This window comes from Agelaius phoeniceus, chromosome 1, assembly GCF_051311805.1.
Source record: "Agelaius phoeniceus isolate bAgePho1 chromosome 1, bAgePho1.hap1, whole genome shotgun sequence".
Lineage (NCBI taxonomy): Eukaryota > Metazoa > Chordata > Aves > Passeriformes > Icteridae > Agelaius > Agelaius phoeniceus.
The window spans coordinates 17411104-17699461 of record NC_135265.1 but is presented as its reverse complement, the minus strand read 5'-3'; the positions used below and the strand labels follow the sequence as shown (position 1 = coordinate 17699461).

General features: G+C 40.7%; 3 protein-coding genes across 10 annotated transcripts in view; 2 read left to right on the top strand and 1 right to left on the bottom strand.

The window, feature by feature from the left end:
- The window catches only part of ENKUR (enkurin, TRPC channel interacting protein), an 11591-nt gene extending 4896 nt beyond the window's left edge, over positions 1 to 6695 (bottom strand). The window contains exons 1-3 of one of the 3 annotated variants that reach the window (XM_077173963.1): positions 6410 to 6695; positions 2899 to 3044; positions 1079 to 1299 (exon numbers count right to left, since the gene is read on the bottom strand). In XM_077173963.1, the coding sequence (XP_077030078.1) occupies positions 1079 to 1299; positions 2899 to 3044; positions 6410 to 6552 (510 nt within the window). In that variant the 5' untranslated portion in view covers positions 6553 to 6695. Of the gene's footprint in view, positions 1 to 1078; positions 1300 to 2898; positions 3045 to 4677; positions 4910 to 6409 lie in introns of those variants that run through there. The other 2 variants (XM_054632644.2, XM_054632652.2) reach the window with 2 other exon arrangements.
- A 25-nt stretch (positions 6696 to 6720) lies between these two features.
- On the top strand, positions 6721 to 15490 carry THNSL1 (threonine synthase like 1). Of its 6 annotated transcripts, none has more exons than XM_077173934.1 (3): positions 6721 to 6872; positions 8492 to 8589; positions 9076 to 15490. In XM_077173934.1, the coding sequence occupies exon 3, from the start codon at positions 9130 to 9132 to the stop codon at positions 11353 to 11355; it is 2226 nt and encodes a 741-aa protein (XP_077030049.1). In that variant the 5' UTR covers positions 6721 to 6872; positions 8492 to 8589; positions 9076 to 9129; the 3' UTR covers positions 11356 to 15490. The 6 variants fall into 6 exon arrangements, with proteins under 6 accessions (XP_077030049.1, XP_054488588.2, XP_054488606.2 ...); XM_054632613.2 differs by having other exon boundaries at positions 9073 to 15490; XM_054632622.2 differs by having other exon boundaries at positions 6743 to 6872; positions 8498 to 8589.
- A 66040-nt stretch (positions 15491 to 81530) lies between these two features.
- Positions 81531 to 269535, top strand: GPR158 (G protein-coupled receptor 158). Its single transcript, XM_054640621.2, has 11 exons — positions 81531 to 82698; positions 96921 to 97026; positions 160872 to 160974; positions 168232 to 168449; positions 185976 to 186044; positions 215984 to 216093; positions 245327 to 245565; positions 256720 to 256858; positions 260910 to 261015; positions 262958 to 263104; positions 263857 to 269535. The coding sequence occupies exons 1-11, from the start codon at positions 81827 to 81829 to the stop codon at positions 265306 to 265308; spliced, it is 3561 nt and encodes a 1186-aa protein (XP_054496596.1). The 5' UTR covers positions 81531 to 81826; the 3' UTR covers positions 265309 to 269535.
- The last annotated feature ends 18823 nt before the right edge of the window (positions 269536 to 288358 follow it).

Here is a 288358-nt window from a genome sequence, read left to right as displayed (position 1 = left end):
TTGTTTATATCCATTTTTAGCCATGGAAAAGTACTGCAAGAGCTTCAGGTTCTTTTTGGCATCTTCTCTGTCATGAGTTATGTCATCTCTTAATGCTCTGTCATGGGTTACATGTTTAGATAAGCCAGACTCTTGATAGATCTTATTTTCCTGGTAGGGGATGGACTGTTCCTGTGGACAGAGGAGGTTCTCCCTAAAAGCATGTCAGCTCTCCTAAGGTCTTTGCTTTCCAGAGCTGTCTCACATGAGTTACCCTCAATAAGCTGCTGTTTGCTCTCCTGAGCAGTCAGTGCCCACCTGGCTCCCTGAACAGGAGGGGGTCTGCAACTGCTACATGCTCTGTGCCACCCAGACTACAGCTGATTATCACACCCCTGAGCAATTCTTCCTGGTTTGTAAGTAGCAGAAGAGCATGATCATTGACTGGCTCATGCACCATCTGTCAAGAAAGATGTTGCTGGCATGCTTCAGGAAATTTTTTCAATTGCTTTCATGCCATTGGGTTTGTTATCCTTTCAGCAGCTTTCAAGGAGAGAGAAGTCTTCCATAAGAAGCTGCATTGTGACCTGAAGATTTCCTCAAGTTGCTTAAAGAGATTTTCATTCAGCTCCTCACCTTTTTGGGTGCTCCACAACAAACACACTTTTGACAGTTGCTGGCCTTTCCTCTGATTCTGACCCACAGGCTCAACCAGCCTGTTACCAATTTCATAGAAGAACTCCATATATTTGAACAGCTCCTTCATTCAAAGTGCAACCCTCCTTCTCTTCTTCCCTGTCTGTCTTTTCTAAGCAGCAAACATTCATTCATCATAGAATTACGTGTCTCCCATTATACACTCGCTGGGTTCCCAATGCAAGACATATGCCATTGCTTTAGAACAATCATTCTGCAAAATTTTTTGGCTGACAGCATATGCAAATGAAAACAGAGCAAAGGCAAAGCACAAATCTAGTGCCAGTGATTTCTTCTCCATGAATTCAAGAGGTCTAACACAAACAGCAACGGTATCTATGCAATGGTGAAATTAAAATAGGCATTATGAATAGTATTTCCAATATAATTTAATAAAACATACCTTTTTGTTAATGTATTTTGGAAAAAGTCCTGAAGGTTCAAGGAGATATTTATCTCCCTGTCTTGTATCAACACAAAAATGTCGAGGCTTTTTCGGCTCCCCTGTCATAACAGCAAGTGCATTTTTACTTATAAAATTCTTTTTAATGCGAGTAACTGGGTGGTATGTCCTGGGTGGCACTGATAATGGGAGCAGTTTTTTACCATCCTCTTCTTTTTTTTCTGTGAATAGAGCATGTAAACATTCTCAGCAAAAAATTTGAAGAGGTTTCCTATTTCATATTATTACACTTTTCAAAAGGGAAAAACTATGTACAGAATTACATAAAAATAGAACCCAGCAGTATCTACAATGAAAGAACTGCCTGTCAATGAACTGTGAGGTATGTTTGTTTGGCCTAACAGAAGTTTCATAACCTAGGAAATACTATGGTGTTTGAAATGCACTTTCCTTATTTGACAATCATTTTCTCTTAACTGTAGCAGTACAGGACTTTTTTCAAATGTAATTATAACTACTTTTAGTAGAGGTGCTCATTGTCAGAGCCCTTGGGGAATAATGGTCTTGTCCAGTCTCACCTGGGGCATCCACCCCACCCCCTTGGGCTCAGGAGCCCCATTTCACCTGTCAATACCTGGATGAGCTGTCCCAGCCATGTCTGCCCCAGTCCTGCTCCTGAAGAGCTGTATGGAATCAGTGGAGGACCCTAGTCCTGCTCCTGAAGAGCTGTATGGAGTCAGTGGAGGGACCCTAGTCCTGCTCCTGAAGAGTGTATGGAATCAGTGGAGGGACCCTAGTCCTGCTCCTGAAGAGCTGTATGGAATCAGTGGAGGGACCCTAGTCCTGCTCCTGAAGAGTGTATGGAGTCAGTGAAGGGACCCTAGTCCTGCTCCTGAGGAGCTGTATGGAATCAGTGGAGGACCCTGGTCCTGCTCCTGAAGAGCTGTATGGAGTCAGTGGAGGGACCCTAGTCCTGCTCCTGAATAGTGTATGGAGTCAGTGAAGGGACCCTGGTCCTGCTCCTGAGGAGCTGTATGGAATCAGTGGAGGACCCTGGTCCTGCTCCTGAAGAGCTGTATGGAGTCAGTGGAGGGACCCTAGTCCTGCTCCTGAGGAGCTGTATGGAATCAGTGGAGGACCCTAGTCCTGCTCCTGAAGAGCTGTATGGAGTCAGTGGAGGGGCCTGGCCTGTAACTCAATTTTGCCTGATGGTCAGTGGGACACACTGACAGGACAGACTTTCCTCACCACCCTGCTCTGCTGGCCTGCCTGACATGGTGGGACTGCACCCTCTTGGTGAGGTCTTTGCCCAGTCTGCATGGTGGTTGGCCTCAATGTCTGACTTATTTCTCCTTAGGGAAGAGCCCTGCTCTTGCTGCTTCCTAATCCTTGTAAACAACTTCTTATAATCCTTTCTCCAGAGAATATAGACCCTCTTCCATTTTAGTGTAATCTTTTCTCCAAGGCACCAACAGAAATTCAGTAGTATCCTGAGTAATCTCACTTATAGTAAGCAATTAAGAATAATTATTTCCCATCATATTTCCCACTAGACATAACTCTAATTCATTATCATTTCCAGAAATAATGATTTGATCCAAGTCATTTGAGTTCACGTTCCTCTTTGGCAGTAACTAAGTGTAATGTCACAAGTGACAAAGCTCATTCCTACAACAGCTGGGTCCTGATACTGACACCACAAACCAGTACTTCTGTTTTTACAACCCAATAGCTGCCCATAACATAGTACTGTAAGACACAAAGATGAACTCTCTACTCTAAAAAATACATTACTGCATATATTTTCTGTCTACACTTACTTGGTGCTAGCTTGGACTCCTTGGAACGTTTCTGCAGAAAATCATTTGGAGATGGCACTGCAACTTTTGCTGGCCCCATAGTTTTCCACTGAGATTTATTTTTGTCTCCTTCATGTTTCACAAGTTCTCTAAGTTTGGATATATACCTTAGAGGTTAAAAAATATCCATAAAGAAGGGTCAGAAAATGTTCTTCAAAGAATATACTTTTTTGCAGTAGCTCATGGCAAAAGCCTAATCTGTTTTGTTTTGTACTCTCTCCCAAATAAAGCCCATAATTCACACAGCCTCCATGCTAAGCCTAAATCTAGTAGTGCAGTGACAAAGGAGCTTTCTGGTTCTCAAGTTAGCTTGCTTCTTCCTTCTGCTCTTGTGTCTCTGAGGTCAGAATTATCACACTTGGGGAAATAAATACCAAATATATACGCTGAACACAGACATTCTGAATTCCAACAAAACCTAAATTTTGTAAATAAACTTGAGTATCGCTTGCATGAATTCCTTATGGTACATGATGTGATTCTTGGGGTGTCCTGTGCAGGGCCAGGAGTTGGACTCAGTGATCCTGATGGCTCCCTTCCAACTCAGCATTATCTATGATTCTATGATTTATGCTCGAGAAAAGATGTCAAATGCAGTCAAGAATTGTACAGGATGTCCTTGATCATCAGTTTTTCTTATTACTGTCCACTGTATCACTGTCTCAGTGTTCCTGCTGAACCATCTGTTACAGACACTTATGAGAGATGAGGGGGGTGACTGCTCTGAAATAGCACAGCACACTGCAGATTCCTTATGTTACACAGACAGGAGCTGTGATCCTGAACAATGGTAATCAGGGGTGGGTTTGGCACTGAAACAGCTGATGTGAAAATCAGTGGGGGCTCAGACATGAAAAGCTGTATGAACATGGTATACACACACTGCTGTTTTGGTCAAATGTTGCATATGGCATGGTAACTTCTGCTTTAATCAAAATCTTCAAAAGCAGCCAAATGCTGATCATTAGCTGATTGGCAACATCTTGCCTCTATCTGAAGGATTGAGCTGTCACAGATGTTTGCCTGAGGAAGCAGAACTCCCTGCTCCTGAAGGGAAGGCTCCCTCACTGTACTTTTATAATCTGCCCATCTTTAGGAAATATGTCATATTAATTTATGGTAGACTAAAGCTCATGAAAAACTGTGCTTCTTTTACAGAAAAAAAATGTGTTTCTGAAGAAAACAATGTCATGTTTTCAAGTAAGGCTAAAAAGGAACAAAAAAGATGACATATAGTGCAGTCCTTTCTATGGAAATACTGAAATAGGAGGAAAGAAACCATGTAATCCTGGGCCACTGAATGTGTATCACAGTAGCAACATTGATAAAAGCTCTTGTCCATGAGCTGCAAATGTCCAATAAATATATTTGTACCTGATCATAACATTAGAACATGTCAGAGGACTTCATTAAAATTGTGGACTTATTTTGTTTTTTGGAGATTTGGTCTCCAAAATCAGAGAGAGGATTTTCTGCATAAGATCATATATACTTCCTGAAATACTTCTAATTATAAGGAATGAGGTTTTTTTAAATTTTTTTCTGGTAAAGTCATGGTAAACAGCTATAGACACTGCACAAACCCACCAAATTGATAAATAGCAGTATTCCTCACCATTTTCTAGAAGTGGCATCATGAGCACATGGGAGAGAAAGGCACTGGCCTTATTCAAATTTTGACCTAGTGATGTGCACAGTCTTGGAATGAGAAAATACATGAGAAAACACTGAGTTTCTTACATACTGGTATGAGGTGAAGCCATCATTTGTAGACAGCTATAGACACCTTTGGATGAAGAGATAGGGGATCTTTTATGTTTTCAGTGACTTTCCAGTTCAAGGAAGTGGCTCAATATCACAGGGTTAGAGAGAGTTGCAAGGAAAAAACCATGTTTATGAGCAACATCAGAATCTAATTTGCTCATCATTTAGCGAGGGAAAAAGAGACAATACATCTGTAAGAAGACAGAAGATGACACCTATTCCTTAGGTGTCAACTTGGGATATCAAAGCTGGGGAAAATGAGGATGGTTGCAGTAATAGTCAGTTGAGGGTGAAATATATATGATTTCATTTGGGAAAAAAACCCCCATACAACAAAGTAGATTTTGTATGCATTAGTTAAAACTGGCCAAATCATGCTATTAACCAGGTTCAATAGTCCCGTTACCAGCTGAATATTTGTCAAATTGTGACCCTAAGCTGCAAGTGTGGTGACAACAGAAGTCAATGAGATCAGAAGGGGATTTAGTCAGATTATATCTAAGCCAAGGAATCTCTTGCCTAAACTGAACCTAATGGTCATGGAGTATCCAAATCTCTGAACAGTATTAAATCAGGAATGGATTTAGTGTGCATGCCTCAACATATTGTCCTTTCACCTTCCTCTGTCTTCAAAAGTATCTGTCCAAAACTATACCCATTCACAATGAAAACAAACAAAATTTAAAGACCTACTTTTACATGGGAAAGACTCAGAACTAGGAATCTCACAAGTCTGAATCCTTTAACCTGAAACAGGATAACTATCTTTGTTCTAATGAGTGTCACTGATACATCTACTTGTTTTAAAACTATTGAGTTACGACCTGCCCTTTCACTAAGGATGCTAAGTGTAACAGCCTTTTATATAAATAGGGACTTGAAAAAAACAACACGTCTGCATAGCTCTTGGCAAAAGGCCTTTTCTTATATTTTAAGGCAAGCGGTAAGAAAAGGAAGCAAAAGAAACAATGTCAGAGGATACAGCCGAAACATGGAAAGCATGGAAACTGGAAAGCCCACCTTTTCAGCTGCTCACTGAGCTGTTCTAAGCAAATAACAAAGATGTCATGTAATTCCTGTGCACAGAAGGGCTGCTTTGTAAATTATGAACTAACAAGATGCCACTGAAGACACCAAACTTAAATCATCACTTCTTGGAGCAGACCATAAACCCTCAGATCACAGAATTAATTAGGCTGAAAAAGACCTCTGAATTATCAAGTCCAACACCATCTTATCAACTAGACTAAACACCACACCCAGTATTTCCTTAAACACCTCCAGGGACAGGGATTCATTCCACCACCCTCCCGGGCAGCCCACTCCAGTACCTGATCACCCATTCTTGTGAAAAATCTCTTCCGAATGTCCAATCTAAACCTGCCCTGGTGCAGCTGAGGCCATGTCCTCTCGTCCGGTCACTAACTGCCTAGGAAAACAGTCCAACCCCCACCTGGCTGCACCCTCCTTTTAGGCAGTGGTAGAGAGCAATAAAATCACCCTGAGCCTCCCTTTCACCAGGCTAAACTCGCCCAGTTCCCTCAGCTGCTGCACATCGGATTCGTGCTCCAGACCCTTCCCCAGGGTTCTCTGCCCCTCTCTGAACACACTCCAGCACCTCAATGCCCTTCCTGATGTTAGTGACTCCTTAGGAGGGGGCGTAACTATGGAAAAACTAGTTTGTTTGGGGGTTTTTAAAACCTGTTACCCGTTAGATGCATTGCTTCGCCGGAACCAGTCACCCTTGCCCGCAAGCAGCTCTGTGACACCCACATACCCGTCAGATTTGGCGGGCGGCTTCGGCCGGGGCGGCGGGTCACAGGCGCCCTCCGGGGCGCTCTGCGTGGCCATGCTGCCGCCGCGGCAGCTCGGGCACAGGGGAGCGCTTGCCTGCCTGTGGGGCTTCGGACCGGGGAAGCGCCGCCTCGCTGAGGGGCTCGGGGCTCGGGGCCGGCAGCTGTTGTCGGTTGCCGGGGAAACCGCCGGGGAACGGCGCCATGAGGGGCGGGGCCACCCCCGCCACCTGCTCCAGCGCCAGGCGCGGAACGGCCGCGCAGGCGCAGCTGCTGCCGGCACCGCGCGGCGCGGCGCGGGGGTGAAGATGGGGCGCGCCGGGCCGTTGGAGTGCGCGTGCGCGGTACCTGTGGCAGCGGTAACCCCCGCCCCCGCCGGTACGTGCGCGCGCCGCGCTGAGGGCGCCGGGGGGCGGGGGTGGAACCCAGCCGGGACGAGGGGAATGGGGGTGGAACCCAGCCGGGACGAGGGGAATGGGGGTGGAACCCAGCCGGGACCAGGGGAAGGGGGGGTGGAACCCAGCCGGGACCAGGGGAATGGGGCAGGACAGGGCAGAACAGGGCGAACGGAGGTGGCAGCCCGCAGCCCGGGCAGTGCCGGCCGACCGGGTGGGTGTGTGCGGTGCGGTCCGGTCCGGTCCGTCCGGCTCTCTCCCTCCTCCCATCCGCGCTTTGACTCCTTCAGGGAGCCGCTGCAGGAGCTTGGTGCGGGGGCTGGTCTCGTGTCTAAGCAAGTAGGAAGGCCCAGTTTTCACTAGAGCACCTGTCACCCGCAGTGGTTGTTAAAATTGTGGGTCACGCCTAAAGATATATAGCTGCTGTCCGCGTCTCTGTCGAGCTGAATAGCCAAAGCAAAACGTTACTGGAGGTATGGGTGTAAGCTCTGCCGCAACAACCCCACCCTTTTGGCGTGGAGTTTGTATCTAAAGTGGGGTGGGTGGATCATTTGGCTGTTTCTACTGTTGAAGTTTTGCCAGTGGACAAAAAATAATTTTAAAAAACGGGTTGCTTTCAATGCTTGCGGCCTTCTACGTACATGTACTTTATGTGGGTGAGTGCAAAACTCAAGTTCATTTTAAACAATACCTATGGCCTAAGTTCATATGGCAGCCCAGATGTTACACCCATTATCTGAGTAATGCACACCAACTGACTGCAGCTCCTGTTAACCTGTAGTGGAGTAGGACATGGCAGGCAGGACTCTGTGCTTGGTGTGGTTTTCACTCCCTCAGTTCACACACACAATGCTTGAGGTGATTCTTATGTTCAAAAAATAAAGTCGCTAAAATATACTGGTTTTGGGTTTATTTACTCCTGAATATAACTTTTTTACATAATGCAAGTTTAATATGAAGATCTCTTTCTGTCACTAAAAAAAAAGGATACATATATATGCACTAGAGCGCTTACTATTGCAGTACACTTTTAGAGCAATACTGGATATTACAATTACCCTCTGCATTTTGTTTTTCCTTTTATTAAGGGTTTATAAAGTTTTTTTAAAACCCTTTTTTTATTAAAGCTTTATAAAACTATATTGCATCTACACAGGCTGACCCCTTTATAATTTACAAGGATTGAGGAAAAAAACTGGATAGCATTATATGCCCATCTCTACTCTGATCTATGCTTTGTAATTACAGCATATTCTCCAGGTCACAGCACTCAGTGCAAACACAGAGATATACTGTTTGTAAGCTCAACTTTCCATAGAAGTGAGCAAATGCTCTTCCCCCTGCCCCCACCTCACAGTTTTAGGGAGATTTTGAGTCTTTCCCCTTTTGCTCTAAACATCACAGATAACTCATGTGCTCCAATTAGTGCAGATATTGGTGTTTGTTTTTCTAAGTAAACAAAGCACAACATTGGGACTCTCTCACTTTGTTGGAAATCCATCCTTCTTAGTTACTTTTTTTGTTAGAGGGTCCTCATGATTTCTCTCTGTCTGTCTGTCCCTTTCTCCTCCTCTTTCCATCCCCAAATAATATTCAATACAGTTCCAGTATAGGAATTCTTCAAAAATCCCTTGCTTGGTTTCCATGCCTTCAGAAGAGATTTCAATGCAACTCATCCAGCCTTGCTGTTACACAAGACTGTGAGTTATCTGTGTATTTAAGTGGGTCTTGCATTTGCTTTTTTTAAAAAGAAAGGATTAAAAATAATTAAAGTTTTCTTGGGAGGTGGGACAAATGCATATTTTGGTATCATTTTGATTACAAGAAGCTAACCAAGTTAATTATTACTTATGAATGTGTAGTTAAAGCAAGTCTTCTAGAAGAAAAAACAAAATGCTTTTTAGTTCCTATAAGCAATATTATTTGCGAACAATATTGTAGTAATAGGATTGGATGTCTTTTTTACCTTGAGGACATGAACTTTTTGAAGTTGGGTTTGTCAGTGGAAACAAGCTGGAACTAAGCAGGAGGAGAGGGAAATGAGTCTTACTCTGAAAAGTACCTCCTTGGCACTGATGAGGTCATAGCTGGATTTATGTTTGATCTCTTGTTCTGAATTTTATATCCTTGAGGGCTTTTTCTCAAGGATAGTTACTGTTTGGTTTTTTGTTTTCTTTCTGAAGCAGTTAAGTGGATTGTCAAGTTGTCTTGGAAAAAAACCCTCAATAACTCATCAGAAGATGTTTCACGTTTTTCAGTATCAGCCTTTAAGACTAATAACCCAGAACAGTCTTTCTAGCATGTGTTTAAAACTCATGCTTTCAAGACCTGTTGCATTTGCACAGATATGGAAGTCATGGTTCTCAAGTCATTCTCTTCTTGGAAAGAAAAATATTATCCTGATGGGACCTCCAGGTGCTGGGAAAACAACGACTGGGAGAATAGTGGGCCAGAAACTGGACTGCCCTGTCATAGACATAGATGATGATGTCCTTGAAACAACCTGGAATATGAGCGTGTCAGAAAAACTGCAGGATGTTGGTTATGAGGAATTTCTAGAGGAGGAAGGAAAAGCCCTGTTGAAGTTCTCAGCATCTGGAAGTGTCATTTCCCTTAGTGGATCCAATCCAATGCATGCTGCTGGCATGCAGCACATAAAGAAAAGTGGAATAGTTGTGTATCTGGATGTGCCCACAACAGTCCTTATGAGCAGGCTGAAATCACAGCAGATGGATCGTATCGTGGGGCTGTCTCCTGGTATTTCTCTCAAAGATGTACTCCAGTTTAGGAAGCAGTTCTACAAAAGATGGTTTGACATCCGTGTTCTTTGTGGCAGGGATGTTGCAGCAGAGGTCGTAGCAGAAAAGGTACTTGATGCTGTGAAGAGATACCAAGACTCAGAACTGGAAACTTTCATTTCAACAAGGTCTAGTAGGTCTGGAAGGAGTACAGAAGAAGACTCTAATAAATTCTATTTCAGTGATGTTGTTATTCAGGGCTTAGCCCTTGATGGAGGACTCTTTGTTCCCGAGAGACGACTTCCAAAATTGACTGCTGAAGAATGGCAAGGTCTGATAGAAGCAACTTACGTTGAAAGAGCCCAGGTGATACTAGAAAGATGCATACATCCTGCTGATATTCCTGCTTCTAGGCTGGCAGAAATTATTGAAACTGCTTATGGAGAAAACTTTAGTTGTTCTAAAGTTGCCCCAGTTAGGCATCTGGCAGGCAATCAGTTCCTTCTTGAGTTATTTCATGGACCAACAGCATCATTTAAAGATTTTGCATTACAGTTGATGCCACATTTATTTGCCCACTGCATTCCCAGAAGCTGCAATTACTTGATTCTGGTAGCTACTTCTGGGGACACGGGGAGTGCTGTTCTGGATGGCTTTAGTCGTCTCCATGACACTGACAAACAGAGAATTGCTCTGATGAATTTTTTCCCTGAGGATGGAGTAAGCCCAATTCAAAAATCACAAATGATTGGCTGTCAGAAGGAAAATGCTTGGTCAGTGGGTGTCAAATCAGATTTTGATTTTTGCCAGACAGCTATAAAGCAAATCTTTACTAATTCTGATTTTACTGGCTTTCTTACAGTAGAATATGGAACAGCTTTAGCTGCAGCAAACTCCATAAACTGGGCACGACTGCTTCCTCAGATAGTTTATCATGCCTCTGCATACCTTGATCTCGTTCATCAGGGTATTATTTCTTTTGGAAGCCCTGTAGATATTTGCATTCCTACGGGAAACTTTGGCAACATGTTGGCTGCTTTCTATGCTAAAATGATGGGAATTCCTATTAGGAAATGTATTTGTGCTTCCAATGAAAACAATGTTTTGACTGAATTCATAAGAACAGGTGTTTATGATTTGAGGGGAAGAAAATTAATTTCCAGTTTTTCACCAGCAGTAGATATTTTGAAGTCCTCCAATCTTGAGCGATACTTACACCTGATTGCTAATGAAGATGGACAACTGGTGACACAATTATTTAATCAGCTGGAAAATCAGGGCCACTTCCAGCTGCAGAAAGATCTACTTGGAAAGCTTCAGCAGGACTTAGTGGCTGGCTGGTGCTCTGATGAGGACTGTCTGGCTGCCATTCACTCTGTGTACAGTACTACAGGATATATTTTGGATACACACACAGCTGTTGCTAAAGTAGTTGCAGATCGATTACAAGATAGAACTTGCCCAATTATTATTTCATCTACAGCTCATTATTCTAAGTTTGCACCTGCTATCTTGAGGGCCTTGAGGATTGCAGAAATAAATCAGAATCCATTAAGTCAGCTTCACTTGCTGAGTTCTTACAGCGCTCTGCCTCCAATCCACTGGGGCCTATTGGAGACCCTGAAAAAGACAGGAAATGGGGATCACCAGGTCTGTGCTGCTGATTTGAGTGTGCTGATGTCCCATATAGAAACCTTAATTCAAAATCATTTTATGAAAGTTTTTTGAGCAACTGATACAATGTCCACAATTGCAAAACCTTCTTAACAAGCTGCATGCTTTATGAAAGCCATCATTCATCTGGCCTGTGTCCAGTCCACAGCATATCTCACAGTTTTATATTCAGTTGTCAAGCTTTCAACAGTATTTGTAAGTAACATGTGTGAGATTTCTAGTGGCAGTGAAAGGTTGTGAATCTAGAGTGTAAAAAACTGGAATACCACTTTGCAAACCATACACAGCAGAGATGCCAGCGCTGCTGGCTCTCTTTGGCAGTGCTGAAGCATCCTCAATGGAAGGAGACAGATAATGAAGTCTGACCTTTCTGGAACTAATAGCTCTGGTTTTGTTGCAACAATGATGTGAACGTTTGGTCAGTGGATGTTTAATTAAACTTTAACTCATTTCACTTAGGGCACTGAAACATAATGATATAATGGTGTTCATATGTTACTAATGAGGGTTGATTTCACTACAAAGATTAAAATACCCTTGTATTGTTAATCCTTGAACCATTGAATTTTGTGATATATTACCTTCTTGTATAATGTTTTATATGTATTGTGTTGCCAATGTCAAAATATAAAAATCTGGTAATTTTGTTTTTAATGCTTTTTTTTTTTACAAATATTTTCCTGTGTCAAATAGAATACCTAATTAAATATTTTTAATATATTTGAGGTGTGGCTCTTTCTCCAATGTCTTGTAGTCTCTTTCCTAGACGTTTTTTATTTGAACTTTCAACTTTAAAATCCTTTTTTAGTACTTTAGAAGAATCTGATAGTGGTAACATCTGTCTTCTTAAATAAGAAACAGACTTCACTATTTATTTAGATATATTTTTTGTATTATGTTTTATCTTGGAGATCATATAGCTTTTCTTGTTCTAATTACTGATGTTTTCATATTTTTTTAAGTTAATTTCCTTGATGTTCTATTCTATTCGAGCTTTGCATGAATTAATGTAAGAAAGAGGCTTCCCAAATTACTTGGCATCTCATCAAGGAAGGTGAAGGATGAATTCCAGTCTGATAGCATCAGAAGTGTTCATTATGTAACCCAAAATACATCTGTGTGGTTTTGCTAATGACAGGCACTTTGCTCTTGTTTTTTTTTTTTTTTTTTCTGAAGAAAAATTAGACTGGATTGTCCTAGGAGATCATGTGGTTATGGAGAAATGTATTCTACTAATTGAAGATTATATTTCACAAGGACATAAACTACATTTCATACTATGAGAAATGGTAAAATGATGTATTGAAAGGTTTAAGTGGCATGCAGTTAGAGGTAAAGAGCTAAGAGTCTTCAGATGTAAGGACATATAGCTATGGGAAGTTGTGTTTCCCACTAAGATTCAAATAATCTGGTAATTGATAACATTTTTTTGCCTCTTCAATAGGCAACATTTCCTACATGTCAAGATTCACTTGAGGCTTTGAACTGTTGTCATATCTGACAGCTTCCTCTGTGTGCCTGCTTGTACTTTTTGCCACACTAGAAGTGAACAAGACACCATCTAGCAAACTATTTTAAAGAATTGTCATTTTTTCCAGCTGAAGGTAAAAGTCCCCAGCACGATTTTGTGCCTTTGCCACAGTGAGTATGTATAGAGTATTATTAAATGTAGCTGAGAACATGGGTGTGACACAGTAGCTTTCTAGATTCCCCCATTCTTAGATACTTTTTTAGGACCTTTCTGGTTCTTTGCTAAAACCTTTTTCACTATTTCTGCAGTAACTTTGAAAAATAACTTTTTGTTTTTATGGAATTGTGAACAAACCAGGTTGGAAGTGACCTGAAAAAGTCATCTTGGCCAACCTTTTGTGACAAAGGGAGCCCAGATGAAATTATCTAGCATCCTCTCTGGTTATGTCTTAAAAACTTCCAGCAATGGAGACTCTCCCACATCCCTGGGGATATTGTTCCAGTGTTCTCACTGTAAAAATTTCTTTCTTATACAAAAATGAACCCTCTCCTGGTACAACCTTCTCCTCTTCCCCTTGTCATTTCCATATGGCTCCTTGTGAAGAGAGAGCCTCCAATCTCTTCCTAACCACCACCGAAGTATTGGACAGCTGTGCTGAAGTGCCCACTGAAGCTCCTGTAGTATGAAAAGATCAGACTCATTCAATGTCCTCTTAGGGCAGGGGAATTTTCATCATTTTCCAAATACGACATGGAAAAGATCATGATTATGTAATTTAAAAAAAATCCAAGTCCTGTAAGAAAAAGTTACATCAGCATATTGCCAAGAAAGGAGCACTGCTTGTATCAGTGATAAGTGAGCATACACCTTGTATTTCTGGATGTTTCAATCTGATTCTTACAGTAATTCCAAGTGGAAAAAAAATTAATGCTTTCTCTGGATGTGCTCAGTACAAAACCAGAATTCTAAACCTTGAAAATAAAAACCCAAAACCAAACAAACCCAATTGCCTGGATTGAATTACTGGGACAGGGCTTGGTTTCAGCATAAGGACTCAGTGGAAATCCTGCAGTACTTGGTTCCATGGGGCTTAATGCCATTTAAATCACAGGGCTGTTTGTCACAAACTGTTACAATACTTAATAGAAACATCTTCAAAGAGCTTGTTTTTGTAGAAAGTACCTGAAAGGGAAGAGCTGAGATTTTAAACAAGATAAGACTAGAAGCCAACATCCTACCCTGAGATAACTCAGTGTTAGATAAACTATTCAGAGCTAAACTAGCAGGAGATTTATTTTGGCACAACTAAATTATTTTAAAGTTCGTGGCAGTAGCCCAAGCATGGTTTGAATTTCTGGTTGCTGCTTTCCTATCACATGAGCCATTATAGCAGTCGATATAAACTAAATAAGTAAAAAAATGAGCACTTGTACTTAGGAAAGGGCTTTCAATGGGGACTTACGGTGTCTAAGGGCAGTGTGTAATGAACACATACAATATTAATACATTTCTCAGAATGCCTAAAGGCTTTTACAATGTAGTATTTACTAATTTTAAAAAATAATTAATTTTTGGACTTTCATTAACTTCAGTAAACTATTTTCCTGCACTACATCTGCTTGTGGATCCTAGTAATGAACATTATAAAATGCTCCAGTAGTGTTGTGATCCTGGATGTACACAGTATTTGTGAGCTGGTGCTAATGCTCACAATTAGTTGTGGTGTACAATCTTCTGTCCTGCAGGGCCTGCAGCAATGGAAGGAAAAAAAAATTGCAGCATGCTCAGAATAGCTGGCTGTGGGTACAGAGGATAGTGAGGGAAGCAATCCTCCTTTCTTCCTAGCCCAGATTTTCTTAGTGTCAGCGATATACTGTGGCTCAGCAAATCTTGTGCTACTGATATGGTCCTTTTTTTCCCCCACTGTTAGTATTATGAAAGATTCAAAAGGCATTAAAGACTGGGCATAAGTGCCCTTTTTTTGGTCTTGTGTGTTCAGTGTGCAGACACTGTGCACCCTGAATGCTGTCATACATTATTTCCAATTAACTGGTTAAGGCAAAGTAGTGTGCCAATGGTACAGAAAAGCAAACCTATATTGTGCTGGTTAGTAAGATTCCTTAAGCCATTTAGGTTTGCTGTATACACAGCTTGCTCCTATTAGTCTAGCAGGATGTTGCAGTATCAGTCAATAAAATCAAGGTTGACAGAGAGTGTGAGTGTGCAGAGCTACACATTTCTACTTGCTTTGTTGACCCAGAGTAATAGCATTGCTTTAGTTAAGCTGGTATTCTTCTGTATAGATAAATCTTTGCTGAACACTTCCTACTATATGAAAAACCTCAGGGACAAATTTAACAAATGTAAGGAGAAATACAACATCTATATTTACAGTGCTCATTACTTGCCTTTAGTCACAGCCCTTCTTGTCAGGGAGAAGACATGAGGTAAAGGATGAATAGAACATCAGACGATAATTCTGTTTTCTTAGTATTTTATGATATAAAAAGAATTGCTATTTACACTTTTGAGGTGATGAAATATTTTATCTGATGGAATTCTAGAGGGAAGATTCTTGTTGTTCTAAAGGTCAGCTTTGCTTTCAAGGACATCAAGAACAGATATTGCTATTAAGTATATCATATTTGGCATACCTGAAATACACATTACTCATTTGTATCCACTGTATTTTTTCCTAAATAAACACTGCAGGATTTATATAGCACTATAGCTCTTTGTTTGCAAATATGTTTGAAAGTTCTTACCAGTCTGCTATAAAGAAAATCCACTAAAATAAGTGGTTTCAGAGTTTGATATTTTTAAGTCTTGAAAGATGTGTTTCCTTGAAAGTTGGAGTATAGCTGGTGATAATCTAGTAATTCACTTTGTTGAGATAAAGATTTGGCATCATTCTGGAAGGAAGGATGTATAAAAATGGAAACACAGATCAAAACCAGCAAATGTCAAAAGACTCTGTTTACATTGCACCACAGACTTGTCCAGTGCTGCATGAAAAGCCTGTATTCTGATGATTGGTATGGAAAAAGAAATCTCTGATAGTTTAATGTTTTTTATTCATGTTTAGTTCAGTGGAGAGATGAGCTAGTTGTCTGTTAGCTGATGTGGAGCAACTTTGGTACACTTCTAATATCATTTCAGGATCATGGGCTTAAAAATTATTCGAATGGTTGAAACCACAATGAGCAGTAATGTCAGTAAAGTAATGTGAATGGGGCATTGATTCTGAACATGTATTAGCAGCTTAAGGAGGATTTAAATGTCACTGTGTTTTTTCACAGCAGTTACAAATGTGCTCAGCTTGTTTCTTCAGATTTTTTCAGAATGTAGAAATCTAAAAGACAGCTGTCGTGGTCTTGTTCTCCAACTTAGCTAAAACTTTCCAAGATCTCTCAGTATGGACCAAGATCTAAGCTGCTTGCTCCGTTTACTTGAGAAGACTTTATTTCCTGATAAGTGTTTAAGATGCTGTCTGGTTTCCTTCTTGGAAGTATAGGAAAATTATTCAGTAGAATTAAGGTAACACCTGATTTACTTGCATGTGTCTGATATTATAAAATTTAACCAAGGGGAGCAGCCACTCTGTTTTCCTTGCACAACATAGGAACACATTTTTCATAAAAAGTGTATCTTAAGTTTCACAAAATCAGTTACATAGCACAGGAATTGTTACTCTAGCATTTTATTTAGATATTTTGTCACTGGTATTTGGAATAGACTTAGATTTTTAAATAGTTCTTTTTATTTTAAAGAGTTATTGTTATAGAAACATGGAGGGTATCACCCCCAGATTCAAAATTCATCATGACAATAATTGAGTCAAACCTGAAACAACTCAAAATGTAAATTGGAAAGAAAAGACCAAACAGATTTGTTATGTGAGTTCACACAGGATTTGGCTCTTAACCATGAGTTTATTAAGAACATAGGAGGAAATAAAGTAATGACTGTTCAAATCTCCAGATGCCACAAAACTTAAATACTAAGGAGCCACTTAATCAGAGCAAGATTAATTGCTTGGTTAGGAGCTGTAAGCAATTTGCATTTCACTCTGGCCTAAAGTAGACCTGTGTTTTTAGGAGAATAGAGGTTTGAGAACATACTTAGCAAGTTGAAAAATTTGTGATAGGAAATGCTGACTTTGAATGGTGTCTGGAGATGATGTGCATTTTCAACTGAGCATGAAATTTCAGCATGCTTTGTGGCCAAAAGGACCAGTGAGATCCTGAGGTTAGAAATGGGAATACTGCCAGGGAAGAAATACTGCTCTCTGTATTTGGCTTTGGTGTAACCTTTTGGAAGAATATTATGCTCAATTTCAGTAGTCACAATTTTCAGTAATGCTGGGAAGCTGGACAGAAAAGTCATGAGAGCAATAAAAGTATTAAAAAGAAGCACTGTCATGAGAGACTCAAAAACCAGAATCTGCTTAGTTTAGTGAAAGAAGAATCAGCCTAGATGAACCATCTTTGGAGAAAAATTGTTAATAAAGAGCTGTTCCACCTAGCAGAGGAAGAGTGATCCAGTAAGTCTAAGCAGAAGGACATGTTACAAAAAGAGATAAAAGTACCTAACAAAACAGTAAAGGCATCCCTAGTCTGGACATATTAGATGATTTCCTGAAAAAATGTGATTTGATGGAAAGATGACTAATTCAGACAAGTCAGACCATGTTACAAAAGAGGTCAAACCAAACAATCACGAGTCATGTTTGGCTGCCCCAGAAGTAACTTGCCTTTAACAAAAGCATGAACAGCATTTCACAGAGATTTCAGAGATAGAGATTATGAACTAATTTCAGTTCTGCTGTGGTGTGATCATAAACAGAGCAAAATAGGCTACTGGATATGTTTAGCCTTGTTCTTTCTGTCTCTAGAGAATTGCAAATGGGCTACTAATGCATACCCTGACTTGACTCATGGCTATTAGGATATGGCTCATTAGTTTTAAATTTCATTATACAATACGCCTTGTGATGGTTTGGGCTATATATACTTTCATTATGGAAATGAGGTGAACAGCACAGGAGGAAAGTGTCTGTGTAAATGTCAGCTTTATTGAATGTAGCTAATTATTATTTATTTTCTCAAGCTTTTAAAAGTTGGAGATCTTTTGAAATTTATTAGATGCTTTTGGGCTCCTTTTTTCTCGGCTTTTACAAGCAACCTGCAATCCAATGGCCATTTAAAATTCATTTTCAGCTCATAATAAGACTTATATGACAAATGAAAAAATCCAATGGTTCCTTTTTGTAGTTAAACTTGAACTTTTATATACCAATTAAAGCTTAGAGAAGGCAAAATGTACTAATAGGTTCTGCTCTAGCAACATATTTTAAGTGTATTTTTTCATTACATTTTAAACTAATTCACTAAATTATATCTAAATAGAGCAGGCATTTAGTGGACTTGTTTTCTAAGTGTCTGTGGCAATCTGATTCTGTTTAAAATGCTAATAAATGCATCCCATCTCCTAATGAAACCAGTTCTCCCTGCATAATTAATTAGCATTTTATACAGATGAGCCATATTCACAGTATTTTTCTACCAGAAATGTTAATAAAAGAATTTGATGCAGTTTTGAAACACCACAAGAGCAGTTTATTTCTGTAAAACCATTTTTTGCAACTAAAAATTTTAGCGAAATTTACCTGGAATCGTTGTTCCATACAGCTTTTATCCACAAGGTGGCATTCCTAACAGGAGTTTGATAGACATGGTCACTTCTTGCAGTTTTTGAAGAGCTCTGAGAGGCAGTCATAAGCATTTGTAATATTATATGAGCTTTTTATGATTTCATTTTTATAAAGTGTAATTAAGAGTAATTTAAGAAACTTTAATTACAATTAGGTTAATACTCATTGATGTGTGGAGTATCCAGAAATACGTGACGGTTTCAGGTTTACAAAGCAGCACATTCATTCATGGCATTATATGCTACTAGACACTTTTCAACTCTAAAGCTGGAATCAATTTTGCTTTAGTGAAAGAGTCTAAAATAATAATTTAAAAATTCTTTAAATCAAGAGCACAAATAATACCATGGTCTTGTATGCAGGCCCCAGTGTTTGGTGTTTTGAACATGATGCAGCCTATGGAGCTTGTAGTGAGTTCTGGGTTAAGGAAGGGCAGATAACAGTGTTCATGGGGAAAAGCTGTATAAATTATGTCTTGCTCTGCAGGGGAGGATTTTTTATATTTTAATGTTAAAATGACCAAGCAACTTATTTTCATATGCCTGTCATCCAGGTTGATAACAGAGCCAGTGGGCCTCTCTGCTTTTCTTCAGGCTTTATATCTTTTTCAGTTTCTTGTAGTCTTTGTATGCTAAATCCAAATACCTCTTGTTACCCTTTTTCTTTAAATACAAGCATGAAGGGAATATAATACAATCTGCTAAACCAATACAAGTGCACTGGATTTTATATAGCAGGGATGTGCATATTATACTTTTCTCCCCCATGGTTAAGGTCCTGATCTTTGCTTTTTTTGCTGATTCTGTAAGATCAGACTTTAGCTAAATAATCATTTATATTTACATTCTAGCTGGTGCCCTACTTGCATTTTGGTTTGCAAAAAAAGGCCTAACATAAGGTTTGTGCTGAAACTGTAATCCAATGTAAATTGTGGATTTTTTTCCAAGTCTATTTCGAGGCAACAGAAAGGAATATGAGTTGCTTGGTTTTTGAGTTATTGTTTTGTCGTAGCAAAACTTCTGTGGAGTCTTTTCTAATGTGTGTGCACATTTCCTGCTAATCCCTCTGCTCCCTGTGCTGACCCCCCCGATGCCTCAGACCTCTGGGTTTGGTTCCTTTCACTTAACACAGCTGAAAGGACAGAGCAGGGGCTGCACCAGGGCTGGCACTAATGACAGTCTTTGCTGAGGTAGTGGGCACTGTTCTGACATTGAGCAGATGTTCTTTTCCCTAACATTCTGTTGTACTTCTACCATCTCTCAAAGGTGGCTCTGCAAAACAGGGTATGAACTCCTGTTCACTGAAAGCAATTGTCAGTCAGAAAACACCACTTTCAGAATGATCAAGCTGGTAGAACCTACCTGCTGCTTGAATCTGGCAACAAGGACTCTAGAGGCAAACCTTCTCAGTTGGTAGTATCTCATGCTGAGTGCCAGTAAAATTTGAGGGTCTGAACATCTCCCACATGCTGCAAATTTTAAAGAAGTGTGGTGAAAATTACTATTTCCAGGATGTGGAAATGGCCAGACAAAGAAAGTTATATATAATAATTATGAAGTGTTAATGAGGAAGTAAATGATTTGTTGTTGTTGTTGTTGTCTTCCAACTTAAGCTATACACTGAATTTTCTTAACAGTAGTTAGGCATAGCACTAGGTGAGTAAATGAGGGCAACATTCCTCTGAGAAGAGCAATAAATCTGTCCCACAGAGGAGGTTTAAATATAGGAAAAGCAAATGTACAAAAAAAAAAAAAAAAAAAAAAAAAAAAAGGAAAGAAACATTCTCTTCTCTGATGGCTGCCATGTGGGAAGGGCTTTTGGTCCATAGATAGAACTGAACAGCTATGCAAGGGAACAGTTAGTCAAGGTAAGGGCAGGGTTCAGGTCCCCAAAAATGCTGTAATGTGTAGGGGGTGATGGACATCACCAGGAGAAATCAGTAGTCTGGAGCATTGCTGATGCTTCTGGGACATCTCATGATGTTGGATCAGACAGATATGTACTCCAACTCCCAGCAGTGGGGGTTGCTGAATTGTGCTTTTGCCTAAGGGTCTCTCAGTTATGTGACAGTAAGTTCACATAACCCAGCACTTGCAGGTAACACTGTCAGAAAAAAACAGCTGTACTGACTGCAGACAAATAATAGTCCTGATACTTCATGATGGATCTGCAAATTGCTTTGATAGTACAAAGCACATCAGGGGCTAATTTGATGCAGTTTATTGTTTGCAAGAGGTGGATTATAAATGTTGTTTGGAATTGCATCTTATGTAACTGCTGCTGGATAAGCATATGTATGAGTAAGTGTGAACTGGGAAAGGAAAATGTGGTACTGGGAACTGTAAGCACAAGTATTATCACTTCCCATATGTAACAAACTCATGCCTAGGGCAAGGAAACACAATTACTGACAGAAGCTGTGTTTGCTAATGCAGGTGATTTTATTGTTCTGAGTGATTTATCACTCTGGCTAACATTTTTTGATGAAAGACTTTTCTGGAATGATTGTACTACAAAGGAAATTTGGAATTGTTTACCTTCAATAGATGACCAGATCTGCCTATTAAAAATGTTAGATTTATAAAGTACTTTCATGTGGGTTTTAAATTGGTGGAAGACAAGGGGTCAAGGTTTGCTTCCCCAAGTTAGTCACATAATCTCTTTCAGTCTCTCCCTTTCACTTTGTCAGCCTCAGAAATCTGCAACTACACATGTCAGAAACTTATCAGATACTTAAATATTTAATGTACTTCCAAATGGTATTATTTTATTTTATCTGTTATCAAAAGCATATGCTGGATTCTCTGAATTTATATTGGGTGCTAATGATACACTTATGATTTCTGAAAATGGAAAAACTGTTCTCACAAGAGGAAAAAAGGTGTTACATTTTAAAACTGTTAAATCTTGCTTTTTAGTCCTGATTCCAGTGTACAGCACCTGAATTGCCATCACCTTGTTCTTTTTGCACCTAGGTCACTGATGGTAAAGTTCTTACTTTCTTATGCATTTATTACTGTGAAAAGAGATAGTTATAAGTCCAGGTCCCTTTCTTCTCCAAGGGATCTGAGTGCAAAACAGAGTTATCTACTGTGTTAGTTTGGCCTGACAATGGAATTACTTTTAGTAAAGACAAATCAAACCTAATACCCAGTCAACCCCTGTTCAAAATGCAGAGTGATGAAGCTCTTCTGTGAAGAGGCAGAAGGCATTGAGTGCAAAGTGAGCTTTTCAGCACTGTATAGAGCCAGTATAAAAGCTAGCTGAAAACTACTTCACAAACTACTAAGTTGTCCCAATATCAAACAAATTGTTACTCATTTCTGCAAGGCACAGCTGACAGCTGATGGAAGAAATATAAATCACTTTTTTTAAAAATCTGTCCAAAATAAAATTTGCCTTCTGTGAGAACTTAGCTTATTGTGCTATGCCCCAGGGTGAAGAGTGGATCTCCCACCCCCCATGGTGGTGGCTCTTTGGTCAGTTCAGGGGCAGCAGAAGCATCATCTTCATTTGTGAGGGATTTTTCCCTTGTATTAATTGCATGATCTGCTTCATAAATCAACTTACATTTAAATGGAACAGCTTAAAAGTAATTGTGCAGCTGAGCAACTGATGAGTTATTGTGCCTTATGGCTACTGTGACTGTGTGGGTAGGGACCAAAAAGACAAAAATTGGTCTCTTTAACCTCCAGTGTCCCTTAACTCTCCTCCAATGAGTTTCTTGTCACTTTAATTTAAGAAGTATTTTGATCAGCTTCTGAAAGCAATTCTATGATGCATTTGTCTCCAGTTCCCCAGAAACAGTGTCCCAGTCCTTTGTTCCTAAATTCCCTACTGTACATTGCCTTTCCTTTTTTCCTTTTTTGATAGCTGTATTAAATGTTGTTAGGGATGATGCTGTGTGTAGATCTGGTTTTAGAGGATAGACAGATGAAATAAGCAACATTTGGAGTGTCATTGAGACCACTTCACTAATTTTTCTTTGTTTGCAAAGCAGATGTCTCTGTTATGCACTCAAATTCTTCACTGTCACCCATTATCATAAAGTCATTTTAGCATAACTGGTTTTTAGTTCTCTAAGCCTTTTCATGGGATATTTAAAAATCAGTCTTTATAGGATAAATTTCTCTTTATATTACATCTCAAAATACCAGAATCTTAAAAATAATCTTGTAATAAGCATTTTGTAGTTAATGTAATTAAGTTCCTTTCAGGCTGGTACTTGGAATGCAAATCAAGAGTTTTATTTCCCTTTTGGAATCAGGTACCCTTTGAAATGTTCATGCTGAAGTTCTGTGAACTGTACTGTCATTCTGTGCTGTGACACTGTGTTGTCACTGTACTTATTTCAGCAGAATTTTAAAAAATGCCATGAGTTCTGACTGGAAGGAAAAGTGTATGTATGCAACAATTTTTTTCAAAAGGAAAACCAGAAGACATTATTTTGTTGTTATAACTTAAGAGGAGAAGAGGTGCATATATATGAGTGTGAGGATATTTGATAAATTTACATCTTCCTCAGAAAGCTTGAAAGTGGTGACTTTTGCAAGATTTCAAATTGATTAGGGGATGCTGGGTTTTTTCCTCCACCTTACTCCTATCCAAATTCACAAATGAATGATACAAAAATTTTTAAAATCAGACTTCACTATGTAGAAAGTCAATATGAAGGGAAAGAGTAGCAAAAATCAGATCCAGTGAATACTCAGGAGCTGGACACGAATCTGCTGAGTGTCTGTAAATTAAAACCCAAGAATGAAATTCTGACCCTTTAAATAATTCCTTTAACCATGGCCATGACTAAGGCTTCCTAGCCTTAATGTCTTACTATAAAAGTGGAGAAAGTGGAGCTGTGGTTTTCTTGAGAGATTTGTGTAAAAGCCTGCTGCAGTGAGGGAACAGTTTGCTTTTTGAAGGTGGGGTGGGGCTGAGAGGAGTGGTTCTACATTTTTCTGCCAAAAATTCTGAGCTAAAAGAGGAAGAAAGAATTAAAAATTTTATTTAAACTTTTTTGTTCAAAAATAGTGTTTAACATGGAATGAGGATTTATGGTTTAGCAGTCTATCTAAAGTTGTATGATTTTATATATATGCACATGTATATATAATGTACATGCCTACAGATTGTATATGTATTTCAGTTTGTTGTGTGCATGGAATATCATGCTTGCTTGATCAGTGTGAGACATCTTGACTGGTGCATCTCAGATCATGTGTTGAAAGAGATGTGCATCCCAGTGAAGAAAGAGATCCCTGTGGCTACCAGTCTGCTGCATCATCACTCCAGATGGGATCTGTTGTCCTTCCTACTCAAAGCCAGTTTGATGTCACAGAGGGACTTCCCTGAGCTGTGCTGTCAGGCTCAGGGCTTCTGCAGCCCAGGGCTCAGCTGCCCTTGACCCTGGGCTGGTTTTGTGCAGCTCTGTTGCCTGACCTTGGTTCACTGTCACTGAGGAAGCTGTCCCTGAGCTCTGAGTGACTCTCAGAGAGTCTGAGAGACTCTGAGAGTCTGTAAACTGAAACTGTGCAAGATAAGAAAAGTAAAACCAAGAAGAACTGAATGTGCTGAGCTGGAAAGTGTCTCAGGGATTGGGGACAAATACTGACATGGAATCTAAAAATCTAAGGGAGAAAGCAAAGGCTTAGAAAATAGAACCTCTGCAACTGTGAGGACCTGTACTGATTTACTGGGGTATTTTGACATGAATGAAAGACATTTCTTATTAAATATAAAGTGTGCAACCAATAAAAAGCAACAGAAACCACTTCATATGCTTTTCTTTTCCCTTCTCCCTTTTCCTTTTCCATATGGTTCCTGATCTCATCAGCTCCTTCCTGACCTGTCTGAAGAATGCTTCTCTGATCAGCCTCTAGTCAAAAGTGCCTCTTGATACCTTTCACTGTTCTCATTTCACTCTGTGAATCACACATCCCCCAAGGCACACTTGGCATGTGGTACTGTTCTCTCCCTGCTCTTGACCCCAGTGTCCACACTGGCATGGTGTGGTGGCCCTGGAGTGGCTGCAGTGACCAGCCAGCCCCCTGGCCACCCACAGGTGCCCAGCTTGGCATCAGGGCTGGAGAAGCAAGAGCAGCATTCTCAGCCCTGATGTGAGTGTCTGGGGCTGGGATAGGGACTGGGGACACAAAACGCTCTGCACTATTGCTTATACAAGCCAGGTGGAAATAACTCTGGTTTCCAACCACAGCAGTCACCAGTCACTGCTGGGCCCTGGCAGAGGCTCCCCACCTTGCTGTCACAGCCAAAGTCACCAGCTGTCTACAGAAGCACACTACATTTAAGCATGGCAGACTCTCTGCTGCCTTCATAACCCTCTGATTAAAGAAATCATCTCATTTTGGGAGTGTCATTTTGGGAGTAGCCTTTAGAGGCTTCATGTTTGGATGTACTATTTGTATGGATGGCATTGATATGCAGCCAAAGCCTTACTGAACTTCTATTGGTTTTCACTTGGTCTGCACATGGAAGAAATATATGTGTTGCTTCTGGCATGGGCTCTGCAGCTCCTCAGACCAAAGTGGAGATGCTGCATCTCCTTATCTCTCGTGTCCTTTAGACCAGGCCCCTTTCTACCAGCACCGTGCTTCTTGATGCCAGTCTCTTCATCTCACTTCTGCTGCCAGGTAATTAAGCAAGCAGAAGGGCACTGGACAAAACAGATGACCTGGGCAATTTAAGGTGGACTGAAAGTATACCTTGATTCCATATTTTTTAATTGAGGGGGTTTTGTTTGGTTTGGTTTGTTATTTGTTGATTGTTTTATTTGTTTGTTTTTAAATGAAAATGCAAACATAAAATGTTTGACAATTTAGCTGTCCCTGAAATGTCAGTTCTGAGGACCAGATTTGGAGTGGGATTTATGTCTGATTAACAAAATCAGAGTATCCATTTTGGCATACAGTGGAAGTTGCATCTACTTCACTAGTTGCAATCAGACCAATCAATACCAATACCAATCAAATTTTTATTATATCTGCATTGTATGGATTTCAGCTGTAGATTTAAATACATGAACAATGCCTGCTATTTGCTTTGCCAACTGACATTTAAAGAAAAACCTTGGAGGTTGGAAAATATTAGCATTCAAAGAAATTAGAGATATAATTTTGTACTTCAAGTGGTGAAGAAATTCCTTCTGTGTATTCTTAACTAAAGAGAGGAATAAACAAGTGATGGAGAATCAACCAAGAGGCAGAGGCAAAAGACAGGGAAGTGGTTGTAGTGGTAAGAAAGAAGTTCATAACTCATTAATGTAGGGGAATTATTTGAAGATAATAATGTTATGGTGTACAAGGGAAGTGCAATAGCTTTCTAGAGCTTTTTGCAAAATTTCAGATGCGAGTACAATGGCTGCGAATAAATGGAAGTTTTTTCATTAGGTTGATAATTAGGCCAAAAACGGGGGGAAAGCTGTGAAAAGGAGCTTCTTTTAATCTGGAAAAAAATTACAGTCATGTTGAAAGCTGTTTATTACAGAGAAAGGTATGACCTCAATCTGGCCTATAAACTTTGTACTTGGATGATTTTCCATACAACAAAACCCCATAAATGTTAAATCCAAAGTAGCAGTGAGACATGATACTATTGAGAGGTCTCCAAAGCTACGAAGTGTGAACTAGATACAGACAAAATATAAAAACATACCCAGTGAACTAAACTGCCCACATGGTTAAATCACTTGGGAACCTGGAGAAGTAGAATCTTGTACACCAGAAAGAGATAAAGGTGCTCAGGAATAAAAGGCTTCCTAGTCACACTGTGAGCTTCTGCTGTGTAGAAACTGCTGCTGCCCAAACTCCTCTAAGGAAACCAGTCTCTGGTGTAAGCTGAAGGCAGAAATGTTATTACATGGTGTACAATAGCATTTACCTTTGGGCACTTGCTAAAGAGGCAAAAGATACATTTTGGAGAGAGACTCACAGCAGTCTATCAACTGGAAAATAAATTATCTTCTCCTGCAGCCCACTCCATTATACCCCTCTGCCCTTAGCTGCCTCCTTTGAACTTGGATTCACTACATTTCCAGGCACATCTGAGCTTAGAGAACATATTATGTAGCACAAGGGAGAGCAGGTGGTCCTGTGCAGCCCTGTTTGTGTTCTGCCTAATCTGAAAGATTGGCTTTTGGAGGAGGGGCAGGGATCTGGGGGCAATATATGCAATTCATCATCACTCTTTTCACTGACTGTGAGAAACTGCTACACCTGCTGCTCTGCTTCAGATGGGCTTTGAAATACTGGCAGGCTGAAGGACATAGGAGTTTTTCTTTCATGATAACAAAAATAAGCACTTTGTTCTGGTATCTGTAAAGCTAAGGCAGTTTCCTACAAGCAGTGATAATTTGAGAGCAGTTTCTGGCTTGCAACTGATACATAAACAAGGGTATTTTTGGAAGTGCTGGTTTTATTGTGCTTTTATTATTAAAAAAAAAAGAAAAGAAAAAAAAAAAGAAAATCGCTGCTAATTTTCAGTTTGCTGAGTCTTTTAAAACATAATTTCCAAAAGAAACACTTTGAATTATCAGGCAGAATGGAAATAACTCTTTGCTGTGAGACAAAATCAGCAGTGCTTAGTATAGCATGACTACTAGAAACCATAGTGCTCTCAGAAGGAGTCTGAGTGCCTTTATGCCACAAAAAGTTCCAACACTGTTCATCTGTGAACCAGAACCCAGAACATTGATGCAAAGCAAATGCCCACTGATGTACATAACCTGTCCAAGGGGAATCAGAGTGTGTTAGAGGACTGGCATGATGCCTAAAAGCAAACTGCTGGTATGGCTGCCCTGATGGAAAAAAGACCCATTACACAGTAGCTCAGAGTCTGTGTTGGAAGATGAAAGCTGTGGGTGCATTTTCTGCGTTTGCCAGGCACTTTTAGAGAAAACTGTGAAAATTCACTCCTGATTCATTGAAGGTTTTCAAAAATCTGCAGATGCCAGGCCTGAGTCTGAGGTGCAGGAGAAGCCACGTGCCACCTGTGTGACTGTCATGGCAGCAAAACTAATGTGGCCTCCCTGGTGTGGAAATTGGGGAGCTCAGCTGCCCTGCTGAGGGTGTCACACCTGGGGCAAGCACAGGGCTCTGGGTCCTGCTTTCCAGTGCTGCCTGCCCCATCCCATCCTGCTCCATTCTGTCCTGGCCCACTGGGTGACAGTGTCCATCCAAACATCCACCCCACTGTGGTATTCACATGCCCTCTGAACAGAGAGAAGCTGTGAGACAGAGAAGGAGGAAAACACAATTCTTATCTCAGTTGCTGTGCCTGTGTTGTGCTAAAGTAGAATGCAATATGGAGATTGTTTACCCAAAGTGAGGATGTTTTGTTCCCTTGGCCTATCAGGGCCTAGAAGTGTGTGTGTGTTGGACTGTCACAGGACAGTCACCAGAGAATTAGAGTGAGCAGTGCTGAGCAAGAGTGAGTGCATGGCAGATTCAGTTTAGATACAATGTACACAGTATAGTATAATAAAGCAATTCATTAGCCTTCAGATAAGCTGGAGTCTTCATCATCATTCTCTCTCCCCTTCTTCGGGGACGCCTTGCTTTGATACCCCACCACCCACCAACCAACCAAGCCATGCATTCATTCACAGAGCTACCATACACCTTTCCTTCAACTCCTTCTTTAACCTCACCTGGCACTGGGTCATCCAACCACCCTCTTCCCTTGCTGCAATACCACAGCTGCCTGCTCCACTCCCTGCAGGGACTGGTTTTACCTGCACTGCTGAGAGCCTTAGGGCTACTTTGGGCATTTAGGGAAGGCAATAACAGATATGCTAACTGTGCATATAGATAAGATAATATTTTACTTGGGAAAAAAAAAATATATTTTACTTGGGAAAAGAAAATGCAGTTTCCAAACAGCATTTAAAAATGGATTGCAAGAAGAAGCTGAACATCTCTTGTAAATAATAAAAATTAAAAATTGTCCACTGTAAATACAACCTGTAACTTCATTGAAGTTCATTTATTTATGCAGGTTATAAATTATTTTAGCTTTGTTCATCACCTGGCTCTGTGACTGACTGTGTAACATTAGCATCTACATCTGTGTGGGAGAAATATTACTGTGCATCTTTGAAGATGTCAACCCTGGAATGTCAGAAAAAAGGGTTTAATTAAGTGTTGGATTGTACTTTATGGCAACTCTGCAACCTGATTCATTTCAAGTGAATCACAGAAGTGCCATGGAGTCCAGTGGGAGCAAGATTGGACTATTGCAAAATGCAGGCTTAAAATTAATTATATATTTATTAGCTTTAAAACAATTATCCATGACATTCCCTCTTAACCTTTTCATTATTGTTTTACACAGCCTAAAATAGCTACCCATTAAGTGGCTCTAAATGTGAGCATGAACAGGACATCATGCTTTCCAAAACAATTAAAATTCTCATTCACTCTTTCCATCTCCATCATGCTTGCTGAGTGTAATGAAGCTGAAAGACAACAAGGGACATGGTCACTGGAGATACTTGTCAAGTTTGTGATTGAAGCTACTGAAGTTCCCTGCTAATATGGCACATGAAAACTTAGCTGAAAAAGTGCTACAGTTCCAAAGTCAAAACATTCAGCTACTAGAAAATAACCAAGTCATACCTTCCAAGGCAGCCTTAGCTCAATTTCCCTATATATACCCTTTATAATATAGTATTTCATTACATCTTCACAGAAAAGTTACTCCTGAAATTTCCTCCTATTATCTTCTCTGAGCATATGTGTATCTATGTAGCCCTATGAGCTGGGTCTTCATTTCTTCCAGAGAGGATTGTCTTAGAACCTAGCAGACAGAGATTTGATCTAAAGTCTTGATTTCCTAAAGTTTCAAAGGCAAAGTTAACCTGGCATGACTACCTAGATTGAGGAGAGCTGTGGGCAGCCCACAGAGGAGAGAGGAGCCCCAGGGTCTCTGTCCCACCCAGGACTCCTAATATTTTACTAGAAGCACAGTTCACTGATCAACCAAAGAAAAAGCCCTTTGCCCAGCTGGAAAGCTCATCCGTGTTAGCTGAGCATTCAGGGTTTTATTTTGCCCTAGAGACAGGGAAAATGCAGTGTGGTTTAAATTCTCACAGAGGAAGGGTACACAGAAGATAGGCAAACATTCCAAGGAGGACTTTGGAATCAGGTCGGTCAGAGATTGGAAGGTGTCAGGAAACATCTTGCAAATCACTGGGAATGAGAGCAGAGGAGCAGCTCTGCAAGTCTCCCTTTTCCTTTGGCAGTAGCTAATTAGTCTCTTAGTCAGGAACAGATTTCCAGTGAAAAGCAAAGCCCTGCACTGGCTGTTACCAAGCAATTCATTGCCATTCAAGCAATTGCTGCTGCCTCTGAGACAGCAGCTACTTACTTCTTTGAGAAACACAGGAGATGACTTTCCATTAAGCTGTCAGTCTTGTTTACAGGAAAATTCATAAATAAATAATAGAAATAATCTATCAAGGCAAAATTTAATCTTGATTTTTAAGTGAAAAATCTGAGGGAGGCCACTGATGTAGAAAACAGTCAAGGTTTTTGACTCTACCTGAGGAAAAATAAAAGTCCAAATAATGTAAAACCTTTTTAGTAGAAGATTTACCTTATGCTTTCAAAAATTATGATAACCTCTCCAGTTGGTTAAAAAATATCACAGCTCCCAAGTTGGTGGGGGAACAAAGAGTTCGCATCTTTACTATCAAAGACTTAGTTGGTTTCAAGTGTTCCAATTCCTGATTATTTTGATAGGAAGCTTGAAAGGATGAATGTGTCTGTCCAGTGCCAGGTGACACTCTAGGTGGTTTTGCTGTGCAGCCTCAGAGTTGCTGAGGGAGTTGCTGCCTTATCTGAATGCACGTGAACAGCAGTCAGGTTGCACATCCAGAACCACACAGACCCATGCACACTTTAATGGGCATTTCTTTATCTGGATATCAGCACTGAGTCTCCACTGTGCTCAATTTCAGGGTTTTTTGCAGGACATTGATTTATAAAAAGCAGGTTAGAAACCACGAACAGGATCAAGTGGAAGCGAATGGCACAGCAGTGAGAGGGCCTGTCCTTGTAGAAGCGGTGGCAGTGACAGATGAAGCAAACTGGCCTTCCCTGGCTCCTCCGCTCCACTGGGGAGTTTCTCTCACAAGGGGCCGAGCCAACGATCCCGCGGCAGCACAATCGCTCCTCAAACCCGGTATGCTGCTCTCCTGGAGGGCTCCCGTGGCAGAGCGTGGCGCAGAGCTGCAGGAATAACCTGCACGTTTCTCTTTCAGCCCTCCAAGAATATTAGTAGGCTTTTTTTCCAGGAGTTTTGCCGACTTGTCTCACCATACTTCAGTAGCCTGAGGCAGGCTGACAGCCAGGACAGCGGCGCGGCAGCCCGGGCTGCGCTCGGGAATGTGAAAAACGCCAATCACTTGTTTTGAAAATTTTAAAACTTTAATAGTAATAAAATGCTTATAAAAATAGTAATACAATTAGGGTAATAATAATTTGGCAATTTGAATTAGGACAATATGAGACAATAGAAACAAAGAGTTACGGACGTCCGGGTACCTTTTTCTGGGCAGCAAAAGCCCGAAAAAGGACACCCGTTAACAGAGGATAAACCCTTAAAAACAACAGCCTGTTGCATATTCATACACTTCATACATGATGCGTAAATTCCATTCAAATACAGGATTCTGTCTGGTCATCGTCAGCTTCTTCCTCCGAATCCTGAATCCTAACAGCGCCTTCGAGGCGGGAAGAAGTTCGTTTCCTCTGATAAGAGGGCAATAAATTCTCTTTCTGTGAAAGATTTAGGTGTCCTGTGGCTGCTATCTCGCTGCGAGTCCTTTCTTTTAAAAAAGCATCCCACGTAGCATAGCTTCTATTTTAACAATTTTTTATAACCTAAAACTATATTTAACACAGTACTTAAGAGAATAAATACAGCATTACTTTCTAACACAACACATATAATATTCATTTTAATATTTGCGAAAAGCCAATCATAAAATACACATTTTTCACAGGAAGCAAAGGCGGCTCTGGAGCGGACAGGGCCGGGGCTGGGGCTCGGGGCCGGGCTCGGGGCACGCTCCCTCCGTTCCCTGCCCGATTCCGGACAGAAAGGTGTTCCAGACAGACAGAAAGGTGTTCCGGACAGACAGAAAGGTGTTCCAGACAGACAGAAAGGTGTTCCAGACAGACAGAAATGTGTTCCGGACAGACAGAAAGGTGTTCCGGACAGAAAGGTGTTCCAGACAGACAGAAAGGTGTTCCGGACAGAAAGGTGTTCCAGACAGACAGAAAGGTGTACCGGACAGACAGAAAGGTGTTCCGGACAGAAAGGCGTTCCAGACAGACAGAAAGGTCTACCGGACAGACAGAAAGGTGTACCGGACAGACAGAAAGGTGTTCCGGACAGAAAGGTGTTCCAGACAGACAGAAAGGTGTTCCGGACAGACAGAAAGGTGTTCCGGACAGACAGAAAGGTGTTCCAGACAGACAGAAAGGTGTACCGGACAGACAGAAAGGTGTTCCGGACAGAAAGGCAGCCCCAGCATCATCTGCCGGCTCCCCCCGCCTGCCGTGCCGTGGCTCCAGGGCAAGCGTCTGACTCATTTCCCCTGCGCTGATAACATCCTGCGGGCATTCTGCAGAGAACAGCTGAGCTTTGCGGTGCCTCCTGATGTCAACAGAGCGTTTTGTTCCTCTTGCCTTCACTGCGAATGCCGGTTCTTCCGTGATGTTTTGGAGGGCAGGACTGTCATCCAACGTCATGTTACTTGCTTTGCTACATCTGCCTCGTCTGAGAGAACTGGGGTGGTGGTCCTGCTGAAGACATCAGAAAATCGTCTGATTTTAAAGGGGCTCTACTTGCCAAATAAGTTATTGTTTACCTAAGAGTGCACAACCTGCTATAAATGTTCATTAACCTTTGGATTAATGCCTTAAAATCATCTAATGTTACTTTATTGTGGTTCTATTTTAGTCCACTACTTTCAATGATTTTTTTTTATTTTATTTTATTTTATTTTATTTTATTTTATTTTATTTTATTTTATTTTATTTTATTTTATTTTATTTTATTTTATTTTATTTTATTCTTCAGCTTGCTTGTTATACTCCAACGCTGCTCTTATGCATGCACACATGTTGCTATTTGTACATCAGGATCAAAGATAAAAAGAAAGGCACTCTATTGCCATCTCTTTTCATCCTCCCCTGAGGATGCTGTGATTTAGTCTCTGATCTGGAGGGCACTGTCATTGGGAACAATGCCAAGTCCTTTTTTCCTAGCATGTATGAGACTGAAATTGCTCATTAAAATTCTTCCCCACCTTAGTGCTCAGTGTTTGCTGTGGGCTGTGCTGCTGTTTGACTGTCTGTGTCAACACCGTCTGGCCACTCAGCTTCTGTGGCCTGGAACTGCCTTGTTATCCCTTTCTGACCCTGACTTGAAATACTTGCAGGATTGCATTCAGATACCTTCCAAGTTTCAGCATCTTCCTTTTATAGATTTAATGGCCTCACCAGTTTTATCTGCTTCTGGTTTTTTCAGCTCATTTATCCCGGTTACATTTTGTTAATTGAGACTAATGTTTTGTTGGAAAATATCTCTCTTGGTCCCCAAGCTGAGCTTTTGAAGTGAGTAGATTTGAGTAAAAACTTTCAAATGAGCTATTAATCTCACCACTGCAAAGATGCTCTCTCTTCACCCATCATTTCCACATTGGCCTGGAGGGGATTCCCTTTCCTGACTGGTAGTCAAACAGTTGCCAGTGTGTCTGTAAGCCTAGGCTATTGCTGACTGCTCTACTAGAGCCAGTCTTACTCCTGAAGGTGAGGCTGGTTTATACTACATTTTATCCCAAATGAAAGGAAAATAAATATTTTATCTTCAATATCTTAGTATAATTTTATAAATTAATCTGAATCCTTGTTTGGCTACTAAGTTTGAGTATCAGCAGATGCTGCCTGGGAGCCAGAGGTAGAAGGAGCAACACATGCTAGACCAACCTCCCTCTCATTTACCATGCCTAGGAACATGTGAAAATGTGAGAGCTACTTGGGAGATCCCAGCACTGCCAGAGGGCCACCTCCTGAGAAACACTGTTCAGCAACCTGGTAGTCTTTTTGGAGTTTGTCTGTCTTCTTGCTTATAAGATGACCTGCAGTTTTCTCATGTTTACAGGCTTAATGTTGCAAAGGGCATAAAAATGTGCCCATTTTTCTGTGTTAGAAGTAGTTCTTGGCATTCCTTCAAAATGGGGGGAACTTGAGTTTGTCTAAACTCCAGATTTGTGTGGCTGGGGATGCCTTTTCACTGCCCTTTCCAGCCTGTCACTGTGACATACAGCCACTCTCCAGCCCCTGTGACACACACTGTGCCAGGTCCCCATGGCCCAGGCACCATGAGGGTTGGTTGCTCAGCTGCTCTACAGCTGCAGCACTCCCTGTCCAGCTGGAGAAATGGCATATGTACCAGCTAAAGGTCTTTCTCAAATATTTAGTGGTCACATCTTTCACAGCTCCTGCTCATTTGTGTATCCTTAATGATGTGGGAGTGAATGATTAAAAATCTTCTACTAAAAGTAGAAAGACATTTGGAAAAAGTTGAATCTACACCCCACAGAAGGAAGAAAATTGTCATGATGTTTGGTCTTGCATTTGGACTGAGAAACTGGTCAAATTCTCAGAGATACAGATCAAGCTGAAAACCAAATCTAATTTCCTAAAGCTGGAAGAAAATTCAATAGACTATATCTTAAACCAAGAAGTCATTTTATTAGGGGAGAACCAGGAGACAGAGTCAGTCCAGGAGAAGAACAAGCTCCTCCATGTCAGTCTGTGACTGCACAGCACTGCTGGGCCAAGTGGGAGCAGAGACCTCAGAGAGGCACAAGCCTCTCCCTGGCTGGAAGTGATGGCAGCATCCTGAGCAGGGATGCCAGATGACTTTTTTTTTTTCTGCAAAGTGAGGTGGGAATGTCCCATCAGTGAATTCCCAGGCTGCATTTCAGTGGACTGCAGAGGTTAATACCATACCTGGACACAGGAAGCCAAACAATCACAAGACCCAATTGCACCTTCAACCACCACCTATCAGTACAAGACAGTTGTGTGAGAGAGACCAGTCTGGAAGTGAGTTTACTGCTCTTCATGATTATATCCTCACCAAAGACACATTAGCAGAAAAGCTGTGAGGCATTTCTAAAACTTTTATCATGACTTATTATCATGGCTGCTTTCTGCTGGATATTCCTAGCTTCACAGGCCTCTTAATATTTATAGCAGCTGTCACCAAAATGAGTGCAATATATCTTCAGTCTCTTAGACCAGGATAGATGGGATGCAGAGAGCAGGGAAGGGGAAGGTGTTTCTCCTGGAGACCCTCATCTTCTGTGGTGATTTAACCTGTACTGAAACTAATCAAACAAGTTGTGTCATTTAAAAGGAATACTCCCAGGTGGAAAGGTAAACACATGCTTCAGAGTGAGGCTGGATTAGGAAGTAAATAAACATCCCTGATACTCAGGGGCATTTAATGTGAAATGTTAATTGTGTTACAGAGGGCTTAGTTTTGGCAGCATAAAATGACCAGCATTTCTAGATTGCACAGGCAAGCTGATAACAGGTATTTTACTCTGTTAATTATCATGGATTACCATCCAGTGACATCAAATTACTGCTAATAATGCTAATCTTTGGCAGGGAGTTCAGAAGCACAGCACTGCACAGGCATGCACAACAGAAGGGCATCCCAGGACTTGTGCTTGGCAGTTAATGCAACACATGTTGACACAGGTGGAAAGTCTTCAGGACAAAACATTCTTCTTTCCCTTTGCAAAGTGCTTTCTCCAAAAGCACTGCTTTGCCTTTAAGTCAAAATTTGACTTCATGTTGCTAGGAGGATGTACTGAATGAACAGAGTGGGATAACCATGTTATTATTGGATGTCTTGGTATGATATTTATAAGTAATACTGTATGATATTAATACCAAGAAAGCTCAGGGTCAGTGCTCCCTCATCTTGCCTTCACAGCTATGGAAGAAAGCAATCCCATGAATGACACTTGACAGAAAATAAATCTCAATGTTTCCATAAGAAACTTGTGCTTGCTTGGATTTGCTTTTTAGTGCCCAAAATTAGACATCACAAAGATTATTTTAGAAATTGTTGATCATATTCCAGCTCTCAACATAAAGGCTCCTGGCAATTCTACCATGGTCAGTATGCACAGTTCTATATTTAGGTATCTGAATGTTAGGACCCTGGCCATAATCTCCAAGACAGCTTCATGAAAGAATGGCTGCAGCTCAGCTCAGTCCTGCTATTTTCATGACCTTTTATGCTCTGCAGGTATATTTGTAATGACTGAAGGAAAACAACCCTGTTTTATGGAAACTTTGGGAATTAAATAGCCTTCCTTGAATATGACTTTGGTTTTGTTTTTTAATTTAAATCTGAACAGAGCACTGAAGCTTTTGGCCTCCACAAGTTTAATAAAGTGTTTAAATACTGAAACATTTTCACTCTTGGCTCATTACACGGGGCTTTCAGCATTGTGTTTAAAAAGGAGCTATTTATGGGTTATCAAACAACTGTGCTGGGAGAAAGGAATTCAAAGAATGTCCTTGAGCCTTTGGGGAGCTTTGCAGAACAGGAACAGCAAAACCTTGTGCCAACCCTTAGTGCCTCTCCAGCCAGGGTGCCCTTTTGCACCTGCCTGCTTGCCACAGTGGGATCCTCCCCACAATGAATGGGGACAGGGTTCAGGAATGGAATCACTATATCCCTTTAGAGATAGCTCAGGTGCTGTTCCTGAAGGGTTTTAGTTGGGATGGATTCAATATATGACCAAAATAAAGAGTAGATGTCCCATGAGAGAAAATTCTGATCAAAACAGAGCCCTGACATTATTTCTTCATACTGGGACAATATGCAGTGATGTTTAAAGCAATGAAATACTTGTATGAATCTCTTTTAAACACAGCATATTTTGTAGATGACAATGACAACAAGAAATCATAATTCATCATTTCTCACCATTAACTTGAGTGACAGGCAGAAGGAAAGTGCCTCAGCTGCAGTGCAGGTTCATGTCCTATCCTGACTCTCTTCTGGCTCCTGCTCTCTTTCCCCATCAGGGCAATTTCATCAGGGAGACACAGATTTTGTCCCATCATCATAGACAGGAGAGCAAGAATGCTCTGCCATTTGACAGATGTCTGCACAGTCTCCTTGCAGAGCTCTGTTAGCAAATCTCAGGGACATGTCAAGCCCAGCAAGCCATTCTCCCTGCCTGCTGATACATGAAAGGAAAAACACTGAGAAAGAAGAGATGTATCTATTGAAAGAGCAGTACCAGCCCACAAACTGGCATTCAGACAGGTCATGCACAGAATGCATTTCAGTCAGAAACTCCTAACCCCCAGACACTGAGATTTTGCAATAAGCTCTCTAAGATTTTCACAAAGCAAATGCTTCACTATTTTGCCAAAGAAAAGGGGCTGGCATCTGGAAGGGAAGACACCATCTGGGCTGTGGAACAGCAGGGGATGAGACAGTGACCTGGCTGGTTGTTCTAGCTCTCCATTGTTCTCTGCCTTCAAGAAGTTTCCCTCTCTGCTCCCCCAGTTACTAGCATTTCTAAACTCACTTATCTATCTTCAAGTGAATGTAAATCCTACGCTGTCTGTATAACTAGAAAAATAACTATCCTCATCAAAACCAAGTAAATTTATATCTTATTGCAGCACAGCAACCTAAACTCTGACATAAACAGTTGGTATTTGTGTTATTTTGGTGTTTTGTGGCTCAGCAGGAAGCAGCTACTGTATAAAGCCCCCTCTATTGAACCCAGTATCTCCTGCTTTAAATATGCTCAGCAGTGCCTGAGGGATGCACTTCCCACCTCAAACTCCTCCGCCCTGGATAATCACTTGTGGACAGCCAGGAAAAGCAATAGCTGCTGGCAGAAATCAGCCCACCAAACCCTGCAGTCCTGCTGTAAATCTGAGGAGATATAAGAGGGATATGTCAAGAGCTCTGCTTATGTCCTAAGTCATCTACTGATGAATAACAACAGAAGACCTTTCTCCCATCTCCTGCCCAGCCAAAACCTGACACCAAGGAAGGGTTGTAAATCTAGTACATGAATTTTGAATTTGTTTTACCAGCAATGACACTCTCTCCTGAGTAGGATGTGACAAACTAGGAAAAGAATTTGAACTCCAACTGGCTTCCCATGAGCCAGGGAGACCATAGAATCATAGCATGGTTTGTATTGGAAGAGACCCAAAGAACATCAAGTTCCAAACCCCCTGCTGTGGTGAGGGACACCTTCCACAAAACCATTCAACTTGGCCTTGAACACTTCCAGGGATGGGAGGTCCCATTTTCTCCAGGCAACTTCATTAGTCCCTCTCACAGACAAGAATTAGTCCCTCTCACAGACAAGAATTTCTTTCTACTATCTAATTTAGGCCTAGTCCCTTTTAATATGAAGTCATTGCCCTTTGTCCTGTCACTACATGCTCTTGTAAAAATTCTCTCTCCATCCTTCTTGTAGGCTCCCTTCACGTACTGGAAGGGAGAGCCTTCTCTTCTCCAGGCTGAACAATTTCAATTCTCCCAGCCTTTCCTCATAGCAGAGGTGCTCCAGCCTGATGGTCAAGCAGTGGCCCTCATCTGGACTTGCTCCAACAGGTCAATGTCCTTCCTGTGCTGGGAATCCCAGAGGTGGATTCAGTGCTCCAGGTGGTGTCTCACAAGAGCAGAGGAGCAGAAAAAAGTGCCTCAACCTGATACTCATGCTGCTTTTGATACAGAGATATACTGGAGAAATGCTGCCAGACTGAGAAAATAGACAGGCTGTTCCTTTAAGGGCATAAAAAGATTAGTGTCTGAAAGAACAGATCTCCTGACACTATAGGGATGGCATTTGCTGTATGACATTACATGAATTTTAAGAGCATTTGGAGTGAGGTCTCTGCTTGGCTTTTACACTTCCACAGCACAGTGGGGTATTTAAAAGATATGTAGATCTGGCACTTAAGGACATGCTTTAGTATTGGGCTTGGCAGTGTTAGGTTTAACACTTGGACTTGATGATCTTAAAGGTCTTTTCCAACCTGAATGATTCCATGATTCTATACTTGCTCCGTAGTTCCTGTTGGACAGGAGGGGCACTGCCAGGGTCACTGCTGTGCACTCACAGCTGACAGCATTCACAGGCATTTTCCAGCTTTCCTACCTTAAAGGAACCTGAATTTATCACCTGGCAAACTCGGCAGTGAAGTGCAGTTTTTATCTGTCACAGAGCAGACAGCAGTGGAAATGAAGGTTCATTACTTTCTCTCCAGGACTGCAGTGCTCCCCGTTTCAGCACCGGCTGCCAACTGACAGACTGGTCGCTCTGTCTTCAGAGCTGACAAGGGCTGTTGCAGACACCACCTCAGCACTGATCTGATTATGTCCAGATGAGGGAGGATGTGGTTTTGAAACCTTGAACGCCCTTCACTCTCCGCCTGCTCTGCCGCGCGGCGGCTGCTGTGCAGCGTGGGCTCTCCAGTTGTCTCCTGGATGAAATTATCTCATTAGGTGATTTCAAAGAGCTGGATGGAGCAGAGCCACCTGCTTTCTCAGAAGGAGACTCTCATCAGCTTTCTTGGAATTGATAAAGCATATGTGAAAGGGATGTCTGCATCCCATGAAAATCTTACTTTAAAGACAGCTCCAAGATTTTTCTGTTTGGAGAGCAGTGAAACAGACCAGCCCTTTGCCTCTTCTCCCTCCAATCCTTTCTCTCCCTTTTACCCTGGCTCTTTTGTTTACATTATACTTCCAAACAGCTTAGGGATATTTGTCAGTCACCAATATTTTTATTCTAGTACATGAAGCCAATATGGATACACAGAAATAAATACCCATGGGGAAACCCCACTTCTGGAATAAGGGGATTTTTGATTTCTAATCCACAGTGGTAAAATGAAAAAAAAAAAACCCAAAACCAAACCTTCATCCTGGAGTAAGACCATGTCTGGGGGTACATGGTTGTAATCATATGCAGTGCCATGTCAGCACATGCTGGTGCAGCTCTTCTACCAAAAAGAGCTGCTGCATGGTTAGAAGTGCTGCTCCTGAGACTCCAGGAGGGTGAATTCTTGTGCCTGCCGGTGAAGTGGAATGGATATAGCACTTGAGGAGTGCAGACTGGGCATCCACATTCCTGCCTGCCCATGGGCTGCACAGAAGAACCATTTCTGGGAACAGATGGAGGTTTGGAACTAAATTGCCTCCAGTAAGAAAAATGATAGCTCGGATGGAGATTTTTCTAATGGGAGTATCTACTGCCTCCAAAGTGGGGTGATGTTAGCAGCTCATTTCATGCAGATCATAACGTAGCTACCTAATCTGCCTTTAAATGGTGGCCTGCCCAGTTTTGTGTTGCAGTACCATTTCCCAATTCCCCTTCTGTTCTGTAAAACGAGCAGTATGAGAGCTGTAACTGAAGCTACCAATTGTGGGGTGGCCCGTTATCTTTTTAATAAACACCACAGACTATTTGCTCAGCTTACAACTGACATTTTTTCACTGCAATCCTTTTAAACATCACCTGTATTCTGGAAAGCCAGGCTGTCTTTTTGCAGTGTGTGCACATCAGTAGCTGAAAGATAGAAAGCAGCATTCAGTTTTCCTGATGATGTAAAGGGCAGACAGAATCTGCTGCTCTCCTCTTGTGCTACTGCCTCTGTGGGGCTGGCAGATGAAGCTTTTTTTGGTAGGAAATGTGGCTGGGTAAATCAGGAGAGATCATGCACATGCAGAATGAAAGTGCCATTTCACGAGGTTTTTTATCTTAATGGAATTTTTTAAATTACAGTTGGTTTAATCTTCTATATTGCTTTTGCTTGAAAGCTGAGGGGTTACTAGTTAGATTATGGAAAACATGCACTCTCATGAGATGGTTTTCTAAGACATTCTCAGAACTATTAGAGAAAAATACCCTTTTCTCTCAGCATCATAAGTATAGTCTGCTGTCATCTCCTGTGATCTTCAGAATGGTTACTATTTAATTATTGATATTTACAACATGGCAGTATTTAAATGTGGCTGCTGTTCCGAAGGTAATCTTCATATGCCCACATTCAGCTAGAAAAATATTTTTATTATGATGAGTCACAGGAACTGATTTAAAATGCTGCATGTAAACATCTATACAACCCCTATCTGCAGCCTGAAATTCTTGGCGTAAGCAGCGGGTGCTGACTGAAGTCTGCAGGGTTTAATGTGACTGTTGTTTCCCTTTGCTGGCATGCAGGGAACTGTGTGCTTGCTCCTGTCTCTCCTTGGCTGGCAGTGGCTGTGCCTGGATCAGTGCAGCAGGGAGCCCCTTGGTAGCTCCCCCTGCAGCCAAACCCTCCTGCTGCCTTCACCAGATGCATGAGACACTCCTTATAGTTGCCAAATCCACTTTGCTTTTCTGCCTCTAGATTTTGGTGTTGCTTCCCTGAGGGATTTGCTTGCAGAAAAGCTCTCTGCGACAGGAAAGGCAGAGCTTTCCTCCTGAAAGGCATCCCCAGCCCTGGCCTTTGCTGCTGGGATTTCTCTGGGTGCTTGCACTTCCTCTGTCCTGTGCATTAGCAGCAGTGCTGGAGAACAGCAGCTGAAGGCACCAAGACCAGCCACGTTGCTGGATGAGGCACACCTTTGGGGAAATATCAGTGGCAGCAGCTCAGGCACTGCCTCTCTTTAGAACCAGGTGGCTCAAGCAGCAGGCACTGGGGTGAGGATGCTTTTGCCCTCCCTTCTGCTGAGAGCACTCTGGCTTGGCTGCTGACAGCTGACATTCCTCCAGTTGACATTCCTTCTCCCTGCCCATCCAGCTGGTGTAGCTTTCAGTAAAAATCAGACCAAGAGACCAATTAAACAATCTCACATTAGGGCTCAGCAGTCTGGTAGTCTCACAGGCAGGTTAGTCATGCCAGGATTTTACACTGGTGGATGGAAGGGGACTCATTCCCTAAAAGTGCCCTGGGTACCAGTGCACAGTGGTTCATGCTCTGGAAAAAGTGGGCTGTTGTTCAGAGCCTGGTAACCTCTGCTGATTCACTGCTCTGGGGACAGGCTGATGAGGATTAATTCATTCATCTGGGGCCATCAGCTTTCTCAGCTGGTTGCCACTCCCAGAGAAATGGTATTTTCCTTCATCAGACTTTACTAATTGTAAGCCTTTAAAAATGGCACTTCCAAAATAGAGGGACCTGCTGAGTGAGTTATTAGTCATCCTTATCTAGGAGGGAAGCAATGGCTGCTGCAAGAGCTTCTTTATCTCTGCAGCACCATGTTCTCCAGAGAGGGGGCTGTGGGATACCAGGTACAGGGAGCTGCCAGACACCTTCTTTCAAGGGGAACAAAGGGTAGAACAATTTGTTTCTGAAGGGCTATCTCTGCACTCTGCAAATCATGGCTTTGTTTTTAAAAGCTGCTTATTTTTAACAGGTTGTAACTAATAAAGCCACCTGTATTTTTCTGTTGATGTCCGACACAGGTTGGGTTTTGGGGGTTTTTATGCCAATAGAGGAAGCTCAGTGGATGGATGATCCAGGTCTGTGTCTCAGAGCTTGCAGCAGACTCCAAATGTCTGACTGGGAATATTCTCACTCTGCAGAAGTGTGATCCTCTGTTTGCAGGCACAATGGAGCCCAGAACACATTTTCAAGAATGCTGTGGTCGAATTCACTTCAGTACATCCTCTGATGCCCTTCCTCTTGGGTTTAGAATGGTTTCTCACATACTTTCCAAGCTTGACTGTGTTGTGACTCCTTTTCTGTGCTGATGAAGTCTCCAGAAAGCATATTGAGCATGTTATGTATTACCCATATGTGCAATCCACTGCTGGGAAATGGTTAGGGCTGTACCAAACTGGTCTTGTCCTAAATGAGAATGTGAGAGCATCACTGTGTCTTCTCTCTTTAATCCCCATATGTCTTGAGAAAGAAGAAAACAGCCTTGTTCAAAACCTCTCACCTATGCCCCCTCACCCTCTCCCTCCCACAGCAGCCCCAAGAAACCCCAGGAGAACGCTGCCCACTACAGCCATTCAGTGTAACTGGTAGATGCCTTCAGTGGAAATTTTGAGTTTGGTCTGTGATTCAGAGGTTCACTCACTGGCATTTCCTATCAATTAGCAAAATACTTGTTCTCTAGAAAAGCTGGGCAGTGATCTGCCTGTCTGAAGTAACTGAATTGCTGTCAAACTGTCTGTCTCTTCCCTCCTTTACATAATGCACTCTGATACAGAGCCTGTTTAATACAGCAGCATTGCCTAAGAAATGACATTTGGCTTTTGCCTTGACAGGGCTTTGACAGTATCTCACCACCTTTCCCATTATTTTCCCATTACAAGTTTTATTCCTAATGAGGCAGAGAACAGGGGCTGCTTTGCTTTTCTCACAGAGATTGTCACAAATGAATTTACCCCCAGTCTCTTGGAAGGGTCCATCAGCACCCAATTTACCGATTAGGCCCTGGGAGTCTAATCAGCAAATTCCTCTGGTGCAGCAGAGAGATGTGTCTCTGCCAAGCCTTGGCTTCTGCAGGATGAGGAGCTGCTCTGATGTTTTCATTAGCTGTGATATCCACGTTGGTATTAATGGGTCAGGTTTTGCTCCTTATCTGTGACCTTCAGTCCTGTTTGTTAGGACACTTTTGTGATAAAGGAGTGCTCCTCCAGGCTGATAACATGGTTTGTTTTTCACGAGACATGTACTTGCATACCAAATACACAGTATTACTTGAAAAAAATTAAAATAAAAATTATAAATGTAGTATCTCTCTTTTGTTTTAAACATCCCAGGCAAACTCTGTATCAAAAAGTAGTCACAATTTCTGTTTCAGAAATCTTCTGTTTTCTTTTTCCATCAGCAGAATTGACCTCATCTGGGCATACAAAGGTGATGATGTCATTGTCAGGGGCTGAGGTTACCATAAGGTTCCTCAGGCTGTCATCCTGTATGCTCATTTTCCACTTAAAGAAAAAAAATACATTAAACTGGTTTAAAAGTCTAGTTTCTAATCCAATCCCTTCAAGCCCCTCACTACAAAAAAAAACATTGAAGTGCTGGAGCGAGTCCAGAGAAGAGCAGAAAAGCTGTGAAGGGTCTGGAGCACGAGTCTGATCAGAAGCAGCTGAGGGAGCTGGAGTGCTCAGCCTGGAGAAAAAGAGGCTCAAGGAGGACCTTACTGTTCTCTACAAGTAACTGAAAGGAGGTTGAAGCAAGTTGGGAGCCAGTGTCTTCTTCCAGGTAACAAGAAGAAACAGGTTCAAGTTGTTCCAAGGAAGGTTCAGACTAGATATTAGAAAAAATTTCTTCCCCAAAAGGGCTGTCAAGCACTGGAACAGGCCACCCAGGAAGGCCATGCAGTTGCCATCCCTGGAAGCATTTAAATCCCACGTAGATGTGGCACTTAGAGACACAGGTGACTGGTGACTTCAGCAGTGCTGGATCACTGGTTGGACTCGATGAAGCTGAAGGTCTCTGCCAACCTAAACAATTCTATGATTCTATGAAAAGTCTCCTAACTCAGAATACACCACCCACTTATTGATCATGCTACAGATCTTATAAATTTCCATACATTGCAAAAGGTTGTGAATAACTGATGATATAATAAATTTTGCTTCAGCACATGCTTCTGGTTAAAGTCGTATATGGAAGTGCTCACAGTTTCCATTATGGTTTACAAAAAAAGGACAAAATGTCTAATGGAAAATTTAGATCACTTTGCTCAGAATTTAGCTAGGTTAAGAAGTTGCTGAAAAAAAAACCTTTTTCATTTATACACATATAAATTCAGAGAGATTTCCCTTTTAATGATAGACCAGATATGTGTCATCACAGTGACAGCTAGCTAACTCCCCTGGCTGATACAATACTGTTTGTCAAACAAATGGCAAGGAGAGCAGGTTGCAGGAGCCCCTCTGCCAAGGAAATGCCTCCTGCCAGCACTGTAGGTGGCTGATGGACAGCTCCTTCCAAAGAGGGGCAGTTATATAATAAGAACTCCACTCTGTGTCAGTGGTGATGCTAATGTATGCAAATACTGCTATAACGAGTCCAATTAGATTTCTCTGTATACAGAAATATGCCAGACTCCCTGTATCTCATATCATGATAAGGAGAGAGGACTTGAGCCTTGAAGACATCACCCCTGTCTCTGCTCCTGGAGCTGCTCTGCACTGGCCTGGGGTCCTGGTACACAGCAAAACTCCCAGCTCCTGCTGAGTCCTGGTGGCTGCTGCAGCTGCCTGGGAAAAGAGGCATTGCAGCTGAGGGGATGCAGAGGCTGGCATTGCCCTCTTCACCAGGCTGCAGTAGGTTCAGAGGTACAGCCAAGAAGGCCAACAGAGTAACAGAAACCTGTGGAGCCTGATCACCTGCTTTATATTTTCAGGACCTCATATTCACTTCTGTTACAGAATCATAGAAGAGCTCATGTTGGAAGCAGCCACAAAAGATCTTCTGGTCCAACCTCTTATGGGAAAAGGAACCCTATCTAGCACCCTGGGACTGGCCCAACTTGAATACCTCCAGTGATGGGGACTCTACCATATCCTTGGGAAGGTTGTTCCACTGTAAAAAATGTCTTTATTCTATCGTGGATTTGTTACTGCTTTCTCTTGGTTTCATGATAAATCTCTTTGAGTGTTTTCAGCATAGTGAACAGACTGCTGTGCCAGGAGGCTGGAGGGGAAGCTGCTGGCTCAGTAGTCATCACTGAGACACTTCCAGGCTTCATGAAAGAGAGGTTGTTATTTATTAAAGAAAATTTTCTTCAGGGCCTCCTGTATACTTACTATGTTCTAGTTCCTGCTGATCAATGTTGCTGTTGTCCTGATCAATCAACTGATCTTGTGAAGAGTTTTAATCAGCTTCAATGTTCCAGGAACCAGCCCCACTTCAAGGGAAGGAAACATGACTGTCAGCAGCTGACAGGACACACAGCTGCTCATTGGGCCTGGAGCTGGATGCTTGGGATGGTATAAAGGCAGATCCTGGGAGAAGGAAAGAAGATGTTGGGAAAGACAAGGAAAGAAAAAAGGACAGGTAAAACCTCAGGAGCTGTGACTGTGGACAAGGCACTGGCACCATAAGCATGGCAACATGCAGGTGGCCAGAATGGTGTCCAGTGGGAATATCTACTGCTTGGATTTTTAGGTCATGCAGTGAAAAGGGAGTAAACACTGCATAGACTTCATTTAGCTGTATTTATACCATTGGCCCTGATCCCTAGAGGACAGATTGACTTAAAATCACAAGATTCTCTATGTAATATATTTGTATTTCTTTTTGTTTGTTTTGCAAGCTGTGGATTCACCCAAATTCATATGCTGATATTTTTTCCTTGTGATGACAGGAACCACAGTGACAAGCACTGTGCATGTGTGAGTTTGTCCAGCTGTTCAAAATTCAGTGAACCTGTGGGCACTGCCTCAGAGAGCCAGAACATGCTGCTGCAGTCATCTGGGCAGGGCAGCTGGCTCAGAGGTGGCAGTCAGCGAGCTGTGGCCATGCTGTGCCACACAGCTGCAGACAGGCCAAAGCAACTGTGGGGCACTCAGCTGAATGCAGCCCGTGCCCCTTTAGATGGGCACTGCTTCAGTGGTTCATGTCACATTCCTGCTCCCTGTTCTCCCAACACAGACATCAGGCTCCATCTAAAAGACCTGTTAGTTTTCCTGCTCAAATGGAGCACAACATAAACGGGATCAGGTTACCCAGGTCTGAGCAGCACCGAGCTGCTGGAAATATTTGCTTTATCCCCATAGGTGCAGGGTTTCTGCAGCACTTCCCAGGGCATGCTGGAGCTGTTCCCCTGCACTCCCACATCCACTGGAGGGTCACACCCCATCCACTGGTCCTGTCCTAGCACTGATGCTGGCCTGATAGCTGCATTTGACAATGAGATTTACCTTTTTGTGCTGGCAGGGCAGCTCCAGCCTGGTGTCCACCTGGTCTGGCTGCGGCTTTGCAAGGCACAGACTGTCGGCCTCACACATCTCATGGCACATCTCATGGCACATCTCTCCCCAGAACTTTAACTACTGGCTGGTTAAGTTTGTCTTAGAGGGTTAATGGATTTGCATCCCTGGCTACTGGGTACCAGCTGAGGAGGTGGTTTCTTTTCACCATCTTGAGTAAAAAATTCCCCTCCCAGGGCTGACTCCCCTTCCAGCCACCAGTGACAACGAACGCTGGTCACCATGAGCACTGCTCCCCCACCATCACGGGCAGCTGTGCTGGAGCCTGCCCTAAAGCCACATCTTTCTAGGACCAAACTCCCTCTGCCTTCCTGCCTTCAGCCTGGTGCAGAGTTGCACTGCAGATTTCTTACCCTGATGAGAGCAGGAAACTGATCAGCCACAAGATGCAGCCAATGATCATCCCTTCCACAATCCTTCCTTCCCAATACATTTGTATGACTTTTCATATTCCTACAACGCATTTTTCTAATTACTTAATTATATTATCTGTATGCTAAATATGTTAATTTTAACATTAATGTTAATATGCTAAAATGTAAGTGGGATCCTATTGTTTGCAGCTGTTGATCTGTAAACATGAGCTGAAAGGAAGGAAGTATAGGAATGCCCTCCACAGAAACGTTGCACTCAGTTGTGGATGGAAAAGAGTAGGAAAAGGATGATCTGCTACTGCTAAAACAAAAGAATTCCTATAAGGCTTCAGTACTAAATTTCTGATAAGAGGCCCAGGAGTTGAGAATTACAGTTCTGAGCCCTACCTTCAAGATCATTCACTGATAAAGAGGCCAGTTCTCAGGCAGGGGAGAATTCTTACTTGAATTTACCTGAGCTCTAAGGAAGCTCTGAAGCCATTTGCTGATAGGAATCTTCACTTGAACATGAGCTCAGATTTGGGTTGATTCCTTCCTTTTATAGCTTACCTCTAATAAGAAATTATCTCTTTTCAAGATATCCCTCCTTGCTGTTTGCAGTCCAGCTTCTTTCTGTTAATCCAGCAGATAGGATGTCATGGCTTACCACTCACATCTGACACTCTTTGCCTCTAATGCTTTCCTGTTAATTTATTTCGCATTAACATTAATTAGAATGATCAAAGTCAGGCTGAGGCTTGTGGTATCATTTACTCAAATTCTTCTACCTCTCCTTCTTTAAATTGCATCTAGATTGCTTACTATGACTTAACATACCAAGGCCCACAATAATACTGAATATTGAAATATATTGAATAATTAATATTATTATGCTGCACATATTTTAAGGGCACATGTAACAATTTCCTGGTTTGTGTGTCCTGCTCAGTGCTCATGTACCACAGTTGGCTCACCTCAGCCTCTGTCAGTTCTTTGAGGGATCACAGACAGGCACAACACCTGATGACTGACCTGCCCCATACTCAAGCACACCACTGCTTCAGTGGCACACATGCAACAGTAAAGCTTCACAGATTTAGGGCTTTGAGGTTTCACTTTAGCCTGTCATGTAACCCTTGATCAAGGCCATCAGATGTTTCAAGTCATCACAGCGTTGAGTAGACACTAGCTGGTTTTACTCAGCTGGCCACGTTCTCTGCTGGAGAAGGTTTCCTTTTGAGTAGGAGGTACATAAAGCTTTAGCAAATCTTGGAATTTGCCTTTTGTCATTAATGTTGGCATCTGCTCCCCAGCAGAACTGGAAGGACAGTGGCAAGAAAGGCACAATATCCTCACAAACTGAAGTTTGTGATTTAATATGTAGTTGCCACTGCATACATACTGGGATTTAATATGTACTGCCACTGCATGAGGGTTTGTAATAGAAGTTTTTAATTGAGATTCATGAATTGCTGATAGACAGATTTCCAAAACTATTTAACTTAGCATCAATCTGCCAGCATAAATGACTGACAAGGTACACAGTTGGTATAAAAATCCTTCTTATATCCCTTTTATCAGGCTTGGCTACACAATTCTGTCCATTTTCCACAGAAAATCAATAGCAATAAATAGCTGTCACATTAGGGCCATCACAGTCTCACTAATACAGATTCTTTGCAGGGCCAAAACATTGGCTGGCCTATTTTTTCTTTCACAGAGACCATCTAGGGATCTGGAAACATCAGAAATGAGAGAACTGTTCAAATTACTTTTGGAAGATTTCTTCAAAAGAAGTCACAGCCTTCTTTATGAGGAGCTGGGCTAATCTTCCAGAGACCAGTCCAGCAGCTCAGCATCTGGTTTTGTGCAGAAATAATTTTCTATCTAGAGTCTGGTGTTTCAATTATCTTGAGATTTGCCAAGAAAATTGATGATAAAATTTAATAAATTAATTTTCCTTTTTTATCTATTAAATAGGCTCTGTAGCTAGGCCTTCTTATAAATTAAAAAACACCAAGACAAGCCTTTCTTCTCTATGCCCAGCTGGGCTGTGTGGAAAAGCCTCTGGGTAGGACTGTGCCTCTTGAACTTTTCAGTTATCCCTGTTCCTTGGTGGGGAATTACCTCCCTTTGGGCCCTGGTGCTGTGGAAGCACCATGCTCTGGCACTGACCTCCCTCAGTGCCTCCTGTCCCCGGTCCATGGTGTCTGTCTGTCCTTGGAGAAGGCTGCTGTGCAGGGGTGGTTGAGCCATGAGGTGCCTGCAGCCCTCCGGTACCACCTGCTCTCGCTGTCAGCAGCTGCCATCAAGGCAGGGTTTGACTTCACTTCAGTGGTGCCCCAGGAGGATCAGGGAAGGGCCTGTTCTGAGCAGGAGTGACCTGCCATCGCTCCACCGACCTGACCCAGATCTGGAAAGCGTTTGACTCAGAGGGCTGAGAGGTTTTGTGTGGAGACAAGGAGATAAGCCAAGCAGCTGAGAAGGAACAGTTTTCTAGAAGGAGCCGTTGTCAATTAAATTCCGATTTAAGAATAAAACCAAACAGTAATTACAATTGTTTTGAAAATGCTCTTTTTCAAAAGGATGCTGCAGCTTTTAACTTGGGTGATTTAAAGGCTCTCTGGAAGGCTGCACTGGGGCTACCAAAGGGTGTCAAAATGAGTGGTTCTCCTGGGAGGGTGAGTCACATCCTCACAAACATCAGCTTGCTTTTGAGTGCCATTAACACAGGGATCAGTCCCTACCTGGTCCTGAACACCACATTAGAGAGGTCAGTGTTGAAAGATCTACAATGAAAAAACCACATATTACTGTTAGTTTTTTTAAAATGCTCCTGCCCTTCTTAAAGAACTGGCAGCAGAAGAGGATGAAACAGTAAAGAACTGGCAGCAGGAAGAGGATGAAACAGGTCTTTGGCCAAGGTCATCCAGAAAAGCATCCTAACAGTGGACTGGGCAAAGAACCATGCCTTGCCACCTCAGTCTGCAAGTGCCCTCAACTTCCATCGGGCTGGAGAGATCTAACTACACCAACTGCTTGAATTTCACTGACACAATGATCCTCAGCATCCTAACTCCAAGTGCACAAATCTTTTCTCCTTTTCCTGTTCCTTTATGTGTAGACAGAACCACACTACAGGGTGGTTTTGATTGTGTTTATTTGACTCCATTTGATCCCTGTAAGTCTATTTTATATTCCTCAAGTAAAGCACTGTAAGGCAAGAACAGCTTTTTGTCATTTATCACCTTGCTCTTTTATAAACAGACTCTGTGTTAGAGCTAAGTAGAATAGGAACAGCTCAGAAGAAACATATATTTTCATGAGGGATGAGTCTGAGATTCTTCTATACAGGGTCATTGGAAAACCCAGAAATCCCTGCCTCAGTGCAGAGATGTGCTGTGTGCACATTTAATCTTGCAACATTTCCAACTTGTGCTGCCTGTCAGTGATGCTGATGCTTCCAACTTTCCCACAAGTGTGCAAATTGCTCAAGCTATTATACAACTGCTGCATTTCCACCCCATACTGGCTTGTATCTGTGGTGACAGGAATATTTCCTAGGACTACAAGCCTGTGATATATTTTTGCACCTATGGGTCAAGGGCAGAGGTTTCAAACTGACTCTGGCTACTGATAAAGAAGGGCTCCCAGAGACACTGCCTTCTCCTTTTCCCCAGCAGCTCATAAGCAGAAATTACACAAACCAGAGATTTCCTGGAAGAATGAATGCAGGAATATCTCACTTTGCTGTTTGCCTCTCCAGCTCCTGTCCATTTTTTAAAGGATATGGACTCTGCAGAAGAGTCTTAGTGTGTGAATTCTGCAAGGACAACAGAACTGGAGGGCTCTGAAACTCCTGGAACAGATTATGGAGAAGCAGCACATCTGTGTGGTTGTCCCTCATCTGCACTGCTCTTTCACTGCTGTGCAGATGCTACAGGACATTGGTGGTGGCCTTGCTTGTCTTGTTCCTGCCTTGTCCTTGGGAAGAAAAGAGATGAGATCTGTTTGTATGGAGCAGGAAGAAAGGATAGGAGGCTGTGAGGAGAAACTCACTGACTGCAGTGTACTGTGCAGGAGTGACCAGGGATGGAACACTTTCACACTTTACAGGCAGTAGTTGGTAAAGCTTCTGTGGATCCTTCAGGGCCAACAAATGAGTCAAGACTACAGGTGGTGAAAATAATTAGGAAGGCAAGACACCTCACTTTGATAATCTCATTTAATAACAATAAGGCTAATCTGAGGCTAATCCAGCAGTTTTATTTCTGAGCACTCTTGAGTCCGACTTTTAAAATCTCCTCTTTTAAAATTCACTGCCTTCTATTTGTGGAAAAGCCTTGTGAGGTGCTGCTAATGAAGACAAATGAAGGAAAAGGAACTTGACCCCAGAGTATGACATTTTGCTCATTAACTTGCACTTGTAGTTGGCTGATTGATATTATTTGGATGTAGATGGGGTAATTAATGACAGGAAGTAATGCAGCAGGATATGAGTTGTGCGGAATGCATCTCAGTAAATCTACCTTTTATTATGTCTTGCCTTATTTATGTGCACTGTATTTGTTGTGCCACTGCCTGATGTAGTTACCACCTTCATTTGGAATTTCCTTAACTTAATGGTTTTCTTCATTCTTTTATGCTATTTTGGGATTTTTTTTTGTTTATGTTTCTGTAAGTAAGAATTTCCTAGTCTGTTTTTAGTAGCATGAGGATGCATTTTCATGGTCATACGGACCATTTCAGCATGTTAAACACTTCTTACAATAGGAATTGCCATTGAGATGAACTATACTTCCTTCCTTCTTGACTGGACATGCTATTGAGATTGCCAGTAAATTAATGGTCACAAATCTCCCATGTACTCTCATTCACATTATTTCTCTACCCCAAAAGGAAATGAGCTAAATATTAATTTTTTTAACATTTTTGAGGAGGGTGGAGGGTGAAAGAACTTTTTTTAAATTACACACTCTCCTGGGAAGAAAATTGTCTTATGGCTTAAGCCAAAGGATTTAAAACCTTTAAAATACCACCGTGCTTTTGATTTAGCTTCTTGATGTATGAACAATATATATGACCAAAGGAAAAGATGAGCTTAGAACAGTGAATGATGTGAAATGACCTCTGGTAAAGTTCTGTAAGTATTTATGCATGTGAATAATTTCACATAAACTCACTGAGGTGATAAGAGAATCTACCCCAAAAAACTTATTGACCTTATTTTTTGTCAGAATGATCAGGCTGTTATGAGCATTTTAACCCAGGTTTCTCAAAGGATACTGGGTTTTGTATGTTCTCTGTCCACCTGTCTTTTACCACCCCAAACTGCTTTGAGTCCTTTGACATAAACCTGATACTTCCGCTTGAGGTCATACAATGAAACCTTTTACATAATGAATACCTCATAAAATTAAAAAATTGAACAAAAAATAACATTCTTTTATGCAAGATGCAAAGCAGAAGATGGAAGAGAGTGCCAGGACAGATTAAAAATCTGAAATTAAGAATTAGTGTGCTCATAACTGGAGGTTCTATGGTCATTCAGCACATATCAGCAGAGATTCTTAGGAGACAAAATGGGAGTTACATCTTGGGGCTACACAGCAATTGTTTGAGCCTACCTCTCTGGATTAAGGGGACTGAGACTGCTTATCTTCGAGCTGAAGAGGGAAAAATGACCTCACACATCCTGCAAGGAAGAACATTCAGATGAGCAATTATCAGACAATAGCTGACGCTCTGGAATTTCCTCTAGTAACAATAACTTGATTGCTTGTGTATTCTCACAGGCACTGAGTAGAGAGGCAGGGAGAATCAGATACTCCAACAACTTTGGTAGTCCCCATGATTTTATTTAGGACACATCGAGATAAAAAGTTGGAAGTGGTGTTCTAGAATTGCATTCCTGCTGAGTGTGGCTGTGTGGTTCAGGTCTGTGCTGCTGTTAGATTACAGAAGTATCTTCCTCCATGCCAGACATGCCATGCTCCATCCTGCTCACTTAAAACATGGACATCTGGATGTCCATGGATGATGAGCATCATCCCAGACATAAAACTGAGATCTTTCCCCCTGAAGACACCCAGCGTTGGCTGTAGGGTCTTTGCTATATACAGAATGATGTACACTTATTAGTGTCCTGTACCTAGATATGACATTTGCTTGTCATTTTGGATCATTATCCAGTGAAGGTAGTGCAAAGTTTGCATTTCACCCCAGAATTGTCTGCATTCCTCACTTTTTATAAATTAAACATATTAGGAAGAAAAATCTCTCTTTAAAATTATTTATTAGAACATGCTTGGAGTAGTTCAGGTATAAGCTTAGTAAGTGATCTTTAAGTGATCTTAGTATGATTCAAAGAATTCTTTAGTATGCTTCAAAGAATTAATTACACCTTTACAGTTCATAATAAAACACCCTAATAATGAATATTAATCCATGTGGGCTATTTTTATGAGATAGTAACAATCTGAAGTGAAAGTTCATCTTGCTGGAAATATGTAACATGGCCAAGAGAAAAAAAAAAGCTCTCACCCTCTCCAGTGAGAACTGCAGAAAGTAAAAAGCAGGCTTCTATCATTCAGAATTTACTGAAAACATGTTGAATGTTTATTTGAAATGAGAGGAATGGCCAGCCAGCTGGCAGCCTTCTGAAAGTCTGTGTGTCTCCTCTCAGCAGATGGTGCACACAGAACCCAAACACAAAGCCTCCTCCTTTTGTCTGAGGTGCTTAAAACGTGCTTCAAGGCAGAGCTGTGGGCTGCTGTGCGACCTCTGCGGCTGTCTGCAGGGGATCGTGAGGGTAGGAACCATTCAAAGATGAGTAAAATACCATTTAGTGTAAAGCATTTTATTGTTTTCCTGTTGAAATAGCTTAGAGTTGATCTTTTTGTCCCATTAAAAAAAAAAAAAAAAGAAAAGACTTAATAATCCCTCTGTGAAATACTAGCAGTCAATTGCACAGACTTTGTTGTCTCTTCCAGTCTCTCCTCCATTTCCTTAGAACTTCCATCTTTGCCCTTCCCCACAACTGCTCCGCTGTGATCTGCCCACATTCATTCTCTGTAACTCAAATTCATCCCAACTCCTTTGAATCAGAACTTTTCTTCTACTTTTCCTCCATTTCTTCTCTAATGATTATTTATGAAGGAAATTATGCACATTACAGCTTGTATGAAAATAATAAACGTTCTTGCATAATTACTATAGTAAACTGTCTGGGTAATAAGCCCTGAAAACTGCAGGGAAAATGCCAAAACATTTCATTGTATAAGCGCCACAACCTGGGAGCGTGAAGTGCCCATGCCTAATAATTGGTCTCATTAACTAATGCGGTGGTGGACGTAAAGACAGTAATTAACTCTGTGGCATTTCTGACTTTTCAGTCAAAAGTGGTGAAACCATCGTTGGTAATTGGCCACTTTGAGGGGTGGGATTAGCTGGCGGTCAGTTTTCCTAGCAAGAAAACACCTGCAGCGAACCTGACCCTGCCGCTGAGCAGCGCTCGCTGCCCCGCAAGGCGCCTGAGGCGACCCGGATAGACGGAACCCGCCCCGCCCGCAGGCCGCCTCAGCCCTCAGCTCGGCTCCGCCCCCCGGCCCGGCTCCCCCGCCACGGCCCGGCCCGGCCCTGCCCGCAGCCCCGCTCCGCCCTCGGCCCGGCTCCGCCCGCAGCTCGGCCCTGCCCGCAGCTCGGCCCTGCCCGCGGCCCCGCTCTGCTCGCTCAGCGCTCCCGGCCGGGCGGAGGAGGGCACGGAGCTCCCCCTAATGTTGTTTCCATATCCTACAGCCCGCGCTCTGCCCGCGGCCCCGCCTCTCGGGAGGGATGCTCGGGGTACTAAACCCGAACCAGGAGCCCTTCCTGGCCCTCCCCAAAGGTGTTTGCTGGCTCCACTCTTAAGACTGGGCCGTATTAATTTAATCACAGAGTCATCGAATGGTTTATGTTGGAAGGCACCTTCGGGGCAGGGACACCTTCAACTAAATCAGGTTGCTCAGAACCCCATCCAGCTTGACCTTGAATACTTCCAGGGATTTGCCTCTCTGGGCAATTAATTAATTCATTGACTATTCTTGCTGATAAACCTCCTAGAAAAGCTCTTCATAGCCAAGCAGGTTGCTAACACTAAAGCAGGAACAAAGTGAAAACTAAATTTCTAGATTAAGGATTAAAAGCAAACTCCATTGACATGTCAGAGGATTCCCTTTCACTTCTGTGGGTCACCAACACTTTCTGGGCCTAGCCATCAGCAAAACTACTGAAAGGAGGGGAATGGACAAGTTTTAGAAAGACTTATTTGACCTTGTGTGACTTAAAAGCAAAACTTACAGATGAAGGAATTTTGAGTGCAAGAAGTGGTGTTGCTCATTCTCTTGGATTTATCTATCACAAAAGTGGTATTTCAGATTTTCCAGTTCTCTCAGAGTAATGTCTAAACTAATTTTAAGAAGTGGAATAGACTCCCTGTGGAGATTTGCAAAAAATGTAAGTGGAAAACTTCACATTGTGACCTTAACCTACTCTGTGTGTCTGTGGGTGGACATTCACCTCCAACAGCCCTTACCTATCACTCAGAGTAAATTCTTGCCATATATTTTACTGTGTTGCCCTTCAGGCTATCCTCATTTTCTACAGTTATTGTAGGGAAATTTGTAATTTCCCTACAAAGTTATTGTAGGGAAATTACAGGTTTAACATTAGCAGCAACCTTTGTCACAACAAGGTAGACTGGACTCAGAAAAATCTACCACAGGCAGCCAGCACCTCATTAGAGGAAAAATCTGTCCAAATGTGGATTTTTTTTATGAGCAGTTTGAGCACTTTGCCCTGAGGATAAATGCAAAAGGTGTGAATAAATCAAGGGGTAAAGTAACTGCTATAAAATCTTTTCTTGAAAACATTACACCAGGGATCCCAGATATTACTTTTCCCTACGCTTTTATTTTTCATCCATCAGAGTTTTTCCAATGTGATCTAATTCTGCAAATCCTGAAAGGTCACCACTTGTAGGTGGATTTATATACTTCTGTTATTTCAAATAGAAATTCAGCACTGAACTTTGTGTGTTTGGCCCTTTATATGTCTTCAGGAAATTCTAGAAATGAAATACTGATGGATAACACAAATCCCTGCCACTAACCCCTAACACTTACCCCTGCCATTTTAGGAAAAAGAAAACTGCTAGTGAAAATGAAATTAGCTTCTCAGCAGTAAAGTCTTGCAGACTAGAGGAATAGACAGTGAAACCAAGGGTGCCCTCAGCCCAAAGTCACTGCTAAGAGAATTAAGAGTTAGGAAAAAACAACATACCTTTGCTGAAAGGGGGCTGAGGAGTGAAGAAAGCATGTGCTACATGATATCAGAATGATTCCAAATGCCCCAAAATGTTTTAACAAGAATTGAGACTTAGATCATATATACAAACCACAGATCTGAGCATTGAGACTTTCTCTCTAATAGAGAGGAATGTAAGTACAACATTTACTGGGGAATGGGCAGACTAACAGAGAGACAAAGGCTTCTTTTCAGTAAAGCAGTGTTAGTGGCAGGAATCTGGCAGGGCGAGAGATCCTGAGGGACCTGAGGAGAGAGCACAAGAGTGGCCAGAGCTCTAGAAAATATTACCTAAGAAGAAAAGGATTGAAGTCCCTGTGGTAGCTCAATGCAGAGAAAAGAAATCTGGAAGTGGATGTGTGCAAAATCTAAATGGTACCTGCAAAGAGGAAGGAATTAATAGTTCACCATATCCACTGTGTTAGCACAAGAAAAATAGACTGACATTGTAACAGGGATAAGCAAGGACAGGGAGCAAGGTTACTGGGGCAGGCATCTGGTTGCTAGGGAAGGCTGTGGAAACTCCACCACTAAGGAATTTTGAGAAATTATTTAATCCTAGAACAAGAAGTATGCTTTCAGTTGCATTTTAGTGGCAAAAGTGAGTGACTGAGAACAGTGGTGCAAAAGCTTTAGGGGAATAACCCTTTTCAAAACTGGCATAGAGGTACAGACATGGAAAAAGAGAGAAACTGAGGGCCAAAACCTCTGAGCTAGAGGAAACTGATTGGCACTAACCCCAAGGATGAATAAGAACTCTTAGGGCACAAACCTTTCTCCAGTGCTCTAACTCGTCAGGATCTGGAGAGCTGTGTGCTAAATTTAACAGTGTTTGCAATCTGGTATTCTCTAAAAGAAAATGTTGAGAGAAAATTTCCTATGGAACAGAACTAGCTAACAAGGCCCTTCTGCCTCTGGGATAAAAGGGAAGGGAGTCACAGTACAGAACAGATAAAAATGATCTGGGGAAAGCCATGAAAGACACCAGGAAAAAGAGCTGAAAACTAGACTGTGCAAGTGCAGACCAGATACAAATTGAGAAGCTGGGGCACAAGAGATGACAGGTGTTGCACTGAGATTAACAGTTCCTGCAAAGATTAAGAGTGGCCACTGCCTCTGAAAAAGAAGGGAAAAACTCCAAAGCTTGCAAAGCTGCAGAGGGAATAGCAGGGTGCTGGTGAGCTCTAAAAATGTGGGAAAGGAAAATGAAATGGCTTGGAAAGAAAGTCAATGGAGAAGATAGCCAGAGAAAGAGGAATGAGGGAGAAATAAAAGAACTGTGAGATTTAAAACCTTTACCATCACATATTATCACTTTACAATAAAATGTGCCATTACAAGGATTCTGCCACCATAATCAACAGGAAAAAAAGGAGAAGAAGGGAAAAAGCAAAGTAGGAAGGGTACTCTCCAGGGATTTACAAATTATTTGAAGGAAAGTGTTCAGATGACAAGAAATGGAAGATGGTAAGAGGTGGTTAACTGGCAAAACCAAACACAGGAAAGAGATCAATATGGCAACATCCAAGGGCTGGCTGCAAGTGGGGATGCAGAGCAGGGAGGGATAAAAAGACAGAGATATCCTGTTTAAAGATGTACAGCTAAGCTTGAAATGGCTGAATTTATGGAGTGAAAATAGGAAAGACAAGAGCAAATTCAGATGAGAGTTATAGGCTGTCTCAAACTATGAAACAGTCAGGGGACCACTTGGAGACTGACTGGCCCAGTGCAGATAGCACCTATAGAGCTAAATAGACCAGAATGGGATGGATGTGACCAGAAAGCCTGTTGGAAATGTTCCCAGGTTGGCATTAATGTCCTAAAACTGCCATGGAAGGAGTGCTGGGCAAGGCCAGCACCCTCCCAGGGTTTGCACTACCTGTGCAGGCTGGATGGTGCTGCTCAGGACTGTGCCCTTGCTCCTCCTGTCACAGATGACTCCCACAGGGGCCAAAATTTCAAGAGAGATGAAAGATTAGGAGTCTGTGGAGGGTGTTTTACCATTGCTACTGATAGGACCACACAAATTTCATTATCAAAACCAAGGTGGCTCAAACCAGAAAATACTAGGCAGCTGATAAGTATCATGAGTTAAAAGCCTGTTCAGGTAAATACAGCATCATCACATCCCTGCCAGAAACAAAGGTAATAATTTCAGCTGACAGGAAGATGCAGAATTGAGTCCAACTGGCATAAATGTAAAATGTATGCATAATGCATATTCTTGGAGTAGCAGAAATGAAAATGGGCTTGGTATCATTCCACTTTGATAAACATGGAGCTTATCTTCTGTTTGCAATAAGAATTTATCAAGTCTGATGGCCTAGAGCAAAGTGACAGGGGAACATCTGCAGTGTAGTGAAAAGCAGTGGAAAGCACAGCAGAAGCGGCTGCACACCTTTGTGGAGAAAAAATAAAAGTTCTGCAAGCTTCAGTCAGAGGGTGTGCCCTGGGGCTTAGCTGATTTAACCCTTGCCTCTCATCACTGCAGTCTTCATTAGGTGCTACACTCGGACATAATAGGAATGCTGGAAGGGCTTTTCCTCCTCTCCTGCCCCTTGCTCCTTCCCAGCTGTGTGAGATGCTGCACATTCCTCTTCCTGTCCTTGAAAACACTGGCTCTGAGCAACCGAGTCTCTCAGGGCTGAAAAATGTAGATGGGGATGGACTATAAAGGGAATATGGCTAGGACAATCCATAGGGTTTAAATCATGTGGATGTGCATGTGTGTACATACATAGTTGAATATATAAGAGTGAAAGAGAAGAGACAAAAACAGAGAACTTACTAGTATCAGAGGATCAAAGCTATTCACCAGGACAAGAGGGCAAGGGAAGGAATTTTTCCCCCAGTTTTGGACTTTTGTTGCAGCACTTGGTTGTTTAATGGAGGTACCTGATGTGTTTGGTATGTGACAGTTCACCAGCACAAAAGCATTGTCATTCTCAGCAAAGACAAAGGCAACAGCAGACACATCTGCAGCAGCACTCCCAGACACCAAAGCTGAGCTTGTATCACACTGAATGGTGCTGCCTCTTCCTCCTTTAACTATGCCTGGTTTCAGGCAGACCTTGGTGAATCCCAGGCAAGAATACACAATTCTGTGGTTGCATCAGGGTGGGGCCACTGGGATACACGCTCCTGGAGGATGGGTACCACTGGGAGGTGGAAAGGTCACCCTGACACTGAGCTGCAGAGGGAGGATCTGATGGGCTTTAAGCAGATGATGTGAATTTTACGCAACAGGTACATCACAATGTCAAGAGAAAATTTTGCATTTGGGCAGAGGGCGGGAAAGGAGAGTCCTTCTGCCTTGAACTGCAGAGATGGAGGGACCCAATCCAGCTGCCAGCTGCTGAGCTTCCCAGCATAAGTTACAGTACTGCACAGGCTCTGAAGGCACACTTCCCTTCTCTTCCCATCTTTAATGGAGCCCTAAAGCCAGCAGGTCTTCATTCTTTTGAAGCCTTGTCAAGACTGACCTAGAACAGAGGCTAGACAGAGGTAAAGAATAAAGTAGGTACTTATTAGAAGGCCTCAATGGATACACCTTGGGCAGTACAAGAGCCCAGCCGGGGCTACACCCCAAGATGAACCCAAAATGGTCACAAAATGGACAACTAGTCACGAGGTCTCTCACTTTTATAAGTTCTGGTCCATTTGCATATTGGAGTTAATTGTCCAGTTATAGCTTTAGCTTATGAAGTTGTTGTGGTTCTATTTCTAGAGTCCCATACTGTTGTTATCAGGTTTCTAAAGTCCCATACCTCCTTGGTGCATTCTTATGGCTGCAGATCTTCACAGCACAGACCTCTTCTTCTGCATGCTGTTCTCTCTCAGTTCAGGGCTCCTTCAAGGCTCTCCCTGACTGGGTAACCCACCCCCTTTTATCCCAGTTAATCTTCATTGGTCACAGCTGCAGCCCAATTAAGGGCATCACAGCTGCAGCCCATCAAGGACAACCCAGACCTCCCAGGGCAAAGCCTATACAGAGATATTCAAGTACAATACATTTCTTCTACTATATTTCCCCTTTTCTTTTACTTACAGAACCAGGTTTTACATACAATACTTCAAGTACAATACACACATATTTCCCCCATGACTCAAAGGCCATGTACAACCCACATGGCTCCTTGCTCAAAGGCCATACTCTTTCACAGCTCCTTGACCCAAAGGCTATGTTCTTTTGCAGCTCTTGGCTGTCTCATCTTCTACCAAATATCACTGCAGCTCTTGGCTGCCACAGTTCTTGGCTGTCTCATCTTCTACCAAATATCACATTGGGGTCACCAATGGTTGTGGTTCTATTTCTAGAGTCCCATACTGTTGCTGGTATTGGATTTCTAAAGTCCATACCTCCTCGGTGTGTTCTTATGGCTGCAGATCTTCACAGCACACTCTTTCTTCTGCATACTGTTCTTTCTCAGTTCAGAGCTCCTCCAAGGCTCTCCCTGCTTAGCTGACCTGCCCCCTTTTATTCCAGTTATCTTCATTAGTCACAGCTGCAGCCCAATTAAGGACATCGCAGCTGCAGCCCATCAAGGGCAACCGGGACTTCCCGGGGCAAAGCCTCTATACAGATATTCAAGTACAATGCATGCATTTTTCCATGACTCAAAGGCCACCTCTACTATATGAAGTCCCATCCTTTTTGTTTTTTCTCTCTTTAGTCCACATTGTTTATGCTCTTGGACCTGAAATTTGGGTGGTTGTCCTTGGTCCTCAGTTAGGAAAGGAATTGTTTTGTCTACCTACTCTGTGAAGAGGACTTAACATCCCTTATTATGAAGCTCAGAACTACACACTAAAGCAGCACAGAATATGAAAAATATAAGAGCTAAAACCTAAGGCATCACTTTGGTCTTCATTTGTGGTGGTTATTTCTATGCAGACTTTGTGGAGATTTCAGACAATGTTATAGAATATTTCTTTAGAGAGTTAGAAGGAAAGTTATTACAGCTGCTTTTACTTTTAGGAAAAGCATGAACTCACCAAATATTGCAGCTGATTTTTATAAAGAAATGTTTTTACACAAACTAATTTAGCATATTTAATTTTAAAAAGCATTAAACCCCCTTAAGTACAATATTTCTGTCTTAAATAAAATTCCAGGAAGTCAAATGGAATGTCTGGAAGAGGAAAAAATTATCCAGTCTCATATTTGATTTCCCTGACTGCTTCTTGTTGGCTCACTGAGCACATTCACTTTTTCATCAAAATGGTCACCAGAATTTTGTTCTGCTCTGTTTGTTGCAGAGGATCACAGACACTGCAGATCTTGGGAAAAAATCTATTTTCCCTCCTTCTCCCAATGTGTTTAACTGCCATCTTATAAAATGAACTAACCTTGCAATTTGGTACTAAAATAAACCTCTATGCAAGTCATTTTTACAGCAGGAACAAAATTTAAGCAATGAATGCTGATACACCTACACAAATACACATACATGCACACACACCCACACACAGCTATCCAAAGTGAAGTCTCAGTTCCAGCCTCTGTATAAATTTGATCGGGGTTGTGCTCATTTTGGATGTGGAAGTCTGCAGGTTTTGTGGAAAATGCCTTGGAACAGTGTGCAGGGCAGTGATAACACATTTGCAGAAGGGCAGTATAAATAGCAGATCTGAGGTAAGATGGATGATAAGTTCTGGCTTATCAGACAGAAGATGCCTCTCCAGCTTGTGGAAGAGAATGGATGATTTACATATCTCTTAACATAATTCTTTGATATCTTTTAGGAAAAGAAAGTAGAATGTTGTGAATTTTCCAAACCTACAGAGTCCAAGTCTCACTTTCCAAAATGATTTCTAATTAAAACATCATGATTCAGAAGAATCAGCAGCACAGACGCTGCTTACACTTGCTGAAATTATTAGCTACAAATGACTGATGCTGAAAGAAAAGCTGAAGGTTATGTGTCTTCTAATCACAGCAGGATAAAATCAAACCAGATGACATTCTTTTGCAAGTAAGTGATAAAAAGACGTTGACCTGAATTGTCCTCAGCAGAGCTATCTGTGAAGGGAGCCCACTTTCCACAAATCCTGTCCAGCACTATGGGATTGGATATACTTGATCTGTCTCTTATCTAGCTGCTGTTTCAAACTTTGGAATGTGCACCAAGGGTGGACAGAATGAAGGACTTATAATGTCAAAAAGCTACATTAATCCATATCTGCCCCTCTCTGACATTAAGTGTTTGCAAGGCACAGCATTGCTTCAGTACAAAACTTGATGGTGTCTCTCCTTTGTCAATGTAGGCTAAAATACTGACTCTGGCAAAATCTGTGAGTGGTTTACTATTGATTGCAGTGTAAATAGATTTTAGCCTTTGCATCTATTTGAAAATGAAGATGGAGTTTAGACAGACCAACTGTTTAAGTAAAAAAAAAACAAAAACAATATTGAATAGGGAAGTAGCACTAACAACAGTGTACTTGTCAAAATAGGTCCCTGGATTATCTTACTACCATCAGTATTTTTACTGCTCTGAAAGCTGTAATTTGTGTTTCAATTAAATACCTAGAGCTGGCTGGCTTCTCTTACAGCTATGGAATTCTATTTTATGTGAAGAACTGCATGTCCTTATGTAGGTTACTCAGAATCAGTAAATTTACTGTATCTCAGTAAAGGAAAAAGAAACTTATGCTTGGTAAAAATATTGTCTGTCTGTGAAAACTGGCAGACTCAGTCCTGTTACTTATGCTACAATCACAGTGGGCCAGAACTTACACTCTTGGAAAAGGAGACACTGATGTGGCTTCCTTGCCTTTAGGCATTTGGTGCAGCTGAGTCAGGAGAGACATCAGTTTAACAAGTGACCTAGCTCATCATTCTCCTTCTGGAGCACAGTGGGGATCAGGAAGCACACTGATCCTGGAGAGAGCTAGTATTTGAGCCTGGCAGAAGAGAGACATCTAGCCCTGCACTGGACTGATGCTGTCCCTTGCAAGCATTAAGTGAAAGAGAGGGGAAGGTATGGGTAACAAAGCTCTCAACACTCTAAGTCCCAAGTCCTCCCCTCTGTCTGCCTTTGGTGTGTGTTCCATAGATTGAAACAACAGCTGGATAATACTGCCAAGACAACTCAAGTACACCCATCCCACACTGTTGGACAGGATTTGTGAAAAATAGGCACTTAAGCAAGTATCAAGAGTCTATTAGATGAAAACTGAATATGAACAAGTCCTTGAAGCTACAACTTAATGTATAACTGACATACCTTTGTTTTGATTTTACTATTTGAATAGCCTTTAAAAAGTAATTGAGATAGTCAATGCAAAAACTAAACCACTAGGTATGTTATGACTTAGAGAGAGGAATTGCAGGATGAAGTTAGATGCAGAAAAAGTTATCCTTCTTTTCTATTGCTGCAAAGTAGTTTGGGTTCTTTTCATAGGAAATCATCACTCTTTCTAGAGAAGGTAAATTGAAATGTTCCTCTGAAATAGCTTTCCTTCTGACAATAATGGCTGAATCCTCCCTCTATCTCATCAGTATTAGCTTTCAATCTTTTCAATAGCCTCTGAGTTCTAGAATTGGTGGGGAACAAGCAGTTTCTGCTGAATGTCATCCTTGCTCAGTTGAAACATAGATTCACGTCTCCCCAGTTTTATAGACATGTAAAAAAATTCCCTTCTGCTCTTGAACTGACATTAATTTTGAAGATAATTCTAGAGGAAAGCTGGATTGGCTGAAGAGATTATTTCTTCTATAGAGATTTTTTTCTGAGTTCAAAGACCAAAAGCTCTTAGCCCCAGAAGACCTCTTTACCACCTCTATGAATGATGTAGCTCTGTGCATCGTTATTCACTACAGGTCCCAGTGACCAGTGATCCACATCGGGAAATATGAACACCACAGCTGCAAGTAAAGGGCATTGGTAGTGAGAGATCTGAAAGACACACAAATAAATGTCTGCCTTATTTCTTCATGCCATGCCTCCCTCTTCAATGCCAGAGGACTGTCCAGACCAACCTTACAGAGGTCCCACCCCAACACTGGCACAGCAAATGACTATCTCATCTCTCATCTGCTGTCCTGCTTTATAGGGTTTGTATGACTTTTGAAGGTTTGGCCCAAAGCTTATCTGGCCCTTGCCTTCTTGTCCATTAAAACTGCTTTCCTAAATCAAAAACATGGGTGTTCTGGTGCCTTGTACCTAGGACAAAAGGCTGTATCATTATTTTCTTTTTCTCACTGTACTATCTCCAACACCTTACCTTTCTTGGCCAGAGTGAAGTCTGTCTGACCTATACTAAAGCAGAGTGTTGCCTTCTTGTGAAGGCCGTGATGACCTGGTTTCTGGGGCCCAGCACTCCGATCTCCTTTGCGGGATCCCTTGTGGCCAATAACGGACGCTGACACCAATGTGGTGGACGGTTAAAGGCGTTTATTGAGAGATCTTAAGGGTATTTATGGACTAAGGGGTCTCTCTACGTCAGACAGGGGTTTGGCTATACTTTCTAGGGTTAGTATGGAGTGGAAAGTTACTGGCATGCATAGGTTAGGGGGGCTACACGTCTGGCTACATTCCAAGGGTGATCCTTATCTATGGGGAGGGGGGTAGAAGGATTCCTGTAACTTTCCGTTACAGCCCGAAATCTTCCGAGCGCCTGTCCCTGGCCTACCACACTTCCCCCCCCTCTTTCACAAATGAACGAGGTAGTCTTATACATAGGCACTAAAATGAGGTAGGAAGTTGAGATCTGATTAGGGAAAAGGGTCTTGGGAAACCTGAGTAAGTTTCTGCCAGGCAAGTCTCTCGTGACTGGCAGCGTTCCCTGTTGAATTCACAGGAATTGTGGCTGTCCCAGGAACAGGATGTTAGCCCGTTCTATGCGGGCCTGAACGAATGAGACTAGCTTGTTCAGCAGACATGGTCCGAAGGTAACAGCTAAAAGCAGTATTGCCAATGGACCTATTAGGGTAGAGATGAGGGTGGTTAACCATGGTGATTGGTTGAACCAGGATTCGAACCAGTTCTGTTGGGCTTCCCTGTCTTTCTGTCTCTGAGCCAGTCTGTTTCGGAGTTCTGCCATGGAGTCTCTAACGACTCCTGTATGGTCAGCGTAGAAACAGCATTCTTCTTTCAAGGCAGCACACAGGCCTCCTTGCTGCATGAACAGGAGATCCAGTCCTCGCCTGTTCTGCAGGACCACTTCTGAGAGTGAAGAGACTGACTTCTCTAGAAAGGAAATGGATTTCTCGATCCTCTGCAGGTCCTCATCGATGGTCATCTGCAGCTGGGACAGTCCTTGGTGTTGAGTTGCTAGGGCTGAGACACCTGTTGCCGTTCCAGCTGCTCCTAGGCCGAGCAGCATTGCGATAGTTATACCTGTTAATATTTCTCTCTTGTGGAGCCGGTTGTTATTTTCGGAAAGGTGGTACACCTCTTCGTCTGAGTGGTACAGGATCCTAGGGATGATCAGAACTTGAACACAAAAATCGTTAGAGTTATCGAATTTGGCAAGAGACACGCAGGGACTTACTCCAGATCTCTGGCAAACCCACATCCCAGATGCGGATGGGACTACCCACTTGTTATTCTTCCTGTCGGGCTCAATTACTTCGGTGCAGATGTCACCTTTCCGCTTAGCTAGGGTTGCATTGCCAAAGCATCTGCCCTGGCCTGTGACTTGACTCAGGGTAATTCCTTTGCGGGGTGTGTCCCATCTGCACTGGCGAGGGGCATCGGCTGTGGAATAGCTGAAAGGGGTATCTAAAGCGACTCCTTCGTAAAAGGGGGGTTTAACATCGTAACAAAGCCAGCAGGACTCAGTTAGGTTCGGGTTAGATTCATTTAGGGATAAAAAGGTAGCTTCTAACATGCGAAGGATTGGGTTCGAGCCTGAGCTGGCTGATTGGCCTATCTGGAAGGCTTCCTCGTCGCCAGTCAGGACGTCGGTGACCCTTGTGGGTAAGGGTTTGGGGTAGGTCATATTTTTCCCTTTCTGTGTGCTTTTGATCACTTTGTTGGGCCCGACTGCTCTGGGTGCTGACGGTGGGAATCTGGTGATTCGCACATTCACCCACTTTTCTGACCCTTGAAGGACTACTGTCCATGCTTTGCCCACGGCCCAGCTAGGGTGGTTCGGCTGCAGAACTGTCATGTTATAGTGAGTGCATTTCCGAAATTTGGGGACTTTATGTTGGTTTCGATAGAAGCTTCCCTGAAGGAAGACGGGTGTTTTGCAACCTGCGGGCGCCCAGGTGAACTGTAGGAATTTGTCGGGCTCTTGTGGGTCCCACCCAGGTCCTGACGGCCTGGCGTCTGTAACTATTGTTTCGCAGCCCCAGTGTCCACAGTATCCCCACCCTGGGCGATTGCAATAACTTTTTCCTGGGTTTGAGGCTGGGCACCAGTAAGATAGGTACATGTGTGTGGCGTGTGAAGAATAGGGGTCTACCTTTGGTTGTCCCGGAAACAGGTCGGTGATGTGAAGCATGAAGGACGGGGCGTTCGGCGTGGTGATGACTCTGAGCACCTTGTCACCAGCGACGTGTTGCATGACCCACCTGAAGGGCTGATGAGGGTAGTAGTCTGGGCTGGCTTGTCCTCCGGTGACAAACCCCAATAGCATGATCACGCAGAAACACCGTGTTTGCTTGGGTCCCGCCCGTGTGGGTCTCTCAGGTGCTGTCCGGTGGCTCGGTGGGCTGTCACTTTCCTCTGGGAGGGGAACGTACGCATCCCGGGGACGGCCGATAAGCATGTCCTGTAAATAGAAACTCACAGTTCTCATCAGTCTTGTCCCGCCCACTGTGAAGGTCAGGCTTGATTGACCTAAGTGGACACCACCTAATTTCGCCGTCCTTTTTGACAGCTGCGTACCCTCGTCCCGTGAGCATCAACCTCCAGCCCTGTTCCCATTCACCTAGCTCATTTCTAATTGCAACCTGTGGGCCTTCCTCTAGCGCTCTGGTGGCCCAGTGTTTCTGGACAGGGCTGTTTGTCTCATCCCCCCTGGGAAACTGATTCAGTGCTAGCAAAGCAGTTGCTAGCATGCGTGCCTGTTCTCCCGGGGGAATAGAATTGGCAAAACCCTCTGCTTTTGCCAACACCTCTAGCCTGGTTTTCAGGGTCTGATTCGCCCGCTCTACTATGGCCTGCCCAGTACTGTTATAGGGGATACCCTGTACTAGTGTGATGCCCCATTTCGAGGCGAATTCTTGCACTGGTTTGGAGGTGAAATTGGAACCGTTGTCAGTTTTTATCTGCTTGGGGATGCCAAGCCACGCCATGACTGTCAGCCAGTGCTGAATTGTGGCTTTAGAGTTAGTTTTGGGGTGCTGTGTGGCCACGATTATTCCGCTGAAAGTGTCCACCGTCACGGCAAGCCACGCTCGGGGCTTCAGCAGTTGACACAAGGTGAAGTCCGACTGCCAGATTTGTGAAGGCTTGAGACCTCTCGGGTTGATCCCACTGGTCCACAGGGGTGACTTCTGGCAGTGAGGACAGGTAGCCACCACATGCCTTGCGTCTGCTGTTGAAATCCCACACCTCTTCGCCAGGGCCTTGGCCCCGATGTGGAGTGATTCATGCAGCTGGCGAGCTTCCTGCAATGTCCATATGCCTTTTGCTGCGGCGTCCGCCTTGTCGTTGCCTGTCTGGAAGTAACCTTTGATTGGGTCGTGGCTGTTGGCGTGAATGATGGATACGGTGCCCTGTCGTGAAGAGAGTGCTTCTTCCAGCATTAAGGCTGCTGTAGATGTTGACACACCTGGTCCTGCCATGGCTAGGCAAAGCCTTGCCACGAATATAGAGTCTGTTACTATATTGAGGTGCTCATCTTTGAAAAGTCCGCACGCCAAGACTACTGCTGTTGCTTCCAGTTGCTGCACTGACAGTGTGGGGTCACATGCTTTGATGCAATGCCATTGCTCTCCTGCCTGCCACACTGCCGTTGCCGTAGAAGTCGTGGAGGAAGCGTCTGTGAAGACTGTCGGTCCTGGCTGCGGTCGGTCCTTGACCTTTGGCGGTATGTCTATGTCGACGATGGTCAGCAGCCGAGTCCAGGGCGGTTTTGCTGAGTAGGAGATTTCTCCTCCGAAGCCGGTGAGAGCAAGGGCTAGGTGCTCTGAAATTGCGGGTGACTCTGCAGACGGTTGCTTGCGAAAGGGAAGGTGTATTCTCGTTGGCTCAGTTCCTAGGTGTTTCAGGGCGAGTTTCCTGCCTTTCCTGATGAGGTTAGCGACGCATTCGACTCCTGGGGAGAATGCACGGGCAGGTCTCCCGAGGACCACCCATTGGATCGGCCGGGCCTTTTCCGAAGGCCCTTGTGCCAGTGCCCCCACCCCGCCCTTTGGCGTGAAGTGTATGTCCCAGGGGTGTTGTCCCTTCAGGAGGTCATATAAAGGATCCATGACCTCGGGGGGGATCAGGACGACGTTGCGGACCCACTGCAGCGATCCCACCAGGCATTGCACATCGTGAAGTGTCCTGATGTCCCGGTTGATCCTTACCTTGGGAGGAGTCACGTAGGAGCTTGTGATTCCCACTCCCAGGAAGGTCACGCAGGGTCCTCTCTTGACCTTTGCGCTGGCGATCTCGAAGCCGTTGGCCCGGAGGGTTTCTGTGATCGCAGACACCAGGTGGTCCACCTGGCTCGTCGATGGTGCAGCGACTAGGATGTCGTCCATGTATTGGATGATGGTTGCGGCAGGGTAGGAATGTCGGACTGGCATCAGCGCTCTGTCCACGGTGATCTGGCAGATAACCGGACTGTCCACTAGGCCCTGGGGAAGTACCCGCCATTGGAAACGGAGGTTAGGCCGATTACCGTTTGGAAACGCGACGGAAAAGGCAAAGCGTTCTCTGTCGTCTGGATGCAGGGGTATCGAGAAGAAACAGTCTTTGATGTCTAGTACTGCGCATGGCTGTCCTTCAGGGATGGCTGAATTCATGGGTAGCAGTGTCTGGACCGGACCCATGGGTCGAATCGTCTTGTTCACTTCTCTCAGGTCGTGGACGAGACGATAACCCTCTCCGGACCTTTTGGGGATTACAAACACAGGGGTGTTCCATGGACTGGTGGAGGGTTCTATGTGACCCTTTTGCAGTTCACGGTTGACCAGTTCCAGCAAAGCTGCCACTCGAGGCTCTGACAAAGGCCACTGCTCCCTCCAAACAGGATCTGATGATTTCCAAGTCAATTTGATCGGCAGCTGAGGGTGTACAGCAGTGGCCCCTATGATAAATTTGTAATCTTGACTCCTAGCATAGCAAGGACATCCCTTCCTATTAGTGGCGGAGAGTTTTGCAAAATGTAGGGGTAAATTGCTACTGTCTGTTCTGGTCCCTTGTTTGTGTGAAGTGTGATAGCCACCAGCTGGGTGCTTTTCCACGCCCGGGTTTGTCCCCCCACCCCGTTCACTGGGGGGACTTCCTTAAACTGCCAATGTCTGGGCCAATGTCGCTGAGGGAGAATCGTGCAGTCTGATCCCGTGTCTACCCAAAACTGAAGCCCTACGATGTGGGGGTCCTGGCTGCCATAGAGGCGGCATGTCCCCCCCACCCTCGGGGGCTCCTTCCCTATTCTCATGGCCAGGGCCACCCAGGGGTCCCGGTTCGGGGCGTCTCCTGCTGGCCCTGTTGCGCTTGCGTGGCTTGTGATGATGGGGGGTGCGAGGGTGCGGTTGCATAGCTCTGCCATTGTATCGCTGGCGGGGGTGCAATACTGACCGTCTCCTGTGGGAGCATAGGGTATGAGGATCCCCTGCCCCATTGTGGGTTGACATAGATGGGCCGTCTCGCATCCGTAGCGGGAGGGGGCTGGATATGGCCCGCACGCCCCCCCCCTCTCCCGTTTCCCCGGGGCCGGGATCTACAGTCCCTAGCCAGGTGACCTCTCTTCCCACAGCTCCAGCAGATCCCTCTGGGGCGCTGTTGGGGCGGGGGTGCTGCCTGGGGACGCTGTGCCGGCTGGGGGCAGTTAGCCGCGACATGACCTGACTGACCACATTTGAAGCAGGACATCACACTGGTTAGGGTGTGTACGGTTGCCTGAAGTGGGGCCAACTGCTCTTCCCTCACAACATGCTTAATCATGTCAGCCAGGCTGGCCCCGGCTGGTAGGGAACGCAATATATCTTTGGTTACGGTGTTACATTGTTGCCGAAGGCAGTCAGTTACCACCGGGCCCTTTGCGACAGCGGGCAAATTAGAAGAGTCCACGGCAGCCTGAAGGCGGTTAACAAATTGTGTAAAGCTTTCACTCTCCCCCTGTTTGATGGTCGACCATGGTGTCGGTCTGGCCACCACCCTGGATGCGGCGCGTATAGCTTCTCGGGCCGCCCGGGAAGTCGCCCTGACTTCCTCGATCCGGAGCTGGGCAGCTTGTTGCTGGGGTGTGGCCACTTCGTCGTGCTTCCCCAACAACCTAGATAAACTCGACCCGTGGAGTGGCTGCCCTTCCCCCGCCGTCTGAGCGAGCATGGTTGCACATTGGTCCGTCCATTCCTGCTTAAATATTATCAAACCCGCCCCATCAAAAAGCATGCGGCTTATTTGCACTATATCAAAAGGGAGTAAATCATCATTGCTAAAAAGACCATCCACGAGAGTGGAAACCACCCCTGAGTTAATTCCTTTTTCTGAAATGGCTTTTACTATTGTTTGAACATCTTTGGAATTAACGGGAGTATACGTTCTTTGCTGGTTCCCCTGGGGTCCCGTAATTCTCACCGGAAAGGCATGCACCGATGCTGCGGATGCCCATTCCGCGCATTCGATTTTGATTTTACCCCAGTCGGTGAGTTCGTATTGGGGCTGGTTCCCGGTTGTGTTAAGAGTTTTAATTGGTTTCGTCCGAAACCGCATTGATTCTGTTTTCTCTGCTTCCGAGTCGCTGCTGGACTCGGTGGGCTCCGCAGAGCGATCCGGGGAGCTGTGGCTCCCTTCAGAGTCGGAAGTCGACTGCCAATATACTTCCGGTCTCTGCTGCCGTTTTGTCCGGCTACGGCCCCGCTCCTCCCCTCGGGGGCGGTGCTGATGTTGCTGGCGGTGCCGCCCCCTGGGCTCGCCCTGCCTCCCGCAGGGAGGGATCTCTCCCATATATGGTGGCATCAGTAGGCGCGGCTCCCAAGCGAGTGCCTGCCCTTTGTTGCACCCCCACGCATGCGCGTCTGCTGGGATCCACGGCTCTCGGCCGGGCATGGGCTCAGCGCTGGTTTCCCGCGCATGCGTGTTCGCGGCTGGCCGCGGTTCTGGGTTCGTCCCGCCGCGAGCCGGCGGGCTCCACCCCTCTCCCCGGCCACCCGCGCCATATTCAAACGGGTAGGGCGGCGGTTCCCCTCCGCCGCTCGCCCGCGCGCCAGCCCTCTCGATATTTCGGGCTTCTGTCGCCAGCCCCTCCCAAAAGGACCGTGCGAGTCCCTCCGCTTCTTGCGCTAAGTCGGCTAGCGGCGGGGAAGGGTTGGGCGAGGGGTCCGCGGGCACCCCGGGGGGCTCCGGAGGTGGTCTGGGCCCCGGCGGGTCCCCCGAAGGGGTCAGGGGGTCCCCCGGGGGCTCCGAGGGCTCCGGGGGCTTTGGGCTGGAGGAGGGATGGGTCGCGCCCGGCCCCCCCGCTTCCCCGCTCTCAATCGGGTCACCGCCAGGGGGGTTTCGCGTTCCCGCCCCCTCCCCCTGCTGTGGCGCGATTAACAAACAGGAGCGCGCAACGTTCCACGTCTCCTGTTCTTCTAATGCTTTGCGTAGGGCGGCTTCTGCCTTCCCCCACGCTTTCAGGCTTTTGCTGCTGCCTGTGGCTTTTGTGTCCTCTGCTAGCGCGACAGTACATTTCTGCCACACCCCAGGGTGTAATATATCTATGGGTCGAGAAATGACCCCAACTTCTAGGAGTCTCGTCAATGCGAGATTAAAATTCCTGAGTTCACATTTGATTCCCCATTGCATATGTATCAGACTTACGACCTTCGCTATCGCTTCCATACGAATCGCGGGTCTCTGGGGCGTCCCCCTTCTTCGCTATGGCCGTTCCGGCGTTGAGTGCTGTCCCCTGGCCAGGAGTACTCCCGTCGCCCGGACTCGTCCCTCCGTCCTGATCCCGGGTTTCGGCACCACTATGTTGCCTTCTTGTGAAGGCCGTGATGACCTGGTTTCTGGGGCCCAGCACTCCGATCTCCTTTGCGGGATCCCTTGTGGCCAATAACGGACGCTGACACCAATGTGGTGGACGGTTAAAGGCGTTTATTGAGAGATCTTAAGGGTATTTATGGACTAAGGGGTCTCTCTACGTCAGACAGGGGTTTGGCTATACTTTCTAGGGTTAGTATGGAGTGGAAAGTTACTGGCATGCATAGGTTAGGGGGGCTACACGTCTGGCTACATTCCAAGGGTGATCCTTATCTATGGGGAGGGGGGTAGAAGGATTCCTGTAACTTTCCGTTACAGCCCGAAATCTTCCGAGCGCCTGTCCCTGGCCTACCACAGCAGAGCCTCTGTTTTTACAAGTTATGGAAAAAAAGAGTCAGGAAAATGAGATTTCTTTGCCTCCACTTTTCCCTTCCATCTCTGATATCATTGATATGACCCTCTCATTCATTGTTTAAAAAAAAATATACTCCATTGTCGGGTCCGGCTGTCTGTCTCTGCCCCGACACGGGTAGGGTGGTTCTTTGGTGGGCGCGATGCAAAGGACGAGTCTGGACTCTTCAGCTTTCGGTCTTCAGGTTGTTTATTATTTCTTATCTACAAAAATTTTCTGTCTGCCCAACAGAGGTCTGATCTGCAGGCAGTCACAGGCACTCTCTGACCACCCACGGGGCGGTCATGTCTTTTTATACTAAAACCTACGTATACAATATTTACCTTTATTTCCCAATGCTTTTCGCCCATGTTAGCAAGTGCACCTTCACTAGAAACCAATCCCCAAGTGCCAACATCATCACAGGAGATGGAGGACAAGAAGAAGAAAGAAGAAGGACAAGACACGCCCCGATCTCTCCATCTTGTCTCCATAACCCCCCTGTACCAAAAACCTTAAAGTCTATATCTCACCCTCTAAATGTGTCTCTTTTACACCTTTTACTCTAAAGTGATTCTCTTGTCCTCAGACTCTTGTTACTTCTGTGGATGGATCAAAATCAAGCCACCAAGCACTCTTGGCAACATTCCAGGGTTTTCGAGACCCCCAAGGGTTCTCCTGGCATCTCTGGACATCGGGAACGATGTGCTGAGATCCCACACTCCATCTCACCTCTTGCTTTTCTGTTGAATGTGGAATGGGGCAGATGGACAGGGGTAGAGACAGGATAGTCTGGTTTTCTTCCATAAATCTTGTTTCTTCCAAGAAGAAAGAGAAAAAGCAGGATTTTAACTGAGGGTTTATTTTGAATATTTTATCAGCATGAAATCAAGGGCTGCCTCAAACCTCAAGGTCCATGATCAGTAGCTTCTGCTATTTGCTTCTGATTTCAAGTGGACAGCTCTACATGAAACAGCAAAGCTGTTAAAAGACCCACTTAACAACACAGCATAAAGCAACCAAACAGAACTTATTTTGAGATTGTGATTTAGCTCCCAATTAATTCAAATTATTCCTCCCTTTGAAGTTTATTTCCATTAGCTGACATCTGCAAATTCTTAGAACAAAATGTAACAGGATGTAGGTTTTTGTAACATTTTAATGGGAATTCTGTATTCTTCCTTCTGTATATGAGATGAGTGGGCAAATACTTTTCTATATAAATTTATATAATTTCATTGGCTTCAGTAAAGATATGCTAATCTACATCAGATGACAATTTGTTGTTTTATGTAACGGAGAGAAAAGGCAAAATGATTCCTTAAAATATATTTGAAAAAAAAAAAGTAATTGGTATAATAATTAGGAGGGAGAATACTTCATCTAGACATAAAGTTAAATCTAAAGTAGTTACCATGCCATCATATTGTGGGTTACATCTTTGAAAGTTCAAAAAATATTTTTAATGCCCTAAATCCCTAAAGCAGCAAGGAAGAAAAAAACAGCCAGCAATTTTCTGCTGTACACACTGGATCAGGATTGTATGCATTCATGGTTTATTGATAACAAAATTAATTTTTCTTCAGATATTGTTGGAAGTACTATGAATGTTATTCTTGTTGTAAGAGAACAAAAAAGCCCACCTTGTCTGTGCTCTTCTCCCAGTGATTATTCTTCCCTGATAGTTCTTGTTAAAAAGAACTGTATTAATTTGAATGCTGGTTGTAATCAACTAGTTAATTACTGAAACCAAGGTGCTCAGAAGAAATTTAGCTACTTCATATAGCATGGCCTGGTAGACATGTTATTTTCTGATGCTTATAACGATTTTTAAGCTTTCTTTTTCAGGTGATTCTTCCTTTATCTCATCTTAGTGCATTTATCTCTCATTCATTTCTAGCCTGCTTCATTCTAACTCTGACAAGGTGCTGGACTGCTGTTGGGCTGTCTCCTCAAAGTTGTGGTTTTGAAGTTCTTGTTGAGAAGGGTCTCTACCTCTCACTAGCCATAGCAATGTTCTAGGCCCTGGCTATTAATCCAAAGATAAGCACTTCTACCACCTCTGCCTGTGCTTCAGCAGACATCCATTAATCTGTACTCAAATACATAAGTTACGTGGTTAGGGACAATATTTAAAAATATTTAAATATTTTTACCCCTTGAGTGAATGCTGCTCTTGCTGCAGCTAAGAAAGAGTAGCAGGGGACTGAGCACTCCTCCTCTCCACGTGTGTTACTGCTCACCCAGGGATGGCTGAGGGTCTGAGCTCAGCAGCTTCTTCTGCTGCAGGGGCTGGCAGTTCATATCAGCTTTTAGGCTATGTAAAACAGGGCCAGAAACACTAATGTCTCCTTTTGGATTTAGCACTGAATCTTCTTCTACCATTATTAGAGGTGTTGCCCACTTAATGTCCTTATTTAGCACTGGAAATTAAGGGGAAGTGGGATTTGCTTTTGAAGGTAGCTCAGGTACTATGCCAGTAATTTATTCCATTTGCTGCACACTGCCTTAATTGACACAGGAGTTTCTGGTTTACATTTGTTTTAATTTCAAATTAAGAATTAGTGGAAACTGGCTCAGGGTTTTGATTGCTTTGGGTATGTGTTCTGAGCTGCAGTGCTGCTCTCCCTGTGTGTCCTTGCCACAGAGGCACCACCAGCTCTCAGTTTATGTGCACAATGTTTCACAATATTTACATCATGTCTGTAAAGTACAAGCAGAGTGGACTGTAGTTTTATTTGTATTTTATATGGACTATAATTAGCCCTGCATTTCAGCATGCCCCATCTTTTCCCAACTGTGAACAAGTGAACAAAGCTTTGGAATAGTGTTTATTTAAACTGTAGAGTCTGCATATCAGATACACCTGCATATCAGATGCAAGTCCTCCACAAACAATTAGGCATCAAAGTCATCAATGTGTTTTCTGACATTTTCTCCTAATCTAGAATAACATTCTCTGTTGGAGATGTGATCTTTCAAGCATATCCTACCACTTGCTATTTCAAGTGTTTGGGGGGGAGATTCTAAAGTTGGAAAAAAACCATGCTGTGTATTTTCAGAAAAAGAGATGAGAGAAATTATAAAGAAACTAATGATACAGATATCACCAGAAGACTCACAAAAGAATTATTAAACTGCTTTTTAGTAATCACCTAAAAATAATACATTAAGATTAGCCATTTTGAGTTTGTCAAGAAAACTCCACATGAAACAAGCTGAATTTTCTTCTTTGACTCATAACTGACCTCAAGGATAGTGACAAAGCAGTAGATATGCTGTATATCTGCATCAACAGCATTCACTACATAGCTTGAAGTTCTCCTCAGTAAGCTAAGGAACTATTGTGTAGGTGATTCATGAGTGGGTAAGCAATTGCTCCTGAACTAATTCTCAAAAGTAAGTATCAGCTGTGTACTATCAAAACAGGAAGATGTTTTTAGTAGGTTCCCAAAAGATACATTCTATTAAATAGGTTAATGAACAGATTAGCTAAGGAAATAAAAGGTCAAATCATTAGCACATGAGTACAAGAAAAAAAGAGATAGTTATAAACATTTTGAAAAATGGAATAAGAACTAAATATAATTTGAAAAAAAACAGAGGTTGCCTAAAATCACTGGTAAAATTCAGCAAATACAAGAACAAAAAAACTACCCAGGGGTAGCAGAGCTTAAATCCTCAAATAAAAATAGATAATAGATAACTGGGAAGCAATATGTTTTGAAAGGTTATGAGGATTACTCAGCATTACAGACTTGAGTAGTGGTCAATACTGTGATGAAGGTGAAAAAGCAGGCAGACCTCAATGTGGGGTGTATTAAGAGAGAATTTTACACGTTCTGGAGATGATGCATAATGGGAGGCCTTGTCTGGGATGCCTAGAGAAGCAGGCTAACAGAATGGATAGTCAAGAAGAGAACAGCAGGGCCAACAACAGTTTTGGAAAGCAAAACACAGCTTGTTTTGTAACATAGCCTGTTAAGAAATTTGATTAATTTAGCCCAGATAAAGAAAAAAAAAAGAGGAAGTCAAAGTGGTCTTTTGCAGACAGATACTAGTTTGTGATGATTGTGCTCTGATAAGAAGGCAAAGAAACAAAGAAAGTAAAGAAGACTTTATGGGCTTCTCTCACCCCACACCTGGTGCTAAGGTAATGAAATGTGGGAGAAGGTAGTTAGGGTGGCTGTGGCATCTACCTGACTGGAAGTTCTCTTAGAGAGGCAAGCCAGCCCCTGGCAGAGACAGTTGTGCTGTACATAGTCCTGCTGCAGTGCTGGAGTGCTCTACTAGACAACCTCTGCCAGATTCCTTCTGTCCCAATGTTTCTAAGAAAATGTCCAGTGGGTTGGCATTTCCCACTACCAGTGAACACTAACTGACAGGTAAATTCTTGCTGCTTCTTTTGTCCACTTCTAAGTAAGAATTTCAGTACTCTGCATTTTGACTATTTTCTCCTGACATATTCAGCTGATGGTTTAAATTCATTTGTGAGAGAAAACAAGAGAACTAACAAAGCCTGGTTTCAGTGGATTTGTGTTCACTCTTTCTCTCACCCTCTTCTGTAATATCAGCATTTCTCCCAGCCCCCGTGGACTCTCTGCATTGTTTCCTGAAGTCTCATGGCTCTGTGCCCACTGTCAACAGCACTTGCAGCTCCCCCTTGTCTTTTTGAGTTCCACCCCATCAGCCCCCTTGGCTGTTCCCTCCCTGTTGGATAGGGAGGCTGTCCCACATGTTCCAGCTGTTTTGGGGGTGTATTTATGCTTATTGGCCAATATGAGTGGCCAAAGGAAAGACCAAAGAGACTATTTAAGTGTTGAATTCACTCTGAAGCTTTTCCCTCAGCACGAAAATGAACATGGGTTGCTTTCTTTGATCCAGCTGTAGAAAATGTACATTTGTAGAAGCTTGTAGATTTCTGTCAAACTTACCTGAAATTAATTAAAGAGATCAGAAGTCATTGGCAGACAGACAAAAAATATTGATATTGCTGCTAGAATGTTATTTGTTTAAGTACTCAAGCTAAAAGTAGGAGTACTTTTAAGAATACTTTGCTTTTCATGTGTTTTTAAATACCAGAAGCAGCAATTTGTCTCTGTTTTGTGAGAGAAATACAACACAATGCTAAAAGTTTTGGCACTTACTCTTGTGTATATTCTCTGTACCATCTCCTAAATAGTTTAGGACAAATACTAATAAAACAGTCTTTCCTTGCTCCCAACTGGTTTAACAATGCAGTAATTGTGATGCTTTTAGCATTTCAGACAGTTCAGATAAACCACAATCTTTTTGCATAGGCCATATCTGAAGAAAGTAGGTTACACTTACTCTGGTCTGTTAATAACAGCTAACATTTTGCACTGCTGTTCTTTCTACACTGTAATTAGATTCATGTAGAGCTGACTTCAGTCCTGATAGGCAATACAGTGAATTGAGATGCTTCATGTACGAGCACATTGAGTGAAGGAATTGCCATAGTTGTAACAACTCAGAAATATTCAGGACAGTGGTCAGATGCCTCCTGATTCCTTGCAGTGGCTGGCTTGATGCAGCACCTCTGACAGAATTGAGGCAGGAGCATAGGAAACATTATTCAGTCACAGTAACCTTGTGTCTCAGGGGACTCCCAGTCCATTTTCACATTGTCTTGGTCACAGCTGAACAGATTTCTGACACACTCAACTGATTACATATAAAAGTCCAGAAATATTAATGCATTTTAATATTAAAATAAAAAATACAATGATCACAGGTTTCTACACCTCTCCCAGTCCTTAGTAAATAAAATATTTGGTAGATTTCCCTAGTCTAGGAGGATACTACATTTCCATATTGCTAGTATCTGGGCCATGAATGGTAGGCTTTGGGTCCCACAGCACAGTGTTTACAAAGCTGTAAGAAAATGCACATTTGCAATGGCTTAAAATCTGTTTGTGTTTCATTTTGGACCTGGCTGTACATAGTAGCTGTTTGGGATCAGCTCTGAACTGACTGCAGAAGGAAGCCCTACAGGATAAAGGAGGCCTCTTTCAACCCTGTGTGGTACAGGTGTACAAGACTCAGCCATGATCCTGGCACCTTGAATGAGAAAGTCCTCAATAAACCCCTCATCCTCTCCCTCTGACTCAGAAGTGCCAGCAGAGAGACCAAACACCCTGAGCAGACTGATAGGAAAAAGAGCAGACTTCTAATGCTTGAGATTAAGGGAGACTTCCAACATCTGGAGGTGTGCACTAACCCATTTGGGTCTTTGCTCCTGGCAAACCTTTGGGTTAAGAACTGCAGCTTCTGGGATGTTAGTGAAGGACAAGGGGCAGGGGCAGTGGTGGGTGCCACTGTAGAAGGGTATGTGGGAGGACCATGAGGTGATCAGGAAATACAAGGAACTTACCATGAAAGTACATTAAAGGCATAGTTGATTATCCTGAGAACGTGTGAATGTGGCCAATGAGCAGGCCTAGTGCAATTCAGAGAGGTATTAATAGTCAGGCTAAAGTAGGAAAAGTGAATTTCCAACAGGGAACTAACCTTTCCTTTCCTTTCCAGCAGCCCTTGTCTGTCAATAAAGAGAATCAGCCCAGGCACAACATTAAAAAAATATGTTTATTTATTATGCCAGTGATATCTCTCCCTGTAACAGATCCCACATTAGTTTAGCTCAGCCCTGAGAGCTGCTGCTGTCAAAAGCCCTAGTTCTCTCTTATCTACAGCAAATGATGCATCTTTAGGTATTTGCTGAGAGCAGACTTGGAAATACAGACTCCCTGTGCTGTGCTAAACTGTAAATATCAGCTTCTGAGCTTCTCAGTATAAGCGGTTTCTAAATAACCTCACAAACTATTCACTTGAGGAAAAGCTCAGTACAAGTAAATTATTCTTATGTGTTGAATATCCTCTTCAATTGCATGCAGCAAGAGAAAAAAATAATTTATAACTTTCTCTCTTAACCAATTATATTATAATTATTAAAGGTGTCCATAGGTAAAGACAAAGTGCATAGCATCACTAGGATATATGGACTGCAAATGTAATTTACATTTAGCTATCTTAGAGTGACTATTCTGTCAAGTGTCATTTCAAATAATTCTAAAATAAGATTATGTTTTAAGGAGCAGATATAACTTGTCATGTCAGTGGTTTAAAATTAGATAATATATTCTGCATAACTGAAATCTTCTAGGATGTGCATGCATGTGTGTGGGGGGAAGAAAAGGAAAAAAAAATGGTCCCCTTTTACTACTCTTTTCATCTGCACTTTTGAATTCCAAAAGAGAATTTTATATTAAGTGGGAATGGAATGTAGTTAGGAGATTTTGCCATGGACCACCTCCTCCAAAACTCACCCTTTGCTGTCTCCTGTAACAATTCCCTCATCGATTAGTAAGATATTGAGCAGGTGCATAATTCTGCCAAAGAAAGTGTACAAAGTTAAACACATGCTAAAATGTTTTACTAAACTAGATTCTTATTATTAATCATGATGGCTTATCTGGAAAATCCTAACAATGTCTTCTAAGCATTTGTCTTATTCCAAGGGGGTTTCCACAGAGGAGGAAAGCTGAGCGATCAGCCTGTGCTGCTTCAGCTCCACACAGGTGCTCTGAAGGTCAATGTTAAAAGCCACTGGATTAAGGACTTAGTTTTGAAAACAGCGGTAGGAATTAGCACCTTGCAGTTAAAACACCAAGGGAAAAAAGATCATGGTTACAGAAATACAGCCAGCCAGCCACCGTAGCTGCAGGGAGAGGGAAGGTGGCTGAGCGCCCGTTCCGGGGGAAGCGCTCCGTGCCCGGGGCGAGTGGGGTAGCCCGGGCGAGGCGCCCGCGGGCGACGGGCCCGGAGATCCCCAAGGCGCAGTTGCCCACTCCCACACAAACGTCGTTCCCTTCGCCAAACGCCTCCCTCCTGGGCAGCCCGGCCGATCCCACGCGTCCCGGGGGCAGCCGAGGATCAGCCTGCGCCCCCTCCACCCACCCGAGAAACACTGGAAGCGGGAGCGCCTTCCCCACAACGGCACGCAGCTCTGACAGGCATCAGCCCACGCTGCGGATGCGGCTGGAACTGCCTTCCCCCGCAGCGCCGGGCTTCTCCAGCTCCCCGCAGCGGAGGGGGACACACGGAGCCGGGTGTTCAGGGCATCGCGTCCCCGCTCCCGCGCTCGCCCCGCGGCTCCCGCCGCTCGCCCCCGGCGCGGAGGCGCCGCCCCAGGCCCGGCCACCAGGTGTCGCTGCCACGCGCCGCGGGCGACCCCCGGGCCCGGCGGAGCCCCCGCGGATTCCCCGCCCGCCACTCCCGAGCCCCGGGAAAGCGGAGCGGCTCCCACCGGGGCGGGCGCCTGCCCCGCCTTCGTCCCAAGCTGAGCCGGCTGCAGGTGAAGCCAGGTGCCTCGACGCCTCTCCGCGGCAGCAGCGCCGCCTCCCCCGGCATCGCATGGCACCGTTCTCCTGCCCCGTGAGTGGCTGCCGGCTGACTGACAGGCGAGGCGGCCACATAGGGCGGCCGCTGCCTGGCGTACACCTATAAGGGCGGGTGATGAGGAGCGCCGCGCGGTGTGGGGCTGCCCGTGGCGGAGCCGCCCGGTGACCATCCGTCCTCCCACGGCCGGGCGTTCTCGCTCGCAGAGCCGAGCGGAGGCGGGTGCCTGTCCGCTGGCTCCCCGGCAGCAGCCCCGCCCGCCGATCCCCGCAGCAAGTGGCAGTCCCGCGCCACGGGCCCCCCTCTCCGGCAGCGGCGCTCGAAGGATGCGGAGCGGCGGAGCGCGGGCGGCGGCGGGGCGCCGCGGGGGGACCCGCCGCTGCGCCGGGCGCGGGCGCCGCCGCCCCTGCGCGCTGCGCCGGGCAGGAGCTCAGTGAGCGCGGTGGCCGCGGCGGGAGGAGGCGCAGGAGGGCTCGGCTCTGCTGTCGCCGGAGGGGCTGCGCGCCGCTCCGCGCCGGCGGTGGGGCTGTGCGGAGCCCCGCGCTGGGGAGGTTGCGGGCGGCACCGCCACAGGTGACTCGCGGGCCGGGGGTCGCGTTCCGCCCCGCTGCCGCTCGGCCGCCTCTGCGCGTTCGCACCCCTGCGCCGCGGCCGCCTGCGCGAAGCTCATCTTCAGCCGCCTCGCCGTGCCGGTGCGACCGGCAGCACCGGGGGACATGGCTTTGCTCCGGCTCCTTCTCCTCTTGCTCCTCGCCCAGCGCGGGCTGGGGGCTGCCGGCGACCAAGGGCAGGCAGTGCGCGGCCGGGAGCGGGCGCTCGGAGGGAAGCAGCCTATTTACAACCACATCAAGAGCCGGGAGCCTCTGCCGGCTCCGCGGAGCCGCTCTACCGAGAGCACCATCTTGGCGCAGCGGCTCGCCGAGGAGGTGCCCCAGGACGTGGCCTCGTTCCTCTACACGGGCGACTCCCGGGAGTTGCGGCGAGCCAACTGCTCCGGGCGGTACGAGCTGGCCAGCCTCGCCGGCAAGTCGCGCTTCACCTCGCACCCCTCCCTGCACGGCGCCCTGGGCACCCTCACCCACGCCACCAACTTACTCAACATGATCCTCCAGAGCAATAAGTCGCGGGAGCAGAACTTGCAGGAGGACCTGGAGTGGTACCGCGCCTTGATCAGGAGCCTGCTGGAGGAGGACCCCAACATCTCCAGGGCCGCTATCACTTTCAGCACGGAGCCTTTCTCCTCCACTCCCCAGGTTTTCCTCCAGGCCAGCAGGCACGAGAGCCAGGTCCTCCTGCAGGACTTGTCCTCCACGGCTCACCGCCTGGCCAACGCCTCTGTGGAAACAGAGTGGTTCCACAGCTTGAAGCGCAAGTGGCGGCCACATCTGCACAGGAAGGTCTTAAACACGGGCCCCAAAACTTTGGAAAACAGTTGGAAGAGGCGGGAGAGCTTCACTGCTGATAAGAACCACATCCGGTGGTCCTCACCATACCTGGAGTGTGAGAATGGGAATTACAAACCCGGCTGGCTAGTGACTCTCTCGGCGGCTTTTTATGGGCTGCGGCCAAACCTCCTGCCCGAGTTCAGGTAAGAGGAGTGTTCCCTTTACTTTCTGTCGAGAAGGGGAGGGGGAAGCAGGCTGGGGTTTTGATTTTTCCCCCCCCTCCCAGGGAAGGGCATTCTGCTCTCTGGGTGACCTGATCAACCCCAGCCGCACGGGCTGCTCAGTCACAGCGCAGAGCAGCCTCAGGCCTTCCTGTTGAGCTGTGCCTTCGGGAGCTGTTGCTCCTTAAAAGACTCGCAGTCGTCTCCGTCTGTAAGACAGCGTTTGCTTTGCCTGCTGCCATTGGAGCAGGCGTGCATGGTGGGTTACGTTCCTGGTGGGCTTGTGGGGAGAGGCGAGCAGCTGATGCCGGTTGAAGTTTATCTGTGTCTGCAAGAGGAAAATGCTCACTGAGTTGTTATTTCTTATTATACTGTGAAATTGTACCTAGCTGGACCCCAGCTATGCTTTTAACCTGCTGGGAAATAACATTCCCAGTAATTAATGACATTACTAGTGCTGGTAAACTGCTGTTTCTGGTCTCCAGAGCACATCCACTGTGGGGTGCTCGAGCCTGGTCAGTGGTATTAGACATGTAGGTAAATCAGTGCTGGTGACTGCTGTTCTGTCATAGTTCACGTGGCTATAAGATGAAGTGGCAGAAGGAGAGCTTTCCTTTTGCACCTCCAGCTTTATGTTTGATACCTGGCATAGGTAAAGGTTTGCTTATTTTTTATTGCTTCATATACTTTTTGTTGCTTTTATATACTTTGCCCCTGAACTGCAGCTAACAGAGAGGAAGATAGAAAAAGGCTCTTTCTTGTGTCTGTATTTTGACACCAAAGAGAGATTTGCTCAAAGAATGAGAGCAACCTGTGGAGTGTGAGATGCCAGTTTTTCCCCTGGCACTCTTGTGAGGGGTTCAGTAACTTTGTCCAGTGGGGAATGTGCACTGCCCAGGAGCAGCTGGCATTTCTTAGGATGAGAGAGGAGCACACGATTTCTTTTGTGCTATCAATAAGTAGCAGGTAAAGATTGATAAGAAGGTAGCTGACACCAGAGATTTTGCCACACCTAGGAGGCAAGGCAATAATATCTGCAAATGCTGTTTCTCTTGGCTTAGTCTGAAATCCAGTGTGATCAAAGAGATATGAGTGCAGTAATAAATTCCTGAAAAAACCCAAAATTTGTTGAATGGATAATGGCTGCTTATTTCTCTGTTGAATTACTTCTTGCCCTGAAATTTTCACACTTATAGGGATGATAGGGTTAAGGTAAAATGAGCTCAGCTGTTGGCTGTTTGTTGCTAAATTCCTCTTGAGAACAAAACCCAGGAATAGGTCTACTGTAGAGCTCTTCTGGACCCTAGGGAGTCCAGAGAAGTCAGGAAGCTCGTCAGAGATCATTGAAATGCAATGTTCAACGTTTGATGAACTTTGGGATGTGGATGAAAGTTAATGTAGGCTGATATTCTCTTGTTGGAGATAGAGTTTGGCAGAACCACTAGGCTGGAGGTATGGTGGCAGCTACAAATCACCTCTCTGAGAATATAAATTTTGGTATAAAGTTTAACTCAAAGAAGCTTCAATCTTGACCTAACTGAAGAGGAAGTAAACCCATGTTTTAAGAAAGAGTCAAAAGCTCCAGTCCCATCTCTGTGCCAAGATTCTGTGATGGCAGGAAGCATCTCGGTGCTGTAGGCTTCTGCTGTGTAGGCTTTTGGTGTGCAGAACACACCAGGTCTATTTTGGCATAACCCTGGCCGGCCATGGCAACCAGTAGATGTCCTCCTGGATGCAGTACAGAGCCCTGCCTTCCATCCCTGCCTCATCTTCCCAGCCTCTGCTTGCCACGTGGGGGTCACTGCCGTTGTTATAACTCTCACACTTCAAGGGGCATTCACTGAGCTCATCTAAGCTTGGAGAACCACTTCATATTTACAAGATCATGAGATGGAGTATGCTGTGCAAGTTCAAAGTGTTGTGCTGTTGTTACCCTGAACAGTTTGGACAAAACTAACAAAGATTTGTTGTATCAACAGAGATGAGTTTGTAAGCATTTCTAAAAAATAGGTTATGTTTTTTGCCAAACGGTTAAAGAAGCAGGTAGAAGAAGTAAAATTATAAATACATACATATTCTGGCAAGGCTGAAGGATAGTTCCTGTGTTTCTGATTTGAGGTATGCTAGATGAAAGATGGGCCTTAATATAAGGTTCTGACTTGGGATATTGAGAAAGTAACTTCTCAGCTACACAGCAAATGGTATATACAAAATACATTTCCAAGACTTGTAGTTTGTCTCAATATTTACACAGTGTTTTCATTACTTAATAGGTACACAGCCTCAATGTGAATTTTTAAGAGAAAAAATGGCTTAAAGCATGAGCACATAGTAGAAAAATGTAACATCTAGTGTGGTTACTGGAAAATTAGTTGTGTGAATTACTATAAGATGCCTTTTGAAGAAAGCTGTACTTCCTCTCACTGTCAGTCTTTGAGTGACACAATATTTTGACTTTAAATTCTTATTTAAGGCCCATATGAAAAAACGGTGTTCATTAACCTCCATGTCTTGGGGCAGCTATGTTGGTTCTCCCAAAAATTTATCTTTGAACCATCTGTTAGAAACATTTTAATGAATCAGTTACCATGCTCCTCCCGTTTAGTAGTCTGGTGTGATATCATTAATGGTAATTTAGTGTATGCCTCTTTAATATTATTCCAGCAGTTTTTGTACTTTCTTTGCTCACATTAGGTTTAAGGCATGGTACATTAGGGTGAGATACATTCCAGGAGCATGCTATATCCATGAAAGAGAGCTCTTTCACATTACAGAAGGAAAAGCCTATTGCTCCTTGTTGCTATCTCTTCTGTGGCAGTAACAGAAGGGTTTGTTCCTGTGGCATGGCAATGGGAAGAGGTTAATGTGGGTATCTCTTCTGTGGCAGTAACAGAAGGGTTTGTTCCTGTGGCATGGCAATGGGAAGAGGTCAATGTGGGCAATACTGGTACTGAATAATGAAGGCAGTACTGGTAACTACTACTGGCTGTGTTCAGTGCATGCTGCTGCTGCAGTGCTGTTGTCAGTGAGGCTCCCAAAGTGCAGCACAAAGCAGCAAAGCTTTCTTAACATTGTGAAGAGTTACAGTGCTTTTGGCCTGAGGATGGGAGTGTTACAGGCCAGGGGGCTCCTGCAAACAGCTCATCTGTCTTCAATTTCACCTTTCCCCTTCCCAAAAGATTGCTGCCCCACTGCCCCAACTGAAGGCCAAGGAGAGGATGTGGTTGTCTTGCCATGACCAACACTGTAGATAAAACTGAGATGAAGTGGAGAAACCAAAGGCAAATTGATTGTATTGATAAATGTACCAGAAGCTGTTCAGGGCCACATTAGCCTAGTACCATGCCAAACTAGCAGTGCTGGCTCTCTGCAGCTTCTTAGCAGTGCTTGCTCATATTGTGTTGTCTCCATTTGCTGGTCTTTCCACCCAAAATGCATGGAGAGAACATTACTGCTATCTGCTTATAAGGTGCAGGGTAGGCTTTCGTTCAGAAATCAGGATCCACAGAGACTCAAAGTAATCACTTGATGTTACCCATCCCTCCTGTCTAAACTGATGCCATTTGCAGCTGAAATTCCCAACCTAATGTGCCTAATCACTCAGCTACTGTAGTGCTGCAGGGGGTAGAGCACAGAAGCGTCTGTCCCAGGTCTTCTGTGCCCCTCCTCTGCTGCTATCACATGGTCAGAATGAACCATATTTTATGGCGTGTGATGACCCAGCTGTCCTCCTTGCAGCCCTACTGAGAAAGTGGAAAAGTGTAAGAAGTTGCATGTTGTAAATACAATTCCTTTTCTAAAAATATTTTCTTGGTGCCTGGAGAAAGAAATTAGAGGTCTTTGTTGCTTTAGCAGGCCAGGAGACAAGTGGGAAAGGTCATGTCTTCATCTAGAAGAAAGATGACAAATAGTCAGCTAATAGGAACACACAAGTTAAAAAAAGTCCTCCTGGGTCACTGAGTCAGTCTTCTGCTGTCACAAGCCCACTTAATGTCATCAGTTGACAAATCTCCATCCTTAAGTGGATGGGTTTCCCTCTTGACTCTTCAGTTCACTGGTATGCTGTACCTAAGGGTTGGATAACTTCTCCTGATTGCTGATCTAAATTTATTCACTCCCAGTTAGTTCTGTTCATTTGTTCTGGTCCAGAACTGTCTTCCATCTGACTTAGCACCCTTGGCTGGTGTTTACTGCCCTGACTTATTTATAGTCAGTGGCCCTTTCACCACCTTTATTTACTAGACTACACAAACTGGCTTTCTTTAGTCTCTGTCATAAGCTCTCTGTTGCCATGGTCCCTCTTCTCAGGTCCTGTTCCAATATTTCCTGAGCATGGTTAGTCAGATTCATGTGCACTGTTTCAGGCTTGTGCAATGACATCAATTATCCCCAAACTCTGATGAATGAGTTGCTGCTTTTGCAGTTCAAAATGTTCCCATGTGTGCTGTTCTCATTTTCTTTAACATTGTGTTGAAATACATCTACATTTTGGGAACTGGTCATTGGTCTTGGGTAATTTCTCATTGTGGAGGTCAGATTGTCTTCAGGATATGAAGCACTGACTTTTTTCCCCCTCCCACCATATTCCAGCAGGTTTTTGCCAAATCCAGCACAGCATTTACTATATTTTTTAAAGGTTTTTAGGGAGAATCCAATGGAATAATGTCTGTTTTGGCAGAAAGGTACTCAATCAGCAAGCTGAGTAAGTTGGAGGTGGCTGGTTTTTCTTTGTTTTTCTTTTTTTTCTTTTTTTGGTTTTGTGTTTTAATTTTATTTTATTTTGAATGGAGTCTTGTTCTGGATCATTTACAGGTAACTTCATTCTGAAGTCTGGCCAGATTGTGCTATATCTTAATATTTTCTGCCTCTCAGAGGTTTACTACTTCTCTCAGTTATTGGAAAGATATCCCTTGATGCAAAGATAATTTTTACTACACAGTTAAATTGAGCTGTTGCTCCCCTAAAGGCAGTGTAATGTAGTGATTTCTACTGTACCATTAACAGTTACTTGGACCACTCCAGCATTAGACTATGATGGCACTCTTAGTTAAAGAAACATTACTAAAGGCAGATTAAACCAGGGAGGTAGAAGTATTTATGAGAAACAAATAATTCCTTAGGGATTATTTGTATTATATGATTTATTATTCTGCTAAATATTTCACAGCTATTAAATTGCTTGGTAAAAAACCCCAAACAAATGTAGACATGAAAAAAAAAAAATTGGGTAATTTTTTTTTCTTTGAGACATGGTTTAATTTCTTCCTTTATCCCCTTTTTTAGTTTCCCCCAATCTCTCTTTAGTCTGAGTACCGAGCTAAGAGAAAATTGATTTTAATTGTTTGAGACTTTTAAATTTTTTGTGCTATTGTGATATGATGTTAGTTGTATAACGCAGAAAATATTTTTAAATTATGAGGTTGACATTTTTTATAACATGTCTTGGCCCTTGATTGAAGGTGTAGGTGGATTTAGAACAGGTTTCAAAAATGAAAAGGAATAATTTATTTTCTAGAATTTCTGAAAGTCTTGGATTTGTGTTCCTGAAAACAAGTTAAAACAAAGAAGTCTCTTATTATGCTGTCTGTTTGTGGAAACCCTCAGGATATTTTAAGTATTTTCTAGGCAATCAATTATGTCCCTGCCAGCATTTTTCATATGAGGTCATGGAGAGGGATAGAAAACCGGATGTTGATGAAACATAGGAAGGGAACAATAAATATGGATTTCTCTTTCAGAACAATGATTCAGCTTCCTTCAGTATTGGAGAAATAGAAGAGGGTCTTGGAAGAAAGAAGTTAAATATGGTGTGAGAGGATTGAAACACATACTACATTCATGTCCACAATTACATAGTGCATGCTAGGTTGCAATAAAAACAATTTTGGGGTTTTTGGGTCACACTTCTGTTTCCAACTCCTGTGTTTTCCACCCCCATCGCCCTTGGGCCAGACTTCCAGCACAGCATGTTATCAAAGCTCTTTTGAAGGGGATGGACATGTGGCAGTCCTTGCTATCTGGGATTCAGCTCCAGAACTGTCATCTATTCTATTTGTGAGTGTGGGCTGAGATAGAAATGTTCCTAAATGTGAGAAAAAATGTATTGCTGTGTTAGGTCAAATAAAAGGTTTCCATGGCCCTTGCTCCAAAAGCAGCTTCTGGCAGGTACTGAAAGAAAAATGTCAAGTTCTTCTATTCTGGTTATGTCCAATTTACCAGTGATAAGCAACAAAAAGAAATTGTTTTCTTCAGACTTCATCTGAATGACTGGATAGTAAGTATATGTTAAACTGTCCTGTTTTAACACATTTTTGTCTTTTGCAATGTAGTTTAGCATTGTATTCTATAATATATTTATATATTCCATTATAGCCATCTATTCTGGGTTCCATAGTTTTCTAGTTTTAAACTCACTTTGTGAATCTAAATTCATTGGGAGATCCCAGATTCTTGAATGAATACTTTCCAAAGTGTTTTATTGCATCTTTTCTGCCTCAGCCAGGTTTAGTTGTGGGTTATATGAAGCATTTTTATCACTTGCAGACTTTGTCACGGCCACTCATTTGTGAAGTCCAACTTGTTAACTTCCCTGCATGTAAAAGCTGATTTTTGTTTTGTTGTTTCTTCCAATACGAATGAAAATGATTCATTTTTGTCAAAAGCTGTCTCTGCTCTGAGCAATTTTTGTATCTTGTTTGTGTGTTGTGTTGGAGATTCTACTTCAGCCTTCCACTTTCTGAGGTATTTGAAATGTTTTTAGTAGAGCCTATCCTTTTAACATTTGGTTTCTAAAAATATCTTGATATCTTGGTTTTGTCTTACATTCTTGCAATTTGTATGTTCCTCCTTGACCAGGCTTATGCCTTTCAATTTTCTTTTTTTTTTTTTTTGAGGTTAGCTTCCACTTACTTTTGAGTTTTAAAATGACCTTGTTACCTTTAAATAAATTTTCAGGGTCACAGGATTTAGTATAGTTAGGCTGCAACCACCCATCCTGTGTAGAATTCTTCTATTTCAAAAGCTCTTTGTGTTCCTAATATGTTTTCTCTGTTATGCTCTGTTCCTTGGGACTCTTTCTTTCCACCTGCCTGTTTGACCCCATGGATGGTAATGGAAACATTAGAAGAAAAGCAACCTGAATTTGGCTCCAAGACCTAATTTCATAGATATAATCTAATGTAAGTGGTACTTTACCATCACTGACACCTGGCATTCCTATACCAGGTGATGCTTTGTGACAGAGTTAAGATGCTAGCAACAACTTGAGCATCCTCAAGTGGAAAAAAAAAACAAACAAGCCCAAACCATCCAGAGTATCTAAGAAACTCTGACTAAACTGCAAGGATATCTCCAGGGAGGCAGCACTGCATGCCATAAATATGAAGGCAGATTTAATTTGAAATAATTCTTCACACAATAGAATTCAGCTTTAAGTATTCTGCCCTTGTAGTACTGTTTCAATTTACTGTCTCTCAGAGAGACTTTCTTTGCAGGTGAATCCTAATTTATGTGCCCACACTGCTGTACCTTACTGTTCAGTTTATTTTAACTGGAAGCTGGTTCTCCTATGAAAATGTGTGTTGAAAAGCAGCAGTCATGCTATGGCTGAGGAACTAGGGAAGTGTCTGTCCTATTAGTAAGGAGTTGGTGGTAACTCTGTGACCAGGCCAAAATTGTGTCTCATGTCCCAGTAGCCTTTTATGAGTCTGGCTGGCTGTGCACGGTAACAACTTTAACAATGTCCAAGTGATGCAGAATCCTAAATCTGAACTTTCCAAGGCAATTTGAACCTGCAGAACCTGCTGTTTGTCAGTAAGATTTATGGCTGAAATTCATTTGTGAATTTAACACCAGGGTTATTTTTGGGTGCTGAGTTGATGGTACATGGGAGGAGCCTCAGGTGTCAGGTGGTATGCAGTATTTGAAGATCAATATTCTTGAAAGTGGCAACCTCCAAAATGAGAGTGGTCAGAAATGTCATCTGCCCTGAAAATACTGGCTATGCAAAATACAGTGTGTATTTGTCTAGAGGAGTGGGCATTTGCAGATTTCTGATGGCTATAGAGAACTTGTTTTTCTTAGCTCCTTGTTTTCTGGTAAAGAGGACTCATGAAGGACAGCATGGAGGGCTGAATGAATGTGACAGCAAGTGTTTAAGCAGCTGTTTAGATGTGGATGATGATGCCCACTTCAGTGTGTGATAACCATCCCTTATACCTTAAATACCTAAAAAGTGCTCACAATGCTTATGAGCACAAAAGTGAGTGTACAAACTTGGAGGGCAAACTGTGTGTTTAGCTGAGCTGTGATGACCTCTGTGCCAAAAAAGCTTTTGAAGATCTAGAGCACAAGGATACTGTTTATCACCATTTAAATGTTGGCAGGCTATTATTTTGTACAATTCTGTATTAAGCTGACTGGGAGAAAATGAACATGTTCCCCCTGATTTTTTTTATGATGTAACAGTAGAGGCAAAAAAAATATTCTGTAGATAGGTTTTACAACGTGTTGTTACAATGAAATATTATAACTACTGAAACTATCAAGATAGCTAGTAGTTTGGGAAAATAAGCTTAAATCAATTTCTGGCACAGATTTCAAGGCAAGCAGCATGCCAACAAACAGTAGTACTGGAAATACAGACAGGCATTAAAGCCTCTTAAATCAAACCTCTGACCTGACAGAAAATCCTTGATGACATCATTCTTCAGTGATTATCTTATATATAATTCAACTAATTCTTTCTTAACTGCATGTTTAACATGGACATGCAATCCTTAGGTATCTCTTTTGTGTTTGTAAGGACTGTAAAATTGTGTCAGGAAACAAATATCTATTGTTTCAAGGAGATTAACAGGATATACTTACCTGCCAGATGGTCCACAATTACCACTAATATTGTTATTAACTTATGGCTGTGGCTTGTGTTCAGCCAGGCAGCGTTGCCAGTGTGGATGAATGTGCTACTCTGACAGGCTGAGTCTACTCTTACACCCTTGATATTTGTCTTGATTGCTTACACCAAGATAGCAACACTGCAATTATTCCCAATTAGTTCGATAAATATAACACAGGGAGTTGGTCCATATACATTCTAGGAGGATGTGTTCTTTCATATGATCCATTTTCTGAATGCTGAATCAAAAATAACTGGAAATGTGGGTGGCTAAACAGGCTGTGCCAGCTACTGTATTAATCACAGATGAATTTCAGAAATCTATCGTGTACATATTAGTGTGCTCTGTGTATAGCACTGGGGTACAAGTCTGAGATGGTGTTTTAAAATGGATCTCAAATGAACTCATAGAACCCTTGTACCATCATGACACCTTTTATAAATGCCACATATATGCTTCAAGAAACTTTGCTTTTGAAAGCACTGTATCCTCAGGTAGTTTCAGACCCTGTACTACTTCAGAACTGTGATGTTACTATGAAACATGTATTGCAGAGGTCTAGTGAAAAAAGAGTAATAATTTGCACCATGGAGGGACCAACAGTTGAAATCCTTGTAACTGTAAGGAGAGATTGCTTTCCTGCTCCTGCACTGTCCTGTTTCTTCTTACTGTAGATTTTCACCCCAAAAACTCACAAAGCTCTGAGAAAAGGGAAAAAACCAGAAAAACTTAGCCATGTCAAAAGTTCAGGTTGTGCTACAGAAGAGCTGCAGATGGGAGAAGAGTGTAGGTAAAAAAAGTTTGCATTGAGTTCATGGAGATTGGGTTTTGTGAAAGACAAACCTTCTTGTAAGAAAAACTTTAGTACAAGAGAAGCAAAAGGAACATGTGTTTAGTTTGAAATGAAAGAATTTTGTAATATTTCTGAAAGAAGTATTATGAAAATATTTTTGAGCTTGGATGGCTTAACTGTGATCTTGACAAAACTGAAGCATAAATTGAAAGTGCAGGTGGAAGAGGGCCAGATAACCTGGGAGGAATATGGAGACTCTGTCTGAGCATGACTGTGATCATGAATGTCTTGCATCAGCAATAGTGTGGCCAGCAGGACCAGGGAAGTGATCATTCCTCTGTGCTCATCACTGAGGCTGTACCTCAAATCCTCTGTTCAGTTTTGGACCCCTCATTTTAGGAAAGTTGTTAAAAGGGCTGGAGCAAGTCCAGAGAGGGGCAGTGGAGCTCGTGAAGGGTCTGGAGCACAAGTCCTACGAGGAGGGAGCTGGGGGAGTTTAGTCCAGAGAAGAGGAGGCTCAGGGCAGACCTTACTGCTCTCTACAACTGCCTGAAGGGAGGCTGGGGGGAGGTAGGGGTTGGTCTCTTCTCCCACGTGACAGGACAAGAGGAAACGTCTTCAAGTTGTGTCAGAGGAGTTTTTCATTGGATATTAGGAAAACTCACTTCTCTGAAAGGATTGTCACGCATCAGAACAGGCTGCCAGGGTTGAATAACCATCCCTGGAGGTATTTAGAAGATGTGGCACTTAGGGACACCGTTTGGTGGTGACTTTGGCAGTGTTTGGTAAATGGCTGGGACTCAATGACCTTAAAGTCTTTGGAATGAAAGTTGCTGAATGGAAAAGTGCACTTTGTGACAAGATGTTGGAAAGCCCAAGAACGACAGGCTGATCAGTCTCACTTCATTCCCTGGGAAGGTGATGGAGCAAATAATTGTGAAAACCCCTTCTGGAACACATGAAGAGGAGGGATGTGATTGGGAGTAGTCAGCATGGATTTCTGAGGGGGGAAATTGTGTTTTACCAACTCAGTAGCCTTCTGTGTATAGATAGCTGGTGACCATCTGGAAGTCAGACACTTGATACACTCCTGGTGGGCACTGGTTTGACATGAATCACCAATGTGTGCTTGTGGGCAGAGAGAGCCAACGGCCTCCTGGCTGGTGAGAGGAAGTTTTGCCAATGGGTTGAGGGAAGTGATTCTTCCTTTTTCCCCAGCCTGGTGGGAGGGCCCCATTAGGAGTGCTGTGTCCACTTGTGGGCTCCTCAGCACAGGAGATGTGGATGTACTGAAGCAAGCCTAGTGCAAGGCCACACAGACAGTTAAAGGTTGGAGCATCTGATGTACAAGAAGGACCGAGTGAGCTGGTACTGTTCAGCCTGGAGAAGAAAAGGCTCCAGGGGCATTTTGTGTGTAAGTACCCGGTGAAAAACTGTAAAGGAAGAGGAGACAGACCTTTCTCAGCCTTATTCAATGAAAGGATGGAAAGCCCAAGAGGCACAAATTGAAATACAAGAAATATCATTTAAACATCAGAAGTCTTTTGTATGGTCACTGTGGGTTTGGTCAGTCACTAGATTGGATTTCCCAGAGATGGTGAAGTCTCCATTATTGAAGGTATAAAAACCCCCAATTTAAGAGCCTGCTTTGATAGTTGCTGTATGAATCTGATTTTCACATCTATTTTTAACAAAGTAATTGTATTAAAGAGCTTTCAAAGGATGTAAGTTCTTTAATCAATGGTGTGAAGTCCAGAAGTATATTCCTTTCTTTCCAGTACATGGCTCTGCGTTTTAGGGTGTTCTGCTTTCTGATGCTTGTCCCATTGGAACATGACATGAATTCTCCAAATTGCAGCACTTCTGGTACAAGGCCATACTCAGATGCCTTCTCAGTGTACTTAATGACCCTAATCTCTCTGGCTTGTGTGTGTTGTCTTTCTCACAAGTAACCTCTAGGTAAGTTTTCTTTGGAAAATATTTATATCCTTTTTTTACTGGCATTCTGCTTCTACAGGGCTTTCTTGTGAAAACACCTTTAAGAGTTTGCTGTGTGGTATCTTCTCTTTAGGCAGTGATTAGTTTGTCCTATATTTGAAATCTGTACTTGTCTTTGCAGAAATGTTTGAGGAGGGAAAGGTGAGTTTCCTCTCCTACTAGTTAAAAACAAAATGTACTCAAGGGAAAAACTTTCCATGTAAAGGAAATGAAACCTTCTTCTGTCAGGTGCTTCAGGTGAATGGGTTGCATTTCTTTTAAAGCTAAATCATCACTGCTTTTCCTACTGTATAAAATGATTTCTTTGGAGTAGTCAGGATGATGCTGATCCTTGATAGCTTTGCCAACGTGACTGGTGTGTAACATGAATTAGGAGAGCAAGGAGTAATGTTGGTCCGGCTCCTGCTGCCTGCTTAGTGCCTGTCTGCAGCCATGGGGAGTATTCATTTGCAGAGCAGGTCCTGTCCTCAGCCCACACACTAATATCTGTATTAGCTCACAAAGGTCCAGAAAATATTGGGAACATGCTTGGTGGGATCTACACATGACCAGATGAGTGATCTGTTGTCTCTACTGCTATGGGCATATGTCTCCAGTGCTATGGCACCTTCTTGCCAGGTTAAATTTGTAATCCACTGACATCAGCATTTTAAAGAGATAATCTGTGCAGTATGGCAGCTTTTCCTCTCAAGGTTATTGCTCACCTAGAACATGGAGAAAACAGTTCCTTGGGGTAGAAACATTATTTGAGCAGTCCCTGGTGAAACTGCTGTTCAAAACAAGTGTACAAAGGCAAAAACTAGAAATATATCAGAATATTCCAGAAGTGTGGTGTGTGCTATTTTAAATTTAACTTGCTAGAACCAGCACTTAAGTATTTCAAGCAATTTCTAAATGTGCCCAGAATTAGATTGTTTAGATTCTAGTCAGGAGACTGAGTGGGATTGAGTGCTCCTGTACTAACTTCCTACTGTCTGTTTTATGTAATTTTCTCATGCATTCTTCTGACCACTTACAGGGTATAGTTGTGTTTTTCCATTTACTGGATAGCATGCCTGAAGATCAATGTCCAAATTTAGCTGTTGTGGACTCTTGCTGTACTGGGGTCAGGTATGGGGGAACAGCATTTTCCTGGTTTTGATCAAGCTCACTCATATGTTCTAATTTTGCTTGTACATATCTTCTCAAATATATGGCTCTTTAGCTATCTTGTTACTATTATTGTGTTATGAGCATTAATTAAAAGAGGGAACACACTTTGGGGTGAATGAGGTGCTTCTGAGATAGAGGCTGGGCCATGTCCTTGTTGGATCACAGCCTGAAAGAAGGGAGATGATGGTGTTTGTAGTTGGGGGAGTCCAGACTCTAGAAATGAAAACATCTGTCCCAAGTGGCTGAAATGATTGACTTGAAAGGAATGGTGTTCTGAATGTAAGAAATTAGCACAGAGCATTCATCCACTATGAATGATTTTGTGTAATGATTTAGCAACTAGAAGTTGCATATTGACATTTTTGTCAAGTCTGGGCTACAGCAAAGCAGTCATAGATGACATGCTCTGACAAAATGATGCTATAAATGTCCTAGGTAATTCTGAAGAATATGTAAATATTTAAAGGCTTTGTTAAAAAAAAAGATATAGAACTACAGTCTTTTACCTTTTTTCTTCTGATAATTTTCAAGTTTTTTACACAACAGAGTGTCAGCTTTGAAATTGGCTTGTTAGCTTTTCTTTCAAAAGAATTTTTGAGGTAAACTGTTGATGATGAAACCTAGAGACTTCTTGGTATAGGACTTACACAATTTAGGTGGTCCTTCAGGACATGTATGTGTAGGAAACTTTTCCCTTCACACACATCAGTGATCTATTGGTGGCTTGTGCAGCTTTCTGATGCTGTATCAGGTTTTATTGCAGGGCCAGCTGGCAGAGATGTGGGGAGAGTGCTTGGGTGCCTGCTGGAGGAGGATGTTGAGCTGTAGAGAAGAGGCTTGAATGTCTCTGGAGGCTGGGTTGTCTCTGGGGAGGGTACAAAAAAGGCTTTTGCCAGTTGTTTTGGCAAATAGGGTTCCCTGGAGCAAAGGGGAGAATGTAGTTTTTGCTGGATATGGGGTGAGGTGCAGTGTCTGGTACCTTGCACGCAGAACTGCCTGAGAAGGTTGCTAGCTTCAGAAAAAGTAGTGCAGCTCTTTCACTGTATTTATTTTGGGTCTTTGCTGCACAGTAAAATGTGAAGGGCATTACATTGTTTGGACATACAACTTGTTCTTAACTGCCACCCTAGTCTTAATATGTTAGGTTTACTGAGCTCTTGTCCATAGTACATCTCAGTAAAGTCTAAAATAAGAATGTTTCTGTGACCATGCTGTGGGAGCACAAAACTCTTCTTGTTTAGACATTTTATCAAATTCTATATTTAGAAGAAAGAGGTAGTTCTGCTTTTCAGGCTGCAGCATCACAAAAAAAGCCTAACCTATTTCTGCAGTTGTGTTCAAGGCTGTTTCCTCTCTGTTTTCAGAGGTGTTGTCAAAGTGGACATCAATCTGCAGAAGGTGGACATTGACCAGTGCTCGAGCGAGGGATGGTTCTCAGGGACACACAGGTGTCATCTCAACAATTCTGAGGTATGTCTGTCCCTAAGGGACCTCACTTCAGTAACAAATCTTTTCACTGAGCACTGTTCTGTAGGATAAATGTTATGTATTTTATAGACATCGAATGTGGTTTGTGGGGCTGAAGGAATCTTTCTGTGCGAGGTGTTATGGGATTCATGAGTTTCAGCAGTTGCCTGCATTTCAGAATTATTGATGTTAAAACAGAAGCAAAGTTATTGTGAAGAGATAACAGTTACAGGGAAAAAGATTACCAATGAAATAATTTATGAGGTTCTGCTTTGCAAGTCAAACAATTATTTTGTGCTCAAAATCAAAATAGGATTTTAATGTCAGTGTCACTTTTGCTTGGATAACTTTGCAAAATCTAGTAGAAGTAGCTGAAATGCTAATGGTAATTATTCAGAAATCCATGGATAGAGTGCTACAGAATAACAAGCAGAATTGGATACTGTAATTCCTTCTTAGTAGAAATGCCAACATTTTGACAGAGCTGACTAAAATGTTTGTGCTCAGCTCCTTCCTGCTTCCGCTTTCTTCTGAAGGTCTGTGTCTGGTTCCATCTGTCAGCAAATCATGGATCCTTCGCCCTGGCCTGTCATATGTATTCAATGAAACTTTTAAACAAAATACATTTTGATTTTTCTTTTGATTCTCCTTTGTAAAGGTGATTTCAAAGGCGCCCATTTGTTTTCTGTGAGAGTAGGTACCTTGTAAACTTCTGTACTTTTGGAAAGGACAACTAAAATGTAGGGAAATTTCGCATTTGTCTACCAGAAGTCAGGAGATGCTTGCCTAATTTTCTGTAAAATGCCAATTTATCAAAGCCAAGTCTAAATTTAGAAAAACAGTTGGTTTTGATGAATTCAGCTGCTAACATTTTTGAGCAAGAAGAACTCAGAATTTTTGTAAACATCTTTTTTTCTTTTGGTATGTTTCTCATGAAATAAACTTGAAATTCAAAATCAAGTCTTTGATAAAGACTAATTTAAGACTAAGTATTTCTGCAAGTGAAAAAATTTATTTCTCTGCCAAGTACTTTTTGACTTCTGAATTTAAGGGAATACTTTTTAAGTCACTTCTGTTTCTTCCTAGAAGAAAATACCATTTCCCATGTGATCTGGTAAATGTTTTTTTTTTTAATAAATTCTAGTTATCCCAAATGTGATAATATACTTTGGCAAGTGCTCCTCCTTCTCCTAATGTCTTATGAGTAAAATATGTCAGCAGAGGGGTGGGATTGTAAACTGCATATCTGCAATCAAAAATAAAAGGGAAAGAATCCAGTCCTAGGTCTCTGGTGGCTTAGCCCCAGTTGGCAGCTAAGTCCCATGCAGTCATTCCTTCATTTCCCCTGCCCCCACTGCTGTGGGGTGGAGAATTGGGGAAAAAAGATAAAGCTGGTGGGTTGAGATAAAAACAGTTTAATAATGGAAACAAATCAATATGGTAATAATAATGATAACAAAATATGCTATTACTTATAACGATGGGGGGAAAAAAGGAAAATTAAACCTGAGAACCACCAGTGATGCACAATATCACCTGCTGACCCATGCCTGTCCTGTCCTCCAACAGCAAGTGACCCCTCCTGCCCAACTCTTCCCAGCTTCTATCCATGCCACCAGGCAGGATGTTCCATGGTGTGGGATATCCCTTTGGCCAGCTCAGGTCCAGGCTCTGCTTGCTTCTTGTGCAGAGCATGGGAAACTGCAAAGCCCTTGACTTAATGCAGACATTGGTTAGCCTGTACCAGCTACTGAGCAGGAACTGCCACAGTTGAACCCAAGAGAAGATCCCATGTGCTGCTTTCCATACTTGTTTCGTTGGAACCCACTGTGTCCAATAAGGGTAACTTACATAATTGTGCAGCCATATTTTCCATACAGTTTTGCTTATAAATGCCAATGAAATCATATTCCCTGTACTCTCTCTTATCTACTTAGGGGCAGTTAAACAAATACCTGATGATGGTTGAGTGCTCTGCCCCCATTTACAAAGTCTGTCTCCAGCAGAGTAGGAAGAGAATCCAGGAGATCTCTGGATTTCCAATTCTGCTCTAGTTAGACCCTCTTTGCTCACTTCAGTTTTGTTAGGTGACTTTACTGCAGCATAGCTTCTGTGCAGACTGTTTGATAAGCCTTTGCCATAGTGAATTTCTGATTTGGCTCTGAAAGTGTTTGCTTCATAGTCCGTACCATGTGGCCAGGCCACCAATACCATTAAACCAAAGGCATAAAGCTCAATATTTCAGAATATTTAAAATTTCGGAAATACAGCTCCCTTCTTTCCTAATGCCATAAAAATAGAGAGTGACTTTATGCAAGAATGGGAGGAAAATACCAAAGTTATGGATTAATCAAAATGCTTTTATAGTGGCTAAAATCTACTAGACACATGGCAGACAAATTCTCCTACTTTCTGTGCTGTTCTGAAGTGTTTATTTTCTAAATAAAAATCAGTTGAAATGAGGGAGATGGAGGTGCATGGAAACATATGGTAAGCCAGTGGTCTGTATGTGCTAGACAGAAAAAAAGGGAAGGCATGGATGGGATCCAACTTCTTCCAGAAAATAGAGACTGTTGTTGAAAATACTGTATTGCCTTCACATAGTCTGGCAGTATTAATCTCAGTATTAGGAGATGATGCTAACTGTGGCACTGGGATTTGTCTTTGGAAGGTCATCTAGAACAACCTGATTGTGATGGGATAGTTAAAGTGTTAGTCCTTGCTTGGAGAAAAAAAAACAGTGTCAGGTTGAGTGATTTAGGAATATTATGATTCAAATATGCAAAATACTGAGACATACTTATCTTCCTTAAACTTCCATCTGTCCTTAGATTTAGGTGTTCCTTAGGATTGGTGGATCTTAAATATCTTGCTTTATGTATGGTGCCCTCAAGTACAAAAAACCGAAAAAAACCAAGCACTAAGAACTTTGAATTCCCCATTTTTAATTCAACTACTTGAATTTCTAATATGTAGTGGATTTTTTCCTGATTTGCTCTCTTTTGTGGGCAGTACACATGCATCCCTGATTTTGTAGCAGCCTAGATGAACAAGAGTGCCCTTGTTAAACCACAGGGTAACTGGACATGGCTCAACCTAATTAAGCAGGAAGTAAGGTGATACTTAACACAGGAAATCCAAATTGCAGCCATGGCTAAAGTCTATTTCAGTTGTTATGCTTTTCTCCTTTTAATAACTTGATCAGCCAAAAAGAGGTTGATGGCCAGGTGGCTTTTGTGAGAGAGAGCTGCATTCTGCTTCCTGCCTTCTACCTTGACTCCCAAATAGGCAATGGCTTCCCCAAAACTATTGGGGAAGATATTTGGGTTCTCTGGGGCTGCAACAAATATGACAGGTAATATCTGCAGAGTTAGAAATAATTAAGTTGGGTAGATCCTAAAATGATGCAGTCTGAAATTAACAAACAGAAAAAAGTGTAGTTACCCAATAAAAAATGTAAAGTAATTTCATTGTACAGGCAGTGCTGTACAATGTACAGTCAAGGCTGGTAATGGGAGCAAGAAAACATGGACTTTTACCCTGTTTGAAACCCTTGAAGACTTATACTATATTGGATTTCTTCTCCATAAATGCTGACAGCAGCTGCTGGCACTTTTAGTAACAACTTTAGAGTCCTTGTGGAGCCTCCAGCAATAATGTCAAGGCTGAGGAGCATCTGAAGAAATCAGCTGGTGTGGCCCCTGAGCCCGGCCGGGTCCTTCCAGCCAGCAGCATCAGTCTGTGAGCAGTGGCAGCAGACTCCACACTGTTCCCCTGGCCTTAATGAGCTTGCCAACAGCTTGCAGAGTGAGGCAGGCTCAGCTGACATCCCTTTGGGTTTCAACAGAATTCCACAAATGACAGCGTGCAAAAATATCTGGAGGAAATGAGGGAAGCAGAGTAAACAAGAAAGCTGCAGTGCTGTCTGTGTACAGTGGCTGCATATCTGTGTTTGTAGAAGGATGCATAGGCCTACTGTGTGTTTATTTATTGTGCACAAACACAAAATCAGTTGAGAAGGGAAAACAAATGAGCAGTGCAGCCAAAAATCTTTTTTCCATTGTTTAGCAAAACATTTTGGTCCATCATATTTTATGATACTGTGTGCAAGGTTACAAGCAACTGAAGAACAGGGAGGTGGGGGCTGGTTAAAAATAGAATTGTAATGGGAGTGGGTTGGGAGCAGGGGGTGGGGAGAACCCAATGCTTTCCAGGTTTTTCAAGCAAGTGCTTTTCAATGCCCTTGTCAGACTGGGAAAAGGCTATTAATGTGCACAGTCTGTGGGAGGGGAACTGTGGCAAGAGATTAGCATCTGAAGTCATAACCCACTGGGTCATAGTTGGTGTCATTGATTTTGCTTTTTACTTGCATGTATTTTCTGTCCTATCCATTAGGGAAAGTGCAGTCAGAATTAGAAGAATTTGAGATCAAAGCTGTTTGGTGATTCAGTCTGAGTGAATAGGTTTATGGACTATACTTGGCTTCTAATTTGGAAATAATAATCATTCTTGAAGCTCTAGATTGCATTCAACGCAGGATAAGAACAGTACCCAACCAGAGCAGAGAGCATGTCAGGATATATTTTGTCTTAGAACAACATCATTAGTGGTAGAAAACAAATACTAAATGCTGTATCAAATCCTGGGCTGAAGGGGGGAACTTAGGAAGAAAGGGCAGTGGCTCACTTCAGTATGCAGGAAAAGAAAACATAGCCAGCACGTCTTGGAGTCAGAAGCAGACATGTTCTCTCCAAGAGCTCAGGGTATTTGAAGAGCATGCAGTAGACACAAAAAAACCATTTTGGATGCTATTTTAAAAATAACTTTTGCATCATCTGCATTCATGGGAAAAGTCCCCTTATGACAGTAAACCAGATCTAATCTGGCACTCCCCCAGACGCTGTTACATAAAATACGGTGGAGGTTTGTTGGAGTTCTCAGTGATAAACAAGGTGCTGTGAAAACCAGCTTTCAGTTTAAGGAAGAGCCAGGTTGCTTAGCTACAGCATCTTTGCTTTAAAGACAAAAAATTTAAATGAGTCTGTGTTTTTCAGGAGCTAATCTTGGTTATCAATGTTTTCTTCAAAGAAGAAAACCTTTGCAAACATTCCTTTCATCCTAGCTAGCAGTCTTAACTTGAGCATTTAAATTCATCTGGGTCAGTTCTATTTGCTTCTGTTTTTCCTTCCCCCAAAGTTAAAACATGAAAAGGGGTAAGTGGTTGGCTGAGTGATGTTGTCTGTCAAACTAAAATAGCTGGGAGATTTTTGGTTTATCTTGCATATGACAGGTGATGTAGCATTACATCAGTTTCCAGTTCTTTCAGATCTGTGACTGCAATTTTTGGATCTTTCTCTGCTGAACAGAGACGTTCAGATGATCCTGTCAGGCAATGCTGATTAGTTGTGCTGGTGCTTCTTCCCGTTGTGTTTGGGAAGGGAAGAAGTGAGGCCCAGAATTTTAGTTGGCTGGTGGAACATGAGCAAAATATACCTGGTGGGAGCAAAGGGGAAATTGCAGAGAGGGGGATGGATGCAGGGAAGAGAGAGATTGGAAAACTGTGGCTGGGACAAGAGAAGGAAGATCAGGGTGTATTGGGAGGCACAGAAAACCTTGCAGTGAGGACCGTGGGGACTGGAGCCAGGCTGCACCATCCTCATGGCAGGCTGGCTGTGAATTGCCTTTCCAGAGTGAAAGGGCAGAAGCTGTAGCAAACCCAGGCATAAACAGAGCACAGCTTCATTCAGAGTCCTCATTTGTTATCACTCTGTCCAGAGGCCTGTACAATGTCTGAAAAATGCCTCTAGTAGCATTAAGCACAATTAGATATATGCAGTTAGATAAATATGCAGCATTTTGGTTTCAAAGCATCTGGTCCAGTCTGAGAGATTTGACAGGCTTATCGTGTAAGGTGATAAAAAGATTATTACCCCCATTTTACAGCTGGCCCACAGGCAAAATTATTATCTCCAAACTGATAGACTGGAATTGAAGAGTGATCTCCAGGTGTGTGAATTACTTTCTCCAGAGTTTGATTTCTGCAGAGAGGTGTGTGCCAAGCATGTGAACTGAGATGTGCTCCAGCCAGGGCTCAGGCTGGATCATCTTCAGAATGGGTTTTGGGGTGCATCACAGCAGGTACCCACACCATGATCTAGATACTTCCAGCAAAACTTAAGCATCCTGATATATTTCTGAAACCTGTGTCTGATGAGCTTCATAGTTTTCTTGACTTGGGATCTTGACTTGTGATAGAATTTTGGTCAAAAATTAAATCACCCAAACTCCTCTTAGATAAACACTGTTGCTGTCATTGCAAAGGACACAGCTTATGAACTGTGCAGACTCTGTTCTTGAGTTAACTATCAGTTTACTCAGGTAATAAGAGATGTTATATAAATGCAGAGAGTTTTTTTTCATAGTTAGAATAGGAAAATTCTGCTCATATGTACATACTTCAGTTAATTTTTTCTTTGAAAAAAACTAGGTTATTTTTTCAAGACTTGAGAAGGTTAATCAATAGAAAAAAACTTGTCTGTCTTACTTTAAAAAAGCTTTTATCAACTGCAGTAACTGTTTTTCCTGCTTTTTTCATAGTTCATCATACCTACACAAGAGGCAAGTTTAATTTAGCCTAGAGAATAAAGGTCATTTGTTTTTTCTATAACAAATTAAAGTTATCTTGGAAACATTAAAGCTCTCATGAAGAAAAAACTGCAGACAATAGCTGCTGAATCTTTATATTCAAAACAATGTACTGAATCATAGTAATAACCTTAATGGGAAGAAACTAATTTAGCTTTATTTTTAAGCACAATTTTATAACACTGGACATTCAAATACAGTCACTTTTGTTGGTGACTTCTGTTGAGAGGTCAGTGCTTTTTTTGCAAATGAAAAATTACTGCTTTTTGGTTATCTATGCTTTTGTTTAAATCTCAGTAATTTGTATGACTTTTTATTCTGGTTTGCATTTGCCAGTACTGTAAACTGATGGCTATCAAGGACTGATGTCGGGAAATTTCTTAGTCTTTACTAACCTTAGAATCATCTTTTGTGTTTCTTTAATACTTTTTTGTCCATCCCTGTTTGAGATGATGAATGTACTAAGCATCAGTACTAATATGGGAATGCAGAATATTTGATTTTTGATCTTCAGATTTTTGAGTATTACTGCCTTTTTGTGTTTTGACTATTTTGTAAGCTGAGTTTCATCCTGATGCGTTCCTTTATTGTTCATTTATAAGGATTTTATTCTTTTTTCTATCACTGAAAAAGTAGTGAAAAGAAATACACTTCTTCCTAACATCCTATGTATATAAAATTCCTAAGATAAGCAAGATATTTATTGTCTTTGATTATTCCTTTACTTATAAAAGATGGTGAGGGAAAGTAGATATTGCTTACAGACCAATCAGACAATATTTGTTATATTGAGCTGTTTTCTTCTTGCTACAGGATCAGAATCCCTCTGAAGTTAAATTTGGTCCCCAGATTTACCACAACTATTCTCAAGTCAACCAGTTTTCATTTACTTGCATGAAATAGGTGGTAGGATTTGCTTACTGAACTCTACTCTTTTTGTCAGAATGTAATAGCTACTTTTTTTTTCACCACCAATTCCATCTAAACATTTTAATAGTTTTTCTTCTTTCAAATATGGTTGGCTAGAGAAAAGAAGTATTCATGAAGAGATATAACTGTGCATTCTAATTTAAGCAAAGTGAGTCCCATATAGCCACCATAACCAGTTATAGTCTTACTGGTACATTTTAAAATAAAACTAACTCAGTTGGCTTGGCCTGAGAAACAAATTGAACTTTCTCTACAGTTAATAAACTGAAATATTTGCAACCCTCAAATATTTTTGTATGTTTTTATATTAATGTGTATTTACAGCTAACCTGTGTGCATGTCTGCATATATGAACATTATATAAATGTATGGGTCTGAACATGCATTTGGAGCTGTGAATTGCTTAATCCTTTGCACAGAGGCATCCTGCCAGAGCAGCTTTGTGCTGAGATGTTAGAGAGGCTGAGAGGGGACACTGGTCCTTGTTTTGCACCTCACCCTGTGCACCAGCACAGGCTGCAGGGCTGAGCAGCTGGGAGCAGCTTTGTGCAAAAGGTTCAGGGCGTCCTGGTGGGCACCACGTTGACCATGAGGCAGCAGGGTGCTCTTGCAAGGCTTGCACAGCCTCTGGGGCTGTGTTAGGCAGAGCTTTGCCAGCTGGTCAAGGCCTCCTCTGCAGGGCTGTGCCTGTGACTGGGCTCCTCAGTTCAGGAGATGTGGATGCTCTGCAAGGGGTTCAGCCAAGAGCCACCACAGTCATCAGGTGTTTGGGGCACCTCTTGAATGAGGGGAGGCTGAGCAAGCTGGGACTGGACAGTGTAGAGAAGAGAAGTTTTGGGGATTTTCTCTACTTAAAGGAGAGACAGACTCCTCTCAGGCGTAGTCAGTGACAAGACAAGAGGTAGGGCTTCAGACTGAATCAGTAAAAAACCCCTTTTTTGATTACACTGTGAGAGTAGTCAGGCAGCAGAGAAGGTTGTCCATGGATGTGATGGAGTGACCACCACTGGTGGTGTTCAGATATGTGGGGCCCTGGGCAACCTGGTTTAGCTGAGCCTGCTCTGAGTAAAACTTGGGGCTGGATAATTTTCAGAGGTGCCTTCCAGGCTCAGCTGCTGTGATTCTGTGGTTAGCTGCTCTCTCATCCTTTGTAGATTCATTTTTCCTGTCTGATTTAGTCCAGAAAACATGGCATCCCTTCTGAGCTTTGCATTTCCAGTCTGCTTTATTTATACTTGTATCAAGACTCTCTTCCATTGCCAGCTACTTTTGCTAATCACTTTTTTCTATTAAACTTCTAATAAGTGTGTGAAGATGTGCATGTAAGTTTTTTGAGAAATCATTTGCTTTAGACACTTTTTCTATAACAAGCTCAACATTTCTTTTTTCTACTACAATAGAAGAAAGGGAATAAATATATCCAGATTCTTATTTTCTTAGATAATAGCTGTAAACATCTAACTTACTTTTAAAACTTCTCTGAAATTGATTTAGTAGAGGTAACATTAAATTTTGGATTGTGCTGGCTTGCTGCTTGCACAAGGTTTTAAATATTTTTATCCCTTCATATATTATCTAAGTATATAATGGTTAAATCTTTGAGTGGATGAAAGATCTAAAATATAGATTTGGTGGTGCATTTGATTGGACTACAAATGCTGCATTATAAATTGGGAGTTTTCCAAATAGACTACAAGTATAGAATACTGTCCTAGAATTAGAGGATTCTGAGGGGTGTTTAGTAAATTGTTCTAGGTTCTTTTGAAATTAAGACATTCTGATCCTTGTTTTGATACTGAAATACAGTGAAGCAACATGAGCAGTGCATTTTCCTGAATGAATGTTTTTAATAAGTGTAATTTTGAAATATGAAAACATGTATTTCAGGTAGCTTCTCTTGGAAATTGTATAATTTGAAGGACTGCTAAAACTTGATTAAAAATGTGCATTAGTCTTAATCCTTTCTCATGGGGAGAAAATGTAAAAAAGACACTTGGAGAGGGTTCTGCTGTATGATAATGGCAGGTGGCTTTGTGATACATATTGAGCATTTCTAGAAACTCATCTACCAGTCAAAGCCCCACCAATTACATGTTTTTTTTTTTTTCTCTTGAAAAGTTTAGAAACTTTTGATACCATTTGTCCAGTTCCATCCCTAATCATATCTATCTTATGCTGTTGGATAGTCATGGTGTTATTTTAGCTCAGCCAAACCATCTTATCTCTCTTCCAAGAAAGGAAGTCAAAGAAAGCAGCACTCCAGAACTTGTAGACTTCTACCAGCCATGATAAGACACCGTTACCTTCCAATATATACAAGACATGGCACAAATTGATTTTAAGCATATGAGAGCAAATATTTGCTCTGTAGAGCTTAAACTCCGTAATTCATGTTGTTCCCCCTTCAAAGTAAATACACTGGCTGAAGGAGGCATTTATTGGTTGCTTAATTATACAGAACTTTTATATGGATAACTGATATATGATGCTGGTTTAAAAGAAATGGCTAAATAAAATGCTGCTGTCATCCTGATATAAATATTTGGGAGTATTTTTGTGAAAAATGGTGAGACTGATTTTTTTCTTTTTCTTGGTAGTAGAATGAGTTTTAAAAATTAAATTTGGGTTTTCTCTTTAATAATGATTGCTTTCTAAGGTACCACTTTATTGCTACATAGACTGTGAATAAAAAGCAATTGTCATGAAGTATTATTCAGTGAGGTACTTAAGGAAGAAATACTTTTGCATGTTTAATGCACATTTCAGCTATGTTTCATTTCCATAGGTGATTGAGTGTTGCTTTTAATTATGCATAAGTGGATTATTCTAACTGCTTTCTAACATTGTTTTTAAAAAATGGTACATTATAGCAGTCATTTTTGTTACAAGTGTGACCTAAAAATATTTTCTTTGGTGATTACATGATGATATGGAGAGACATTTTGAATCTTTGTCATACTGCAGCAAATTTAAGTGTTTTCCCTATTTGTGTATCTTTGTTGTAACACTGCTAAATGGTGAAAATGTTGAAATATGTGTAATAGTTGAGATGTGTCAACTTTGAAGTCCTTCTCACTGGATTTTCCGTAGGCTTTACATTAACTGTGTTTGAATTTGTATGTGTATAACACAAGAAATGACTGCCATGGGTCACAGATGTGGGAAGGAAAAGGAAGCTGGGGTGGGTGGGGCACTGTGTACATCACTGAGGCCACAGGAGCTGCCCCCATAAACTGGGGCCACAACCTTCAAAGCCCTGTCCAGGAAAGAGTGATGAAGAAGAGGAGGGCTTGAAAAGCATGAATTCCATACAACAGCTGTGCAGTCACCTTTTTAGTAAGAATGAAAGGATAACATTATTATAAGAAGAGAACCCCTCACTTGTCCATTGTGAACATCAAGCATTTGACAGTGCTCTTGCTCCACTCCATTTGTTTTCTCCAAAGTTACAAACTCTGTAACAAAGAACAGTGTTTTGTGAGGGATTTTTTTTTCCCTATTATTTCTTGCCTTGGTTAAGTCCCAAATAATTTTGGGTTGCAGGTGTGAGAATGTTTGTAATTATCCATTCTGATCATCCATAGCTGTATGACTTTATAGCAGTAGCTTTACATTAGGAATTGGTCTTTCAGTCTGTAGCATGCAGACACTTCTCACTAATAAAATGTGAATCCTTGTTGATGCTGAAGAACAGAGGCAGTAATCTGTGATCTTGGCAGAGAGGAGTGGAGCTGCTGACCTGTTGTGCTGGCCCTCAGAGCTCCAGTTGTGCTTTGTTCTGTGACCAGCATTTTTGAGTGCATCCTCTGTAGAAAGACATTTTAGATCCTGGAGGGAAAATGAAATCAGGTGGGATATGTTCTTCCCTCTTGCAGCAAAGGCTAATCATTCAGGGGATCATTCTCTCTATCACCTTTCCAGGTACTATTGATCTTTATGTTCAGTTTAGCCATCAGTACTGGCAACATGCTCTTAGTAAATACAGTTCTGTGGACATGATCCAAATTGTTAAGATCAGTCTGGTTTCTGGCAGACTTTCATTCTGACTTGTGGACTACCCTTGTGCAGGTTAAAAGGAGTCTTTTTCTTCTTCCTCTTTTTAAAAGGATGTTACCAATAATTTTTTTTTTCCTTTTGCTACAGTGTCATAACTGGGACAATCAGACTCTTTTCTTTTTACCTTCTCCCCCTATCAAATCCCACACCACATGTTGCCTTTTTGGAAAAAAAAACAACTCCAAACAACTGTGTAAATTTTTCTTAAATCTGCAGTCTTTTTTTAATTTGCAGTCTCAGCTTAGCTTTGGGTTTAGGCTGAATTCCTTGTTTTGGGAAGTATACAGATGTAAATGCTGCTACTTGTGTGCAACTCTGCCTTGAATCTGGTTTTGCTTTTCTCCTCTCTAGATTAACAACCCACTGGAAGGCTTCAGAGTTGCAGCTTTTCTAAGATTATTTATTTTGCCCCGATGACTCTGAGTGCAAATATCTAGCCATGCTGGGGATATTTGCATTGTTAGCCAGGAAAATCAAGTACAAATATGGCCCAAGTTCTTCTCTCTCTCGTGTTTAAATGCAGACCAGATACCTTCCTGGAAAACCCTTGTTAGCCATTCCCATGCCACTGGAATCCAGACAGAGATATTTTATTTGAATCCATGTGGTCTGTTATTGTAGGTGGTCATATTATATCATCTAACACTTGCTTTTATCTTAAAATATACAGTGAAGTCTCAAAAATGATGACGAATTTTATCATAGGTATCTTTGGTCCTGTGCTCCTCCTGGGGAGCTCCGCTGGACTGGTCACATCTCTTCATGAAAATAGTCTGTAAGAAGAAAAGCAACTAGATTTTGGATGCCTGCCTGAGATTGACAGTTTGGCTTTTACAGACATGAACTGAGTGAATCTTCTTCAGGACAGATAAAAGAAACATCCCAGCTTTTCAAAAGCAGCTTGTGCAGTTTGCTCATTCACCTCAAGTCACTGTGGCCATCTGTAAGGAAAAAGTTCAGAGTCAGAACAGTGAGCATTAGACTAAATTTTCTTTTTTGCTATTTTTCTCTACTTGTAGGAGGTAGGTTCTGTCTTAAACTACTATTAGCATTGATCCTGTGAGAGTTGACTCAAGAAACTGTGCTGAGTGACAGAAAAAGGTTATGTATTGGAAGGTAGGTGAGCTGTCAAAACACCTAAAGATATTTAAATTGCTTCAAAAGTGACTGCCAAGTACAACCTCATTTTTAAATTACTATCCTTATACAAGAATTGAGTTAATGGCATACCTTTCAGGGACAGAGGCTGACAGGGTAGTTCAACTGCTGTTAGCTGTACTAATAAATATTTTCACTGAAGTAATGAGAAAGAGCAGTCACTTTCCAAGCTTCCTATCCCTTTGCCTCAGCTTGAGTACAGTATACTTGGTTACCTTGTCTAGTCTGATTTACAATTGTTTTTAGGAGCACTTTACTTTTGTGACAAGAAACATGTCTGGATTCCTTATGTCTGTAATGTAAAACCCATCACACTGTTTCCCAGTAAAAGTGGGCTTTTTAGGCAAGAGTTCTTAATATTTGTTTCCACAGCTTTGTAGAACTAGAGCAATTCTGGCATATTAAAAAATATATTCTCATTATCATTTCTCCTGAAGAAACAGTGCCAGGGGCCCTTCCTGTGAAGATTAGATTGCCTCAGCATTCAGGACCATCAGAACTGAAAGCTCATTAATGGCATTCTGACAGAGACAAACAATTCTTTGGGAGAAAGAGGAATAGATCAAAACACTATTTTGAAGGAGTGCTGAAAAAACTCCTCATTTTGAAATGTGCATTGAAAGGACTGATGCCCAGTTTGTCAATACACCCAAGCAAATTCTGACAGAGAAGCCATGTACTATTGCTTTGTACAACACAGCTCAGCAACTTCTAGGTGACAATGAAAGATCCTCTCTGAAGGAAAATAAACCCTAGAACTCAAAATTTACAGTAGTAAGTAAAAGGTGCTTTCATATGTAGAAATAATGAGGGAAAGATATTAGCTTAAAAAATATAATGGAAGATAAATGATTGGAGCCTTTTACTTCTATATTATTTGAGAGAGCATAAAGTGATGATATTAACTAAATCAGATGGGGAAAAAAGCTATTTTATTAAGTTTCAAATATGTAAACTGAGAAAAATGCAATTGTATTAATGTAATTGTTTTTATTAAGACAAATGAGCCATTTTTATTCAGTAGAGCACTCTGCAGAAAGTTATTACACGCAGGTTCGAACTAACTTACATTTTAGACTAAATTTAGACTTGTATATAAATCTCTGTCAGGCAGTATTTTTTATTGGTGAGTCCCTGGGTTTAATGTTAATTTTAGATTAGCTATAATAAAAGTAATGCTGAAATTGTCCTTTAATAAGACTTTTTTAACCCAATAAATATAGTTCTGCCATTACAGGAGACAAGGATTCCTCAGCAATTTTCAGATAAAGCAGAAAAAGAAGTTGTTCCCCTTGCAATGCTGATGAGCACCTGTAAAGTTAGTTTGTCCACACATGATCTCAGGGTTTTCAACTCTGCCATGTGCCTACACCCTAAAATCCTACATGAAAGTCACTATAACAGTGTGGCAGCCCAGCTCAGCTGCTGGACCAAACCCTCTGAGTTCTGGTGTACTGACTTCAAGCACTATTTGTAGGACCACAGAAATTTGGCAACTGATAACTTTTGTTTTGGGATGAAGTGAGGGGGAAAATATGCTATGGTTGAAGAGTTATATCTTAGTTTACCTCTTTGTCACTGATGTTTGGCTGTAATTTTTTATGACAGCAGAGTAGCTTCAGTTGAGAAGCAGAAAATTCCTTCCCTACTACAAAATGTCCTAGCAGAAAATTAATGCAGAGGAGCCACAGAGGAAGGGTGTATTTGGGTTTTGAGGTGCATGTCATCCTTCCAAGGGTAGTTTAAAATATTTAAAAAGGAAAAAAAGAAAAATAAAAAAGATGGGCAGTACTATGTGTACCTGCACAGGTAAAGGCAACAGAAGCTGGTCTGGTCAGGTGTTTGACTTTTCCTCATTGGAGAATGCAGCCCTTGACTTCAGTTTAGGACTGAACCTTTCACTGCAGAACTTTGCTGTTCAAATGACTGAACATTATCGAACAGCCTTTGAATTCATAAAATAGTGACAAAGGCATTTGAAAGCATTTAGAAGTTTCCAGAGCTTTCTAAAACACTTGGAGAGAAATTGCTTTATTAAAAGTTCACAAAAGTATGTGTTGTTTATGGGTAAAAAGACCCTAAACCTGTCAGAGTAACCCCACTGAAATACCTTTGTTCTTCTTTCCCCTGTACAAATTTTCTCTGCCATCTGAGCACAAATGGACCCTTGCCTGCCACCTCCTGCCTGAGTGCTTGGGCTTCACTCATTCAGCCAGGCAGAGGTGCCCAGTCCTTGGTATCTTCCCTGGGGCAAAGTCACCTGTGGTATTTTACAGGCATGCCTACAACACCTGGGAGCTCATTAGTGTTCTGTAGCATCCTGTGGCCTTTCAAAGGGCAGGAGTTTCTGAGGACTTCCTTGGAAGAAGGTGGGAAAACCATTATGTTTTGGTTTTGCCCTGCCTGAGAAGTCAAAGTAGATCAAATAACTCCATTATGCAAACAAGTAATGGATGCATTATTCATCTCTGTTGCTCCCATTTCATGCATTTTGTATATGATCTATTTCCTTCCATTTAATGAAGAAGATAAAACCCCCTTGGTCCTGCACTAAGTAGCTCTTTTTTTCTTCTTTTTTCTCCCCTCCTTTTTATTTTTACAATGTTCTTGCCAGTGCTGTGTGCTAAGAATGTCAAAGCAGGGTCAGGGTCAGTTTACCCAAAGTGAAAAGGCTGGATCTACTTTTAATTCAGAACTCCAGCAGCAGATTTGTTTTGCTGCTGCAGTCAGTAATGGATACATAATTGCATGCCTGGATGGAATGAGAAACACTTGATTTGAGAATTAGGCATTCTAAGAAAGAACCCGACTAAATTTCTTTGTGGCAGCAAGCATATCTTGCAGCTTGCTTCACACCTCACTCCTACCTTGATGGGAGGAATGGTATTCTACCACGAAGATTAATACTGATAGGCTGATAAAGGGTTACATTTTGCCCTTGCTCACACAGGGTTTACTTGAATGTGACTGCACAGATTCCATGAACTGCTGCTGAGTTAGGCTGTGAGTTCATCACCAAGTCCTATGTTCCTGGGCACATTCAACCTGAGGCATTGTTCTAGCAACTGGCATGGGTAAGGTGATTAGTTCCCCCAAAAGTTTCAAAACATGACTCAGAGATTTTTAAAAACCTTGCTTCTTCCCATCCTTGCTGTTTTATATTTGTGCCTACTACCTAATTTCTGTGTTCATGATTTTTTGCATATTTTCTACACTCTAACTTCTACCCATCCAAACTCAAGATCTCAAAATTAGTCTGTGCTCTGGCTTCTTTATACGAGAAAAAAATCAGGTTTATCTTTGTCCAACCATATTAGTGTATTGTATAGATACCAAGGGTTGAATTCAGAAATAAGAATTAAATTCATTTATCCACCTGAAACTAAGTTACTTTGTCTTTAAGGAACTTGAAGAGCATTTTTCTCTGAGCTTGTGTGTGTGTTACTGCTAAAATTAGGGAGAAAGATTTCCTGAACTTTCTTCATATTCAGGTCTATTGCAGGACCAAGCTTAAGAATACTTTGAACAATTCAGTATTGTTTAACACTGAGTATTAACTGCAGGTATGTCTTAACATTTTCTAGTCCATTGTTTTAATGTTCCAGGTGTTGTTTTTAACTTACTTTTCCCAAGTATTTTTATGCACTTTGCCTACAGTATTTGTCAATTAATCACTAGCTAGCTATAACAATCACTAGGTAGCAGTAAAGAAAGGTAAGCAAACTAATATGTACATGTAGTCTGTGAAGAGGCCACCAGGGCTTACCCTGTATGCTGACTGTACCAAGATGGAATTTTTATTTGTGAACCATTGCTATAATTAAAATCCTTTCTTTTTTTTTAAAGTTTGTGTATTCCCACCAGAAAATGAGAAAAGGAGATCAGAAAGCATAACTATAAATACACAAACTGTTTTTGGAAGCAGAGCTCAGCTCTTAGGGACTTTGAAAGTTCAGTTCCTTTGTGACAGGTGCTGAGCAGTCTAAATATTCTTTTTCTATGAGTGTAGTAAAAAATTAAGGAATTGCTTTTCTTGGGGATATAATTACAATTATCTGTGTTGTCTTTAGTGGCTGTAGGGTAGTAAGACCTTAATGACTTTATTTAAAAAAATCCCACCATGTTAGGAAGCAATCCTTGTTTCAGTATAACAGTGCAAACAACAATAGGAGAAACAGCAATAAAGGAGCCAACAATGAGGTTGACTTCCACCCTCAAATGAAGGGTGATTCAAGACTCTGACCTTGAATCTTTTCTCAGATTGGTTCAAGGTCCTAGGTCAGACCTCTTCTGCCCAGAGAAGTTGGATGTCCCATCCCTGGAAATGTCCAAGGCCAGGTTGAATGAGGCCCTGAGAAGCCTGGTCTAGTGAGAGGTGTCCCTGCCTTTGCAGCAGGGCTGGAACAAGATGATCTTTCAGATTCCTTCCAGCCCAAAGCCATTCTATGACTCCATGATCAGGAACACATTACGAACAGGATAGAAGGACTTAAACCTCAATGGTATTGAAATGCCACCTTAATTTTCAGCACAAGCTTAAGTGCATTCCTGATATGAAGTCTGGCTTGGAAGTGACTGAAGAAATGAGTTTAGCACACTGTAAAACTTGTCTTCAATAGGAAGAGTATACAAGAGCATCTCTTTGGATTTGTGGGCTACCCATCTTTGTCGTGAATTTTTATATGCCTTCAGGAGGAGACTTGTAATACTGACAAGGTTTGTTTGATAGGAAGAGATATTTTCACACTTCATTAAAGATAAAAGTGACAAAAGTTTGTCCATAAGACAACTTTCATCTGCCTAAACCAGTTAGCAGTGGTAGTGAAGAAAGATGGGTAATATGGAATTTGGGGCAGTTTACATCAATTCACACAGCTCTTTGTGCTGCATTAGGTTAGGTATAGGCATCTGAGTTGTTCCAGGTCATGCTGAAGTTATGATTTCCTGAGTGTTGCATAAATACATACAGGACACCACATCTCGTAAGAAATGTCCAAAAAGTATGAACAATATCAAGAGGAAAAAACCTGAGGAAAATGCCCCAATGGATGGCATAGCCTTGTCTGTGGTAATCAAATGGATTTGTCAGCATTTGTCTCAGTAATTGAACACTAAGTGATTTAATTATGTTTGACAGACACAAAGGAAGGCATTTTTATTTGAAGACTGATAAAGGCATACAAGGAATGCTGAGAGTGCTTATCTATCATCTAGTGAGCTTGGTGAGACTCCTCAGGAAAGGAAAACCAGGTTTAGAGTTTGTTTCATGGTGAGGACATGGAGGAAATCAGAGATGGGTTGAGCCCTGTGGCTCTCATTTGCTATCAACTGAGAATATTTTCAGTCTTTCTTCTCTGGCAAAAAATTATATCCTCCCTACTGAGTTAAAGTCACAATTATTTTTTACTTTTTTTACGCATTGTCACAGTAGTAGAACTGAGTATTAGTTTTAATAGACCAGAAAGAAATACTAGAATTTCCTTACTGATGTAGGTCACTGTCTCTACTATTGCTTGGTAGAAATATGGAAAATATGAAATATGGAAAGCTTTTTAAATATTCAGAATGATGTGTAAATTGTATCATAGCTTTGTTGTTAGAAACATGATGAATACAAATTTAATGAAACAAAGGACAATTTCCATTGCAGTTTCTGAGAAAAATGCTGATTGTCCTGCTCTACCTTAGTTACACTTCAATTCACAAGCTAATGGGTATAGCAAGGTGATATTAGAAAAAAGTGCTGTTTAATATAGGACTTGCAGAATTTAGGAATCCTTATTTCTTTGTTACACAAGATAACGTACATTTTAAAACATCAATTTTTATTTAATGAGGAATTATTGAAAGCTATTTTCAAGCTTTTTTTTTTCCTTTTATCCTTTTACCTTCAGTCTCACATCTTGGCAGTCTTCATGTTTCTTAAAATATAGAAACATTTCAGGCTGAACAGTACTTTTTGCAGGGTCTGGTATTAATCGATTCCAAGGGATTCCTTGCTGAAAAAGGAAAGAAGAATATTTACTGGGTGGTTAACACAGATAAGATCTATTGCCCTCTGCATCCACAGCTTGTCCTCATTAAGATCAGTGGGCTTGCCATTGGATGAAGATTAATTTTTCATTAAGGGTTCATAAGGGCAAGAAAAATATCTAGTTTTATGAGTGTCTTTTTGGCTTCTAAAATAATTTATTTATATCTTTCTTTTTTTTAATGAATAGTGGTGCTGTTTTATTTCTTAGGAGGAATTATTCTTATTGTCACCCTAGTCACAGCTAGCCTTACCTATCATGAACATTAAAAACAGACTTATATTTTTGAGTCAAAAACCCCTAAGGGTCTGCTATCCATTTTTACAGAAGGCATAGCCATTTTCCATCAGTCTGCTGTAACTTTTATTTCAGATTGTTTTTCTCTTGCTCTCAGGAAAGTTTTCGCGGTTGTTTTCACTGTATTATTGTAATAGACTGCAGCTGCTCTTTCACAGTCTCCTACCTTTGCAGGATACAAAGACTGTAAGTATTTCAAGGTGAAACAAACAGAAATCAAAGGCACCAACTGAATTACTGAGAGAATTAAAAATCATGGAGTGGTAGCAGGCATAGGGACTGAACAAGAACCATTCTTATGTTATGACTGAAGAGAGTACCCCAGGCTTTTTTTGCTACATCTTTTGTGAAACAGTTCAGTGCAGCCTTTTCCTGAGAAAAGAAGCCAAAGCCCAAAACCCACTTCTGCAGCACAGCTTCAGAGAATCACAGAACATGCTGAGTTGGAAGGGACCTGCAAGGATCACTGAGTCCGACTTTTTCAGCAAGAAATCCCTTGGAATCAGCTAATACCAGACCTTGCAAAAAGTACTATTCAGCCTAAAATACTTCTTTATTTAAAGAAACCTGAAGACTGCCAAGATGTGAGACTGAAGGTAGAAGGATAAAAGAAAAGATAAAAGAAAAGGCTTGAAAATAGCTTTCAATAATTTCTCATTAAATAAAGGGACCCAAGAGTCTCACCATGTTCCTGAGAGGGAAATCCCCTTTTGTTTTTAGGTTTCAATTGGAAAATGAACTGTTTGGTGGCATGGTAGGTTTTTCAGCAAAAAGAAGTCTCTCATTCTGTATCTCCTTAACTGCTGGCTAACTTGTGCTATCAATACTTGGAAATCAAATGAAGTTTGCTTTGTTTGTGAAAATGTGTTTAAATCTAAACTATTCAGCCTTTTTTTTATCATGAAGTAAGTCTTCTTGAAAAGCCCCCTTTCTGGTGTTCAGCTCATTTTTATGGGTCTTTCTCTGGTGTTACTCTAGTGTATACCACTGATCTGTCACAAAATGTATACACCAAGAATGGGCACACATCCCAGAATGTGCTTCACCATGGCTGGATTCAGAGATGATGTAATATTTTTTGTGGCATTATAGTCAAAGATTATGTTATCTGTTAGTACTTCAGGTGACTGGAATGTTTGCCTGGAATGTTTTAGTTTTTTTACATATTTTGTCTTAAAAGTGGATCAAAATGTTTGGAAAAGAAAATTTTAAAATAGATTGGTATCCTTGAATGGAGCCTTTAGTGAAGTAGGAAGTGGTTTTCATAAATTCTCAATGCATTGATATTTTAGCTTAGCTTTTTGCGTCTCTTGAGAAATTAGAATATGAATTACTGCAAGTATCGTGCTTGTATATTTGTAACTGATATGAAAAAGTAAAATAAATGGAAATTTGAAGTGAACTGCACTTTCAGATCCATAATGCTCCAGTATTTAGCTAGGATGCTTCCCTGAGCAGGTGGAACCTGCTTGAACCACCTGTGATTATTTTTTTATTGGCCTGTCACTGGTATGTCTATTACATTTTGCAGCACTTAAAAAGTATCATTGAAAATAGCAGGTGGAATAATACCAAATAATTTTACTTAAGACCCTTCTGAGGCAATATTCAATAATATCAGTTGCCTAGGTATCCCTTTTCTCTTAAAACTTTCCAAATACACTTAATTCGGATGGAACTGGATGCTGTCAGCTACAATGTGTTATTCAGAGTCACTGTGCAAGTGCTGCATGTCAGGTATATTGAAGTGAATCTTGGATAAATTACGTGAAATCAATGAAGTTGCCCTCATGCACTGAATTTTGAAACTTGGGAGTGAGAGGAGCCACTGGTTTTGTATCACTTCAGTTAAAAAATTTCATTTGTCTGTACGGCACGTTTGTAATTACTCATTTAGTTTCAATAAGGTTTCTGTAAAGGTACTTGGTCATAGTTGAATTTCTTAAGAGTCATCTCTTACCAATTACAGGAGGAAAGAGCTTGTTTCAAAAGTCTCTAGCTGGCAAAAGTAATAAACTTATTTACATTTTGAGCTTATGTAACTTCAATTTCTAATAATTGAAATGACTCAGAACATTTTGTTGGATAAAGGCAACCAGTAATACAAGTCTGTCTGGCAGAAAAGTATTTTTAAAAATAATTGATTGCTACTTTATTTTTTAATAAATTAGATTATCATTATCTCCCAGCCTTTAACTCATTCCTATAGCAGTTTTTGACTTCTTTGTTTTGTTTGTCTTTATGTTTTCTGATATTTGGATGCTAAGACAAGATGCTACCTTTTAATTACGGCTTCATGAATGCCACAATGTGATATTAATGTTGTCTCTTCACTCTTGCAGTATCCCCATCTTGATATATGTCAGGATTAACTCTGCTGTGATAGCAGTCAAGAGTAATTGGTTATGATTTTTGATCACTGATTTCGAATCATCCAGAAACCCTTCAGTGTTTCCTTTTGCTCATTTCAAGTTCAGTGGTCAGAAGATTCCTGTGGATTTTCTGAAGGCCTGAACTTCAGTCATGTTCTGTGTAACTGCTTTCTCTGACACTCTTTCATCTGTTTTAGCTCCTTTAGGTGTAAAATTCAGATTGCATGCTCTGTGAACCTTCTTAACTGGCTATGAAATTCCTGTTTTTCCTAGGTAGTCTTGGTAGCACTTTTTCTTGATTATGCCTTCCTTTTAGACAGTGGTTTTCCAAGTTTGATTCTACATTTCCTAGAATATCAGGAGGAGTTTCCTGTATGTTCCTCTTTTGTGAAAGCTTTTTTATATTAACTACTTAGCATTTGCTGCTAGGAGAAGAAGGTGACTGATTTTATTCATTCAAATTAGGTATGCTCAATATATACTGAGTTGCCTATCCAAAGTCCAGTTTTCATTTAAATATCAGAAGACTCGAGTAACGCTACCCAGACTGCTGGGCCTGGATTTCTTGCCTCTAGGAGTTAATGCTTGTTATTCTTCACAACTGAAGAATTTTGAGTCATCATTTTGGGTAGAATTTTGTCCTGCTCATAAACTTGGGAAATGTTTGCAGAGGTTTCTGTAGCAGAAGACAGTGTAACCTATTGGACAGATTCTCTTTCCTTTGTAGTGTCAGCAGCAGCCTGGCAGCACCAGCAACCACAGCACTGAAAACAGAATATCCTGGCATCCTAATGGAGATGGTCAGGATGGTTTTGTGCTGTTTCTCAGGACATGAGATTTTCTTTCTGCAAACTACCCCCCTTCCCCTCCCCTCCCTCCAGCTGCAGCTGTAGGAATTCAGTGCTTTCTGGGGCTCGAATGTGAAATGTAATCACCACACTGGGTTATGGAGCCTGACACAGAACAGGTCCCTGTCACATCTACTAAGTGGCCATAAGGAATACAGGGAAAAAATGCACAAAAATTGTAAACAGGAAAAGAAAAAGCACTTCTGTTTAGTAACAGAAAAAATGACTTTGTATTTCTAAGGTTCTTCACTGAATGTTTGAATTGCCTCTAAATATTAGCTGCTGCTGTTAATTATAAATCTTTCTTGATAAAACTGATTATTGCATGTTCTGTGGCCTTTTAAAATTGACAGCATTTAATTTTGAAGATCTACAAATTAATAAGGTCCAGCCAAATGAATGAGTCACTAAAGAGATGCAGCATCCTGTTCCTGTCTGCTCTGTGGCCATATCATCACCCTTTTCTTCTGTGTTAGAGATACCCATACACACTTTTTCTTTGGTCAGTAATGTGGAGCATAGAGATCACAGTAAGTGAACAATTGAACAATTTAAGATCAGCTGTGGGAACAATTCACTGGCTGGTTAGGATTGGATATTTTCTAACTACTTTTCTAGATATCTTGGCCCACACTCCAAACAGGGTAGTTGGATCTCCATTATCCTGGAGATGCTGACCTGCTTCTGCCCTGGGCTACTTTTGTCATCCAAATGCTTCTCTCTCTCTCCTCTGTGATACAGTTAAATATTTCCAAAAGGCTGACCTGGGGGTTCAAAATAAATCTTGTCATAAACATAAATTGAAAAGTTTATGAAAACTGGTGAATCCTTTACAGTCTGTAGAGTTAGGACAGTTCTTCATGCTGATCTAACTGTTGGCCTGGGAGAAGCAGATCTGCCTCTGTTAGCACAGAAAGGGTAAACCTATGATCTTTAAAAGTATTCTCAGCTTTTTCAACCAAGTTCTGAGAGTTTATTCATGTATAGTGTAATATATTTTGCTTTTAATAAGTGACCATTGCCTATGTAGAACCAGTATCTGCTGAAAAATGGATGTTTTCTATGACTGTATTTTTTTTTGTTATATCTGGAAACTTGCTCATTGATATTTTTAGCCTTTTCTTGTCTCGGCACATTTCTGATTTTTGCTCTATTTTATTGCCTGTGTCTGCACAGTTTTGTTATTTCCTGCTGGCTAATGGCTTCTGGTAGGAATGGCTGCTGCTGTAGTAATGGGTTTTGATAGGCACATTTCAAAACTTCAGGAAAGCAAATATGACCTGCTTAGGCTGTCTCTAATGTAACAGAAGAAAGATAACTCTGTAGAACAAATGTAGGCCTTTGGTCTTACGAAATTTTGTTTTCCTAGAGCTGATACTCTGCTATGCTGAGAACAGCAAAACAGCTAACTTTATTTATTAATATTCATGTCTGTGATTTCTCTGTGAAAATTGACACACACAAAATTCTTTAAGGCTCATCAGAGTTCAGTGCTGACTTGACTGGGGTAAAAAGTCTTAGTTCCTCACCCCTTGTAGGGGAAAAATAGTTTTCTTCTGCCTCCAGCTTTTTTATAAAAAATTGTGAATTGCTCCTCCCTGTTCACTTGCTTGGATCTGTCATTTTGAAAGCATCAATAATACCTCCTCCTCTAGTGAAGCAGGACTTTGCCAAGCTGGAGAATCAGTGAAAAAACTACTTGGAATACATGTCTGGTATGGTAAACACCAGCAGAACCCACTGGATAATGTTTCAAAAGAAGAACGCACAATTTGTCATCAAGCATCATTCCTAAATTTAATCATCTATCAAAAAAAAATAAACAGACAATAATTGAAACTAAATCAAATGGGAGTAAAATCAGAATGAAAAATCTAAAGTTGTTCTTGTTATGAATGTCTGGTTCTTTTTACTATTTAAGCATTAAATTGAATTTCATGTTGATGAAACACATAGTGTGAGATGCTTATGAAATAAATAGCAAACTGAGATAGTGAGTAAATAGGAAAGGGAAGAGATTTTGGATTCCCTGGTGAACATATCTCTGTTCTTGTTTTGTATTAGTGAAAACAGCACAATTTTTCATTAGATGGATAGACTATTGAAAACTATCTTGGGAATGTGCCTGATTTTGAGTGAGGGCTGTCTTTAAAACAGTGGATGTGAAAAGGCATGGCTCTGGTGTGTGTGTATGTGTATACATAACAGAGCTGTTGAAGATTTGCATTTTATTTTGGAGAAGCAGTTGCTTAAAGAAAGATTAACAGAAAAGGGTATTTATTCCTCTCTCCAAATAACAGAACAGAAAAATGCAAACCCATTAAAATTTAAAACATGATATGCAGCAAAATCAAAGTGGAGCTTTATTTTTAAAATAGGTGAATATCTCTTAAGTTCAGAGATTTTTTTAAAAACACTTCTGTACAATATGGACTGGATGTCTACAGGGAATTTTGTGTGTGGTGTGCAAGAAGTGCAGGGCTGTACTCTTTGTTGGAACGGGGGAGGAATGCTTGTGGTGGCTGACATCTGCCTCCAAGCCCAAGGTGTGCTGTTCCCACAGTGTGCCATCAGACTGTGCCTTTCCTGGGCTCTCAGGTACAGGTCAGCTCTGTCCCTGTATATTCATAGCAGTGGTTACTTTTAAACAGAATCCACTGTCTGTCTCCCAGGATGATATGACATAAGTGGATGCCTGTGGTGACAAAAAGCTCTGCAATTTTTCTTCTTATTGTAGAGTGGTTATTTTCTCATTACTTTCAACTCCCTTCCTTGGGATTAGCTCTATATTAGTTAAATTTTCTTAGTCCATGCTTATTGACCCTCACATATTTATTTAATTGCCTGCCATGTTCACCTGAGAAATGCAGTTAGAAGGAGGCTTCTTGTGAAAATATGTTGAACATTTCTGTTTCTCCTGGGAATATTCTTTCAGTATTTATGTAAAATTCTTGTTAAGTGGCTGGATATAAATACACACTGGAGCTATATAATGTTGCCTCCCATCACTCCCAATGTGGCTGAGAGACCCAGAAACAATTCAGGTTCCTCTCTGGCTGTGACACTTGTGGCAATGCCTTGACTTTCTTACAAGGGCCCAGGCAGGCAGAGCCCTGCAGTCTCTGCTACTGACTACAATTACAGCCACCAGCTTTAATTGTTTGCTGCAGCCTTTTGGATACAGCTCTGTCCCAGGGAAGAGAGGCTTGTTTCTTCAGGTTGTTAGGAGAACACCATTCTTCATTTATTATTGTTTGCAGTAAGATCTGTCTTACTTTTTTGGTCTTTCCCTCACAAGCAGAGAATAAGTACCAGAGATACTTTCTCTTTCCATAATAGTGGCACTCTGGGAAGGAAGGTACCAAAGGCATCAAGCAGGTGGCAAGAAGAAGAGAGGGTTCCTTTGCTTGCTGAATAGTTCTGCACTGAAATTCCTTGAGAGGGAGCACTGTGGAGGCTAAAAGTTCATATATGTTCAAAAACTGTTTGGACATGAAGGGAAGCAGAAACAAATGGGGAATAAATCAAATGGGGATTATGAAATTCAGTAATGAGGCCTCTTCCTACTGAGCTGGCAATTGGGGGAGTGTTGTAGAAGAGTATCACTGTATATTTATACAGACCTTATGGGCTTTCCTACATTTCCTCCCATCCATGGGACCAGACTGGATGCTAAGTGTCTTGTGGGTCTGATGTAACGTGGCTGTCATGTCCTGTTGATAATTTTCTTTAAAGAATGCTCATAATAACAGCAGATGAGGTCTGTGGCTGTATGGAACAGAAAGTAGGAGAATTGTTGGCACAGTGTGGCTTTCTGGCTTTATGGAGAATGAGAAGGGTTAAAAACAGTAACAAATTTCTCTCCTTTGGTTAATTTTCTGATATCTCCCCTTGTTCTCTATCACCATACCTTACTGACTCCTAAACCTATGTTGGTTCTTTTAAGAGATCCTCTTGAAAGCAAATTTTGGATAGGACACACACAACTGCGCAGGGAGGTCTTAGAGGTAGAAACATTATAAAAATTTCTATTAAAATTGAACATCCATGCTTCAAACTGCACAAAAATACATAGGTAGACTAAATTTTATCCTTTTGCTGAGTATGGCTGCATTTTATTTTTCTGCTAAGTCTGCTGCATATGTGGTTATCTTTTGATTGTCAATGGCTGATAGCTTCTGGAATTCTGCTGCAGTCAACTTGTGCTGTCCCTCAAGCCAGAAGTGGTTCCTAATGCATGCCTGGCCCACTGCTCTGCTCGTGTGGGGCTGTGCTGCAGGTGGTGCAGGCTTTTCCACACAACCCTGGGTTTTCAGGATGAAAAAATGGAGTAGATGACCATTTCTTCTGTTCTCTGCAGTTTTTTTGAGCTGCCTGTCCTGAGCTGGTTATTCCTACCAACAAGAGGCCTTAGTAGCTTTTCTGCAGCTCTCACAGTATGCAGGTACTCTGTTCTGGAGCTGACAGCACCTCTGCATGATGCAGCTTTCCATGGCCAGCTGTGAGCTTGCTCTTGCCTTTTAGCCTCTACAATTTCAGGACCATGAACCAGATCCAACAGCAGAATTCCCCCACAGATGCAGCACCTCCAGGAGCCCACACAGGTTCAGCTTTGCTATCCAGCATCTTGATTTATACCTCTTTTCTTACCCAGTGCACCTCCCAGTGTATCACATCAGGCAATTGCTACTTTTCATGCTCCACGTGCCTATTTGTGCCCAGTGAAAAAATATGGCAATTTTGCTCCTTTTATTCTTTCATATTTTTGTACACCTAAAGTCTGTAGCTGTTTCAAATTATTATGGTATACAAAAAATATATACTATCATTCCAGATCTAGTTATTTTCAGTTAAAGCAACATGTACAGCAGTTTAATTGAAAGCATTCTATTTTTGTTAGCTTTGCTAGATATTGCTTGCTCAGCCCTGTCTGTACTACTGGGATCATCATTATTATTTTAACTTTTCTATGAGTTTGTGCAGTTAGCATAGTCTCTCCTCAGTGTACAGCAGTTTTGGCTGTTGGCATGTGCACTATATATTATTTCAATGTATGAAATATCAAACTGTCTGAGACCTTGCTGAGCTGTCATAATAACACAGCCAAAAATTCCACTGCCCATGTGCTCAGCTGGCAACATCCCTCAGACACTTGAAGTGGTTTCTTTGGATGAAAATGGTCAAGAGACCATAAGACCTTTGATGATCCTTGCAGTAATGCCAAAGAGGTGACAAATCCCTTCACTGGTGAGGAGAGATGCTCTGGGTTCTCCTCTGATCTTGGGTTTGCACTGTGTTTGGAAGGAAACTTGGACATGGTTTCTCACAGAAGCTTTGATTGGACAGTAACATTACAAAATTCAGAATATCATTCTACACCCCCATTGGAACAGGGTAAGATTGTTAAGATCAAAGTATTAAATAAAAATTCTTGGGTTTTTTTTAAATCTCGATGTAGGTACTGAAAAAATAGAGACTTCAGATTTCATATGTAGTGGGATTGCTACAACTTCTGTATTGTTTCTATGAATTTTTGAAAGATATTCTAATCTTTTTTTTTTGGTCAATTTTGAGAATCCTTTAGAATGAGACAGAAAGTAGGACAATTTTATTTAAATTTCCTCTAGATTAGACCTGAATAGAGCCTTATATTTATCCCCTTTTGCTGCCACTGGAGTGTGATATCACAGAAGGACTGTGTGGTCCCTGTTTACTTGCCTTGGTCAAATTTAGCTTTAATGACATTTTTTTCAGTACAGTGGTTACTGCAGAGTAACAGCAATGAGATAATGAGTTTATTGCAGTTGGTTACAAAGTGCTTTATGGTGCTGCTACAGAAAGAGCTCTTAGGGTATACTTGGAAATTCTTATGTAACCTTGTATCATTTGTGCCTTTGCCAGAGTATTTACTTGCTGTGAATTGTGAGATGTGACCCTTTGATATCTGCTTCTAATCTTGCCTCCTCCCAGTTCAAATATAACTTAAGGATCCAGTATATAACAATTTTTCTAAAGAATTAAAGGGAAGGTTAATGCTTCATAGCCTTTGAAATGTTTTTAAGCTATTTTTGGCTAGTACAAGGATCTGATTTCTATTTCTGGCTGCACTTGAAATATTGGTTGCTAATATTGCATCCAAATTGAAATAAGGGGAAAGGAAAGTAAAAATGTTATAAAAACGAAGTTATGTGATTTTAATGTCTGCTGTTGTGCCACTTGCCAGGAATAGAATAAAATGCTTTCTACCATTAGGTAATTGAGAATTGCTGTGTTCCATTAGCACAGCCAGTGTTTTGCTGCTGCTGGCCCATGAGATATTAACTTTCCCAGCCTTGAACGATTTTCTTGGGGAACTGTGGAAATTTGAGTTCACCAAATCTTGCAGTGTAACATTTAATCTTTGAGTTCTTCAAAGGCATAAATGTAATATGCTAAAGATTACAAAATCACTTAGTATTCCTCTATCTCAAAATAATTGCAGGTTAATAGTTATAAAAATGAATATATTAATGTTATTGAAAGAAAATATGGGTGGGTTTTGTTTTCTTTTCCCCCATACAATCTAAACCTGATTATTAATTTACTTTAGGGCTATTGCTTGTGCATACATGAAATGTTTCCTAAGTTTGGACTTGGATTGAACCAAAACTGTGCAAGAATAATGGGTGCTGGGATCAGTCAGGACCTGGTAACTTGATGAAGTGTGCCACCTTAAAATTGTTCAGGATGGAGACCAGTCTGCAAAGTGAAATATTAATTTGTAAAGTCTAGGCCACATCAAATCACATATCATGGCCTCAGCTGTGGCTCACCAATTTCAAGGCCACAAAGAGAAAATACAAATAACTTGTCTGATCACCTGCATAATTCAAAGCACAAAGCGTCACTCAATAATTCCTGTTATGGAGGAAATTCATCTTTTTTAAGACGTAAGTAAAAGCTGTCAAGTCTGATAAATTGTAACTGAGCTCAGTATCTTTGAGAGAAACCTACCATCTGAAATTGATGATTAATCATCGAGAGATTCCTTAGTTCCTTTGGTAATCACTTTGTTACTCATGGCTGTGACTAGCTCATACTCTGCTCTTGGGCTGAACGAAGGAGTTATTTGAGTGGATTAAATGTATGCAAATGCTGTCCTTTGTCCATTTCTGCCTTTTTCCTACTGCAGTTTTTTCAAACTGTAATTCTCAACTTGGTGAAAAATGTGCACAGTGATCTGAAATGGCTAAATCATAGTAGACTGAAGACTAGCAGGAAATAAAATTACCAGAGAAAAGACAATGAAAGGAGAGAATATCAACCATGGAAAGCCTCATCCTGTGATATAGTGAATATTGCAACTTCTTTGCCAATGGCCAGAAGTGTTGCGTGTCAACTGAGATAATTACGTGGTAGTGTTGAAATCACCAAAGTTATTTAAGTTTGATTGAGAACACAATTTGGCCACTTACAACCCATTTTTAGCATATTACTCATATAAAACACAAAGATGGGTTTAGTTTTCTGAACAGATGTTCTTGATGTTCATTTGAGCAGTCCCATCCAAATGTTCTGGGACTTCTGCTCATCATGCAGGGTATTTCTTGAAGCTCTAATTGCAAAACTCTTGGATAGGGAGAAGGATGTTAGGTCTTGCAATGCAAGTGTGAATTTGAGACTGCACAACCAACCTGTATTTTGAACTAGGAATTGTGGACAAGGTGATAGGAAGTTATCTCACTTATCTCTTTATTGATTCAGGAAGGCTTAGCAAGGCAGGATTTTGAAAGACGCATCTCTGACTTTTGAATTTAGCAGGACTCTTCCTTGTTTGCTGTGCTTAGTTATTTTTATTTTTTCTCTAATTCTCACCTGACCTTTTGGTAACTCTTCTGTTAATTTCTGGATACTGAGCTTGAGAATGTTTTGCAATAGAAAATACTTTGGGAGGGGTTGTTTTTCCTAATGTCACCCATCTCTCTTACACTTTTCTCTCTCTCTGAAAATCTGATTACAAATGAATGATCATGCTGTAATTCCAGCCTGCAATATGGTGACACCATTTTTGGTACAGTCACCTACTTTGTCAGAATTTATAAACTGTAAAGTGGTTTTATAGAGATAACTTCTGAACAGGACTTACTGCAGGTTTCCACAGATTCTTCCAGTTGCAGTGCAGCCCAACATCTAGGATATGAAAGATATAGTCAAATATGCTCCTTTATCCACATACCACATTATGTTCCAATTCGCTGTGTAAAAAAGAAAAATCACAATATAATCTAATTCTGCAGATTTTGTAGTAAGGAATATTTTATAAAAAGTATTACTTGTAATTTTCTTCAGAACATGTTTGCAGTTGTCTATGTGTTATGTATATAACTACTGTACATACCGTTGTATTCTGAGCTGTGTTCTTAAGCAGTGGAAAACATTTACAATTTCCTTTTCTTTCCAATTTAATATGACACTGGTCTAGTGCCTTAAGGTATAGACAGATGTCTATAGCAAGATTTATTTATTTGTATTCAAACCTAATGCCAACAGTTGTGAGTTTAGTTTTGTCAGCAATGTTGTTTTGGAGAATTTAGATGGGTTATCCTGATCCCTGAATGCAAGGGAGATCTTTAGCATCCATGTGCTCAGCAGCCAGGGATGGGCAGAAGGGACTTAGTTTTATCCTCTTATCAAGGCTATAAATAGGTTTATAATTAAAACATACAGCCTTTGTGAGTTGAGGTTCTGAAGTAATTTCAGTGTTGAATAGTATTGATGCCATTAGACACACAGTCTGCTAATTATGTCTGATCTGAGCTGTGCCTGGAGTGTCCTGTAAGTGAGGACCATGAATTTTGGCCTTGGTTTCACAGAGGTTGTAGATTAATAGAGGCATTAGCACTGCTGTGCAGCAGCTCCCATTTCTGTTGTTGATGTAATTCAGGATCTTATCAATTGCCTGCAGAAGCAGCTTGTAAAGGTGGGGTGTGATGCAGGGGATAATACGTGTTCACTCTTCACTTGGCATCTTTGAGTGAGTTTTTGCAGAGGGAAGGACAAGAGCTAAGGAAAGAGCAAAGTTTCTTGCACTGGGAGACTGTAGGGCTCATAGTTGAGCCAAGGCCTAATCCAGATTTTAGCTCCTGGAGCTGCTGAAGTTCTGTTTATCAGTTCTCCTTGAGAATATGTGTGTACCTGCTGAGGTGTAAGTGTGTTTTCTAAGCTACAGTGACTCCATGCAGTTCTCCATCCCAGCCTTACTTTGCAATAGCTCTGGAAGTCTCATATAAGTTATTCTGGCTAGTGGGAGAAATAATAGCAGGGGGACACTGAAGATGCTTAAATATAAAAGAGCACCCAAATTAGGGAAGAGCCACTCTGGCTCAGGAAACTTGTGCTTTCTTGGAGCAGCCTGGAGTTCAATCCTGGCTGTGCTTGCCTGACTGCTCTGCAGAGAGCATGGTCAGGCAGCTCTGCCTCTGCTCCTGCTTGAACCTTTTCCACGTGGTTTGCACACTGGCTAAGAACAGCACCATTGCAACCTGTGTCAGCATGCCCCCATCACACTGACTGTGACTTCAGCACTACAGTCAGGGAACCAGGAATTAATGGAAAAAAAGGGTTTGAATGTCTTAAGGAGTTCACATGCCATCCTGGGTGGATGTGCTGGTCCAAACTGGTGCTCTGTGCTGCTGTGGCAGCCCTGTTTCCCAGGGTGCCTGCCAGCCTGTTTAAAGATGGTATCTGTGTGCTGCACTGCGTCCTGCAGCATCAACACACCCACTGCCTCCGGCTGCTCGATTCCTCCTGTGCTCAGGGAAATAGCACTTTTACAAATATATACACACTTGTGTCAGAGGATTTTGTGGATCTCTAGTCAATTGTTTCTCTTTCTGCAGACAGCCCTCAAGCCACTGATTCTAGTAATGTATGTCAGAAAAAGTAGCAGTATCATGCAGTCACATATATACACACAGATTAGAAATCACTTCGGCTTGTTTTGTACTTCTTTTTTACCCTTTTTCTTCTAAGCTGCCTTTACTTGCTGCTTCAAGATAAGTGCTTTGTGGTGTCACCTCAAGCTTGTTTCTAAGAGGTAACCAAAAAGTATGGAAAACTGAGAGAACTGAAGGGCAATATGTCTGTGTCAACTGAAGTAGAAAACCTGCAAGAAGATGGTCCGAAAATTTCTATTAGGCAGTGGAAATTTTGCTATGTCACGCCTGCCACAGATCTCCTAATGAAGAAGAGTCAGGGAGGCAGATTGAATGTTTTTCCTGTGCAGAGGGACCAGGGGGCTCAGCTTCCTCCCCATGACCTGCTTCTGGGGAGAGCTGGCACTTGGTGTGTTTGTTAACAGGGCTTTTTCAAGTATCGAGCTGAGGCAACCTGGAATCAGAACACACACAAGAACAGGCTGCTGTAGAAAATATTACCAAGATCTACAAATACCTTTGAGGTAGCAATAGAAATGTCAGAGTGGAGCATTACTTCACCTGCATGCAAAGGAAGATAAACAATTATCTGAATTTAAGTCCAGGGAATTGGCAGATATTTCCTAGCAACCCTCTGTATGGTAGACTGAAGCACTGCTACCCCCAGTCTTCTGTATGTCCCTGCTCTCAGGGATCTACACTCCTGCCACAGGGTGCTACCAAGAGATTGTGGCCAGGTACATTACCTGCATCAATTTTCAATCCTGAGCTTTAATGTAAACCCACCTTTGCCAGGTGATGATGATAAGGCCATCAGTAATTCAGCTGTGTCTGAGGCAGAATAAACAGCCAGGGCAGCAATGGCAGTGACAGCTGGAGCCAGCCCTGCTTACTGTCAGGCTAAATATTCAAGATAATTAACAACAGGTAGATTCTCCAGGGAATATCTGCAAGACCTGTCTGTTTAGCATGCTTATGTGCCTCCTTTCCTTGGGAAATATCTGAACACTGCCAGCCTTTTGCACAGCCCTCTGTGTGACTGCTTGTGCTTTAGGCATGTGCTGTGAGCTGTGCCTTCAAATGTTGATGTGGTCTCAGAAGAATGTCAAAATTATGTTGGGGTAACAGACTGCTGCTGCTTTTTATTTGAGGCACTGTGACTATCAATCTGATAGACTCCCAGAGTGATTCAGACTGGAAGGCCCTCAAGAGTTCATTTAGATATTCCTAGTCTTCCTGAGTAAAATGTATTAGCTTTAACCTTTGTGCTGAGGTGTTAAGTGAAGCTGCATTGCTTCATAACTTTTATGTTTCCATTCCTCATATTTAACTTAAAAGAAATTTAGGGGAATGGGAAACAGGTGAAAGAGAAGGGATTTAGAGACAGCCCTTGATTAGTCTAGTCTATGAGACAGTGTGCCTAAAGGACATTGCCAGAATAGCCATGGGTATGATGGTCAATTTGAAGGAAGAAAAATCAGATTTCTAGTGTCAAATGTGGCAACAAGGGCTGAATCTTGAAGAATAGAGTGATTCTAACACTGGAAGAACTCAAAGGGCAGTTTAATAAACAGTAGTGCAGACCCTGTGGGCAACAGTAACAAAATGAATGAGACCATCTTCACATTGTTTAGAAAAGGAAAATGTTGCACATTGTGGTTCACAAAGTCTGGATCACATATGATTCATAGATGGGAATTAGCAGGACTTCTGCCATCACATTTGGGTTGTGACTTTAGATCTTTGCAGTTTCTGATAAGCAGACTTACCATTTCTCGTTTATAGGTAAATTATGATAAGTAGACGTATAAGTTCATGCTGTTCCAGATTATCCTGTCTGATACTTTTACTACCATTGTGTGAAGCACAGTGAATAAATGCCCAACTATGCTTCTATCTAAAACCATTGAAATTTGTTACTCGATGTGTCTTATTTATCCACTTCTGCTGACAGCTTTGATGAAGGTCTTAGAAGTTTTGTTTTCCCCATGGTCACTCATGAAATCATTATTGAAGGGCCAATGGAGTCAGGCAAACAAGCACTTCAACAGAAAACCTAACTCAATTTAATTTCCTATAACAAGAAAAGGAGGAAGCTATGTATTAAATTGAAGATCTAATAAATTATGACAAATCACCAGGTAGCTGGTGGTTTTTCTTTTCTCTCAATAATATACATAATATACATAATATACATATTGTCTCTTTACTTTTTGATGATATAAACACTCATCACTCCTTGCTCCTCCCCTCCCCCTGATTCAATCTGCCCCTATGGGAAGCTCTCTCTAAGTTATATATTTGGAAAAGTAGGACAATTTCAATTCTTCCTCTCAGAAAGGTGCCTTCTTCTCAGGCTTCTGAGTCATCATGGCTGTGACTCACATGGCTTGCTTTCATGAAGATGAGTCACCCCAAATTTTCTGGCATTAAGACTGTCCTACTCTCTATCAGTGTGTATCTGCTGTACACTGGAAATGTTCTGAAGCACAGAGTTTTAAGTAAGCAATAGGGAGGGGTAACAAATGAGAGGGAAAATCTTCAAGTGATAGTTTGATTTATCTTCTTGGGGGAGACAGGAAGTGGATGATGGTGATAAAGGATAGATTATTCTGGTGACATTAGCTGATGTTCTTCCTTGGACTGCAGTTCAGGAGATGTTGAAGAGAAATTCCTTGCAAGTTAACTGTGAGAAAGACAGAAAAATATTTAAGAGGCTGAAATAGCTGATGACTGAAAATAAGAAGCCTTTCTACCTTTCAATAGCTGTAGGAAGCATGTCATCAGGTATAGCAAAAGCCAAAGTGGGAGAATGATCATGTGCTGTATAAACTACAGGAGTAAATATTTATCATTTTTTGAGATGGTATTTCTTTTCAAAGAACCTAGAGAACAGTGGTAACAGCAAAATTGGGTTTTGCTTTGATAATATGACCACAGACACGCACTCTGAAAACGCTCCCCAAATGCTGGGCAGGTTGTCTCTTTGAATCTTCCCCTGCTTGGCTTTTTCTCTCCACTGTCCTTTTCTCAAATGTGCTGAAGAGCCTCAGGAGCCTGCAAGGCAAACTGAAGTAAGCTGGGGAATCTTGGGTGGCTGAGCTCTTCTCCAGCACTGGAAATTGGGAGGTCAGAAGATGCAGCAGAAAGGGCTCTGGGGGTGTGTGGGAGGGTTAGGAGTCAGATAAAGATTCAGTTCCCCATTTTATGACTTCTGGCAAGTCACTGAAGGCAGCAAAGAGGTTTCTTTCTGTCATGCTGAGCCCCCCCTGCATCATGGGCAGCCTTTTTTTATGTTTTCCCATGGAACCTCACCATGTCCCACTCTTTTAATTTAAAACACAGCTGGAGGAACAGTTCTAGCTAGTTTCCTTGCACTGCAATAGCTCAGTAATTAAAGTTCTCAGCCAAGAAGAAGGAGACCAGGTTCCAGTTCTTTCTGAGTTAATAGAAAACCACTAGATCAGAGGAGTAGCATGCCACCTGGCTAGGGCTGTCTAAGGTGGGACACTAACCTCGACTTGCTCCTTGTTAACCAAGGAACCAAGATCAATCAGATGGGAGAAAAAGGTGGAAAGCTCTGTTCTGGAGCCAGAGGGTCAGAGACCTCACTAGATCTGGAGGAAACTTGTCCTCTTCCTCCTGAAAATGTAATTTCTGGGTCTCATAAAATGAATATTTAATTGTCTTTAATACTACTTCAGCTACATGGCTGAGGAGCACTCTTACCTCCTCCTGCCCTCCATCTCCTGTCACATGTGCAGAGTCTGGTGATTTATGCTTTTTCTTGGGGTTTATATGGTGAGGGTTCAACCAGAGGGACCATGAGGGACCAGAGGGACCCAAATCTGTGTCTTTCTGTGTCCTGTGCAGCTGCTCTACTCCAAAACCAGCTAGAAGGATGGTGGCAGGAAGCTCAACTAGGCAAGGGCAGCAGCTGCCTTGGGCAGGGACCTGTCAGCACCACTGTGCCTGCCAGGTGCAGCTGCAGTAGGGTCAGGAGTGCTTGAGTTCTGCACCTTCCTCAGGTGTCAGCATCTGTTCAAAGAGTGTAAAACCTGGTGAGCTCTTGTTAAGGGACACTGTCAACAGACCAAGGGCCTTCAGGACTCCGAGACCCAAGTTCTGACTTTTTAGCAGGGGATGGGAGAGTGGGTCATTCTTTGGGTTAGTAATGGAGTGAGTGTTAAGGCTGAAGTCCACCTGCCGTTTTTGGATGTCATCCTGAGTGGACTGAGGTAATGGATACCAGAGCTGAAGGCTGGGGAAGGTCATGTCACTGAGACCAAAAAGTTTTCAGACTTAATCAAGATCTTTGAGCTTTCCTGCAGTATTATCTTTTCTTTAGAACAATCTCTTCAGAAAATAGCACCAATAGAGCAAAGAAAGATCTTTGCTTGGGAATGTGCAAAAAAAGCAAAACATTTAAAGTAATTAAAAACATGACATCATTTCGATTACATAACAGAGTTTGCATAGTTCTTTCTACTCTGTACTTGTTTTGTCATGGTCATGTTTTGGAAGGAGCTTCACAGCATTATGGAAGGTAATTTGAAGGAATTCAGTTTATTCTCAATTAAAATTATTTGTTGCAACATGCATTTTTGTAGTTATTAGACTTAACAGCCAACAGTTCCAAGCCTATGCTGAATTCGAGTCAAACCAGTTGATAGTGTCTCTTTAAATTTATTGCAGTGCTTTCATCAAGCTAACTAGCACAATAGTCAGTGCCATGAAGAAGCTTAAAACATGCATATTTTATAAGTATTTCAGAGAACTGCTACACAAAAAGAGAAGTAGGCTATGTCTACAGCACTATCACTTCACCTATTCTAACCTTCTCAGGGTTTTTTTTTAGATAAAAGGAAAACTGCAGTGTATGATCACTGCAGAGCAGGGTCAGAGATCCTAAAAAGTGGGAGGAAAACAATGACTTGTGTCTGAGGGCACTTAGTTCTTGTCACTGTGGTACATGCCATCTGATCATCAAACTGTTCAGAGCTTCAGTCAAAGGTTAGCATTGGAGTCATTAAGAACGTATGAACACCCAACTCTTGTTTCTGGGTTTTGGGGTTTTTCCCCCAAGTGGTTTGAAATGTTGGCTGGGTGTTTCCTTTTTTTTGTTAACTCTGAAGGCTTTTGACAGCTGGGAACCACACAGGATTCATAAGATATATATAGCATCCTTTACTCAGTTTCAATGAATCCCTGTGAAAACAGCTTTTCCCTTTAATGAGAATGAAGGGAAAGGCTTGCTAGAATGAAATGCAGTAGTTGCCTGTTTAAAAATAAACCAGCACAGTGTGCATCCTAGAATATTTACAGGTTAATTCAACTATAAAACACCACTGGGAATAGTGGTTTAGATCTAGCATTGGGTAAGTAAAACCAAGTGTGCAACACACCTTGTGTTTGCTAGGCCACGCAGAAATATGTGGAGCAGTGCTATTGCATATAAATACAATAGCAGGAAGAACTGCAGCTGGTTTTGTCCATTGGCAAAGGCAGCAGCCAGAGACAGGGGTGACCTCCACACAAGATGTGGCTGGTGTGTGCAGAGAGCTTTGGGACTAGGTGGCTGTGCAGGGAAGCCAGCAGAGCTTGTTCCTGCTGCTGGGGCTGAGTGGTGTCAGGGCAGGTGTGACTTGTGTGGCTGGGAGGGTGAATGAGCACCTGGCCAGCCCATGAGGATGGTGCTCCATGTGCAGAGTGCTCCTAGTCTGTGAAAAGCTGCGGGCTGCTGAGCACTCTTGGCTAACATTTATTTCAGATTTCTCATGAGGTGACCTTTGAAGGACTGTTTACACAGAAGTTTTAGAGGCACTATTAAGATAGCTCTCCCTGGAATTATTTTCCCTTTTTTATTCATCAGCTTTGTTTGTATGCCATCTTTTCTTGTTCATGCTCCTGTCTGGCTGATTGTACCGTGTGTGATTATCAGACTGCCTCAGCTGGCTTTCCTCACAGCAGCAAAAATGTGTGATTCCAATGGCATCTCCTTGTTTCTTTCTTTTGATCTCTGCTGCTTAGTTTAACCAAAATCCTTTGTGCCCAGGCTTTAGCAGGTCTCTACCTCTTGGAAAATTCTTGTTTTCCACACCTTGATAGGATAGCTGCCAGGAGGATTCAGGAGGAGTGCCCTGAGCTGCACACTTTCCTTGCAGCAGCTGTTGAGACGGGGCAGGAGCCATCCCTGACTGTGATGGGGTTCAACCACACAGACCTCAGTAGAAGTAATGTTATTAATACTTCACTCTACTGACTTCAGACACCTTACATGCAGCCAAGAGCCTGACTTCCTGCACAGGCCACGTGAGCCTGGGCTTTGTGCTTTGGATGTGCACAGTCTTGGATCAGCTCACTGGCAGGGTGAGCTCCAGTCTGCCAGAGTGACTGCAGTACCCTTCACAGCACGGGCTTGATCTTCATAGTTATCTGAACCATGAAATCATCCTGCAAACCCTCTCGAAGGTTTGCCTCGTTTTCAGTGTCCTGCTCAACTACAGCAGCAAACAAAACTAAGGTAATCAGAAGGCAGGCGCTGTCAGCCCTGAGATTTGTCCCAAATCCTGGTCTATCCATCTATCCTGTGTCCTGAATGAAGAGGCAGCAGCCTTAGACTTGTACAATTACAGACACTATTGTGTGATTCTTTTGCTTATCTCATTTTTTTCTGGGCCATCCTAAATTTCTTTCCTTGCTTCTGCTGTGAGATAAATCAGTCCTATAAGGGTTGCAGAAATATGAATTTCAGGACCGTGGGGTGGAACTGGAAGATGTGGTCACACAAGCTGTACTAGAAAGTCTATTGCTATGTGAAAAAATAAAATTTAAAAAGTCCAGATAATTTAGTTGGAAATGGCAACAGGATATGGCTGGATGTGATTTGTAATGGAACAATCAGTCACAGAATTCAGGGCAAGTAGATGTGTAACGTTTATGGTTTATAACTTGAGAAAATGGAGGAAAAGGAGCCAGTAGAGAGCATTCAGAAATGGAGCTGATGGCAGGGCTATGAAAGGACAGTCCAGGGAGCCTGCAATGGAGACCAAGATTGGCATGTCCCCAGGAGTGTCACCAGATGGTCATGAGGACAGGTCCTCACCTGCTGCCATGGTGTACATCTTGGTGAGCTGTGTTGGAAAAATCGGAAAACAAAGGGAATCACAAGAGGGAAGTGAGGCTGCAGTTTGCTCCCCCCAGCTTTCCCAGGAGCAACCTTTCTGGCTGATGTCCCCCTAGGAAGGACCTGTGACTGAGCAAGGGGGTTCCTGGGAGCCATGGCACGAGGCAGGGCTGGGGCTGAAAACACCCAGTGAGCAGCTGCTCCTTCCCATCGGTCAGAAGCTGTGGCAGAGCTGGGGACAAACTGTTCACAGTTCACGCTGTAGTCCCCTGAAAAGTGTCAGGTATATCCTGTGTTTGAGACACACTCATGCCTTCTGCAAGTAAAGCATTCTAAGTATGGGAAGATGATTTTTTTGGTCTAGAAGTGACAGCAGAGAGACCAGCGATCTCTCATGTTTCTGTGGCCTGGTTTCCACGCTCTGGGATCACTGGTTTACAAACATAACCATAACCATAACCATAAACATACTCATGGCAGTCTAATAACCCAGTTGGTAGAATGTCTATTGCTTTGCATCATTTGAATGAGCAGAGTTTCTCTGAAAACTTTTTAAGCTGATGGTCTTGTTGCTGCCACAAATTGCTCAAATGGCAGGAGACAAAGCCCAGCATAACTGTGAAGCATTGAAGAGATAATACTGGATTTCACTTTTATGGTGAATAACAGGATGGATGACAGCTTCTAATGGAAATGAGTAGCCAATAATGACAGAAATGATCCTGGGGCAGATTGAAATTATTCCCATATGGTCTGGGAAAGATTTGTGATATCTATAAATATGCAATTAATCTTGTGAGTGAAGGAAAAGAGAAAAATAAAAGAAGCAAACTACCACTACTCGAGTAACCTTAATCTAGCAGTTCTAAAGTAGTGATGAAATGGGAAAGGAGTAAACAACAAACAGCAAAGGTGTAATGCAACCAATTATCTAGTAAGAAAAAAAGAAAAAGGATGCTATGAACTATTTTTCTGCAGAAATCTGTAGCGTCTTCATTTTGATACTGGTTTAAGGCATATTTCAAATGCTGTAATAAGACAAGAGAGGTTTTACTACTAATTTCTTTTTGTTCTTTTATTTAATGAGTACTAGTTAACTAAAAAAAACCCTGAAAAATGCACAGGATTGTTTTAGAAATTGACTTTGTAGACGTGTTTTTTCTTGGTTTTCTCCACAATGTAATATTCCAAATTCAAGCTATCTCTTTTGGTTTTCTTGGAACGTATTTGTCTCGTATGTTCTGTACTCTTATTTATCTTACAAATATCCAGCTATTAGGCATTTGTCATTTGGTTTTCATTGTTTGCACCATTATTTATTTTGGTAAACTGTTTAGCTGTTTGTATGTGGGAGTTTAAATAATGGGAGATTCATTGAAGCTTTTAATCATTCCACAGTATTATGTCAAAAATATTATGAAAAGGTATCAAATTTCCATTTAATGATTTATAGCCATTCTTACGAGTGATAAAGATAATGTATATTTGGAATAATAGCTATTTATATTGATAGAGAGTTAAAGAAATCATGACTTATTTATGAGAGCAGCACAATGGTCCTAATATAAGCATTTTATTCTAAATAAGTGCTTTTTTTTGAACTGTACAACCAAAAATGAAGAAGATGTATAAAATTTAAATCCTCTTAATGATAGTCACTTCTAGAGAAGTATCAGCATTCTGTGCTTTCAGTCCACATCCACTGAGAAATTAAATGAAAAACCCTGTCATTCCCACCAAAACAAAAATCCTTAATTTAGCTGAAAGTGTAAATACATATCTGCTAATTAAAAATAATTTTAGAGTGTTATTGGAATTTCCCAATACAACAAAAAGCAAATCCTAAGTTCAAGCGGAGAGCTAAGCACAAATGCAAATGCATTACCTGCATCTTCACTAGAAGGAGTAGCAGCTCATAAATCAAAGACATTTTTATCTGTGAGTAAGAATAATGGCAAAACCTAATAGTGGTCTAGTCAACCTCGAACTTTATTTTACTTTTTAAATTATAAAATTACCGTAGTGAATTGACACTTCAATTCGTATGTTTTCTTGCTATTCATGTGTTTCTGTTCTGACATTGAAACTCTTCCTTAGTGAAGGCATCTAATAATTGTTGAAACCCTGGAGACTTACCAAGAGGAAAAAGAAAATAGATGTTGCTGTGTCCTAGACTCTGACGTCTATTTCTCCTAGAAATCTTTTGACACTGTTGTTGCTTTGCTTAGGGAACAGCAAAACAATGTTCCTCATATGTGGGAGAAAGAATGGAGGTTCCTTGCTGTGTGCTTGCTTTTAAACATAGCAAACCAGAATGTCTTGAATTGAATCCATCAGGAAAACAAGGCTAGAAAGTAACTTTTTTGTTCATAAGCATTTCTCTGTAATCCATTCTCATATCTGTAAAGTTGCATCTGCATTGGTAGGATTGAGGACGGTCTGATTAACAAGGTCTGTCTCAACAAGGTGCAGCAGCCCCCCAGCTGTAAAGAGATTTCCAGTGATTCTCAAATTTCCAGTGTTTTTGAAATGATGCTGCCAAAGCTGCTCAGCTTGCTGTAAGGCTACAAAGGTGGCAGATGATGGATCCAATGCTGATGTGTTTTCTGGCTGGGAGTAGGGCAGTGGTACTTACCAAACTGTTTAGGCTGCTTTGTATTATCTTTGGACACTCGGATTTTAGGACAAATTCTTTTATACTGCAGATTAGTGACCTCCCTGGTTGGGAAGGGTTCATGAAGAAACAATTATGGCAATTATTAATGTTGTGGGGTTTTTTTAGGAGGGAAGGGTAGAGTATCTGATGGTGAGGCTGCTGGATAAATTTTGCTCAGGAAGCTGGTTTCTGCCGCTGATAATCAAATTAATTAACAATCGATAAGCAATTTGGATTGTATAATGATGCTTGCTTCATTGCTGCTTTGAAATGGTTGGAAATTATATTATAATCCCTTGCTCAGAAAGCACATTTTAGGCAGTTCTCTGTCTTTTCAAGATGCCATCAGTCAGTAGGTGCCCATCTTCTTTCTGTTGTTGGCTGCTTGCAGCAGCTATTAGTGTGCTAATGTAATGACTTTTATCTGATGTACTTCACTCAAATGGGGGTGCTGGACAAAGGAGACATGCTCTTTATTAGCTGCAGTGAGGTGACCCAATCTTCAGCCAGGGGATGCTTCTACAGAATGTGGAAGCTATGGTAGAGATTCTAAGGAAAAGAATGGGTTTTTTTCTGATGATTTCTTTAAACTGATAAAATGTGAAACTGATAGGAAACTTTCATATTTCTACAGTCACTTTTCTATCCAGGTTACACAGTTAAAGTTGTGATTCCAGAAATCCACAAGCTCAACAGTAAAGAAATGCTGAAATAGAGCTCTCTTTAATCATCTTCAGTGCAGCCCTGGGATAAAGAGAATCAGACCTTGTCAAATTTGTCAACATGTTCCAATATCACAATTTTACTAAACTGGAGGTTGGCTTGGAAGTGTTTCGGAGGTCAGCCATGCAGGTTGAGCTGGGACAGTCTCATAGCTCAGTGGGTAATAAGCACAACAACCTAGGTCTGTGAGTGACAGGAGCTGGGGGAGACTGTGTTACTGTTGGATGTATTTCTATTGTAATTTTAGTCTGGATTCCCATGGAAAAGATATATTCACCAACCATGTTGTGTGACTACTAGGTCATCTCACAGAAAATTTTGAGCCATTTGTCAATATGATGGTGTAGGCACAGATATGTTCTGGTCTAGAGTGTTTTATGAAGAGAATGGAGTGGAGGAAAGGGGAAAGCTCTCCATGAGGTGAAAGATGTGGGGTGACTTCATGTATTTCAGGCAGGAGAAGCTGTCAGAGTCCCAGCCATGTGGGATGATTGAAGTGGAGCTCACAGGAAAAGATGAGGTACATCTGTTAAGAAACCAGACTGCAGAGATTTTTTTTAGATGGTAACAAAGGCACCCAGAGTAGCAGGATAGATGTTAAATCCTATTGCCAAGCACCCTTTATACAGTCTAAGTTTTAAAAGCAGGGACTTTGTATTCTGTCAGTACTATAAAGCACTGCACAACTTGGACAGGCATTTTTCAGAAAAATGATTCCTAACAAAATTCAAGGGACAAAGCTTTGTGCCAGCCCATGAGCTTGCTGAATTCTTGCCTGCTAACCACAAAGGGTACCTCTGCAGATTGCTTTGATGGAGCTCTGTTCCTCTGTGGCCTTTTGACAATTTGCTATCCCTATAGCACAGAAATGGGTAGTAAAGTGTTACACAAAGCAGCATTTCACTTGTCAGCTGCACCCCTGCTGTTGATGCTTCCCTCTAGGGAGCCATTGAGTTAAATGCTGCATAGTCAGCTGGATGTATTTTTCTTCTCTCCCATGCAATGACTTCACCTCATTACCTCCCAGGTGTAACTGGATCTGTCTGCATCAGCAACCTGCTTCTGATTTCAAAGAATGAGTTAGAATTTATGACTGTTGACTGTGTGAGGCAGGGACATTGCAGCACTAGCCTGTTTTAAATCTATTAGACCAACTTTCTGTTGCAATCACTGCTTCTGGAATTAATTGTTGGGCTTTCTTAGTCAGTATTGTTTTCAATTTCCACAGTAAAAAGTTGAGAAACATAGGAAATGAAAGGAGAGCAACACTACAGAAGAAAATTTAAACTCTTCCTTGTGACTCCTGAGAAATGGTGCATTATTCTTAGATTTAATGTTCAAATAGTTCTTCATTTATCAGTTTAAAAAGTGTATTGCTAAAAATTGAAGTATGCAGAACATAAACATGCATTAGGAAAAGAAGAGATTTATACTGGTTTGTTTGTTTCTCTGCTCTAGCAGCTTAACCATTCAGCTTAAACAGGCTGAATGCTTTAAATTGCCTTTGTAAGATATGTTTGAAAATTCTAAAGCAATTATTTAAAAAGATGTAAATCCTTTCATTTCTATGGAGATGAGCAGTAACAAAAAACAACAAGTAACAACATATAACAAATCATAAGAAGTAACAACAAGTGTAAGCTAGGATGCAGTGTATCTGAAGTTAAAAGCCTGTGCTCTCCCAGGGTGTCTGCATTTCCAGAGTGCCTGAATCCAGGCTGTCCAGTGTGAGATTCCTTGGCATCATTCATCTCCTAGTAAGCTAATCCTACACTGACAGCTTTTAAGAAGAAATCTTTTTTGTTCGTTCTCCCTCAGCATTCAACATAACCTACTTAATGCAGAGGCAACGGCTAAAATAAAAAATAACACAGTCAGCTGCTTCTGTTACTCTAAAAGCCAGTGTAGAAACTGAAGAAGTTGGACCACGTGGAGCAATTTCACATGGATTTACAGCAGCTGCAAGCAAAGAATGAGAGGACTGAAAAAACATTCTCAAATTCTGTCCCCAAGTGTTGTTTCTTACTTCTGCATGTGATGCTATTTGCAGCACTGTTTCTTACAAAGCCCAGGTGGGAGAAGCACTTCCCACAGAGCCCTTGGGAACACTTAGTGTGGTGGTGCTCTACCAGCCTGCATGCCTTGTTTCTATTTCCCTTGGAGCTTACCAGCTCTCCATTAGCAGCTGCTCTGATGACACAAAAATGCTCTATGAGTGACACAGGTCTCTGGAGACAAAGTGCCTGGGGAAGTGGACAGAAGTTGTTTGGGGTGTAGGGAGCTGGTTCATCCTGCTGGAGGATGTCCAACTTCTCCAGGCAATGTAAAGATGCCTCCTGAGCTGCTGTTCTTTTTAGATTGTGTAGTTTCTTTGCAAAATAGCTCACACAAGCCTCTGCTTGATGACTTCTTAACTCTTAAGCAATTAATGTGACCTGTGTTATTGGGAAGAACAGTGTGTTTGAGTTTGTTCTTCATTCATTAATCAAAAGTGGTAATCATATCAAACTGATCCAACAATAGCAGAAGCAGAAAAATATTCGGAAGGAAATTAAAAAATGGAAAAAAAAGGTCAGCAGAGTGATTTCTGCAGATGCAGCTCAGGACTGTGAAGATGCCTCTTTCTGAAAGGCAAGTGCTCTAGGAGGCAGACAGGAGAGGATGCAGCACTAAGTGAATTCCCAGGCAAAAGCCTGAGAAGGGCATATCCCAGAGCTCAGAAATGCTGACACTGAGTGCTTCTGCTGTCCTGCTGCCTTGTCCCTGCCTGCTTCTCCAGGCTCTGAGTTCCTTGGGCAGGGATCATGTGTCTCTGCCATCCAGTGCTCTTGTGAGTGCTATAAAATATTTCAGTGGTCTGGTGAAACATGAAAACTGAGAGGGCACCTTGAGGAGGGAAGTGTGTGATAAAAAATGTAACAGGGCTTTTGGTGTGAGGAAATGGGACACTTCAACTATACCCTACTAAGTGTCACTTAATAAATTACTTAGAGTGCTGCCATGAGGCATGGAAGCACCAAGGAGGTGTGAATGGATTTGCTGCCTGGTAGCTAAAGGGTGCATTTGAGAGATAAGATGCTTTTTCTAAGGCACATTTAGACACTTGAACTAAAATGCCCAGAGGTCATTATTTTGCATTGAATCTGAGACAAACTACTTCCAGAATAATTCTGAGTGTTGGAGCAGTCTCTGGGGAAGGGAAATACAAGTTTGGGTCCTTCAACACAAGAGAAGGACCTGTACCTGTGATGCCTACAGTTCAATGGTAGGTGCAGGCTCTCCTGGTTTTTCAGTGCCCAGTTGGAAACAACCAGTTCTGCAGCCATTATTGAACTGGTGTTTTAATTATACAAAATTTAAGCTCTCCCTCTCCTCAGCAGTATTTTTTCACTGGAGTGGATTCAGACAGTTAAATAATTTAAATATGACCCAGACAATTCTTATTTTGCAAATAATAGTTGAAAAATGTTTGCTCAGCCTTGACCTAAGGTAGTACTAGAGCTTTCCTTCAGCCCATATCTCATAGCTGTAAGTTAGCAAAATAGGAATCAAGATAGGAATGGCCCTCATTTTTTCAGTGGTGGCCCTGCTTCTGCTCTCCTCAGTTGGTAGCATTCAAGTATTTGTGATACATCCCTCACATGACACAGGTTTGTTAGGGAAAAGGTGTCACAGCTGCATTGCTGCCATCAGCACTTGCAGGCAGATCTGGTGCAGTCCATGGGACAGGGCATGAAACAGCTGAGCATGACAGGAGATGTGGGAAGGGTCTTCAGTTTGATCTGCTGATGAGGATGGCTGCAGGAAGTGTGTGTGGATGGCTGGAGATGGTTCTTTCCTCCTGAGGGTGGGTGGCTGCAGGTCAGCAGGGACCCCAAACAGGCAGCTGGGTGTGAGGACAGCTTCCCAAACCCCCTGTCAGGCAGGAGGGGATGGGGAGCACAGGGCAGTCAGGAACATCTGTGCTGTTGGCTTCCCATGTACAGGCTTAACTCCTCTTTGGAACTGAACGTTTTCCTCTTGCTCTTGTTGAGATAAATAATACTCACATCCCCCAGGCATGCTTTTAAGGCAGGATTCTGTCTGGTTTAACTGGGGGGGACCATGGACCACAGCTTTGCCACTGGGTGGGACTGATGCTGCCAGACCACTTACTACCTCCTTGTGATCCACATTAAATAGGGCAGAAAGTAACATAGTGCTGTGCTAGGTATTTTTTGGCAGAAAAATTGCGATTTGCTGATGGCCTTTCCCCAGTTAAATGCTGTTCAGCTGCATTCTTGTAATTAATATTTCATCAGACACTAATAGTACTTTATGCAGAATTCAGATATGCTGGTGAGACCTTGCTGCATCTCAGAGCTTAGAGCTGTGCTGCTTAGAGAACAGTTGTGTCTATATTTTAAAATGGTACATTGACAGCTCTGCTTGCATCTCTGCAGTCAATGTAGAAGGAATATATTGTAACCTAGGTAAACATAACTGCAATTTGCTTTGGTCTATGAAATTTACCACCACTGACAGAAAAGTAAGAGCTTTGTGGGGCTACAGTTCCTTCAGAACACTGGACAGTACATTTAGAAAATTATAATGATTATTGGAGTGGAACCAGCATTTGCTGTTTTGTTTGGTTTGTTTACTGTTGGTTACTGCTCTGAAAATTTTACCTACAAAATTGAAAGTTAGTAAAAAGTAAATTAATAAAAAGTACGAACAGTAAGTTTTCCTTTCTTTCCACTCCATTCTGACCATCAGATCTCTTAACTGTGCTATTGGGCAATGTCTTGATCTCTTTCTTTCCTGAGAATAAAACTTTGGACTGCACTGCTAAACAGAAAACATCAAAGTCAAGCTATGATTAGAATAGTCAGTGAAATCAAACTGAAAGCTACATGTGTACAATTAAGAGAAATAATGGGGAAAATCAATCTTCCTGGTGAAGCGAGTGTTGACATAGTAGACGCCGCCTTTCAGGTTTGAATGAGACTGCTTAAAATGTTTTTCTTCAGTTGTCATTCAAGGCAATGTTAATTACACTGTGGGGTTTCCCCAATGACATGTTTGTTGAGCTCTGTGTAAGTGACAAGATGATTATGTCTAAATGATTGGTAAATGTTTTGGCTTTGAGGGCTTAAATATTTATATAAATGATTCCTCCAAATCTGAGAAATGCTTGACATCTTCACAGGATAACAGCTTTGTTATGCACCTTCTTTTAGGGCTATATTTTATTTGTCTTGCTCTTTTTGGTAGTTTCTTACAGCAGCAAAACAGCCATGAGAATCCAAGGGCTTATTCCAGAATAAGAAGTAAATCAGGATAGGGAAGGTGGCAGACTCTCCCATGCAAAGAAGGAATTTCTGTTGTAGCCATAAGACATATGCAGTCATGACACCTACTTGTCTTAGAGCAAATGAGGAGAACATCTATCTGAAGTTAGTGTATTCAAGCACAGAGTACTTCTTACCTCTGTGAAAGGGTTTAATAGAATTTTGCAAAGTTATTTTAAAGGATGATATATTGAATCCTGACTGAAATCTGAAAAATGTAATCCTAATAGGGAGAATATAGCAATGATTTTCATTTCTAAGGAGCTGCTGACACATCCAGTTAAGGAGATGTGTAAGGAATATGAATTCCAGGGTGGATGCCTAAAAATGTTTAGTGACTTTCCCCCAGTTTTTGTATAAATTAAGAAGCATGTCTTGCACTGAATTGAAAAGTTTAACAAAGGACTATGTGAAGTGGGAAGGAGAAAGTTTTAACTGGAACAATTTCAGCTTGTGAAGGTAGGGAAACCTCCCAAGGCAGCAAATGGGTTGCAGACAGGAGGGGGAGAGGGCAAACCCAAACTGTGCTTTGGGGCATTTCCATTTCCAGTCCAGCAGGCAGCTCTCATGAAAAATTAGTTAGGGCATGAAAAGCACAGGTTAAAAAAAAAAAAAAAAAAAAGCACCCTTTACACAGTAAAGGGTGAGGATGCTGTCTGTGGAAAGATCTGGGTGTTGACTGAAATGGGAAATTCTCACAGCTCAGGTGAGTGTTACTGCTGTGTAAAAACCAGCTAATTTGCTGACAGGGAAAGGGTCTGGGCTGTCAGTTCTGCCAGTGAAACTGCTTTTTTCAGACAGAGGGTTTTGCAACTTTATAGCTATTTTGGTTGTCTAATAAAACGAGAGTCAGGCAGAGCACAAAAGGCAACAACTAAAAACTGATGTGCAGAAAGTTCCACCTGAACATGAGAAGAATTCTTTGCTGTGTGATGGCCATGCAGTGGAAGAGGCTGCCCAGAGAGGGTGTGGAGTGTCCTCCACTGAAAATACTCAAAACCACCTGGTCACAGCCCCAGTTAATGTTCTCTAGGGGAACCTGCTTCAGCAGGACAAGAGAGTCTGTGCTTGGACCAGAGACGTCCAGTGGCCCCTTCCAACCTTAACTATTCTGTGATTTTATTCTGAGCCAGCTTTTATGTAATCTCAAGTGATGCTATAAATAAATATTCCAAAAGGTCTTTGGTTTTCATGGAAAGCACTCCCAGAATTCTAGAACTCTCCTCATCCCTCAAAGATCCCACAATCCACTTTTTTGAGTTCAAGAATAGCTCAGAGATTTTTTTTCCCACCTGCTAACACTGAAATCCAGCTGTTTGATAAAACTTGGCAATTGGTGGTCACCTCAAGTCGAGTTTGTAGTTTACAGCAAGGAGAGGGGCTTGCTTAAGCTGTGGATTGAAAAGGAAGATTTTGGCATTCAAAAGTTTTAGGAAACTTTTCATTGATAATGCTGGAATTTGGTGGGGACCTGGGAACTCATGTGGCTTAATGAGTGTTATTTGCTAATTGGCAGTAGTAGCAGGGCTGCCCTACTTTCTCATCCTTCTAGAATCTGCTGGAAGCTGGTGTCAAAGGTGGAACTTAATGCTGAGGTTATCTTCATTGTTTAGGCTTTATAACTTCTTAGTAGCTTGAACAAATGAATTTATGTTAAAGAAATTAAATATAAATGAAAGTATAAAAGCAGAAGGAGACAAGGTGGGTTTGAGTCAAGCATCATTATCCAGTAATTTCAGTGAGGTGACTGGAAGCACTGGAGTCACTGGAATTTTGGTTTATTTAAAATAAGGGCAAATGAGAATAGAATTAGATCATTCTCATTTTGTCTTTCAAGTGTCTGTTACAATAAACCTCGTGTGACAAAGACTGTACATGTCTTTTGTTCTGTGCAGGCCTATGCATATTGTTGTGGTTCTAAAAATAGCCACTAATCATTTCCTGAAGAATTGTCCTTTTCAATGAAGTGCTGTGTATTTTCAGCTGCTTTTGATATGCCACTGGAAGCTGTTTGCCTTTCAGATATGTTTTTTCTCAGTTCTAGTTTGGTGTTCAGCAGCACAGGATAAAAGGCTTTGTTGGGAAGATTTAGAGATTACAAGAAGTATGAGGAAGATACTGGATGGGGTCCTTTTTTATATTAACTTTATATGGTTGGTAATCACGTGGATTTATATAATCCATTTTTATTATTGTAAATTAACAGTAATATTTACTTTCATTGATAAGAGATTAGTACAAGATGAGGTTTTTTCGCTCTCTGTGTATTTATTTTGGAGTTTTATAATAGGAGTTAGGAGATGTGACTGAGAAGCCTGTGGTGTATTTCTAGAGGGAAAGACAGTTTTAAGAATATTAATATTTTGTAAGGATACCTGGGTAAAATTTTGTAAAGTGCTACAGAGTGCAGGTGAAGGTAGTTTCTGTGTTAAATCACCTGTCTTGTAGCTGTGGAGACTGAGAGAGAAAAAGCCTGATGGGTGCAGTACCTCCAGGCCCAGCCTGCTCCTGTCTCACCTGTGACAGCTGGAGGCAGATGAGGGGGCACTGGCACTCCCCTGGCTGCTGCTGGAGGGCTTTGTTCTCTTGGTGGTGGTGTTTAATTCCCCACTCCCTTCTTTCCATTTGGTCCTTAAACAAGGAACTTCATCAACACTAATTGCTCTACCTCAAGCCTATAAAAATGGTGGATTGTAAGTTAAAAAGGAGCCAAATGCTGAGTGCATCCCAACACATTTCCCAAATTTGCTTTAGTTTGAATAGAATTAATTTTAGTGTCTGTAACTTGCTCTGTCAGTACCAGCATCACTATCAAAATTAACTGTTTGGGGGTTTTTTTACAAGTCAGAGCAATTATAAGCAGCATAACAGTCTCAAAAGATGGCAAAACCCAAGTACAATTTAGCTTGTCAAGTGACTTTCTGTATGCCACAGGAGTACTTTAAAAATATTACATTAGAGCGAGCAAGTTAGTGGTTTTAGAGCAAGAAACCTTCCTTTTTTTCTTTTTTTTTTTTTCTATATTTCCCTATGGGTACGATGCTGACTAAATTGGTATATATATATATATAAAGTTTATATATATATATAAACTTTATATATATAAAAATAAGCTGGTATATATGACTACTTCACCATAACATTTCTTATGGTATAAGGCTGTATGAAATCACTAACTTTGAGATGTCTTGAGAATTTGAAAGTGGGATCAAGAAAGAAAGTTCCCCACCCCAGAGAAGCCCATAGATAAGGAAAAGATGTATCATCTACAAGACAAGTGAGAAAGAAATAAGTAAATAAGAAATAAGTGAATAAGAAATAAGTAAATAAGTAAAGGAAACATTTTCCTGGTGAGAGATAAGTAAGGATTGTTAGTAGCTAGGTCCCACTGGCAGTCTGTGGAAGCATTTGTCCTGGACTGCCCATGCCTGTGAACTCCTGAACATTTTGAACCTGGCCAAGAACCTCCAAACTTGACCTGGAAGGTTGCAGGCTCTGCAGGGCTGCCAACAGAGAATGCTTTGCTTTTTCCTCTGATGTTTCTGAATTTTTTGAGCTTTCAAAACCTTGCCTCTGGGTTTTAGGGTTTTCATTACATATTCTGCAGCTGACTCACTTGAAAGGTTGATGTGAGAGTAGAATTTCACCATGAGCTTCTGCCATGGTCCATTCATGCAGTTTTGTAATTCTATAATACAGTGAATGCAATCCTATGATAAGATAACTAAGATTGAACTTTTGGATATAGTTATCATATTATGGGATTGTATTCACTGTATTATAGAATTACAACATTAGTTTCTAGAATTCAGAAGCTTCCTGGAATCTGTGGAACAATGACAATACATTTTGAGAGTTTGCTCAAACTCAAGAAAATTCAATAGAAACTCTTGTCCACAAACTTTACTGGTTCATCATTTGCTTACCATACAGAACCATCTTAAAACAATTTACCTGGTGGTTTGTATTTGTTTCTTCTAATAAAGTGAATGGTTGAGATGGAATTTTTCAAGCCTCAGGATAGAAATCTGGAAGACCCAGTTTGTCTCCTATTTGCACTTTTAGAAGGTTGGCAAAAATACTGGTCAATGTATTTGAACTGGAAAGGCTCTTCAGACTAAATGGGCTGGTTCCTGGGCTCCTGTCTTGCTTCATAAGTGTTTGAAATAGGAGTTTGTTGGAGGGAGGCAATGGAGATTCTGTGCTGTTCCTGGGGATGAGGGGGGAGGCTTTTCAGGGCAGTTGGGTCACAAGTCCCTTGCCCTTTGTGATGTGTTGCATTTTGCAGAATGAGAGATGAAAGGACAGAGAGGGGAAAGCCATAACAGAAAACATAGTAATAAGGTAATTTTACAAGCCTCTGTGCTATAATATTGTTGTTCTGGAATTGTAAACCCAGGAAATGGTGAGCAGTATTTATTTATAAATGTGAAACAAAATCTGATGCCTTTAAAGTGCAGGTTAATGAAGTTACTAACCAGAAATTTTCTGTTTTAACCTGTAAGTCGTTTCCTCTTCCATTGTGAACTTTACAACATCTGCATGTTACCAAATAAAATCTATGGTTGTGGGAAAGGACTTGGTTCTGCCTTGATTTGTCCCAGCTGTAGCTTCCCTGGTCTCCAGGATTTTGCTGCTGGATAGAAGTGGTACCTGTTGCCACATCTTCAAGTGGTTTCAAAATGAGAGTTAAAAAGTAGTGATAGAGAGCTGGGGTGGATGCCTGTGTGCACATGCCTGTGTCACATTAAGGCTGGCAGGTCTTTGGTGCTATTTCTGTAGTGGCTTCCAATAAAAATGGATTTGCTCTGTCACATGGAAAGTAAACTTGACATTTTGTTCAGTCTGAGGCAAACTCTTCCAAGCATCCTATTGTCTGCTGAGGTTTATTTGTCTACTGTGTACTGCTACCAGATGCTGTTTCACCATTTCTGAGAGCTCTGAAAACAAGAGGGACATTTCTATAATTAATAATGGAAAACAATTTCACTTTTAATTTTAATGATGTCAGAAAAGATCCAGTCCATCATGCTTTGTGAATCAGCTCCTGGCAGCTGCTGAATAATAGAGAGAAAACTCCAGCTTGCTTTCTCTTTCGATGATGTACCATGTTACTTGTTATTCATTAAGCCCTGTTTTCATGCAAGTTCATTAAATAGAATTGGTGAGTGATAGGTACTGTACTGCCTAAAGGCTATTTTGATTCCCGAGTTTTAGTGTTACTCTTCTACCACTCTTCTTGCTAGTGCTTGAGGAAGAAATAATTACTGTGCAAGTAAACTTGCTGAATGTTCTGGCATTCTTAATGATTTCTAGGAAAAGGGCTTCCAAATTTGCAGTCATGTGTGTTTCAAATAGTGTTATCAGTAGTTATCCTGTCAGGAGAAAGAATACAAAGTTCCAGAGTTTCTGGTTCCAGAGATTGTTTGATGCTTTGCTTTAGCTTTGTGCTGCAAGCTGGAACATCATTGTATATGTCTGTGGTGTGGCCATCTGCTGTTTGGGTTAGCAGGGAACTCATTTTGGAATTGGGCAATCTGTCCCAAGGTTTGGGACCTTGGCTCAAAAACAGGGCCTTGCTGAACCAAGGGAAAGCAGCGTACTGAACAAATTGAAAAAAAAAAAAAACCAAACAAAAAATCTCATCCTTCCAGCCTACATTTGAATTTAACCATCACTTTGGAATGTGTAGTGTTATGCATCTCAGAAGATTGATTAAATGTGGCTGCACTTCTGTGGTGAAGATTAGTTATACTATGGATTCCTACAAGAAGAAAGCTGTCCTGGTTGGAGCTCTCACAATGCAGGAATCTGTACTTCATATTTCTACAAGAAGAAAGTTTAAAGATCTCAAAGCAGAGGAAGGCTGCTACCAAGATTTTGAGCCACCTTGGCACACTTAGGAGTCCATGCATCCCCTGCCCTGAGAATGTCACAAAGCTGCTGCAGGGCTCTGGGACCAGTTGAGCTGTGGGTGATGTGCTCCAGCAGACAGCACCTTAGAATTCCTGTGGGTGTGGTTGGACTCTGTGGCACAGAGACTCCCTGTTGGAGACAGGACAAGGGAGTATTTCCATTCCTATCAATGTCTGGAGACAACCTTTATTCTTAGTCTGAATGCTCCTTGCAGGGCTGTATCAAAGCTCATGTGACACTGTGACCTTCAGAGAACAGCTTTATAGAGTGTGGCTTCCCTAATGCTAAATGGAAGAAGGTTGTAGCTGTGTATGAAGGAGGAGCTCAGCTTGGGCAGGAAAGGGCAGTTGAGCAGAACAGGGAAAAGTGTCTTTTAATCACCAGGGCACAGGAATAGCTTTGTTGGAATAAGTGCAAACCTGAAGGAAAAATAATGATGGAGAAGCATCATTAAATATCAAAAGCAGCACTTTAGAATGAAACTTCTAAGGAATTTACATCCATGGCCAAACCCCCCAGCTCCAGAAGGCAATGGAGGAGTGAGATATGAGTCATCAAGGCTACATTGGCTTTGGAAAAAAGTAACTGTAGATTTGAAATGAGTGAAGCAGAAGAATAGAGGAAATATTTTCAAGGTGTCTGTCTAGAATATGATGGCTTCATATATGGGCCTTGATCACCAACCCTCTAGCTAGCTTTAGACCTAGAAGTGGGGACTTGCCTATGGAACAATTGCTACTCAAAATTAGGACATTTTTCATCAAATCTGAAAAAGGTTGCAGGAAAAGAAGCAAGTATTCAGAGCAAAAAGCAGGATTTCATTTTCCTGCCTAATCTCTGAGGTGTCCTGGATGAGAAGCAGTAAGCAACTAGACAGATATTAATTTATCAAGTGTGTTGCTGTTTCATATAAGATTGTTATAGCATTTTCTTTCTGATTTGTTGCCCAAAAGTTTAACTGTCTTTCCCAGAGCATTTTTAAAAACTCTTGTGCTTGCCTAGTGCTGAAGCAGAGGTGGAATGAGCTATCAAATAGCTGGCAAATAGTGGGTGCTCTGTTTTCATGGTGCTAGTGGGACATGCAGCACCTCTGTGGGCCTTGTGCCTCATCATGGGTGAGTGTGCAGCTCCAGGCTGTGGAGAGCAGTGTGAAGGTGTAGCTGTCAAGCAGTGGGATTTGGAGAGGATCTTTTTCTGACAGCAACAATATGGTGCTTCTTCTCACTGTGGGATTGAAAGCAATCAAGAATAATCTGTAATTCAACAGAGCTCAGATCGTGGTTAAACCCAGAAACTGTGCTTTGAACTTTAATCCTGAGGAACATTCCAGCCCTGAGGATGGGAGACTTGTGTCTGAACATGGAAATATGCTTGACAAGTAGAAAAACTCATATTCTGATAGTATCTTGTAAGTAAGATTAACTTTCCCAATGAGTTGACACATTGTCAAACTGTAGAGGCTACAGTTCAGAGTGAAGCAAAATTAATGAGAGGCTATTGATCAAGTTGTGGACAGAGCAAACACTATGATGCAGGATTTGGCTGTCTTAAATTAAAGAAATGTGCTTTTAAAATGCATGCTGCTGATGGACAGAACATAGCAGAAAGTTTAGTTTTACCAATGGCCAGTAAATAGACAGAAAGACTCATGCAATAATTATGTCAGACTCTGTTTTGTAGTAGAAGATGCTGTGTCTTCATTCAAGTACTAGTGAGGTGGTTATTTTCCTTCAATTTCTGTCTAATGTGACACCACTATAAAAGGGAAAAACTGACCAAATATATTAAAATTGGAGTCTTTATATAGCTGTATTTTCAACCAGGTTTCACACAAAATCCTGAAGTAGAATTTCAGTAAGAATTAATTTTGTAACTAGGAACATAACTTACTCAATTTTGCTCAGTTGGACTCAACTCAAGACTCCAGGAGGTCTTGAGTAGTCAGTGCCTCTGGAAAAGTAGGCTGAGTCCTAAAGATGGGCTGAATACCAAGGAACAGGAACATCAGATTATTATAGCCTGGCTTCATAATATCACAGATCACAGAATGGGTCAGGTTGGAAGGGACCACAGTGAGTTATCTGGTCCAGACTCCCTGCTCAAGCCAGGTTGTTCTGGAGCACATTGCACAGGATTGTGTCCAGATGTTTCTTGAGGACTTGCCCTTGTTGAATTTCAGACAGTTCTTCTCTGTCCATCTCTCCAACATGTTGAGGTCCCTCTGAAGGGTTGCCCAGCCCTCTGGGGTATGGGCCACTCCTGCCAGCTTTGTGTTGACAGTGAACTTGCTGAGGAGGCTCTGCCCCTTCACCCAAGCCTTGATGAGTAAGTTAAACAATACTGAGCCTGGTACTGAGCCCTGGGGGCCCCACTAGTGACAGGCCTCCAGCTGCACCCAGTGCCACTGGTTATCACCTCTGGGACCTGCCATTCAGCCTGCTCTCAGTCCACCTCTCTGTCCTCTCATCCAGTCCACACTTGCTGAGTTTGTCTATGAGGATGTTATGCTGTTCACTGATGGCACCAGTGCCAGCTAAAGCTTTCCTTGTGACTGTGGAGTGTTCAAAGAGCATTCTCTGGTGTCTAATAAAAGATATGTCCTCATGATGCAGTGTATCCCTCAGCAGGGACACTCAGAGGGTATCTCTTCTCCAGGAGGATGTTATTTTCAGGAAGCTTGTGGGAACTTAGCAAGTTTCTGACTCCTGCTGGACTGTCTGGAACCAGGCAGTAAGTTCAGAAAGTGACTGTGGGCTGTGAAAACAGACACAAAGCGTTGCAGATCTTTTCAATGTGGTTATGTATGTCTTGCTAGTGTGTGGAATCAGCCTAAAAATCATGTTTTAGGAATAAAGAAGTAATTACATGAATAGTTGCTGGAAATGCAATAGAAATGACAGATACATCTGCTGGCTAGAAAATGTTGGTTTAGCAATTTTATCCATGTTAACTTATTAAGATACCATGCACTGTTTTCCACCATTTTATTCCCCTCCTTGAATTGTGTGTCTAAATGACCTACTGATTATAGCAGCTATTCGTTAGCTTTTGGATGAACCATAGGAAATTTTTTCCCTTTCCTGCTAGCAGGGCCAGCAGGCTGTCCATGCTGGAAGCACTTCAACAGTCAGACTCTTTCCAAAGAACAGTGCAGTCTCCTGGATGTTTGGCTGTGCCCTTCTGTGGGATGAGCTGTGCAATTCCTGTGCACCCCCACCTCCTCTTACTCTTTCCTATTCCAAATAAGTTTTCTGTGCTTAAGCACCACAATTGTCTTGATGAGTTACTGGGTTGGATTGGCTATTTTAGTATTTCCTATTGACCTATGGAAGAAAATATGAAAGTCTGGTTTTAGTACTGTAAATAAATATTTTTAATAAAATTTATAAATGTGTAAAATGGATTTCAGAATGGAACTAGTTTGCATTGTCATAGGGCCACTAATTGCATTTATTGGCAGAGATGGGCCAACTGAAAATTTGATTAAAAAATTTTCATCGGTAAGGAATACAAAGTTAGGGGTTTCTGCATTTCTTAAAACACTGCATCTTTTGTAGGGATCAGGAATAGATACAGCTTTCCTCCCCACCCCAAAATTATTTCAGAAATGACTCACATTCTTGCAGGTTTTGGCAAGCTTTCTTAATCCCCTGTCTCACTCTGTGGCTCATCTTCCAGGCAAACTTTGCAACAGTTGCTGCCAAGCTACAGATGAATGCAGAACTAGCTGGCAGAACCAGACATCCAGAGGTAAAGGACCTCTGTGTGTTTTGGCATATTACTTGACAGCTTCTGGAACTGCAGATAATGGTGGATATTTCCAGTATTGGCCATATGTAGAGCCCAGAATTACCCTAGTGATAGGAAGGAAGGGTTGTAGAGACATTATGAAGAGAATTCTCTCTTAATTAAGACCCTGAGGAAGTGAACTAAACTTTGCTCTAAATGAAGTTTAACCTGTGCTAATGGTGAAAAATGTCTTAACTCATCTTCAAAGCCAAGGATATCTGGCCCTGAGAAAGTGCCTTTGAATTAATTACACTGCATTATTTAATGGCTATAAAATTCTCAGTCCCTTTGGTGTCTGTTAACAGGTTCCCCTGTAATTGCAGTGCAGTTTTCTAGGAGAGGAGACATTGTGATTTTACTGTTTAGTATGTTAACCAGAAGCAAAGTTTAATGTGTTCCAAAATAATATTCAGGTTATCAATGTTAATTCCACACTATAAAATAAAGAGATTTTTATTTTTGAAGTAGTCTGATTGTAGATTACACAGATATTTTCAGCAGTAATGAAAAATCTGTCTTAAAAAATATCATTACTGAGACCCTATGAGTGTCCAAGCTACCCATCCTCTGAAAATTGCTGTAATTGTTGTACTTTGAGCTGTCTGTAAAGGATCCTGACTGTGGGAAGCTGTTTGTAAGCTGACTTGGGTTCTCCATGTGCATGGCAACAGCTGTTGATGGGTTTTCTGCTCCTTAGCCCCACCATGGTCCCCATGTAACCTGCCTTCAACACTGCTCAATTAAACTTAGTCCCCTTTCACCATCTTCCAAGAAGGTACTATGATTTGTACATATTTCTGATCTCCTCTCTTCATTTCTTTGCAAAATGCTCCACTTCCACCATTATTTTTTTGGCTAGCTTGTGTATTTGTAGTGTTTGTCCACCAGTGGGCTGATAACATCATCATGGCTGAAGTGAAGACAAGGAGAACCAGAAGGGAGTCAGTCCTGTGTGTCCTCAAACACAAGCCTGATCACCCAACTGAGTCACATTTCAAAAGAGACTAATTAGATATTAAAGCCTCTACAGTCCCTTATATTTAGTGAATGACATTAACTTTTCTGCTCATGGTTTGTCAGTAGTCATGTGTCACTTATCATTATTTGTGTGAATGAGCTGAGGCTCCTGTCCATCTCTACTTATTCTCATCCTACGCTTAACAAAAGCAGAATAGTGAAAAATCAAATTAAAAAGCACTGAAGAATTTTTAGCAAAGCATCAAACTATAAAGACAAATATTGTCCTGACAACTACCTTTGCTCTAAAGTGAATCAGATCAGCTGTTGCTGTGCTTTGACTGACTCAGATTTAAAGACTGACAGATTTATTCTGTGTCCTGTTGCTGGAAAACACATTTTTAACTTGAATATAGAAAGTAATTACCTCCACAGATGCATTCAGAAAGGAGGAGGAGAACTACAGGGGCCTAAGTAACCCTGCAGTAAAAGTAGAGAGTGGCCAACCCTGTCCTGTCTCTTTGAACCAAAATGTACTGTTGGAGTAGAAAAGCTAATGAGCAGTGTGGTTGGCAAGCTGGCTGCCTCCCAAGCTGTCTGGAGGCAAGCAGGGCCTTCCAGGTGATGCTCAAGGTTCTGGGACGTGTGGTGTGCTCACTGCTCACCTGTGACACACTGCAAACACGGTAACACAACACTCTGGGCTTGAAGGGTAAATGAAGTGAGAAAAGAAAATGGGTAAAGCCTTTTCAATGACAGAGCTGTCACTGTCTTAGGCCAAAAGACTTTGGCTTTTATCTTCTTTATTTTATTTTTTTTTAATTTATTTCTTGTTATTGTAGGGGAGTTTGCTTGTTTTGGTGTTTTTGCTTTTTTAAAGAGTGAATGTGCTTCACTTGAGTGGTAAACAGCATCAGAAAAATCCTCCTGCAAGGGGTTTTGCAGGGCACCAACCTGCTGCTGCTGCTATTGTGTGCCAGGTACAAACTTACTCTATACATTGCATTTTCTAGAAATCCCTTATGTACTGCCCCTAACCAGAGCAAAGAAACATGGGCTTACTTGTATTATCTTTGTTAAACTTTATCTATCATGACATTGCTCTTACTACATCCTTTGAACAAGAAGTTGGCTTTAGAAAAGGGAGACAAGCTCATTACTGTATGCATGTGGAAATACAGATTTTGAAAGCTGCTCTTTGAAAAACTTGAAGTACCCAACTCAAGGCTGGCTGTATTTGCTGTATTTTTAGTGCATTTTTAGTTGGGTTTTTTTTGGTTGTTTTTTTTTTCTTATATTGTAAAATTGCTGGTTTGCCCCCTCTGCTCTAGAATGCCACTGTATGGATTTGTTTAGTCCTTTATCTGAGTTTCTAAATTACATGTGGGACATGATGCCACCTGCTTTCTCTGAAGCTACTTGTTTGTTTTTGCCTTGTTCTCCCCTTCTGGGTGGCTCACCTGCTTTGTGTGTCTGCTGAATACTTCCTCACTTGGTTTCTGGCTAATCACATCTGATGAAGGGCTTTGTCTCTCTTGTGCCAGAAGATTTGGCTCAGACTTCCAAAGCAATTGCACAGGTTATTTGAAGGGTTTCTTTTTTTTCCAACAGAGATAATCTTTATCACATTAGATTTTACCAACTTCGTCCTTTACAACAAGCAGCATAAAATTAAACCAATACAGACTTTTAAAAAACTGCTTTAGATGTTGTGTTTAAATGTGTTAGAATCTTGTGTTGATTTAGGAGTTATTTGTTTATAAATAATCTCAAGATAAATATTCATGGAATATCTAAGTTTTTTTTTTTAGCTGAACATATGATTTAAAGCTTACTATTAAAAGATTTGGAATCATTACATTATACTAATACTGTAAAGCTGAAAATGTAATAGCAGGGAACAGACAAGTGGAATAAATGCACTCTGTGAATTCTACAGACACCTATTACTCTCTCTTTAGCAAACATGATGATAAACCTGATCTTAATTGCAACCAAGCCATCTATAAGAACTGGAGGTTAAAGCAATACAAATTCCATTTGGGAATGTGGTGTCCTGAAGGGCATGTCAGTGAAGGATCACTCAGTAGCCACCTGCATCTTTCACTGCTTGCCCCAACACTGGCTGCTGGCACAGGAGGTGTGATACAAGCCTAAATGGAGCTTCTGATCCAGCCTAAGGTAGCTGCTTTTCTAAATTGATTGAAGTATGATTTTTCAAAAGCTGATGACTACTGATGAGGCAAAAATGCTCAGGATATGGTGGGTTTATTCCCAGGGCTATGCTTTCACATTTATAATGAAATTTGAAACCAGGTCAGTTTTTTGCTTCCTTTTGCTTATGTGGAAGCAGGTATTTTTCACACATCTGCTTTTATTCAATGCTAAGTTCCATATGGATCAAATCCCAAGTAACCTACCAGCAGATGAATATTTTACTGGCAGTGTCTGCAGAGCCTGTTGTGCATCACTCAGTTCCTGTGCTCCCTGGGTTCCTGGTCTGCAGCCTATGGCCCGTTCTGGGCTGGGCTGGTACAGCTCTGCAGGGCTTGGGCTCAGAGTCTGCCACCTGAACCAGGTGCCACTTGTCAGGGCAAGGATAAAAGCTGCTTGCTTCTGCCTGCTCTGTGTCGTGTAGATTCACCTACAGACATCCAGGAAAAGCCTTTATCTGTAAATAAACATAGCAAACAAGTCCGGACTTTGTTTGCTAAACTCCTTTTGTACCGCAGAAAACAGTTTATTTATTTCCCTTTTCACCATAGTATTTGCCACTACTGGTTAATAAAATATCATCTGTTAAATCTTTTGTAAAAAGAGTGGAGTTTTTTCTTTCCAGAGAAAGTATTTTTCTCATTTTTGGCCTCATAGTATTTAGTGGTTTTCCTGCCTAGGTGTTGCAATTTCTTTTAGAGTCAGGCTGTAAATAATTCTGTTTCCATGCAATGTTGAGCACAGTGGATTTTCAGAGTTTGAAATTGCATCTTGAGAGATCTAGGCTTCTTTCTTTCCATCACACCTATCAACATGATATTCTGATCCCTATTACATCTTTGCCTGGGATCATGTGGACTGCAAGAAACAATCTGACTGATGGTTTTTAAGCTGTATTACAGCTGCCAAATTCTGGAAAAAAAGATAATGTCCTAGACCAGTGAAAGGTAACAGCATTTAAAGTATTTTGTCCATTTTCAAGTTCTAAACTGGCCAGAGACAATAAAATAAAAGTTGCAGGTTTTTATTTGGTGTGGGTATTGGATGTCTGTGAAAGATTCATCAGTAAAGCATTGATTTTAATGCAGAACAGATTAATGAACCTGCAGCATAGTTGATATGAGTGATTCTGTGATTCTTTAAATTTGTTCAGTGGCAAAGGATTATGAATACAGTACTTGGGGTGCTGCAGCATTCACATAATACAGTGGGAGCTACTTATTTTCTTCCTTTTCTTCAAAAAGAAAATGCAGTCTCTACAGCAGCATGTACCTTCATCTTACAAAGCAAGAAACCAGAACACAGAAGAAAATTTTTATCTGAAAAAGAATTTTTACTACTTAACTACCTTTCTGTGCTTGTTTAAAGAGGTTTGGCTGTCATCAGACTTGCACACACACTCATTCCCCTTCAATTTGTCTCATCCTCTACCCTGTCAAAAGTCACATTTCTGCAGGGTGAAAATAATGTGAAAAAAAAAAATAAAGGGCCTTCTCTTTCCTTTTTTTTTTCCTTCTTTCATTCTTATGCAAAGGCTGAATGAATTTTCAGTGTTCTTGCATACCAGTTTCCTACTTGCTAATTGTTTCCAACAGCACTGCCATCAGATTGGCAAAGGGTGCAAGGAGAGATGGTGCCATAGTGGCTTCCTTAACATCAGGCAGAATTATGTCACAAAGCTGAGATTTGAGATAATAAGAAACTCTTAGCTTTTTTTTTTTTTCCCTGAGTTTTTCTAGAGTGTCTACAGTGCAGACTGTCCTCTCTTGTGTACATTTGATTTTTTTATACTCAGGCATTTTTTACTGAGCCCTGCCCTCTGCATCTTCCTCCTAGGCACAGGCAGATATTGAAGCATCTCCTAAAGTCACAGTCACAAACAAGTGAAAAATACGGAGGTGAGAGGACAGAGGCTGTTTTAGTTAAATCATTCAATTGGTCACTGAGGAGCTGCTAGTGTCTAGTTCATATTCATGGGACACCTACACTATTGGTATGGGAAAGGCATCTAGTCTGGTAGTCTGCTTTCATCTGATGAAGTGAAATAAACTGTTCTGGCAATCACTATTTTACAAGTGTTCCTACCTTTATGTTGCTGGACTGTTTCTTCCCTCTATACTAGGCAAAGTCCATTTGATGTACAGAAATTGTCTGACAGTAGATGTTCTGTCATAGTAATGAATTTTCTGTGGCTGACCTGATGTCAAAAGCAAGCAACAGTGAAACTGAGTTTAAATGAAACTTGATTCGCATATTGCTACCTCAAAAAATTACAAGATATTTTAAAAGTATGGGGCTCCTGTTGGCATAGATTTTTTTCTCTTTCAGCCAGGTCAGATTTATGTCTGCAGCCATTTTCTCTAACAAGTAGTTGTCTTTTTCTTAGCTGGACTAGCTCCACTTTGCTGTTGTTGTTGTGGAGGCACCAGCATGTGCTGCCAGCAGAAGGCTGGGGCTTAGCTGCAGGTGTTCCTGTTCTTCCTCACACAGTGTGAGCTCCAGCTGCCTGAAACCCACCTGCTGTGCTGGGGAAAAGTGCTGGAAACCCTTCAGAAAAAAAAGCCACAGCTGTCTAATGTCCTGCCTCAATCAAATGTGCAAGAGTCAAATTTGTCACTTGGTCAGTTTATCAGTGGGACAGGCTGGATTATAGCTGTCTTTGCTGTTTGTTGGAGATGAACAACAAGGCAAAAAAGCTGGAGTGATATATGACTATGGGAAAAGCTGCTGAGGAAATACTGAAATACTGTCAGTCTGGAAGGAGTGCTGTTTGTTCTTAGAAGTCTGTGCAGAGTATCTTGTAATGTTTTTATGCTTGAATGTACATCTGAGTATACAGTTGTGTGATCATCTGCATGACTTTTCTTTTTTTTCCTTTCTCACAGTGCATGCCAATTAAAGGCCTTGGATTTGTGCTTGGAGCCTACAAATGTATTTGCAAGGCTGGATTCTATCATCCCAACATCTTCTCAGTGAACAGCTTTCAGAGTAAGTGCCTTTGCTTCAGTTAAAAAAAAAAGAACGCAGAGCTAGCATTAATAATGCAGGGCTGCTTTTTATCCTCGTCAGGGTTATACAGTAAAATCCCAGTGGTTGGCAAGTCTCAGATTATATAATCACTTAAGGAGTTCTAGCCCTTTGGTTTGTCATTCACAATACTCTTGAGGATCCTGTAAAACATACCCACTTGAAGAATATTTGATTTGTAAATAAATTAAAAAACATGAAAAGAAGCCTTGCTAAGGGGAAATAGAGATTTCTGGCATCTGTGCTCATGCACAAGTATTCTGGAAATTAATCTACTAATTTTCTGTTTAGCCAGAGGAAATTAGAATGCCCTAGCCTCTAGCTTTGTGCAGGCTTTAATTGTTTTCATTTTACTTCATTTGCAAAGGAGAACTCAAAGGAGCATCCAAACTCTAATACATGCTGATGAGGGAATAGAGATGGTTCAAGCCTGGGAGTCTGGCTGGATGTATGGATAACACGCTCAGGACACACATTGTATGGCTCTTAGACTGAATTGCCACAACAGGACAAGCAGAACTTGGGTGATGTTAGGAAAGACAGACAAACTGCATGCCCAAAGCTGATGTCTGTTACTGTCATCATGTTACTGTTGCTGACCAAATCCTGCATGGATTTTGTGCTGAAATTGTTGCAGTTGTACTGGTAGAGCTCAGGCTGCAGTGACAGGTGCAAAGCTGCTGCTTGGAGGTGTAACAGGCATCCTTCTCTGCCTCCTGCTTTCAGGTTCATCTCATGCCCAGCTTCTTTTCACTGTCCTCTAGCCAGAGGTTCATGGGTTCATGTCATCAGCTCTCACTGTGAGATCAGTTTGTGTGAGATATCCAGGGAATGGCAGTGAGTGACTTTCACTGAGCTTGGTCCAGGACTGTGTCTGTTATCTCCTGCCTTGTGTGAAAACAGCTGCTTCTGCTTCCCAAGAGAAATACCTCTAGTACCAATCATCGCTTAATTTACATACATACATATATTTATATATGGGAGATAATGTCTCCTATGCATATTTGTGGAATAAATAGCACCGTTTGTTCAACGGTTTATCTGCTGAGTGTTTCCCTTGTCTTTTCATATGATAAAGTGTTGCAGAGGGCAGCCTTGTGATAGTGCTGTTTCTCTGGGCTGTGTGAATCTGTTGCTAGAGTAAGGAGGATGTTTGGTTCTTCCTGAAGTGCAATGAGTTCTGGTGGAGTTAGGATTTAATTCCATGAGACAGCATATAAAGAAGACTTCATACCAAATGCCATAGAACACACACAAGAAATGTGGCTTGAGATCAAAACAACATTGACCATTAGGGGTGAGATTAACTTTATTTCATGTCAGTTGTGTAAAATATATATGCTTGGTATGTATTAGTCACCTAGGTTTCAATTGCTGTCAGCATCAAGAGCATGGGTCCTCTGGAGAGTAATTTGTCTTTAGATGGAAAACACAATACCTCCATCTTTGCCCCATCTGCTGTAGAATGAAGAGCCTTAAAATGGCTGTTTAGCTCCTAATAAAGTGAAATTTGTCTAAAAGAAGTTTGTAAATGCTGATATTGTAGGACGTAGGGGGCCAGTTTCATTTGAACCTTTGTTGCTGTGAGGTAACCCGAGTTTTGAAACTGTAGTGAAGAACTTTTTTAATTCATCCAGATGCAGCTCCATCTGCCAAGTTGTATAGATTTCAAAAAGTGAACAGGGAGACTGGAAATGACTGAAGTAATGAGAAAAGCCTGTGGTTCAAAGGAAACTTGGCCCTGTCACACAGCTGCATTCTGTAAGAAGAAAAGAAGAAAAAATGACATGGCTAAAATGGCTGTACTATGTGTTTGGTGGTTCAAAGTGATGTTAACATAGGAATTCTAGATACAAATTCTGCAAGCAACTTTGACAGAAACTGTCTGACCTGGAGAACTCTTTGTGGAGCTAGGTTGGTGAAATCTGATGATAAAAGAGATGAAACTGAGTAGAAATGTTAATCATTTAGGAAGTATTCCTAGTGGAAGAAAATAAAGAGGCAGCAAAGATTTGCAGGTCTCAAGATACCAGAAAGGAGATAGATAGAAAAAAAAGACCAGCTTTGTACTTCACTCAATTGAGAAATTGGATTGTATTGTGTCCTGAAATGGGAGCATTTCTCAGTGATTCTGGGATTTTGTGCCACAGCAAAATATGGATAGCTGCAGTTTCACATTGTGTCTGAAGTGTCCAGTTTTTGGGTGGAGGAAAGGTTCTGCTTTCAGCCCAGATTAATGTTTTTGTTTGAATCTGAAAGATAACTGTATAAAATGGCTTTGCAGAGATGTTGCTCCGCACAGTTTGCTGGTTGGCTCTGTGGGAACCTGCAATGTGACATAAACAGTGTCCTGTGTTGGAAAGATTCTGCAAATCACAAAGATTCTGCAAATTGCTTTCTTGTCTTAAAGCAGCGTGGTGTTGCTGCTCCCAGGAAGGCTGCACATGTTGCAGGTTCCCAAAGAGTGTTTGGGACAGGGACACAGCTGGAATTCAGGCTGTTCTCTTACTGAATAAGAAGCCAGGTAGGAGGGCGTTTCCCTCCCAAGTCCATGTTCGTTCTTCAGAACTGATGGTGCCAAAATATGTAAAACCTTTCTATTTTTTCTGCATGTGTTAATGAGGACCTTGAATACTAGAAAGGAACAAAGTTATTACCATACTTCTAGGGTGTCTTTTGAGGTTGGAAATTTATTTTAGGAAAAAAACATGTTTCATTTACACAAGTTGTATTAATCTGTAAGTACTTGAGTACATGGTTATGCACTTTCTCCTAATGGCTCATTTTTAGGTAGCACTATTAGTATAGATAGGATAACCAACTGATGATTACTTATATTTTAACATTCCTGTAACACCCTTCTCTAAAGCACTTCTGTTCTCTGCCTTGTGGGGTAATCAGGTTTGCAATGAAAAGTCTTTAGCAGAGCAATGGTGCTTTGTTCAGCCTTTACATACATACATATATGTTTGTATATATATGTTTGCCCTTTAGCAATCCATCATCCATATACTGCAGAAATTCCCAACTCTTGCTGTTTGGATGTGGAACATGCCCTGCAACAGAAGTGATTCTTTTGTCTGAATATGGGTCTTTGCTGTCTCTAACACTGCCATGATCACATAAAAATTTCCAAGAGGAGTTTCCAGTTCAACAAGAATTTTCATTTTTTGCACCTGCCCTTTGGCTTTGTTTCTTCAACAGAACCTGCACATGCAGATATTTGTACATATGAAGGTTGTCACTGACTTAAGTGATCCCTTTCTGGGGTGAGGCTTATGACCATGGCTGATGACCAGGGTTTGGTGCCAAGAGGTCCAGTTACATTCTCACCAAGTTACTGCAACATCCCTGATGCGACTGGAGTGTTCCTAATTTACTCTATTATAGAACAGGAGCAGAATCAGTCTTTTGTTCTGCTCAGTGCTCAGCATGCACTGTGCTTTGTGTGTTCATGTGCTGAGCTCTGACTGGAGTGCAGGATGATTTGGTTTGGGACAAGGCAGTCCCTGCCCTGGCTCTCAGCAGTCTATGGTGCCATTCTCACTCTGCAGGAAGGTCTCAGCTGGCAATGTCACAGCTGCTGAGGCACCCCTTGCGTGGCAAAGTGTCCTTAGGAGAACTGAAGCTGATGAAGAGTTACCCTCAGGAGAACATTTCAAAAACAGATGGGCCAATCAGACAGAAAAGACTGGGATAGAAGAGAGAAGAGCTAGGAAAAAAATATGGTGGAGCGGAAATAGCTGAAACATTTAAGCTTTTGTTTTATTTTATTATACTTCATTTTCGTTTGTGCCCTATTCCTGCTTTCCACCTACTTTGCTTGGTTCTTTTCTCCTTTCTTTTTATCCTTTTTATTCTTTGGTTACTACATTTTATTTCTGTTCTTTCTTTCTTTTTTTACACCTTCCTCATTTTTAGCTTTAACTTCTGCAGCACAGTGTTTGCTTCCATCTCATTTGTGACAGTGCTGAAACTGCTACTACCTTACACAAAGCAGAAGTTACTTCTTGTCCATCCACCTTACTGTGTCTAGAATCTTTTGTCATCTTTTGAGGAGGAAAAAATTTTTTTATTCACTGCAGGAAACATGTAATGCTAAAGAACTGCTGAGATTGGACAAGGCACAATGAAACATCTAGCAGTTCTGTTAGAGGCACTCTAGGCTTGGCTTGGGCTGTCTGTGTCTTGAATTGATGTTACATTGATGCTGGTGAAGGGACAGGACCAGGCAAAAAGGGCAGAAATGTTCATCTATGCCTTGGGCAGCTGTGCCCTGAGACATACAGTCATGGCAAGGGTGTGGGTGAACAAGATCCATGTCAGTGGTATATATAATGAAAAGTTCTTCCCCAGTAATTTATTTCAGAAGGGCTGAAAAAAATATTTCTTTTTGTCAAGAAGAAAAAAAACCAAAAAACAAACCTCCAAACACATAGGAATTGTTAATTGTTCCCCATTGCATTATGGGAAATTTATTGTAGATCCATTTTTTTTGATCTTTCTTTTATTAGCTGTAAGGAGCAATCACATGGAATCCAGTAGGTTGGAAAAGACCTCTGAGATCACCAAGTCCAACCTGTGAGCAACCCCCACCTTGCTAACCCCACCAGAGCACTGAGTGCCACACCCAGTGTTGCTCCTCAGGCACCTCCACCTTCATCTGATAGTCAAAAGATACTCACAGAAAAATCAGTCCTGGCTGGCAGGGCAGCCTGTGCAGAAGATGTGCATCAGTGATCTTCCTTTGTGTACAACACACCATACCACAGAAGCAATAGATTGGAAAAGACCTCTGAGATCACTGAGTCCACCCAGGACCAAACACTGCCATAGGCTGGACCATGGCACTGAGTGCCACATCCAGTCTTTCCTTAAACTCCTCCAGGGACAATGACTCCACCACCTCCCTGTGCAGCCCATACCAGTCTCAGCAGACACATCTAAACAAAAGTTTGCTGTTGTGCTATAAAGTCATACCTGTGGGATATTCACTTCAACATGCAACTGTTTATTTACTGTTATCCCTGTTGTGTGTGATTAGCATCCATATGAAGACACTCCCACATATGATTCTGATAAGAAACTGCTTGATAAAATGGAATATAGTGTATTTGCAATGACTTTTAAGGTTGAACATTTCAGAAGTAAAGTGCATCAAGTTTAGAATCATGCTAAATTATCAAGCCTTATTCATATAATATTTGTGACAAGTAGTCTCATAGCTGTGGGTCTTGAACTATATTTTTCTCTGTGTAAGTTTTTATACTGCAAATAATTTATTTAGTTGACACAATAAAATATATATTAACAAATGGCTTATGGGGCTCAGAAATGTGAGGTTTTAAAGAGATGGGCTAATTGAAGGCAGCTGTAGAAATGATAAAGGGACCGATATATGGTGAAAAGGGTGACATAACCTTAAATGTTGAGGAAATGAAGTGGAAAACTTGGATAGTAGGGAATGCACTCTTGGTTTGGATATGGAGATGGGAAGTGGGAGACTATGACTTCTGTCTCTGGCAGAGCACAGCATGGGTCTGTTGCTCTAGCTGTGATTAAGAAGCAGGGATCTGATGTTAAATTTGGAGAAGGTGGTTTCTGCTACAGCTCTTGGAATGGTAATGGGCTGAGGTCCATGGGTGTGTGCTCTGAAGAGAAGTTCCAGTTCTAGAATATCTTCAGCATTAGTGTTCCTTAGGGGCTCTCCATCTGCTTGGTATGCCCAAGCATGGTTATTTTCCAAGATTTCCATTCCTACCTCACACAGTCTGGGTCAAAAAGGCACAAGATCTCTTCTTGCTGACTCCTTGTATCTAGAAAACTGACTTGCAACATGAGTCAGCACTACTCTGCTATATTCAGGTTTCTGACATCTTAGTTCAGAATAGAGCTCCAAGGAGAAATTCACGAACTGCGTGAGAAATACCATCCTGTTCTTTACTCACTCTGGGATGTGGGAGGGAAGCATTACTACACTGAGGACAAGGAGCACGGCCCCGTCCCTTTCCCAGGCTTTGCCTGGCAGCACATGTGTGTTCATGCACATTTAGCCACGGATTTGAGAAAGCAAGAAGTAATTACCCTTGTAGAAAACCTTCTGCTTCAATTGCTTCAAGCTGAAAGTCTGAAGAGAGTTGCATAAGCCCATGTGTATGTGCAGCATAGGTGGGATAGGTTGTCTCTTGAAGGACTCAGCAATGCATGATTTACTACTTTCCCTGACAGAGAAGGAGAATTTTGATCAAAGAAATTGAAGCAGTTCTCTAGCATTGTGAAAAGTGAGAGGAGTTATCACACATTATAACACATCCATTGATTTGGCTTCAGTTACATTTTGTCATTTTGTTGTTTCTGTGAGCTCCTAAGGCTGTCTTACCTATAACAAACATTTTCAACAAATTCTTCTTTTCCTTTTATTTAACAATATTCTCCCCTCCTCTCTCCCCGCCCCACCTTTCTCTTTCACCTTTTAATTCTATTCATGGCTTGTAGGGTAAGCAGCCTTACAAAGGTTTATGGGCAAGTGTCATAGATCAGAAAAATTAGGAATCCTTCTGTGTGTCCTCTTGATGGGTTCACATTGATGGATGAGTTGTCAGTTCAAGAGCAATTGATTTTCCTAGACAAAATAGGTGTGTCTACTTCCTGGTGTGCTTGTGTGAACAATGGAAGACTATACTTAGACTAAGTGCACTGGTTTTGCTTTGGGGACAGAGTAGTGCAATCATGCAACAGCCTGTTGAGTAAATGTTAATTAAGAAGGTTTTCATCTAATTTAAAACTCATTAATTCACTCAATAGCATTTTTATAAAACTGAGGAACAATCTGAAATGGGATCAGAGCTTGTACTATGAACATTAGGTAGTTAATGGGTCTGCCCTTCATCTGTCTGTGTAAAATCCATTCCTTATTCTCAAATATTTAATGTAATTTTTTCCCCATTCAAAATTCTTCATAGAATTTCCTGTGCCAATTTAGCCCACTTTAAATGTAACAGGAAAGCATTTGATGTTTAAAAAGCTCACTTTCCCTCATTGGTCTTGGTTTTCTGAATGTTACAAAGGATGGTTAAGTGAGAAAAGCAGCACTGGGTGAGCTATTTTGTAATCTATTGAGAGAGAATGGGAGGGAAAGAAGCCCAGCAGAGGACTGGTGATGAACTCCCCCTCCCCTCCAACTAAAGGTGTCTCCCCTTGTGCTTCTGATACTTTCAGGAAAGGATGCAGAAAATCGCTTTTCTGGTGGTGAATTGTCAGAGGAAGTCTACACCTGCCTGCCCTGCAGAGAAGGATGTTCTTTCTGCACAGATGATACTCCCTGCTATGCACAGGAGGACAAGTATCTACGGCTGGCTATCATCTCCTTCCAGACGCTCTGCATGCTGCTGGACTTCATCAGCATGCTGGTGGTCTACCACTTCCGCAAGGCCAAGGTAAACCCCTGGGCTTCATTTGGGTGTTCCTGCTCCTCACTGTGCAGTATATGCTCGTTCATCTTTGTTCTACAGCTTCCCAGTTTGAGGGTCCCTTGTGGTGGTGTTCACAGGGGTCCCAGGACGAGGGAAGAGATGAGAATCTTGACTCCATGTTTCAGAAGGCTGATTTATGATTTTATAATATATATTATATTAAAAGAAATTGATATATTAAAACTATACTAAAAGAATAGAAGAAAGGATTTCATCAGAAGGCTAACAAGGAATAGAAAAGAAAGAATGATAATAAAGTTTTGTGACTGACCAGAGAGTCCGAGACAGCTGGACTGTGATTGGCCATTAATTAAAAACAACCACATGAGACCAATCAAAGATGCACCTGTTGCATTCCACAGCAGCAGATAATTCTTGTTTGCATTTTGTTCCTGAGGCCTCTCAGCTTCTCAGGAGAAAAATCCTAGCAAAAGGATTTTTCAGAAAATATGTCCGTGACAGTTTCTCAGGCAAGAAGTGCAGCTCAAGGGGAGGATGGGATTTCCAAACAGGAATGTTTTCCTGAATTGTTTATGTGGTTTTGGGGAAGAAGAAGAAAAAAAGCTGAGCAATTTGTGTCTTCCACAAAAATATGCTTGCATTTATAGATGTTCAGCAAAAATCAAGGAAACTATTAAGTAATTTTGGAAAATCAGGCCAGTTAAATATGCACATATCTAAAGGGACATGGGGTTTTTAGAAACTTGGGATCATGAAAGTCTCTGCATTACCGCTACTGGGAATGATGTTTGGTTTCAATATATTTGAGTGTCTGGCTGGAAAATAATTGTGGCAAAGAGAAATCTTTCTGAATAATTCTAGTTCCTAGAGAGTTTAAATGTGGTTCTCTGGTTAAAAATTATTAATTTTTCACTACAGCAAGAGTATACTAAGGAGTATCTGTAAATTGCTGATGCAGCATTTATGTACTAAGCTAATGAACTTTCTGCTTTTACCTCCCTGAAAATCTGGTAACATCTCGGAATCTCGCTGTTGCCTCAGTAAATGCAGAAAATTCTCTGAAACTTCAAATTTATTTAAAAGAAATGAACTGAAGATGGCATATATTCACTACCTGCATTTGGGAAACGTAGGTGTACACAGTATGCTACATTATTGAAATTAGTAGCTTCATCCACTTTCTATATCTAGATAAGTATTTCCATTTTGGTTTTTGGAACACTTGATCCCACAGTCTACCTGATCCTGCAGTGTCTGTGTTACAAATTCGTGGCTCATTTTGAAAGATTTTAATATCCTGCCAGGAAATCACAGAACGAGCAGTAACATTCCTTTTTTTTATCTCTTCTGTTTCTGCCAGTGTCTTTGTATTTAATGATATTATAGTAAATAATTCAAATTACGGACTTAATTGTATTCATAAAGCTTTTTTGTTATGAAAAGTTTGTTGTAGGCATCTGTTTAGTTGCTTGACATTAACTTGGCAGAAGAACTTCCTTCTGATTTTGTGAGGTTTTAATCTGTTAATGTTACTCACTTTTAATGTCCTAAACAACATCGTGACAAGCATTTCTTGTGATTGAACACTATTTCTAGACTTAGAAAGTGATATGCAGCTATTGCAAGATGAGCTTCACTTCTTTTTTACACACCACAATATTGATTCTTTTATAGGAAATATTTATATTTTCTCACAAACAGGTTGAGAAATACTTTTCACTCTTGCACTTGTACACCTGCATATGTTCTGATAGAGATATCTGCTACAGTAAGAGGATGTATCTTTATTAGACATAACACAGAAATCTTCTGTTTCACAAAACCTGTTAGTGATGAATAGCACATTTTTACATTTGTGATGGTTAGTTAGTTCTCCAAAGTAGTCTATGAATAAAGAAACACATGGAATCTGAATCTTTAATACCAAAGCAATACTAAAGCAGCATATACACATCTTTTGTTGTCTCTGAAGTGCTTTTCAGTCATTAGGAAAAAGTTTGTGCTTTTTTTTTTCCAGATTCCCTCTTACCATAGGTAATCATGACATATGAATGTGTGAGAATCAGTCATAAAACAAAGTATTCTTTTTCCCTGAAAGAAAAATTATGCCTTTGAGACACTGCCATTCATTCAGTTGGCCAGAGATGGATTCAATTACAGTTTTGGTACCTTACAGGAAAGTTAACTTTTCTCTAAATGTGTATCTCACAAGGAAAAGGGAAGGAAACATGAGACAAAAGAAATAATATGGTGAAACAAACCTTTCCATTATGACTGATGTTTTCAAGGAATAGAAACTGATGGATTTTTCATTCCTTTTCATGTCATTCAGTTGAGTTTTTCTTGGATATTCCTTTAGTGTTTTTTATCTTGTTAGTACAGCATGAAAAAGATCTTGTGTGTTTACCATGACGTGAGAAGTTGTATGAAGGGCAAACATACTGAGAACAATGAGTATTTGCATAAGAAAACTGCTGGTTATATTGGGAAATGACAGAAATTTGGAGTGAAGGAAGAAAACTAGTAGCTTATGATGTGCTCTCTGCCAAGGACGTAAAATCATGAATATGAGAGAACACACATTGAAGTATATTCAAAATATCTGCCCTTTTGAGAATTTCCAACTGTTAGTGAAGCAAACCACAATTAGGTTAGTATCTATGTCTGTGATTAAAGTTGCTGTGTTAAACTGCTCATTTCCATTGTGCTGTGTGGGAGTCAGAGAAGAGCATTTCTTTCGATTCTCTCCCACGTGTAGCACTACAATATTCAAATGGTTGCAAAAAATAGTTTTTAATGCAACACTTTAACAGAAAGAACAGCATACTGCTACTATATCAAGAAGCAAACTTCAAAGTGTTTAAGGGAGCAAAAGATGGGAGTTGAAAATAAAAGATGTTCAGTTAAGGCCCTTTCAGTGCTGAAAGGAATGAAGAGTAGATACATGACATTTTGATCTGTCTGTTGATCAGTAAAATCAGAAGATATATGGGATCAAATTACCTCTGTAGTAAAAGTGACTGCTGAAGGCTTCTCAATGCTTCTGCTTCATGGGGGCTCCTGGTAATTACTACTTTCAAAAAACTAAGGTCCTGAAAAGTTAAGGTCTGCCAACAGAAAGCACTAGGGAAGAAACACCCCAGGCACCTTGGCAGTGATATATAATAATTCACAAAAAGAATGATAAAGGTCTATAGGCATCCTTCAGCTTATGATGGAAGTGACAAGACATTTTTTTGTCTTAAAAAAGATCAACGTATCAGTAAGAGCAGAGAGAGATCACAAGGATTTTAGGGAAGTGAAGGAATACCTCAGCTATTCAGATCACACTGGTTGTACCTTTTATGACCAAGCAGTACTTACAGTGTAAAAAAATTGCCACAGCCTGGTTTTGTCAACAGTGTGAAATATATGTGAGATCCAAGGCGGTTGCTGAAAGCCCAACCACAGGTGAAAGATGGAGCCCTGCACTGCCACAGAGCACAGCCATGAGAACAAAGACCTTTTTGACAATTACTGCCTAAGTGTTACTGACAAAATGGGATGATACACTTTTCATTTTGACAGATCATTATTACTCACCTAGGCCGTAATAATAAGACTCTACAGAGAACCTGCTAAATAGCAGCTTGTGAGTTCCCACTCAGATCTTGACAAAATAAATGGTAATAAATAGGCAAAGCCTACAGCAAGCCAGAAGACTGGCTTTTAAAAGCCAGGCTTCTCTTTGGAGGGACTTCTACAAATCTCTGAAGTTTTAAGTCTCATCTTCTAGAACTTCTTAAGCTTCCTCTGAAGAATCCTCTTCAGACTTCTGTCAAGAAAAACTGCCAAACTATTTATTGTGTAATAAGTTTACATTAAGAGCAGTAGAGGAGCAATGGAAGATAGGAAATGTGACATCTGTATTTATAAAGACTCCTTATAATAGTGACAAGAACTAAAGATCAGTAGGTCCAACTTTCACACTTGGAAATTCAGATGGTGATAAGTAACAAAACTTCTGGGTCCATGGGCAAATGTGGGAAATGGGCTTTTGTGAGAATGTGATACCCTACAAATTTATTTGTATCTCTGTGAAGGGGGATTATGAGCATGGGGATATGAGAGTACTTCTTCCAAGGTCTGCCACCAAAAGCTCTTAAAATTTTGGTCTCAAGGGTCTAAGTGAGCTGCACTATTTGTAGGTAACCAAGGGTGGCAGAGGAAAATACAGGACAGGAAGTACCATATAAAATCATGTGCAGTAGTGAGATGTTGATGTGCAAACGTAGATATATATTCATGGTTCCTCTTAGGGTATCACTAGAGGGTTTAAGGATCAAGGGATCTCTCAAATGTTCAAGGAATCTCTCAAATGTCTTTAAAAAAAGAAGTAGTTGCATTATAAAACTTTTAGTTGCTTTATGTCACTCACTGGTAAAGAATGCTACAGATCCCAAATTATAAAGCAATTCAGATAGGAAGGAATCATGGAGGATATTTCTCTCTCTCTCTCTCTCTCTATATATATATATCTTTCTATATATGTTTCTATATTTTTGGATGTTTAAACACAGTGGTTTTGGTGAAATATCTGGTGCTTAAGGTCATAATTTTATTGTTGGAAACTTGGAGGATAGATCAGGAAGGATCACTGTGTGCTTCTTTAATAATGCAGCACAGGCCATAAAGTGAGGTAGGACACTAGAGTGTAACCAGAATATCTCTTGTTCTCTTGGCAAAGCATCATTCAGTTAGATTCCATGTCTCTTCTTGAAAACCTTGTAGTTACTCATGTAGACTTGCACATTTGATAGGTGACAGAACAAAATTCAGCTTGTTCTTCCAAAATACAGTTGATCCAAACTACTGGTACCACTGACCAATCTGACCATTGCCAACCTGTAAATGTAAGTGCACAATAGTGACTTCAACAGTCATTGGAATTGGCCAAAAGAGCAGAATGGAATAGCAAAAAGATACTGTGACAAAGCTCTGATCAGTGCCATGGAATTCATTTGAGGCTTTGTCAAACACAGGTGAAAGTGACTCAGCAGCCCTGAGATCAGCTCAGCAGTAATGTTATTTAACTGCAAGAGTCATAACTGGAGAAAGTCACAGGCAGAAAAGGTGGCCCATTGCCAAGAGAAGGAAGAACTCCAAAACGATAAGAACACAAAAAAATCTGGAAGAAGGCACAGAAGGAGTAGCAGAAGCTAAACCACTAGTGAAAAGATTTGTAGGGAAACACAGAAAAAGATGAAAAATATAATAGATAAAGAGGAGATGCTACTGCTATAGTGGGAAAAGGCAAAGCATTTCAGCTGGAGAGTAAATGGGGGAAATGTGCCGAACAAAGAGAAAAGAGGAAAAATTATTCATAGATAATACAGAAGGGAAATCAGACATGTGGATCACTTCAAAGAAATCTTTTCTGTGGACTGCCCTTGTGCCAATCAGTAGTGAAAGCTGGAAGCCATGAACCTGGTATTGGCACAAGGTGCAAGAGGCTCAAAAACTCAAGGGAGATGAAAATTTGTGAAATTCCATCAGAAAAGCTGACAGCACCTGACAGCACCAGTTTAATGCCACTGAGGGAATTGTGTGATGAAATCTGGGAAAAAGAGATCTTTCCTCAATAGTGAAAACGTTAGAATTCTATTTTGACTGCTCTGACAGAGTGATTTTCCTGAATATGACCTTGGAAGATGGTGAGGCTTCTGCAGTGTCAGAGAAAGAAAGGGACACTGGATGCAAAACAAGGATCAGGCTCAATGCTGTTGATAGTTGTGTTATGTGTCTTAGAGGAGTCTTACACACTTGCAATCTCCTTACAGGGGAGTCTGTAAAGGAACAGGCTCCTCTTACTCCCTTGGTTGTCAAAGGCTTTGACAGAGTTTGAGGATCTTACAGAACAACTTTCAGCCTTACTCATGGCTGCATACAGAGGTGCAAAACATTCTCTAAGTTGAAAAACCAAGGAACAAAACAGCTCAAGGTGATACTAGCAAACATCTTTATGTGCTGTGGCATTAGTATTGATTTAATAATGCAAACCTCACCACAAAAAACACGTCCGAAAAGTATGAGGCTAAGCTAACAAAAGTAGCTGTTTAGACAAGGACAGAAATCATATTAAAACAAATATTCTCAAGAATGAGAAGCTGAACAGTGATTTTCTAAGAAAAAGCATCAACAAAATAGTAGAATTCATCTGTGCAAGCAGTGCTGTGTGGACCAAGGGAAAGCTGAAACAGGGAATGACCACTGCAGCATTGATTACATACAGTGTAAGGGTAGCAAAGCTACTGGAAGGAAACTGAACATTTAAATAACTATGAATAAAAATCAGATTTTAAAAAAAATTGAAGACCAAACATAGGGGTAGAAATCTACCAGAGCCTTAAAGAGGAAACCAGCTGCTGTGTTGTAATCATGTTTTTGTTAAAGTACTTGACTGTGGAAGGACATTACCTGCAAACAACCTCAAAGACTCATCAGTTATAAGCCTGCCTTTTCAAATGAATGGGAAAGAAGAGCTGAAAATAACTGACCTTTGCACAGCAGCCCAGCACCTCAAACAGGGAGCTTTGGGTAGAATACAACTGCTGGGAGGAATTGTAAGTGCCCTTAAGAAATGCCAAGAACCTCTACTGGCAAAGAGAACACAGAAGTTGATCTCAGCCATAGAGTGGAAGAGACTAATTGCTACTTTGTGATGAAGGAGAGATGAGAATCTGCTGCCAGCCTTGACTCATGCTAGACCTTTTCAGAAGGGTCTTGTTTGCTGGGAATTCTCATTCAGATCAATGCTAAAGGCTCCAAAGTAGTTGCACTAAAGCCAAACTACTTTGCCCTCATCTCATCACCTTGTGGTGCTGCCAGGTTCTGGAAATGGGGGAACAGAGAGCGAGCATGGGGGTCTGGGCTTTCCATCTTCCTGCTGCCCCTCTGGCCAGTGTCTCTGGATGTAAACCCAGCATGTCAAGGTAAAATTGGTAGTAGTGAGCACACTTGGAAGAGGTCATTTTCAGCTCTGAAAAATAGTGGAAGAAATCCTTGGAGTTCAACATAGTCATTTGGAATGGTGTTGTCATATGGCTTTAACAATGATGGACTGTGATAGAGCCCTTTGGAATGAAGGGCTCTTTGCCCTGTTCAAGACCATTTCCAAATATTGGAAATTTTGAACTAAATGACATTTTATTGTACTGGTCTTCTCCACCCCTACCCTCCCCCAACCCCCCTTTTATGAACATTCAGGAACTGTTGGAAATACAGAAATATAAATACTTTTAATGAGAGGAAGAAAATATACATTTTGAACACCAATCAAGGTAAATACAGTTAACAGGACCATATGCCTAATCATCAACAGGAATAAGTAATTTTCTCTCTCTTGAGGGAAATGTGGCAAATAATAGCTACAGACTGTTTTAATATGGTTTTTAGTCTGTCAAATACAGATTTTTATTTTGGAGTTCAGGGTGGCTAGATACTCTCTGCCACCACTATCCCATTTTTTTATTTAGTGTAAATATATTTCAGTGTTCTGCTAAATATGATTTCAAAACTGTGAAGATATTCCGTAAGCAGTGCAATTTTAAATACTGCACAGAACTGCACATAGATGGAAAGGCAACATGCAAATTTATGCTGTAGTTCCCCTTTCTAATATTGAGAAATCAAGAATGTCTTTTCTCCCTCACTGCAGCCGCAATAGGATACAGTAATTCAGAATGAGGTAATCACAGGCTATTGATGTGTGATACATCTTTAAATATTAAAGCATGCTGGCTTTGCAAACATACCTCTTTTTCTAATGTAAATCAGCCAATCCTTTTTCCTTGTTTTTTTTTTTTTTTGCTCCACAGTGGCATCTTGATGTGCTTATGCCTGGATGGTTTTCATCTTTGGTGCACATTCTGCTTTTTTCTCCCTAGATGACAATTTCTGACATTTCAGCTGAAGTGGAAACTTGATAGAGGAAGATTTTGCACAGATGGAGCAGCTGCCTTTACATGCTGTGCTGGTGGGCATACCTGATAGTTCACTCAGCATATACACATTCTGTGCAGTGCATTAGACACCCTTTCTTCATCCTGTCCTAGGGTGTGAACCTCGTTTCTTGTGATTTCTCAGGAATTTTATTGTAGTCTTCAGGTGTGCAAGTTTAAAGACATTGCCGATGTTGTTTTCAAAACTGTTGTTTTTAGTGGAATTCTCATTTCCTTTATTTGCATGTCCCTTCCCATTTTTCTTTGTGGTTAAGATGTGCCTTTAGGGATGCTGTACTTTCTTAATTCCCACATGAGTAACTTAAGAGTGCCATATTGGCAAGATAAGAAGTGAAGGGGCCATTAGCCTTCAGCAGCAGTTGAGTCTCAGGGAGGATGTTCTGGCTGCTGGAGTTCCCAAAAACAGTAGGCATGGCTGCAGTGTTTGCAGGGTATTGTGTGTATTCACTTCATAAGGCCAGAGGTTTCACATGAATGGGAATTTGCATTTAATACACAGTTTAGAGGCATCAAGTACTTGTGAATAGAAAAATAAATTACAGACACTTTGAAAACTAATGAAAACTGAAGTGTGAAGAAACTAAAGATCTAGATATGAAATATGTTCATTGATTTCAGTTCAGCCTCATAAAGAAGAGCTAATGAGAAGGACAGGATGGTAGGAAGCAAAAAAAAAAGTGCTCTAGAGTCTACTCCTAATGGACAAGGTAGGTCATAAAATGGCTTTTCATCAATACTCAGCTGCAGCTCTAAGGATTCAAAAGCTGCAATCTTCTCTGTATAGCTTTATATTAAGCCAGTGCTTGTCTCTACAAAGTTGAATTGCACACCTTTGGGGGCCCTAAGGAAAACATTCATGGTTTTTCAAGGAGTGTACTGCCTTCAAAGTGATGTCTATCAGCCATGGATTGTGACACATTTGCTCCAGTTTGACATTGAAACAGATTCCTTGCCTTTGCTTTCTTAATGTTTTGCTGCATAAGACCCCCCTGTGAATCATTGCTACCTTCTGTTCTACCAGTATTCAACAAAACTCTGCAACACAGAGCCCCAAATTCAAATGAATGGATCTGGTAGTGCACTTTCAGTGTAGGGTGCTGGCAAGGATATAGCTGTCAACAAAGAAAATCTGTAGCAGCCTTGAAGGCCTATGTTCATTTAATTCTATTACACTTTGATTTCACTTTAAAAATAAATTATGAAAAATTAAGTAATTGAATGCTTGAATTCCAACAATGGCAACTTTTCTCATCTCTTATTATCTCATAGAAGAGTTTTTCCAAGATTGTTTCAAAGTCATCAATTAAACTGAGCAAACTGCTAAGATTCTTGCTTGTCTGTTACTCTCTGATTCCCGCTGAGTCTCATATTTATAGCCCTTATAGAGTGTCTGAGTAGACTGAATGGTCTGTCACATGGTAATAAGCTTTCCCCACTGATTCTTTGATGCAGTAACTTCAGGACAGTTGCATTTATCTGAAGTTTCATTTGGGCTCCTGAATGGGCATTTACAGATTTGCTGGGAAGAGATTTCGTATCATGTCAGCAGAATAATGGCGACATTATTTATTTATCCTGCTATTTGTCTTGGAGTTGTATCCTGCTGTGAACCTTCCTTGTACAATCAATAGCAAAAGCAAAGTCCCTGGTGGCTTGCATGAGGTCTTTGCCTCCCTCTCCAAGAGAAGACTTATGTCTGAAGTAGACCATTCTTTTTGTTTTAAGGGTCTAGTAGTAAGACCCCATTTTGATGTTGAAAAACCAATTTAACTAAGAAGAAGCTCTGATGAAGATGAGAAAATAGGTTTTTTTAGAACTTTTACCCAGAGAGAAGGAAGAAGTAATGTAAGTTAAGAAGCAGGGAAAGAAAAAACCAGAAAAAAATGTAGCATGAGAACTTTCAAATAGTAGAAATAAAACTGTATTGGAAACCTTATTCCAGGAAAAGTCTTGCATTTTTTTACTGCGTATTTGTAACTGCAAAACTTGCAGTTAATGGTAGACTGTTCAGAGAAACTTAATGCTGTTTTTAATATTTTGGTTGTTTGGTTGGTTTTGGCTATATCATGTGGTACAAGCTGAACACCGATCACTCAGACTAAAAAATATTCCTGTTCTTCATTCTTTTCTTCACTTCTTTGGGTAAAAGTTGAAGGCTTTTAGGAGCAGGCTCATGCTGTCAGCTTCTCATTAGAACTTTGTGCTATGAACAGTCACATTGCTATTGCCTTCCTTGTCACAGCCATGCCTCCCCCTGTCTGGAATAAAATCATGACATTTTTCTCTGCCATCTTCTCATCAACTTCAATATAGCAGAAAAGAAACCTTGATCTCCTGCTTCCCCCTAGGACGTCCCAGCTACTCCTTTCATAGTTACTGTAGCAACCTGCTTGTTACCAAAGGTCATTTTGAACTCTGGAGATCTTTGTGTCTCTGGCTATGTCTAAGCTGAACTCCTTCTGAGCTGAACTCCTCTGGGCTCCCTTTTAATAAATGTTTTCTGCCAGTCTGCAGCCCTGTTTGTTGTCTCAGCTTGGTGTTTTGTGTCTTGACTATTGCCATGTCCTTTCAGCTGGCAGATGCAGTCACAGCTCCTGTCTGTTTGCAGTGAGGCTGCCCATGATTTACTGCTCTGCCACTTTCTGCTGTCCTCGTTGCATCTCCCTCTTGACACCATACATGAGCTGTGTATCTCTGATGGTTTTTTTTTCAGCTCCCATATGAGCCTTTTTCTATCTCCTAATTGAAAAGAAACGTCTGCTATTTCTCTGATGTGTCAACACCAGCCTCACCTTGTTACCTTTTCCAAAAAACACCCCTTGTTACCTTTTCCAAAAAACACCCCTTGTTACCTTTTCCAGAAAAACCCCCCTTGTTCCCTTCATACTTTCCTCACGCTTGGTGGAGGCTTTTTGAGAGCATCCCCTGCTCTCCATATCATGTCTTCAGATTCAAGTGCTGACAAAGTATTTAACTTAGAGTGGGATAATGATAGGCTGGGACTAACTATAATTGCTAGTTCTGCAATGTGATATTGCCTTGTTGCTCCATTGCTCTTCTTATCTGCCCTTATCCATATGCTGTCCCTTATCTTAAACTCCTAACTTTGTGCAGATAGCACAGCCATTTTCACTAATTCCTTGTGCAGGGTCTGCACTAACGTGAGACTTCCCTGGGGCTGGGCCTTTGAGCAAAACATTGGAAGGAAGAATAATTAAGTTATGCATAGCTGTATTTCCTTCAAAAACAAATGTGCTTTTTTCCAGTGAAACATACATTCCATGATCTAAACTTAATGAGGGGTTACTTAACTTAATAAATTCTGAAGAGATGAAAAATCTCACCCTTTTTGGGATTAGGAATTCTCAGATGCAATCATAAAGTATTCATTTGGAGTGGTTTAGCACTTGGCTCTTGTAAAGTAAAAGTGAATAAAATAAACTGAAGTTGGATTTAAAACCTTCCAAAGTATGGTATGGGGTTTTGACTGATCTGAAATTATTATAATGATTTTCATCTATAGTTAACTGGCCTTCTAAGTCATGGAAATAATGAGAATTTTTTTTACCTCAATCAGATTTATTCTAACGCTGTTCACATCATTTTCAGTTTGTTTCCTCTGAGATGTTATGAATCTTGAACTTTGCAGTCAGATTGGTTTTTTTATCCTTTTACCATAAACTGTTTATTTCTGTGTGATTGAACTACAACTTATACAGATGATTTTATTGAGCTGTGGTTTATCTTCTGTAATAGGTGAGGCCATGTTGCATAAGAAAGCTGAAGTTTAGTTCAGGTATTCTGAAGCTATTTGCAAACTAAACAGGGGAACATACTGAGCCCTGCCTCCTGCTCCTGAAATTTGGTTTCCTATTTCATCAGATTTTTTGTGTTGTATTCAATTTAATCTCTTGGTGATTCGGTGATTAATCAATATTAGATTGCACTTTATTCTTGAAAGTAATGTATTTGGATCTTCATTCAATTTCTGTGTTAATTGAATGCAAATCTAGTGAAACAGACACTTTAAGTGATCCAGATTTTTGATGATTGTCATTGTACATATTCATCTTTTGAATTAACCATAAATCTGTGAATAGACTGAAATTGAACTTAGGTGTTCACCTCATTACTGATTTTCTTTGATGTATATATTCACCACTATTTGAGGAGAAGCAGGTGACTTGATCTAAGCAATATGTCCCCAAGGAAGGAATTTCTGCCCTTGTAAGAAAAGATGTCCCTGGGACATTAACCATTTTTATTGTGAGGGTTCTTCACCAGCAAACACTGTTTTCTCAAATGTCTGTCTTGTACGTAGTGCCACTTAGATTCAGCAATGCCCATGTTTCTAAATGCAGAACACCCTACCTTCATCATGATTTATCTCAACAGATTTTGTTACTTGGATAACAGAAAGAATCAAGGGCCACATGAATTGAAAAATTAAATATTTGGGGATTTCTTGGATGCCTGAAATCTTTTGTACTTGTAATGAAATTGCTTTTTGATTGATTGTCTTTGCTTTTCCTGACTTTTTTTTCCAAGTAAAAAGTAAATATAATAATTATATTCTGTTTGAGCTCACCTATAACTAGTAATAGAAAAAAAATTGACCTTCATGTAAGTCTTTTTCAAAGGCTTGAAAGGGAAAGGAGAGAACATGAGGATTATATTTATTTGGTTTAGGAGTACTGCACAAAACCTGCAAATGCCAGAAAATTCTGACAATTTATCAGTACAGTTTAAGTGGCAGCCCGTAACTCTAGGCCTGTTTTTGGAAAATTGGTCTTTGCTGTGAATATTTCTGTACTTGAAATCTCTATTCTATTAGGAGGCTATGATTCAAATAGGTTAAAAATATTTATTAGTGTGATCAAAGGTTGAGCAGGACACACAGAAATTTTCAAAAGAGATATAACTTTTTCCCCCTTGAATTGAAGAATTTTTCCTGCAGTTAGCTGGGAATGAGTTGTTTGAATTTTGTACCTCAACCAACAATAATAAAATTAAAGCAAAGCCTTGTTATGGAATTCAGCATTTAGATTTTCATGAGTAGTGGTCCTAATCAGTCCCTGAATTTATTATCAAGACAATAAATAACCTATGACACTACTGTTATAGGGTGCTAACTGAGGATTTAGGGGACTCCTTCCAGTTGTTTTCATGCCCATTCTTTAGTCCCCAGTACTCCTCTTCCAGGTGTGAACAGTATTAGGTTGCCCACCACAACGAAATAATAGTTCCACTCTTTTCTGCAGCTCCTGATATCAGTGTCTGGGAACTGGAAGTCCAATTTCTGTTTCTTAACAGAGGAGCCAAACATCTTGCTACTGCTCAGCCTTGGGAACAGAAAGAAGAATCTGTGCATTCTATTTCTTAAAAGTAAACTTTAATTGAGATAAAATTCCTGAAATGTAGTTTTTCCACACAGCTCTTTCACTAAGAAAGATAAGAGTGTCTTTGTGTTTGGGAAAAGGTATGTGGGATAAGACAGAGGAAAAAGGGCTTTAGATGGGCTTTTGAAAAACAGCTCATGGAAATCAAGACAAAAATATAGTCATACTGATAAAAAATTTATTTATTGGGAAGGTGTATTTTATTAAGAGAAACAACTGGTAATAAAACATTTCAGACCAGGTATTTTCAATTTGACAAAAATCTCTTCTCACTTCTTTAATTTAATAGAAGTAAAGAACCACCTTTCTAAACTCTGAAAACTCAGGTTTTCAGAGAAGAGACAGATTTGGGAATACAGTCCTGTAAGGTCCCATCACATCTCCCATTTCCTCACGTGCAGAGTGGGATGGATCTGCCAGACCTGCACCACCAGGGGCCTCCTGGGGCACTGCAGAGCGAGCACTTCAGATCTACCTTTAGCTGCACTTTTTATTGCACTTCTTTAAGACAATTTGCATAGTAATTTTTCTAGTCACCTCAAATTTATCAATTTATCAGCTTAGCACAGCAGAGCAAACCTGTGCCCATTCTCTGTATTTCCTTGCTTCTCTACCATTCTGTCGTGTATCCATATGTGCTTACACATGGAGTGTAGATACACTTTCCACTTTAATAAATATGAATGTATTCAAAGTTGGGATTAAAGAAGAAATGTGTCTGATTTTTTTTTTCTCTAATGGTTTCTCATATGCTTTATTTATCTGAAAGGCAAGCTCACATTCTGGTGAAACCACCTTTGTGAAAGGAAATTTTCTGTAAGTCACAGCCCTCTTTGGTCATTCTTTTTATTACAGAAGTGGCAGAACTGTTTAAAAAAAGTGAAAAAAATCAAAATATGCCAACCTTTTCCCCCACTAGGTTTCCATGGTACCATGCTCATATAATAGACAGTGACATGTGGCCCTGGAGGAACCTACAGTCTTCCTGGACTGACATGAAAAGTCTACAGTTAATTCAGTTCAGTTAATTCAGTATTACACAATGTAACCAATACAGGATGACTTTAATTTTATTTTGGCTTTTTTTTTCTCCACCATGAAAATACTCTGACACTCATATCACTAATTTATGTGATGACATTCAGGAATTCAGTGCTAATTAATGCTGTTGTATTTCCTGGTTTGCTTAGGACCACAGACAGTTGAAATGTGATCTCTTCTGTGCTTGTTTATACATCAATTCAGCTTTTGTTTTGTTATGCTTGATGCAACTTGGGCAGCTACACTTTTTAAAATTTCCCTTGTGCAAATAATTATTTAAGATTTATTTATGACCATTTAGCGGTGGCTAAGAGGCATGTATGACTTTCCTTTCTTAATGGGATTTTTCACAGAAATGGTGTTACTTTCTGAGATTCAAGGTTAAGGAATGACTGTTTATCTCAAAGGCTGCTAATGTGTCCTGGATGGAATGGATGGATGGAAGACTGAGCAAATCCCAAGGCATGAATCAGTCCTTCACAAACAGCACTCTTTGCAGACCTAGATAAGTGAATGGTATAGGTAGCTAAGTATGGAAGTTAGTATGAAGCTAGAAACAAAATAAATTGCAGTATTGCTTAGGTGTGAGCAATGAGTAACCATTGAGCAAGACAAGGAAATCCAGGAAGGACAGTTCTACTGACACAAGTAAGTAAAGATAGAAATGAAACCCTGAATGGGAGATGAATACACAAAATGGCAAAAAACAAACTGAACACAAGAGGAACAGCCAGAGAAATAAATAAATAAAATCAAAATAAGTGCCAACAAGCAAGACAGATGCAAAACACCCCAAGCAGCTGTAAAAAAAGCAAAAAAAGAAAAAAGAAAAAGCAGGCAAATATTACACCCAAGTGGAAGAAATTCTCAGTGTCTGAAGTTTCAGGGCTGTGTCCTAGAATGCCCTAATTTCTGTGAATTCCATTAGAGAATTTTGTTTGCTCAGCCTGTATAGGTGGACACTGGCTGGTGGAGACTTTGGGCAATCATCGGTTTCCTTTCTTTCATTTATTCTCTTAAAGGAGGAAGGAGCAAAGGCTTTTTTTCCTGAGGTGTGTGGGCATATTCACAGCTGTGTATGTTGCAAATGCCCATAAAGCATTTGTGATCTTGCCCCCAGCCACGTGCCTTAGGGACCTGTATTTGCAAAATCTGTACAGTGGAAGATTCAGCTTTCAGTGGAAACACTGTTACTCACAGAGTTCTGGAAATACCTGTATGTCTAATAAAATATTTTTAGTAAATTAATTTTGAAACATTCTACTTTAGTTTGGTTGCCTTCTCTTTAGTTAATCCCTGTTTTTAAAGTTTCAGTGCTGGATAATTTTTTCTTCTTGGACTTCTTGGGCTATAGTGGTCATTATGGAAGAAATAAAAATATTTTAAAATCAAGTGTTAAAATAGCTCTTTTTCTTTGCAGTAGAGAAAACCAACAGTTTCAAAAATGTAGTTTGGGAGAATTCTTATACTAAAGTTTACAACCTGTTTTTTTATTTTCTCTACACTTACATAAAGATAGTTATACTATTTTGTATTGGAAGTTTTGAGCCTTTCTTCATCATTGTGGATAGCACTCATCTCTGCTAGAATGTATATTCCATTTGCCAAAGAATCCTGTTTAGAAGAGAATCTGTAAGCATTAGGTGAAACCCCCTGCTCCCCTGGTACCAAAGACTGAGGTGAAAGTATAGTCAAAACCTGGATTCAAGCCCATTTTGAATTCTAGAGTTGCTCTGTAAGCCACACTTCTTTTAGGGCAGGAGGCAGAATAAATAGAATTCACAGATAATGGTCCCTACCAGAACACAGGTGAGAAGAAATCATGGGATAATTTATTGTTATGGAAGAAGAGCTGGAAATGCTGAAGTTCTTTGTCCCAGCAGGTTATCTTATGATTATGCTTCCCAGAAACAAGCTTGATAAGAAAAGACTGATCAGGATGTGAAAGACTTGTTTAGAAAAAAATGTCTACATGGGAGTTAAATGGATTTTAGATGGTTTAGTTAATTTCCATCTTCTCTATATGGAGCTCATCTCAGTTGCTTTGTTGGTCATTCTGGTATATAGGGATGCTTTGTGCATAATAAGAAAAGAAAATATTTTTTAGTGGTTTGAGTATTTTTCAGTCACGAGAGACATGAGCTCACTGACCTCTACCTTGTATGTTTGAGCCACTGGTGGAAGGGAGGGCACTGGCATGATAAACAGCATTATCCCACCTCTCTGGGTCTGCTTCTCATTGGCCTCTTCCTGTGTGTGACTCCAACCCAGCTTCTTGCTAAACAAAGAGGAAGATATGTTGTGGTCATCCTCTGGTGCTCACAGCCTCTGCACCTGGGCTGAACCTCACACATGCCAGCAAAGCACTCCTGCTTTTGCAGTGCTTGATTCTGGGTCATTAACCCTCAACATTTCAGTTTCTCCCAAGTGTTGATGTTTTGTCTCGAAGATAAGGCACAGTTGGCCTGCACATAAATCATCAAACTTATTGGAATACCCTTTGTATTAGGAAAAATAATTGATTTTTTTAAATTTTAAGATTTAAGAAAACCGTGTTGGTTTTCTTAACCAACATGTGGTGAGGAAATGACATAGTATCTTACAATCCTGAGAAGTTAATGAATCAGCATCTTTGTACAAAAATTTCGGGGAAAGTAGATACACTTGCAGTCTAAGACCACACTTTATATTCAGTAAAATTGTAGATTATTCATACTTATTATGGACTTCTTGAAATTTAAACAATGCAGAGCAAATTCTGTGGTTAAATTCCTGTCTATAATTCCCATGATCCCTAAGTCTTGACACTTGAGAACAAATTTAGCAATTTCAAATCAAATCAATTTCAAATCCAGGTAATGTCTGTTGCATAGTATTTAACATTGGAAAAAGATATTTTAAATTTAATTTTGTAAAACACAGCCATTGTTACAGGCCTGTGATTTAAAGAGTGTGGAGCATGCAAGCATGGCAGACAGCTTAATAAACATTACTGTGGAAGTGTTACACAGACAAAAGTGAAGGTACCTTTATGAAAATGACACACAGAGAAAAATTTCTAACATTTTGTGTTGGTTTTTGTCTTCTAGAGTATCAGGGCTTCAGGGCTGGTGCTGCTGGAAACCATTCTTTTTGGATCACTTCTTCTGTACTTCCCAGTAAGTCAAACTATAACTTTAAAAAAAAATAATTATACCCTTGCTGATGTTTTAAAACACTGTATGAATGATTCTGGTGAAAGTATAAATGTAAAAACTATTTATTAATTTTTAGTTTAATCTGACTACAAAATGTGCTGTGCTCTTCAAATAGCCTTAAAAACACTTGAATGTTTTACTATATTTGTAATAATTCTCCATTTTCAATTTGGTAAAAATTGCCAGTGGTTTAATTGGAAGTTTTTGGGTGTTCTTGGTTAGGATGAGATTTTGCTTTGAAAGACAATATCACTGTGATCTGTGGTATGGGGGAAAAAAGCAAGGTATGTAAAAGGAAGACACTGATTATATCAAATATTTCCCTGTAATGTAGCATAAATGAGATTAATTATTTCAGTGCATTACTGGCATTTATTTTGATGTTTCTGAAGGTATATGGCATCTTCAGCACCCTGTGTTTGGGAAAATTAGGTGGCATTACCCTTATCCTGTAAGTGGGGAAAAAAGTAATTTCATAGTCACATGAGAAATATACCAGAAACCTCATATGAATATGTGTCCATTCTCTTTCCAAAAGTCCCAGGAAAACTGAGCTTGTTAATTGCCACATAAATCCAAAATAATGACTAGATAAAGCAAGACATCAATATTGTATATTGAACAAAGTTGGTAGAAAGCATGTAGGTTGGGAGACAATAAAAGATGGATTTGTGGACTATTTTAAAATATGTTTATCTTCTCTTTCCCTCAGTAGTCAGAATTTTTTGTGCTTTTACAGATGATCATGTAGTTACTGAAAGATGAGCTGGATAACAAAACTCTTCAGTAGCTGCAGAACAAGTAGGAAATAAACAGCAGTAGAATGTGTGAAGAATACTATAAATAAACACAAACCCTGGTGGAATTTTTATACATTCCTTTTTGAATCGTGTGGGCCTTTCAAGTTCTAAAGAAAAAGTGTATGCATTTCTAGGATAGTTTTATGTATTTTTTCATCCTTCACTTTGGAGAAGTCAGGGAAATTAAAGTTTTTGGTTTTTTCATGTTGGACAAAAGTTTTTTGCAACTTGCAATAAATACATCTCCCATGGGTTTTCAGAGCTTCTTTCATATTTCTTTTCAGTGAACAGAACAGAAAGCCCAGGCACTGCTTCCTCAGCTGGTGCTGTGGAGCATTTACAGAAATTCATGGCATAAAGCATAATGCAGGGGGTTTCCTTTCCATGGCTGTCTCCTCTTTGCTTTCTGAGAGAACCCTGGGCCAGGTTGGCTTCCCCAGGCAGGTGCTCAGTTAGAATCTGTCAGTGACAGCACAGCCCCAGCTCCAAAGTGTGAGAAGCCTCATCAGAGCTCATCAGAATTGTGTCTGCAGTCTGCTCACCTGTCACCCATCCTTCAGTTCATTTCCCAGTTCTTGTCTTGGTCCTCCATTTGTTGTGCTTCACAAAGGACAAACATCCTTTGGTGGCTGGCTTCAGGTGCTCAGCACCTGGGACACTGAGATATTGCTGTGGAAAAAGGCTTCTCTCAGTAGGTGACTTGAAGGACAGTGGTGTTGGATGCAAGAGCTGGTGACCATCCACAATCTTTAAATGCAGAGGGAGAAGAAAGGAGGTGTCCTGGGAGGGAGCAGTTCAATAACCCAAGTGTCCCCTCAGCTCTTCACTGACATTTAAGCCCCTTTTTCTTTGTCACTGACATTAAGGATGTTTAATGTACAATGAGTGCAAAATAACAGTTTGACGTATTATGAGGAAACAATTTTTTGCTGGAAATTGCTGAGTAGCCCGTGTCCCAGATAGGATGTAGATACTTGACCAGAGTTGATCTTTCTCTGCAGATCTCAAGCTCCTACTACATCAAACTGTCCACTGAGAACACATTCTATTAGAAATGAATAGGCAGAGTGCAAGACTTGGCTTCTCTCTTCTAGCAGTTTTATGTTCCCACGCTCTTTGCTGGGGCACTCATCTTTCTTATACAGGGAATTACTAATCAGGCTGTTACTCCTACAGACTCGGGGAAAAGAAAGAGAGCAATTTTATCATTTCTATTTTGAGGGTTTTAGGGGAGGGATGTAGCAAATGTGATAGTGGGAGGTCCTTTGCATTTTCAGACAGAGAAATTAATCCTGATTTCACCGACCAGAAAAATATGGTTTTGTAAAATCAAAGAAGATCAGAAAGATCAGCTTTCCAATATCTCTGTCCCTCAATTAACTGCAAGGGATTTTTCATCAATTTCTGATTCAGGGCAAGACAGTGAAACAGTAAATGTGTGAAAGCTATAAGGCATAGTCTTTTTAAGAAAGAAAAGGTGCAAAGTGTGAATTAAGAGGGGTGGGTCCTTGGAATGTGAACTCTTGATGTTTTGCTGTACATGGACAGAATCTAAATGTGCTCACCTGCTTATTGTCTGGGAAAGGAGCACAAAGTAGAGAAGAATGACACAAGAAAGAAAACCCAAGCTTTGAAAGAGTCTTGTTTTCACCAGCTGACATTCACACACATATTCATTCATAGCAGGGTGTAGAGCATATATTATCAATATAGGTGTTGGTCATAAGTCATGGACCTGCAAAACGGATTTTATTTTTACTGGCTTATATTTATTTACCCCTTCATGTTATTTGGTGTTTTTATTTGCTTTCAAGAAGAATGGGGAATATTTTGTGACCTAGAGATGTGGTTAAAGACATAGTAATATGTGCCCAGAGGTCATTGTTTCAACTGTTTGATTTGGTCCTCATTTTATGCTAGTGAAGTACATTAGAGCTCTAGACTAGTTAATATAGATCTCACATCTTATACACCCAAATTAGGCAGTGTTTTCCACAGATAGTAGGAAATGTGACTTAATGTATGGAATGGAGTTCATAAGCACCACTGCAGTAGGGTGCTGTCTTCTAACATAAGGCGGTTTTCCTTCGGTATCATCTCTTCTTCTATTGTGATTTGGAATGTAAAACTAAAAAGCTTTGCTTTCACAATCAACCAAGTGTGGAATTGCACAGCTTGGCTTAGTGCATGTAACAATGTAAAGATACTTAGGGGTGGCATTTCAGTTCTAAATAACTGAAATCTCTATTCATTTTAGGATTCAGTGCAAAATTAAACTCTTGTTTAAAAAACAAAATCCCCTTAGATTTTCTCTGCACTGCTTTAAGTCTTTGGCATCTTTGTTCTCCACTCTCCTACACTGCCTTAATTCTTTCTTTCTAGATCTGTTTACTCAGTCTGGCTCAGATTGTTTTGAGAGCCTTCAGCATACAAATTTCACTGGGTCTAGAAGGGGTTTATTCCATCTCTGACTTTCCCTACCCTCCAATTAAATGAAAACCAAAACTTACTTTGTTACATTGCTGAATTTCTTTCACTAATTGTTGTTGTTTTCATGCTTACATGCAGTAATCTATTCATAGTATAACATCATTAATTGAAAAATAATATCACCAGTCAGCTGCTTTTGGTGAGAAAAACAGCTGTTACAATGCCCTTCTAACCAAATGGGAAGTGCAAATGATGGTCTGCACCTAAATTTATTATTCAAGTTCTGCTATACTCATAACAACACTGATCTTTCCTGAATTATAAGCAGGCAGATGAGCTTTGTCTATTGCAAATGCATAGATTTTACTCAGAACTTGCTGGGCAGCTCACATTTCTGAAGCTCTCATTTCTTATATTTTCTGTAATCTCATAGTAACATTTCTAATTTCCCTTAACTTAGTCTTTCCAGTTATCAATGGATCTCCTCCAAATGAACACTAGACTTTCTAATTGATTTTGTTTATATTTCTTTGTTCTTAGATTTTGAACTGAAAGCCAAAACCCAACCATGTTATGGACAAGCCCCTTAATTTCTGTGCTTGGCACCTGAGGGGAGGAATCTCATTACTTTCCTTGTCCAGAAACACTATTTTGAATCCTTTAGACCTTTCTTAACTCCCTGTCTTGCTAATGCTTGGAACACGCATTTCAAAGTTTCACACAAGTTTAAAAACTCTGCTTGCTACAAAGACCTTCCAATAAAGTGAGCAGTAGCACAGTGTTGTAAGAGAGTAGCCTGTTAATTGCATTATAAGGGTGAGATCTCAGGTGATTCTAGACATCTGTGATGGACAGATGAAGTTGAAAAATAGGAGATTCTGATAAGACTTTTTTTATATAAACTTTTTTTATATATATACTTTATATATAAACTTTTTTTATATATATACTTTATATATAAACTTTTTTTAACTGTGAGGATTGTCAATTACCAAAATTCTTTGTTCGGAGTTTATGAAATTTGGAGGCGTCAGGACTTGACTGGGCCCAGGTCTGAGCAACATCGTCTAGTTTTGGGTAGGGAGCTGGACAAGATAACCTGCAAAGCTCCCTTGCAAATGAAATTCTGTGAGTCTGTGTTTCTTATGTGTGCATCCATAGCTGAGACAATCACCCTATGCTCACCTAATCCTGGAGAGAAACTGGGCCTTTTATGACTTGTTTTAAACTTGGGACTTGAAGATGAGGTGCATCGTGGCCAACACTTCAGGGACTATAAATAAAGTCTGAGGTACTTGCCTCAAATAGTGATGAATTCCACCCTAGGCAGCTAGGATTATCTGGTATATTAAATAGTTCCCATACTGCTAGTCTACATTAACTGAAACTCCAAAATACATACAATGGATTGCATGATATAATGATATGATAGAATTTCTACAGTCAGTGATTAAAGTTAAGTGAGTATGTTGATGCAAAGACCAAGGGAATGATTTCTTCCCCATCTCATCTCAATAATTTCTTCTCTTCTTCTGTTGATATAGTAGATAAGAAGTACTAGATTTAAATTCTAGCAAGTGAAAGGTTTTAGACAGAGGCTGAATCTTGTAACAGTGATGTTAGCTAGCTGATAAGATAGACTGGCTTTGTAGGCTGCAGAGCGTCTTCTAAAAAACTTAGTTTTTTTTCTTTCACTCTTTTCTTCCCTTCCTTTGGCTAAAAAAAAATTCCAAATTCATTACATCTTTTCCCTGTTTTTCCATGCTGCAAATTATAAAAAGTCAATATTGTTATCAGTTTAGAGAAATGGAGCTGTGGGTTGGGGGGCATTGACTTCCTAATGCTCATGTAGTTGAGTAGTGAATCCTGGAATAAACTTTGTGCTCAGACATCTTGTTGCATGTGTTAGGAGTTAAGATCTGTTTCTAGGGTTGTCTTATTCCCTCTTTCACACTCAAGCTAAAATCACCTACCCTTTTGTATTATGAGAAGTAATAGAAAGTGGGGAGTCATGGAGCTTAGATATGGATGTGCTTTTTTTTTTTTTTTTCCTTAAAATGGTCTCTATGTGCATTAGCATGGAAGAAATGAGCAGTGAAGTTTGGGAGCATGAGACTATGGTAGGTCCATTAGTGATAGCAGTCCTGAGCAGAGCAAGGTCACTGGAAAGCTCTGGTTTTGACATTAATGAATGTGAAAAGAGAACACTGTGAAATACTCTTATGCAGTTGTCCCTCAAATAAGGGGTGTGTTACAAAAGAACAGTCACTGTTTATTCCATACATATTGATGTGCACTGAGGCCAACTGAAAAGTTTGCTTTTTCCAACACATTTAGTGCTGCAAGTCTGCTCTGATACCCCAGATGTTTCAGACTGATTCTTTTTCAGGATATAACCACGTTGCCTTTACTCACAAAATAGTGTTCAAAGCTTTTACAATGAACACTCATCATTTTGTTCTTGTTCAGGTAAAGAACATGCTTTGGTGTTCATGTCACTGCAGTCCAACGACACAGTGTCAATATCTGCTCTAAAATAATCACTACAGATTTCCACAATATTCTGGGAAAGAGTAGTTTAATTTTATTTGGATCACAGTGGATTAGATATCCAGCCAATGCAAAAGGCAGATTTTAAGTACCATGTTGCAAAGATTTTATATGTACATTGTATGCTTGGCATAGAGGTGAGGGAGCCAGGCAGAAGCTGATGCAGTAGTTGGTCTCTCTTGGTCAATGTCCTCCTCAGATGAACATACTTTTTGGAGTTAACATGCAACCAGTAAACCAATACCTTTTTTTTGAGAGCCAGCTTGCTTTAAATGCAAAAACCAGAAGTCAACTAGTCTAGCCTCTGCATTACAGGCTACCAAGTACAGAAACCTCATAGGTACTGGAAACACTTGTGTCCTTGCCCTGAACCATGCTAAGAAAAATGTTTATGACTGCTTTTACTGATAGGAAGCAAGCACTGGATATTTTCTGCTTTTTGAATATATTTATTTAAAATGTCAGAAAAATAAGATACATCTGGTATTTCTTCATGGTTCTCTTGTCACTAATCTACATAGCTATCCTAAAAAATTTGGCAGCTACTGTCAGGGAGATAAGTAGAGGCTGTTGTATATGTGATTATCCACGTTAAGAACTGTGATTAGGCAGAGCTATATGTCTTCTGATTTTAGTTACATATTGGCATCTCTGTGTATATGACAAAAGTTTAAGGTAGTGGAAACTCAGTCGAGCTATGCTAGAGCATAGTAGAGCTATGACATCATAAATTCTAAGAGATATAGAATTTGGTGGAATTTGGTGAGGAGTATTTGTGTATGTCCTCTGTGTTTGGGTGTGTCTGTGTGCTGTGTTCTCCTTGAGTTGGGAGGGATGTCAAGAGGCCTCTACTCCAACTTCTGCACAAAGGACAGTCAGCTGTAGGGCTTCATACAAGACAAGGTTACTAAGGGCTTTATTTTTATTGGTCTTAAAAACCTGCAGGGATGGAGACTACCCAATCAGGCAGTGTGCAGGCATGCAGTAAAGTCACATGGTTGTAGTTTTTTTGGATAGTGATAAAATATGTGATGTTGCTGGAACATATCATGGGATTTATACATGGCAGGCTGAAGATAGGTCAGTGAAGGTACAGGTACTGATTTTACTATTCTTTCACATCTTGCTCATCCTTGTGGCATTACCTGTGATACAATGACAAAACTTAGTCTTCCCCTTCTGTGGATTTGAAGGTGGAGTAGGTATTGTGGGAGGGCATTGCTGGTTTTGTTACTCTGAAAGCTTTTTTTGAGAAGTTCAAAGGGCACATTTTTCAGAGTCTGGGTTCACTGAATAGCCAAGTATATGTGTGAAGGGCTTGTTGAGAGTAGGAGAGAAAAGGACAGCAGCCAGTGACCTGAGCCAACTGCTATGTCGGGTTTTTGTTGACCCTTTTATTTTAAATTAATATCTTGCATTGCTTGTAGGCACTTATGTGGTACAGTCTTGCCAGCCCTTCATTCAGAGAAATTAATCTTGTAGAGAGGGGAGCAGAGCAAGATCTTGTGGTCTTTCTTCTTTACTCATAATTCCACTGAAGTAAGTTGCATGAGTAAACTTATACATACAAGAATTTGTGGATAAAACTCTAGATAAAACATTAATATACTCTTTTCAAAGAAGTGATATAAAACCAGAGTACAGTCCTGAAAAATAGTGAACAATTTTTAGTCAGGGGATGTAAAATTTTTTTGATACAGCTTGAGTAGTAACGAATGCATAAGGTGAAAATGTGCTACATTTGAGAAGTGAAAGTGTGGGGAACACTCTTCTGATCATAAAATGCTTTGAAACACAAAAATCATCAGAGGGTAAAATGTGAATGCATTCCAAGGGAGGAAAATAGTGCTGGGACATATTCATAGTATGTTCCTTACTAAAGCCTGGAACCATGTTCTAATAATCCATCCTCCTTGCTCTGCTCTCTAAAGCTGAACCTTTGGTGCTTGGCAAGCTCTCGAGCAGGAGAACACAGCAGAGCCACTTCCATGCCAAAGAAATTCTGAAGAACACCTGATTGAAAAAGTTTAATCAGTGAGAGGCTTCATTTGGCCCACTGTTTCTGCTGAATTGGAGTTAGAAAAGAGGAAGAAAGTCTTTTATATAACACTTTTATGTTTAGTCTTTTATATATCTATTACATAATTCCTGTTGGGTCTCAGGGCATATAAACTAGAAAGGAATAACTTTCTCAGCCAAACATTTTGATGACCACATTGATCACTTGGCAAGTGAGCTGAGTCAATAGCAAGATGCTTAGAATATGTTTGAATTTTTCTCTAATGACTTAAATTTATGAAAAAATTGACACATGAAAAAAAAGGCACTCTCATGTATTAGTTCAAAATCTGTGATAGAACTTTTACAGGAAAGATATTGAAAGACACAATATCACATTTTTATTAAATTATAAAACCAAAGAGGCAAGTGGTTTTGATAGTATAGATGAGCCATGATTGAGCTGTGCCAGAAAGGAAAATATTAAAAATTTTAGTCACCACATACATATTTTCAGTAGGGGATAGCCCTTGCATCAGTGGTTTACCTTCTGTTAATAGTTTACCACCTGTGAGACTGCATGTTGGTGGGAGATAATTTTCAGTCATTCTTTTTGACTTATCCAAGTATCTTTCAGTGAAAGTTGGGGACATACTCCTTTTTTTCCATCAAATGCCTTTTCTCTTTTTTTACTCATGCTTTCATACCTAAGACCCAAGGAGCAACACCTGTAGTCAAGTGAAAGGCCTGTAGGTTGTCTTTAATCTTGCTGAACTTGTTGGATTCAGCTGCTGCCTGCTTTGTGGTTCTTGTCATCTGCATCAACAAGAATCTGAAGCAAAATGAAAGCAGAAGCAGTTCATGCTTAAGCAAGACTTGATAAGCTTAGATAAGCTGGTCAACCATGCTGTTTCTAGTATGAAATTGAGTGCAGTTGTAAACCAATGCTGTCAGGGGGAAACTGGCAACATTATAACTCACCGTGCCTTGGAATATGAGATTGAAATAAGACATTGACCAGTAGAATATGTACAGGTGAGTGATAAAACATGATATCCTTCCTATCATCTTCCATGGCACTTTATGGACTACTCTGCATCAACACAAAAGGAGCAAAAGGAAAAGACAGAGTCTCCATCTCAAAGCCTGTTCCCTGTGAATAATACAGGAGCTGAATTATGGGGTTTTTTTCTCCTTTGGTTTTTCTTCTCAGTCTCTCTTCTTTTATGTATGAATGCATTAGGTATTTCCTAACCATCTACTCAGATTTTAAGTGTTGCACCACGAAGAGTGATTAATGGTTAATGATTAGGAGAGATAAGAAATTCAATACTCAATGGAGAAAGAGAAGAGTTGATGTTTTTGGAAGAGATCCTTAAGAAAGGAGATTTTATCCATCAGAGATGGGGCTGCCCATAGCCATTCTACAAGCTGAGAACTGAGAAGATTCAGGCAATGGTGTCTTTATGGTTTATAATACCAACTGCTAGAAGTTGAGCAGTTTGCAGGCAAAAGTATATGACAACTAGTGAAATCTTTGCACTGGAAAAATTTTACAGAATTATAATACTGTTAGTGCAAAGTTTTTATTACTGTGTAGCACTTCTAAACATATCCTTTCTAAACTCTGAGATAAGAGATCAGAGGAATTTTAATAATTGCTTTTAACCCAAGACCACGTATCATCTGATGTAAATAGGAAATTAGCTTTTTGCTTGTAGAGAGGAACTGGAAAAAGTAATATAAACAGTTATGAGAGTAGAGAGAAGTTTACAATATAACATATAATTTGCAATATGAAATTATCAAAGCACATCAACGAATACCAGTGTACGAGCTATTCTGTATTTCTGGTAGGATTGATAATAGTGGAATCATCTGACAAAATATATCAAAATTTTAGTTTACCAGGGTTAAAAAAATGAAGAGTTAGGGGTCAGCAGGTCTAAAATTTGCTATGTAACTAGCCAGATATATTGTATATATATATATATTAGTGCCTGGGTCTAAATCTACATCACATCAAGTAGAGAGAGATGAGATTTCTGTTCTTAAAAGTAACAACAGTACTTCAGATGCAACAAAAGATGTTCATTAGAGCAAGCAATTAGTCATTAGAAAAAGCAGCTTCTTCCCATGTGATACAAACTTTCTTATTTCTTCGATATAACTCTTCTTATTAGAATCACATACAAAAAGTATTGTTTTCAGCAGTGTTTTATACAAATTCCTAATTTTCTAGATTTTCTGCCTTTCTGGGACTAAGCACAGATCTGCAAATATATGCAAGTTTGGAGGAAACTATTAGGAAATATTAGTGTCATGATGCCATGCAGTAAGGTCTGCACATTTTTGGGGCAAAAAAAAAAAAAAGCCAAGAGAAATACATCAATTCAATCAAAGCTCTTGTCAGAAATGGACGGCAGGATTTCCAAGCTAGAAAATTTAAAGGAATTCCAAGGTAATACATATGGACAAAATACCTACAGAAAATAAAATGATTACATTAGTCTTTCATTGCACAAAAAGTAGTGGAAGAAAATAACATTTTATATAGTTCTCTGACATATCATTAGACGATAATTTATCAAACTTAAATTATTTAAATCATCCACAATTTTCATTATTATTTGATGATAATATTTTAAAGAAGCCAGGATGCCAGAGCTGTATTGCATATGGTTGAATCAGTAAAAGCAATGTAAAGAGAAAAGGAAAAGAATGATAGTGAGAAAATAGAATAGAGAGCTTTCCCCCGAGAATTAAAACACAGCAAAAAGTCCAGTATAGGAACTGGAAAATTAATCCAAAATTGAGCAACCAAACAGTATAGAAATGAAAACAAGGCACAAATGGCATCTTGTACCTGAATACAGTCAGGACTCTTATTGTCACGACTACATGTTATAGAAGATATTTATAAAACCACAGATTGTACATTCAGTGCTTGTTCCTTGCTTGCCTACAGTTATTTCTCACTACTCCTTGCAAGCTTTCTTCTCCTTTCCTAAAACACCACTTACATAATTGTGGAATATAAATCTTTTATTCTTTCCTTTTACTTCCTCTGTATTGATGTGTGGTTTCTCATCTCATATTTAAATTATGAACCCTTTGGTACAGGGATGTTTGGCATTGCTGCACTGTGCACAGCAGGGTCCTGATCAATGAGAAAGAATCACATTACAGATTACTGTTACTAATAATAACAGTGAAAGTATTTAAAAATATTTTATTAAGGGTGTGAGCAAGGACACAGTTAATGGTGAATTTCTCATATCTTCAGAGGACTGGTAGCATGCAACTGTTTTTATACTTCTAGAGAGTATAGGTACTTTATGAGAATTATCTGAGAATATTTGAGTTATATTTCAAAAGATTAAGCCATAAAAATACTTATAGAAAAAAGCCTAATACTGGTTCCATGTGAAACTGCTCTGCTAATTTCTATGAAGCTGCACCCAACTTGTATGAGAAGACATGCATTAGATGATAAACAAAGCAGTTGAAAAATAGTAGAAGAAAATTCATTGAGCTTGGTGGAAAGCATCAGTCTGTGGGATTTAAGGTGACAGAGGGAATAGTGGAAAATCTGGCAATGTGAAGGGGCAACAGCAAGAAAAGGTCCCAGTTCTACTTAAATGAATATTTCTGTCCTTTTCTGAATAGACACAGAATGTTGAATGTGTCCATTTTTAGGGGTTCAGATCCCTGATCAGAAGGTGCAGCCTGTCCCAGTGGGTGCATTCCAGCATTCCAGGTACCCTGGGGCAGCTCTGTTGGTGTGGGTTGAAACCAGGCCAGCTTCAGATCCCTGAGCTGCCTCATGGGGGGCATGCCTTTACACATAAGGGACTTGGGACTCTCTCAGACTAACCAATGATTTAAAACTGCTTTTCCATGGTCTGAGTAGGGTTTGGTAGTCCCTTAGTTTGGCTTTGCCAGCAAGACTGGATCCTACACATTACCAGCTGAAGGGAGGGTGCTCAGAAAGGAGTTAGGTTTTGGCACTGCCATGAGTTGGGAGGGTTCAGATGCATGCTAGATTAGACAAGGATTTTGTGACTTACAGCAGCAAATACTCTTGAAGCTTTAGTCCTTAGACCCCTTGGAAAGTAATGATTACTGGGCTGCCTGTCTGGTTTTCTCTTATATATTGCAGTGCAGACTGTAGAGGGTCCTTGCTTTGTATGTCCTGTGTGAGATTGGCTCAAGGCTGGTGAGAAAGGCAGTGAGGCAAAAACCAGGCAAAAGTAAATCTAAGCATTTACTTGGAATCCCTGGAAACTTTATCAGTGTCAGAGTCATTGGTTGTAAAAGTAATCTTGAAGGGTCAAATGGATTGGAAAATCCAAAATCATAGAAAATCCATAGTCATAGCATGCACACACATAAATTCTGACATATTCTGAATGTGTTGCACTGGTGCACATGGGCAGATCCACCAGGCTGAGTGCATTCCTTGGGTGTGCTGCAGTCTTGGTGCTTTGGGGTGGAAGACAGTTGTGTTAGGAATTTCTGTCAGGAGAGCATTCCCTATGCTGCTGCCATTCCAGCAGCAGTGCTTCATCCCTGACAGCGTCTGCCCACTGAGAGGTTGCTACAAGGAGGTTTGGGTCTACTTTGTGGTGTGTACAAAGTTTAGATAAGAAATAATTTTTCATAAAGGAATCTAATAGTTCTTTATTTAACTTCTTTTTTTTTCTATTAAATTTATATTGATACAGTTTTTCCTGTATGATCAAAACATTTTTGATAATTTTCACTGAAAGAAATGTTTAAACCTGTTATATGTATATCTTAAAGGGACACTTTATATAGCATATGCTGGTACTTATTCAGACTGTGATGAAGTTACTACAAGAAATATAAAAAAAGATAAGATAAAAAATACAAGAATTATATTAAACTATTAGAGAGTGTCCAAAGGAGGGCAACAAGGATGGTGAAGGGTCTTTAAGGGAAGCTGTGTGAGGAGTGACTGAGATCACTTGGATTGTTCAGCCTGGGAAAGAGGAGGCTGAGGGGAGACCTCACTGCAGCTACAACTTCCTTGTGAGGAGAAGAGGAGGGGCAGGCACTGATCTCTTCACTCTTGTGACCAGTGACAGGAGCTGAGGGAATGGTCTGAAGCTGTGTCAGGTCAGGTTTAGGCTGGATGTTAAAAAACGGTTCTTCACCCAGAGGATGGTTGGGCACAGCTGCCCATGGAAGTGGTCACAGCACCAGCCTGGCAGAGTTCCAGTGGCATTTGGACAATGCTCTCAGGCACAGGGTGGGATTCTTGGAGCTGTCCTGTGCAGGGCCAGGAGCTGGACTCAATGATCCTTGTGGGTTCCTTCCAACTCAGCATGTTCTGTGGTTCTGTGATTCTGTGATTTTTAGGAAGAAAGGTAAAGGAAGTTATGTTGGCATAAGGAAGTCCTTTCCACTTTTCCTTCGGGCATTGTATCTTGTTTAAACTTTGATCTTACTTTTAAATTTTGGAATTTTCTAGAGGAAATAATTTGTTCTGAATAACCACAGTTTTTAAAACATGGATCTATGATTTAACCTCCAGATCTCTTCTTCTATGTCAATCCAAGTGTATAAGTTGTCACATTGGTCAGAGTCAAAAAAGATTGTATATATTCCAGCAGTATGTTGTTGAATGTCTAAATCTTGCTTAATTTGTTAACAACCTAATCCCCAGCACATACTGGAGTGCTATATATAGAGCAAGTATTCTTAATGTTCAATTCTCTCTCTCTCTTAAATTCTTAATCTGGCATCACCAGCATGGTGAACACTTGAAATGTGGGGTGTTTTAAAAATCTGACAGGGCTTGCTGGCCCCTAGAATCAGCTCATCCTTTTTTCTGCCTTTATTGGTGGCATTGCCTTGAAATCTGTAGAGAACGGATCTATAAAATCTGTGTGGTGGGTTATTTAGTCAGCTATTTATATCCATATTTATTAAACTTGTATCTACTTTCCAAGCCTTCAGGCATTTTTACATCTTTGAAATAATAATCAACATAAGTTACTGCCATAGTGGCAGGCACTCTCTGTTCAAGTAATCACCAATTGTTGCTACAAGAAGGCAGAATGCTGTCATAACAAGTATTTTAAAACCCTAAGGAACATTTTTATTAACCATTAATGCAATGTAAGGCTCTGTTAGAATATGATATGCTCAGTTGTTTGAAGACCCAGGAATTTTGAAAGATAGCTGAAACAGAAACATGCTCTAAATGCTTAGCATGTAAATCTTAAGCAAGATTAATAAGTTAATTACTGGCAACAATAAGATATCTGCCAGTTTCAGAGAAAGAAAGAATACATGAAACACAAGAATACATAAAAAAAACAAAGACCAAGAATACATAAAAAATTTAAGGTTTCTATTTTAGCTGCTCTTCATGTAACTTTTCTGGAACCAAAACCTATTCCAAGTTACTAGATTTGCAGGACAAGAAACTTGATCTGTCTTGATTGAGCTGAGATGTCTTTATATGGGCTGTAATTACTGCTGTTGGTCGTGGGATTAACAAATAATAAGGAGCATTTCTTTTCTCAGGCAAGATATTTTGTCTGTTTAGGATAAGGGACATCAGTGCTTACTACATTTGAAAAGGAAACCTATAGTATATTATATTTTTCACAAGTGTTTGTGAACTGAGCTAACCTGTTACCATCAAAAGCCTTTCATATAAAATGATGTAGTTGTGAAAGGCATTCATTTCTGGTTTGACTCTCCAGTGTGCATAGCAGACACCAGACGTGATCAAGAACTTGCAGATGTGAAATTGATAACTAATTGTATTTGATACCATAATTAGTATGTGTTACTGTTAATAGTTATAATAAAAATAATGGATCAGATTAAACAAGGAAGTTGACAGAATGAATTCCTGAGACAACAGTAAAGGAGAGAAAAATTCTCAGTTACTTTCAACAAATGCAAGACGTTTGGGACCTTGATCTAACTTCAAGTAATATTTAGTCTTAAATCATTGAGAAATAGGTTAGAGAACAGAAAGAAGTTGAAAAAAGTTGAAAGCATTCAATGTGAAAGAGAGAAAACTATATTGAGCACAGAGAAGTCCCTGTTGCTAAACACTGAGTGCTCTATTGGTCTAGAGAGCACAGCCGACGTTCTTGGGATTTTCAGTTCTCTTGAGTTATCTAAGCAAGCTCAAAGAAATGTTCTTTTTTTACCCTCCATGTATATCTTTCATAAAGTAGATGACATTTTGTAGCATGATACACTGAATCTGCTAGGTTTATTTCCTCAGACTGTTTAAAGTAATGCATTTTTCTCAGACATGTCACAAGCAATCCTGTCAAAATCTGCCTGAGTGGATTTATTTTAAATCATGAATACTTGTGCTATATATAGCAAATGTTCAAGAACCTTGAAGAAAAAGAAGGTCATGGCCTTCTGAGTACTCACAACTCCACAACTAAATATGAGTCTTGAAATGTTTGTTTTGGGCAGTTTCACACATATGGGGTCACACCACTTGTTGGTTTATCTGATTGCTATCTCTCAATCTTAGCAGCCTGACTTCTCTTTTAAAAAATTGCTGTGTTTCTCCCTGCCCCCTTGGAGTCCAGTTATTTTTGGTTTCTCTTTGCCATCTCATTCTTAGTTCTGGTGACAACTGTTAATTTTGCTCTTAAATATTTTGCCCTTCTGCTTTTATGCTTTTTTTATTGTACAGTTGTTTATTCAACACCATGAGCATCTTGGTAGGGAGGGTGAAGAAGGAAGTTCATATAAATAAATAATTGCAGTTAAATGCAGAGGTCTGCCTAGCAACAAAATGCAGTGGAATATGTCTCTCCTGCTAGAAGGTGGGCCTTTTCTTTGATAAATCAGTGAAATGTTTGGAGGACTCCCCCTGTGCTCAGGAAGGAGTGGAACATTTGAAGAAAGCCTCCTTCTGCTGTTTTGTTATCTGTTAATGAATGCATTTTGTGGACCGTGCAAGTGAACTGTGCCAGGAATGCAAATAAAGAATCTTCTTTGGGAAGGCTGCTATTTCTAATGCCTTATTTTTGCAGCTGCAGTACAGGAGGGAGCCAGCAGGTTGGTTATAGGTATTTTTGGATGGTGTCTCTCAAAGGAGGAGACCAAAGATGCTTGAATAGTTTAGCCATTAGCAGGGAACATATTTCCTCATACACCTTCAATTTTAATTATGGCAAGTCTTTTAAGCACTCCACCTGCCATTGGGTAAGTATTGCAATCACAGGTTGCAGTGCTCAGTTTTGGTGCCCTGAGGTCAAGTGAGGCACCCTGTACATGGGAGGGCTGTGAGCTCAGTCAGGGGCACAGACAGCAGCACGCCTGCTTTGCTTGCTTAGGAATGTCCTGGAGAGAGAAGGATTTGTGCTCGTCATCTGCCTAGTTTTTCTGCATGGGAAAACCTCTTCCTTCACCAGGGCTGCAGACTTGAACTCTTTCTTCAAGTAGACCATGCAATCTTCACTTTCTTACCAAGTACAGGTGATAAAACCCCCAGCCCATGGACAGCATTTTAATTCAATATTCCCCTTGTTAATGTTTTCCTTCTGGATGTGACACTTGGGTCTTGTTCACCTCTCTGGCTCAGAAGACACAAACTTGTACCACCTTGAAGAAAGTTTTACTGATTTGTCTCTAGGATGCCATAGCATGGGAGGTGTTCAGCCTCTTGTGCTGAGACTGTTCCGTTTCACATTGCTCCATTAAGCAGCAGTAAATGGGTATAAGCACAAGTATTAATTCAACTACAGAGCAGTAGGAAAGGTGTTGTACCCTTAGATTACATATTGGTTAAAATGGGGTGATCTGGCTTTGTAACTGCTTCAGGGAATGGTTAAGTTATTTTTAGGTATGAGCAGAAAGTGGCATATGGGCCTCAACTGTTGGCACTGAGAAAACGTAGCTTGAATTTGGTTGTTCTCCAGGTTAAATCATTCACTGTCAAGAGCTTTCCTCAGAAACCTGCTAATTGTTGCACTGCAGACAGGTGTGTTGTTTTATCTCATCCCACCGAATTTACAAAATAAAAAAAAAAATTGTTCCTCTGATGTTTTTTTCCTTATTCAAAATGTACATGTTTGAAATAAATGGCAGTTACAATCACATTAAACTAACCCTAAGTTACAGAGGGAGCATAATTCAGCAAAACAAACTAGAAGTCCTAGGGTTGTTCTGAGTGTCTGAGCTCAAATCTTTAGGTCCTGAAAAGATTTGGATATCACGTGAGGAAAATTTATCAGGTTTTTAATGATAACTGAAAAAGACATTAAATATCAACTATATGCTTGTCTAATGCAACCTTATATCTCAAATGTTTTTGTGGTGTCTCTTGCTTTTGGAAAAAGAAATTGTCCATATCAAACAATTTAGAATTTGTTCAATAAGTGCACTTGGTAATGCAGTTTTCTGGAAAACCTGAATGTATGCAAAGGCTAGAAAATGCAATATGAAAATGAAATATTTGGATATGTGCCCATTATTCCTAAGGGATTTTACTGGTGCTGCTTGTTCAGGTCCTGAGGAGCTATACATATGGTGGAGGTGTCATATGAAGCTTTGTTTCCAAGAGGAGGAGAATTTACTACCCTTAGTTTCTCCCAGTTAATAATGTCACATTGTGCACCCTGATTTCTCTCTTTCCTGCATCATTGTACTTCAGACTTGTGATCAACTGTGCAGTGACCTCTACAGACTCCTTTAAGTTTTTTGAGTCTACACTCAACTTCCTGAAAATCTGCTTCAAGATTCATCTCTCCTACTTTCCCCTTCCATGCAGTGTTTTTCCAAGGGGAGATTTCTGTTCTGAGTTGTTCTGTTTAGTTGGTTGCCACCTACACGTGTTGAAGCTTTTGAAGACTGCTCTTTCAGAGTCGAGTATGTTGTTCTCAAACTCTTAAAGAAATATTCTTCTGAGGTCTGTAATGAATAGTTCTTCTCAGGCTCCTCTCAGTCCATCCAGCTGTGGTGCTGATATATTGCTTGAGATTGCTCCATCACAGCTTGTAGGCCTAATCTTCACCTCAGTGCTTTCCATTTTAGGACTTTTTAATTTTTCTTCTGTAATGAAAATGTCACCTGTCCATTAAGAACATGGCCCTCAATGTGCTGATGGCTCTATTACTTTCTATACCATCTTATTTCTGTGTTTCTGCATTTTTCACAAGTTGCCTAAAGTCCATGAAGTATAACTTTTGTCCTAGGTCCATTTCATTCCAAATCAGTTCAATTTTCTAAAGTTCTTTTCTTCCTTTGAGACACCCAGCTCAAAATAGCAAAAAAAGTTAAATTAGGCTAAATAGTTCTGAATGTTTTTCCAGCTTGTTCTCTTCTCTAGTAAATCAGAGTTGATGGATGGGCTTTACATGGTCTGACAGGTTAGTGGGTGCTGCCTCCACTTGAGAAAGAGGGAGTACTGAAAACTCTGAGTAAAACTTTGGAGTGGTTATTTGCAGTGCAGGGATTTTAAAATTATTATTATTATTATTATTACTTTTTTTAAAAAATTAATTTTAACTCTGGACATCACATTTAACCATAGGCTCCCTTTAGCCTGTGGAGGGAAGCAGGCACCTCTGGAGGACAGAACTCAGGCCCTGTAGAAGGATGATGTGGTTTGGCCTCTGCCTACAGTGCTCCCCACTGAATACAGAGGGAGCTTGGGCTGTCTTGGAATTTAGTGATTCACTTGTCTTCCCTGGCTCAGGTGTGTAGAACATCTGCTCCAGATTCCTAGTCCCAGCAGAAATAGCTGGATTATAATATCAAACCACCTTAGTTGAATGTGGTGAGGAGAGTGAATCCAGAGAGTAAGACTTTCTCACATGCTGTGTGAAGGAGTTTTTTATGGCTCATGGAGATACCCTGTGAATTGTTCTGCAGTAAAGCAGCTTTCAGGGCTGCTAAGGATTGCAGGAGACTGATACTGATCTGTGTTGCTTTTCATAAAGCAGAAAACATTGGCACAGATACACTCAAATTATGCTATTTTGGCATCCATGGGCTTTAAAATCAGTGTGCATGAAAAGTAACTAACTTTTGAAAGGGAATAATCATTATACAGGCAAAAAAGAAATCACAACAAATGCACCAAATCTATTTCTGTATTTAAGTGTTTGTTTTCTGTATGTTTTCAGATATTTATACAAGCATGTGAATAATTTTATGATGTTCTTTAAAAAAATCACCTGCATATGTGCATATGTGACTAAAAGAAAATGACAGAAGAACCTGATCATCTTGAATACAGAAATTTATTTTGCTAAATTTTAATTTCTCAGTTATAATAATTTTTCGATATCTGCTCAACACTCTGTAAATATTTTTTATACATAGATTTCTATTAAACATTTTTTTCTCTTCTGACTAGACCAAAAAAGTATGAGCACTCCAGCCCTCTTAGCCAAGCAAACTGTCCAAACAATTCTTTTGGAAGGTAAAAATGTTCATATCCATGTGATTTAAGAACTATGAGAATGTCTTCCTTCTGGGAAGTGTTTCATTCCTATTTCCATAGTTTCTACTGTGGAGTGAATTTTGAGTTTGCAGATGTAGCTGGCTTCTTCTGGACTTCATTAATTACCCATAGTGAATTAATTATGTTAATAACATAATTTGCTTGATATGATTAGTGTAGATTGAAGATTAATGTAGATCATGCCAGCGGAGTATGTCACTCATTTTTGCAATTCATCCAATTACTGGTAGCTTCAGTTTACCTACAGCAGATTTATCAGACAGACATCCAGCCTTCGTTAGGGAACATTAGGAGCTGGAGTGTTCCCAGCACTTCTTCTGGAGGCTGGTCACGCTGTGGTCTCTGGCTTGTGCCCGCTGCTGTTGTTGCTTCAGGTGCATAAGCTGAAAATGAAAAGTCAATAGTTCCAGCAGAGATGTCTGCAGTAAACTAATCAGCCCCGGCTGGATTGAGATGTCCGGCTGGTATTTTAGTGGAGAGAGTTTTTCTAAATTGCTTGTTGTCAAAATAAATACCAACAAAAATTATCCTGAGGAGGATAGCAGACAGTTCTGTCCTGCTCTTTGCTGTGGTTTAGCAAGGTATTTCAAAGTCCTGGTCTGTCCCCATTACCTTTTCCAAATAACCATCTTAATAGTTGATGTCAATAAAATTCCTACCTTGACTCATGAACCTGCCAACATGTAGTTCAGGGAGAGCATGTGCAGCAAGGAAGGAGGTATTTCTGAAGAACCTAAACCATCAGGTAGCTTTTTTCCCCAAAGTTTGTGTTAAATGCTCTCTGGCTTTGTTAGGTTAAGACAAGGAGATAAGTATTTTTGGAACTCTAAATACTGCATCTTTTCTTTTCCCCAGGTTGGAGTCACTATTTGGAAACACTCAACACCCCCCCCCCCCCCAACCTTATACTGTATATTTGTAGGGATTTCAGCTTTAGTGTAACAAGGTATAAAAGTCTTTGTGAGTCTCTTTTATGACCTGCATCTTGCATTAAGTATACTTGACAAATTGCTCTGAATAATTTAATCTATTATGTCTTGATTTAGCTGCAGCTCTTGCAAGATTTATTTTAATATAGACTACCATTATGTTTTTAAAGGATTCCTTTTTCCTAAAGTCACAGATGTGGTCTTAAAATTAATTGTTAGATTTTCCTTGGTTTTAATAAAATAATGAAAATACATATCCTTAAAACTATTATTAAAATGTGTCAGTGGTTAGGCAAATGAATGGGCTGAAGAGATGTCAGGGGTTTTTCATTAGAGATGGTTCAGTTTATTAAAATGTTTCTCTTTCTACTTCTTTGGTTGCCGCGTTTCTTTTAAGAAAAGAGGACCATAATGCTCCCAGTAAGTAAGTTTAGGGGGTTTTTTCACATATGAAGTAGATAAACTAGGACATTCAGTTGACTGTTGTGATTTACCCAAGTGGCGTGTCACATGGAAGAAAATGTATCTGAGCAAATGAAAGAAGCAATTGGATGATAAAAGTTAACTGGCAGAAGAAGCAAGTATTTTAGAAGATATTTTCACTTTGCAGCTTCCTTTGAATTTCTACTTTTAAATTTTGCATCAGCATGAACAATTTTTGGTGTGCCTATACATTGCTGAGATAAAACATCCTGATGAAATTATTTCTATTAATTTTGAATTATGTTTTTTGAATGTAATGCAAACTATGAAAATAGAAGTTTTGAATGATTAAGTAGCCCAGCTTCTCCTCTGTATTTCACTTGTGCTTCTCGTCTCAGCCTTAGTGTGCATGAGCCTGGAGCCCTGAATGCCCCATCTGCTCATCTCTGCTTTTAGTTGCTGCTGGCAGATCACATTTAATAATCTTCACTTAAAACCTGACCATTTGCTTGATCAGGAAACCCACTTTCATGTATCTTTCAGTATTTAACTGGAAAGTAATTGAATACCTTTTCATAGAAGTTTAGAAACATCAAGTGAAAGAGTGCAGAGCATCAGTGCCCTTAGCATACACTGCTCTTAGCACTCTTTCTGAAGTCAGATATTTTTTAAATATTTGGGTAGTTGCCTTTCAGTGATGTCAATAGCTCCAACTCTCCTACTAGCCCCTAAGCATCTCTAAAGTCAGACCAATTACTCTGACTTTAAATTTGTACTTTCAGGCTGTGGTTGGTGACCTGTGTGGGTCAGGAAAATCATTTTGCTCTGTACACAATTAGCTAGGTAGATCTGGTAGGCTTTAAATTTTCAAACTCAACAGTTATTGTTGTTTTTGAAGAATCTTGTTTAATCTTCTTTAAACACATTTTAAACTTTCTGAGGCTGTGACTTGATTTCAGTGGAAACTTCAGACATCCAGCCAAGTCCACATCTGGCCAGTTCAAGTGTGTGAATTACTGAGATGAGCCAACTCTCAGGTCCTCAGTCCTGACTTCTGAGGCTGCTCAGGCTGCTTTTAGGGTAACTGTATTAAACACTGCGAGGTTGTCAGCAAACATATATATGAGGGATAGTCATCTACCAAAGACACAGAAATAGCTGGCACATCAAAGCAGATGGGTAAGAAGGTGACTTGAGCCAACCAAGCTTAGCTACTTTTTGGACTCCCTAAAAAGTATTTATGCTTCTTTTGATTTATAGTACTGGTGAGTTAGAAGTACATTTGAGTGAGAACAGGGAAAGCATGGTGTGCAATGCAGACTTTATTTTCTCTTCTGCCTTACATGGGACATTATTAAAACCAATAGATTTTTTTTTCAGCCTGGATTTTTCAGTGTTAGGTAATTTGTTCATTGTGCTACACTTAGGCATGGTCTTGGTGGAACTTCTGAGCCTCAGACCTTATCCCTGTCTTGTACTGCTTCTGCAGAAGCATCCAGTAACCAGCAGTGGTCAGGAAGACACCTTTCTTGGACAAACATTTGCCCCTAAGCTACTGGGCTTTCCACCTCCAGCACCTCTGTGCCTATAGCCCCTTAGACTGGGAGACCCCATACTTCCCAAGTGATCATATTTTACCTGTTCATCACCACTCCCTGGGCCAGGACCATTGAAATCTCTCCTTGTATTTGAGAAGTTTGCAGCTGAAGTTAAATAGTTTATTCTATTACACTGAAAAGCTAAGCATGATCTCTGTGTTTGGAAATAGATGCAGAGAGCGTACATGATAATCCAGTGTTTCAAGGTAATTTCTGTTTCTCCTCAGTTCCTCAGAGGGTTCCCACAGCAGTCTAGGGTAGAGTTCTAGTCCTCTTGGTAATACTTGTTTTTACGCTTTGTTTTTCCCCAAAGAGGATGTAGACCTGGTGTGCTCTCTTTCTCTGTATCTCTTTTCTCCTCTGGTTTGTGAATTGACACTTGGAGTACCCTTCAACCCTTAGCATTTATAATCAGTTCAGCCAGGGCATCAGTTGATGTCTCTCATCAGCTAATGAATTGTTTTGTGACAAAATTTTATCCTTTATTAGGAAAAAGTCTTGGATTGCTCTTCTCTACTGTGTGGGCCTTGTTGGGCATAAACATTTATTTGTTGTGATCAGATCTGTCTACAGACTGCAAGCATGTCTCTTTCAAAGCCTTTGTGGATTACATGTTAATTTTTTATTATTTGATTTTAGAATGCTATTCATTAGGCCAAAGGAAATAGGTACAGTGAAGCTGGATCATTAATAAGGCTTAAGCAAAGGCTAGAATTTATGGTGAATAAGTGCATATTCAAGCCATGCATTCAAGTAATTTATAAATAAATATTTCCAGAGCTGGTAGGATCTGTGGCATATAACTTTTTCTCTTTTAATTGGAGGAAATACATGACAACATCTTGGAAATCACATGGATGTTTATATTTCTCAAAATAACCTATTCAGGGTGTCTTGTCAATAATTAATTGAGATCTCCCTTATGAACACAGGAAGGAAAAAAAAGGCAGAAAATAATTGAAGATATATCTGTAAAAGACATAGTAAGTCTTTTGTAAAACCAGAATGATGTTGAAGGTTCTGTTTGCTTAATCTCCTGTCAAATCTCTCAGGGGGCTAAATGAGCCCCACTGTAAAATATGCATTCTGTAAAGAACATTAGAGATCTCTTGTTGCTGCCTGATGGAGATGAATCCAAAGTGTAATAAAACCTAGTGCTAGCAGAGCATTCTGATGAATGAAGTTCTAGAGTCTGCCCTTTTATTTTACACTGGTGCTGGTGGTCATGTGCTTATACTGGGTCATGGTCTTCCAAAAGACTTTACAGGCAAAACATGTCTTTGCTGAAACACAGACAGGGGTTTAATATGTATTAATAGATATTATACAATAGGCAATGAAAGAAACACCAATATCTACAGTTGAAAATATAGTGGGAGGGAAAGGAGGATTTCAGTAGGCAGAATTTCAAGCTGGACTTTTTGTGGGTGATGAGGAAAAGTTTGTCTTCTTTCATGAAGAAACCCAGAACTTAAATGGCTGCAAGGATTTTTCTTGTGACATGCATCTTATCTGAAATGCATTGCCTCCAGAAACAAAGTGCTTTCAATGCTGTGTACTGGGAGGTTGATTCAGTTCCACTTCAGAGGCAGGAATAAAACCTACAGAGTAGTTACTGTGGTTTTGTGCAGCAAGTGTGTGCTTTACAGAGGCATTTGAGCTAATGATCCATGCAGCTCTGCTTTAAAATGGTGAGATTTGCAAGGATAGCAGGGTTTGATGGTACTGTGTGCTCAGAGGCCTATTATAGTAAGATATAATGTCTTAAAAAGCACACGTGGTTTAAAAAAATGGGATGGAAATGGAAGGAAATGTTCTTACATGATTAGGCTAAGTATATATTCACTGTTATCATACCTCTAAGATGCTGTGTGTAGCTGCACTGGAAATGTTTGTGGCTGGCCCAGGGCTGGGTAAGGAGCTGTGCCTTCGCTAATATTGAAGCAGATGATCTGGGCTGTGACTCATGTTTCCAGCAGTGGTGCCCAGAGTGTGCACAGGCTCATGAATGCCTTCACTCATCCCATCTGTTGAGATGGCACTCTGCCCACAGAGAGGGGATTGGGCCCTTTCCTAGGAAGTGTAGTGCCAGACTGTTATGAGTTTGGATGGCAAGCTTATCTAACATTGCAAACAGCATCTCTGCTGCAGGAAATCCCTTCTCAATGTTAGCACTGAGGCATTAATAGGTGACTTGATTTACCCTGGAGGATATTTGATGTGTTGGAAGGAACTAGTGAAAGATGGCAGAAGGAGGAAGGCTGCCCATCCCTGAGCACGGCAGGACACTGAGAGGAAGTGTCTGAAGGCTTGTTGCATGGCAGAATTGCCTAGAGACAGCCCTAGACAGCTGTTGCAGTCAGGCAAGGACAGATGGTGTTGGGCAGTGGAACAGATCATATGGATCTCTTCACAGTATCTCCTAGATGCTTGTTAATGGAATTAGCCCAAAAGGCATTATCTGTGTCTTGTCCTGCATTGAACTGTGCAGAGTACTTGCAGAAAATTCTGAAGTTCAATTTAAAAAAGGAGAGAGTTTCCTGTAAAGTTCTTTGGTTTAAGTGAGCACAATTTTAAGATGAATTTGATTATTTGCAAATGAGAAAAAAAATTACTTTTGCATCATTTTTGTCTAAAGTGGGTTACTTGCACCTCAGATCCATCAGCAGATGATGCTGGTACTCAAATTTTAAACTCCGAGTTTCATTTCCATCGATATAACGTGGATAACATCTCTGACCACAGCACTAGGAACTAGATTAAAGGTCCTTTCCAACCTAAACCTTAGTATGGTTCTACAACCAAGGGCAAAAAAAAGAAGAGTTGAAAAATTTTGAACACTTGGGGGTTTTTGGAGTTAAGGTCCTGCTCAATTTTTTCCTGTTTAGTTTTAGGATTTTTAGCACTGGCAATACATGTATTTTTTAATCTCTTTGGCTTCTGGTTTGTTGAGGCATTATAGTGTTGCCTATTTCCTTTCAACATGAAGTATAGAAATTTGATGATTGTAGAGGAAGATGAGTTTTTGATCTATTCGTATGACTTCTGTGGCTTAAGAATTGAAGTAAAAAGTACTTGTCTTAAATACATTACAAAATTGTTACAGCTGGCTATAAAGTGCTTGGCTTAGTCCTCCTAATACGGATTATTAATTGACATATAGTGAAGCAAATTCCCTAAAAGAAATACTGTAGTGCCTTTCTAGTCAATGGAAATGTGTACTTAAAGCCTTTAGGCCAAGCTCCTGTCCAAGTAGCTGAAGCTGAACTTTCTCAAAGTATTTGTTTTTATCCCTGGGTTATCTATGGAACTTGCATTAGTAGGCCTGATTTACTAGACCTCCTAAAACAGCATAGGAAGAAATTATATGTTTGATTTAGGCAGACTGAATCCCAGTCACTGTACTTTGGGGAAGTGCACAGTATTAAAGTGTTTTTGCCTGGATCTGGTGCCATGGTGAAGGGCAGAATTAACCATCTTTTAATGTGCACAGTAAAGTTAACCTGAAAGACAAAGGAGCATTTTGCGATGCACAGTTTTGCTCACTATTATGTAATATGCTCACTATGTAATAAAGGTTGGGTTTGTTGGTTTTTTTTTAAAGAATCTTTTTAAATGCTGTTTATCTTCTAAGAAGCAATGGCACTGAGCCTATAAAACTCATTAATTCCCTTTTTTATTTTTGTGTGGACAAACTCTGTTATGTCTTTGAATGTTCAATTGTTCTGTGTTCATTCTCTTTGCACTTTTACTTTCCTGCTTGTCCCAACAAGGAAAATTTGCTGTAATGTGTGAGGTGCTTTTATTGACCTCAGCTGTTGTCTTTGGAGTGTGTGTGTGTGTGTGTCTGTTCATCGTGTCAGATGAATAACTGAGCTGGCTGATCGCTGTGTCAGCAGGCTAAGCCCCTCTTCCGTGTCCGTAATTCCCCAGCTCTAAGCACACTTGACAGTTAGCTGGTGACCTTAGGAAGTCTCTTCATCTCTGACTCCACAAGTGGTAGCGTGACTGCTGGAACAATGTTTTGGCAAGGATAGTAATAGCTTAAACCACACTGAGTTTAAAAGCAAACATCCAAACGCATTTATCCAAATGACAAAGACGAGTCACAGTTCAGGAAGTCTCACGCACAGCTGCAGTAACTGGGACATGAGCAGCCACTGTCTGGCTTATCCTCTTCTGATTTCCAAATAGTTTTCCCCAGATCTCTTTGTTTAAGTAGCAGAAACTGATGTCTAGTATTTAAGTGGGTGCCAGGAGCTGGCAAAACTACTGCGGATAACACATTACTTTATGTACAGTAAAGATGTTTTATTCCATCCATCAGCAAAACCTCCCAGCATTTTTAAGAAGATCGTGGTCTGTTGCATTGTAAATGCAAAAAGAGAAAATGAAATATTGTCAGATTTTTGGTGGGCAGGGTAGTCTTATAGAACTGAGGGATTCCCTTGTTCTGCTGAGAGCAGCCTGGATGTGTGGGTGAATCTGGTGCTCATCCTAAGCTCCTCACTTGCAGCTCAGCAACCTTTTGCTGCACATTTGTCATTGGAAGAAGACTTAGCTCTGGGGATAACAGTAAGGAATGGGGGCTTTGATTAGGTAGAAGAGGCTGATACAAAACAAACCCAAGACTTCTCTGTGTTATGTTCCTCCTTTTTTTGGTTTCGTTTGGTTTTGTTGTTGGTTTTTTTGGTTTTTTTGGTTGGTTGGTTAGTTGTTTTTTATTTTCTTTTTTTTTTTGGTTTATTTTGTTGGGGGTTTTTTTCTGGATTTTTTTTTCTTTTTTTTTTTTTTTTTTTGCTAGGGAGAGTGAGGGTTGGAGTGCAGCAGTCATACTTTGGACCAGGTTCTTTGCAAGAATTGTATTCCACTTGCATTGGAAAATTGAGCAAGGCTTCCAAGGCACGCTTTCTGTAGCCCATTGGCTCCAATCCATTAAAGATTTTTCCTTTTAAAAATTGTGCCTCTAAAATTCATGGTGCTTATAAGAGATGTAATTCTGGCAAGAGAGGGAGAGGGAAGTCACCTGAACATCCTGGTGAGCCCTCATGGGAATGGGAATGACACATGCTTAGAATAGCCTTCTGCAATGCCTAAGAAGAAAGCAAAATGTAAATATAGTAATTCTGGCTCTTCAAAGCCTGGATCCATGACAGACCACGTGCAAGAATAGGTAGAAAGGGACACTGGCCTTTGTGAAGGCACTGTTACAATTCTCCATCATATAAACACAGGAAGATCCAAAAGAGACTCAAGCTTGGATGAAGTCTTAGATCTGCAGTATCCTTCACTACTGGGTGAAGGAGCAGTTAAAATGTGTCTATTTCAAATGGGAAAATGACAACAGTTTCTCCAGCAGAGCCTTGCCTCTGCAGCCTTCACAGCGAGCTGTGACGCCAGCTCACACCAGGCTGCATTTGAAGTGGTGGTTTCTTGGTTGATATCCAGCCAAATGCCTCAGCTGCTCATACAAATGATTCAATGCAAATCAATGAGATTTTCTAGACACATGCAGTTAATGTTTCAACAAGCAGCAGCAGATGAAATTGCTGTGTCAGATTGCATGGCAAAGAGAGCTGTTGCCCTTGTTCAGAAAATTCTATGCCTGGAGAGTTTTCAGACCTTCCCATTTCAATTATCTGAAAAAATCTGCTTTCAAATCAACTTTGAAATGTTCAGAGTCTCTGTATGCCAGTCTTTTTTTGACATTGATTTTCTTGTTTGGAAGAATCAAAGATGAAACATGGTGTTTTCTACCCCCCAGCAAACCTCAGGAGACAAGTTACTGCTATAGACTTTGCTCAGGTTCTGCAACTGTCCTAATATATAAAACTGTATATTAGGATAAGAGGTCATTGCTGCCATTCAGGTCTTTCTGAGAAACTTTTTGCTGGATGCTCTGTTTGCCCAAGCATGGTCATGCATATGTGGATCCATTTTGGTTTTCCAGCTGATTTTCCAAGGGGAAAAGCTGCTGCCTTTCCTCCATGGATGATTTCTCAGAATCCCAGAAAATGTCTACATAGAAGCATGTCAAATCAGGGTAAAGTTTTTCACCCAAAGGATGGTTGGGCAGTGGAACAGGCTCCCCAGGGCAGTGGTTACAGCACTAGCCTGACTGAGTTCAAGAACCATTTGGGCAATATTTCAGGCACACAGTGTGTTTCTTGGGGTGTCCCATGCATCAAGGAGTTGGACTTGATGATCTTTGTGGGTCCCTTATAACTCAGTACATTCTGTGATTCTCTGTCAGTCCAATAACAGTGAAAAAAGCAGATTAAATTTGCAGCACAGTTTGATTCAGCAAATCATATTTTTAAAAGGAATAGTTTGATTCTGCTGTATAAAAAAGCATTCCAGTGAAGCACAGCAGCTTCCATCTCTCTCAGCCCACATCTGCCATTTTTGCCCCCACTCTTCTAAAGAAGTCTATGTCACCCAAAGGATGTAGTCCTGGGCTTTTGGCCAATATCCTGAACTTGAATTCCCACGCAGAAGAGCATTTACTTAGGAAAATAATATGTGGCAGCCAGTAGGCACAATACTATCTCTGCTGCCAGAATGTACTGACTGTAAATGAAGCTGTGACAGATGGCCTGAAATGTTTCAGTGCTTGCTTTCTCTAGACCAGGATTACCTAATTAATTTTTTCTATGGTGCATTGGGTTGCTTTACCAGGTTCTGGTCTGACACATTGAATGCATGGGATCTAAGTTTGCTGGACTAAGCAGGGTCTACATGTGGGGTAGGGGCAGTTTTCCAACAAATCCCTGGGACAGCAGGCTCCTGGTGGGACCAGATGAGTGAGAAGAAATATGGGATCAACCCTCAGGACACCAGGGACAATGTCTGCTGGAATGAGAAGAAATGGACTCCTGATTCAAATTGTGCCTGCGTTTACTGAGCAACCCTCTTTTAGAGAAGAGTAGTGTTTTACTTGATAGTGAAGCTTCTATCTGCACTATACCCACAGAAGTAGCTTTCTTTTACTGCCTATGGAGTGTTGTTTTTGTGCATGGTCCTTGGCAGACAGGGCAAAAGGCTGGTAGGACATTTTTTATTGTGGTTAGAGAAATGCATAGATGAGCAAAAGGGTTATTTTCCTTAAGAAAGTGGGGATGCATAGGGAGATTTGATATAGCTGAGGTGAAGTATATGGGGAAGAAAGAGTTAAATGTGTCATTAAATATTTCATATTTTGGATAGAAAGAGGCCAGTGCAATAATTTTTAGTTTGGCAGGGAAAAATGAGCAGCTATTATTTTGCTAGGTTTATTAGGAGTGACTTTGAAGTGTAACCTAGTAAATACAGCCTATCAAACCAGAATTAAACCAGCTGCATATTACTTGAATTGCTCAAGGAAAAAGTCCTTTTCTGTTCTATCCTCCTCTCTGGGTACATGTTTTCACTCAGTTAAGAAAAGTCAGTGAAATTGCATTTAAAAGTGTTGTCACTTCACAGTCTGTCACAGGGCTTTTGCCAGCTCCCTTCAAAAAGGAGTTGGTGCCCAGAACTGTGCCAGCTGGTCGATCTGATCATCCTGATGCTTTACTAGAAAATCTAAATATACAGCAGTACGAGCTGAAATGTGTCTGCTGTCCTGTTTTGCAACTATTCTGCATTTGAATGAAGAACTACTTTCTCATGAAAGCAGTACTGAAGCTCTCTCTATCTTTCTGTTCTATAGGTTGTCATTTTGTATTTTGAGCCAAGTATATTTCGCTGTGTTCTCCTAAGATGGGTTCGTCTTCTGGGCTTTGCTACTGTTTATGGAACTGTGACACTCAAGCTGCACAGGTATTTCACATATTAATTTCCATCTCTGTGGGAGTATGTGCAATCTGTGTGGGTACTTAGATGGAAGAGCTGCAAATATTATCATAAACAAGTGCCATTTCTGATTTTAAACCCACCGTGTATTTCTCCTCCATTTTCCTGCTCAAATTATATGCTATTAATCTGAGTTGAGAGCTATGGATGCTGACAGGATTTGATGTAAATATATATATGCATTTACTGTTAAATTGTGCAAGAACCCCTTTTCACAGGAGGCGAATGTGTTTTTGTTGAATATAAAAAATACAGAAGCATTCATAGAGTGTTCAAAAGTTTCCCTATGAAGTGTTCATAGAGAGATGCTTTTGGAATGTTTAGACACAGCAATGGTGGGTAAAGCAACAGACTATAGTGTATGTACTTACTGTGTTTTCTTATGGCTCTTATGTCAAGGGCTGTTTTCTTCAGGCAGTCATAGCAGGCAAGCTACACACTCACAAACATCTGTACCTGTCAGCAAAAATATGAGGCAGATTCTGGGTTCCATGGGGTTGGCAGTGCATTCACATGTGACTCAAAGATTTAAGATTTAGAGGCCCAACTTAAATTCCCACTTCTACAGTTCCCTTAAAAATTGAAGCCTTTTCTGTGTATGCTGGATAAAATCCCTCTTTAAACTTTAATGAAAAACATTACTGATACATTCTGTAAGTATCTTTATTCAAGCAAAGAGATAAGCAGTATATTGATACTTGAACATAATAGATGAAGTATGGTCACTTATCTTTTTATCTTAGTTTCATTACTGTGTTGGCATGTTAGATAGAGAAGGTTTGATATTATGCTTGTAAACTGAATGAGAACTAAAAATATCTTGTGTTTCATGATGCATTCTTGACTTGTCACATTTTACGTGGAAACCTCTATTTTCCCATTAAAACAGAGGTCCTTCTTGCAGCTCCCTTTAATTTGGATCCCTGGTTACAAGTGTACACTTAGGCTAGTAAACTGTAATTGTGAAATGCTGTGTCTGGCCACATCTTTGCATTGAAAATGACCAAGAAAATCCCACACCCCCATAGTATTTTCTGGGATGAACAATTTCTGATGCAAAAAGTAAAACAAGTAGAGCAGTAGAGAAGAGGGAGCTGGTGACTTTGCTTGGATGCTTTGTTACCTATAGCTCAGACAGATAAAAAGCCTGAGACTGTGCGTGGCTCATGTTGTCATTGCAGTTCTATCCTAACAGGTTCTTTATATGATTGTACATGATGTGAGGAAGCAGCTATCCTGACAGGACAGTTGATCTTCCATTCCTATTAAGTGAGGATAGGCTGCAAAACTGGGCAGAAAGTCTTCTGCTTTGCCCATTCAGCTGGTGTTACTTGGCAGCTGTGCTGACAGGGTCAGCAAACAAGACAAAATTGAATAAGAAGCCAAGAATGCACTACATCCTCATCCCTGGTCATCACAAAGCAAGGAAGGATAGCAGCAGACTGGACTTTATCAATGGGACAGTAGCCTGAAGGCTGAGGGAAGTGATAATTCTCCTTTACTCAGACCATATCTGCAATGATGTGTCCAGATGTCAGCAAACTTAGATGAGTTCAGTGAAAGGCCATCAAAGGTCAGGGCTTGGAGCACTGGTCCTGCAAAGAGAGGTGGAGATAGCAGGGCTTGTTCAGCATGAAGAAAATGTAGCATTGGAGGGACCTAACATGAGTTATCCAACACCTACAGGGAGGTGAAGCCGGGTTCTTTACAGCAGCGTATAGGCGGAGAACAAAAGGCACTTCACAAATTGAAGTAGGAGATTTCAACTTTATACAATATGGATGAATATCAGGGTCAATGTTATATGAGGAAAGCATTTTCAGTGTCTGGTTGATTAAGCAGTGCAGCTGGCTGCTCATGGGGTTATGAATTTCCATACTTGGAGGTTTTCAAGACCCAACTGGGTAAAGCCCTGAGCAACCAGGTCTGGATTCACTGTTAACCCTGCTGTGAGCATTGGCTGCCCTTCTGAATAATTCTGTATTTCTTTGTGTAACACAAAGAGGGGAAAAAACTATGTAGTATGTTAATCTAGAATTACTTTGTCTAGGAGTATATCTTTTGTTTTCCACCCAGATATCCTGACCATTCCTTTCCTACATTAGTGATATTGTGGTCTTCTTTGGTTTTGAATATCTCAGTCCCAGAGTGTGCCTTGCAAAAGACTGAGTCAAGTTAGATACATATTTTATTATACACATTCAGAGCAGTTATGCTGTTAGGAACAATGTGATGTTAATAGAAATTTGGTAGAAAATTTTGGCAGATCTAATTTAATCCACAGCTCTTACAAAGCTGAGGAATGGCTTATTGCAGACATCACAGATAATCCTGACAAGCACTGGTTCCCTCCTGCAGCTAGGCTGTGTCCTGCCTCAGGGAAGAACCAATTGCCAGAAAGGAACTTGTGATTTTTCTGAGTTAAATGGGAAAACCAATATTGTGTAAAGGTAGCTGTTCATGATAATGAGAAAGTCTAATGCTGTAGCTCTCAACAAATGAGATGCTTTGAGAAGCATTGGAGTGTGAAGGTTAACCAAAGCCAGGCAGGAGTCACTGGACACACCTGGGGTTTTTGTAGCTGTTTAAATTTTCCTGTAGCTCCTCACTTCCCAAGGAGGTCTCAGAGGTTTTGTTAGGGTCAAGCATCAAGGGGAAATCAGAAAAGAAGTCAAAAGCACATGCTTAAGGAAGAGTAAAAGAACAGAGAAGTCATGTACTGATTCATTCTTTGAACACCTGTCACATCCAATTTCTACAGTGCCTCATCCTTAATTGCCTCTTTCTTATTCACTGTGCATTTTTTAAATAACGAGCTGATGTTTGTGGGGGTGGAAGGATAGGGGCATGGAAATGAGCTTAATTTAAGAAATCTAGCTGAAGAGCTATGAACTTAAAATACAATACGTTCCTTAACAATGAATTTTTCAAAATAATTCTCTCAAGAAATATTAATGTTTCAAATTTAACCTTTTGGGTTTAAAGGAGCTGATATTGCACCTTTCAGTATATTTCTGTAACTGAAGACTCTCTGTGTCCTTTTCAAGCCCTGTGTTTTATGAACAGCTTATCTCATTATTTTTAATATTTTGTGAACTTCTGTCACCTTCGTGTCAGGATTAATACAGAATCCTTAATTCTGGACTAAAGCATAAGAAGGAAACAAAGTAACATAAATATAGACAAATGTATGCACTTGTGTCTGTATACATAGGTTTGCTTTCAGATATTTCAGGAAAAGGAAACCCAGGAATGGGGTCTCTAGTTTATGGGAATCTACATTTCTGGTATTAGTAAGAGAAACAAAGGAGACTGGGAAAGTGAGGAGAATGAGAAGGTGTGGGGAAGGTGATGTTTCAGGTATGAGAAACATGACAATGACATAATCCCCACTTTTTTGTAGCAGTGGTGGTGGGAGGGAGTGCTAGTGGGAGAACAAGATGTTAACACTATGATGCAATTCTGCATTTCATCTAAATGCTGTGCTAAGATTATATTGCTGTGCTTTGCCATCTGGTACAGTTGGAGGAAGTAGTGGACCTTCCTACAGGTTTTGGAGGTGGTAAGGAAAGGAGTAGAAAAGCAGTGTGGGTAGTGTGCAGGTGTTTAGAGGCATGTTTTAGTGGGGGACATGGATTTGTGGCTCATTTGGCAGTGTTAGATGTATGGTTGATGATCTTAAGGGTCTTTTCCAGTGTAAACAATCCAATGATTCTGTGGTTCTCTGGATTGTGATTCAATATCTTACTGAAGAGCAGACTCAGGCTAGCAGAGAACCCAAAGAGGATGTCAGTTTGCTTCTTGAAGCATCAGTGGTGAGGGCATGGCATCCTGTTCCAGCCAGGACAGGGTTGAAGTTAGCCAGGGCACAGCCAGGACCCTGGGGTTATTGGATATTGCTTCACCCCATGTGCAGGGGGAACTGAGGGTGGAGAGTGGGTGGCACAAGGGGACAATTCACCTGGGAATCCTTTGCTTGATTTGTAACTCTGGTGTTAGTATTGCTTGTTGTTACTGTTTCTTTTCTTATTTCATTGCTAAATTGTATGTATCCTGTGATCTTTACCTTTTTGTGCTTTCATTTCTTCTCTTCATCCTGCCACAGGGGGAGATGGGGGGGAAGTGAGCAAGCGGCATGTGGTCTGGGGTCTTACACTGAATTTGGGAATGCCATTCCTAACCACAACACATGGCATATATGGCCTCCCCTAGGTCAGCTAGGGCTGAGAAAGAGGATACAGATGGCCTTGTGTAAAAGTGTCTGGTGGGAATGTGGTGTGGAAAGGGGCAGAAGGTACCTTGGCAGTTGGAACATGTACAGCTGGATTGGTGCATGGCCAATATTTCACAGGTCATGGGGCCAGTAGGTGACACTTCCACAGTACCAATACACCACTACCCAGTGGTTCCATGAAATGGGACACTAGGGATGAAGCACTGCAGAGAGAAGTTTTGTCTGGGAGAAGTGGTTATTGTGTAACTCAGCTTAAATTGGCAAGCAAAGTGAGATGAGCATGGTCTGTAGTGTTGAACCACCCTCATTTTTTGAAATGAGTTAGGCCCTCGATTCTTGGTTGGTTAAGCACTCAAAAAAAGTGGAGGATTTACTTCCTATTGAATTATCCTTTTTTCTTGTGGAAGATGAGAGTGAAATGCCTTTAGGCAGATGCATTCACTGTTGGATTTTGCCACTGGACGTGGTCCATAGTGATTTCTGTAGTTGTTATCTCACATGAAACAAAAGGAGGAAAAGTTGTTTTCAAGGCAGATGTTACTGTTGCAGAAATGGAGTGTACAGAGTGCTGGTCTGATACTGCCTTGTTGAATTGCCATTGCTTGGGTTTTTACTGCTTTAACTTGACTCAGGATTTCAGTGTATTTGCAATACAGGAAAAGAAATGGTTTTCCTCAAGCTGTAGAGGTTTTTACACTGTAGGGGCTTTCTATAACTATTCCAGCCATTTGTCTGTCTCTTCCCTAGAAGTGGCATGTTTTGGCATCTGATGTATTATGAAATGAGTCCTATAAAGCTTTGTGACAAACAGTTTTAGGGTAGAAACCAGACCTTATTCATGCTCCCACAGAGCAAAGGCTGAAATCCACAGCACCAGCAGGTCCCTCTTTGCCTGGTCTGCCCTGGGTGGTCGGTGGGCACACTGTGCTGGTGGCTCACAAACTGTGCTGGTGGCTCACAAACTGTGCTGGTGGCTCACAAACTGTGCCTCAGGCCTGGCTGCTGGAGAAAATAGCAAAGAAATGATGACTTTAGGGGCTGGTTACAGAGTGAAAAGCTGGGGGATGAAGGTTAGGGAGAGAAGAAGCTGGGCTTGCTGAAAAAGTGTCTGCTCATACAGTAGGAGTTCGTAAGGAATGAAGTTTCACTAATTAGACCAGTCATGGAAAAATCTGTTTCCTTGTTTGCATGCCTTAACCTAATTAATTAATTTCATGAGTATAATTCGTGCCTCATGCCTGCTGCAAACCTTTGCTACTTTGTTTACTTGTTTTTATGGTATACAACAAAACAGAGCTTTAGACAGTAAACTCCGTATAGCACTCTTGCATGGTGCACATTCAAGATGAAATTCTTATTGTTGCAGTTCTTCTAGATTAAATGAGTCATATTGTTGTGCTGTGGTTTTTTTTCTCAATAAAACCTACATTATTAAAATCCTATTTCCCTCTTTTGTATCCCTGCCATTCTCAAGCAATAACTAGCCTTAACTACACAGTATAATGGTTCAGTTTCATATTTATGAATAAAATATCTACTTTCTTATGTATAAACTAGGAAAATGTAGCACAGCTGTTAAAAAACATAGTGTAGAATTAATCTTGATGGAGTACCATGTATAAGTGGGACTAATAAACATTATCTTAAAGCAAGAAAATCATCAGCATATAATGTATTTAAGATTAATAGGGCACTGGGATCCTGGAAAATATTCTCATCCATATTCCTATTAATATTTAATTTGTATAAATTGTTGTAGATACAGCTGTACAGTTCCATGGGCTGGTGTTTTAATCACCTTAATGTAGCAAACATTCTGCTATATCATAGCAGACTGAGTTTGGCTAGGAAAGTTGAAAGAGAAGATAAAGAAATTATCTGGTGTTTTAATATTCAATTACATTGTTACCATGATTAGAAAAAAACCAGCAGTGTGTTGGAAGGCACTTTGTAATGATCCACAGGTATCACAAGACCTCTCAGATGTCTTTTGATGGCATGCCAGAGCACCCTGGCAGATATTGTGAGAAAGGACTGGTTTTGCACATCAGGTTAACGTGATAGCAGAAGGGCTTCAGAGCTGGAACTGGAATTTGTCCTTTCCAAGGATATCCAAGTCCAGGACCCCCTCAGGTAGCAAAACTTTGTGCTGTGAGGCAATACCTTCCAGGTAGATGTGCATTTGTGCATACGTTGGCAATGCCTGCAATAATAGCTCTACAGACTGGTTTTTCTCACTGCATGGGAAGGATGGAATTGGTCAGTGGACCAAGGTATCTCTGCTGAGTGGGATTATTGCATAAAAGGAAAACCAGGCATTGCACTACAATACTTGAGTTACAGCTATTTGTGGAGGAGAGGGATGAGGGTGTGAAGGATGTGACTCACAGACAGGCTGATCACAGTGGAAGCAGAGATTTGCAGATCACATCCACTGATTGTCAGTGAAGAACCATGACTGGAGAGGAGGCTTCTGGTGGGCTACTGTGAAGGATGAGGAGTAAGCCTGATACTATTTAGCATTTTCAGTTGCAATGAACAACCAAGAACAAAATGATTACTCACAAAATTTGTGGATAATGAAGCTTGGTGAAGTAGTAAATTCTGTTTCAGAAAGTCTAGTAATGAAAAGTATTTTTTACTAAAATCATAGAATATCTTGAGTTGGAAGGGACCCACAAGATTCATCTAAGTCCAACTCCTGGCCTGCCCAGGACAGCACCAGGAATCCCACCTGAGCCTGAAGCATTGTACAAATACTTTTTGAACTTAGACAGGCTTGGTGCCATGACCACTGGCCTGGAGATGCTGTTCCAGTGCCCAACCACCCTCTGGGTAAAGAAAATTTTCCTAATATCCAGACTAAACCTCCCTGACTCAAACTCAGGCTGTTCCCTTGGATCCTGTCTCTGGTCACCACACAGAATAGATAGAATAGTGAATATTACACACACACACACACATATATATATACATATATATATATATATATATATAGAAACAGAGATCAGTGTCTGCACCTCTTCCCTGACAGGGAAGTTGTAATGCTGATGCTGTCTCCTCTCAGTCTCAGACCCATGAGCCAGCTGCTCACCCATCACATGATGTGTTGATCCAGCTGTGAGCTGGATACCTTGTGCAGAAGGGCTCTGTGAGAGACAGTATTGAAAGCTTTACTGAAGTCCAGAAAGATTATATCAACTGTCTTTCCTTGATCAACTAGGTATGTTACCTTTTCATAAAAGGAAATAAGCTTTGACAAGCAGGATTTTCCCCCCATGAAGCCATGTTGGTTCTGACCCATGACAGTGTTGTACTTCAGGTGTCTTTCAATTACTTGCAGAATAATCTTCTGAATTCTACCAGTCACTGAAGAGATAATAAAAGGCCTGTGGTTTCTAGGGTCATCCTTTTTGGGACTTTGGGATGACATTAGCCATCTTCCAATCAACTGGAACCTCCCCGGATTCCTCAGACTGTTCAAAAACCATTACCGGAGGCCTTGCAATGAATGATGCAGCTCTTTGAGTGTCCTTGGATGAATCCCATCAGGCCCCATAGCCTTAGAGGGATCCAGCTGGAACAGCAGATCCTGTAGAAGTTCAGAGCCAACTGGGAGTTTTTCATTCTCACAGCCGTGGTTCTGCAGCTCAGGGCACTGGGACCCTCTTACCCATCATCAGTGTTGCAGACAGAGGCAATGAAAGCATTAAACATCTCTGCCATGTCCATGGTGTTACTGTCTTAGTCAAAGAGATGCATCTGAGTGCAGCCAAAAGGCAAATTATAACTAGGAACTATTTAAAGACAAAAAGTTATGGAGAATAGGAGGTTAATCAGTAGGGAGTTGATTTTACAACAGGAGACAACATCTTTGAAACTCCTATAAATGCAGTATGTCCTATTCTTGAGATTCATTTTTGAAGGAGGCACACAGTAGGTGGTTGTGGTTCAGAAAGTATTTAAGGGCTGGAAAAATTCTTGATGCTGTGGAAGCTAATCTGGTTTTTAGATCCACAAGAAGATTGAGAGATGACTTCTTCTGCAGTGTATAAATGAGGAGGGAGAGGAAAAGTAGTCACAAAGGACTCTTTAATCTATTGGACTGAGGTTTAATAAGATCTGGTAGCTGGAAGCCAGAGCCAGAGAAATTCAAATGAGCAATCTGGCATACATTTTTCTCAGAAGGGTGTTTAGCTATCAAAAAATCCAAATAGATTAGAGGTGCAATGAGAAATTTTTTGTGTCCTGCTTTCCAGTTCTAGACTGATTTCTCTCTTGGAAGATTCTGTAGTTAAGTACTAGTACAAATGGCAGGAGTTTCAGTAGAAAAATGTAATGGTCTGTGTTATACAACTGATCAAACTGTTTTATTTAGTAATTAGTCCAATACTTGGCCTTTATTTTACAAACATGCAATAAAAAGTATATTTAACCATTCTTTCTAGTATAGATTTATTAGGATAATAAGCATATTTATAGGCTGAAATGACAGATAGTGGTACTGTTTGTTGGAGTGCAGCAGCTGCTTTGACATTCATTATTCCTGATCACTTATTCTAATGTAGATCTTAAGTACTGGGGAAAGCACTCCCTGGACCAAATATTCTCACATATTAGTTGCTCTTTTCTGGATTTCTATGGAGGCAAAAAATTGCCATAATGTTCTTGAAGAATTCAGTATCTGATCAGTGGTAACCAACCACTGGTGACAAAATGCTGTGTTGCTCTGCTGTAACATGCACAGGGGTAAAGCTCATTTTGCTCATTTAACATTGTACTGCTCTGCACATTGGTGAGTTATCCTCATAGATGCTTTTCTGAAAGAGGCACAAAATGCTCTAAGAATTCTTCATGAAATATATTGGATCCATGATCTGAGCTGGAAAGACCAAGATAATGTTGACTTGACTGCTTGAAGCTTGGGAATGCATACACAGTAGGTCCTCTAGAAAGTTTCAGAAATAATTCTGTTGCAAGTGTTTACTTATTCCTTTTAGAACTAATCTGTAACGTTTTCACTTAATATTCACTACCAAAAAAAAAATTGTATTAAAAATTAAAACAGTTTTTCTGCTCTAGATTATTACAGCACAGGACAAGTTTGGGATGTTTTTGAGTCGTGCTTCCTTCCTGTGCTCACTGTGAGCCTCTGTTCATACTTGCATTTACTGTATAGGGTTCAAGCTGGAGCCTCTGTTTCTGGCAAACCTAAAAACCCTAGCTGTTAATAATCAGTGTAAAATTTTGAGTGCCTATTTCCAGTGTGTGAATTAAGTTAGCTGTGAGTTCTAATGCTGAGCTCCATTACTCAGGGGTCTCTGAGTCTCTTCCCAGCCATCAGCAGTGCTGTGCTCTGCTGGGTCAGGGCAACACAGCTGTCCTGGTGGAGCCAGGTTCTGCTCTTGGCTCTGCTACAGCAATGTCTGCTCTTCTTCTGAGATCTTCTTGAGCAAAAAATCCTTCTCCCCCTTGCTGGGCTTTTGGGGAGATGCTGCCTGTTCCTCCCAGGTGTGCCATGGGGAGGTTACAGTTTTGTGTGAGCCCCTGCTCTGGGCAGGCTTGAGGCAGGCTGTGCCTCAGGCTGGCTTGCACAGAGTTGTTGGGAAGTGGCAGCCACTCTCATACCCACAAATCCTACTAAGCTTTTTGTTTCTCCTTGCCTGCCTTTTTATACAACCATTAAGCCTCTCTGACTGGTACCTGGTGAGGACACACCAGGCCTCACCAGTGGACCTGTTCTTATTTTCACCATTCTGTTCTAAAAAATGTCAGGTTTTGGCAACCAGGGATTCTCTGGTTCTGCCTTGCTGCTGTATGTGGATCAGGGCCTTTGTCATGGATGTTTTTCAGCATTTTTTGATATTATTTTCTACTGTTCACTTGTGAATAATGCAAATAGGCATTACATGTCCGAAATCATACTTCAGTTCTAACTACATAAATTCGTGGCCTCTAAACAAAGAGGAATGTCAGAAGGTATTGTGACAATTTCACCAGGCTAGTAACAAGAAAATTGATATGTATAAGCATGTATGGTACCATTGTCTTACGAAAACAAGACTAAAAATCGATGAACTGTTTAGTTCCAGATGTTACAATCAAATTTGTGAGCACATCTTCTGTTCTTCTCCTCGACTTGCTTTTCTAGTTTTTGCATGTGACAAGCTTTTAGAACTTCTTTCATGCTACTGTTTTGTGAAGTTATGTTTTAAAACTTGATATATTAAATGATTTTTCTTAAACCATGTATTTTCTAGTTCCCCTATGGTTTCCTTCAGTCTGTAAATGATCATCATATATCCCTGAGATATTTCTCTAGCACCTCAGAAATCACTCTCTTGTTGGCTTTGAACAAAACTCCATATAGTGCTGAGAGGCTTGAAACTGATAAAAGAGCTGGAATTACACTGTCTCAGCCATCCCTTAGTAAAAGCCTTAATTGCTTTATGCAGGATCTTGCCTCAGCAATAAGTCTGCCTTCTATCTTAGACTGGACAGACTTTTTTTCTTTTAAATCGGATTAACATAATCCAGCTCTGGACTTTGCTCCTCTGTACTTTTTCAAATGCTTTGGAGAATGTGGCTGCAATGACCAAATCTCAATTCTAAGTTTCTATTCAATTTGCAAATGATACTTTGCTAGTTGAGAAAATGTCCTGTGTGTTGCTGTGGGATCCTTGTAGGGTGTGATTGTCAAACTTGTGTTCAAGTAGCAATTGATGGCTTCTGGTGAGTGTCAGCTGCCATTGGCCTGTGAGGAGCAAAAGCCCATTTTTGTTGATTGGCAAACCATGAGAGTGTTGTACCCAGGAAAAAGAGTCATTGACGGGTTTGCCATGTATGCATGTATGAAAATGTAGCAGTTTGCCAGAACATATACTAAGTAATGTCCAGTTTTGTCTCTGGCTCAGTCTCTTGTAATGAAATTTTGTCAGTGCATATCCTCAGAAATACTGGCTGATGCTCAGTTTGTTTGCTTCCTAAGGTGTTGCCTCAGGTCTGGAAGCCCAATCAACAAACTCCCACTGTTTTTTGCATTCTTTTTTGAGATTTGCACTCACGTGCGCTGCACAGCTGCACCATCAGGACCACAGATGTGAGCAAGGCACAAAATCTGTGCTGACCATTCTGTGTGTTTTCACACTCTTTTTAATTTGGGTGGCAAACATAATGGTGATGCCCACTGATTATTTATACTCATCTTTGAACTTTGTTTCTGTGCTTGCTGTTGCTCTCATGTGGCATTCTGGCATTTGTTTATCTTTGCTCAGAACACTCAGGTCTCATCAGAGATTCCCAGGATCTTTGAAAACTATTATAACTACCCTGGAATTCTTCCTGAATGGTTTCTGTGATAATAAATGACTTTTATGTTTCTGGGTGAAAATTTTGGTTTGCCAAAGATAAACTGTCTTGCCCAAAGGAGAATGTATGTGCCGTGCATAGAAGCATGGGGCAGGTCTACCCAAACAAATGCTCTTACTTGATTTTTTCCCACAAGATACAACATTGTGTGGGTACCTAAAAGCCATAGAAACCTGCAGCAGTGTGCCAAACACAGAATCATAGCATAATTTAGGTTGAAAAATACCTTTAAGATCGTTGAGACCAACCATAAACTTAAGACTGACAGGATCACCACTAAACTATGTTCCTGCAGGCCACACTTACACATCTTTTAAATACCTCCAGGGTGGGTGACTCAACCACTTCCCTGGACAGCCTGTTCCAATGCCTGACAATCCTTTCCAGGAAGAAATTTTTCCTAATATTCAATCTAAACCTCTTTTGGCACAACTTGAGGCTAAACTGAAGAAAAAATCTAATTCTTAACAAATAGCTGAGGTGTGCCTCTCACTAACATAGGGATGGTGCTTCCAGTCCTGATACTAGTGTGCTTTTCAGCTAATACAGCATTTCTGTGCCATACCCATAATGTCTCTTGAAGATCAGAGTATTGCACAGTTGCCTTAGCACTGGCCTAGTCCATGTCCTCCAGGTTTTCCCTTGTTAAGGCACTCAATTCTTTCTTTCAAATTCATATTTGTATTTAGCCTTACAGAGGCCAGGTTGCATATTTAGCTGTCTTTATTTCCCTTCTGAAGAATCAGAACTACCTACTTCATTGCTTGTTTGTCAGAGCACCAAGCGATTCTCTCCATTTAAGCTGTTGCCCTGTGGCAAGCAGCATAAATCACCATAAAACTGCAGGTCATTTGGACTCTTATGAATGTGCTGTGTTCTGCCAGGATCTTCCTCAGTTCTTTGTTCCTTGCCTCTCCAAAGCTGAGCAAGACCAAGAATGAGGCATGCTATTATCCTCTTAATTCATACATATTTTTGTTGGTAAAAGCTATAAACTGAATAATATCCAAATATCTATTTATCTATATGTATATTTAACTTGCCAGCTTATAGGATATTTGATCACTAATTAACTCTGAAACTACACTTATTTTACATTAGCTGTGCATTTACTTTGAGCACTAGGCAATCTTTCAGCTACCATTTTGACTTCTGAGCCCTAATTCACTTTAAGGTAAATCTTACAATACTTTGTTGGTTCATTCATCACTCCTGTGGAGCCACCAGCATTGCTGGTTTAGTCCTGTGCAGAGTTTAAGAGCAGGCAGGCTTGTGCCACTCCTCAGTCTTTCTTCAATCAGGCATAGCTCTAGGTAAGGCATCTTTTTCTTGAAACACTATCACTGGTGTTTGAAGAATATAGATGTCTTGTCTAGCACCATCAGGTGCAGTACAGTTTTATTGTAGATTTCTTCACATGCCTTTTTGCCCCACAGGTCTTCTGATCCCAAGTTCTGTTTGGGTAATTTAATTGCACACAAATTCTGATGGCTGTTTGAAGGGCTGATTCTGGGTTCCTAGTAATTCCTTTCTGAGTTTTTTTTTTCAATTGGATGTCAGCCACAACCAGGTCTGTTGCTCAGTTTCTCCACCTCAAATGACAATGACCTTTCTCATAGGTACATTACAAACTCTCTTGTTCCCTCCTTCTTTGTTTGAAATACCACTGCTGTGAAGGAAGTCCTGCACTTTGAAATGTCAATGCAGCAGCTCCTGAGCTTGCTGCCACTGTCTGTGCCTGCTGCCCACTCCTCAGTGCTCCTGCTTGCACAGGCACAGCTTGCCTGGTGTAACTCCAGGCACTGTGAAGCACTAAAGCTTGAGCTGGGAAGGGTAGATTGACCACAGAGAACTGAGAGTTGTCTGCATTTTGGTTTTTTTCCTTCTGCAGTGCTCAGAAATCATGCAGAGCTTTCTGAGTCTGCTTTCCCCAGTGGGCACAGTCCAGTGCTGTGTGGCAGGAGGAGCACAGCCACCAGCTGCAGCAGCTCCCTGCCACACCTCCCTAAAGATGCAGATCCCCTCAGGTGACAAACAGCTTCTTGAACAGTCACAGGGCAGCCAGGATGTCCTGTCTGTGACATCTGCAGTCCAGCCAGAGTGCACAGGCCTTCTGAGCAGAACCAAACAAAAAACCCAGCCCAAAGCCCTTGAGACTTCAGCTGTGAGGCTTTTTTGTAAGAAAAAAGGTAACATTTATAAATCAAGTCAGTGAACTGTGTAGTTGTTTTCTGCACCTTTTTACTAGAAGCGTAGTGACAGTGATGTAGTAAAGTCCCCGTCAGAGGTCATTCTGCAAACCCAAACAATACTATTTATCCCAAATCCCAGAAGGGTGGGCTCAGCAGTTTCTGGAATAAACACCAGACTGACAAGAACAGAAAAACTGAAAGATATTGGAAATCAAAACCAGCGAGACAGGTTTTGTAGCTGTCTTCTCAGAGTGCAGTGAGCACTGAAGCTTTTAGCTGTGTCCCAGGCTTGCAGCCTGGATCAGCCCCAGCAAGCTGGGTGGGTGAAGAGCTGGCAGCACACCCTGCCCTGGACAGCCTCAGCTCTGTCATCATGCAGCATTAGCATGAAAAGTCAGGGCATCAATGTCATTTGCAAGACTTATCAGATAGAATGCAGAAACCAAATTATGTATCAAGACTATTTTCAAAGAAAACAAAGTGTGTGTTCTGTTCCTTTTTGTCTCCATGCTCAGTTAGACCAGGCTTATTTGTTTTATTTTCATCTTCATGCTACGTGAAACACCACATTTAAGCTGTTTGTTATATTCAAGAGTCCAAATCTGTTTCTTGTGTTGCATGGATGTCACCAAGTCTGAATTTGAGTCAATGTCTGACTATTAATTCAAAAGGAGTCTTATTAATTCCCCCCCTTTTCCCCCTGGCTTCTTCCTTGGGTTATTTGTTCTGAAGCAAGGTCATTGCCACTGCATTTCTTAGCACCATTTGATGTCTCTCTAATTGCAATATTTATTTTTAAACAACTACTCTCTAAAAAACAGCTTGGCTATCAACACTTCTAATGTGTATGTGACCACAAAGGGAAGATGGGACTCTGCCCTTATTATCTTTGCAGAGATTATGGAGTTTCAAGCTTATTGCATTTTACTCTCATTCTGTTCAGTCCATGTTGTTGGCAATAGGGTCCCATTACTCTAGATTGCCTGTGGGTAGATTGCCTGTGTCTGTATTTTTTACATCTTTTACATTTGATTTCAGTGAGAATACAGGAGTGTTTTATCTATCTCATAGCAATCAACTGTTGCTCTTTTGTCCTGAAAATTGTGGCATTTAGATTAGCTCTCATTATTCTTGTTTTTCTTGACAACTAAACCTTCAACTGCAATTTAAATTATAAGTTCTTTCATTATTTTATGGTAAAAACAGAAAACAACAGTTCGTGGAATTCAGCATGTCAGATGATGCTATTTCTTCCTCTGTGAGAAGATGAGAGTTAGTATTTCTTGCAGTTGGCTTTTTTAACTTGAGTATTTTATTGCAGAATGACAAATAAAGAGAACATTTCATTTATTTATTGAAGTTGTATGTTGCAGGGATGTATATAACCATGCAGAGGAGTCTGAGTAATTTCATTTCCCTCTTCATCAGAATGGGTGACGGTACTGTACAGCAATAAATTTGAAAATAAAAGTGAAAATGTATACTTTAGTGGGCCCTTGAGAACATAATTTGTGATGCTTTGTAGAATATTCAGTCAAAGCTCAGAAGAAGATCATAGAACAAGTTATACAAAAGTGCTTCTACTGCTGAGTTTTTAGTACTAATACAGTTCTAAAGCATATTAAATTTTAATATTTAACATCTGATTAAAAAGCTTGTTACAGAAAGCATACCAGTAAAATATAGTTTCTTCCATCTATACACCTGTGTATCAACTGCACAAAGCTTACAGAGTCACAGAAAAGCTGAGGTTGGGAAGGACTTCTGGAGATCATAGAGCCCAACTCGCCTGCTCAGAGCAGGCTCAGCCGGATCAGAGTTCTCTGAGCCGTGTACAATCAGATTCTAAACTCCTCCAAGATTTTTTTTATGTTTACATGGATTTTCCAGGATTTCAATTTCCTCTTATGTGGACATAGGACAGCACTCAGAAGTGTCTGGCTCAATCATCTTTACTGCCTCCCCTCAGGTATTTATATACATTGGTGAGTTTCTCCCTGAGCCTTCTCTTCTCCAGGCTGAACAGTCTCAGCTTCTCCCCTTTGTAAGGTGACCAAGTCCTTCAGTCATCGTTGTGGCCCTTCCCAGGGCTTATCTCCATGATGTCCATGTCTCTCTGGTACTGGGGAGCCTGGAGCTGGGCACAGCACTCCAGCTTTGGTCCCACCAATGGGTAAAGCACAGGATCACCCCCCTCAGCCTGCTGAACATGCCCTGCCTGGCATGGTCCAGAAGGCTGGTGGCTTCTTTGCCACAAGGCTACACTGCTGGCTCATGGTCAGTTTGATGTCCACCAGGATCCCCAAGTCATCCTCTGCAAAGCTGCCTTCCAGCCAGTCAGCCCCCAAAATGTGCTGCTTCATGGGATTGCTCTTGCCCAGCAAGTAATTATCAAGACATGCGCCTTTAATTATTTTCACAAAATTTAAATTCAGATAGACATTCAGAAACCAGTTTCCAAGAAACTGTAGCTTCCTCACAAGTACTCATGATAAACCTAATTAGCATTTTTTTCTGATTGCTGCACATTGCTGAGAATAAACATAGTTGATTGAGCATTTACCTGGCAATAGATCATGGAAGCTTATCAAAGAATCAGATATTGCTGACACTGTACAATGATTCCAGGCTACTATTCTTTAAATTTCTTATAATTGTATGTTTTATTTTATATGCCAAAACAGGGTTCTTTTGTACTGCTGTTTATTCTGCTGCTTGCTCAAGTCAGGCTGAAACTAATCCAAGCACAGGAATCCATAGGGATGCATTTTATCAGGTGTCAGTTTTATACAACTGGGGCTTTTTGACTTCTGGATTTTCTAGTTATTTGTCTTGTTACTATGGTATTATAAACTGAAGAGGTGCATTCTTCTCTTTCTTCTGTTTTTGACTTTGTTCTAACCAGAATTTGTTTTCTGCTTTAGCTGAAAAACTGTTTTGGACATACTGATGTTCACTGTCTTACACAGGCACTTGTTCTTCCATCAGGAGAGGTGTTTGGCACACTAAAGTACCTAAAAAATTCTATTTTGGTCTGCTTACTTTTACTGTAGACTTTTTTTTTTTTTTCTAAATTTCTTTGTGAAGGAAACAAGTAAGTTGGGCAGTTTGTCAGGGAAATTCATGTGACTCTCAGCTTGGTTATGAACTAATGTCTGTTTGTCCTCTGTGTCATCTATATTTAGAAGAAAAACAGGAGTTTGGAGTAATGAAGGCTTGGAACCTTTGTTATTGTTGCTTTTGAGAGTGGAGAATGTAAAATAAGATAGCTAGCAAAGCAAGGGGAGGTCTGTAGTAGTACTGCAACCTCTCATAGCCATATCTGCACCTCTGTATTGAGAGATTAGAGACATATTTTTATATGATGTTGTTCCTTCATGTTAAGTATCTCCTGAGAGCTTGGAACTTGCAGTGAAAGACATGAAGCTTCTGTGGAAATGTTTGCTGTTTAACTTCATGTTAGATTTTCTATTCTACAGGCCTCCACTGCTCCTCCATGCCAGCAGCTGGCCTCTTGCTTTCTCCTGTGTAGGAGATGCTTGATATAGTCTGTTAACTCACACCCCAACTGCACAAGGTCCTCAGCAACCTGCTGTCATTGATCTGGCTTGAATCAGGGTTGTGTCCCTGATCCCCAAGAGAATTTCTCAGTTTCTCTCTTCCAACCTTGGCTATCCTGTGAGTCAGTGAACCAGAGATGTAGTAACTCCCCAGATGCCGGATGAGCTTTAATTCTCTTGCCAACATTTTCATTCCATCCCATGTAAGCTACTCCAGGTGCCCATTTACAGAGGAATATTTAATAATAACAATATTTTATAACATGGAAATTTTATTCAATGAAGTTAAAATTGTTTATGGTTTCAGTTTCTATTGGTGTTGACACTGCTGTATCTTGTGACAGGTGGAGATGTTCCTGATTTTATCTGTTATAAAGGTGGTCTGAATCTTATCTTTTGCAGGCAAGCTGAAGAATAAACTTTCCTTTCAAATATCCATGAAGGCCTTAGCCATGATACCTGCAAGCACAACCACAAGATAAAGTTAATATTTATTCCACAAGTGGATGGAGAACACAATGCTGATAAAGAACTTCTTTTCTTTTGCAGTAGAGTTGATACGTAACACTGCTGCCTGTCAATCACATTATAAATTGGCAAACATTTGTTTATTAAAATGGGCACAAAACTAGCAAAAATTATTATAACTAAATAATGCAGTTGCATGTCTTTCTGTACCACATTTCATTAACTCCTGTCAAGTTAGCATCATATAATAAAGGTGTTGCCAACCCAGCACCTCTTCTGAGCTCTGCTAAGTACAGCAGTCTGCACTGTGGATCTGAGGGAAGGATTGTATCCAGTGGGTGTGAATATTACTCTTTCTCACACCTAAAGGAAGTAAAACAGTCAAGGCAAGCTCTTTCTGCTCCATCTGAGCTGTTTAATTATCTGGCATGGCAATGTATCTAAGTGAGAGCACAACTCATCAAAGACTGGACCTTTCAGTGTATCCTCCTCTGTCCTCATGGTTCAAAAGAAATGCATATTTATGATTATCAATGAAGTGATAAGATGAGGGGGATAAGGTAGTAAAAAGTGAAAATTTAGATGGCTTCATTTGGACATGTAAAGATGCACATGCTTCTGGTCATTCAAAATGGAAGCAGTTTAGCCAGTTCACAGTAACTTCCAGCACTGAAACACTCTGATAGAAGTGAAAGGACAAGAGCACTCTCCAAAAGATATAAGGGCATAAAAATGGTGGCTTTTTGCAGTGTATAAAGACAGGACAGGCTCCTGTCCCTTCAACTGCTGATGTTTGCTTCCTGCATCTTTAATAATGAATTGCCATTTTAAAGTAGTGTGTAAGAACCACATTGCACAGCAGAAAAGGAAGTAAGTGCTTGCAAGTAAATCTGTGAGGAGACAGTTTAGTGTGAAAAGATTTTGTGTGTGCTGCTTTAGTCAATGCTTCACATATACAGTTCTTTTCCTATTCTACTTCTTTTTACTGGATTTTTTTCAATGCAGTATACTTAAACTGGTTTATTTTGAAAAAGACAAACGAAAAGCTCTTAAACATCCTCTGGAAATGCAGCTGGACCCACAGTCAGTGACACCTTTGCACTGTATGCAGCTGCTCCTGCAGGATCCTCCTCTGAACAGACAAAGAGAAAACTCAGAAAATCTGATTGATGAGTCAATCAGGTGACTTATTTCTATAATGGAAAACCTCAAAGCAATGAGATGCATCAGACAGAAATAGCAGTGCTTGTGCCTAATTCTTGATTAGTGTCCCATGCTCTTGCAGGGTGGTCTTGATTTGATCCAGTTACATGAATTTTACATCAAATTCTCCACAATCTTCTCTCTTTCTTGGGAATTTTGTTTCCAGATTCCTGCATCTGCTCCAGGGATCCTACTGTTACCTGCTGCTGTCTGCCAGATCTGAGCTTGCTCAGCAGTCTGTAGATAGAGAAATAGCACTTCCATCAGAGAAGTCTACTGACCCCATTGTTTCATTAAAAGTTGTATCTTTAATGTCTTAAAAATATAGATAATGCCAGATGTCACATGGAGTTGGAAGACTCAAGAAAAGCTCATCATAATAAGAAACTTTATAAAGGAAACACAATTTGACTTCCAAGGAGAAATCAATTTTGCTGCTTTTCATCTCCCTCAAGTGGAGTATTCAAAAAAACCACTAGGTCACTGAAGCCTCTGTGATGACAAATCCAAACCCAGACTCTGTGGTTAGATCTTGTAAATCAATGTATTTCTTCCTTTAGAGCATGGTTGGGAGGCTCCTCCTTGCTGGGGATGTGGAGAGCACACAAACACCTGCACGGGTCTGTGTGTTAACCAGGGATGTCAGCCATGAACTGCCAGCCTTGGTGGAATGAAGAGCCACATCTGCCCTGCAAGCTGCAGATCTCAGATGCTGCTCTAGAAAATTCAGTAGCAGAGTTCTATGATATTATTAGAACACTATTAAATAGTTTTTCATTTTGTTAAAACAGCTAATAAGACAAAAGAGATCACATAGCAGCACATTTCATTTTATTCTGCTTTAGTGTAGAAACTTGCTATGTAATTAGGACTAAAAATAAGTAAAGGAGGAGATATTTTTAGTGAAAACTTTTTATCTTGTTCAAATCCACAATGTAGCACACCCAAACTAACAGTTACAGTATCACATTAACCACTAGTGAAGTGGGATTCAAAGGGTAAAACAACATGGTATCTATCTGTGAACATGAAAACAAATAATTTCTCTGTGAAATTATGATTGCTTTCCTTCAGCTGCTGTTTAGTGCCATTCTCAAAAAACAAAGTTTAGTGATCTGTAAATATGCTATGGATATATAGTTCAGTCCTCAATAAATGACTGCTAGCAGAGTGAATTATAATTCAGTCAAGTCCATGACATTTTTATTCACTACCTTTTTATCCAGTGAAAAGCCTTAGATTCTTCTTATATAGTACCTGAATAAATTATAATTGTAATACATTTATAGAAATGGTGAAGAACATAGTACAGCTGCAGTGAATGGCTACATTAAAGCAGCAACCTTTTACATCATGCAAATGCACCAGAATATTTACCATCTTTAGCTTAAAAGGAGTGGGGTATTTTGGTTTTCTGGCCACATTAAAAATGCTGGAAAAGTACTGTCTTTTTTTAAGTGGGGCTTATCGTTCTCTGATCAGAAGTCCAATGCTTGTCAGTGCACCTAAGGAGGAGAAGAAAGGAAAGAAAATCACAGAACATTCTGAGCTGGAAGGGACCCACAAGGATCATCAAGTCCAGCTCTCAAGTGAATGGCCCATGAGGGGAACAAACCCCATCCTTGGTGTTATTAGCACTGTGATCTGTCTACATCAATATAAATAGCCACTCTCAAATTTACTTTGGTTTGGATTTGGGTTTTATCCATTTCAAGACTTTTCCTGTTTGTAGTGTGACTATGTTAAAAGTACAAGCTTTGGCATGAGGTTTTGCCCAGCTACCTTATTGACGATGCTAGAAAATGCCTTTGAAAGGCTCTTGAAATTGTCTGTGAATGTTTTCAGTAGTAGAGGAGCAGTGTTAGATAGAGCAGCACTAACAAGGAGGAGAATTTTTCATCCCAGCTGGTTTTACTCATCAGCCTTTGTTAAATGAAACATTGTGAGCCAGGTTCACAAGGGGAGTTGCCTTTTGTACATTCAGCTGCACAACAGTCTGTGAAGAAAATTTTAGAATGAAAGCCTTGAAAATGTTCTTGACCTGTTGCAGGAAAAGATTACCAGGAGGCAATTCTTGCATCTGTTTTCACAGTGTAAGCTTCCTGATAAATACTGACCTTGAGATCTATTGTACTGCCTGTTCTGAAAGTCTTTGATAAGGGCAAAGAACTCAATGGCTTTCGATTTGCAAAAAAGATAATAACCACCTGATGAATGTTTAAAAGCAAACAATTAACTTAGCCAGACCTTATATAGGCCGAATTTTTAGACCAAACTACTAGTGGCAGGAGTCTTGAGGATCTCTGAAGTAAAGTTTTTGTCACAAAATCACTACAAATTTGAATGAAGGAAAGACTTCCACAAGATTAGTTTGCTTGTGGAGAAAATTGTCTGAGGAGCTGACCTCATTTTTCCCTGAGTGAAGGATATGGTTATTTAAACATATCTGTCAGGAGGAAAGTGTTGAAATGGCTGTTAACCATTCAATAGCAGACTTTGAAAGAGATGACTTTGTGCCTATCCCAAGGACCTGGGAATTTCAGAACTTTAGGCATCAGCTTCTGTGGTCATGAGCTCTGTGTGATGGAATCTCAAGCCCAGGTAGTTGACAAAGAGGAGACATTAAAGTGTTCAGGGCCAGCTTGGATGGGGCTTTGAGCAACCTGGTCTAGTGGAAGGTGTCCCTGCCCATGTCACCAGGGTGGAATGAGATAATCTCTAAGGTCCCTTCCAAACCTAACCATTCTGTGATATGTCACTGCTCATTGTCTGGGGACAGATTGATGGGCTTTTTATTTCTTGGTTTATGGTGTGCTCTGTAGTTCTGCCTCAGCAGAGTTTGACAGTGGAGTGTCAGACATTTCACTGGCACTCTGTAGTTCTGCTAATCTCAGCAGGATTCGTGGGGGTATTAGTGCAGTAAGTGGTTTATTAGAAGAGATAATTAGCACAAAGCAGATGAGGATTTAATAAATAAGGAGACTTGGTCTGCATCACTGAAACCTAGTTACGTGACACGGAAAGTCCCCTTGTTGAGCCTTCTTACCTCTCATCTCCCCAGTGCTTAATACATCCATCAGCACACATTTCAGGATGGGCAAATCCTGCTGAGGAGTGCCATTTCTGATGAGACCTACCTGCATGATATGGTGATGCAAACAAAAGCACTTCAAAAGCAACACGCACACACAGAGGCAGAAGCTTCCATATCTCCTGCAATGGGAGCTGGGAGGCAGCTGGAACAGATGCAGGCTGCAGGGCAGTGGGCTGGGGAGCAAGGAGGCACTGGGGAAAAGCAAAGCTCAGCTGGTCTGTCAAAAGACTCCAGCTGCAATTCTTGGAACTGGCTGCAGGCAGAGAAAGCTTTTTGTTCTATAATCCACCAGGAAACTGAGCTTTTCCCAGGTGGGAATTTAGACTTGCAGGTGAAAGGAGAAAATAAAACCTATGCATGCCTAGCATGAAAAATGTCAGAATCCTCGGCTACATTTAAAGGAATAACATTGTTTGCTCACTACAGATTGGCTTACCTACAGATTGGCAGACAAAAGCTACTTCAAATGAATAAATTTGCATCAAAGCAAGTAATATTTTTAGACCTTTGCCATGTTATTAAATATGCAAGAAAATGTTAGTCCAGTGCTGCTCACATGGGAGTGAGTGAGTGAGTGGTTCTGATTGCAGTGGGAAATCTATTGTTGTTCTCTTGCCTCCCAATACCCAGAGCCTTTCCTTGAACTGCTTGTGATTTCCCTCCCACCTTCCTCAGTCTGCTCAAACTCCTGAAATTATGTCAGTGTTTATCCAGAAAGGGAACTTTCATTCAAGCACTGTAGGATTACCTTTATATGTGTAGCATTAAAATTATCTAGGAAACTTCTGTGCAGAGTAGGTTAGCATTAAGTCATGACATGTCGCTTTGCTTACTAGAGGTAGATTTTACCAGACACTGAGGTAAAATACATCTCTATAGTTTGTTATTCTAGCCATACATTGTAAATTTGCATTGCATTAATTTCCCACAATAGCAAATCACTGTAAAACTCTAGGGAAGATGTCAAGGAAACTACTTTCAGAATCACATTTTTGAAAGTAAATACTATTTGTTGCAGAAAATGTTTCTGCAGCAGAAACATTGCAGAAAATGTTTCAGAAACAGCACTGCTTCTCCCATTACTCAATACACAAAATTATCTGATTGGGAATTTTTACTGTACCATTAAGATATTCTCACATATTAATATTGCTGTTTATTAAACACAGACCCCCAGATAAGGATTTGAAATCAGGTACACGTCCAGGACAAAGGGAACAATCCTGCAGCATGATCTCCCTCCCTGTACTTCCAGGACTATTGGCACCTGTAGTTTGCCTTGTGACTGTGGAGCCAGCCTGTGATACCATTGGTGGCCTCAGTGTGCAGACCAGCCTTCACAGAATCACAGAGTGGGTCAGGTTGGAAGGGACCACAGTGGGCCTCTGGTTCAGCCTCCCTGCTCGTGCAGGGTCATCCCAGAGCATTGCACAGGATTGCATCCTATGGTTCTTGGATAGCTCTGGTGAGGGAGGCTCCCCAGCCTCTCTGGGCAAACTGTTCTGGAGTGTGATCACCTGCACAGTGCAAAATTTCTTATTGTGTTCAGGTGGAACTTCCTGTGCATCAGTTTCTGCTCATTGCCTCTTGTCCTGTTGCTTGGCACTACTGAGGAGAGTCTGGATCCATCCTCTGACATCCTCCCTTCAGATACTGATAGACCCTGATGAGGCCCCTTCTCAGTCCTCTCAAGGCTGAACAGGCCCAGCTCCCTCAGCCTTTCCTCATAAAATAGATGCTCCAGTCCCTCAGTCATCTTTTCCAGCCTCAGCTGGACCCACTCCCAGAGCTCTGTGTGTCTCTGTACTGAGGAGCCCAGAACTGGACATGGCACCCCAGATGTGGCCTCAGCAGGGCTGAGCAGAGGGGCAGGGTCACCTCCCTCAGCCTGCTGGCAAGCTCTTCTTATGCACCCCAGGACACCAGTGGCATTCTTGACCACAAAGGCACAGTTGTGCTCTGTTGCCCATTACAAAATCCAGTGCATTTGGATGGGTTAGTCAATTCCTCTAAGCATTTGTTGTCTTTCATAGCAGTGTTCTTGACATGTATTTGCTATTACAAAATTCTTTTTCTGAAATAAAAAATGTGGGAGATTTCCTGTTGTTTATACTGTAAGATGTTGCATGCGTAGTGTGAAGGAATTGAGATAAGCTGATGGCTCTCAGTGATGTGTGGCCAAGTTTGCTGGCTACACACAAGATGGGGTCTCTCAGAAGTGTCCATACACCCACCTAATTGCCCAAACTTCATTTTCTAGTTGTTGTACATTTTCACTGGACAGGACACAATGCATGTGATGCGGGTCCTGCCCTGCTGCTGTCGTGCTGCTGACGTGGCCTCTCAGTCCAGGTTTGCTCAGGTTCAGTGTGGTCAGAATCAATAAAGCAAAAGATTGTCCCATAAGAGTATTCTCTTCAGTGGTGCACTTCTAGTTTGTTCTGTGCTGAGGTCTTGAGAAATCACTTGGGAAGCAGACAATGATTAATTTGGACACTTTCAGCTGGGAAGTTATTTAGAAAGCTTTTCATTTCTCTGTTGGGTTTTAGTCTTTCCAGTGAAAGCCAGTAATTCATGGTATGATTTTATCTAAATATGATTTCTGAGGTCTTGGGCCTTAAGTGTTGATATTTTTTATTCAGTCATCTTTCCTGGTATGGAAATTATACCTGCACTCAGCATTTGTGGATGTGTGTGTGTCTGTGTGTCAAGTGTGAAGAGTAGGCACTCTTTTGTATAGACATAGTGCCATACATGTCCCACTGGTACCTTTTCACTTTTAGTAGAATCACATCAGTTAACTAACTCAGAGTAACTAGTGGCATATTCACTGTTAGTCCAGAAGAGTAGGTAAGACATTCATCCCTGCACTGTAGGAGTGCTGTATACTTCTGAAGGGCTTGACCCCTTATCTTTCTGATGTAGCTTTTGTATCATAATAAAAATCACCAGTCTGGAACAGAGCAGTTTGACAGAATGACTCAGTTGAGTCACAAAATGACAGATGCTAGAAATAAAAAAATAAACAAACTGTGCCAGGTCATTGCTGTGAAAGCAGGATCCTTCACCTGTAGTTTCTGCTGTTTATGCAGTCAGTGGTAGTTTGGGGACCATCTTTTTGTTGATATGACATGAAAATTTCATATGGTTTTGTTTCTTTTCTAAGGTTACACATTGCATCTTAGGATATAACTACAGCAGCAGCCACGTGCTTCACTTGATGTTTCCAAGCTGCTGATCCCAGCCAGTCCTGTGAACCCGTGCTCTGTCCCTCTGCTTCAGATCCACCTGCAGCATCACTTCCCTTCCCAGCTGCTGGGCTTCCCTTGGCTCTCAGTGTTTGCAACCAAGCCCTCCCCTCCTCCATTTATATGGAGCCAGGCACCCCAAAGAAAATCCTCAGACCATGTAGTTTAATTCTCCCCAGGCTTGATGGTGCAGCAGCAGAGTTGGGAGCTGCGTGCCGTGGTCTCCAGGCAGTTCACTGAGCCTGAACTGCACCTTCTGTTTACTCTGTAAAGGGAATGGCTATTGCATATCAGCTTGAATCCTGGCTGTAGCTGTCTGTGAGACAAAGCTTTGCTCAAAGGCAGCTGTGTCTTCCAGAAAAGCAGGTGAAACACATTGCAGTGTTCTGTCTGATCTGCCTGTAAACAGAGCTGATGACATGTCACTGGAAATTATTGTTCAATTATCCAACAACAGTGCAGAAAAGTGGGTTGCATATGCTGAGTGGATTTAGGTGGGAGTATAGCTAGAAGATGCCGAGGGACATGGTTAAGTTTTCTGTTTTAGATCAGAGACCATATGTCTCAAACAGACCCCTGAGCTTCTACCAGGGCACTGACTGGCACTGCCAGTATTTTTGGCTGTAGATAGAACAGGAGGAGTCATCTATTCAGTTTGCCTTACTTGATACTCATAATTAAACTTTAATTTGCTCAGGAACTTGAATCTGCTACGTCTATATTCATAAATTAAGTAGCATCTGAGAACATTCCTGGGCACTGGGACTCCATCCTCTGTCCTGCTGAATTGTAATGCTGAGGATAATAGTATGTTCTCTGCCAGTTGGCTTCAGTGCTAGGGATGACCCAGGGCATATTTGATTTCCTAGCAGCAATGCTGCCCACCAGCCCCACTTCTTGCCTCCCTGTAAGAATTCTCTTTTATTTGTTCAATAGCTAGTTTGACCCAATATAGAGATATTGAACTGAGTGGAAAAGGGGAGCTTGAACATTGTCTACCCAGAAATCAGGGCAGGGATTTGAATCAAGAATTCCCCTGTTTTCTGAGAGAGGGCACCAGTAATCAAACCCAAAGTGTTTGCTGAGGCAGTCTGCTCTCATACTACAGCAATTCAACTTTTTTACAGTGAACTTGGATGGTATGAGTCAGAGGTACAGGAAAGATAATGACTCTCCAGTCTGGTGAGATGAGGAGGGGAGAGGAGACTCTCCCCTTGGGACAGGAACTGCTGGGCAGTTGTCTCTGCTTTGATACACGTTCAATAACACACAGAAGATGAGAGCAGACAGAGCATGTAAGTCAGTGTTGAGGTGGTGAGCAATGAGGCTTTGGATTCACATTGTGGCAGGAGGATGAGGGAATTGCAGCTTGGGAGCTTGTGTTCTGCTTGACTGCTTTTATACCACAACCTCTGAAAAGGAGATTTGCAACATTACTGAGCTAATACAACTTTCTTTACAGCTTTTCAGAAAAAGAATGTTTGAAAAAAGAAGTGTAAGGGTTGGCTTACATGTAAGCCTATGAGTCCAAGGTAGAAATTATTGTGTGGGGGATGCTTATTTTTATGAAAAAAGAGGAGGAAAAAAAAGAAATGTGATTTGATCCAAATTGGAGGAGGCTTGACTGCTGTATTGCAAAATATTTGTTTCACTGTGCTTAGGTAAATAATGTAGCAGCAGCCCACACCTCTCCCTTAGAAAGCTGTCTCACAGGCAGCAGTTAATGAACTAGTAATGGAAAAAATCTAATGGGTTCTGCCTTATTATGCCCAAAATAGGCCCACATGTTGACTTTCAGCAGAATCATCAAGAATTTACTTTGCAGCCAAAATGCAAAAAGTTTCTAATAAAAAAAAAAAAAACAGTTTCAGCTGGTTTGTGTGATTTCTCTAATAATTCAACATTCATAAAAATGTATGATCAGATTTTTCTCAAATGACAAATTATAGCAGTGAAATTTTCCAGTTCATTACAAAAATAATAAATTTTTCTTCCCTTCACAGAAGCTAACTATTGGCCAGCATTCACAACAGGTAGAAGGGAAGCCTTTTCTTCCTGATTTTAGAAAAAAAATCAGGAATTTAGTGTTTAGAAGACGAGGGTTCAGCAGTGCTGCCCTGGAACAGCAGTGCTGTGGCTGAGCAATGCAGAGGGAAGCAGCCTGCCTTGCCTCTGTGGAGTTTTCTGTCTCTCCTGGATGAAGTCTTTGGGAGTCTGCTTCCAACATAAGGCACTTAGCATCTGTAAAGGGAGAGCAGAACATCCATCAAACATGGAAAGATCAAAAACTGTGACTCCCTGTGGGGTGACTGTTGGGAGGGAAACAGCTGAGCAATGTTGAACATATTCAGATCTCTGGCTTCACCTAATGCACACTGTGAAGGCTGTGTTTGTAGGCAAATGCTGATTCATTGTTATGGATGTAGAAAATCTTTTGTGCTTCTGCCTTTAGACACTGCTCCATTAGTTGTTTGAGAGGTAACACTGCTTCTGCCTCCTCTCAGACAAATACAAGCATGCATGTTAATCTGAAGTGTGACTTTGTATTGCTGAAAAGGCAGGCCTGGTTGTTGAATGTCTTGGGAGGTGGCTTGATGCTTGGTACACTGAAATAACTTAAGAGCTGACAAGGGCATGTAAAAATCAACTTTAAGAAAAAAATAATCACGATACTGAAACCTCAATGATAATTTGTCTCTTCATGGATATCAAGACTGGACATGCTCATGCTCAGGGGTCAGGAACCACTGTGGTTTTGAGGACAAAATCACTGAAACAGTTGAACTCTTCGCTTTGAAAGACTCCTCACCCCAGTATCTAAAACAGCCTTTAAATTTCAGCTCATCTGCTTCTAATGGTCTGGGTACATAAAAAATTCCATGATAGCCTTTCCTCAGTGCTCATCCTTGTCAGCTTAGCAGGGCCAAGACAGGAGCTCTGCAATGCTCCCAGAGGATGCTTCTGGCAGATCCCTTGGTGCAGGCAGCACAGAGATATATTTTGTGCTACATGAAGAATCAAACTGCTCCTTCTTCCCAAGGGGATTTCCTCAAAACTTGGTTGTTTTCATGCTCCTAGGAGGAACTTTTTCTGCATTAGCAGGTGGTGATGGATAGAAAAAGCAGGTGCTATTTCCTTGAACAGTTCTTGTGGGAGTAAATTTATCCTGATAATAAGTGCAATTATTTTTAAAGTGTTATGTGTTCAATAGCTGTTATGTGGTATAAGTGCTTGATGTGTGGTGTGGCTTTTCTTATGTTGGTTCTGTCCTAGCTCAAAAAACATGTTGCTTCTAAACAAATCAAACCCCATTTAATTAGCAAAGTGCCTTCCATAGTTCTTTCTATGATGAGTAGGTTATTGTCTCAGCAGCATCAAACTCAGTGAGAAAAAAATCTAAGAAGTGTTAATTTGTTCTCTGGAAATAGCAGGATTGGGGATGAGCAGGCAGCATCAAAACAGAATAAAATCTCACGTACATGGTTGCTGGTTTATGGAAATGACCTTTCATCTTTCAAAGACAGAAGTCTTCCACTGGGAGATGGAATGCACAAAACAGCTTGACAAGACAGCCTGTAAATGAGTATCTCTAACATAGGCATAGCTAATATTTTCTATTATTGCTATGTAGCACTCTCTGAGCAGCAATCAGTTCCATTTAAATGTGATTAATATGAAAGTAATAATGTTCCAAACTTCATTCTTGTACATACTGTCAGATGAAAGATTGTTGCTTTGTTTTTTGAATAATCTGGTAGGGAAATAAAATGAAAGTCTAATTCCTGTGAAACTGCTACTGCTCTTCTCAGTTCTGCATTGTCTGAATTTTCCAGGGTGTTGAAGGTGTTCCTGTCCCGAACGGCTCAGCGAATTCCATACATGACAGGTGGGAGAGTGATGAGGATGCTGTCTGTTATTCTCCTGGTAGTCTTTTGGTTTCTCATTGGCTGGACTTCTGCAATAACCCAAAATTTGGAGAGAAACATTCCACTCATTGGTCAAGGGCAAACATCTGACCATCTGATCTTCAATATGTGCCTCATAGACCGCTGGGATTACATGATGGCTGTTGGTATGTTAATTTTCTTGTTTATCTTTGATTTCTATAAAAAAGCTTGGTTGCCTTTTAATTTTTCTTCTTTTAGAATATCTTAAAGTTTTGTCAGACTGCCTAATATGTGAGAACTACAGCAGTAAAATATCAGCATATAGGTTTTTTAAATGGGCTGAGAAGTAAAACAAAATATGCTGACACTTCTATGACTTTCAAAGGTTTGTAACTTGGATTGCAGTAACAAAGTGATGGGTGCTCAAGACATTGCATCTTTGAAGGCAGAAGGAAGAAGTAGCTGTTCTACTATTGAAGCTCTTCAATAGTTCTTCTGCTATTGAAGTGAGAAATTGTAACTAGTTTAATGAAGGCTTTTTGATTTTGCACCACAGAACTGGTCAGAGTTCTTGTGTTAGGAGGGAAAGAACTTCCACCACCACTCATTCATAACCTTACAGAAATTGGTATCAAAGTACAGGGAATAGGAAATGAACATCAAATGCACCAACTGGATGCATTTGTTAGGTGTGCTTTGAGTGCATAGAATAGGCAGGAGCTAAAAATGACACCCTGCAGAAGTCATATAAAGCAGAGAAAGGATTAGTTTTTGTTTCCTTAGCTCTGTAAGAAACAGTGGGTTCCCTGTGCCAGGGTTCAGCTGAACAGTGTGATGTGCTTTCTCCCACACAGTGCTTCCACCTCGAGCCAGTGTTGCTGGTACAGCCCAGGCTAGCCACCCACTGTCTCAAATACTTCAGTGTTTTGAAATCTGAAATAAAGTCCTACTTTTCTGCCCTTTCCCTGCTTCTCCCATGGACATCCCACTGACAGAGCTCTGCTGCTGAGGATTAGGGAGAGGTAATGGTGGCTTCTCCACATGAGAGTGCAGATGAGATGGACAAAGTGTTTTCTCTCAGACTGGCATACAGAAATTCAGTGTATGACAAAATACTGCTGCCAACTTCACAGAGGAGGTTCCATGGCTCCAAGGTGCCCCTGTGCTCTGCTTTCCTCTCGTTTCTGTAAGATCTCAGAGGCAGTCAGGCACAGGGGTACCCCATCTGTCAATATCCTCACTGGTAAACCATGCAGAGAAGAGTAGAAAGGAGCATGTTTTGAAATGCCTCTCAATTTGGGTGCTTTTGGAGGGTGTACTTTGCAGTAATGGAGCCAGTAGTATTGGCAGAGATGTTGTAAAATTAACAAAAGAGAATTAAATGTGAAACACTTGATGATGTCATCTGCACTAACCCATTTGGATCAAAATTTTGGTGTATTTGACAGTGTAGTTTTATTAATATTTTGATAGCGGTGGTTTTTGAATAATGGCAACAAATGTTTTTAGTCTCTGGGTTTTATAATTCTGGTGGTGTAGTGATTAACAATTCAGATCTTAATACCCAATTCTGATCAATTGTATATTTTGGCAAAAAATTAAGTAAGTTGCTGTCTGCCAAGTATTGAAAAAAAGTAAGGATTGTTTTTTTAAGGTATGTTTACATTTAGAGGAATTTTTAATGTTTTTCAAAATACACCCAGGGGTATTAGAAGCAAAGCGAGCTCTCAAGCCTGCAAAATAGGGCAGAATTTCTTTTGTTCAGTCATTTTGTCTTCTTTCCTGCACTACCTCATAAACAGAATTATGCAACTCTTCAGTAAACTAAGCAGTCATATTAGTGGTACCAAGAGATGTGCACCTACAAGACTGTAGTAACATGTGTGGTATATATATATATATATATATATATATATATATATATTTATATTTATATTTATATTTATATTTATATTTATATTTATATTTATATTTATATTTGTGTCTGCATGTGACTTCAAGATTTTTATTGCTAATGGCAGCCTCAAAAGCTTACAGTCAGTAGGAACTAGTCCCAACTTAGATACTTCATCTCAGTCTCAGAAATGGGTCAGAAGTAATATCCTTAACACAGAATTCCTTTTATTCCTATGTTAGCAGCCTTGCAAAATATAATATGTAATAAATTAATTGATAGATTCTGCTTTTGATTTCAAATGCTTAAATAAAAATGGTGGATGGTAATTGATTAAAGACTTGTTATTTAATTTAATTTTTTCAGGCACAGTATTTTATATAAATCTAGTGAGTGTTTTGCAATATATTCTGTCACTTGTAGCCCTTTCTGGAACACTTCCCTATTTCACTCGGCTGTCAACACTTCACTGAAATGCAGACAGGAAATTTTCAAGGTCACAGATTAGTGAAGTGAGAATTAACAAGGCTCTGCTAGAAAGTCATAATGAGATGAATCCTTTATGCTACCAGAGATTATTGGAATTGGGATTTATGAAGCATTTTCCATACTAATCATGCTACTTAGACTCTATCTCCGGAGACTTTTATTACAGTGAATGTTTTATATTTACATTTCCATTAAGTCTAAGAGGATGGTCTCTGTGAGAGATGTAGGGACTTATACACAATGGTTATCACTGTTTCTAGCATTGCCTCTGTACTCTGTGATATGCTTATGAGAAAAATTAGCATTCAGTAAATCTTACTTTATCTACATAATGTAATGTAAGTTACTGTGTATTTTCCTTTGGGTTTGTAAGTTAGTGTGTATTTTCCTTAGGGTTAGATACTTGTGAGTAGCTTATTTGTTACTTGCCTTGTTTTATTTCCTGTGTGTTAGTTTCTGCATCCCTTTCAAGGTCAGGGCATCAGTCTCATTGAAAATCCATGGCATGGTTGACAGTCTGAGATTGCAGAGAAAGACCTGAGGCCTTGAAAATACTCACTCACAAAGTCTTTTTCTTATGGCCTGAATATATTCTCTACCTCTACCTGTCACTGTTGGATTTTGACTTAGAAAACAACTCCAAGTGATAAACTTCTGCTACCTACAGGCTTGCAGTGTCACAAATCAAACTACTATTCTTTATCCTGAGGGGAAGACATCCTATAAGGGTAACAGATATTGTTCCAGGATTTAAAACAGCTTCCCAGAAAGTGGGAAAAGAGACAATATAATAAGTTTAATGAACAAAGCCCCAGGGAGGAGACAAAGGCAGGCAGAGAGATAAACATGCATGCACAAGCACAAACAAAAGGCAGAGGTGAAATCTTGACAGGTGAATGTTCCTAACTTCAACAGGGCCAGTTTCCCCCCAAATGGATAGGCAAGTTTTTTAAAATCCCCCATACATTCTGTGTGTGTTTTTCAGTTTTTATTTAGACAGAAGTGAATGACAGGTATTAACTAAGCACAGGGAGATGTTTTTCCCCTGCACTGTTTGATTTCTGGCTGGCAGGAGCAGTTCTGCTCCTCTGTGCTGAGCTGCTGCCATGGCCCTCACATCTGTAGCTCATGCTTTGGGTCTTGGGCGTCAGGAAGGTTTCAAATATGAAACTTCCTCATAATGACTGCATGCTTTCAGCAATTCAGCCAGGAAAAGGAACAAAAAGAGTATTTTTGGACTGTTCCCAGAAGGACAGTCCACTACCACTGTTCATTTGTTGATACATAACATACATAATCTTTGTGTCTAACGAGGCCATGAGGTGCCAGGACAGGCTCTGACAAACTGGGCATCAAGACTGTCTGTACAGTTTTGAGCTAGGGCATTGTAATACATCCTTATGAGGCCCTTTTATTAAATTTTCTACAGGCCCTCTGCTGCATTCAGTGAATGAGTGATTATTATTTCTTTTTGTTATCCCCATTTGATGTGGCCCTATGCCATATTTGGGGTGTGTTGTTCAGAGCAAGCAATGAATAAAGAACTGTTCATTTCCAAATGGGCATTTTTAAACATGTTACCCTTAGCATCAGTGTACAAAGATTAAAGCCAAAATTATCCATTTTCAGTGTCTGTCTTGAGACATGGAGGGACTGGTTTTTCAGAGTACTGTTCATAGCCTCCTCTGTGGAAAGCACAACCAGGAGATGCTTAGAATTCAGCACTGGTGTGGATCTGGCTTCATTTCTCACATTAGATACTCAAAAAATATATCATGTAAAAATAGTAATCACTTGTGAAAAGCTTATTCTAAGTGATAAAGCCAGGCATGTATAAAATGTTTGCAGCAGAAATAGAAAAAGAACAGTGTTTTACAAAGTACCTTCAGCTCTGTCTCTTTTCTGCCTGTAAACCTCTCCTCCTGGCACCCTGCACACCTCTTCAGCAGTCCTTCCACAGTCCACATCACCACACTGTGGGCAGTTCTATGGCATTCATCTCTAGGATAAGGTAAATCTGGAAGAGGATGAGGGATAGCACCAAAGATGGGGAGTGCTGCTGGAACCCCCAGGTTTAGCAGTCTGGGTTGCATTACTCCCTGCAGGAACCTTGCTTTCTCTTGTTACCTGTTATGTGATAAGTGAAATCCCATATCCTTTACTTAGGCATGATTTCTACAAAATATTTCTGCCCAGGAAACCACGTTTGTGTTGCCTGGGCCCCACATTTATGTGTTGGTGAGTGCCATATTTAGTTTCTTCTGCAAGTCCCCTGTGGTTTGGGAGAGGCTGGAAGTTGTTCTGACTTCCTCTTGTCTTTGCACCACTCTTTTTGGAGTCCACTACTGGTACTGCTCCAAATCTTTCCAACACTTTAAGTACTTTGGATGCCATTGGCATTTGCTTGCATCCTCTTTGAGATGTGAGAGAAGAGGCCCCACGCTCAGCCAGATCCTGTTCTCCCTCCTTCATCCACACACAAGCAAAGAGGTTGATGGGGCATGTGGAAACAAGAAGACTTTAGTAACAACAGTGAGGTGTGGAAGTCATGAGGCAGGCCAGCCTTAATCCTAGAGGAATTAAGAAAATGCTTGAGTATAAGGGCTAAAAGAAGTGCAAAAATTAGAGGAGCTCCTAGAGACCCGAGAATGACGTGTTTAGTGCAGTGAGGCTCCTAGGTCTGTTGCTCACACTCAAGTCAGTGGATATGTCTCCACTGTAAGCAAAAGCCATCTCTAGGGTACCCTGAAGCCATGGGACTCACAGACTATGGTCTGCATGGCCCTTGCATCACTTTGAGTAGACCTGCAAGGCAGTCTTGTGATGATTTGGGGGACAGAGTATGCTGTGCCTCCCACCAGCCCAAGGACCCCACTCTTCTCTCTCAGCCTTCACAGCCACAGGCCATGGAAGTTCTGGAAGGAAAAAAAGTCTGAATCTGGCACCATCAATTCTTATACTACAAATAGCTCTCTTTATTGCTGTGTATAGCTAATTAAAATGATGCTGAGATATGGTGGGAGAGACAGATAAACCTCTGGTAATTTATAATTTGCTAGGAATAACTCAACACTAAAGACTTGTAATCACAGTTCATTGAAATATATGAAAATCCTTTCAGTTGAAGAAAAAAGCTTCTCCTATGACATGGTGCAACTCTCCAGGTGGGAGATTGGACACAGCGATGCAGAAAGAGATTGCGTTGGCTGGCAGCACAGGAGCAATTGAGGACACAATTTTTTTTCCAGTTTTAAAATGGTGCATGCTCAGCTCCAGCTGGCACCCTGAGTGAATGAACGGATGGAAGAGCTGTGCTTCCAGATCCATAGCTCCCTTCATCTCAGTAAATGGGATTTAAAATGTAGTGAAGTGTGGTAGAGAAACAGATGAGTTGCTGTAGCTGTGTTATGGATCTAAGTAGAGTGGTAATCAGTAATTAGAGTTTAAAACATGGGGAAAAAATTGTTGGAACAGTACTATTTTACCAGGAGTGTAGAGTTCAGAATACCAATTGAACTTAGGCAAGTCACAGCTTTAATGTCACCATCCCTGGGGAGCAGTGGCCTGGTTTTGGCCTGTGGTGGTGCTTTTTAAACAAGTAACTGTGGTCAGACATAAAGCTTCATACAGAGCCATGAAAATGGGCTTTAATCTTTGAGGGCTGTCTTCTTTTTGCAAGTAGCTCCTGGACAGCAGAGTGCAAGTGAGCACAGGAATGAGTGTCCTGGCTCCAGAGAGCCCACAGCTCTTTACATCATCTTCATCAAGGGACTGGCATGAAGAAGGGAATGAAGAGAAAGGCATTTCTGCCAGGCTAGGAGGGCTGAGAAGGAACCAGGATGGTCTGAAATAATTCACATTCCTCTCCTGACCACGGCAGGAAGGAAACCCACAGTTTAGGACTTAAGCTCTTCACAAATATGGGTAAATTTATTTCCACTCTTGTCCTGAATGGCAGAGTGGCATTATCCCCATTTTACACAGGCAGAGCTGAGGCACAGTGAGATTAGGGTTATATGGTCCATTTAATATCGTTGTCCATGTTGCAATGCCTTTGGCTCAGTTACAGAGCTTAGTCAAATATATTTGCAACATTTGTAAGGTCTCACTGGCTACAAATACAGCCCTGCATGCTTATTTTTGCTGCAAATCGCAGCAAAATGTGTATTTGGCACCCAAATAGCAAGAAAAATGCTCCCACTTCTGCAAAAAATGATGACCTATGCAAAGTTTGGATTGAATGAGGACCTCAAATGCATTTTTTTTTCATATTCATAGAATATGAGAATATGAGCCTGAGGCACAGGCAGAGTTAGAAGTCAGTTGTGCATGTGTGCTAGACCACTTTCCCCCCTTGCAGTCTTTCCTGTTGTTCACTAGACATCCAAATGTCATTTGCAACAAATTGCAGAGCCTTCTTCATTAGGCAGCCTTGATTAGGTGAAGTACAGACATCTGCATAGCAGGAGTGAAAGCAGCAATGGATTAACGTGGGGATTTGCTTCTGCTTGGAGCAACACAGACCACTGCATGTTTAGCAAACCTAGAAAATATGTTACCCCAGATCTTTTGAGAAAGTTTGATTAAGTCAGTAATAACAACCCTGTGTCCATCCTTTTCTGTAAAGCAGATACATACCACAAACTATGGATATATATCATTGTCCTTCATTATCAGAAGATGCAGAATATGAGCAGTGGCCTGAAAAGATCTCAAGTGAGTGGTCATGGCTCACTCTGCATTGTAACAGGCCAGTGGCACTGGGCAAGTCTGGCCCAGTGTATTGGATGATCAAGCTAAGTGCTCCAAATTGCTTCCTTTTCCAAAAGCATAATCAGCATCATGAAGACAAGGAAGAATCCTGATTTTTAAGCACCAATAATTATACTAAGCAGGTTGATCAGATAATGCAAAGACCAGATAAAAGGTTCTGTGGATAAGAAGTAGGTAGTGACTAAGAAGAGAGATATTTAAAGACTAATTCATTTGTGCACATGACATATTGAGGTCACTTTACATTTTCATCTCCTACCTTCCATTCATATCTGCATCCATTTATGCCTTTAAAGCAACTGTGCCTTTTCTTAACCTCTTATCTATCAGAGATTTTCTCCCAAATCTGAATGCCTGTTTTGGACAATTATTGGGTAACTGCTGCAAGGTTTTTTTCAGAGCTCTTTTATGTTTTATTGTTTTGACTCTGCATTTTCTGTCCAGAGAACAGCTGACAGCTCTCTGTCCTAGGAATTTCCATAATTTTTTCAGAAGGGGAAAGGAAGGATTTTTAGGTTTTGTGCTTGATACGTGAAATGGGATAATTTTTAAGCCTTGTACTAAATCACAGAAACAAGATCATGTGTTTTGAGCTTTGAGTTTGCTCTGGACAGGTACGCAGTATGATAAGATATTTCTTCAGTGGTCAGAAAGTCACTTTTCTACACCAGACTTTTAGTGGAAAATTATTCAGCAAGCCAAATAGGAATTTCATATCACACTTCATAGATTTTGACCATTAAAGATAATTGGTGCAAAGCAGTCACTAGTGTCCCATAAACAATCTAAGAGAGAGATAAATTGTACATTAGAACCTGGCTGCATGGTGGCCAGATATACTCAATTATCTATCAATCTATCTATCTATCTATCTATCTGTCTATCAATTATATCTTTGTTATTCATTGCAGTAATAAATACATTAATATGTTACCTTACTTTATATTGCAAATGTAAAAAGGCCATGTAGGAAAAAAATACAGCAAAAATTTTTAACACCTTCAGATTTTTGTTGCAAATTGCACTAACCATCTGTAGCTAATTATAGGAGCTTGACTTCTCCCCCAAACACAGCTTTTACATCATACATTTAATCTGTTTAATTAATGGTTTAGATAATAAATTGGTTTTCTATCAGTCTGTTTTGTCATTGCTGATGAAATTATTGTAATGTTGGACTTAGCAAGTAAAGGAACTCTGTTATTTTACCTTATGTTTTAAGAGCTCTTCCATATTTGTGTTCCATACCAGATGTCACAGTAATTATTATCTGCAGACAGGAATGCCAACTCTGCTCTAAATGTAAAGCTTTTCTAAAAGTATTATGCAGTGAATGGTACAAACTACTGTTATGTTTCAGTATATTAATACCTTGAAATTGCTTCTTGTCTTAAGAACTCCTTGCAACTATGATTGTGAAACTGAAAACTGAAATTTTCAGAATTAATCAAATCTGGAGATCAGATGTTTCCTGCACTTCTACTTAGCCTAGCTAATTAAAATGGTTGTGTTGTGAGGGTTTTGTTATGTTTTTTAAATGGAAGTATGACTTTTTCATTTTCATTTGCTCTGTATGCAAAAAAAAAAAAAAACCCAAAAAAGCAAACCAACCAAAAGCCACTTATTCAAAATTACAGCAATTTTATTTTTTCTTCCAAAAGTAAGCAAAATTTGGCCCTCACTCTTTAGTTCAAGTAAGAATACCTTCAACAAATGAAATTTTACATGATTTTTTTTTTTATTTCTTTGAAAGCCAAACTTTTTCAAACTCTCAGCCTCTGTTAGCACTTGTACCTATCTTTTTAGTCAGAAACAAACTTGGGGTTCTTCTCGCTTCAGCTGAGAAAGAGGAAGAAGAATCAGACCATGGTAGTTTTGTGGAGTGTGCCTGTTATTTCACAATTAGCTCATCTATTCAGTTCTGCTGCTCATGCTGGGGAGCAGGGGAAGTTTGGATGAAAGGTAAAATGTGAGGAAATAGGCATTGTCTGGCATGTTAGAGGAGCCCTGCTGAACAGTGTTGGTATGAAGGGTTTCCATAGAAGACAGGACAGTAAGATACAGGGATCTGGCTTTAGCAGCCTAATTCCAACAATTTTCTGCTTTTCAATTTCTTCTAAATCATTAGGGAGCAATGAAAGCAATAAATTACAGTCATTTGAGGAGCAATACATTCCAGTGCCATCATTCTGCATATGTGAGGCAACTACCTTAAGAAAAAAACCCAAACGCTAAGATTTGTAAAAAACCTTTATTCTCATTTTATTGAAGCCAAATTTGTATTCCAATTTTGTTCAGGAAAGACTTCAGGATCAAGATGACTTTGTAAGTCATTTTGTGCAGGAGTTTTTAAGAAACCAGAATGATAGACTTCATTTATAGCATAACTAATTTTCTAGAAATTAAATGGAAGTAGCAGCCACTTTGCCCAAGTGTATGAGTAATTTGGGAAAAACATACCTGCATGTGTGTTTTTGCTGAGCTCAAAACAGGCTGGAACACAGTCTCAGAGGATTCATACTTTTTTTTTTTTTTCATTTTGACACTCAGTAAAGTTTCAAATCATATTATTACTTAGTCAAAAGATCAAAGAGTTTATTAGGGTTTGGTTTGTTAGGGTTTGGTGAGGAAGATCTCAAAACCAGCAGTATGGATGGATTATGCCCCTTCAGATGTTTGGGTTTATGTAACTGGTAAGACTGCTGGGTCTATGAAGGCTGTGTTCTAGTAAAAATAGGATCTTGGAGATAGAACATGTATTTTTCATTAAGAAATGTGCTAAGTGTTGTTCAGAGTTCAAACTGAGCTCTTTTCATAGCACAGAGATATCTGTGTGACTGAATTCATTTTATCCAGATTTGTCTCTCATTGATTTTAGTTGGAATTAATAGCAATATTTGAAGTTTCAAAATGGTATAACAATATATTATAGATAAGTTACAGCAGTCATGGATTACAAGATGTGGAGGAAGTGGAGGGTGTGTTATAATGAGATATCCAGTGCTGACATTATATTTTAGTCTGCTCTTAATGGTGGGTTCACAAGCATTTGTGTCATTACTGAAACCAGACCAGTAATTATTTGCTGACCAGTTCCACAGGGTGATGTCACTGATCACCAGGTTTAGTTACAGTATAGAAAAACTATTGGCAAAAAAAAGTCTAAAAAACAATTTATTTTCTAGTATACTGCATTTAAGTGTAGTTCCTATTGCAAAAATTCAACAAGACAAAAGAAGTGTATGAGTAACAGTGGGATCACAGTTTCTGAAGCTGGTCTGGAGCAGTGCAGGGGTCTAACATGAGCTGCACATTCCTGGGTGGCACTCAAACACTTCAGCCACTGGCAACCCAGACTGCAAGGCAAGAGGGACTGGCACCAGCTCTATTCATAACTGCATGACAGAGCTGCAGGGTGCTTTTCTGGGAGTTTTTTTGAGGTGGTTAGGAAATCACCTCATTTGTATCAAGGTCAAAATGATGTCACATCAGGCTGTCCACTGGAAGCTGAAGTCAGTGTACTGTTGGGTGCAGATGAGCTGTCTCTATCTGAATTGTTTAGGCTGGTCCAGACACTCTACTTTTTCTCCTTTTTTCCTTTACTCATTTTTCTCCTAAAAGAAACACATAATTTCTTTAAGTGCATTAGACCCTCAGAAGTGGCTTGTCATATTATGGGTACCAGCAGAATTAACTGTCTTGAACAGAGGAATTTTTTAAACACAAAATGCCTTGTTTTATCTAAGTTATAAACCTTTGAAATGAAAGTGTTGTCTTAAAAAGCATATAGTAGCACTGGTAGTAGCACTGTATCTGCCTCTGTAACAAGAACCAGAGCTACAATTAAAAATACTTGTTATTTGAAGTGATGTCAGACTTCTGTGCTACCAATTATAAAACCAAGCAAGACATTTTTAGACATTGTCTCAGAGTTTGTCAATTGGTAAACTGAAATGCCATGAATGCAAAGGTTCCTATGTGGAAAAAGATGCGTAAAATTAAAACCAAATGTATCATGTACAGTGACAATATCCAAAAGAGTTTGACTGTCTATGTGTGTACTTATATACATGTGTATTGTCTTTGCTTAGATACTCACACATACAGAAGATACTGTAGTGCTTCAAATTTCCTTCCATCTATAAAACTAATTGCAAATTATTTCTTTTTGTTCTTCTCACAGCTGAATTTTTATTCCTCTTGTGGGGTGTTTATCTCTGCTATGCAGTGCGGACAGTCCCATCAGCATTTCATGAGCCACGTTATATGGCTGTTGCAGTTCACAATGAGCTCATTATCTCTGCTATATTCCATACAATTAGGCAAGTGATCTGTAGATCTAGTAATTAACCATTTATCTTTCAGGTTTCCTATGGTGCAACTTAGAGTGGGTGAATGGGATAGGATGCATAATGGAAGGTCTTATTTGTTTCTGCAAATTATGTGCTTACTAAAATTAAAACTGTTCCCATGGGATCCAAGAATATGAAATTTTATAATTAGGGTTTTTTTCTCTATAGTTAGGTGATATTTTCTTAGATCAAAGTTCAGTGTGTATGATAAATTAGGTATAGCAGTTCCACTGTCTGTCTTCAGTCATCTACATACCATTCACTGTTTTGTATCCCTAGAAAAACAGCAGGTAAGAATGCTGGTTTGTATGAACTTTGCTGATGTGTAACAGATTGGTGAGCTGCTGCTATGTGTTAAGATGATTGTACTGGTTTGGGCATGAAGCATAGTGTTTTATATGCTGACATAAAAAAATTGTTACACATATAATGCTGTATCAGTAATATAAAGCCTATGTTTCTTCTGAAGTCTATAATGAGCTCTGCATTTCATACTTGTAAATTGTTTGGGTAGTGACAAATAAATAAGGGTCTTTGCTAGAGCTACATGAAAATTTACTGAATCTGGCTTTCCTACAGAGTACCCTGTAGAAATGAATTGGTCCTAGAAAATGCAAAAAAAGGAAGATAACATGAGTTTCATCTCATCCTGTAGAAACTCTTAAGACTTTTTTCTAACATTCTCACACCTTCTTTTGCTTCCTAACAGATTTTATCTACTAAGTTGTTTTTTTTTTACATTACTTCATTGACAGTCTTCAAATGCTCTTCTTTGTTCCTTGGTCTGTCTTGGCACTAACATTTGTCCTTGTCTTCTTGATTTTGCTTTCATGGTTTTTTCTGAGTAAACATCAGCAAAGCAAATCCTTCATCTCTGTTCCTTCCTGGTGCTCTTTTCTCTTATCATTGTTATACAGTTCACTGCATTTTTCAGGCATGCTATTTTTTTCCTTCCCCTTCTCCTAACCCCGTATTTCAACACCCACATACACTCAAAATCTATACTCCTTAACACAAACATCTGCAAAGTTATTGTTTAAATTCTTTAATTGATGGCAGCATTTTCCTTTTCATTCCTGATAGATGTAAAATTTACTTACAATACTTTTGAGTTTATATTACCAATATGACAGTTTCTCAGTCAATTTTCCCCCATTGATGTATATTTCTAAACTGTGTGTTGAGCCATGTTAGAACATACAGTTCAGAGGTATTTTAGTAGGCTGCAAGTTTCTTTTAACAATAGAACAAGAGGCAAGTAACCTTGGATGAAAGAAAGGGGAAAATGTGATGTTTTAATACATTCCTTATGAAGGAGACACAAAGGGATTAAGTCTTTCAGTTTGTCTTGACAATCCTGTGCCTGCAGCCTAAGGTCTGCTGTTCCTATTCTTCCTTCTTTTCTTTTTTTTTTCTTTTTTTTTTCTTTTAATGTACATTTTGTATTGATTCTTTCCCATCTGTCTGGTATCTGCTGGTTTGTTGAAGAAATATTGTGTAGTGTTTATAGATAAGATTGAAAAAAATGCACACAATCCCTCCTGAGTCCCTCCTGAGATTATGTCCATTTCTCCATTTCTGCATGCCCAACTCTTAATCCATTTCGGGGTTTTTTTGGTTTTTTGTTTGTTTGTTTGTTTGTTTGTTTGTTTGGTTTGGTTTTTGGGGGGTTTTTTTGTTTTGTTTTTTTGTTTTTGGTTTTTTTGTTTTTGTTTTTGTTTTTTTTTGCTTCTATCTTCCCTGCCAAGTTCTGGATGCAACTGAAAGGGAGGAAATGTAAAACTTAGATTTATATGACATAGCTGAATTGTCATGAAGCTGAAAGTACTGGAGCCTTGAAGGATACCTACAAGGCAACCATCCAGTCTGAAAACTCCCAAAGCTCATGGAAGATTGATGTGAGCACTAAATAAAACCTTGAACTGTTTGCATTTTGGTTTTGTTTGAAAGTATTCCCATTTCAGAAACAGAGGATTCTGGATTTTCTTCAGATCATCATAGTATTAAATTCCTGCATTGCTCTTATATTACTGAGAAACCCAAAATTTGTATGGAAAAAATCTCATTCAAATAGAAATCCTATCTTTGCTAGGTCTGAATGGCTACTTCAAATGTGATTTTGCATTCAGAGGCATGGTATGGCATGGATGCCTTAATCAGTCAAGGTCTCCAGCATAAAGCAAGCAAAAAAGCCTTCACAGAATCTGAGGATTGGATCTGTTAAAGGTTAAGCAAATGCAGTAGTGGCCATCAGGATGTGGGTGCTTTCTCCCACCTGTCTGATGGATCTGGCTGCTGCTGGCTCTGTTGCAGGTTGAGCAGATGCACCTTGGGGCAGTCACACAGCACCTGGCTGCCCACAGGGGCAGTGCAGGTCACACACACAGCCTGGTCCTGTTCCTCCTCTGCAGCTGGGCCTGGGATGACACTCTGGGTCTTCCCAGGGGCCACCCATGTGCTGCCTGAGGTTTGTGCATCAATTGCACTTGCACCGTGCATCACACCAGGATTTAATGAGAAGATGGGAGATATGTCAGGTACAGAGCTCAGTGGCAACTTGCTTACATGTCACCAACCCTTTTATCCCCCCCTTCTTTCCAAGCTTGTTTTTCTCTCATCTACCTTATCCTCTGTCTGTTCCAGTCCTTTTCTTTCAAATAAACAACCAACCCTCACTATTTTTTTCCGGTTGGTCACAGTTTTCCTGCATCTGTCTTCAAATTTGGCATTTGTGATGCCATTATCTAGGTAATCACCATCTTATCTGCTGTTGGTGATATGGTTACATCATTGCCACTGACCTTGCAAGTTCTGCTCCCTCAAAGGTCCTTCAATTACCTGTGAAGTTTTCCCATCTTTCAAATGACTCCCTATTAACCACCTGTGAAATCTTGCCATCCCTTACAGCATTGTCTGTAACTTTTGTTCACCTTTTGCTCTTTATTTGTTACATCCATCAGTTTCTCATGTCATCTTCATCAGTACAGTTGTGTTCAGTTTGCTACAGTTGTGTTCAGGCCTAAGCCTCCTCATGTTCTCTCACACCCCAAAGCAACAGGAACTCTCTAGGAATTAGTTAATTGGGATATTTTGTTGTGTTCATAAAATATTGCATTTACAAAGTATTAAACAAGTAATTATGACTATATTATTACAGCATGTAAGCCAGTGTTTCATGCCAGACTATTTCTGTTAACAAAAGCTTCTTCAAAATGTGCATCTGTGAACTTGGATAAGTTGCAAATGTCATTTCTATCTGAATGATTTTTGTTAACCTGGAAAATGCAAGCCAGCAGTACATCCGCTCATCCGTTGCACTGCTCACTGCTCCTGGCTTTGGGAGCTCACCAAGGCAGACAAGCCAAGCATGCCTCAGCTTTAACTGCACTGCTTCTTCTACCACTCCTTTAGAAAGCTCAGCAAGGAACTGTTTTGTTTGACAAGTTCAGCCACTCATTTCCAAGCATTCACATGTGGCTCTTGGATCCCACAGCAGTGAGCTGGGCGGTCCTGCTATAAAGATCATTTCTCTGCTCCCTGCTAAAATGCATTTCAGTTCAGTTCTCCCTTGGATGGCTTATCAGCTGTACTCAATAGCTGTGATCTGTGGACATCCTGTGTTTATAAAGTGCACTGCAATTCATCATAGTACATGTGCTTAACCTAAAACCATCCCTTCAGCTCCTTAATGTATGTAAGCTGCCATAACTCAGGCCAAAGAAACTGTGACATTATGCACAAAACAAAAAGACAGCTCAATAGAGTGAGATATATGGAATAAGCAGTATAATTTAAGGTCTGTTGTTTCTTTTTATATTTTGGTTTGTTGTTTTTATTTTTCAGAGTTGTTTTGAAATTTTAGCATATAGGGAAGTTGTGTGGATGTAATTTTTAGTCTATATGAAAGCAGTACAGAACAAAACCAGTTGTGTTTGGCCATTCAGTGAAAAGAAACCTAAAGATATTAAATCTAATGCACTGGAGAAATGCAGTGAACTGCAACCCTGAATTCTATTTTCAGATTCATTCTTTCTTCAAGACTTCAGTCTGACTGGATGCTGATGCTGTTCTTTGCACACACACATTTGACTGTGACAGTCACTGTTGGGCTACTTCTGATCCCTAAGGTATTTGAGTCTGCTGTCTGTTTTCTTTTGCCAAGTCTGAGGAAGATAAATGTTGTCATGCAGAAGCATTTCTGTGTAAATCTAGCAACAACTTATAGAAAAGGAGGATGTAAAATACGGCTATTTTACCTTGAAAACTGTATTGTTTTTATTATTAAAAAGTAAACATTTTCAAACTTTCTTTCTTTCAGCTTTCAAAATTCTAGGAGTTTAAAGTACTTAAAATGTTGATATGATTAATAGAAGAAGGAAATAATCCTGCCTAATTGTGCTTTTTTTTTTTAGGTATTTGTATGACCATGCTGCTGCTAGAGTTAGCTGAGAACAGACAAAGTTTAGGCAAGGGCATAGAACCACTGGGATCAGGAGGCTGGACTAGCCATGAGATGGGGAGGTAGGGATTTAAACCTGGCAGTTACAGGCTGAAAAAGGAGAGCCCTTTGCAAGTCAGAGCCTGGGGCAGACAGTGCTGCACACTGGGAGGGGACATGGCCACGGCAGGGAGCCAGGAGCGGTGCTGGGAGCCAAGAGGGGTGTGTGGGGGCACAGGGAGATGGTGATGGCAGGATCAGGAAAGGGCAGAGAAATCCCCTGAGCTGCAGCCCTGGAAGCTCCAGTGTCATCTCAGCAGGGGCAGGAGATCTGGCTCCTCCTGCCCCTAGCAACAGTCCCCAGGAATGGAGTGGAAGTTCCTCCTGAGGACAGTACCCCAGCAAAAGGAATGACTTTCTAATGAGTTTAGAATGACTAATCATATTAATCAAAAGCTCAAGAGTCAAAATAGCAGTAAAGGTGAAACATATGAAGAAAGAGCATTAAGCAGTTCAGGTTGATAGAATTTTCAGGTTAATGAAGCTGCTATTCCTGCCTTTTTCCTGTGTGTCAGAACAGGGTATGCTGATGACTGTCAAATATATGGACATTGAACAGTCATAACAAGGGACCCATTGATGCAGCCTTAATACTGCATAACCTTGTTTTATTTTAAATTACTTTTCTGGTCTTTAGCAACAATATTATATTTTCTATTTTATATTCATGTGCTTTATTACATATCTTCAGAGATATTACACATCTTCAGAGGTGTCTTTTTAAACTAGCCTTGAAAACAGACCTTTCTGAAGCTGACTCATAACTACCGATCAGCATTTTCATTTTTAGCTTATTATCTGTGTTTCACTGCACAGACTTTTCTTCCAACACACCAAAGAATTCAGAGAATTAAGATGCACAAGGTTTAGTTCTATTCATAAAGTCCTGAAGACAGATGACTATGTGGACAATAGTAAATTCAGATGAGTGAATCAATATGAACAAAACAATAATGACAACCTCACTCCAACTCCTGATTCAAGGAGAAACATAGAAGAAAAAAAGTTGTCTTTTCACCTGGTGAAAAGAAAACCTGGTGAAACATAGAAGAAAAAAAGTTGTCTACTACTTTTTCATTAGTTTCTTTCTTTTTTTTCTCCCTTTTTTTGTGTTGGTTTTTTTTTCCCCCACCTTCTGTCTTCCTTTTCAGGGTTAGCATCTAAAATAGAAGAATTGCTTTCTGCAGGATTATTAAGATATGTATTGTAAAAATTAGTGTCCTACTGTTTTAGCAGCCTTATAGGAAATAATGTCTGAAAGTCTATTTTCATGTCAGCGTAACTGAAATGCCATTTAAAGAGGTTCAAACAACTATCAAAATAAGTAGGATTTTTTTTTCCTTATGCAAATTTCTAAGATTTATCATGTTAAGCCATCATTAATAAGAGTTCCTTTCACACAATACTGAGACTCTATGAGACACTGCTTAAGCAAATGAAGCTTAAGTAATGTTTTGAATTTGAGAATCACATCAGTCATTGTACCATAAAACAGTTGTAAGCTCTTGCACTGATGTTGAAGTAAACTTTTGCACTCATGGCAACATTTTTTTTGTGAATACTTATTGCAGTTTTCACATTCAAGCAATAACCCAAGAGATGATATAGCTACAGAAGCTTATGAAGATGAGCTTGATATGGGTCGGTCCGGATCCTATCTGAACAGCAGCATCAACTCAGCATGGAGTGAACACAGTTTGGATCCTGAAGATATTCGGGTACATAGATCTCATTTAAATAGCATTCCTTTTCAAGAACACTTTTTCCTAGAAGGAAACTCCAACTTGCATGCATTTGTTTCTCTTTGCAGATATCAGCTGGAAAATGCCAGCTTAGATCTTTTAGGATTGTGGTATATGGTCATGTAAACTCTCATGTAGTATTTACTAGTGTGAAGAGATGCTGCATCACTAGTTGTAGTAAAAGTCATAGTGGTGGCTAAGAAGGAGGAATCATCCTCAGCAAGAGCTGTTACTCAGTTTACATAGATTCTTTGATTTGTTTTGAAGTGCAAACAGCTTTTGGTTTCAGTTTAATTAGTCATTTGTATGTAACATACATAAGCATACGTAACTATAAAGATAAAAATTTTAAAAGTTGATTAATGGAGAAAATTACTTTATTCTTACTTTACATGGTTAAAGGCCTTATGTTCTCAGAACAAAAAGCAGCTATAGAGTTCAGCAGGAAAGCACACACTATAGCATTGTGAAATCTGAAACAGCATAAATGAGTATGAAGTGTGCATGCTATGGAAAGTAACATGTTTGTGCATGAGAGTTGAACTTTTTTTTAAGTGGAAAAAAATGGGATTCAAGTTGATGGAGAAATGACATATTCAAGAATTAGAAAAGACAGTGAAATGAGTTTAATGCCCTTTTTAGAGCAATAGGTCTTGTATTCATCAGGCTGCTTGTTTGACTGTAGTCACTTTGTAAATACTAGTTTTGCCATTCACTTTGCTTTGCAGGATGAGTTGAAGAAACTATATGCTCAGCTTGAAATCTATAAAAGGAAAAAGATGATTGCTAATAATCCACATCTCCAGAAAAAAAGGTGCTCTAAAAAGGGCTTGGGGCGCTCGATAATGCGGCGTATCACAGAAATCCCTGAGACAGTCACCAGGCAGTGCTCCAGGGACGAGAAAGACCTGATGGAGCACAGTGCTGTGAAGAACTTGGCCACACTGAAGAAAAACCCACCAGATTCCACAAGTTCTTCAAAGCCAAAAGAAGATACTTTGAAAAACAGAGTCTTTTCCTTAAAAAAGTCCCACAGCACTTACGATCATGTTAGGGATCAAACAGAAGAACCAAATGGCTTAACTACAGAAAGTGCAGAAGTTATAGCTTCTGAGAAAACACTTCTGGACTCCTTGAATGGTAACAAATTAACCAAAAATGCTCCTGATAAGGTTGAAGCTGTCTCTACTGAATCAGTCCCTTTGGTGTGCAAATCAGCAAGTGCACATAATTTAAGTGCCGATAAGAAGCCTCTGCACCCAAGAACATCAGTGTTACAAAAATCCCTCAGTGTTATTGCTAGTGCCAAGGAAAAGACTCTGGGACTAACAGGTAAAACACAAAGTCTAGAAGAAAGCACTAAATCTCATAAATCTCAGCAGAAGGGTAAGGAGGCCACCAAAAAGCACTCAGCCTCCGATAAAGGGGAACATAAGGATTCCCACCGGAAAAACTCTACCCAGTCTGAGGAAACAAAGAAAACACATAAATCTGGAATTATTAAGCAGCAAAAGGTCAGTCAAACACCTGCAAATCCAGACACAGGGCCAGGTAAGTCTCTACACAAGGAAAATTTCGACATAGGAGAAGTTTGTCCTTGGGAGATATATGACCAAGTTCCTGGTCCTGTGCCTTTTGACTCTAAAGCTCAAAAACATGTGTCTATTGCTTCCTCAGAGCCAGAGAAAAACCACCCTTCCCAGCCAAAGGGGAAGACTCATCATAAGCAGAAGACACCTGAGGGGCACCAACAGTCAAATCAAAAGAGTTCGGAGAAGGTGGAAGCTACTCAGGAGACACAAGAGCACCAGATCTTCGAAAATGAGAAAAATCAGTCAAATTCCAAGTCCCAGGTGTCTCCTGGGCTGAAGTGTGAGAATGTTAATAGGTATACACCTAATACCCATCCTGGAGAGCGGGAGGAGCTGCCCCAGAAAACAGCAGAAAAGGAAAACCTCAATAAATTGGCTGAACAGAAAAAAATTACCTCTTCTGAGGGAAATGTGCTTTCATCTAACTCCCATAAGCCAAGTAGTTACGTACAGCAACCTTTAGCATCTCGAGCTGAAGTCTGCCCTTGGGAGTATGATACAACAGATTTACCAAAAGCAGAAAGAAGTGTAGCTTTATTGAACACCTCTGCTATAAGTGCAAATAAAACAGCAGCACCTCGAAAATAAGAGGCTTTTGGACTGAGGAGAGTAGCAACATTGAGAAGACAGACAACAAGAAGGACAGAGGGGACTTAGGCCAAAAGGATCTGAAAATTCCTAAGGAGCATCACTTAAATCAAGGGAATCAGCACTAAAAATATGTAGGAGTTAAGCAAAGTAAATTATCGTTATTGTTGTTATTATTTATATGTTGAGTGCCAACAATGTGATTAGCAGTGCCCAGAATATGGTCCCTGCTCCAAGGATTTTACTGTGTCAATGAAAGAAATCTGCCTTTGTGAAATCAATTTTCTTGTAAAAGAAAAAATAATAAGATGATAACAAACGCACAGTATAGATCTTAACCAAATTATTTCTGGATGCCATAACTGGCTGTAACTTGCCCTTGGGACTTTAAAGATCCAGCAGAAGTGGGACACAGAAAATGTCCTGATGGCAAAAAGGGGTACCAACGAGCAGCTTATTAAAGTGATGACTTTTCACTTTTCATATTTAATCTAAATAGCACTGCTAACTCAATGCATCCCAAGAATATTTTATAAAATGATTGCTTTCATTTTCTTATTACTGTGTGTTTAAGTACATTGTTGTGTCTCATATTAAAGCATTCCAGATTGTATAATTTTTGCAAATAACTTTGATATTATGTGACACAACAACATGTTTTTGCAATCTGCAGATACTGTCTTCTAATTGCAAGTTAAAATACCTGCTGTAGAACTTTTTGTTTATATATAGAATTGCAGTAATCTTTCACTGGCTGTGGAAGCCATAATTCATATTGGGAAATTCTTTTGGGCTTTGGAGATTATTTGTTTTTCTTTCCTGTAATTTATATAGTCTTTTTTTGTTTTGTTTACTCTCTGTTATTTATATTTATAGTTTGATACTGTATTATTCAGGGGTTTTATATGCAGTAAGTTATGCACTTCCCTCTTAATGCTAATAGACTTTGTTAATAGTGGAAATTCAGTTGTCTTAGCTGCATATACTGGTAGGACAACTTATCTGGGTTTTTTGTTATTAATTGGAAAATATCATCTAAGAGACGAAAAATCTTACTTTAGACATCGATGGTGATGATCTTGTTCAGTATTTCATACTGAACCTATCCTGTTAAATAAGACAAGCAAGAATGACAATGAATATACTCCAGAAATGATCACATGTTTTACTAACACCAGACAGCTCTGGGAGATATTTTATTTATGGAACAACACTGTACTGTTTACCCCTGTTGGCAAACCTCAAAAAATTGGCTCTTGGAGTGAGAACTCCGAAATATTACTCTTCCCCCACATATGCAAATGTAAGCTATACTGGGAACGGAAATGATGGCATCTCTCTCCAACTGTCCAAAATGCTTTGACTTTTTTTAAATTTATATGTACATTTACAGTAAAAGTTGGTGTTTGATACAGTGCTACTTTTCAGCAATAGCTACAGTCCTCATTGTGCATATGAGCTTAATTCATAGGTGGCCCATTCACAACTATAAGTCTTAGTGACAGTTCACCATCAGGGCCTGAGGACATGTTGAATTCTTCTGAGGAGTGTCAGCAGTAATTAAACAGCCCCAGCCATCTCAATGCAGTACCAGTAAAGTGCTGTTCACAGAAATTGGCTGTACGCAGTGTACTCCAAAACAAAGACAGCTCAGTCCTAAAGAACTTGTGCAATTTGAGAGAAGTGATGGGATTCGGTGGAAGAACATGAAATGTGGATGATTGAATAGAATGTGTTGTTTAATATATATAATATATATAAAAATAGATATTTATATATGTTTAATATATATATATATAAATGTCATATCTAATACACACATGCACATACACGTATGTAGTATAAACTGATTTTTGTGGCATCATAGAAAAAGTGGCTTAAGATAAAATGCAATGAGCAGAGGGATTTAGACAATGGGGAAGAGGATTTTTCAGTCCTTCAAAAAGGAGAGGAGTCTATGGGCATGTCCAGACTGACAGATCAAGATGGATCTCATTTTCCTACTGCCACTGCTAAGCCCAAACCTGGCATGTGCCAATACCTGAGCCAGCTGGGGACAAGTTGACTCAGGTCTTGGTGCTGTCTAAACATGTTACCTCACTAATAAATTCTGCTCATTAGCTCCAGGTGAAATTGACTGAACTGCCCCAGCCAACCTGGTTATCCAGGATAGTGCTCAGTTCCACCATGGGGATGTGCTGACTTAGGTCTTTACTACCCCGGGCTCGTCTGACTCTCCCATCCCTCTTTTGTAGGGCATAATTATGGTCTAGGAGATCTGACTGGGACCCTTCAACCCAGAATCCCTGTTCCACCCATGAAAGGGAGTCAGGCGTTTGAGTCTGGGTGCTTTGGACATCTTGCACCCACTTTGCACACACAGGGCCACTGGCATCCTATGTGCAGCCCAAATCCAGCTCTGTCCTTGGTGTGGAAGAGTTGAGATTAGGCCTAGTGTGCTCAGATTCTGCCTTCCCAGTCCCAGACACCCATGGGATTTGTCTGTAACTTGTCTTGTCAGCTTCAGTGGGACTTGGTCAGCTTTTCTGAGAGAAAATAACCCTGAATTTCCATGGGAAGAAGTCTCTCCTAGGAACAGAGCTTTTTGGGAGGCCTCCAGGAGCACACTGACCCTCTGTGCAGAGAAATACACAATTTTAAACCTGCTGAAATGGTGACAATCTTACACCTCTCCTATCCTTGAAGGGAAGTTCTGCAGTGTCAGCAGTGGTTTTTGGGATTGGGACAGGGGGACAGCTTATGGCAGCCTGCCCTGGCTCATTTACAGGAGCCCAGCTGTGAGGTTAGAAGAGACATCCACGGAGGGATCGGGGAAGGAGATCTCTGTATGTACTCACTGCCTCTTGGAGACAGATGGTTGCAAGGAGCAGGTACCAGCCCTCATGCCCTTGCTCATCTGGCCCTCCATCCTTTATCTCAGAGCTGAGCAAGGCCACACTGCCCATGCCCTGCTCTGCAGGAGCCCTGTGGGGTGCCTCGTGCACCGAGGACGGGGGATCCACATTGGCAGAGTGTCCACACTGCACCACTGCCCCTTGCAGTCCTGGCAGGATCGAGCCCATCGTGCATGACTGTGTCTGTGCCACCGCTGTATATCTGTACTTGCTTGGTTTCCTTTCCCTTTCTTTCTGTTTGGAAAGATAATTTCATTAAAGCCCAGTCCTTGGCTGGTGTAAAACAGCCCAGCTGCACAGAAAGCAAAAAGCAATGGCTGGTTAACCAGGGAAGGCATTGGCTTGTATATTCTTGTTTGGTTTAGATTTCTTTCGTCCTGACCCTTTCCCTCACTTCTTAAAAACTGTCTGTTGTGGTTCTTTAGGCTCATTGTAGTCACATCCCCTAACACTGACACAATTGGAAAACTTTCCTTTAGAAAACAAAAAAGCTTTCCCCAATTTATTAAGCAACTGATCTTTGGGCTACAGATTCAATTGGGACTTAAATTATTTCACATTTAAGAAAATGAGGGGCCAAACTTCACTCAACTATCCTATCTCACTATGATGCTGCTAGAAGCATTGCTTAATGAAGACATACTAAGTTAGACATAAATAATGTTTTGTATTTCATAGATTTTTCTCCACCAGCATATATTGACTAGATTGCTTAGATGTCTTTTTCTGGAATTTCATTGTCATTGTTTAGCCAAGAGAAGTGCAACTCTAGAGTAAAGATGTCATAAGGATGTTCTCTAGCAGATCTGTTAAGAGAAAAGACAATAAACATGAAGGTCACAAACATTTGCTAGGTTGTCCTTCTAAATGCATGTGCAAGCTGCATTTCTCCTTCATTTCTAAGCCATGGTTTATAAGTAATTAGATTTATACCAATCTTATTAGACTTGTATAATTTATGCAAGATTATGCGCTTTAAAATATAAATCAGTGCACACCTATCATCAGCTTTGGTGGCATCATAGACCTGAAACCAGACAAGACATTTATATTTGCTCTCCTTAGGCTTTTGCATGCATATGACAACAGGCAGGCCTGAGCAAACACTGCCTTTGACTTTTAAAATTTTAGCTACTCCAAGTTGTAGAGTATATAAAGCTGTAAGTCTCTTCACTTTATAATGTGGTTCTTATGACAATGTTATCTGGCAACCAACAGCATCCACCATGAAATACTTGATAGATTTATGTTGTAATGTGTTGCAGCATGTAAATAATGTAACTTCTCTGCAATAAAGCACATTTATATTAAATCTGTCGGCAGGCTTTTGTGTTGTGATTTTCTGAAGTCATTATTGATTCAAACTGAGTGGGTTTCCCATCAAACTTGTAAAGTAACTAACTTTACAGCTTCTATGATCATATCATGCCATTATCATTTTCTGGATTTTTCCTTATATTTTCATTAGAGTAGATATGCACTAGGTTCAGGATTTTATGTTAGGAAATAGCTCTGTTTTCTCAGTGGTTGCAATTTTGAGGTCAAAATTGTAGAGTCCATTCTATGTTCTCTTGAATTCAATGGTAACTACAATGTTAGAAAACAAGGGGAAATAAGTAGACCACATTTTACAATGTCATTCTAAAATCCTATAGCTCATCTGTACTATGTGTGCACATGCCTGGGTTCCTCATCTCAAATATCTATACCTGTCTAACAGATACAGGAAAGATACAAAGAATGGGAACAAAAAAGATGAAAGACAGAGAATGGCAGCTGTGTAAATGAAACTTGTTTACCTTGGGAGAGAGATGACTCAGAAACAGGGATGAGACCTATAAAAATTGTGAATGATTCAAAGGTAATTAGGAGTCTGGAATTTGCTGGATTTTGTTGTGCAGGAACTATAGAACACCCAGGGTGGCCATCATGCAGCAGCTTAAAATAAATGAAGTTTTCCTCTGCATATGTCATGAATAAATTGTGGAGCTCACTTTAATAGATTGCTGTGCATATCATGGGTTCAAAAAGCATTGGAGGGCTCATGGAAGACAAATCCATCAAGATCCCTGAACATGGTCAATAGAAAATTCCTAAATCCCTAACTAGATGGCTGATAAGTAGTATAATTCTCTTTGCATAGAGATCACCCACTGCTCAATATGGTGCTACATGAACATTTCATCCAGCACAACCTCTGTACATTCTTATGTCTGCATAAATACAGATAGTTTAGGCTACTTAGTTTATTTTTAGTTGTCAGCCTGGTGGTTTTTAATGACTGATTATTGATGTGCAAGCCCAGGTAGGTAGGTTCCTGCATGGGCATATGTATGTGTTCACATGTACCTGTCCCAGGGTCTCCTGGGTTGGAAAGCTGCCATTTGGGTAACAGTCTAAGTCAAGCTGTCAGGTGTCATGGAAACATGAGATGGAAAGAAGGGAAGGGAATTACTTATGTAATTTAAATGAACTGTATACAAGTGCTTCGAAAGCAAGAAGTCCAGATACCAAAAAATTAGGGCCTGGACATTTTTCACTGTACTACCTCAGGGTGTTCAGCTCAAACTGAGGGCAGCTTTGCTCTCTCAAGTGATGGGTGCCTTTTGAGCACCACTTCTAAAGTTTTCACTGGTTTTAAGAAGTAAGGAAATTATTTCCATAGTTTTGTGGCTTTGGAAATCATCCAGAGATGTATTTTCACACACCCTCTTGCTTCTCCTGTTATATTTCATGAGAGGAAAGTGGGGCTGCACCTGCACAGCCATGAGAGGCTGGGGTGGGGGTGTCCCACTGTCAGCCTGGCACCCAGGGGCAGGGGATGGAGAAGACAGATGGACACCTCACAGTGGTGCATGGTGGGAGGAAGAGAGGTACAGGCTTGAACAAGAGGCTCAGAATGAATACTCAGAAAACTTTTTCACCATGAGAAGTCAAACAGTGGAGAAGGTTACTCAAAGGTTGTGCCATTCCCATCCTCTGAGCTTTTCTTGGATAAAGCCCTGATCTTGTAGCTTTGGGCAGCAGGTTGGATTGGAGATCTCCTGAATGATCCCATCATCCTACAAAGAGTGTTCCCTACTAGAATTACTCTTCCCATCATCCTCTGGAAAGCCTGTAGGCAGATCCAGGCAGCTCCAGCTCCTGCCCAGGAGCCCAGGACACACGTTCATTTATACCATACATACCTCTGGGCAAGCCCTCCTAACAAACACCAGCTGCTGAGATAAAAAGGCATTTGGCTTTTCCTCTGACCCCACAGCCCAGAGTTACCATGGTAACAAAGTGACCAGGAAAATAATTTTGTTTAGAGCTGGTTGGGAAGAAGTTTTCCTGCCTGTATTTAGTGAGTACTTGAGCTGGTGCACAGCTGAAAGAAACCCTCTAAAAATTGTAATGTTTTTCCCTAACAAATTGAGGATTTTTTTAATGTCAGTGCTGGATTGGATTCCAAAGGAACCATTAAAGTAATTCTAAACTTTGGGGAGTTTGGTGAATGCAATTCTTCAAAAAGGCAGTTTATCTGATCCAGGGTTACAGGGTTTCAGGGTCTCTGCCTGTTTGCAGAGAAGTTATTTCAAGCTGAATCTGCTTTTTTTACAATAAAACAGGATTTCTGACAGGCTGAAGTCAACTTTTTCCAATTCTGTAGTAGCTTTTTCATCAACTTGGAAATTGGCTTTAGCAATGCTTGAAATTTAGTAAAACATACTGATTATTTCACTGGCTTGGCAGGCTGTCATCATGTTGCAATATTCAATCTTCTGGTTCTTTTAACTCCTGGAAGATTAAACATTGTCTCTCCATTTATGCAGATGATTTTTCTTTTTTTTCTGTTTCATTTATTTATGAGTTAGCTCTTCTAGTCACTGAAAGTGTACAAACAAATCAAACCCTGGACATTTTACCATGAAATTAGTGGATTTTAGATTTCTGGATATGTATGAATTAGGTTGAATTTTGCATTGTGTCAAAGCATGAAAAAACATTACATTGTACCCAAAATAGCCATTACATTGTACCCAAAATAGCCATATATATTTTTGAAATGTGCATTTAAGATCTTCTGTATAACATAGATGCACATATCTTATATAGAAGGCACAGAATCATTCCTGCAGCCTTGTAGCTGCAGAAGGCAAGGTTTTCCAGTAGACAAGTATCTGCTTTTAGAAGCAATTAAAAGAGAAAATTGCTAAGCCTGCATAATAGGAGTCTTTTAATGAAATGCAAACTGCTGGGTGTCTTGGATCTATGGGTATAAAATGTGTGTGAAGTTAGGGCTTGCCTGTGCCTTTGCTTTGTGGCTGTTGGGGAGATGTTCAGAGCAAGAGCAAATGCAGATGTCTCTCTGGTCCCACCACAGCGTGGCGTGGCATGCCCACATGTGTGACCTCTCCTGCTTACAGTTCACCTGCTGTGCCCTTTTTAGTGATGCTGAATCATGGAGTAGACTTTAAAACCTGGTTTTGGCTGAACACCCAGCCCTCCCTGCAGTGCCTTTTCCCCTGCTGCTCTGCAGAGGTGACAAGAGCAGTGGCCATGAGGTGGGTTTGGACACTGCAGGGTTGCCAAAGTGGGGCAGGGTGGAGGCTGCCTGACTCAGTTTCAGCACTATTATTTGTACTGCTTGACAGATGATGTTGGCAGGGAGTTTAGACTGGCTGCAGTACTACAGATGAAAACCAGGCTGGTTTGACATAATTCAGTGCTAAAAATAGTATCATATAATGATGTCTTTGTCATGAAAGTTTTTTTAAGCTGCAGGGGGGTAAGAAGTGTGTGGTTCCAAAGCAGTCATCTTGGAGACATCATCAAAGGAAAATCACAGCAGCACTGGAGAAGCCACCTGTCCAGCTCTGTTCCCACATCATGTTTTATGACACCCTTGGCAAATACACAGCATTTGTGTAAACCAACAAAATTGGCTACTGCTACTCTGTATGCAATGTATTTTATGTTCATATTCACTTTAATGTTTTATGTTCACAACATTTAGGTTTCACTTTGTTTATAGCAGTTTTTTTATCACTGTGATGATTTTTTTATTCTTTTACAGGAACTTGCTAACAAACTTGATTTGTATCTTAGTGGCTCCATTGCAGGGCCAGCATTATCCCCCCAGATTTTTTGGTGTTTGAAGTCAGAAAGAATAGTTTCACAATTCATGGAATTTTCCTTCAGAAATAGTTAAATATTTTAAAATACAGATTTCATTATTTTTATTCTGATTATTTTAATTATTTATTCTGTTTCCATGACCAACAAAATTGCAGTAAGTAAGAATTGGTAAAATTAAGCTACATTCTTTACTTTCTAGGTGTCACTCAGATGCAGTTTTCCTTCTAGGATTTCAGATGAATTGTAGATTGCCATTGTGCATTGCATGACCTTTCCATGCAACTGCTTGTTGTCAACATTACAACTAGAATTGCAAAGTCATTACAAACAATCATTGCCTAGGTAGGGATTGGGCTTTTTGGATTTCCAATCCCATTCATATATGACAATAATTTACACACAAGCTTAGCTACGTACTAAACTACTTGCTTTGGTGTTTTATTCATTGCCTTGTAAATGTAGAAGTATTCTTAATTCCTTGGGAACAGCATTATAATTCAATATAATGGGCAGGCAAATAGCAAGCAAAAATTGATGAGATAAAACTGCATAGTCTTAAATTTGATAAAAATGTGATCATGAAAATGTGAAAACCTTGGCCTCTCTGAGGAAGAAAACAGAATAAAACAACAAGGATTTTATTTATTACTTTCACATTTGGAACCAATAATTGTAGTACTAAGGAGCTTAGAGAAAACTTGTATATTTCTGATGATTGATCAAATACTGCTCTGTACATTCCATCTACTTAAAATAATGGTGATTTCAGCTGAAACAAGTATGCATCTTGTAGTTTTTACCCCAGACTCAATTTTTACTAAGGATAAAAATTACCCAGTGTGGATGGATGTCAACAAAGGATGCAGAAACCACATAAATATATATATATATATAAATATAAAAGTTCCATACCTGCTTATGATTTTTGGGCTTTATGCACCATTTTATGCTGTTCCTGCTTTTACCTTACAGAAAATTGTCTTTTTCTGGAACTAAATTATTTGGATATTGTTTCTTCAAAAGTGTGTGCATGTTTGAAGTGTCAAGCAGGTAGGTTATAAAAGGAAATATATTTACATAAAACAAACACTGCAATATTTTAGGGGCTTCTTAGGCAGAGCTCCTACTTTTCTCTGTTCAGTTGTTGTCTCCTCACATGGAAAACATATTTTCTACTGTAACTTAATATGACCCAAAAGGAGACCGAGGGGACAAAGAGGTTATCAGTTACTGAATGAGAGGTAAACTAAAAGTGAATTCTTAGCACAGAAATTACTGATTTTCAAAGCCACCAGAGAAGGAATTTAGTCCCCATTTCTCTCTGAATTCAGTAACTTCTTTGAAAACTCCCATCTGACAGACTGGATTATTGGTTTTGATGCCATGCTAAATCTTTACAAATGGCAATAACAAATCTGCAAAGTCAGCAGTAGAGTCCATTCCCTTGTACAACCCCTAGGAGAAACAAGCTGGTGGGAAGCCAGGTGGACTCTTGGCATGGGAAACTGCTGGTAAGAACACACAGGACCATGCACTGACAATATCCAGAATTAATTTTGCATTACCAGGAATGAGTTATTAGAGCCAAACAGGAAAGAAAACTTTTGACAGCATAAACACCTTTTCAGCCAGACTGGGATGGAGAGTCCACAGGCTCATACAAACTAGGCCAGTGAATAAGCTGGCCTGTGTTAAGTCAGGATCTGGTTCATATTCATACCAGGGAAACAGAAACCTGCTGTCAGCAATCCACCCAATACAAACCTCTTAAGGAACAAAAAAGCATTCATCATTCCAAGAGCTGCCCCTGCCCCTTCACTTCCCTGCTTTCCAGCTGGTGGTCCCACCAGGTGCTTACTGCCCTTTGTCCCCTGCAGGTAGGACAAAAGGTTTGTCTTTTCATTGGAAATGTCAGCGGTTTATGCTTGCTTCGGCTCCCTTTTCAGCCCGAGGCCAGAAGCATTGTGCTGCAAGCTAAAGCTCTTCTCAGCTTTTTCTCCTGGCTGTTCAGCTCCCTTCAGCTCCCTTTAATCACTTTCCCCAGCTCAAGTCCTGGGCAGATGGCAGCACTATTATCCTCATCTCCTTCAAACATTCCACTTTATTTTTAAAAAATCATGCTACCATACAGGCTAAGGCCATCCTTGTGAAATACTTCACCCCTGTCCCAAACCAGGACAAAGCCACACACATCCACTTTTCTGCCTAGCTATAAATTCCCAAGGTAATATTTGGCAAACCATTAAGGGGCACATTTTTTACATAGGTACTGGTCTGGCTCCCAGGCTCCCTGTGCCTTGATTTTCTGTCTTTGTGTGAGGAAGACCTGACTGCTTCCTACAGATGGGAAAAAGGATGCAGATAAAATCTTACAGTCTTCAGGTACTTTTGATAGCATTAAGAAACCCATGTATGAGAAAGGAATATATAGTGTTGAATGACAGTAAAAGGTGATTCACAAAGTAGGTTATTATCAACTTTCAACTTATGGAAGCTTGGTTATTGAAAGCCATTTTACACTGTGTAAAATTTCTTCTTGGGTCTTTAATAATTGGCATTTTTTCTTAGCAAAATAGATAAAACTCAGATGAACTCAAAGCTGAAGTGACCTGACCTTTTCCTATATGAAAATTAATACAGTCTCCTGAGTTGTTTAGATGTGGGAAATGAATACTTGTTGGTTTTAGCACCAGTGCAGGAGTTTTCCAGAATTCCCCCTGCCCACCTGCACAGCTTGCTGGTGCTATTACAGCATTCCTGTGTACACATGAAGAGCAAATCAAAAATCCTCCTTGCTTCTTCTAATACTATCCAAATGTCACAGGAAGGATCTGGGGTATTTGTGTCTCTGGTACATCTGGTACAGTCCTATATGTCTGTTTAATTTCAGCAGGTCTTCACCTCTGTTCAATTCCATGGAGCCAGGTAAACTCAAAGAAATTATATCAAAGGCTGTTCCTCTTTACATCCTTAACTAAAATAGCTGGGCTGTGTTAAACAGAGCTGACTGCTCAGAAGAAAAGCAAGTTGTGGCACAATGTGGGATCAAATCTGTTGTAAGCAGCCAGTTTGTTTGTGTTTAATGTCACTGTGACAGCTTTCATGCATAGTAAGTCAGATCTTGAAGAAAGCTTTAGGTGCATTTCCTGATCCTCCTTTCTAGTATTCTCTACTGATCTTCCTCAAGGGCTGCATTTTCTCCCCCTCTTCTCTTACAAAGAGTGATCACAACAAGCTCATGTACCAACACTGGCTCAGATGCACAGATGTCTCCTGGACTTGCATGTTTCTTTTGTAACCCTTTTCACATGCCTGATGCCCAGCTCTTGCTCGGCCTGACTGGAGCTCTTCTCCTTCAGGGGGATTTGTCAGCTCAACCTGTTGCTTCCAAGTAGGACACTTAAAACAAGAGACAATTAAAAACCATAAGAATTTAGGTGTTCTCAAAAATCTCATTTACCTCATCTGTTCCACATGATTTTATTCTCAGCTTTTCCATCAGACACAGAAACTTTATAGTGTTATAGTTTTCCTCTGCCTTTTCCACTAGGTCTGTGCTTGTGCCTTTGCCCCCTATTTTTTTCTGTTCTTTCAGCTTCAAAATAATTTCCACTAGCAAAAACCATGTGCTCCATTCTGACATCCCAAACATTCATCACCCCTCACCTTGACATTTGCTCAGAATTCTCTTCTCCCCATGGACATATGTTTTGCTCAAGACTCTGCTGCCCACCTGAGCAAACCCCCTCTGCCTCATCCTCCCCAGCCTTTCTGAATCCCCTGAGCAGCACAGGCAGGAGTGACAGCATCATTGCATACATTTAGGTTGTGCTGGAAACTGTACAAAAATACACATGCAAAATTAAGTGTCAATTTTATTCTTTTTTAGTCTTTATAGCCTACGATTATGGGAAGACAAAGACAAAAGCAAAAGAGGAAGGGGGATGACTATCACGTGAGTATAATGAACAAATCACTGACACTAAAAAAACCATATTCTGCAGTTTTTCAGCTATATTTGCCTATTAAGATATTGTTAAAGATCCATAAAGGGTATTTTTCAAGGATAAGTAGAATGCAAAAGAGATAAAAATAATTTTAAATTATTAAAATAATTCTGTTGATGAAACTAAATTCTTCATGTATCTGTACTGATTCATGAACCAGGAACTCTACAATAATGTAGGAAGGCTCCATACTTGTTTACTTACATAAACCACAGATTCTTAAGAGAATTTTGCATTGATTGATTTTTGTATTGATTTTGGATTGAATTCCTTTTTCTAAATGCTTTGCTGACAGCAATGCAGCCATGTGCACAGACTACTACTTCTTTCAGGTCCAGCTCCCAAACCCATGATTTTCCTTTCTTTGGACTATGCTGGATTAGGATTTGCTTTGTTTAGAAAAAGCTGTTTCAGTGGCAGCTGGCTGCAGCAGGGGCTGTGGTTCTGGTAAATTAATCATGCTGAAGGACAAAATCTCTGCTGCTGTTCAGCTGTACCTTCCAGATACATCCTTTGAGTGTCTAGGATTTAGTACTGAATGCTCCTTTGTTACTATTACTACCAGGAGGAGGAGTCCTTTGACCTTGCTGCTGTTGTCCCTCTGCTGTGTGATGTTCTGATGATACTGTTCACACACACTGCTGTTCCCAGCTCTGTGTAATGCCAGACTTCTCTGCCTTGTTGCTCCTATCCAGATCAGCTTTCTGGATGAGGTACTGCCTGTTTCCTGCTACTTTGCAGTGAATTTAATGCCTTGCTCTTTGGAGTCAGTAGACACCTTTTATACATGTCATGTAAGTGTGGTTTTGGTTAGCAAGCTGTCCATTTAACTGGACATTTTCTCTTGCATGCAGCCCTGCACAGGGCTTCAACATGGACTGCAGTATACAGTCTACTCATTGAAGGGTTTTGTGCTCCCTCAGTGTCTGTGGCAGACTCAGCTTCCTCAGGGGCGTATTACCATGGTTTGGCATTGCCAAGGAGGGATTCTGCCCATTTTAGTGGCATTGTGTACTGGCAACTTGATATTTCTCTTGCCTTGCAAGCAAATGCTTTTGGGTGTTTGGGACTGCCTTGAATGAATCTCCACATGTAGAAACTTCCATGTAGGTGATTCTACTTTGGGCCCTTGTATGGTCAATGGAGACTTATTCAGTACATTCCATGCATTCAGTGATGCAATTCCTTTCAGGCTAAAGGCAGTGCCTACAGGAGGTAGTTGCTGTCTATCCATTTTCTGAGGGAGATTAGGATGACTATCTCAGATTTCGAGGTATCCAAGATGTCTCATACTAGGTGAGATGTGGGATCCCACATAGGATGTGATTCATCCTGTATTGTATATATTGGCACTGCCAATGCCTTAGACTTCTTTCCACCCTCCCAACTTTTCATCAGGCAAGGATAATTCAAATGCCTGATCTTACATCACTGGTGACTGTCTGAGTAAGGCAGACTAGACACAGGCCAGAAAAAATCCTTCACTTTTAAACAGAACCCATTGTACCTGATAGTATTCAGTATGGAGTTGCCATGTGCACAGAAATAATGCATTTCTTATCATTAAAAGGGAGTTCTGTCTTTTGTGATCTCTCCCAGGAGCTGAATAGGGTTTTCATTAAATTGAAGTCTGTCCATTTGGGTACTGCTCACTCTGTTTATTGCCCACCTTGTATGGTTGCATGTTGTATGCATACTCTCATTTGGTCCCTTGTGCCCAGAGAGCGGACACCAGCCTACCCTTGGGGGATCACCAACTCCCCCAACAAGTTCAAACAGTGATTATTCCCCTCTTTCTGCAGCAGGGAAAATGTTGTGCTTTCTGCAGTAAGACTTGTCTGAAGGAATAAAATGTAATTACAGTTCCACCTAGAGCTTGGTCAAGCTCCATCTGCCTTGCTGAGATGAACGTTGCAGCTAAAGACTGTGCCAGGAGCTGATGTGTAGGAGTCTGCCTGAGTTACCAGCCTGTTGTCTGCTCCTTTCATGAGTGTGCTTCTGTTATTTAGTGGCAGTCTGATAGAAGCCCAGCAAAGCCACAGGCAGTTTTTCCACTGACTTAAGTAGGTTTAAATTAGGCCCCACAGTAAAAATTCTCTCTTTAGAAAACAGGATATAACAGAATGGTGAGGAGCTGTGAGTGGCTTAATCATTACATTTACTCAGCTTTATGACTAATGCCTGTGTCAGTTAACAAGTTTTATTAACAATACAGTGACCTTGAAAACTCTGTACATCTGACTAACTCATTCTCTTTTATGACTAAATGCTCTCTGTATTGATCAAGGATGTAATTGAAATGATGTCATGTAAAGTTACTGGAAGCTTAAAATTATTTAAATAATATATGGATTGCAATTTCACTTGAAATTGATATAGTTTTTAAACATTGGAATAACAGTCTAAATTACTGAAATTAAGGGAGTCAGCATACTATCAGTATCAAGTAAAATGTATGTGTATAGTGAGATGAATATTAAGGCTATTAATCATAGGTATGAAGTGTTAGGTAGTACAGTATTATTCCAGCACTGGAAACCATTAAACGTGGATATGATGAATTTGGGGTCTATAATTTGCCACGCGTGAAAATCTGTATGATAGTGAAATTGGATATCCATGAAGTGTATGGATTATAATGCTGATGTTGTGGCAGGTCATGCTTAATATGAGGTGTGGCTTTAAAGATGCTCCATGCACAAACAAGTGTAGAAAGCTGGACAGTTACTCTGAAGTTATGAGGAGCAGCTGAGATTCACTGTATCAATGTTGAGGGTAAAAATTGTACATCATACTCCAACCCACTCAGAGATCCAACCACCCCTTTGTTCTGCCCCTGAAATGTCACTTATCACTGAGGTAAACCAGCACATCTACTTAGCCATTTCAGTTCTTTCTCTTCCTCAGAAACTTATATGCCATAGCACAGTGATATATGCAGTGTGATCACACCTCCCAAGATACATAGCTGGTCTGCTTGCTGTTGAAGCCAATCCTCTCCACCACTCAACAAAATAACATTCTTTCTTTGAGGAATGAATATCCATACATTTCTGTGTGCATGAATGCTGTGCTTTGCCCTGCTTTATAGCTGCAGTCCATAGCAACCATCAGTGTAGTAAACTATTTGCATCAGTAATGCACCGTGGTGGAGCACCATGGTTCCATGTTCCCCCAATGACCTCACTGACTCAAGAAACAAACACCAGAGCCACCACACTCACATGAGACCTGACCTCCTTCCAAACACTTTCTTACTAAAACCCTCTATGTAAATCTGCTTAAGTGTGCAAGGACAGCTCTTCAATGTCTTCATTCAGGAATACAATCATGACTCCAAATGTTTCTGAATGGCAGCAGGACTCCACAGCTTGGGGTGTGCTCTGCCATCACAGTGCACAGAGAGGCTCCTCTCACCTCTTTAGCACATCTAATGTGGGGGGGTGGAGGGGGGTTGGCATCATGACCTGGTGAAGGGGCTGGGCCCACTGCAGGCAGGTGAAATGGAGCTTTCTGTCAAACCTGCTGTACAGATTGCAATGGGTCACTGAGAGAACCACCTTTCACACCACACTCCAGCCAAATCAGTGCTGGGAACCAAGAGGAGCCACGATTTTCCTGTGCTGCAGGGGTTGGGGAAAAAAGCAGCAAGATGGAGAACTCCACCATGAAAGATGTGTGGGAGGGATGAGGGAGGGAACTGGGAAGTATCATCAACTTACTTAGCAAAGACTCCCCAAAATACTATCCATTGAGTAAGAGCCATCTCCATGAGTCCCCCTGGGTCCCCTTTACAGACATAGAATCGATAAAGTTGATTGAGTCTGGGACACAATCAGTCTCCTCTTAAACTCCATATCTAAGACATCAAATAAAACACCCCCCAAAATTTCTTGCAAAGCATTGGAACAGGCTGCCCAGGGAAGTGGTTGAGTCACCATTCCTGGAGGTATTTAAAAGATGTGTAGATGTGGTGCTTAGGGACAGGGTTTAGTGGTGGACTTGATCATAAGGATCTTTTCCAACCTAAATGATTCTGTGATGGTATTAATTTCTCTCTTGCCCATGAAGGATGTCAAGGTTCAAGTTCAAGCAACAGTGCTGACCATGTGCAAGTCTAAAGGCTAATTGGGGTAAAAGCCCCACTGTTGTGTTTACTTAGAATGCCGCATTTTCTTCCCAGAATGCTGCTAAGGAGGATTACTACTTAATTATGAGTAAAAACTCCTTTGTATGTCAGGTTTGTCAATAACTGTAATTGCTAAGTTTCATTGAACTTTAGTGGGTATGCTGTAATTTTCCCCCAGTATTCCAGAATGGTAATTATCCATTTTAATCTTATTTTGAATATGCTTGAAGCACTTCATAGAAGTTTGTGGGAGTCTCAAGTTTGCACCAATGCAATTAGTTTGCTATCAGTAGGTGAGTGAAGTCCTTATTCTTTGTGCTGTCCCTGTAGTCCCTCACCACCTGCCTCCTGGCCACCCTGGGCTCTTCGCTGTGCTGTGCTCTCCTGCCCCATGAAGGCTGCCTTGATTTCAGCCAGAATCCATCTGGGAGGATTGACAGTAGGTGGCCAGCACTGGATCACAGCTCTCTGCCCAGAGTCTTCAAGCTCTCTCTTTTTTTTTTTCATACTTTCATAAACAGCCAACCAGAATTCTCAGCAATGTATGTGGAAAAATAGATTGTGCATGTGTTTATATATATACATGTATGTATATATATATGTATGTATGTATGTATATGTATGTATATATATGTATGTATATGTCTCTATGGTATGTATATATATAAATATATATTTTTATATATGCATTTAAATACACACATAAGCAGACATAGAATCATACACAACTATATCCATCTATCCCTGATTTATCTCCTAGGTGCTGCCTAAAGACCCTGACACATAACAGCAGTTATTTTTAAAAAATTCCAACCAAAAGCTCTAAAAGCAGGAGGCTGGTACTGCATGGTAACTTTCTTGTTGTGCAGATGTATCCCATCACCACTGTAGCTGCAAATCCATCAGGCTGCACCTTTCTTCTGAGACGTTTACGCAATGCTCCAGAATTTAATTGATCAAGTAAGATGGCAGTCAGTCCATGTGCATTGAATAACTGCTGCTTTGGAAAACTGTGACTCAGAATGAAGTGCTGTTGGGGAGGTTTTCTATCCACTAAAGTGAGTCACTATGGAGTGAACTGCTGCTTTATGCAGGCAGACCTTTAGACAAGAGACTGAAATATCAGAAGCTCTGAAACATCAGCCTTGTTCTAGAAATCCTTTAATGTAAAAAGAAGCCTATCTACTCCAATGTACTCTGACATGAGATGCTAATCCAAGTGGGCTTCTAGCTCAGTTTATTTGCTCATACCTGACAGTGTTTTTTTATAGAGTAGATGAAGGTTCTGATGGTGTTAACCTTCCCATTCAGAGGTTACCAGTGTACAAAATGAATGTACATTTGTACATGATTATTGTAAATGAGATTGGTATTGCAGCTCTAGTCTTGATTGATGCTGGCAATATACTGTATTCTTAGGATTGTACTGAACATGGTTAAGGTTCATCATATGTGGCAGCAGCCTGAAGAGAACTAAAATATTTAAGTAACAAGAAAACCTGTAGCAACTTATGAATCCAGCCTGTTTTTGACATCTAAAACATGAACATTTTTGAAAGTAAAGCAATGCATAGCTAAAATACCTTGGAAACCCCAGCTCTGCCCCTTTAGCAACAGCAATCCAACTTCCTTCTTTCTGACAGAGCTTCTCCAAGATATCAGACTTTGAGTGGACACACAGTGTGTTGCCATTAGGGATGGACTAAGGAGACCTGCAGAAATAAAAACCCTCTTCTATGGGGAGTGTCATTATTGCTTATTTGGTTTTTTTTTCAAGCTTAATTTTAAAAATCTGGGAAGAGTGACTGCAGCTTGGAAATCATGGCAACATCCTGGAGCGTTGCCATCTCTTGTTTGACCACGTGTACATTATGAATTCAAGAAGCTCCTGCTGGGGAAAGGTACAGCAGTACATTGTCATCAAAACATTCAATGGGATGGCATTTTCCAGCAGCAGTATGAAAGGCTTCATGAAAAATAAACCTTAACCATCTCAAGTGAGGGTGTCTGTGCTATTGTCCTGGCACAATAAGCATCCTCTGTAGCTTAGCTTTTACCCTTTGATATGCTGCTTTCAGAAAGGCATAAAAAAGCTTCCTGTAGCTTTTGGTGCCATTTCCCACTAAGCCACATCTCTGTGTGGCATTACTTCTCTTCCTCAAACTTAGTGCTGAGGAAGTCAACAATGCTGAGAAAGTAAACAATAAGATGAAAAAGTGATCTTAAAACTGTGTCCAAGAACCATTGTTTGCTAGGAAGGGAGCTGGAGGGGCAGTTTCACTTAGGTTTTGCACCTCTGTGGTTGAATCAGAGAGAAATGCATTCCTTCCCTCTCCTCCTCCTCCTACACCCTTAAGTAATAATGCAGAAAGACATTTGAAAGAAATAGTTCCTTGATAGAAATGTGTATCTTTAATTTCCTTACTTAAATGAAGGAACTTTATTAATTGGAAAAAGATCAGCTTTTGTTTACATGAATTTGTATGAAATAAATAGCTGCAAGGAGGACCATAAAACCATGAATCCTAAAGGCTCAAACATCAGAGGCAATTAAAACTTTAAGCTTTGCACATACAGAAAGAAAGACTGGCTACACAAAAATAACTTTGAGGAGGATATTTCCACGGCAGAGAAGCAGCTAACTCCTACATGCAGCAACACATAGATGCAGCCTACTTTTTGTCAGGAATGGATTCCAGGGTCCCAGGGGTCCTGTGTGAATATTGTCACTCTGCATTCACAGCTTCACACACAAGAAAATCTACTGCAATGTGCCCTTAATCCTTTACAGGAGCCTGGGAAACTCAGCCTGGACTTTGCTACATTTCAGAAATCTTCTTACAAATCCATGCCCACCCCACTGCAGGTTTCAGAAGGACCCCTTCACTGCACAGGTGAGTTAGTTCTTCTCATCTCCTCCTCCTTTTCCAGTAGCACTGGTCTCTGGGAAGTAACAATTCAGGAGTAACTGAAAAAATCTTTCTTTCATGCAGAGGTGGATATACCTGAGTGAGTATCTAGGCCACCTAACAATATGAAACTGCACTGCTCCACCCCTTTCCCACACAGCTGGGGCATCACTGATGTTAGCTGCTGAGTTTTCAGCTTCTCTAAAATACTCTTTTTACAACATTCTTTCAGGGAAAAAAAACACAATAAACACTTCAGATTCCTAGTCTGATTAAAGTATTCATTGAACTCTATTTAAATCAGGTGCAAAACAACAATATCTCCAACACCAGTGACTATATCAATTAGTAAAAGATGATATTTTAAGCAGAATTCTCTGTGGGAGGCTCCATTTTCCCATTAGAAACTTCCTGATCCTTGATTATTTCTCCGTCATCACTGGTGTTTATAATTCTCCTCATTTGCTGAGAACATCATTAATATTATGCACCAGATAGGTAACAAAGTGACTTTTAAGAAAGGGTGAACTAATTCATAGTAGGAAGCCAGAAGTGTACCAGGCTGTGGATAAATCTGTAAAAAGGATCTCCAATTATGAGGTCAGAACCTCACAGCTATGTATGTGGATGTGTACTTACAGCTGTCTCTTAGTAATTTATTTATTCTTTCTCTGAGCCTCAACTAATGTTACCCCCCTCTGAGGCTGTGAATGCATTCATATGTGAATGCATTAAGAGTGGGCATAAACTAGAGAAAAAAATTTGTCCCAGCATGTTTCCATCCAAAGATGTGAAAAACTTTGATTATTCATTAGGCAAGAAAGAGCAATAATAAAATCCCTTTTCTTGCACTAAAATTAAAACAGAAATGCAGGCAAGAACAGCTTGCCACCAGCCTGATTGTTCCAAGGGCTGCAGTTTAGGCCAACTCTGAGGCAAGTGTATTTTTAAATAATTTGTAATTTAAAAAATAATATAATTATTTACTTCATTCTGACGGCAGACTATCAATCCCTAAGGGCTTGAGAAGCCAGCCTCTTCCCCACTGTGTTTTCTTTATTTCTCTGTAATTTTTTTACATCCAAGTTTGAATCTGAAATTTTTTTCTGTATGGGGTTTGTTTTGTTAAATGAATCTTCCTGGAGCATCACAATAAAAACCACCATGTTACAAAGAAGCAATTGATGCTCTCAGAAATTTGGGGTAAAAATAGATGCTTTTTATCCTTGGGCTTTCCACTTGGGTGTTATCACTCCCTTCCTCCCCTTCAATAGGGAGCACCAAAATTCTGTGAATACCATGTTTGGGTCATTTGCTGGAGAAAGACAACCTGGAAATGCAATTTCTCTCTTTACTATGGCAATTACTGTAACTCAAAACATGACTGGTAAAAGATGTGAGACCATTTTCTCACTCAAGACAAATGTAATTCTTAATAAATAAAGAAATAGTTTTTACAGACTTTTTATTTATTTTACAGAATAACTTTTACTTTTTTTATTTTACAGAATAAAAATATAATGTATCTCCGATTTGCAGTTTTCTAAGTCCTCCTAAATAAACTATCTGTATAGACAAATTATATTGCACACATAAAGTCAGTGAAAACATCCAAAATAAGTTGATGAAATTCCTTCTATTTTGTGACTCCAAGAGTTAACATGAATATTATCTTCAGAAAATAGAACATAAGATATACCAGTCAAAACTATAATAGGGGTTGGAATAATGATGTTGAATGTGAGTGAACCTTAATATAGAAACAGAAATCCACCTCTGGCTGAAAGTTCTCAGGAAGGAACCAAGTGGAGAATCCTAGAGAGAACACAAACAGGTCATCACTGTTTTCATGGGGCATTACAGAAGGAGCAGCCTGTCAGCAGGCAGCCCCCACCCACAATATCTGTATCCTGACGTTCACTCTCCTGTTGTTAAATCCTGCTTTGTTGTGGGGACCAGATTTTAATTTTTCTGGTCACAGATTGATGATTTGTGATCTGCAAAAACAAACTCCCAGTGCAATCTCTTTATTAACCATTCTATTATTCTTCCTACTCTAGTTTTCCCTGTTCCCTTCCCTGCTGCCACTGCATGCTGAGCTGTAGGGAAGCCACTGCCAAGCTTGGGGTCCTGCCTGTCCTGGGAGGTTGTGGAGCCTGGAGGGCCCCAGGGAGTGAAGCAGAGGAGCTGCCACAGGCCACCCATGATCCCCCTCAAGCTCCTGGCCTGCAAACCTAGTTTTTAACAGGCAGAACTAATTCAGATGAACACAAACTCCAATTACTCCTGCCAACCACCACTCTCTGCAATGCATGTCCCACCTCATTGCTTACTCAATTTTGCTGCAGTAAGGCTTCCTGAACTGTTCTCCATTTCTTATATTTCAATGTAAATATTTTTGGAGGGCAGTGTTATCTGCAAATGATCTCATTTTATTGTACTTTTCCCACAGTACTTAGTAAGCAGATTACATACCATTCTTGTAGAGAATATTGTAGGTTTACCTTGAGCCTGGCTGAAAATATATGTATTCTGATTGTTCCATTAACTGCAAATGACTCTGGTTAAAAAAAAAAAATACAAACCACAAAAATCCAACTAACTTTCATAAGAGAGCCACAATTTTTCTTCATCAAAGTTCTGGCAAGAACCTCCTGATACCATGACTACCTAACAGTTTCACCATTTCACATTTAAAATGATTGTTACAGTGAGTTATATAACTCTGAAAATAACCCTGGGTGATGTATATTTTTCCTGAGTTATCCCTATTTGTTAATAATAAGGACAGACACCTGTGGCTTTCTGTTTCCCTACTACAGCCATTGCATTTTAAGAGCTGAAAAAAACCAAGTGAGAAGTGGGAGATCCCGACAGCATGGAGGTGTTCAAGCCCACTTCAGCTGGGCTGTGTCCAAAGTGAGACTGTGAGCAGACGTGGTGCAGACAATGATTCAGATCCTGCTGATGTAGGACACAGTGCTGAGCATAACATAAGGCTATAAGGGAAACAGGTAATGCCCTACCCCTACTAAATACAGCGTGAGGGATACAAAATTTAACCATAAGTGTATAGTGGTGACACTTGATTAAAAACATGCAAGATATACAAACCAGAACATTTTTGTCAGTCTATTTGTTCTGCATTTTTTGCTATCTGAATAAAGCAAGCCTGAGGGGATACCCTGTATGAAAAACACTGCTTGTCTTGAAAGTTCAGTTCATTAAATCAAATTCTGACCTTTTAGAGTTTACGCTAGCTGAGCCTTTCTGGTCCCTGGATAGCAAAACTGTTGGTCTACAGATCTGACTTTTTATCAAACATTCCTCACCTTCCTGACCATTAAATAACCTTCCTTGTTCTTGAAGTGTTTTCTGATGCATCAAAATGCATACAACTAAAGGGCATCTATGAAGCAACTGTTGAAACAACATGGCTTCAGTTCTAAAGGAGCTTCGCAAAGTAAAATCATTCCTACAATCACAAATCTCCTAAGCAGAACAAATGCATAATTGTAAGAATATTTGCACACATTTACAGGCACACATGTGCTATATAAAAATATATATGTAGCCATGTGCACACTGAAGCAGATAAGAAATGCTTTAGCTGGCTGTGTGGCTGTACTGGGGTGCTCACCTGAATGTATCCTGTGCCTTTAACTCCAGCCCGAGATGAACAGATTGCTGCCTGAATGGAGCCTTTTTATAGCGCTAGTCCATGGGGAAATTCTTCAACAAAAATGCTTTTCTGATCACATTTGCAATTCATATATGCTAAGAACAGGATTCTATTAATTGAACACTGAAAAACATTCCTAATTATTGCATATATTATTAACGACCTTCATGCTTCTACAATAAGCAAACCAGCAATGTTCAGTACCAATGTATGTCCTGAGAGTTTTCTCACTGTGGATTCTGTGCAACTGCTCCTCAAATGGTTATTTTTTCCTAAGGATTTCTACA

Coding starts and splice junctions, on each gene's coding strand:
- THNSL1 (XM_077173934.1), top strand. CDS start 9,130: ATGTTTCACGTTTTTCAGTATCAGCCTTTAAGACTAATAACCCAGAAC.
- GPR158 (XM_054640621.2), top strand. CDS start 81,827: ATGGCTTTGCTCCGGCTCCTTCTCCTCTTGCTCCTCGCCCAGCGCGGG. Junction 168,450..185,975: donor ACCACTTCCGCAAGGCCAAG/GTAAACCCCTGG, acceptor TTTGTCTTCTAG/AGTATCAGGGCTTCAGGGCT. Junction 256,859..260,909: donor GCTATATTCCATACAATTAG/GCAAGTGATCTG, acceptor TTCTATTTTCAG/ATTCATTCTTTCTTCAAGAC.